General features: G+C 39.5%; 2 protein-coding genes across 3 annotated transcripts; both read right to left on the bottom strand.

Moving 5' to 3' along the window:
• Positions 1-12804: 12804 nt before the first annotated feature.
• dvl2 (dishevelled segment polarity protein 2) lies at positions 12805-167535 on the bottom strand. 2 transcript variants are annotated; one of them, XM_039746912.1, is made up of 17 exons: positions 167093-167535; positions 89935-90004; positions 76749-76894; positions 73163-73272; positions 66119-66251; positions 65687-65777; positions 62055-62124; positions 59152-59291; positions 58063-58139; positions 51463-51530; positions 51182-51316; positions 48286-48417; positions 46589-46765; positions 43577-43795; positions 38714-39160; positions 33011-33062; positions 12805-13548 (listed from the first exon to the last, which is right to left on the bottom strand). In XM_039746912.1, exons 1-16 carry the CDS (start codon positions 167251-167253, stop codon positions 33049-33051), a joined length of 2190 nt encoding a protein of 729 aa, XP_039602846.1. In that variant the 5' UTR covers positions 167254-167535; the 3' UTR covers positions 12805-13548; positions 33011-33048. The 2 variants fall into 2 exon arrangements, with proteins under 2 accessions (XP_039602846.1, XP_039602845.1); XM_039746911.1 differs by lacking the exons at positions 12805-13548; positions 33011-33062 and having other exon boundaries at positions 37328-39160.
• A 10860-nt stretch (positions 167536-178395) lies between these two features.
• On the bottom strand, positions 178396-204227 carry LOC120526758 (C-type lectin domain family 4 member E-like). Its single transcript, XM_039749908.1, has 6 exons — positions 203981-204227; positions 199979-200080; positions 197847-197999; positions 193573-193724; positions 187940-188046; positions 178396-179282 (listed from the first exon to the last, which is right to left on the bottom strand). Exons 1-6 carry the CDS (start codon positions 204150-204152, stop codon positions 179123-179125), a joined length of 846 nt encoding a protein of 281 aa, XP_039605842.1. The 5' UTR covers positions 204153-204227; the 3' UTR covers positions 178396-179122.
• Positions 204228-219481: the final 15254 nt, after the last annotated feature.

The raw sequence follows: 219481 nt of genomic DNA, 5'->3' as shown, positions 1-219481 counted from the left end.
CACGCTGCCGGGAGTTAAAATTGCTGGTGAAGGACTGTGCTTATGCAAACAAAAATGCGATGGTCAGGGATAGACTAGTGTTTGGCACAAACTCAGCAAAAGTGCGAGAGAAACTTTTAAGTGCAGGGTCTGAGCTAACATTAAATAAAGCCGTGGACATTGCAAGATCGCACGAGATAGCAAACCTTCGATGCATGTACTCCGAGCGGCTCATGTGACCTGACTATGAACGCTGTACGCAGACAACAAGCAGGACCTCCAAAGAGCGCTGAACAAAAAACGCATTACACAATTGAGAAGGGAGCAAAAGAATATCAAGCGAGTGACGCGTACAAGCATATTCATAAGTGCAGCTACTGTGGAAACAAAGCACACGGTGGAAAAAGTCAATGTCCAGCTAAAGGAAGACAGTGTAAAAAATGTGGTAAATTGAACCACTTCACTAAAGTTTGCAGGACTGGGAAAGGTAAACCCGTGCATGTAGTGTGTGATGTCTCAGATAAAGAGGAAGACGAGCTATTTATTGATGCAGTAAGAAAGGAACAACCCTCTGAATCTGAACAAGCCTTTGTAGACATATCAATAGGAAAGCAAGGTGTAAAGCTTAAGTTTAAATCAAGTTCATAGACACGCTGCCACTAAATATTCGCAGGCAAATCCACAACTTAATACCAGGAATGCATGTTAAACATCTTAGATTCACGAGTACCGATTTGGGTGGTGATCACTTCGATGAATTAAACCTGTTATCTTTACAACGGTTGACAAACACGGAATGTAACTTGAAGACAACATGTCCTCCAAATACGAACCTGATTGAAAGAAATAATGATAATCAAATCATTGATGACAGCAACACTCATAACAGAGACAAAACAATTACATTGACAATCATGTTACGTTATTTTTAAAATGTTTCCTTTTCTTTTTCATAACTTCTTTAAACACACTACTTCTCTGCTGCAAAGCGCGGGTATTTTCCTCGTGTTAAATATACCTTACCATAATATGGAAGCACAGAATACAAATTCAAAATGAAAATAAGAGGGCAGGCAATGTGGTTTACCCCATAACTGATAAGTGAACAGTGAGCAATCCGCTTGAAAGAAAACTAGAAATGCTGCAGTTTTATATTCCCACTAATAGCATTTTAGTACACCGTAAAGAAGGTGTGAAATGGATGTTATGAATTTCGTTTTTTCCAGGCATTTCTGCAGCTAATGGAATCATCTGGGTGTTGTTTCTGGTGATTATGCACTGTAGGGAATGTAATTCTGAATTTTCTGAGTTTTTTTTTTTGTTGTTTTATTTAGAAATGGACTTTTATTAAACTTCTTTTCAGGCGCCATTCTTGTTTAGACCACTGGGGGATGGGGAATGTTCGGTGGCCATTTTGTGGCTTCATTTGTCATGATGTCAGTGGTGGTTGTGAGGTGCGTGGCCAGTTGAGCCATGACTTCGAGGTAATTGGTGAGGGGTAGAAAGGTCATCTCGATGGCCATTTTGTATCTGAGATTCAACCAAACCTATGGGCTGCACTATACCGGTCATTTTGATTACTGGTTATCGAAACAAAGCTCTGCCTTTGGAAGGTTCATTTTTGTTTTCCATTTGTTTCTGATTTTTCCTTCTTTTCACTTTTAGTTTTGACCCTCACTTCGCCTTGATTATGTTTTTTCTCCTTGACTCATTCCTTTTTCTGAACTGACTGCCCATCTGGCAGATGGTGTGTAACCTTAGAGGCCACATCAAAAAACCACAAAATGGCCGCCCCATCGTCTAAACAAAATGGCGTCAGAAAAGCAGTTAAATAAAGTGTAGTTCTAAATGAAGGCTCTAAACAAGAAAATAAACCACTGAATTAAATTCCCTGAGGGCATAAACCCCTAGAAACATCACCAAGATGATTTTATTATCCATAGAAAAGCATGAAAATTTTTCAAAAGAAATGTTAGTCATTACAGAGGACAGATAAGGGCTTACGGCTTTGCAGATGTCCCAAGGTTGGTGTGAATTAATGGGTAGAGAAGTTATCCGACCACTGACAAAGTAAGAGTATTCTCATGGGATACGTTAAGTGGGAGAAAGTGTGTCTGGCAATATGATAAGTCACTGCCGCTGTTCTCTCCTTCCACCTGCTGCTTCTCCATTGTATACGGTATGCATCGGAACCGCACACATTTTTATGGAACTCGTATTGCCGGGGAGATGGGAGGGCAAGTTTTATGTGCCACACATGCCTGAGTGACCTCTTCATATTTAGGACCGTGCTTTATCTTCAGATGTTGTACATCTTGAATTGTTATTCCAGGTAAAAATCCAAACCAAAGAGCTAACCCTACCTGTTTTTAAACTCTTCATCTTCTGATCCTCACACTTCTTAATGAGAAATGAACTATTGCTGTTCAATCACTTATTTGTCAAAAAGGGACATTTTTTTCGATTTCCTGGGTAATCCAGTTACTGATTGTGTCAGGGCTGTCTACAGGATAACGGTATTGTGAATTTCCCCTTGGGATTAATAAAGTATCTATCTATTTGCTGTCTTGCAAAGGAGTCACCGCTTTGAAGTTTTGGCTGGTTGAGTATACAAACAATACAAAGTTGTGATAACAGACCTGCTCCTTCCGTGGAGGATGTTTGTATTTACCTGACTTGGAGATTACATGTCTGACAATATTGGTTTCTAACCAGCATATCTGTACTCATTCATGGTTGGTAACAGTGCATTTTGTTAACTTGTGTTTTCATTAATTGTTAAACCCAGGAAATTTAGATGTGCCATTATTTAATCCGATTGTCCAGAACTAATCATTTCAGAGACTGAAGGAGATTTAAACTTCTGGGCAGGAGAAGGCAAAAGAGATGGACAGTCCACTGAGAACGCTGTCAAGACACTTGGACAGAGCACAGGGGCTCGCAGGCAGACGAGGGTACATGGCTGGCATGACGTGAGGCACAAGGATGGCAACACTTACTTCCAGGGTAATTTTAAATTGTGCAGCAGAGGAGCAAATCAAGGTAAAGTGTGTCTTTGTCCCAAACATGGAGGGCACTGTATTTTTACAGAAAGGTTTGCAAATTTATTAAAAATCAATAATTGAAATCTTTCATTTCTATCAGTAATCAGACCCTTAATTCAGGAATTTGTAGAAGCCCCTTTGGTAGCAATTTCAACTGCAAATCTTCTTGGGTAAGCAAAGCAGGTTCAGCAGAGATCAGAATACTTATAGGAATGAGAGTGTTACATATTTTAGATTTTAAATAAATTTGCAAACCTTTCTAAAGACTTGTTTTCACTTTGTCATTAGGGGTTATTGAGTGTAGCTGAATGGACAAAAATGTAACATTTATTCATTTAAAATGAAATCAAAGTGTGCAGGAAGTGAAGGGCAATTTTCAAGAAGAAAGAAAAGTCAATATGCAAGAGTGTATGTTAAGTAAAATCTGAAAAGCCCCCAGTACTATTTTTAAGTGTGTCTGCATCAAAACTGCCCACGTTACCTGGCAGTGATGAGCGTAAAAATAAAAATGGAGTTTAAAATTACAAATCACACAACTCAGACATGATTAAAGTGCACACAATAATGTAAGGGTATTTGCGCAAATGACACTTTTTCTACACGGTCCCCCCATTTTAGGCACCATAATGTTTGGGACAATTGGCGTCACAGGTGTTTGTGATTCCTGAGGCGTGTTTCATTGCTTCATAAGATACTTTGGCCTGCTTCTACACTTTGGAGTCTGGAGTTGGCTTTATTCAACATGAGGATGAGAGCTGTTCCAATGAAAGTCAAAGAAGCCATTATGAGGCTGGAAAATTATAAAAAAACCCCATTAGAGACTGTCAAACATGTGCGGTTAGGAGGCAGCCAACAAACCCAGAGGTGAGTGAAAGATCACGAGACAAAGGAGTTGTGTTGGGTATTAACACCTCTCTCCTTTTCTCAACAGAATTAACGAAGAAAAACAATAAACAAACTCACTCACCGACTCCAAAATGACTCCTCTTCTAATTCATCATTTCCACCTCCAATTCCCGAGGACAACATCACTTCCGGGCATCCCTTGATGACACCACTTCTGGTCCTATCTGATGACGTCACTTCCGCACACATCACTTCCTGTTGCCTCATGATGACGTTACTTCGCAAAGTTATGATGTCATTTCTACCACTACTTGGTTACCATTTTGTATAAGTACCACCTTTGACTGTCATGTATCATTAATTGTTATGTTTTTGATCAACATTTCTTGCAACGTTTTGTTTGAAGATCGCCAGACATTACTCTATACGGGGAAAATTCCCCAACTCTTATTTTGTCTCATGTAAGAATTACTTTTGTACAAGACACTGGGAAAACCTCAAGATTACCTAAATCAACTGCCTGGAATATCATGAAGAAGAAAGAATGCACTCGTGAGATCAGTAATCACGAAGGGACTGGCCAAGGAAGACCTCCACTGCTGATGACAGAAGAATACTCACCATGGTAAAGAAAAACCCTCAAACTCCTGTCCAAATGATCAGAAACAGTCTTCAGGAGGTAAATGTGGATGTGTCAGAGATGACTATCAGCAGAACACTTCATTAATAGAAATACAGAGGCAACACTGTAAGATGTAATCTGGCCATCCTGTTTTTGTTTTTTGCAATTTATGAGAAAGGACTCAAAAGAGCCTACAGAATTCTGGAAAAAGGTCTTACGGTCAGACGAGACAAAGATGAACCTGCATCAGAGTGATAGCAACTGCAAAGTATGGAGGCAAAAATGAGCTGCCCAAGAGCCAAAGCATCCCACCCCATCAGTTAAACATGGTGGTGGAGGTGTTATGGCTTGGTCATGTATGGGTGCTACAGACACTGGCACACTTCTCTTCAGTGATGATGGGACTGCTGACAGCAGTGGCACAATGATTTTCTGAGGTGTGCAGAAACACCTGATCTGTTCAAGTTCCAGTAAAAGCCTCCAAACTCATTGGACGGCTCTTCATCCTACAACAAGATAATGATCCCAAACATACTGCTCAGATAACAAACAAGTTTTTCAAAGCTAAAAGAATAAAAGATCCTTGAATGGCCAAACCAGTTAAGTGATTTAAATCCAATTGAGCAGGCCTCCCATATGCTGAAGAGTAAACTTAAGGGGACAAGCCCTTAAAACAAGCAGGAGCTGAAGAAGACTGCACCAGAGAAGATCACCAACACCTGGTAATGTCTCTGAGTTGCAGGCCTCCAGTAGTCATTGCATGCAAGGGATATGCAACAAAGTCCTAAATATGACAGCATTAGTAGACCTGCCATTGCGGTGTCACAAACCTTATAGTGCATTGAAATAGGGAGAGACTGGGTAGAAAAAGTGTTGTCATTTCTGAAATGTCTGCAAATCCCCTTAAATGAAAGTCTGCAATGTGCACGTTAAACATATCTGAATTTCTTGCTTAGTCATTTTAAACTGTAGAGCAGAAGGGAAAATCAAGGAGAAATGTGTCTTTGTCAGAAACATTATAGAGGGAACTGTTAGTTATATGTTAAGAACAACGGTAACAACGCATCTTTGTTAGTTTATCTCAAATGAAATAAAGTCAAAGTGCTAGACTAGGAGCAGACAATTAAGATGTTTTAGATTTGCATGTATTTTCTCTTGTTATTAACAGAAGCACTTATCCAGATGATAAGCTTTGTTTTGTAGTTTAGTTTAGTTTATTCTACGGTATAATGTGTATAGTAAAATTCTTAGTGCACGCCTAATCAACGGGCAGCTTGTTGCTAGCCTCTAACACCATAACCAGTGAGTGAAATTAGCTAAATATTGTAGATCTTGCCAAGAAACCTCTGGATTCTCTGATTTAGAAGTTCTAGAGGGAGAAGAGCTGCTTCAATTAAACAGGCTGAAATCAAACAAATCACCTGGAACAGATAGTATTTACCCTCGAGTTCCTAAGGAGGCTAGAGAGTACATATATAAACACTAGACACATATTTTTAGGAAGTCACTGTGCACTGGAGAGATTCTGAAGGACTGGAAAATGGCAAATATCATCCCATTATATAAAAAGGGTGACAGAGCAGATCCAAGCAACTATAGGCCAGTAAGCTTAACGTGCATCACAGGAAAATTAATGGAAGGAATTATTAAGGATAAGATTAAGGATAAGCAACACATGGCAAGGACAGGAGTTATTAGGAACAGTCGGCATGGGTTCAGAAGAGGGAGGTCGTGTTTTACTAACATGTTGGAATTCTATGAGGAGGCAACAAAAGGATACGATCAAAGTGGAGCTTATGATATTATTTATCTGGACTTTCAGAAAGCATTTGATAAGGTGCCACATGAGAGGTTGGGCATCAAGTTAAAAGAAGTGGGAGTTCAGGGTGTGGTGTGTCGATGGGTGCAGAATTGGCTCAGACACAAGAAGCAGAGGGTGATGGTGTGAGGAACCTCATCAGAACTGGCTGATGTTAAGAGTGGTGTCCAGCAGGGGTCAGTACTAGGGCTACTGGTATTTTTTAATATATATAAATGATTTAGATAGGAATATAAGTAATAAGCGGGTGGAGTTTGCAGATGATACCAAAATAGGTTGACTGGCCCTTAATTGAGAATCAGTTGTGCCAGTAAAGAGGAATGAGGACAACATACAGGCTTGGACAGATTTGTGGCACATGAAGTTTAATGTAAATAAATGTAAAGGATTACATGAACACAAAATGGGAGGTCTGAGAGTACCCCTTATGAGAAGGATTTAGGAGTTGTAGTGGACTATCAACTGTCAGACAGTGTTCAGAAGCCTTTAAGAAGGCTAACAGAATGTCAGGTTATATAGCGCCTTGATGTGTGGAGTACAAGTCACAGGAGGTTCTGCTCAACCTTTATAACACACTGGTGAGGCCTCATCTGGAGTACTATGTGCAGTTTTGGTCTCCAGGCTACAAAAAAGACATAGCAGCGCTAGAAAAGGTCCAGAGAAGAGTGACTAGGTTAATTTCAGGGATACAGGAGTTGAATTATGAGGGAAGATTAAAAGAGCTGAGCCTTTTCAGTTCAAGCAGAAGAAGGTTAAGAGGTAACATGACTGAGGTGTTTAAAATTATGAACGGAGTTAGTCCAGTGGATCGAGACTGTCGTTTTAAAATGCATTCACGAATAACACAGGGACACGGTTGGAAACTCGCTAAGGGTAAATTTTGCACAAACACACACAGAGAACCACAGACATGCAGAATAAGCTAGCAAGTAGTGTGTGGTAGACAGTAGGACTTTAGGGACTTTTAAACTCAATTTGATGTTTTTTAAAAGAAATAAGTGCATAGGACTGGTGAGCTTCATTGGGCCGAATGACCTGTTCTCGTATAGATTGTTCTAATGTTTTAATTGAAATTCCCAAAAGTGATTTATTGATAAAAATCATTTTCTAAACCACTTATTTCTGAACAGGGTCACAGGGGTATTGGAGCCTGTCCCAGCTGGCAGGGGGCACAAGGCAGGAACAAACCCTGCATAGGCTGACAGTCCATCACAGGGCACACACACACATGCACCAAACACTTACTAGGGTCAAGTTAGTGTTGCCAATGCACCTAACCTGCATGTCATTAGACAGTGGCAGGAAACTGGAGCCCCTGGAGGAAACCACCACAGACACGGGAAGAACATGCAAACTCCATGTAGGGAAGACCCAGAATGCCAACTCAGGTCTCCTTACTTAGACTCTCCACTGCATTACTGTGCCACCCTGATTTCTTTATAAAAGAACCTAAAAAATCTTAGAATCTCTTAATTGGTAAAACTGGTTATGAACTTGAAGTTCCAAAACACAAAGAGAGTCCATCACTTCTCCAAAATGCCCACTGGGGTGGGAGGTTACTATCAAATCCCAGCTAGACACAGTATAAAGACAAACACAGGATCTTTATAACATGAAAGGTTTCCTTTCATAAAAATGCTCTGATGGATAAAAGACAAAAGGAAATGGCTGAAAAGGCAAATGCAATCCAAAGCAAACAGAGTCCCAAAACACAATTCAGAAATGCAGTCAGAAAACAGAGCATGAAGTTAAAAATCCAAAAATCACAAAAGCCCAGTAGCAACACAAGTGAACTCACCAACTCCATGGCGCATTACAATGAACTGCCAGATCCTGTGAGAAACTCTCGCCCTCATAGGGCTGAGGGCGGTCCCTGGCGGTGACTGACAGGTGGCCCCGCCTCTTGGGGAACCACCCATACAACAGAAGCATAGAAAACAAAGCAGATCATTAACAAAAGTAACACTAACATAATTTAAAGAAAATGAACAAAGATGAAATAAAACAAGGAGCTAAATCGCACCCAGGCGAGGAACCCTTTTTGGAATATAACAAATGTATTGTAAAAATAAAGTAGAACTCTCCGATATTTCAAACAATAGACAGCACTTTTACAACAGTAAAACTGAGGAAGATCCAGGTTCATTTTTCCTAATGCCTGTGTTTAGTATTAGGGCCACAGCATCGGACGTGTGTATTTTTTATTTTTTTTTTTAAATTATTATATAGGCTTACAAACCTGCCTGCCTGCAAGGAACATCTGGAGTTTTTTTTCTTTTAGTTGACAAGATAAAATTTAAGTGGAGTCAGTGAATGCAGCAGATTTCATTAAGTGTAAATGAGCCTCTCCTGCCTTCAGGGTGCAAAGAGATCTGCACACACACACAAATACATCTGTAAGCCGAGAGAAAGTGACACAATCATTTAGTTACACCAGAAGGAAGACAGGGGGGTATAAGTGTGTGTGTTTTTGCTATAATTTCATTTCATTCCCTTGGGCAAATCTAAATACCTGGAAAAAATCATTTCAGTTTGGAGATCATCCAAGAAGCAAGGTAAGTCATATAAATTATAGACATTTCTGTGCATTTTGAACTTTACGCAGTTCAATGTTTGCTACTAGAAGGAAAAGAAAAAAAAAAGTGTTCCTAAAAAAACAAAAACACAAAAGAAAGGGAAAGTGCAAACGTATTTACTGATTTGGGGTAAAGACAAAGACGAAACGTCATCAGTCTCTTTCATTAGAGAGAGAGTCGAGGAGCGGGTTTAAAAACATCATTTTACATATAAAGCAGGACAGGTACACCGCAAAATTTGGAATTAGTAGGGAATTTAAAAAAAACACTTCACCGTGGGTTAACAGAGTGAAAAAAGAAAAAAGCGCAAACGAAAAAACAGACGACTAAGGCATATAAGACTAATAACTCCAATGTGAATTGTAGGGCAGCCATTAAGAAGAATATCAGGGAGGCTAAAAGGCAGTTAGAGAGGAATATAGCAGAAAGACGAACCAAAGAGATCCTTTCAGTTATGTGACACATCATCAGTGATAGAACCTGGTGTCATTGGTTGTTTCTGGTCTTTCGGACCATCATACACCCTCTTCCAGGTGATCAGGTCTCAGCCTGTGTCCAAGTGGCTTGCCACAGCCCCACGACTCTTCAGCCAGAGCCATCAGGAGACTTTCTCTGCAGCCTTCAAGCTATTCCTGTTGGCTCTTGCCCTGCTTGCACCGATGATGCCAAGAGTTCTGTAGACCTTCCACAAGGGATTGCCATGCAAACCCCCTGCACCCCATCTCTACTTGCAAACACCTTGTTCCCCACCCTCGCCACCAATAGCCCTCAACCAGTTCCTGGTATGTTGCTATCTTCCTCTCTCTGGCCTCCTCCATTCTCTCCTCCCATGGAACCATAAGATCAACCGGGATAAGCTGTTTTGTGGCCTCTAACCTGATAAAGATGTCGGGTGTCATTGTGGTCTGGACGATGTGAGATGGTATTCTAAGTTGCTTTTCTAGGTCAACTGACATTAATATTTTAGTAGTAAAAGAACAGTCATGGAGGAGGTGAAGTGCATCAGGAATAGTAAAGGGGAAATAAAACATAGAGACAGTGAAATAGCGGATGGACTAAACTTGCATTTTTCTGAGGTGTTCAGAATTGAGCAATTGGACAACCTCCTAGAGGTAAATAGAAGTACTGAAGAGGTACTGAGGGATTTGGAAATTGTAGAGGGAGAAGTGCTGATTAAATGCAGATTAAATAAGCTGAAATCAAACAAATCACCAGGCCCAGATAATATTTATCCTCGTGTTCTTAAGGAGGCTAGTGAGTACAGATATAAACCCTTGACATATATTTTTACGAAGTCACTGTGCACTGGAGAGATTCCGAAGAACTGGAAAATGGCAAATATCATCCCATTATATAAAAAGGGTGACAGGGCAGATCCAAGCAACTATAGGCCAGTAAGCTTAACATGCATCACAGGAAAATTAATGGAAGGAATTATTAAGGATAAGATTGAGCAACACACTGCAAGGACAGGAGTTATTCTGAACAGTCAGTATGGGTTCAGAAGAGGGAGGTTGTGTTTTACTAACATGTTGGAATTCTATGAGGAGGCAACAATAGAATACAATCAAAATGGAGCTTGTGATATTATTTTCTGGAATTTCAGAAAGCATTTGATAAGGTGCCACATGAGAGGTTGGGCATCAAGTTAAAAGAAGTGGGAGTTCAGGGTGATGTGTGTAGATGGCAGCAGAATTGGCTCAGACACAGGAAGCAGAGGGTGATGGTGCGAGGAAACTCATCAGAATTGGCCGATGTTAAGAGTGGTCAGACACCAATGTTCCTTGACCTTGGAGTTCAGTTTGTATCTCTTTGGAAGTTGTCCTTGGCTTCTTGTATACCATTCTCAAGATCAGGGTGGTAGAGAGCACTAACTCTTTCTCTCACTTCTCTACAGACCAGTTACAGGAAATTCCGCCTGGCCCCGATGGCGTCACTTTCAGTTCCGGGCCTACTGATGACGTCACTTGCTCCGTTCTCCTTTAAAGCCGCCATCTTTATGCCTGCGAATCATTTCTGTTTTGGACTCAAACCTGTATACAACCATATGCCATTGAAACCAATTTTGCAGCCAGGAAACAATATAAATAAATGGCTGCCCCTAACCTGTTCATGGCTGTTATCTATTCTTGTGACACCATCTTTTTGATTTTTAGAAGAAGATTAACATACCACCATGTAAAGACTGCGTGTCAGTTAAACTGATAACTCTAAAGCTGAATGGAGTGTGTGTGATTTGTGATGCACTGGCCCCCCTCCTGGGATTTGTTTCTGTTGTGCATCGACTGCTACCAGGATTGGGTCCTGCTCATTTTTTGCCTTGAAAATAAAAATGTTCTAAATATGGTAGGGAAAGGGAAGATGGCTCATATTGGTCTTGAGGTGGAACACTGAGGTTCTAGATTGTATACACAGAACCAAGTACATCAAGAACTCAACTTTCCTCATGACCTTCATCTGAAATCAGAGCCTGTCTATCTTTAGTTCAGCCACACTTGACTTTTCCATCTTGAACTGTCTCTCTGGATCAATATTTTTTATTTTTGTTTGGTTGTCCCGTCTTATGCTATGTATTAGATCATGGAGTGAGGGAGCCCATCCTAGGTGTGTTGGACATCTTGTAGTAAGCTACCCCGGATAAGACTGCAGTGCCTCACAGTAAACCTCTTCACAAGTTGGCCGTTACATTAACAAAGGAAACAGCAAAGTCATCAAGACCAATACGACCAACACTTAGCCTGATCAGCTAAGAAGCAAACCTTCACCTACCTGGGCAGTATCATTCACAAGCAGGAAGGAACAGATGCCAATGTTAGGGCCACAATTGGTGAGGTTAGGGCAGCATTTCTGTGGGTTAAAAACTTTTAGATTTGTAAGGAGCTGAAGGTACAAATCAAAGGCAGGAAATCCAGTTCCAATGTTAAATCAGTCCTTCTTTATGGAGTAAAGACCCGAAGAATGACATTCATGACAAGTAAGGAACTTCAGACCTTCATCAACACGCATCCAAGAAGGATCAGGATATGCTGGCCCAAGACCATCAGCACAGAACAAACCAGATGTCTGCAGGAGCTGGAATCTTAATAGAAGAAATAGGGATGGATTTGACAAACTCTCAGAAAGCCTCCCACCAGCATCACCAAACAGATCCTGACCTGGAATTCCCAAAGCAAATGGAAGAGAGATAGGCAACAACACGGGGTGCCAGTCACTGGATGGAGACACCATGAGGATGGACCTTAGTTGGAATGGATATAGGCACATTCACAGAAAGCCTCCCACCAACACTACCAGACCGGTCCTGATCTGGAATCACCAGGGAATACAGAAGGTAGGAAGGCAAGAGACAATGTGGTGCCAGGACCTAGAGGCAGACACCTTGAGGATGGAACTTACTTGAAATGGATTAAGCGCACTCTCAGAAAACCTCCCAGCAATATCACCAGACACTTCCTGACATGGAATCCCCAGGGCAAATAGAAGAGAGGAAGAAAAGAAACACATGGTGCCAAGACCTGGAGGCAGACACCATGAGGACGGACTTCACTTGGCACCAACAGGAAAGAGAGGTGCAGGACAGAGACACCTGGAGGACAATTGTCAGCAGCCTATGCCTTAGGACAGGTAGAAGTCATATGTACAAAAGTAAGTGTCACACACCTCAGACTTACTCCTACTGGGCCAGTTAACCTGAATTCTATGTCTTTGCAAAAACAAAAACCAAAGCGTGCAAATAAAATCCAGCTGGAAACCGAGAAGACATGAAAACACGAAAATGGAGCTAGGAAGAAGTTAAATTAACCATTCAAGCTTCCTTAGTTATTAGAAAATCTATTCAATCAGCTAAGCAGTCAAGAGACCTCCAGAAGATGGAATGGCATCTGCGGCCGTTACTCTCTGTTAACATGAAGCATCATATTCATATTTTATTGTCTTTATTAAAGTTGTACAGGGAGTACTTAAAGGTGGTTTGTGACGGTGGGAAGTGTGACGGATACAACCGTTCAAAGTCTGTAGCCTTTAAATCAATAGGGATGGCTGCGTACCTTCTGGCAATCATCTGCTCTGTAAATAAATGATTTATAATGTGACTTCCATTAAATCATAAACATGTTCAGTCAGGTTGTTATTGTTCTTCTCACACTAAGCCTTCTCTCTTTTTTTTTGGAAAACGTTTAGCCACCAAGGTGTGTATTCTGAGTGACAAAGTATTTTTGAAGCTTTAATGCTTCTTGACATATTAAAAAAAACTGTTATAAATAACACGTAGAAGGCCTGGAAGGCTTACATGAATAAATACAGTATATTGGCAAAACAAACATACTTTTTTAATGTCCTTCAAAGAAAAAAATGAAAATCAGGTAACATGTAGAAATGGAATCAAGGCAACGTTCTTTAAATTTGAGCCTGCAGATCCCACAGGAGGACAGACATCAGAACACTCACTGAGGAATCGGAGCAGGCAGCGTTGGAAAGTCAAAAGGAGAGCCTCTCAGAAATTGGCCAACAGAGTCCATTGCATTCGAGGAGAGGCGCTTTAAGACCATCCTGATGATCAGAGTTGGTAGAAATGATGCTCACTGCCATAGCCCACTAAAAAGGGGGGAGGCTCAGGTGTTAGGTGTCCAAAGTTGGCCTATCACTGCAGCCACTCTGCACCTCCTAGAAAGAAAGAAAGCACAGTCAAGAGAAGCCATGGAGTTGGGTTACAGTTTGGAAACATTCAGAATCTGGAAAGCAGCACTCTGGGCTTTAAATGACAGAGCACCAAAAATTAAGATGATAAAAGTGACTCATCTTCCTAGTTTGTGTCTTCTCAGACAACTGAAATGTTAGAAATGCTTAAGTCTGCAATGGAGATCCTTAATAATCCCACTTAGACTAGAGTAGTCCAAACCTTTATAAAAGCCCCCAATAGACAGCTCAAGTCTACAGAAGTCACTCACGTGTTTAAACCTTTTGTAATGACCCACTACCTGAAGGCACCCTAGCAGGGACTCTATCCTCCAAAAACTTTAGAAAGTATATGCAAGTCTTTTTTTTAATAGGGAAGCACTATAATGCCCCTGGCTGGAGTGTTTTATAAGGCACATTCACATTTAACAGTGGTCTGCTATTAGAGGGGCAAGCTCTTTATAAAGACCCTCAATGAGTGACCTCCCTCTACCAAACCCTTTATAAGCCACCATACTGAACACCCCCAAATGACCTTAAATAGAGACTTCCAAACTTTTATTATGACTCTCCTTATGGAACCCTAATTCCTTTGCTGTGACCCTCTATTACAGACCACCCAGTAGTCATTACTGGGGACCCCAAAACTCTTTAACAGGTTGACTGAAGGTGAGTAAACCACAGCTTACAATGTTATCAGAAAATGGTGGGAGCTGCACTAGTAGCCATGTTATAGGGGTCCTTGCCAGAGACCCTTAATGAGGCACCCCAATCTTTATAAAGACTCAATCACAGATTTCAAAACTCAGCTTCTAAAGCTCCGCATCTAGAGATTTAATCCAAACTCCACCAGGGACCCTGTAAACCTATAAAAGACCCCTATCAGAGACTCCTACAAGAGTTCTAAGATTGCTTTTTAATTAGAGACCCCCAGTCCTTTTAAAATGTATGCCACTTTCTTATAGTGAGCCTCAAGCACGCTATAATGATTCTCCAAAACCCTTCATAATGAACATTCCTATCTTGCATTTACTAAATTGTAAAATGAATGCACAATATCAAAATCACCCAAGTTAACCATTGTATTTGTTCAAAAACAATGTGAATATCCATGTAGACATTGCTTTTCTTTTAGAACGAGGAGCTGCTCATAAGCCTCAGAGGCTATTTTGTCTTCTTGTAGTACTGTGTTTTTAAATGTATCTTGTTTATAAGATAGACTGAAAGTGAATAAATTATGTTCAGCTGTTTATTTTCTGTACACACTTTTGTCATTACAGGGTTGTGTGGAACCTGACCTTCGATGGGATGCTAATTCACTGCAGGTAAAGGAAAATTTAAACAACAAAAAAAAACAAAACAATTGCATTTCTTCTTCATGTTAACTTGGAATCTGCTTGGTCACCCTTTTTATATGATGGAGAACAGCAAATGTTATCCTGTTATATAAAAAGGGTGACTGGGCAGATCCAAGCAACTATAGGCCAGCAGGCTCAACGTGCATCACAGGTAAATTAATGGAAGGAATTATTAAGGATAAGATTGAGCAAAACATGGCAAGAACAGGAGTTATTCTGAACAGTCAGCATGAGGTCAGAAGAGAGAGGTCATGCTTTACTGATGTGATGGAATTCCATGAGGAAGCAAGAAAAGGGTATGATCGAACTGGAGCTTTATAACATACTGGTGAGGCCTCATCTGGAGTACTGTGTGCAGTTTTGGTCTGCAGGCTACAAGAAGGACATAGTAGCACTAGAAAAAGGTCCACAGAAGAGATGCTAGGCTGATACCAGGGCTACAGGGGATGAGTTATGAAGATTAAAAGAGCTGAGCCTTTACAGTTTAAGCTAAGGAAGATTAAGAGCTGACATGACTGAACAGTTTAAAATTATGAAGGGAATTAGTACAGTGGATCGAGATGGTTATTTTAAAATGAGTTCATCAAGAACACGGAGACACAGATGAAAACTTAAGGGTAAATGTTGCATGAACATTAGGATGTTTTTCTTTACACAGAGAACCATATACACTTGGAATAAGCTACCAAGTAGTGTGGTAGACAGTAGGACTTTAAAGATCTTCAAAACGTGAGTTGATGTTTTTTAGAAGAATTAAGTGGACAGGACTGGCGAGCTTTGTTCGGCTGAATGGCCCGTTCTTGTCTAGATCATTCTAATGGATATTCAGATTTAGACCCACACCTTCAATAAATAACACCTGGTGAGACATTTGTACAATTCTGCATTATATATACAAGAGTAAATCAATAATTACTTGCACTTTCATGATAATTTTGTTTTGGTTAGCTATATAGCTTTCTCCACGCACATGTGGAAATGTGGTGTGTCTGTATTCACAGTAGTCAAGTTCCACCCACAATCAGTCAGTTTTTCTTGAAGTTTTCTAACAGTAAACATGGCCACTCCTCTCTCCATTTATACCAAAGAAAAGCAGCAAACACCTATAATTGGCTCAACTTCTACCAGGGAGATCCTCATCAGTTCATCAGAATCAATGGTACGGACTTGCTCAGTGTTGTCATTGATAGTAGACACCTATCTGACCATTTTTAAACTTCTTAATCTATTCGTAAACACTTTGCTGTGGTAAAACTCTGCCACCATATTGGACAGTAAGCCTCCTATGGATTTTGGACAATAAAAAGAGATCATAACTCATCGCTCTTTGGAGCAAATGGATTGTGGTCATATTTACTTCTAGAAAATAACAAGTGAAACTGACAATTAAAGTTGAAGCTTTGCAGTGATCCACGTTTTTATAGGCCAAAATCCATAGAAAGCTTTCTACCCAATATAAAGGTTGTGTTTTAACACAGCAAAGTGTTCACAAATGGATCGAGAAGTTCAAAAATGGTCAGACAAGTGCTAGGGAAGGAGGAGGAGCAGGATGCCTATCCACGTCCACTACCACCAACAACAATGTGCAAGCCCATACCCTGATTCTGAAGAACATAAGAGTATTATGACCCCTGCTACACCTTAAATCCATAAAAAGAGGATCACTGCTCTCTTGGCTCTTCTTTGATGCAAGCCCAGAGCAGAACGACCATGTTTAGTTCTAGAAAACAAGAGGAGAAACTGACTGATCATGGTTGAAAATTTACTACTGCGACCACAGAAAACCATGTTTTCAAACGTGTGCAGGGGGAAAGCTGTACAGCTGAACTAAACAAAACTATCACAAAAGTACAGATAATGATCAACTTTTCCTCATACAATAAAGTTCAACAATTCTGGGTTGGACACGTGCAGTTGCTTGTATTACAAACCATGGAGGATTTTCTTGGACCAATAACATCTCATTCTGTCTCCTTTATTAAATTACTAGCAAAATACCCGCACTTCTCAGCGAAGAAGTAGTGTGTTAAAGCAGTTATGAAAAAGAAATGGAAACATTGGATGTGAGGAATAAATCCAGTCTCCCCTGAGCCAGTTCCAGTGAAGACATTTGCCTCAATGAGGTTATTGTGCAGAGCTTTGATCTGAAGCCTGGTGTCGTTAAAAACTTTTGGTGGTTGTAAGTTTCGTAGTAACATAGTTGGTGTGCTGACCTTCAAAAGTAGAGTATGTGGAGGCATGCCCGGAGGATTAAGAGTGTGAAGAAACTAAATGAAAAGGCAGGAGTCACCAGCAGGAAGACGTGAAGAAAGGTGAACAGGCTTGAAGCGGTGGAGTAAAGAAGAAGGGAGCAGTGAGCACGACCAGCAGCTGAGGAAAGTAAGGAAGCGAGTGAGGAGGCACATGAGCGCAGAATGTCGTTAATGTATATACTGTAGGTAGGGAGCGAACCACATGGTAGGTGCACGGACAGCGGCTGTGTGAAAAAAGGAAGGGGGACCAGGGGTGGCCCTCGTGCGTCTCTGCCATGAAATAAATCCTCTGTTAAAGGAAATAAGGAATGAAACCGGAAAAGGAAAGTTCCTTACAGCATAATGGTGAGAACAGCCTAAAAGAAGACGTTATTTTCGAAAGTGCGTTATGGGGCACGGCGAGAAATGTAACATACTTACCGTTTGTAAGTATAGTGTAAAGGTTGAGCATTGGAAATTTTGGCTTCCTACGTATATTGGATGTCGCAGAAATAGTGAGGATGAGTTTCCCCTATCTATATACAGTTTAGGGGGTGCACCCGTTTCCCCCCCTTGGGTGTTGCAATAGGACATGAAACATACCTAACTTTTGTAAGTGCACTGCAAGGAATTTCAGCTTCCCACCTATATGGAAAATAGGAGAATTGGTGATGAGTCAGTGAGGGCTTTTATATGTATAGATTTCCTTATTGATCTGTTGCCGCCTGCATGCACCAATCTTCAGAAAATAGTTTTTCAGCATTATTGGTATATTAACATAAATTCTCTCATCACCATTCCTGTGTACTAGCAAGTTATTTATTTTATAGCTATCTGGGGAAGTACAATGTAGTACAGTGTAATTATATATTGCGATTACATCTTTCATTGGCTATGAAACCGATATCTAAATCAGGGCCACCCTGAACACCACTGGCTTGAGTCTAAACTGAACTCAAAGCTTGTAATTAATTTCGTGTCAGATCACCTTGCAGACAAAAGCAACTCTACTGAATTAATGAAAGAACACCAACAAGTAAAATAAATAAGTAAAATAATACGCTACCAGCCATTTTGACTAAAAGAATGAGCAGTTCTTTTACTTTGGATAAACAGCCTTTCAGAAAGTCAATTACAAAATGTTTACTATGGCTCTATTTATATAGTAGATGACAGACTTACTTTTTATATATGTAATATAGTTTGTAATAATTTTAGGAAATCTTTACAGAGAAAAATCATGCAAACCAGGCATTCTCACTTTTAATATGTAACCCCTTTAGGGAATGGTCTGTACTTAATTATTTCAGTATAATGACACAAGTCTAAACACTTCAATAGGATACATGACATTGATCTGGATACACTCATGTTCAGGAGACCCATTGTGCATTGGGTGTGAATATTCTAATATCCATCTATTCATTAAAACAATGGCAGAGTGCCACAGCATACCATGGGAGCGTAGAGTACAAAGACAAAATGCCAGCCTGTCACAGGTCATATTAACCCTTTAAACTCAGCCCCAATTTTTTTGGACCCGCCAGTGGGACTGAACAATGATGCACATTATTTATTTATTTATTTTTTATTAAAAAAAAACAGCATGAAATCATTAATTTCCCCATTTCTATAAAGTATAGTGTTTTGCAGTTAAAATGTCATATTGCATACTCCAATACCATGTTGCAAGGTTTTTCTCCCATCCCCACCTTAGATGGGCGAATTGCTGTATTACTACAACACCCGACCACCAAATCCACTCCCATGACTTTCTTGAACGTCCTGATTCAAATTTGTACAATTTGATGGACAGACCATTATCAGGTAAATGAGATGGGTGTTTCAACTTTTAAATGACACCACAATCCACTTTCTAATTTTTTTTTTTCAATCTTTCAACTATTTCTGTTTGTAGTACTAGGGTGTTGTACCATGTTAGCCATTATAAATAGTAGTTAAAAGTCAAGCAAAATGACACCTTTAATTGGCTAACTAAAAAGATTACAATATGCAAGCTTGCCGGAGTTGCCTCGAAAGCTTCAGCAGACCCCCCCGTGACCCTGTGGTCGGATTCAACGGGTTGGGAAATGGATGGATATTCCAGCGCTGACTTTGTATATTCGACGCTGACTTTATATATTGCAGCGCTTACTTTATATATTCAAGTTTTGACTTTATTTATTCCGACAGTGACTTTATATAATCAAGTTTTGACTTTATATATTCGGGAATGACTTTATATATACAAGTTTTGACTTTATATAGTTAAATTTAGTCTTCATTTCATAGCTTTTTCTTTACCATAGAAATTTAAAGAAAATTCAACTTCCATTCCTACCAAAGATATTTCTGGCGACTAAATAGAACCCACTTAAATCCAAATTCGAGCTATTGAGCTGTCGCCTGCCTGCCTGAATAAGTCATCCTCGCTTTGCTCTTACTTTTTTACCGTTCATTTAATCATTGCTAGTCGCGGAAAAATTATAAAATGGAAGGAGGATTACACTGAGTATGGCTTTACCAAAACAATTATTGATGGCAATTTGATTATTCATAAAGCTTCAATTGGTGATCTGTTTTTCTGTGTTAACCTCATATTTTTTCATACTTCTTCTCAAACTAAGGTGGTGCGAGGGTAAAATGAATCGGGAAGCGCTGATCAATGTAATCGGTGTACCAAGAAATCATGCATTGACAGAAGTTCCCCTTTGTTTGGAATGCAAAGTGTGATTAAATGCATTATTTTTTAACGCGTTATGGAGCACATGCATCGAAGCTTCTCAGCTGTGCTTGTGCTAAGAAAAGGAAACATTTTAAAAATAACGTAACACGATTGTCAATGTAACCTTTTGTAAGTAGTGCCTGGAGGATTCAGTGTGGAGAAACTCAAAAGACAGCGTGTGTGTTAACTTGTGGATTTTTCTGTGAGTATTTGGTGGCAGCGTCACAAAGTTGGTTCCTCAAGACGGCGTTAGCTGCAGAGCTCAGCTCACAGCGAAATGAGGTGAATAGGAGGGGAGATGATGCCGTGACTCTCCCACCCGCCTTAACTGTCAATCCCCCACAAACACAGTCTCTCGGAATTTGCATAAGCACAGCCGTTCACCTGCAATTTTAACTTAGTTACAAAGTGATCAAAACTCTCGTTTATACCCTATGAACTTAATTTAAATTTTAGGTTTACACCGTGCTTTGTTTCCAAAGTAGCAGCACTCATAAATATGGTTTTATATGTCACTCGCTCGGTTCTTATTTTTTCGCTGCCTTCTCAATTATATAATGCATGTTTTCTTCAGCGATTTTTGGAGCTGTTCCTGGTTTTATACATACTGCGTTGACAGCCAGTTCACGTGATTACGTGGGAGGTGTGATGATGTCACATGAAACTCTGCCCCCCATGGCTTTCAAGCTCAATTCCATTACAGTATATGGAGAAAAATAGCTTCCAGTTATGACCATTACGCGTAGAATTTTGAAATGAAACCTGCCCAACTTTTGTAAGTAAGCTGTAAGGAATGAGCCTGCCAATTTTCAGCCTTCTACCTACACGGGAAGTTGGAGAATTAGTGATGAGTCAGTGAGGGCTTTGCCTTTTATTAGTATGTATATATATGTATATATGTATATATATATGTATATATGTATATATATATATATATATATATATATATATATATATATATATATATATATATATATATTCAATACACACAGGGCTATTCAAAATGAAAGAGAAGATTTCAAAAATGTATTTCAAACAAACTGTATAAAACAGAAACACATTCCACACATCACTGGATAGGGGAAAGTTCAAAGTTTTAAAATTCAAATTCAAGAAGATTCGAATGACTTCATTTTTATTCAAGATGGTGCCCCGTCTCATTTCCACTTGGAGGTCCGGCGTTACCTGAACGACACCATTCAAGGACGATGGATTGGAAGAGGTGGACAACAAGATTGTGCTAATCGTTTATGGCCTCCCAAGTCTCCATACCCTACCCCCTGCAGTTATCATCTGTGGAGGTACATTAAAGAAAGAGTGTTTGTTCCACCTATGCCCGCTAATCTTCAAGATTTGCAACATCGAATTGTGGAAGCTGTGATTTCAATAAGTAGAGACCAGTTGACTCGTGTGTGGCAAGAAATGGTCTACAGTTTTGATGTTTGTTGCGCTACACATGGTGATCATGTTGAGTGCATGCAACTTCAAAGAACATAGGACCAAACTTTGAACTTTCCTCTCCAGTCAAAGTACATTTTTTGTTAAAAATGTTACTGGATTTTGCAACTTATTTTAATGCAACATTTGTAAACAACATACTGTATCTATATTTTAACAGTGTAAAACTTCTGAAAGAGAAACGTCTGACCTTATTTTGGAAGAACGCCATTAAGAAGGTTAACAGACAGGCTCTGGTTATATAGAGCCTTGATGTATGGAGTACAAGACCAAGGAGGTTTTGCTCAACCTTTATAACAAACTGGTGAGGCCTCATCTGGAGTACAGTGTGCAGTTTTGGTCTCCAGGCTACAAAAAGGACATAGCAGCCCTATAAAAGGTCCAGAGAAGAGCGACTAGGCTGATTCTAGCGCTACAGGGGATGAATTATAAGGAAAGATTAAAAGAGCTGAGCCTTTACAGTTTCAGCAAAAGAAGATTAAGATGAGACATGAGTGAAGTGTTTAAAATTATGAAGGGAATTAGTACAGTGGATCAAGATGGTGACTTTAAAACAAGCTCATCAAGAACACAGGGACACAGCAAACTTGTTCAGGGTAAATTCTGCACAAATGTTAGGAAGTTTTTCTTCACACAGATAACCACAGACATATAGAATTAGCTACCAAGTAGTGTGGTGGACAGTAGGACCTCTAGGGATTTTCAAAACTCAACATGATGTTATCTTGAATAATATAAATGAATAGGACTGGTGAACTTTGAAGGTTTTTCGTTAAAATTTTTCTAATGTTCTAACAACTGCCACTACAGTGTTTTTATTAAGATCTCTAAAAAACAGAACAGAGAAGGAAGAATAATTACAAAGTTGTAACTCTTATACTAATGAAATACTAAGAATACTTTTGCGATGTTCTCATCAGTTGTCCAATCAGAATAGCAATTTTCATAAAGTGAGGGCCCAATCATTGATCTCGAGGGTGGATGGGTCGCTTGACAAACAAGACATGCTGGCTCTTCGGATTTGGTTCCACACCTCCTATAAACTATTTGCCACCTAGAGAGGCTTTTGCACAATTCTTCATTAGATATACGAGAGTAAGTCAATAATTATTCACACTTTTGTGATCATTTTTTTTAGGTTGGCTGTACAGAACATGAACAATGAATGAAAGATGATAAAGTTATAGCCAGTTAAATCTCCTCCTTGAACCGTCACCTTATCGTGGTGGAGGGGTTTGCGTGTCCCAATGATCCTAGGAGCTATGTTGTCCGGGGCTTTATGCCTGGTAGAACCACCAAGGCAAACTGGTCCTAGGTGAGGGATGAGACAAAGAGCGGTTCAACAAACCTCCGATGAAGAGCAAAAACTTTGGACAACGTTTTCCCTTGCCGGGCGCTGGTCACGGGCCCCTCTGGAGCCAGGCCTGGAGGTGGGGCTCGATGGCGGCGCCTGGTGGCGGGCCTGCACCCATGGGGCTCGGCGGGCACAGCCGAAGAGGTAACGTGGGTCCTCCTCCCCATGGGCTCACCACCTATGGGAGGGGCCAAGAAGGTTGGGTGCAGTGTGATTTGGGTGGTGGCGGGCGGGACCTTGGCGGTCTGATCCTCGGCTACAGAAACTGGCTCTTGGGACGTGGAATGTCACCTCTCTGAAGGGAAGGAGCCTGAGCTAGTGCGCGAGGTCAGAGGTTCGGCTAGATATAGTGGACTCCCCTCGGCGCACAGCTTGGACTCTGGAACCAATCTCCTTGAGAGGGGCTGGACTCTCTACCACTCTGGAGTTGCCCCCGGTGAGAGGCGCCGAGCAGGTGTGGGCATACTTATTGCTCCCCGACTTGGAGCCTGTGCATTGGGGTTTACCCGGTGGGCGAGAGGGTGGCCTCCCTCCGCTTCGGTGGGGAAGGGTCCTGACTGTTGTTTGTGCATATGCGCGAACAGCAGTTTGGAGTATCCACCCTTTTGGAGTCTCTGGAGGGTTGCTAGAGGGCATACCTTCTGGGGATTCCCTCGTTTTGCTGGGAGACTTCAATGCTCACGTGGGCAATGACAGTGAGACCTGGAAGGGCGTGATTGGGAGGAATGGCCCCGATCTGAACCCGGCGGTGTTTTGTTATTGGACTTCTGTGCTCGTCATGGATTGTCCATAACGAACACCATGTTCAAGCATAAGGGTGTTCATATGTGCACTTGGCACCAGGACACCCTAGGCCTCAGGTCGATGATCGACTTTGTGGTATGTCGTGGACTTGCGGCCATATGTCTTGGACACTTTCGGGTGAAGAGAGGCGGAGCTGTCAACTGATCACCACCTGGTGGTGAGTTGGCCGATGGTGGGGAAGATGCGGTCAGACCTGGTAGGCCCAAGCGTGTTGTGAGGGTCTGCTGGGAGCGGCTGGCAGAGTCCCCTGTCAGAAGTAGCTTCAACTCCCACCTCCGCAGAACTTCAACCCGTCCCGAGGGAGGTGGGGACATTGAGTCGAATGGGCCATGTTCTGTGCCTCTATTGTTGAGGCGGCTGACGGAGCTGTGGCGCAAGGTGGTGGTGCCTGTCGTGGCGGCAATCCCGAACCCGTTGGTGGACACCGCGTGAGGATGCCGTCAAGCTGAAGAAGGAGTCCTATAGGACTTTTTGTCCTGTGGGTCTCTGGAGGCAGCTGATAGGTACCGGCAGGCCAAGCGGACGCGGCTTCGGTTGTTGCTGAGGCAAAACTTCGGGCATGGGAGGAGTTTGGAGAGCCATGGAGAGCGACTTTGGACGGCCGAGGAGATTCTGGTCCACCGTCCGGCGTCTCAGGAGGGAAGCAGTGCAGTGTCAACACCGTATATGGTGGGGATGGTGCGCTGCTGACCTCGACTTCGGGCGTTGTGGGTGGTGGGAGGAGTACTTGAAGACCTCCTCAATCCCACTAACATGCCTTCCAATGAGGAAGCAGAGCCTGGGGACTCTGAGGTGGGCTCTCCCATCTCTGGGACTGAAGTCACCGAGGTGGTCAAAAACTCCTTGGTGGCAGGGCCCGGGGTGGATGAGATCGCCGGAGTTCCTTAAGGCTCTGGATGTTGTAGGACTGTCTTGGTTGACACGTCTCTGCAACATCGCATGGACATCGGGACAGTGCCTCTGGATTGGCAGACCGGGGTGGTGGTCCCCTCTTTAAAAGGGGACGGAGGGTGTGTTCCAACTATAGAGGGATCACACTCCTCAGCCTCCCTGGAAAAGTCTATTGGGGGTTCTGGAGAGGAGGGTCCGTCGGATAGTGAACCTCGGATTCAGGAGGAACAGTGTGGTTTTAGTCCTGGTGCGGAACAGTGGACCAGCTCTTCACCCTTAGCAGAGTCCTGGAGGGTGCATGGGAGTTTGCCCGACCGGTCTACATGTGTTTTGTGGACTTGGAAAGGCATTCGACCGTGTCCCTCGGGAATCCTGTGGGGGTGCTCGGGAGTATGGGGTACGGACCCCTGATAAGAGCTGTTGGTCTCTGTACAACGGTGTCAGAGCTTGGTCCGCATTGCGGCAGTAAGTCGAGCCCGTTTCCAGTGAGAGTTGGACTCCGCCAGGGCTGCCCTTTGTCACCGATTCTGTTCATAACTTTTATGGACAGAATTTCTAAGCGCAACCAGGGTGTTGAAGGGGTCGGTTTGGTGGACTCAGGATTGGGTCACTGCTTTTGCAGATGATGTTGTCCTGTTTGCTTCATCAGGCCGTGATCTTCAGCTCTCTCTTGATCGGTTCGCAGCTGAGTGTGAAGCGGCTGGGATGAGAATCAGCACCTCCAAATCCGAGAGCATGGTCCTCAGCCGGAAAAGGGTGAAGTGCCCTCTCAGGGTTGGGGGAGAGATCCTGCCCCAAGTGGAGGAGTTCAAGTATCTCGGGGTCTTGTTCACGAGTGAGGGAAGAATGGAGCGTGAGATCGACAGGCGGATCGGTGCGGCATCCGCAGTGATGCGGCTCTGCATCGGTCTGTCGTGGTGAAAAGGAGCTGAGCCGTAAGGCAAAGCTCTCAATTTACCAGTCGATCTACGCTCCTACCCTCACCTATGGTCATGAGCTATGGGTAGTGACCAAAGAGCGAGATCGCAATACAAGCGGCTGAAATGAGTTTCCTCCGCAGGGTGTCTGGGCTTTCCCTTAAAGATAGGGTGAGAAGCTCAGTTATCCGGGAGGGGCTCAGAGTAGAGCCGCTGCTCCTCCATCGAGAGGAGTCAGATGAGGTGGCTCGGGCATCTGATCAGGATGCCTCCTGGGCGCCTCCCTGGTGAGGTGTTCGGGCACGTCCAACGGGAGGAGGCCCGGGGAAGACCCAGGACACGCTGGAGGGACTATGTCTCCGGCTGGCCTGGGAGCATGGGATTCTCCGGAAGAGCTGGAAGAAGTGGCGGGGAGGGAAGTCTGGGCCTCTCTGCTTAAGCTGCTACCCCTGCGACCCGACCTCGGATAAGCGGAAGAGGATGGATGGATGGATGGACAGTTAAATCAAAGTAATATAAAATGGACAAAAATTAGTTTAAAGGGTTAATGACGGGCAGGTTTAGAGTTGTCAATAAACCAAGCATGCATAACAAATTGATAAAGATGGAGCCCAAACTATTACATGACAAGAATCAGCTACTGAGCTCAGCACAGCTTGTCAATACCAAGCTACCTAACCGGAGCACTGATGCTCTGCTTGGTAATTTATTGCATCTATCAGAAGTTTTTTTAATGTGAGTAAATGTTTTCTAACATTTGTGCAAAAGTTAACCTAAGCAGACTCCAGATTTGTTCTTTTGTAATTTTCATTTTGCAGCTCATATCCAGACTACCAAATCCTCCAAAATTCTAAGCAACTATCATGTTGCCTCTTAATTCACAGTTTAAGCAAATGATAACATTCAGTTCCGTTGGTTCTTCCTCATAACTTGTACACTTAAAATCAGGAGAATGTGTAGTCACTTGTCTCTGGACTTTCTCTTGTGCCATTATATAAGAAATTTGACAAATGAGAGGGGACCAAATTGTCCATGGCACTCAGTACCTCACCCAGATACTTCTTAAGGGTTGTCAAGGTTTCTGTTTCAACTTCATGCGCCAGTAATTTGTTTCAGATTCCCACTCTTTGTTTCTACTGGTGATCTCCCTTAAGTATGTGATTCACCTTCCATCCATTATGTGCCACTTATGCAGGTCCGGGTCGCAGGGGCAGCAATCTAAGGAATGATTCCCAGACATCCCTTTTGTCATCTACCTCCTCCAACTCCTCCAGGGAATACTGAGGCATCCCCAGGCCAGCTGAGAGATGTAATCTCCCCAGTGTGTCCAGGGTCTGCCCTGAGGTTTCTTCCCAGTTGGTCATGCCTAAAACAATCCTAATAAGATGCCTGAACCGCCTCAACTGGCTCAGTTCAAAGCGGAAGAGCAGTGACTCTATTTTGAGCTCCTCCCAAAATGTCTGCACTTCTCACCATATCTCTAAGGCTGAACACAGATACCCTGTGAAGAAAGCACATTTCTGCCATCTAGTTCTAATGTTCACTACCCACAGCTTGTGACCACAGGTGAGGGCAGGAATGTAGATCAACCGGTAAATCGAGAGCTCCACCTTTCGGTTCAGCTCCCACTTCACCACAACTGCCAGATACAATGTCCACATAACTGTGAATGTTGCTCAGATCTGCCGGTTGATCTTCTGCTCCCTTCATCCCTCACTTGTTAACAAGATCCTGAGATACTTAAACTCCTCTGTTGGAGGCAGCACTCCATCTGGGAACCATGACAACGGACTTGGAGATGCTAATCTTCATCCCAGCAGCAAGCTGCCCCAGTGCAAGCCTGAGGTTACAGCCCGGTGAAGCCAACAGGACCAAATTATCCGCAAAGCAGCAGAAATGTGAACCCAAGGCAACCGAACTGGATACCCTCCATTCCTTGGCTACATCTAGAAATTCTGTCCATAAAGTATGAAAAGAATCTTTGACAAAGGTCAGCCATTGCAGAATCCTACAACCCTGGGAGAATGAATCTGACTTACAGCCGGCAATGCATACGAAGCTTTCTCTCCGGTTGTACAGGGACTGGATAGCCTTGAGACAGCTGGCCAGGTACCAAATACTCCTGAAGCACCCACCGCTCCCATGACCACCCTGAGGGATTCATGTCACTTGTGATTCACCTTTAGGTTACATCCTTCATGATACTGTGTAGCAAATATGGTTTAATTAAGTGGAGTTGTATTCCCAAAGTACAAGTCAGTATTCTTACTGGCAACTGACAGTGTCTTTTAGTGTGACATTGTGTACATACAGCGACTTGAAGAAAAAAAAAAAAATAGAAATACTTCCTACACGTGCACTTGCTAAAGGAATGTTAACCCATCTAGTTTTTTCCCCCTATCGATCAAATACAACATGTTGAAAGACGAGAACACACACTAGCTTGGTCTGCAATAGAAATAAAATCCTGTAGCACTTCTTCATATTCATCGCTTTGTACCCCAGTAAATAGAAGGTATCGTTAATCTACTAACAACTCACTTTTCCTTCATTCACTCAGAATATGGAACCTTTGTAGGAAGCATTTCAAGTTAGAGAATATTTTATCTGTGGCACCTCTACATGATAACACTTTTTTCCACCCTCTCGAACTTATGCAATTTTTAATGTTTAGAAAACGAATGGGATTAAATCATTTAGAGATTTGAATATAAATAATGTCTTTGCATCCTATGAACAATTACACTGCAAATTTAGTCTCCCATCAACACAGTTTTCACGATCTCCAAATTAGAAACTTGGCTAAACAAAATCTGTCCAATTTTCCTCGCCTCCCACCTATTTCTATTCCAGAAGAGATATTGACTGGGGACTCAAACAGCATTTCTATAATATATAAAAACATTTTGAAGTCCCTTCCTTTTTTACATTAGTGTGCGCTACAATAGACTAAGGAAAAGCAGGAAAGAGGTCTAAGCAGGCAATGGATCCGACAGCCCACCTCACTAGCCAGTGTTTTGTTATTCTTGCTACTGGAGACCACTGTGGTGACTGTGCCTAACACTAATCAATGCTTTACAACAGCAACAACATTTATTTCTATAGCACATTTTCATACAAATGGTGTAGCTCAAAGTGCTTTACAAGATGAAGAATGAAAAGTTTATATAAAAAAAACAAAAACAAAAACAAAATTAGGCAATACTAAATAACTAAGAGTAAAGTGAGGTCTGATGGTCAGTAGGACAGAAAAAACAAACTCCGGAGCTTTAGTAAAATGGCACATTCTTGCCTTTAAATCTTTAACTTGATGCCTTATTTCCTTAAATTTACGAATTCACTGATTTTTAGACTAACCTTAATAATTTGAATCACAATAACACGTTTATTTAGTGTTTCTCCGTTTAAATGTGTTATCTGTTTTCATTTTTAATAACCTTGTGGAGGACCTGCCCAATTAACTGTCCTTGGTTAACTTTATCACACCAACAGTGAAAATGCTTTTCTATTTAAGGTGAGATTATTTTAAAGAATGTATCTTGACAATAAATGTTAACAAGCAAATTTAGGAATAGTAACCTATTGTGATATGCAGAGATGGGTCTCTTAAATTCAGTATTCTCAACTTCGCTATAAAATTGGTTAACAAGAAAAACTGCAGCCACATTGTCTTCACCCCTAACTGGGATTAAGAATGTCCGACATAATCAATTCCAAAAGATTTCTGGACACCCAGAGGTTTACTTTCTTCTGGAATGCTGTCAACAGGAGATCGAGTTTTCCTTTCCTTCCCTGCCAACTGGCCAGATGTTAAGTTTGTGTGCGTTCTTATTTTCCACCTTTGGGAAAACAAGAGCAGGAAAGCATTTTTTTTTGTACAAATAAACAATTTTTGTTCTGTATTTTTGGTTACTACTTTAAAAATGTGGCAGCACGATGGTGCAGTGGTAGCGCTGCTGCTTCACAGTAAAGAGACCTGGGTTTGCTTCCTGGGTCCTCCCTGCGTGGTGTCTGCATGGTTTTCCTCCGGGTGCTCTGGTTTCCTCCCACAGTCCAAAGACAGGCAGGTTAGTTGCATTGGCGATCCTAAATTGTTCCTAGTGTGTGGGTGTCTATGTGTGTGCCCTGAGGTGGGCTGGGACCCTGCCCGGGATTTGTTCCTGCCTTGCACCCTGTGCTGACTGGGATTGGCTCCAGCAGACCCCCCGTGACCCTCTGTTAGTATATAGCGGGTTGGAGAATGACTGACTTTATAAATGTGCATTAGTGCAAAAAGAGCACAACATCTGCACAGTGTACAGAAGCAATGAAGACAGCCAACTAGGTAATGTATTCCGATGTGAGCAGCTTATGCTTAATCTAAGGAACGGGGCCTACATACTACAAAAAAAAAAAAAGACAAAGCGGTGCTACAGAAAGTCCGGAGATGATCAGCTTGACAAGGGTTTCTTAAACATTTTTTTTTCTCATAACCCAAATTTACCCTTCTTAGTGTTTTTCAGACCAACTAATTTGATGACTGTAAGGATGTGGGGAGGGGAGGTCCCCCATCATAACTGACGGACAATCGTCATGGTGTTTCTGCCTTGAAGATTAATATCCCAATTGTCAGAGCAATCCCCATCGATCATCAAGGCTTTCACCCTTCAAATTTGCGGCATACGACCCTATGCGACCCAACGATGGCAACCCTTGATCCGACCCATAGTGCCTTTGAAGTAGTAAGTCAGAATTTCAGAGCTCCTAGTTGGATTTTCAGCTGGACTGTCCCCTTAAGTTGGATTTTGAACTCAGAAACTTAGGGCTGGTCTGTCAAGTCTGTGCTTGTCCATCTTCATATAATGACGTCAGTTCAAAATGGCGACATACATCACAGGCTTAAGGGCGGAGTGTTGACTCTGAGGCTAAGGATCTGCGCTGGCATCCCGAAAGTTGCCGGTTCAAATCCCCGTCACTGCCAAACGAGATCCTACTCTGCTGGGCCCTTGAGCAAGGCCCTTAACCTGCATTTGCTCCAGGGGTGCTGTACAATGGCTGACCCTCTGCTCTAACTCCAAGGGGTATGTGTTTATTAGCACTTCGGTCTATTTGTGTCTTATTAAATCAGTCATATGCATAGTGCTCTCCAGCTTCTGTCCATGGACATGTTGATGCAGTGTTTGGATGTGCAAAATACTGCGTAATGCATTGTTACCAACTGTTATGTATTCCAATGATGCTAGTACAACAAACATTCTCCAGGATGAATCCATATTGGTTTACCAAAAGTTTTACTGGAATTTGATCAAACCGGGTGTGATGTCCTTCCCAGATCCGACATACAAGGTAAATGGAACGCATCATGGGATACCCTGGATTAGACCACTTTCAAGTCTGCAAGGTATGTTGGGAGGAAAACTAGGGCTATAAGAGCCATTTTCCTAGTCCTATAAGATTCATGAATATTTTACTAGATGACAATGCATAATCTATGGGAGGTTCCAATAACCCCCGTAAATAGAATTGTATTGGTATATTCCTGCCATTTCTAACAGCTTTGACTAAAACAATAATCTTCAGTTAGTGACCAGCCTTGCCTTGAGTAAGGTGTGGAAGGCATAAGGTTTTAAACCGTGCCTGGGCACATGTCTATGTGCCAATCGGCTTACGGGCCTTTTGAGTGTGTGAAGTAAATATGTAAGAAAACAGCACTTAATTCACGTACTGTGCTGGATGCCTAAAACATACAAAAGAAGCAGCAACTAAGAATCTTTAAGTATATAAGAATTTAAGAATCTTTAAGTAGAGAGGAAGAAGTAAAAAACTTTTAAGTACAGAAATAACTAAAGTTTCTCAAGAAAAGCTAAGTTTAAGACAAGATAAATTTTTTCCTATTTTTACCTTTTATTCTACGTGTCTAACTATTTTTTCTTTTATTCTTGTGTGGATTATTTGCTTTTAACTTTCATTAAATATTTTCAAAACAAACTTTTGGACTGTGAGATTTCTTTAGACACGCGTTTTACCCGTGCTTGACCATACCTTATTTCGGCAGCTACAAGGGGAATACAGTCACCAGCAGTGGCTACAGTGAAACGTACGTGCACATAAGAACTGGACCTCTGTTGTATGCAAAAATAAACGTAAAGCCTAAAATAAAAATAAAACAGTCAAACTAAGGCTAGATCCGGACCAAAAAAAATAAAATAATTGTAAACGCCTTGGAAACACATCTCTGCATTTGTCTTCAGACTAACCTCTTGTGTGGCGTCAGTGGTTCAGTGCAACCCCACTGTCAAAATAAAAAGTTTAGTGAACAAAATAGTGGCTCAATTTACCAAAAAATAAAATAAAAAAATAACAGAATTGTGGAAAAAAAAAAAAAACAGTCACAGCTATTTCACATAAATTTTATAATGAGATGACCCTGCCAAACTAATGATAGCTTCTGAAGAGGCTTGGGAGTGAAAATGTTCTTCATACAGATGATCCAAAGTTATATTTACACTCACAAAAATTCACACCAGGTGACACCAATCACAATTATGCATCATCTGGCATCAAGTAACCAGCACCTGTGGCAATCCCCGTTTTCATTCAGTTTTGAACTAATTTATTGATAAATTCCTAGGAAAGGCGATCCTGTCGTCACCAGGAAAGCCCCTATGGGAAAGGATATTGGAGAGTTACATTAGAACACTCTAGATGTGAGCAGGCCATTCAGCCCAACAAAGCTCGCCAATCCTATCCACTTAATTCTTCTAAAATAACATCAAGTTGAGTTTTGAAAGTCCCTGACGTCTTACTGTCTACCACACTACTTGGTAGCTTATTCCAAGTGTCTATCATTCTTTGTGTAAAGAAAAACTTCCTAATATTTGTACGAAATTTCCCCTGAACAAGTTCCTAACCGTGTCCACGTTTTCTTGATGAACTCATTTTAAAGTCCCAGTCTCGATCCGCTGTACTAATTCCCTTCATAATTTTAAGCACTTCAATTATGTCACCTCTTAATCTTCTTTTGCTTAAACTGTAAAGGCTCAGCTCTTTTAATCTTTCCTCCTAATTCATCCCCTGTAGACCTGAATCAGCCTAGTCGCTCTTCTCTGGACCTTTTCTAGCGCTGCTATATTCTTTTTGTAGCCTGGAGACAAAAACTGCACACAGAACTCCAGATAAAGCCTCACCAGTGCGTTATAAAGGTTGAGCAGAACCTCCTGTGACTTGTACTCCACACATCACAACAATGCTCCATCACAACTAAATGTGATTAACTTAATGAAGTCTGAAGATGGACTGGTGTTCAGACTAAAGTTAATTCCTGCCCTGAATCTGAAAGTTTACCTGCAAGTTTTGTAAAACTGATATGGATGAATAAAATAATGAATTTGATTGCTGATTAATAATAATTCTCTGCATTTATATAGCGCTTTTCTCACTACTCAAAGTGCTCAGCAATTGCAGGTTAAGGGCCCAACAGAGCAGAGTCCCCTATTGGCATTTACGGGATTCGAACCGGCAACCTTCCAATTGTCAGTGCAGATCCTTAGCCTCAGAGCCACCACTCCACTCTTAGATTAGAGTGAATGCCATTCATTGGCTGGTTACAGATTTGCCCCAGAAATTGCCCTGCCTCATCGTTTTTCTTGTTTATTTCCCAAATTGCATATTTTCCAAAACTAGACTAATGTTTACAGTTTTCAGCAATGTTCTTTACATTTGTGTACACTTACCTTTTATGTCTTCACATAGGCACTACATTCTGGTAGATTCAAATGATATTTCCTAGGAACAAACACTTTGTTAGTTACTGCATTCAATAAAGAGTACACATTGCTCAGTCAGGGTAAACACACTGATGGAGTGTTGCAGACTGTTCTTTTATACTTTTATTTTGCTATTCCAGCCAATTAGATTAGATGAAGTTTATTAATTTCAAGGAGAAATTCAGAATTTTGTATTACAAGGCACGGTGATGTGCATCAAGTGGCTTACATTCTGCTCGTGCATTTTATTTTACTAAAGCAAAGCGATGAATACACAATGTGAACGATAACACCGTACCTGCTATGTCCCCTATTACTGTCCTAATATCTAAAGTTCCTGGGTGCAGACTTCCTTGAATTGCTTAATCAACCAACATAAAAAGTGTTAAAACTGTAAATCTGCTCGTTAAGCTGTAATTAATAAAGCAGCTGTGCTCACATAATTCATGGCTGCAATACGGCAAGAGATCTCGCTTCATACCGCCTGCAGACGTTTGTGTACAACAGAGGGTTAGAAAGTCTACACAAGAGTTCGAAGTATAAAGAGTGTTGGAGATCAAGCGCTTTTTAACCATTGCAACTCTTGCACACAACAAACTGCACTTGTAAGCCTGCATACGTGAAACTACATTAGAAAAAGAAATGCTGAAGGCCAAACTATTTCTGAAAAAAATGTCGAGTGGCAGGCGATGCTTTTCGAGAAATAAACACTTTTCAGAATCAAGTGGACTGCTGGCAAACCTGCAGTGTCTTATTTTTATCCTTCTGATACACAAAAAAAAAAAAAAATCACAGTTGGAACTCCATAATGTTCAGAATGATTGATTAGCTTAGTGACATGTGACAGACACTCCAAATCATTACGTCACCAGTGCCAACATCATTAGTAGCACGCTTCCATTGCCAAACAAGGATTTATATGTAGCATATACACTGGGGTCCAGAAAGTATCCAGGTCTCTTTATTTCTTTTTCATTTTGTTATGTTCCAGCCCTTGTGCTAAAATCATTTAATTTAATTTTCCCCCCACAACTTGTTTATTTTTATTTATTTGTTGACTGATTGATTGATTGTATCATCTGTCCTATGAGTGTGTATTCTTGTTCTGTATGTTTCAGCTGCTGTGTGCATTTGAGCTTCCTCATGGGATTAATAAAGTTTGTCTAGTCAAATCTAATCTAATCTCATCAAGCAACACTGAAATGAACTGCTAAGAACCGATCAACAATGGCATCAATTAAACAGCCTTGTGTTAGTGATTAGGAGGTTAAATTCAATTCTAATAATCTGATACAAATATGTTGCTATTGTTATTTTTATTTGTACTGTACTGATTCACTCTTTTTTCAGTTTAATGCATTGTACCCTTGAACTTGTAAAGTGGTTATATATAAAATAAACATTTGACTCGCCAGTGGCAAATACATAAATAGGCATGTCTTGGGGCCTCAAAAGCACTTAGCTTTTAAAAAACAACAATTATCTAAAGTACACCGTTTTGAACTGTAACTAAATAGTGGGCACTCCTGCCTCAGTGCTCAGATCCAGGGTCATGTCTTGGCACTGTTTGCCAGCTCCCATCCGACTTTTCTCCCATGCCCCATACATTTATTTTAATATCAATTAGCATTTCAGGATTTCCCTGGTGGGATGACACAGAGATGTCTGCATTCTAGAGCAGTGACTCTCAAACTGCGGTTCATTCATGGACCACCAGTGGTACCATGCACAAGTCAAGCGGTTTGCTAGCTGACAGTCATCAGTGCAACTATCTGAAATCTGGGCCTTTAAAATGAAAATCCATCATTGTTGGATCTGAAGCTCACTATTTTTGAATTTCATAAGGTAAACCTGAGAAATGTAGAATTATGATAATCGGTGGGTATTAAACTCAAGTGGTCCGCTGTGAATGTAACTTTATTAAAGTGGTCCTTGGTCCAAAACACTTTCAAGTGCTACTACTCTGGAGCCAATCTCTATTGTGCAGATCTTGTTGATGACATTCATGCCATCACCCAGAAACCCTCTAATTGGGGGAAAAAAGGGTATCATAATAATATTATGGATTTATTTTTAATATTTCCTTTGTGGCAACATTAACAAGGCAGCATGGTGTAGTAGATAAGGCCCTGGACTTTAAACCTCAAGACAGCTGGCTTAATTTAAATCATCACCTCAATGAGTGACACACAAAACCCGGATAAGGTGAGTAACCCAGCTAAGGCAGAAAGCCAGTTTCTTAAAACCTCCATTAAAGGCGCAAGTCTAGTTAAGGAGTTCTCCATTGGCAAAAAAAATCAAATTATGTAAATGAAGGCTACGGTTAAAAATTGCTGGAAAAATCGTCCAATGTCACCCAGGCTTAACCTGAACTGCCACTCTGACTAGAAGAAAATATAAGGACCACCTTACTTCTGTGTGCTGTAAAAAAATGATAAGAAGAGCAATGAGCTTTAAAAGCCAGTAACAGCAAAGGTGAATGGAGAGTAGCCATCCTGATTAAACACAGGGAACGACTCTGAAATGACACAAGATTGATAACTTTAATCATATCAGGCGCTGCTCCACGCCACAGTGTGTCAATGATAAAACAAATCCTGCACTGGCATGAAAAAGGATGTAAACCCTTTGAATGCATGTGGTTTTCTGCATTAACTGGTTTAGACAAACACAACATGCTTACAATGCTAACACACAAGCAATTACAACCTTCCACGTCTTTATTAATTAAACACACCACCCAAATGTTCACAGTGTGCCATGGAAAAAGTTAGTGACCCCTTGGATGTAACAACTGGTTGAACAGGCAGCAATGACCTCAAATGAGCACATCCAGTAGCTGCGGATCAGCCCTGCCCAATGTTAAGGAGGGATTGTGGACCATTCCTTCTTACAGAGCCATTTCAACTCAGCCATATTCTTAGGATGCCTGGTGTGAGCAGCTCTTGTGGTCTTTCCAATAGGTTAAGGTCTGGGCTCCAATTGGACCACTCTAACATGGGAGATTTTCATTTTATGGAAGCCATTCTATAGAAGATTTATTTTGATGTTTAGGGTCATTGTCCTGCCACATCACCCAAATCTACAGCCACAATTACATTATCCTGTAGGATGCCTCAATAAACTTGGAAATTCATTTGCTCCTCGATGATGGGAAGCCACTCAGGCTCCAAGTCAGAAAAAGAGATGATGTACATCATTATTGTGACGATGTTGTCATGTTGGTATGCAGTGCCCATTTTTGCTATACGTACATATTATTCCTAAACTGTTCATCCTTAGTTTAATTAGTCCAGAAGACCTTTTTCCCAATGGCATTGTGGAGTATCAAGATGGTTTTTGACAAGCTTCAGGCATTTTGTTTTTTTTTTTGTTAGTAGTAGTTTCCTCAAGGTGTCCTGTTATGGATACCATGCTTGTTTAACGTTTTGTGCATAGTAGACTCACGAACAGATGTTTATATTCCAAACATTCCTCCATGCCTTTAGCCACTATTGCAGTGCTCTGTCTCACTGAGCATTCTGTATTGCAAGTCATCTCAGTTGGATGCCCACTTCCAAGGTGAGCAGCCATACTACTAAATCGTCTCCATTTTCACATATTTTGTCCAACTGTGGCCTCTTTGAAATTCCTTTGTAACCCTTTCCAGCTGTTTGCAACTCAACAACTCTCGATTGTAGCTCTTCCAAGATCACTTTTTTTGGGAGGTGTGTTTCACATCAGCAGATGTTTCTTGTTATTGGTCAATGCAGCTCTAAACCACACCTCCAATCCCATTTCATTGGTTGGATTCAAGCTTTGCTAACTCCTGACTCCAGTTTGTTGAAGTCATCAACCTAGGGGTTCACAGACTTTTTACAACCAACACCTGTGAATATCTGAATGACTTATTCAGTCTGTACAAGAACAATTCAATCATTTGTGTGTTATGAGTTAAAACAGATTGTGTTTTTTTATTATTGTGACTCAGACTACATTTTAAGACATACTTATATACAAATGCAATTATTTCCAAAGGGTTTACATACCTTTTCCTCATTACTTCAAATTAAAACTGTCAAAAAGGTGTTGTTGGTTGTTGTGTTCAGTGCTCAAACAATTGCCACAAACATTTTTTTCCAGTCAGAATGAAAACTCTTAACACACTTATTGTAGAATGGAGTTTTTGTATCTCAAAGCTAAAGACATTGTCAAGTAGCCAGCTGAAACCTGGTAACACATTTGGAGCAAATACAAATGGCACTAAGTATGACATATATAAAAGGAATAGAAGTCGTTAGAAAATCTGATGAAAGGTAAAAATTTATTATAACAAAAGTGATAAGAAGAAATAAAAGGCAGAACGTTTACAGATCTCTTCATTAGCACCTTTGGTGATGGCAAAGAAAGTACGGAGTTTGAGTGTCCTACATGTGGACGAACAAATCAATCGACACTCATACTTCTTGGCCCCTGCACTTCCTTCATACTGAATGTTGGCAAATTTAAGAACATAACTACATTTCATATTTAATCTTGCAGAGACATGAAAAACTTATATATTTTTATTTAGCTAAAAATGGAGTTCCTATCATGACATGAGAAGGTTACTAAAAAGTGCAAAAAATAGAATTTAGAGGGGTTAAACTTGAAAAGGTAACTGTCAGGAAGAATCTCCTTTTTATACCAAAAAAAAAAAGAAAATGTCAGACAACCCCTCTGTGAAAAAAAAGTGTATGTGTATACATATAAATATAAAAAATCAAGACATTGCTAAATATTGTGAAAAATGTTTTCAAAATGACCATGAATGCTGGCTTCTACGCCAAGAAATACAAAAGTTCAGTCTTCAGAAGAAAGCGGGCATATGGCTTCACCCAATGGCCCTCAAACTCATGAAGACTGGTGCAAAGCACTGCCACCACTTATTGAGGTGTGCCATCATGAAATACAAAGGCACAAATTTAGTAGACATGCTTTCCTTTATTATTGTGCTGGTGGCAGGAATTATGGAGATAAAGAGTATGGAGATGGAGGTACTGAACAAGGAGATCCCAATCCCGTTCACTTAAATCACATTCTTTTATGTCAGCTACATTGTCAAGCAGGCAATATAGATGTTAAAGAATTATGGGACCGATACATGTCTTGTGTTGGAAGATTTGCCTTATGGGACTGTATACACCTACCAAGAAAATATCCTGGTGTTTGGATATATTTATGTTAGTGGTATCGTGCACCATATTGGGTTTCTCAGAAGAGAGTGTTCCTTAAGATGTAGTGTTCATTGAAACAAAGTAAACATAATTATCGTTCTCATTTAATCTTCTCTTTGCATTCTCAAAAGTGGTCTCACGTGAAACCACAGATATCACCCTGCCTTGCACGAGTAACATAAGACGTACACATTTCATAAATGCCACTTTTGTCTGCATATCACCCAAGTCCTTCACTACTACCACTGAATGCTAGAAATGTTTTAAAATACAAAAGTTGCATCTTGCAATTATATATTGTCACAGTATACTTTCACTACATGCAGTTTATTATTATTTTTAGTCTATCACTTGAAGGTGATTTTTTTTTTTTTTAATAATGTCCATGATTGCAGTCAAGAGTCAACTGTTGATCCTTAACCAATCAGAGCTTGGCGGCTCTGCTCAAGTCACATGACATCAACAAAAAACTCACTTGGATTTCCCATGGCCAGATGGAAAGACTGTCTGCTCGCCGTGAGCTCTGGAGGCACAGAAGCTAGATCTCGTACTGGCGGAGCTCCTGGAGGACCCCCAGGAGGTGGAGGTGGTAATCCTGCAGCATGGTGGGGATGATGAGGTGGGTGAGGCTGAGGAAGCATCATCACCATCATAGGATTATAAGGGATGGGAATTCCTGGGGGCCCATAAGAGAGATGGGAACGTTGACTGTGATGGGAGCGTTGGCTGTGTTCGCTGGCAGCCACTGAACTGTGGTCTCTGCGTATGCTGCTCCTGGTTGAGTATTCTGATTCGCTGCCGCTGCCCGAGCGGGAGTCTGCCCCACCACCTGTTCCACCACTTGTTTTCTCTTCTCGTCCACTTCCTTTTCCTCCTCGCCGACGTTCACCCTCGCTTCTGGTAGAGCCACTGCTGCGACTTCCTGATACACAAAAGGAAAGAAAACGTAGTATGAATCAGTGTTTTTATAAAGTAATCAACGGCCATACTGGAGTAAAAGTAGAGTGACCTTTTGGGAAAGTGACTCTGTAAAAGTAAAATCTGCCCATGATAAACAGTTTTAAAGTATCTGTTACTTAATCTACAAGTAAATATAGGATCTTCCATATATGAGAACTTTAAAATAATCCTGGTTAACTTCTTTTGTCAAACTAAAAAAAACAATATAACTGTGCAAACAAAGTGCTTTGGCAGTTCCCCTCGCCCTTTAGACAGGACTCCTTTTTAACCAAAGGCCAAGTTATATTAGACAACTTTCCTAGCGATTTTCAGTCATCGCATTCTACTTACATAACCTTAGTGAGTCGGAGAGAGCCGTCGACGATCTCACTCCCATAAAGCTAGAAGCCTAATGTGATATGTTCCGTAACTCACTGCAACTAATTCATAACGCACCCAGATATAATCAAACAGGTTTGATTTTGCCTTTAGTCGTGGGGGCTCTTTGATGTAAATTTGTTAATTGGCTGATCACGTTAAGGCAATTCATTCTAACGGCTGAGAGCCACAGAAAAACAATATTGTAATAATGTTTTAGAAATTACCTAAACCAGCTGCAGTAATCAGTCTTTCCTCACTATCATTATTTTTTCACAGGGTCCTGTTTTCTGAATGTTGGAGGACTCTTTAGGGTTTGTTTTAAATGGAGCTATGCCATGTGGCTAATGCATTTAGCCTGCACTCCCTCCCTTTACACCAGTGTTTCTCAACCTTTGTGGTCCCGATTCCTGTGAGCCACTGTTGCCTTTATAAATTCACTGACAACCCACTATCAGCAGTTGCAAACCACCCCCTTGGTGAACGGACCATGATCGGGGATCCCCCTTGGTGAAACTTTAGTCACTTGGAAACAGGGAAACGTATCACAGAGCACTACTGATTGCTTAGGTGACTCATCAAGATCTACTTGTGGACTAACGAAAGCAACCTGCGATCCATTGCTGGCAATCTGGGTTGTTACCCAGTGGCTGAGAAACACTGGCTTATATGATCCACTGTGACCACCCCACGAAGTAACTGCAGCAACCAGCGAACCAGTAGTTGAAAATCTCTACCTTACACAGGCTCGAAGAGCGGTTTGTGCTACACTGGACTAGCGGTTAAAGTATGTGTTACCACGCAGCAGGATCAACGCACCTATTGATCTTTTTTTCTTTCAGTACATGAGTGTTGATCCTGCTGCACTGAATAAGCTCACACCTTCTGGTGCACGATGTTGACGCAGCACGGAGAAAAAAAGAAAGACAGATATATGGGACATTGGGTATAAACGTATGGTACTTGTAAAAGTTATCTTTTTTCAGTTTTATTGTGTCAATGACGATGACGCTCGTCTTAATCGGCACATTTACAGTACAAAAGAGGCTGACGGAGAGGTGCGAACGGATTTAAGGTGGGCCAGATTTATGAGTTTTTAATCAATCAACATTTAATTTATATAGCACATATTCATACAAAAAAATGTACCTCAAAGTGCTTTACAAAATGAATAGAAAAATAGAAGACACAATAAAAAATAAACATAAGTCAACATTAATTAACATAGAATAAGTAAGGTCCGATGGCCAGGGTGGACAAAAAAAACAAAAAAAAACTCCAAGGGCTGGAGAAAAAAAAAAAAAAAACTGTAGGGGTTCCAGGCCACAAGACTGCCCAGTCCCCTCTGGGCAGAGGGGTTTTCTCGTAGGATCTGGTAATTCTAGTGTTAAAACTCAGCAAAATAAAAAAAAAAAAAAAAAAGTGTTTACAGCGAGCAGTTCGTAGCGTGAATTGTTGCAATGTTACTTTTCTTGGTGGTTTATTAAATTACAGATTTTTCAAATTTTATTTTTTTCCCTGTGCTTAAAACTAATTAAAAAAAAGTGTTTACAGTGAGCGGTTCGTAAGGCTATAGTGCAAACTCTTGCAATGTTAGTTTTCTCTGTTTTTCAAGGTTTTTACATTTAGATAACTATTACGCTAAAAAATATATATTTACGTACAATTCGTATGGTCTGGAACGGATTAATTGTATTTACATACAATCCTATGGGGGAAATTACTTCGAGGTTCCACTGTATATACATGTTGTTAATATAAATCAGAAAAACTAATGGTCCAAGTATAGACCCCGAGGGACTCTAGTGATGCCCTCGCTCCATGTGGCGCATTCTCCTCTCCTCTGTACCCTTTGTTTCCTGCTGTTTAACAAATTTCAGATCCAGATTTGTAGGCTACCTCTGATGTATTTAGAGTGTAGTTTCAGAATTAATCTTCAGTGTGGGGTATCAAAGGCTTTCGAAAGTCTAGATAAATTACAGTATGTCATATGCTTTGTTTTTGTCAACTATTCTTCTTGAAAAACATCTAAAAGATCGGTTTGACAGGACCTTCCTCTCATAAACCCACACTGGCTGCAACAGAGAAAATTATTTTCTTTAAAGAAATTTCTTAATTGATTTCTTATTATATTTTCCATAATTCTGTATGACACAGAAGAAAGACTAACTGGCCTGTAATTACCAGAATCTGTTCTGTCTCCCTTCTTGAAGACTGGAATTACATTTGCAACTTTCCAGTCTTCAGGTGCTTCTCCTTTCTAAAGTGACTGCTGAAATATGCCTACTAAGGGTTTACAGATGACGTCTTTCATTTTATTCAATACAATTGGTAAGACCCCATCAGGTCCCGGGATTTTATTGGTTTTCAACGTATTTAGGGCACATATGACTCTTCTATTTTAAATTCTATGAAGCCAAAGTTTTGTTTATAGTTCTGCATTCCACTTGATTCTTCCTTTATAAATACTTACTCTTATGTTTCACTATTCTTATATAAAGGTGAAAACATTTTAGTTAATTTTTAGAAGTAGCCTACTACCAACATTTTTGGAATTCAGATTTGATCTTCTTGGGCTAAAAACAAAGCTTGAAATGCTAAAAACATTACAAACTTTCTGTAGGTGAACTTGTGGAAGGATCATTACTGAGCCTCGAGGGGCCAAAGTGGAAGATCAGCGTGACTGTTTGACTGCATTTATCTCTGCTAGTCCTTACCCCGTGCTTGCATCAATGCTTCTGTATCCACAGTTTCCATTTCCGTGGGGTTTCTCAAGAATGTAACCTCCGCTTGACAACAAGAATTTACTGTATATATTAAGCATATGAGCCTTTGGGATAGGATTTATGAGAATGGTGTTAAAAATAATTTTGTATTTTATTTTGTCGTTTGTGTATCCCAAGTACAGTGGGGCCCGGGGGGAATGCCTCATGCCCAAGCAAACCCCCCCTCCTCCCCAATAAGCTCTGCCATTAACATTTATGATTCCCTTGGCAAAAACAGCAATATCTAATAAGTATACAGGCACATACAAAATATTTGTGCACAGTTTGGTACTATTTACGTGAGTCCAGGCTCTCCAATAGCTTTGCTGCTGATTTTTTTGAATGGAATGAAAATTGACACACTGTTGAATCTCAACACTGGTGTCTCTGTGAGTGAACTATAGAGCAGGGGTTGCCAACTCTGGTCCTGGAGGACCACCGTGGCTGCAGATTTTCATTCTAACCCCTTTTTTAAGGAATGCCCTGTTTGTGCTGCTAATTTAGTTATTATGAATTCATTTTAATTGAATTGATTGTTTAAGATTTGTTCCCCTGAATTGCTTCATTTCTTTTCTTAAATGGCACCCAAACAGAAATGAAATGTGAAGTGAGTGAGCCAACAGAAGACCAACTAAGTCAGGGCCTCCAACTCTAACCAAGCTCACTCCTACCAGTTGCTTAATTAGGCTCCGATTCTTGTCGTTAATTAAATCAGTTCTTTAATTCCGTGGCTTGTTGCTGCTCTTGTGGTGCATTAGCAGACATTTATGAAATTGTTGATTTTCTCTTTTCTAGGTGCACTGTCAAAATGTTTTGGGGACCTGAGCAGATCAACATTCCAAAGATCTTCATCTTTCTTTATTTTCAGATATTGTATGGCAACTCTAGTTGTTTTGGCTCATTTTGGATCTCAGTATTGTTTGGCTGCTAACTACGGAAAAAGAAACAGTTCAGGGGTTTGAGTCTTCAAGAGCAAGTCAATTAAAATGAGTTCAAAATAATTAAATTAGCAGCAAAAACCAGTCACTCATTAAGAAAAGGGTTAGAATGAAAACCTGCAGCCACGGTGGTCCTGCAGAACACCTGCTATAGAGCATGATGAATCAATATTAAGAAGCAAAAATATGAGCAGAACACCAAACTGTATAACAAATAAAGCTGAACTCAGAAGCATATAAAGATATGCTAACACAGAACCACACAAATTTGAAACATTAGTATTTAAAACCACAAGGGCCTCACCCCATGCACCTTACCTTCACTGTGCTGGCTGCCAGTGCTTCCTGGGCCATAACTGTAGCTGGTTAGCTCATGGTATGGAGGTGGCTGGCTGGAGTAGGGGTGCGGGTACTGATAAGGAAAAGTATGCATGATAGGCCAAGGAGTTGCCCCTGGCAGAGGAAGTGGCGCCAAAGTATCCTGGTCAGAGGCACCACTGGAGCCATCATTATCATTGAGGGACAGGTTTGCCATGTCTGCATAACAACAAAGAAGGAAATTAATGAATAAGATTAAGATAACTCAGCTGACAACTATTTTAACTATTCTTACTACTGAATTATTAGCATAAATTAATTGTATAATATTTTGCAAAAATAACCAATACTTGGTAAAGCCTTGTTAGGAGTAATTTTAGGAAAGTACAGCTTTATGCCTTAAATTATTACCTAACTTTCACCTGAAACAGTGTTACAACAATTTAAGCTGCCACATTTCTACATTTCCCCATCTCTTCCTATTATACATACAGTAAATACATTCTCAAACTTATTTAACACATTGACTGCCACAGTACAAATAAATAAATCTGTTTCAAGTGCTAAAGTAAAATAATTTTTACTTCAATTTTTTTTTTTTTTGTAAACATACTAATTAAACTTACAATGAATGTTTATTTACTCTAAAAAAAATCTATTTGAGTTACCTTGTCACTGATGGATGGAACAGAAAATTCTTTGAGCACACCAGCTGCACGATAACAACTTTAAACTCGCCAGATGCACAATAACTCGCCTGGGTCTCACAAGTTGAATCTTGCAACTGAATGTCACAGTTTCCATTTGAACTTTCTAATGGTGAGATGCTAATCATTCAATGAGTTTAGATGTTCTAAAAAGGTGAATAACCCGATTAAGACAGAAAACCGGTTTCCTAATAATCTGCATTTACATGCATATGTAATCTTTTGGAGTTCTCCTCTGTCAAAACGAGTGAAAAAAAATTAAATGTCATCACCGGCCACCATGAATCAGAAAATAAGCACGATACCAGTGATAACATTCTTATATTTTATAAATATGTTTAGTCAAATTAACACTTTATGTATAGCTTTGTTACTCACAGCTCAGTTTTTTCTCCTGGGATATGCGATTGAGCCCTGCAAGTGACCGACATACCGTAACATGTGCTTCTTGCCTTACACCGAGTGCTGATGGAACAACAACGCAGGTCTTTTTAATTCAATAAGATGTGCATTAGGTTACTTGTTACTTTAAAAAGTAATCAGGCTATATAATACACATTACTTATAACGTATTACCCTACTGCTCTCTAGATTGTGTTGCTGAGCTGTCCACTTAGCTCATCAACGCAACTTTAGCGATTTCTGAAATATTGACACAGATTATTTCAACCAGGAGAAGGAATAATGCGATTGCCTGAACATTTGCTTCTGGAAATGTATTTTGCGGACACTTCTACCCATAGCTGCTGAAAATGTGTGTAAAGCAAATACATGGGCAGGCTGACAGAGTGCAACAGACATGCGTAGACTATAAATACTTAACAGTAACCTGGTTATGGGTTTACATGTCCACATAATCAGATTATTTGTGGAGAAATCTACCACTGAGGCCAATAACCTAACCTGTCCAATGAAAATAAGGGTTATTACAGTATTTTAGAAAGCAGGCTTCTGTGAATAATCGAGTTATTGAAGCACATGTAAACATGATAATTGAGAGTAGAATGGACCAACTCGTGTCCCTCTTATCTGGCCTGGAAGCCAGAATAATGGATGGTTAGGAAGGGAGCTGCAATCTTACCCCTTTGTGCCAGGAAATGGACATGGGGGGACACTGAGGCACCAGGTACACCAGAACTGGCATCCTAACTGCTGTGGATGGACATGTTGGGTGGGGAAGTAAAAAGATGGGGTGGTTTGCAGTTCCATTTGTGGTTGGAAGGCCAGAAATATGGCACAGTGGGAGTGTGCTTGCTATGGGCAGATCCTTCCTCCATACACTGGGGGGCAGCATCCTTTCTAGCGGAACCCAATACGGATGTTTGCAGGTCAGCATGTGAGTTGTGGTCCCGCAGGGCTGACATGTCGGGCTCTTTGATGGCCAACAGGAGGAGCTGCCGGGAATTAACTACTGAGAATCCAGGGTGGTTCCATCTCACTTGGATTGAGCACAGGTAATACTCCCGGGTCAGGTCTGACAAGAGAGAGCCCTCAACTTGGCCAAATGAGTCGGAGTCAGGGGTGGAGAAGGGCAACACTTATCTGGGAGAGGTGGAGGGGTAAAGAGCAAAAGGAGAATGGAGGGAAAGAAAAAGATGTTTGTGCTGAGTAATTGGATAAGAAGCCCCGGAAATGGTACTTTTGTTAAATAAAACCTGTGACTTGTCTGGGTAATTGCTTCTGGTGCTATTCTGCCCCCTAGAGACCACGAGAGATATTCAGATAATTGTAGCTCTACATATAAATATATTTTTGTGAAAAATAAATGCTATTCAAAACAAGGCTAATAAGAAAAAACTAATCGAAAGTGAAAGATTCTGTTTTGTGATGCCATGTTCAGTTTTCATTCTTATTTCAGACTCCAACTATCCTCTATTTACATGCGTTAACTACGAATATGCTTGTATTTGGCGCTGCAGTTCTAAAGATGGTTTACAAGATAATTCGCAGGTGCCGTCCTTCTATAGATTGCCTACTATGAGTTAACACGTACTTAGCAGTCAATGTGTTAATCCAATTTATGATCACAAGGACATACATAAGCACTTACATTCACTCACCCTGGAACCAGTATTGAGATGCCAGTTAACCAAACCAACTTAACGTTGGGAATGTAAAGGACAACCCAAGCACACCAACACTTCATGTTATATTTTAAAAATTAAGAACTCTAAACCTGTTATTCCAAATTATTTTCACACCTGATTAACACAGACCTGCTTTTGCTAATAAATAATAATACATGCAAGATATATAAAGGGAAACATTTGCACAAGAGTTATTTTTGTGACCAATTTGTGCGTACAGTTTTCACAGTCGTTGAAATCCCCAAAAATGTAGTAGCACTGCTCCGAGAAGGTGATTTTGTTGACTGTATGTCTGATAAAACCGGCTTTCAGGAGGTTACTGGCATACTTTCGGGCTTCACGGCGGTCTTGAAAGCCATCCACATGGTGACTGAGCCATTCAACCACATCAGAGCCTGTGAAAGACAAAAAAAATGGTTTAGTCGCAAGTTATAAATGTATTTCTGAAATGTGTTTCTCTTTACTGATATTGTTTTTTAAATTGGTAAATGCCTTATCGATCATTTATGGAGAACAAAATAGGATGACTCTTCACAACTCTCAGTTTCTTGAATTAGTATTCAGTAAATGGACTTTGGTGCTCTCCTGTGTAACAGTTTATAGTTTCACTTATTATGATTCAGTGAAGTCATTGCCCCATTCTATAACTGCAGAAGCCAGAGCCTTAATAAAAAATGTTGCACTTTTGTATATAAACCTGGCCAAGTAGACTCGTCTGTGTATATAAACTGGAATCACAAAGTAGTAAATATGGTTGGAAGACTGAGCAAGAAATGTGTCAGTTGTTAAGTTCAATTATGTTCCACGAAAGAGGATTTTCCCAGATCCCATGACTCTGACTACCACACAAAGACTTAACATCAAATAAAATATCAAAGGTTGTCATTTCAGACTATGCTTTTACATTTAGTTATTAAACACTGAAGTTAAGTAAAGGTTGTGCTATTCAGGACAATCCTTTGAAACAATCTCAGCACTAATACTTATGTGCACATATTTAGTTAGAATTTTTTTTTATACATTCAGCAAACTGCCATGTGCAAAAGTTCACTGATGACACTGCTATTGTAGGTTGCATCAGGAGTGGGCAGGAGGAGGAGTATAGGAACCTAATCAAGGACTTTGTTCAATGGTGCGACTCAAACCACCTACAGCTGAACACCAGCAAAACCAAGGAGCTGGTGGTGGATTTTAGGAGGACCAGGCTCCTCATGGACCCCATGATCATCAGAGGTGACTGTGTGCAGAGGGTGCTGACCTATAAATATCTGGGAGTGCAGCTGGATGATAAATTGGACTGGACCGCCAATACTGATGCTCTGTGCAAGAGAGGATACTTCCTTAGAAGGCTAGCGTCTTTCAACATCTGCAATAAGATGCTGCAGATAATCTATCAGACAGTTGTGGAGAACACTCTCTTCTCTGCGGTGGTGTGCTGAGGAGGCAGCATAAAGAAGAGGGACGCCTCACGCCTGGACAAACTGGTGAGGAAGGCAGGCTCTATTGTAGGAATAAAGCTGGACAGTTTAACATCTGTAGTAGAGCGACGAGCACTTAGCAAACTCCTGTCAATCATGGAGAATCCACTGCATCCACTGAACAGTGTCATCTCCAGGCAGAGGAGCAGCTTCAGTGACAGACTGCTGTCATTGTCCTGCTCCACTGACAGACTGAGGAGATCATTCCTCCTCCACACTATGCGACTCTTCAATTCCACCCGGGGGGTGGGGCAGGTAAACGTTAACATTATACAAAGTTACTGTCTGTTATACCTGCATTTTTATCACTCTTTAATTTAATATTGTTTTTTATCAGTATGATGCTGCTGGAGTATGTGAATTTCCCCTTGGGATTAATAAAGTATCTATCTATCTATATATCTATCAATCAAACTGAAAAAAGAAGCAAGACATACCTAAAAATGCATTGGGAATTGTGATCTTCAGCCACATTCGGTCTCTCACCTCTAGACCAGATTCAGGAGAAGCCATTGCCTTCGCAACAGATGCCATGTCGGAGTGCAGAGAAAGATTAAAGTCATCAAAACCTGAGAAGTGCAACAAAATGTAAAGAGTAAATTATCTGGCTCTTTATAAGCCCTCAAGTGTACCTTTTAACAGATCAATTCTCACAATGCCGTTGACAACCAGTTCACTATTATTGTGGATAACCAACTTGAACATACATTTTCCAAATGGAACCGTCGCCTATAAAAATGATTATTGAAAACCTGATATTTTTCAGACAATGACAGTTTTACTAACCGTCAATGAAAAATTGGTCTGTCTCCTTTTAAGGATTCTGTCTTCCCTTTATATCATGCCAAAACTCAAAACAAATGGACATTAACACTTAGGTCTCTACTACTGATAAGCCAAAAGGGATTTGTGGTGCACTTCTGAATCCTATTGTAGTCCCAAAGTGCAACAGGTTGTAACGTAAAAGAGGTGGGAGTACACACAATGCGAGTTTGAATGTTAACAAATGCGAGTGCTGAAAACTCTGGAAGGCAGCTGCTATTTTAACAGATGACACAGGAAAAATCCGCAAAAGGACATTGTCATGAGATATAGAAGTTATCAAGAGCTGGTGGTGGATACAGGGACTATTAAGGGCTTGTGGTGCATGCAAAATAAATGACATAGCAGCAAACTAATATATATGGAAACTGTAGGTATGCAAACAGAACACTCACTGATTGGTAGGCTTGTCAATGACTCCACAAGGATTCTCCATGGTAGAAAGTTGCAGTTGTATTATATTTAGCAGACCACATCATCTGCAGTTCAGAAGCATGTTTGTGCCCAGCCAATAAAGCATGGGTTGTGGTATTGGTGAGGCCATTAGAGGGTGTTGACCCTGTGGTCTGTGTGTGGATCCCAATGCCTCAGTGTGCAAAACAGGGAACCAGTGCAGATCTTCAAGTGAGATGTTAAACCAACGTTCAGACTTCTCGTGGACATTAATGGGAAAGGTGCTATATAAAAAAATCTATCATTATTAAAGATCCATTTGCACCTTTTGAAAATAGTAGGGTGTTTCCTGATGTCCTAGCTAGATTGCCCACCGTGACCTTATTATTATCCACATTCCTTACTGGCTATCTCTGCCACTGCTTTTCCATCTATGTCACTTGCAGAAATTCTCAAACGATTCTGCACTCACTGAGTGTATTGATAAAGGAGATGACACAAAGTATTGGAGTCAATGAGAACTGTCTGCATCTTAACATCAGCAAAACCAAGAAACGTTTGCCACACCAAAGCGCCTCTATGCCCGATCACTATTCAAGGAGTGGATGTAAAGGTGGTCCATTCTTTCAAGTAATTGGCAGTCCACATTAATGACAAGTTGGACTGGTCTTGTAACACAGAGGAACTATATAAGAAAAATCATCCCTGGGACAAATAAAGTCCTATCTATCTAATATCTAATGTGTTTTGAGCGTACAGGTGCAAGGATGGCTGCCTTCGCATCACCCACATAGACGGCACACACTGGTATTGGTTAAAGTGGCTCCTCACTGCCGATATGAAGTGCTTTGAGTAGGTTAGAAAAGCGCTATACAAATTTATAATTAAATAACTAAATAGTATAAAAATGCTTCAAGAAAATTTCTCAAAGTCAAAATGCTTTAGTATGACTACTTGATTTGCTTGCTATTCATTCTCTGAGGATAGAACAAAAGTTCACCTCCAGCTCTACCACATAATGCATTTAGATTTTTTTCATAAAACAGACTCAGATTTTACAGTTCTTTGCATACAATTATCATCCAATTTTTTACTTTATTTTTTTTAAACGAAAAAGATATTTTAATTTTGTGATACACAATTAATAGGCATGATATAGTACATTCTGAAATATCTGCAGTAAATACAAAGAAAATCATAATAAAATATATGGCACCTTTTACCAGGCAAAGGTATCACTTTTAAAATTCCTATTCTAATACTACTGCACGCTCCCTGTACATTACATAGCAGCTATTTAAGTTGTTTGGACTTGGCAAAGGATAAAAGGGGCAAACCGGTTGGTGCCCCAACATTTATATAAACATATGTTGCTAAAGGTTTGTTTTCTGCATTCACACTTGGACTTCTTGCACACTGATCTTGAAGCAATCAGTGATGAACGTGGTGAAAAGTTTCACCAAGACATTGCAATGATGGAAAAGTAGGAATATGGAAAGTGGAATCCATCAATGGTGGCTGATTATTATTGGAAACTGAAAACAGAAGCATCAGATGTGGAGTACAAATGTAAATCAGCATCATTAAGTGGTTAAACACACAAAATTTATTACAAATTAAGTGTATTTCTATAATATACTACATGACAAAGTCAACCTGAAATTGCATATGTATGTTGCACAGCAAATCAATAAGGAGTGATTGACAAGCCTCTCCAACAATCTGTGTTCAGTTGTCACATCTACTGCTTCTGTAAACACCAGTTAGCTGCCAACTAATCAAGTTTTGCACACCCTACCTCTTAACGCCCCCACTACCCCTTGTATTCATTATGCCACGCTCCTTAACTTGTTCCATTGTGCACGACACCCATTACTGATGACACCATTTAAAATTTATAAAAAAAAAAACCTTTTACATTTTTTTTTAACCTTCGCACTCGGTGGCTAACAAAGCATATTTAGATAAAATGACTAGAAACTAATCATTATTTAAACCTTGTTATTGTGAATTAATTGAAATTATGGTCAGTACTTTAAGTAGCAATGAGTATCATAATGAGCAAAGTAACACAACTGAATCTATCAGACAAAAAAAAAACAAAAACATGGTACTCACGCTCTGTCTCTGTAACTGAGCTGCTGGATGTGATTGTGCTTAACGACGAACTGCCAGGGTAAGGTGGGTAAGCACCTGTAAGTGCAACAGAGTGGGACACCCAGGCTGCCGGGTCAATTGGTCGAATAGGTTCATCTAAAGGAAGGAGACATAAGAAGACAACAAAAAGGGAGAAAAAAAATACAATAATATAAATATATTAGTTAGTTGTTAAGAGATTGAAAGAATTATCCAGCAGATAAAACAATCATAAAGATCCAGTACTGCTTGTTACCACATACTTCTAGGCAGTGTGAAATATCCTTGCGGAGACGGGTCCCAACATTTGGCAACTGTCAAAATGATAGGCCTATAAATAAATAAAAAAAGTTATAATTTAAGAATGATGTGCATGAAATGGTTTTCAAATCATAAATAATTTCTAAGGAAAATAAATTATATATACACTATCATTTACACCATAATCCTATAGGCCTGAAACAGTTCTACACAAGAAAATCTTGCAAGTATTTTCATTTATTAATCTCCAAATTTGTCACAGTGTATGAAGCACATATTGAAGGGTTAAACACTGAGACACTGCATGATGAGTAATGCTGTCCGGTGTCTCTTATTTACATGGTTAATATCATTCTTTCATGCTGCAGTTATTACCTTTGGCCATTCTTTGATGATTTTATTTACTTTTAAAAGGCAGCGAACACAAACAGGTGAAGGGAGACGAACATCCTAGTTAAAGAGGATCTGATCTAATGGCAAGCATTCAAACACAACCCTCACTCTGCAAATGCAGCGATCAAATAACATTCAACAGGCTGTGAGGGCTCCACCAATTGTTTGTGACCCATTTACAAGGTATCATGGAGTACATCAGCATGAGGCTTTGGTACATATTATCAAGATCAGCAAAACTTCACATGACTCTTTAAATATCTGCAAGAGTGACAAAATGTCGGTGACCATTTATAATTCCAAGACAGAATCTGTCTTGTGTCTTTTGGATTAGAGGCTCAACAATCTGATGGAGGTTCCATTCCAGTTATTATGCTAGGAGAATAGCATGAACATCTGGTATGAAATCAGGAGAAAGAGGTGTAATCAGAAACTGTAAATGTAGTCCGAACTGGGTAGGACATCTCACTGTTACAATAGGCAAAACACAAAAAGTAAGGAAACAATCAGAGCACGAGTCCGAAAGTGGAGAGAAAAAAAAGAGAGAGTAAGGGATTTTAAAGCACAAAAAGATTGTACTTTGAATCCGTAAACTCGGGACAGGAAGCGAATGTATCAATCACTTTTAAATAGGGGTGGGAATTGGCAGAGACCTCATGATTCGATATTACGATTGTTGCTTGACGATTCGAAATATATTACAGTTTTTGAAGTACTGCCATTGTCTATGTTTTGAGATTCAATGTTTTGCAAATTATTGCTAATTTTCTTTCTGTTGTTGAAGAAATTAACCTTTTTTTACTACCCTAAAGGAGACTGTTTAACATCATACCCTTAGTTTATTGTTATTCTTATTATTGCATTAAGACTTACTATGCTTATCCTGGACCACTTTCTAATACCATTCCCTGGGTTTATTATCTTAATACTTTAAGATTGCTGAAGATTATATTTTATGCTTATAGTTTGCTAATGATTATATTTTATGCATATATTATTTAGACTACATTAGCAATAGATATCTCTACTTTTTAATCCTAAAACTCCACTGTGTGGGGGCTTGTTATGTTTTGGACGTGCTCGGTCTCTAGGTATGTCAGAGGACCGGGACTTTGTGAAGTGGGGTCCAGCCTCACGTTGGGAGGCAAAATGGGGGGAGAGAGCAGGCTATATCTAATCTATCCTTTTAATCCTTATAATTATAACTACCAACGTAACAATAGGCTGCATGGCAATAACTCTTGGGGAAATAGGAAGTTAAGGTTAAAGCTGTCTCACTTCCAGTTAAGACTATAAAATGACATCAAAAATTCAGGAAAGGCTTTGACTGCTGCTGGGGTCTATGGTCTGTGTGTGGATCTCAATGCCCCAGTGCAGTAAAAATGGCGCCGTTCTTTGGATGAGAGGTAAAATTGAGGTCCTGACTCTCTGTAGTCATAAAAGATCCCTGAGCATCCTTCATAATGAGCAGGGTGCATCCAAATGTCCTGACTAAACTGCCCACCATGATCTAGTCATTTAGGCCCCCTAATCATCTCTGGTCTCCAATTGGGTAACTCTCTCTCACCCCTTCACTATCCTACAGCTAATGTGTGGAGGGTGTACCAGCGCAAAATGGCTGCCGTAGCATCATCAAGGTGGATACTGCACATTAGTGGTGGTTGAAGTGGCTCCCCATTCACCGGGTAAAACTTTTTCCATCAGCAAAGTGTGCTCATGTGCAGGAACCACATATGGATATTATTGGAGCAGCATAAGAAAAAGTATGTGCCAGTCATTCTAATTACAACAAGTACATCCATAAATGGTTATCATAGCAAAAGCAAATGACTGTTTGAGTGCCACTCACATTTTTATAATATTTAAGCACATAACATAGTTTATACGTGGTTGCACAGTTACATTTTGTTGATTGGAATGTAAATATTGTTTGCATTAAAACAATTGATTTTTTGATCAACCTGGTGATCCAATAATCACCATACTTCAGGATTGCAATTTGTAAATGAATTTGATTTGAATGAATTTTTTTCTCCCACTCCTACTTTTAAACCAGCCACATTGTTGACAAAGGTCACAACCTTTGAGGATGCACCACTGACAACACGGTTTGAATTCCTAGTGATGGAAGCACAAACTGGAGGTGAGCATTAAAAGACAAAATGATGGTGAAAATGGCCCAAATAAATTTGCCGCATCAAAATTAAGTTAACAGTCACAAAACTTACATTACATTTCAGGTTCAAGAATATAAAACACCTCCAAAAAAAAAGTGTCCAAAGGCTTAAAAAACGGTGAAGGAAATCATCCAAAAAATAAAATAACCCACAAATTATGACGACATTGCACACATGGGCTATCACTAGTGGGCATACGAATATATTTTGCATGGATGCAACATCACCAGATGTGTTAACGTAATTCAGATTGTAGGGTGTAAACAACTCCAAAACGAGTTCAAAACCTTAATGAAAAGGCAAAGGAGATTACTCAAAAATAAATAAAATTGTAACACTAGCATCCACACAGACTATCACAAGAAGGAAGAAGAATATGTTTTACTTTGATGTTATATTAAGGGTCACCATCTACTTGTAAATTATCGAATTTCGGGCGCTTATGCTTGGTGGATGATGCTGTCCTCCTGGGTCTAATCAGACTGTGATCAAAGAGGTGTACTGGGAAGATTTCTAAATGAATGTAATGTGGTGAAGATGAGAATCATCAACTCCAAGTCTGAGGTTACAATCCTCAACATGAACAAAGTGTCTTACATTCTACATCCATTGGGGAATCTACTCCAAGTGGAGGATTTCAGGTATCTTGGGATATTTTTCATGAGTACAGGTAGGAATGAATGTGAATATGACCAAGGAATTGATACAGCAGTATCAGTTTTGCAAGTGTTATAGCCAAATCCTTGAACAAAGCTTTCAGTTTTCTGGTCAGTCTGTACCCCCACCCTCATGAAAGAATGACACAGCAGGTACTACAGGCTGAAATGAGATTCCTGGGCAGGACTGCTAAATTCACTCTCCATGACAGAATGTTGCCTATCCCTAACGCCATATTCTGGAGGAATTGTATCTGTCGTTTGTTCCAGCGGTGCATGGGAGATATGTATAATTGGGCTCGTCTTTCCACATTCTCCCACAACAGAATATTCTAAAAGAGTGAATGGAGGAACGTGTGGCCTAAACATTACTGCGAGATTTTGGTTCAAATCCTGCTACTGATTCACTGTATAATCCTGAGCAAACCGCTTAATCTTCTCCCACTGTAGAAATACCTGTAATTTATACTTTTTTTTGTGATTAATAGTACGCCTTAAATAAAGGTGTCTGTCATCTAATTGAATAATTCCCTTTATCCCCAACATCATCATCACCTTTTCACACTGGATTTTTTTGGTGTCAAAATCAATCTAACTGCTTGACTGCAACTCTGCCCTTGGCATGCTTAACCAGCTTCCTTAAGTACACACAAGTCTGTGAAGAACTGAATTTAAACTGAGTTGATTCTGCATTCATGAGGCAGTCTACTGCTGCAGTCAACTAAAGTTCACCAGAAGTAAAAAGCATTTTCTTTACATCTTCTCTCCTTTGATGTCCTACCACAAGGTTCTGTGTTGAAGCTGGGTCACTTCCAAACCCTGCAAGCTCTCTCAGGCTTCACCTACTGCTCTAATACACATTCATGACCTCTGCATGTACTTGTAGGAGTAATTTCCATGTTGTGCTAGGTACAATACATCAGGCTTTGATCAAGTTTGCTAGCTGACTCAAGGAAGACATTTCTTTTTTGTTTGGAATTGACTACTTAATTGTGGTTTGCTAGGAAAATAATCTTACTGCCTGCTAATACATGATTATCAATTACCTTCATAATAGTTTGAATCCCGTAAACATCAGAAGTGACTCTACTCCGTTGGGCCCTTGAGCAAGGCCCTTAATCTGCAATTGCTTCATCCTGGGTATGACATTAATCTGCATCAGACCCTCCAACTTGCAAGGAAAACTCGGGCTGGTGGCAGGATTAGCACTCCAGCCACCGTAACAAACCTCACACTGTTCCAGTGTGGTGCCGAAATGTCACCTGCTGCACTCAGATCCCATTCCAGGTGGTTCGTCATGTGGTGGGTACAGCAATGCGCTATCAGCGCATGCTCCCAACCTCTGTCTCCTCTTCATAATAGTATTTTGCAGGAATGGACAGATCTTGGCCTCTCATATTTCTCTTTCTACTAAAATCTTATCCAACTTAATAAAAAGATAAGTGTCTGTGGGTCCATCTGGTTGCTGTCTCTGTCATTTCAAAAGATGGTGCATCACAAACATTTGCAGTAATAAAATGCATTGCATTTGTCATTCCAACAAATGGAGCATCACAAACATTAACACTGCTTTTACAAATCCCATATCAAATGGCATATAACAGAGACATATCCATTGCATGGTGCACTGCAAACGTTAAACCTAAAGTCTATGTGGATTACTTAGATTTCATCATAAGCGGGTAGCACAGCTGGTACTGTAAGTAATGGAATAATGTAATACTTAAACATTACCTTGTTATATGAGAAACAGCTATCCTGTCTGTATAAAGATTTTAGTTCTGCCTAAAAATAAATGTATAAACTCTTGGGTTTAGGATTGAACTTTGCTTATGGTCAGAGGTGTAATTTTACATTGACAACAGCACAAAACTGTGTTTCAGTCCAATAACAGGGTACAGGGTACCACTACCCAATTCTATAGAAGATAAAGAAGCAACTACTGGTGAAAGATAAATCCACTGAACAACTATGAAAATGCAGTATCAGGGCAAGTATACAAAATATAATCAACCTTTAAGGAACATAGTATCTTCCTTTGCCAGGATTATAGTAATGTGCTTCAAAAATTAGTATTAATATTTTAAAACAGATTGAATGATGTTATGGTCATCTGTATCCTAATAGATTATTTACACCAATCAGGCACATTAACACCACCTGCCTAATTATGTGTAGATCCCCCTTGTGCTGCCAAAACAGCTCTGACCCACTGAGGTTATGGACTCCACAAGACCTCTCAAGGTGTCCTGTGGTATCTGCATCCAGATGTTAGCAGCAGATCCTTTATGTCCCTTAAGTTGTGGGCCTTCCATAGATCAGAATTACTTTACAACAGATCCCACAGATAGTCAATTAGGCTGAGATATGGAAAATTTGGAGGCCACATCTTGAATTCTTTGTTATGCTCCTCAAAGCATTCCTGAACAATTTTGCACTATGGTAGGGCGCCTTATTCTACTAGGACACTGCCATTAAATAATACCGTTGCCAAGAAAAGAATTTACTGGTCTGCAACAATCTTTAGGTTGGTAGTACATGTCAAAGTAACATCCACATGAATGTCACAACCCAATGTTTCCCAGCAGAACTTCGCTCAGAGCATCATACTGCCTCTGACAGCCTGCCTACTTTCCATACTGCATCCTGCGGTCATCTCTCCCCCACCCAGATAAATGACACACTCACACCCGGCCAATCAGATGATCTAAAAGAATAAGTAATTCGACAGACCAATCCACCTTCTTCCATTGCTCCATAGTACAGTTCTGATATTTATGTGCTCACCGTAGGCACTTTCGCTTTGGCACTGTAACGCTGTAAGTAAGCTACAATGCAATGTGTGTTCTGACACCTTTCATTCATGGTCAGCATTACGTTTTTCAGCAGTCTGTGCTAAAGTAGCTCTTATGTGGGATCGGACCAGACAGGATAGCATCTGCTCTCCACGTGCATCGATGCGCCTTGGGTGGCCATAACCCTGTTTCATATGATCATTTTTAGCAGATACTAACCACAGCATACTCAGAACAGCACATAAAACCTGTCAATCTGAAGATGCTCTGACCCAGTCTTCATGCCATTACAATTTTGAACTTGTCAAAGTTACTCATATCCTTAAGCTTGTCCAGTTTTTCTAGTTTCCACCTCATCACCTTCAAGAACTGACTATTCACTTCCTGCCTAACATATCCCACCCCTTGACAGGTGCCATTATAACAAGATAATTGAATGTTATTCACTACATCTCTCAGTGGTTTTAATGTTGTGGCTGGTCGGAATATCTGTCCTTATTTGAGAAATGAAGAAGAAGATCCTATCTCTCACCAAATCTTTTAAATCCATCAAAAACAGAAACCGAAACAAACTTACGTACCCAGGCTTGTGCACGATCTCCCTCAGTACCCGAACTGCATCGTCGTTGCTCATGTTCTCAAAGTTGATATCGTTTACCTGTTTGAACAGCGTGGATGAGGTCGTAAGGAAGCCAAAATACAAAAGAAAGAAAGGTCAGTTACATGAAATAGACAAACATATTTTGCCATTAAGTTTTGATGAAGGGGAGTACTGGTATGGTAATTTTTTCATTTATTTTATTTCATAAACTTTTGGTATGGCAAAAGACTGTCTTTTTTTAAGTTGATGGAAGGGTATATATTTATTTCTTTAAATTCACCAGAATCTACAATGGGCAGTGATCATGGTCAGCTATACTCCCTCAGGTACAGCACAGAATCATTACACAGCTATAAGCCCAACCACAGTAGCACGGCAGGCAAGGCAGCTGGACAGCTGCACTTTGTTCGTTACCAAGAATGAATACGTCTTGATGTTATGACCACAGCCGGCATGGCTATTCTGGTGGGAAAAAGGTTAAATAAAAGGCGTGGGAAAAGGTTATATAAAAATGAGCAAATATGCAGGTTCTGGAAAGCATTACCACCCACATGAAATGCTCACTTTACAGCACCAGAGGCATCTGTTGCACAACAGCAGCAAACAGAAATGACATGAGAACAGTGGCAGCCTGGAAAAAAAAAAAAAGTGTGTGCTTGGGGTAATTACTGAAACCTGATCATGTGCCGCTGAACAGAAGCATTTCTGGTGCTGTAGGATTAAATAAAAAGAAGAAAGTGAGCAAAACCTGTCTGCTAAGCAGGGCACTGCACTTTATTTCAGTTCCATCGGGATCTAAGGTTTCTTTAGTTTGGAACAATTCACAGACATCTTGCGCTTGATCACTCCCCATCTTGAAAGCAGTGCTGTCTGGCAGTGTAACATGAGAAGCCCAATTAGTAGCATTAAAAAAGTATGTGGAGAGTGTCACATAAAAATCCCAACTATATAACTATAACATTAACATATTTCCTTCATCAGAAGAACAGAGACCCAAAAGAAAACACAAAATTGAAGCACACATCTGGATTTCACAGGAAGCAAACGTACTACAGGCAATTCATCTTACCTGCAGCAGCATATCCCCCGGCTCGATCCGTCCATCAGCAGCAACTGCTCCGCCCTTCATAATGGAGCCGATATAGATTCCACCATCTCCCCGTTCATTGCTCTGACCAACAATGCTTATTCCCAAAAAGTTGTACTTCTCTGAAACAAGATGCAAACGCCAGGGTCATGCATAAAATCAAACATTACCCTGTAGGTCACACATGGTAGCTATCCCAAGAAATTACCAGTAATTTATTTGGTCGGGATTATGTATGAACAAAAGCAAAAGTAAATATTTGAGCAAATGTGACCTGTCAGTTACAAAGGCAGAGTCCTAATATGAACCCCTGAAGCCTAGAATGAGAATGAACGAGGTAAGAAAATGTGCACAGGGCTAACATTCAGGTGCCTTCTTAAACTTGGTTAGCTGGTTTGAAAGTTGGAGTTTTTTGTACAGTGAGCCATTTTCAAAAACAACAGTGCCAATAGAATGTAATTACACGTATTAGTAGTGTACATAAAACATATTATAATACCACTTTACAGTATCATGTTGCTGAAATTGATTTTGTAATAATAATAAATTTCAAGTGATTACAAAGATTTCTGTGCTATTGTTAGCTGTTGGATGTGGAGTGTTAGGGTTAGGGGATCCTTGATGATTTGCTGTATTTCCATATTTAGACAACAGAATGCTCTCGGACTGAAGTTAGACATCCAGAAAGAAACATGAACTGCCAAATAGAAAGGCATTAAGGGCATAGAGGTTTCTGACCATTACGCATCATATGTACGTTATTGTTCGTATGCTCCTAGTGTGTGAAACAGAGAAATGTACCTAAAAACACTTAAGCCTTACTGGAATATCATAGACGAGAAGTCTTTTTTTTTTCTTTGGTGTGCTTTGTCACCTTTCTTCTTCATGTTTTGTGTAAATTGCTTGCTTTGAATTTCACTAAAACTTTTAAAATAAGTTTTTCTGTTTTTGCATGAATTATACTACCTGGTGGAATGCCTTTCTGGTAGCTATATTTTGAACTATTTGGAAACACTTGACAAGTTCAGCTACAATAATCTTTAGATAATGCAGCCATTAAGTTGTTTTTAGAGTAACAGAAATACTGAGGACCCATGTGTCACCAAGCCATCTTTCATAAGACCCTACATAAGATTGTACATGACTTAAGTTGCTTTTATTTTTGACTTTTTCAGACACAAATATCACATCACATACTCACTATAATTTCAAGGGGAAGCAGGAGTGAGCAGCAGTGCCAAAGGTTCAAACAAAACACCAGTCGCAGAGTCGAGCCCAGGCAGACTGTTAGCATATAATGAGATATGCATGTCTAATCATTTTCCTCTGATGATGACACCTGATAGGTATTAAAAGTTCAGGAATAAAAGACTATTTTAAGATCTGTAATTCATTTTGTCCCTTTGTGGATTTATATATATATATATATATATATATATATATATATATATATATATATATATATATATATATATATATATATATATATATATATATATAGACACACACGCACACTTTTTTTTTTTTTTTTACTTATGTCACTTAACAGGCTCCATAAAGGACGAAGTCTGTGTGCGAATTCCAAGAAAAGTAAAAAGAATGTAAGGTCCAAATTCCTAAGGCTCTGAAATTGTTACAACAGTGGGCTCAGGATATATGTAATCTACAGTCACAAACCTTCTACACTGTTTCAAGGGAAGACTTCCCACTCCAATGATGCACTCCCAGCATGATCTACAGTGTGGGAATTCAATGTTTGGTCTTCATGAATAATAATTGCTCCATAATGCACATTCGTACAGTGTCCAACCGTATATACGTCGGAAACAATTTTGGGTACCTGGAGTTGGGGTCGGAGTTGGCAAAAATGTACTGACTCAGAATCCTAATAAATTTAAATTGTAATGAAAAAAAAATACGTCAAGTTCAAATGTCCCATTTCACAAACAATAGTCATAATTAAGTACTTCTCTGATGTAAGAATAAAGCCCACTGCATAGTTGTGTTACTACTAGTGTGAAGTTCAGCTGAGCTATTATACAATCTGACATTCACATATTGTAATCTGGATGATGATAAAATGAAAACACCTTTTGTAATGTATTTCAGATATAATGTGTTTAACAAGTTAATTTCAGTGTAAACAAGTGGAATGATGTAGGTGTAGGTGGATGTGTGTGCTATGACCTGATGTGTGTTCAGGGGTTCATGTCTTTTGTTTAAACTGGTAGAGAGTCAGCTTCCTGTCCAGTAGTATGTTGCCTTCCTTTAACCAACATGGAAAATACATTGGCACATTAAATACAGAGGAGTCGGAGTCAGAAATACCAGAAACTAAGCAGTTGAAATCGAGAGTCAGAGTCAAAGGATTTATCTACCGACTCCACAGCCCTGGTTATAACAGAGCTCATGAATCCTGTTTGGAGAACGGGCTGTAGTGGATGCAGTAGCTTCCCACACGCAACTCTTGTATCTCATGTCTTATATGCAAAGTGACTAAGCTGCCAGTAATGTACTGTTACTTACTATCATTCTTTTAATATGAACTTTCTCTACTTACAAATCCAAAGCTTACTGTATAACAGTGTATGGTTCAACTTGTGGACAGTAGCACCCAATCTCGCATATCGCATGTTATATTGGTGTAAACTGAATGTTCCATATAGATTTGTTAAGTATTGTATATACAGTAATATGGTGCTTGCACAGTGTCCAAATCAGATAACATCCTATTTCAAAGAAAACATCATGGTTGTTAAGTGGTGCATACCTCGATTTAGACCACCAATGTCCTGATAGCTTTTCTTGTGAAAGTGACCACCAAATCACAAATCAACTAAATGCCAGGCCCATAGCGTGAAAAGGGGGAAACAAAGGATGCTCACCCATGTTGAGAGTCACAGTGATAATGTTGAGTGACATTGTCGAGTCGGTGACACTGCTGAAGGAAGATGTCTGCAAAACACCAAAAAAAAAAAAATACATAAAAAAATCAAACTGAGATAAACAACAAAACTTTTCTTCTGTATTTATGACATAAACATTACTTGAACAATGGCAAAATGACAATGAATAGCGTTGCAAAATTCATCAACTGACGTTGAAGTACATTGTAAAGGACTGGCACCCAGACTAGGGATTATGCCTGCCTTGCACCCGATGCTAGCTGGGATAGGCTCCAGCTTTCCCACAAGCAGGACAAGTAAATGGATCGATTAAAAGATGTGAAAGGAAACAATGCACTTGATTTTTCACAGATAAACATCAACTTTAGTCAGTTACACTACTTTGTTATTTCAATCAACAGTTTATCTGTAATTTTTTGCCCATGTTTGGAATCCTATTTTCCATTATATATATATAAATGACTAAGACTCTAAGATGGTTTCAGCATATGTCCCAATGCAAAAATGTTTTCAAAGTCTGTGTGCTTTCATTTTTCGTAAGAATGAGAGCACCAGCAGAAATGTAGAAGGCAGAAGGACAGATGTGGCGCATGGATGATTAAGAGATCCACTTTCTGATTTCAGGATGTGTGCTGGTTAATTTGATCTTTTAATTTTGCCTCTTATGACAGTGGTTCTCAGGTTCAGTCCTGGGGGCCCACTTTAGCTTCATGGTTTTTCTTCCCATCAGTTTTACAATCAGCGAGTCATTTTCCTTTTAATTGATGTCATTATTTAATTTGCCAACTTGTTTGTTAGTTTCTTTTCTTATTATACATTTAGATAAGCATAGTAGTGTGAGATTTACATTTATAGGAAATTCTGAATTTTTGTATAAAGCCTTAAATACTCAGAACTCTTTTTTTGCTCTATTATTTCACTTTTTTCTGTAGAGTTTGCTCCCTTAATTGTATACCTCAGGGGCAAATGGCACTGAATGCTGTAGCTAATTCAATGTCATACCCCCTAGCGTGTTCATTAGTATATGATGGCTTAAATAACCAGAGCACCTGGGAAAAACATTTACATTTATTTATTTAGCAGATGTTTTTATCCAAAGCAATTTACAATAGTGGTCAACATAGTCACGTTAATAGTCTGGGAGACTGTTTAGGTGCAAGTGTTACAGGACAAGTTTAGAATATTAATCACCACAAGTACATCTTGCCTGAAGAAGGGGTCCGAGTTGCCTCGAAAGCTTGCATATTGCAATCTTTTTAGTTAGCCAATAAAATGTCATTTTGCTTGACTTTTCACTACTAGTCATCATAAATAAAGAGCTCTAAACAAAGCAGAACACAACACTAGTTAATGTTTTCTTATTTGCAAGAACCCATCACAGTCTCTGTCAATTAGAAAGATTTCAAAGAACAGGAGAAAAGACTTCTTAAACACATTGTGGGGAGCCAGCAGTTTAGATGGAGGTGGGCAGCTCATTCCACCAGCAAGGAAAAACACATGAAAGCTTTTGGATTGAGATTTCATGCCACGCATAGGTAGCATCATTGGATGCTGTTCACCGGCAGATCTGAGTGGTTGAGAAGGTACACAGGACCTCACAAGTGTCTCCAAATGCACAGACGCTAACCCGTTGAATATTCTGAAGCCAAACAGGAGAGTTATGAACTTAATGTGTGCTGGTACAGAACTAAATCTGTACTAAATACTGCTTTTTGTTTACAAAGCCTTAAATATTCTCGCTCCATTTTATATATCGGAATGTCTGACACCTTATATTCCAAATCGTAACCTTAGATCCTCAAATGAGTGTTTGCTTAGAATTCCAAGAACAAAACTTAAAAGTGGTGAAGTGGCCTTCTGCTGTTATGCACTTAAAATCTGGAATTGCCTGCCAATAGGAATTCGCCAGGCTGATACGGTGGAGCAGTTTAAAACACTGCTGAAAACATATTACTTTAACATGGCTTTCTGTTAACTTCACCTTCATTTAATCCTGATACTCTGCATATTCAATTCATTATAATAACTATTCATGGTGGCTCTAAAATCCGTACTGACCCCTACTCTCACTTCTGTTTCTTTTCCAGGTTTTCTGTGGTGGCGATCGGTGCCATCACCACCTAATCAAAGCACTGTTATGTTTCTACATTGATGGATTAAAAGCGAGAAGTCTACATGACCCTCATCATCAAGTACTTCCAAGAGAACCCTAAATACAAAGAGAACTGTTTCATTTATGTTAGGTAGAATGCACAGAGGGGGCTGGGCAGTCTCATAGTCTGGAACCCCTGCAGATTTTTTTTTTCTCTCCAGCCGTCTGGAGTTTTTTTTCTGTTCTCCCTGGCCATCGGACCTTACTCTTATTCTATGTTAGTGTTATATTATCCTAATTTTTACTTTGTCTTTTATTTCCCTTTTATTTATCATGTAAAGCACGTTGAGCTACATTATTTGTATGAAAATATGCTATATAAATAAATGTTGTTGTTGTAAATGAATAAGCATTTCCTTCTGTAGCAAAATAAAAATCATGAGGATAATGACAAAAAAAAAAAAAAAAAATCTTAAAAAATTGTTACATACAGTACGTAAATGTTTGCTATCATTAACAATGCAGCAAACCCAGTTTTATAATTCTGGATTAACACCAAAACAGAAAAAATGGGAAATAACAGCTTGCTCAATAAAAACAGGCCCAATTAAAAGCAGAAGTTGGTTGGGATATATATATATATATATATATATATATATATATATATATATATATATATATATATATATATATATATATATATATATATATATATATATATATATATATATATATATATATATATATATATAAACAGTAGCTAAAGTGGGCCCCTAGGACTAAACCTGAGAATAGCTTTAAGAATTTCTGCTTCAATACCCCACTGATAATGAGATATAAAGATGAGAATTACAAAGCAATGGAAGTATCCCACTCATAGTATCCCTTGAGCACACCCACATGCCTACATCAAAAAGAAAGTTGGAAAATCTGGCCAAATCATGATCTCTTAACAGAGAACAGCTATACAAGAAAGGACAGAGCAGAGTCTTCTTAGCAGATGGAGTTCTTTTAATGTGGGTAGTGACATCTTTTATAATATCACTTCAAGAAGGGCCCACTGAATCAGTAAGTTAATTAAAAAGGCAGGCTCAGTTATGGGATGTATTCCGGACTTGCTAGAGGTAGTGGATAAGGAGAAAATGATTTGCCATAATAATAATAAATAATATTTACTTACCAAGCTTTAGTAAAAAGACAAATCTCCATGTGGGGACAAATGAATAAAGTGCTACTGGAGAAAACCCATTATATGATGGTAGCACACCTTATGTGTTTGGTAGAAAGAAAGATAAAGGACAGGAAGTGAGTAATATAAGTGAGAGCGATTACAACACATCGGGGTAAAAATGTAATCCTTCGCATCTACTAATGTCACTTAACACTCTTGTATTGGAAAGTTCCATTCAGTCGTTTCTGTATGTATGTATTCAGAAAAGACATTCAGTCTGCATTAAATGGAAATGTCTGCCATGTCAAAAGGATCTTTACCACCTATTGCCATTTGCGTCTTTCTTACCCGTTCAAGACGTGGAGGGCGTTGTTTCCTACGACGGCGGTGTCGCTTTAGAAGGCGTGAGGTAGTGGTCTGCTCTGTAGAGCTGCTAAAACTGGGAAAACAAATAAAAGAATAATAAGTTCTTAAATCTGCATTCGCACTGAAATGCTTTTCTTCTTTAACTTTATTTTGTTTTTTAAAAAAGACCTCCTTGTTTACAAATGAGCAGGTTGCAAAATTACTAAAAGTTAACTTATATTCAAAAATGGTTCTAAAAGTAATAATGATAAAAAAATATGGGGTGGAATAGTAAGAACAACATATTTTTCCAATTTATCACAATGAAGGAATATTTGGTACGGAGAGTGCAAAAGTTCAGTCGACAAAGTTCATATTCAACTTTAGGCCTCAGTTCACTTCTAGAATGAAGAATAAAAATGGAACCAGACTCACCGGCTCATAGTGTCGTCATCATCAGAGTCACAGAAACTTGTGGTTTCAAGCTCACTACTCATCATGGTGGTGGCGCTTTCATAGCCTGCTAAGTGCCGATCTAACCTGGACTGTCCATTAATCCGAGGCCCACCTGGTAAAGAGAATGATTACCACCTGAATGACTTAAGTCCTGTAAGTAATATTTTACATATGTATACACACACACTATATATAGACACAAATACATAAAAGCATAGTAATATATTGTTATACATGCATGCATGACGGAGGACTTCCTCACAGGCTCAGTCGAGGTTTATAATAACATATCACGATGGGAGGGGGTGTTGCTGCTAACACTGTCATCTCCTTCTATCCCCACAGTGCTGAGAAGCCCAGCGAAGGCATTTAGCCCTGCCGCCATAAAGTCCCGGAAGGAGGCATCACTTTTGGCCTGAGCAACTGTGAGAAGGAGCTGAGCTGAAACTAGACAGAACCTTCCCTCTATCCTCTTATTGAATTCCAGCAAGACAGAAGTGTGCAATGTTTAACTTAAATGCCCCCTTAAGTCAGAGTTACAACTCGGAAATTCATGGCTGGACTGTCAAGTCTGAATCTTGCCGACTGCCGATCATGATGTTAATCCAAAATTGTGACTTACACTGCAAACTTTAGTGAAAGCTGTAGTATTCTGTCTATTTCTGTCTCTTTAAATCATTGATACACACAGTACTGTCCAACGTCCATCCATGGATATGTTGCTATGGTGTTTGGATGTGCAAAATAATACATAATGTATTGTTATCAACTGCTATTTATTCCGATGGAGCAAAAAACAACAAAGGTTTTCCTGGATGCATCTATATTGGTTTTCCGAATGTTTTAGTGGAACATGGTCAATTCTGGTGTGATATCATCAGCTGTTATAAGCTGCTTGTCATATTTCTTATACCAATCCCCGCTCCGACATCTGAAGTAAAAGGAGCATAGCAATACTGCGTATGTTTTGTTCACACTCTACCGTTTATTACTCAGTTAAGCAGTATGTTTCAGTCATACTTTGAAAATACAAAACTACACATTGAAGTCAATAATTTAAAAATATATAGAGTATTGATGTAATGTTAGTGCATGGCTACTTTAAACCCTACTTGAAATTACTGAAAGTCGGTTATTCTAAAGTTTTACCCATTTTCATATGTGTAGAAGTAATGCTAAAAAAAATCTCATTACAGTGAAGTCAGTTTTATCTGCAAAATTCATTACAGCAAAGCCATCTCTCTATTATAAAAAAAAATTTTGCAACGATACAAGACTTTTTTCCTGCGACGAGATGTGATCTTTGGAAGAGGGATATTTTGAAGAGAGGCAGAGAGACACTTTCGCATCCCGTGAGATGGACAATTCATGTCATACTTACAACCTTTGGAAGCAAGTCCCGTGATACACATGCAGAGCAGGTTAGAGATAATGGAAGTAGGAAAACTCGAAAGTTTAAAAAAAAAATGAGAGTAAAGATTGCATTAGCGCAAACAAATGTAAAATATTACTCGGTGAAATAACAGAACAGCGAAAAGAGATTGCATAGTGTTTGAGGATGTCTGGGGGACGAGAGCGACAACGTAGTGAGACAAAAGAAAAGGTGCTGTACAGACTTTTAAACGTTCAAAGCGCTGCACGAAATGAAGATCACGCAGCACGGCAGCAGCAGCAATCCAGCAGCTGATCGAGCAAAGAGGAGGTAAAAAAAAAATGTATATTTGTTTCCCATTTGTATCACTGTTTAAGAGGGGTTTCAGAGGAGTGGCCGTGTCTCCTTTGGGTGCGTTCAGCCTCCCTTTTCAAAACTGCCTATTACCCGTGGCGGGTGGGGTGTTTCAAGAGGTTTGGAGAAAGGGGTAGGAGATTGAAGTGCAGATCATGCAGAACAGCAGCAGCAAGCCAGCAGCGGATCGAGCAAAGAGGAGGTTAAAGAAAAAACTGTACTTGTTTCCCATTGCATCACCTTTTAGGAGGAGTTTCAGAGGAGTGGCCGTGTCTACTTGGGGAGAAAGGGGTTGGCGAGCGAAGTGAGCAGGGGGCAAAGCCCTCTAGTTTTCCATAAAAAAAATATGAAATATCATGATTCAGGAAATCTGTAGAACAGCCAACTGGATTGCACATTACTGTCACTTAGTTCACTCAACATTTGTCACACTCTTGGAATGAAGCGGAGTTCACGAAGGGCACTGCAGCAGATGCAGACAAAGTGAGCAGATATGGGGCAGGATAACTGTCAATCAAATTTGAATTCAGCTCTACACGTGGCATTCTGGCGGTCTGTAGCTGTTTTATTTTATAATCTAGGTATAATGATTTCAGTAAGCTAATAAACTAAAACAATAAAAAGATAATAAAGCATAATTAAAATATGGTTTAGGAGTTATTCTTGCTAATACATAAGAGGCCTTTGTCTTTTCTTGTTATCCTTTTGAAAAGTTTATATTATCAACAAGGTCACAAAAATTAAACAAATCAAAAGGTTTTGATCAAATGCTGGGGATGCCTTCTCAGCCTATGAGGTAATGGTGGTAAAGTCTCTGCATATTAGGAGGAGCTTAGCAAAAACGTAATGTTAAGATGATGAAAAGAAACAACATAAAAGAAGATGTATGTGCTATATTGAGATGCTTGCTCCATGGACCATGACAAGACTTGCTTTGTAAGACACTCTTTACTGCATTCTCAACTATTCTCAAGAAGATCTCCTTCCACCACATAGCAAGAATCTATTAATGAATCAAGTTAGAGGGTCAACCACAGCCCACCGGTTGGGAAACGTTTCATTAGGTGACATAGGCTGCCACCTGGGCCACTTTTTATGAAAGTTAAGGGGCATGCATTCTGGACACTGAAGGACACTCTAGCAGTGATCACTCTGAAAAGTCCATGTTATGTACACTGAGGAGCAGTTTTTGGTAACTAAAGGGATGCATGCTCTGGACACCAAAGGGTAACCCCGACTCTCCAAACCCAATTCTGAAGTCTAACAATACTGACGTATGCATGCTAAGGACAATGAGTGAAACGAATCCCAGGGCTTCGATATGGATTTCGAACAACTCAGATGGCAAAAATTTATTTTACAGGAAAAATTGGAACTTCTTGCTGCCATTGACACTGACAAAAGTAAAAATGATGTTGCCATGAAGTTTCACATTCTGCAGTCAGCTTTACCATATGTATGTACTGAAAAACTGTGCTATGGGCAAATTCCATTATAACAAAATCACCATTTATAACAAATTGCTTGTTCAGTCCCAAGTACTACATTCTAACGGAGTTTGACCTGTATTTAGAAATAGGATTTACTGATTTAAGCCTTCAAAATAAGCCATTGGCATAATCAAAAGGTTGCCTCTGACTGTCTCACCCTACATGTGCCACTTAACCCATCTGTTTGTATGATATATAAAAGTGAAAACAACTGTACTAGTAAAGCACTTTCAGGGGTTTACTGCTATGAAAAGGTGCTCCATAAAATAAAGGTTATTTTTACTGTTAAATGAGCTCTGTCAAAGAAGTAAAAGTTGCTTGTCAGTTGAGTGTCAGTTACAAGATGCTCTTTTTTATTGACAAGTGATTGACAGATAATGTGGTCTTGTAATTAAGTTGTATAGATTTAAGTTACCAGTCTATTTATTCAATCCCAATTTTTGTGTGTGAAACTGAGTAAGTCACTTTGGCACAAACATCTTTATTTTACTTCAGTAGCATCAAAGCCCATTGCAATGGTACCTGCAAGAGAAAGGTGTTCTATGGAATAACGTTTTGATGGTACTTTAGAAATGTGTTTTTCTTAGCTCTTTGGTTTAAATTTGTTGAGTTGTATTTATTAGTTATTCTTATCTAAAAACTTTAAGCTTCTTACATTTCCCACTCTATTTCTTTGGAAAATGACACATACAGTGGTGTGAAAAACTATTTGCCCCCTTCCTGATTTCTTATTCTCTTGCATGTTTGTCACACAAAATGTTTCTGATCATCAAACACATTTAACCATTAGTCAAATATAACACAAGTAAACACAAAATGCAGTTTTTAAATGATGGTTTTTATTATTTACGAAGAAAAAAAAATCCAAACCTACATGGCCCTGTGTGAAAAAGTAATTGCCCCCTGAACCTAATAACTGGTTGGGCCACCCTTAGCAGCAATAACTGCAATCAAGAGTTTGCGATAACTTGCAATGAGTCTTTTACAGCGCTCTGGAGGAATTTTGGCCCACTCATCTTTGCAGAATTGTTGTAATTCAGCTTTATTTGAGGGTTTTCTAGCATGAACCGCCTTTTTAAGGTCATGCCATAGCATTTCAATTGGATTCAGGTCAGGACTTTGACTAGGCCACTCCAAAGTCTTCATTTTGTTTTTCTTCAGCCATTCAGAGGTGGATTTGCTGGTGTGTTTTGGGTCATTGTCCTGTTGCAGCACCCAAGATCGCTTCAGCTTGAGTTGACGAACAGATGGCGGACATTCTCCTTCAGGATTTTTGGTAGACAGTAGAATTCATGGTTCCATCTATCACAGCAAGCCTTCCAGGTCCTGAAGCAGCAAAACAACGCCAGACCATCACACTACCACCACCATATTTTACTGTTGGTATGATGTTCTTTTTCTGAAATGCTGTGTTCCTTTTACGCCAGATGTAACGGGACATTTGCCTTCCAAAAGTTCAACTTTTGTCTCATCAGTCCACAAGGTATTTTCCCAAAAGTCTTGGCAATCATTGAGATGTTTCTTAGCAAAATTGAGAAGAGCCCTAATGTTCTTTTGCTTAACTGTGGTTTGCGTCTTGGAAATCTGCCATGCATGCCATTTTTGCCCAGTCTCTTTCTTATGGTGGAGTCATGAACACTGACCTTAATTGAGGCAAGTGAGGCCTGCAGTTCTTTAGACGTTGTCCTGGGGTCTTTTGTGACCTCTCCGATGAGTCGTCTCTGCTCTCTTGGGGTAATTTTGGTCAGCCGGCCACTCCTGGGAAGGTTCAGCACTGTTCCATGTTTTTGCCATTTGTGGATAATGGCTCTTACTGTAGTTCGCTGGAGTCCCAAAGCTTTAGAAATGGCTTTATAACCTTTACCGGACTGATAGATCTCAATTACTTCTGTTCTCATTTGTTCCTGAATTTCTTTGGATCTTGGCATGATGTCTAGCTTTTGAGGTGCTTTTGGTCTTCTTCTCTGTGTCAGGCAGCTCCTATTTAAGTGATTTCTTGATTGAACCAGGTGTGGCAGTATTCAGGCCTGGGGGTGGCTACGGAAATTGAACTCAGGTGTGATACACCACAGTTAGGTTATTTTTTAACAAGGGGGCAATTACTTTTTCACACAGGGCCATGTAGGTTTGGATTTTTTCTCCCTAAATAATAAAAACCATCATTTAAAAACTGCATTTTGTGTTTACTTGTGTTATATTTGACTAATGGTTAAATGTGTTTGATGATCAGAAGCATTTTGTGTGACAAACATGCAAATGAATAAGAAATCAGGAAGGGGGCAAATAGTTTTTCACACCACTGTATGTTACTTGCTGCGGCAAAGACAAAATACCCAGTCAGACTTAATGTTTTACCAGACCTCAACCTGAAGCTGTCACCAATGCAACCCAAAAGTCAGCTGTTAGCGAATGCAGTGCAGCATCAGCGTTCTCATTAGACAAGTGTCGACATTTACTAGCCTTTTAGTTGTGACGGCTTAATGTGACATGTAAGGATCCAGGGAGAGTCTGTGGGAGTTGGGCGATTGAATATCCAGAAAAATATGAAGACCGAAACCAGCACTAGAAAACTGCTTTTTGTTTTGTCCTTTAAATTTTATTCTTTCACTAAAGTGGAATCATGAACCACTTTATTTGTGAACTATTGGTGTTGTGTGGTACAAGACTTCAACTGGTGCCCCGAGGGTGGTGATGAAAGGCTGACAACACACTTCACAACAGTGTAGGAGAATAAGAGATACAACGTTAGAAAACATTGCCTAAGTACCAAATGTAGCAAGAAAGACAAACATTACATATCTATTCCAAATGTGCAGTTTGTAAGAGCTATGACCCTATAGGCCATGTCACATTACAAGATTTTTCCAGCGACCTGCCCAGTGACTAACTCTTAACTAGTGTGCGACTCTCCCATACATGTCTAATTGTAGGGGTAAAGGATCTCATAATTATGACATAGTGCATCATAATTATGAGATAAGAATATTGTAATTATGAATTAGTATCTCACGATTATCATCATTTAGCAAACATTACTAAGCATCTCGTAATTTCGAGGTAAGGATCCTGAAATTTCGAGATAAGAATCCTGAAATTTCGAGATAAGGACCTGATCTTGAAATTATGAGATGCCAAGTCACAATTGAGATCTTGCCTCATAATTATGAGATACAAAGTAATAATTATGAGGTCCTTTTCTCTTAATTATGAGATTTTAATTCATAATTACGTGAAAATGTCCCCCAGTATTATTTCTTTGGTGACTGCAATGTGCTTCTGTAGACAGTAAAGGTCTTAAGCAGCTCTCAAAGCCAAATTTGACGTTTTTCCTTCACCTCTTTGTTTTCTGAGCAAGTTTGTGTAAACAGACTGTTGGCCAATAAAAATACATCTCCTGTCTGTGTGATACTGGAGAAAGTATTTTTGGTGCTTGTGTGTCTACACAAAGTCTAGAATGTAAAACAGAACGCTGTTTTTCATTAGATAGACTTTGAGTGTGCTTGCAAAGAGCCTGCTAGTGCTTAGCTGGCCGAAAAAAAAAAAAAAAATGTTAAAAGAATAGTGAAAAAAAAAAGACTAAAGACCACACACTGTCTTTGCACAGTTAGTTTAAAAACCACATGGAAGATGTTAAAGGTAAATTTCACACAAATGTTGGGAAACACTTCACAGAATCCCAGAAGTTACCTAAATAGTTGACAGTAGCACCTTACAAAATTCAACAGAAGCCCGCAAAATATTTAGAACTTAATGTTCACTAAAGTAGTCAAACACTTTTTTTTTTTTTATCCTTGTCAGTACACTTACCATGCTGTTCCATACTTTCTCTCCTCCGTGGCCTTTCTCGTCGAGAAGACACCACCGATTCAGTTTCTGTTTGTTCGTCCAAATTTTCTTGACTACCTGTAACATTGGGGCTGAAGAACAAAAAAAAAAAAAAAAGAACATTTTTAAATTCTGCTTTTATAAAATTACAGTTCAGTAACATCACTGAATAGTTTGGGGGGAGGGGGGAATCGATTTTGAAGGCTTGAATTCTTCTCCTTTTCTTCTTCTCATCATTGATTTGATGTATGTTAGGCTTTCCCCGTAGTGTACAGATAATGTCAATAAAGTCCAACTGAAGGCATCCAGCGGCAAAGCCCTCTGTTGCTGCTTCAGCTACAGGACCTGAAAATGTCATTCGGTGGCATCTGGCTGGAGGTCTGAAATGGAAAGTGTTGGCGACAGGACACTGTGTGCGTGTAAAGGTAGATTTACTTAAGCTGAGCATAAATAAATAACTAAAATTGATCATATTTTGCTAAAAAAAAGTCTAATATCATAAATTAATGAGTGTAAGACTTCAAAAACAAAAGTTATTATTTCTGCATTTTTACCATAGTGGTAGACTCCCTAAATACTAGTTACACTGTGAGTTTGTTTAATCAGCTAATATCTAAAAAGTATGATACCGCAATTTAATACATATACTATAATATTTTGATGATACTGTTTAAAACGTTTTAGTTGATTTAATAGTTTCATAACACATGCTTAAGAAAGAAAGAAAGAAAGGCAGGCAGGCAGGCAGGCAGGCAGGACCCGAGCATCATTTCATAAAAGTAATCACAATACATTTACCATACAGGTATATTTTTAAATATTAAATTGTCTCATGGAGATATTACAGTACTGTACCACCCTGCTGGCTGCCCTGATGACGAATGGGACTAGATGTCCAACTGTCAGCAACATGTCAGAAAATATAAGATGAGTTTTGGGAATGTGTACGCTACATTCTACAAGACTGGAAAGTTTTGGGAATGCAAGCATAGAACTTCAGTCTTCTTCTTTCACCTGCTCCCGTTAGGGGTTGCCACAGAAGATCATCTTGTTCCATACCTTCCTGTCCTCTCCATCCTGCTGTTACACCCATCATCTGTATATCCTCTCTCACCACATCCATAAACCTCCTCTTAGGCCTTCCTCTTCTCCCCTTGCCTGACTGCTCTATCCTTACCACCCTTCTCTCATTATACTCAGCGTCTCTCCTCTGCACTTGTCCACACCAATGCAATCTCACCTCTCTGACTTTGTCTCCCAACCGTCCAACTTGTGCTGACCCTCTAATAGCAGCCCTATGGAATTGGTGGGTTACAGGGAAAGAACGTGACAGAGGGAAGAACAATGAGAGATCCTAACTGTGCTACACAATGGGGACATAGCCAGAGTAGCTATATCAAGTGCCATGTTTGCGATTGATATTTTATCAGGTGTGACACTGGGCCAGTAACAACAGAAAAACGTGACTAGTGATGTTGGGCTTACCAGGATACACACAGACAATTTGTTGCTGTTAAATAAACGAGCCTGTTGTTGGGCTAAACTGCTATTTGGTGTGTGTCTCATTTGTTTCGTTGCTGAATTTTTTTATACTGTATTTAACATGAGAATACACTTGATAGTCTTGGAAGGGAACCATCTTGAAAATGCACCACTCAGTGCATCCTCAGAACTAAAACACATGCTTAATGGATAAACGTATGTGTGAGTGTAAAGACTGATAAGGATGCCAGCAAATATGTTGGTTTTGCAGCGGCATTTACCAAACATTTCTTAAGTGCCCATTATGAAAATATTAGGCTTACCAAGGTAAGTTTTAAACTGTAACACTGCGTGACAGAAATATTATTTAACAAGAGAATATATTTAGAGACTACAGTAGCTAGTTAGATACCCACGAAAAGTAAAACATTTTAAGAAGAGTTCTGCTATTGCAACAAATGCAGAAATAGTACATTCTCTTTTGTTACTGAAGCTGCTATATTATAAGATTTCTAAGCGAAACGCAGCCAACATTGATTTCATTGCCTAACTACCATTCTCACCCTTTCACCACCTAAAAAATGTGTGGTAAGTGTACTGGCACAAAATGGCTGTAGTCATGTCACCCAGGTGGATGCTGCACATTGGTGGAGGTTACAGTGGCACCCCCCCAGCACATTTAACTCTTTTAGGGCTGAATATTTTTTTTACTAATAACTACATTTTCTGAAAAGCGAAAAAAGCAATGGTTTCACACATAAATCAACATAAAACATCTGTTGCTACGTGCTGTGGCTGCTGTTGGCGCATGTCCGGCATCTCTGGCTGCAGTGGCAATGCAGGGGCGCCTTGATGGCCAGCGGGAATGCACGGTGGGCTGGCTGCCTGGCTGTCTTTGCACAGCAGGTGGGAGGTGGTAGCAGTTGCAGTGTGACGTAAAACTGGTTTGTACCTCTTGTCATCATAAGTGGTGGTCCTCCCAGGCGAATGTTGCTGTAGGCGTATCAGCTAAATGAATGTGTTGAGCACCACGATCAGCTGGGGACTTATCAGCTGATGCTGGTACCTTACTTTCTTTTTTGATCTCCATCTCCAGATCACATGCATCAAATTCCAAGTCCGACAAGTCAGAGTCGGGATCAGTGATAATACGTAAAACATTCATAGAGTATTTTGCTTTGTACATTCACTTTGGTCTCTCGCCAGAGGTTGATGCCATTTTAGAGGTTGTTTGCTCTTTGCTACTCATGCAAGCACAGGAAATCGAGGTTAAATCAGCGAAGCTACTTAACTTTCCTTCTAGCAAAGAGAGTCAAACTAAAATGCGAGGGCGAGTTCTGTCGCAGTTTATAACTGATTACCATCCTCCACCCCTAAATTTCGACAAAAGTCGCCATCGGCCCAGAAACAGTTAAAATCTTTTGAGTGTCATGTTTGTTTTTCTCTGTCTTCTCTAGGACTATGACTGCAAGACTTTGTCTTTAACTTTCTCTTTATTTATGTTCAACTGTAGAGATGTTTGGTTTCTCTGGGGATACTGGGGGTTTTCTATTCCTTTCCTCCGTTGCCAACTGTCCATAATTCAACCATCAATTAACTGCCAAACAGTGCTGGGCTCCATTTGCGTTAATTAGTTTCAAACTAATTGGTGTACTCATTATGCACCTAGTAAAGTTAATAAGTTAATTTTACCTGAGAACTTGTAATGGCTCGCTGTGCCTCCCCTTGGTGAGGGCACTATACAAAACTGGATTTATCTGAATGAGACTCTGGGGAGACAGGTTAGTTTTAATCCTGTTGATGATGGGCTGTAGCAAATGTAATCCCACTCAATACAAGGTGAACAAATTGACATACTGACCCAAATTAGCCTATACTTGCACACCCCCATATCCATCCTGGTCTAACCTCCACCAAATACTAGTCTCATAACTGCAGAATCTACTCAAACTAAACAACTGGTAGCTCACCTTAACTAAACTTCAGGGCACGAGTTCCAGAAAAAAAAGAACTTCAATTACTGGGCATTGTCTAAATCCCATGTGCATACTTGCGATTCTTGAATTGCTTAATTTATTACACTTACTGGAAAGAAGGGGGTCTGGAATCACCAATGCCTCCCGTGCGCTCAGCTGGCGGAGGGGGAAGAGGAGGTGGCGGTGGGGATGGCTCTGGTCTGGTCTCCACTGGAGCAGGAGCAGGTTCTGGCAGTGGGCTGTCTGAAGACACCAGCTAAAAAGGAAAAGGAGTACATAAGTGAAATCAAGGAAGGCTTCCAAATTCAATCATTAGAACACTCTAGACGAGAACAGGCCATTCAGCCCAACAAAGCTCGCCAGTCCTATCCACTTAATTCTTCAAAAAAAAACATCAAGTCGAATTTTGAAGGTCCCTAACGTCTTACTGTCTACTACACTACTTGGTAGCTTATTCCAAGTGTCTATTGCTCTTTGTGTAAAGAAAACTAATGTTTGTGCGAAATTTACCCTGAACGCGTTTCCAGCTGTGTCCCCTTGTTCTTGATGAACTCATTTTAAAATACAAGTCTCGATCCACTGTACTAATTCCCCTTCATAATTTTAAACACTTCAATCATGTCACCTCTTAATCTTCTTTTGCTTAAACTGTAAAGGCTCAGCTCTTTTAATCTGAACGAACAGTCCGAACAAACATTTAAGACAAGCCATTCTCAAGGCTATGACTGACAAAATGGCTCAAAGTCACTACAACCCACAATGGGAAGTTAAAATCCTCATCACTGATCAGTGATTCTACACAGAGGACTGTGAGGAAAGGGATAACCAGCACATACTGTAGGTGGGACTCAACACTGAATCCAAAATTGCAGTAATGCTTTCCCAGTCCTTTATGCAGACATTTTATTTAGCAGCTTCTCAAATTAATCTGAAAATGGCAAGTTTAGATGAAAAATGCATTGAGCCAATAACCGATTAGAAAATATGCAAATTCATAGCTTTTATAGTGTTTTACTCTATATGTAAAACAAATAAATGATTCTATGATATACTTTGATAATTTCTTATTTTCACAACTTCTTTGGCATTTTGGTTGGCTATACTGCTCACCCTACATTCAGAACATGTTAGTTACTGCATATGGTTCCTACAGAAAGTCTTCATATTTTATTGTTATATAACATGGAATTCCAGTGGATTTCTTTTTGGCTTTTTAGACACTGATCAACAGTTAAAAGACTAATATCAAAGTGAAAGCAGATCTCTAATGTGGTCTAAATGAATTACAAATATAAAACACAAAATAATAGATGCCCTTCTTCAAGGCAGCATTTAGCAGATGCACCTTTGGCAGCCATGACAGCCCGGAGTCTGTGTACATAGGTCTCACTCTATCAGCATTGTATATATGGACTCTGACATTTTTCTCCATTCTTCTTTGCAACGCTTCTCAAGCTGTCTGGTTGTGTGGCAATCAGGAGTGAGCAGCCTTTTTTCAAGTCCAACCACAAATTGTCAGATGGCTTGAGAGCTGGGACTTTGACTTAGTCACTCCAGGACATTCACATTATTATTTTCAAGCTGTTCCTGTACAGCTTTGGATTTATGCTTTGCCTTAATGTTAAACAAATCTTCTCCCAAGGTGCATCATTTGCTGAGTTTACATGACTTCTAGGGAGTGCTGGGCAGTATGACCAAAATTCTACACCACGGAATTTTTCAAAATTATACCGGTTTCACGATATTTAATGGTATTTTTTTTCCCCATGCATGAGTGAATGTTAACCACATTTTCCACTGCAGTTACTGTAGTAGACTGGCTAAGAATAACCTATTCCACTGTCATGAGAATTGTACATTGTACTAAAAAAACATTTTAATGTGCACACAAGTATTAATACAGGTTTACATGGCCCCATAAAGTGATAGTTTTCAAGGGGGTGGCACTAATGAAGAGAAGGAATCACACTGCATGACAGTTGTAGTCAAAATATAGAACCTTTTTATCGAACAAATTTTGAAAACAATTTAAACTATAATTTTGACAACATGTTTTGAACCATCCAAAGAGGCATTTAGATTTAGCAAAATATCCAGAGGTGCTTGTCAAAAGTTGTATTGCACTGAACATGTCTTGGAAAAAGAATAAATAGTAAATATTTTTAGTAAACCAACTACACTTTCTATTAACGTTAACATTGACACGTTGGCTATGCATATGGATTGTAATGACTCGAATGTCCTGTAGCTTTTTCAGTTTTAACCTGAGGACATGGATGGTGCCAATCTTAGTTCCATACATTCATGGAACTCCAAAGCATGTTTGTGGCTAAGGTGGTACTGCAAACTGCTCGTGTTGCCACCTCCGGCGACAACTATAGCAGTAAATAGTTGTTTGGTCCACATCCGACAATTTAAAACCAAAGTATCTCCAGACAACAGACTCCTTTTTTCGGCAAAAGTTCTTCTGTGTCATCATGTTCAACTTTATCATTTGCTACAGCTTCAGTTTCTGAATGTTCTTTGTACATTTTCACTGCTCAATACCTCCACTAACTCATGTAATCTGTTGCATGCTTGTTTAGCGGTGCAGCATTGAAAAAGGTCCCCCCTTAAACAGTTTCCCGCTGCTCCATGTTCCGAACGTTGTTTAGGCTATTTAAACCGGTGTTGCGGTATAAGAAAAATCCATACCATAACAAAAATAAAAACCTGTTTTCGGTATGAACCGGTATACCTCCCAGCACTTCTTCTAGGGCCTGTAGGAGAGAAGCATTTCCACAGCTTGATGTTGCCACCACCGTGCTTCACTTCATATGAGAGGATGATGTGCTTTGAATAATGTGCAGTGTTCAGTCTGAAAGCTAAACAAGGTCTAATTTGCTCTCTTACCAGACCCCAAAACCTTCTTCAAGCTGACTTCAGAGCCTCCCAAGATGTCATGCATATTTTTTTTCCTCTTTGTGGCTCTCCCATAAAGCTGTGACTGTTGAAGCACACGGGCAACAGTTGTTGTCTGCCATAATCTCTCCAGTCTTACCCGTTGCAGCTTTAAACTCCTTCAGAGTTCTCAGTGGTCTCTTGGTGCTGTACCTCACTCGCCCTTTTCTTGCATGATCACTCAATTTTTGTGGATGGCTTGCTCTAGCAGATTTACAGCTTTGCCATGCTCTCTCCATTTTGTAATGACTGATCTAACTGGATATTGATTGTCTTGGATATTTTCTGACTTATGCTTTTCCGTCATTTCCCGTGCAGTTTTCTTTTTTCTTCATTGTGTAGCTTAGGTCACCATACTGACAAGCTACTCCTTCCACATTCAGGTGCATTTAGAGCTACAACTGAAACTATAGATGGGTGATTTCCACTGAATTAAATTCTGAGACTTTTAAAGCCAATTGGCTGCACCAGGGATGATTTAGGAGTGTCATATTAAAGGATGTGAAATCTTATGGGATCACTCATTTTGTGCTCTATATGTGTAATCAATTTCAACAACTGTGAACAGATCTGTTTTCACTTTGAAATTAAAAAGTCTTTTGTTAATCAGTGCCAAAAATGCAAAATTTAACTCATTATGATTCAATGTTGTATAATAAGCAAAAACTTCTAAAGGGGTGGATACTTTTCAAAGGCTCTATAGAGGTAAGTTAGCATGGGTACAATCAACCAGCTCAATAAACCCTTTCACATATTTAGGCTGCCCCAGAAACTCACCAGTGAACTATCAGGTTAACTCAACTTAAGTTTAGCATCTCAAGTGGGAAATTTTTGAATTTCACAGAGAGATCAGGACATCACATTAAAAGCACAGCAAACAAGGACTCAGCCACCAAACATAGGCCTCATTCAAAATTATGAAATCGCTAGTGAATATAAAACATATGACATAATATACATTATCTATGAAAATTAAACCAACATTAAGCCTCAGTTAGTGACAAGAATGATAACAGTTTAGCCTACAATTCAAGTCTGGTGAATCTATACTAATAAAAGGCAAAGCCCTCCCTCCCTCCCTCCCTCACTCACTCACTCATTCTCCAACTTCCCGTGTGGGTGGAAGGCTGAAATTTGGCAGGTTCATTCCTTACAGCTTCCTTACAAAAGTTGGGCAGGTTTTATATCGAAATTCTACGCGTAATGGTCATAACTGGAAGCAGTTTTTCTCCATTTACTGTAATGGAGATGAGCTTCAACGCCGTGGGGGCGGAGTTTCGTGTGACATCATCACGCCTTCCACGTAATCACGCAGTACATAGAAAACCAGGAAGACCTCAAAAAAGCGCTCAAGAAAACATGCATTATATAATTGAGAAGGCAGCGAAACAATAAGAAGCGAGCGAGTGACATATACAACCATATTCATGAGTTCTGCTACTTCGGAAACAAAGCACGATGTAAACCTACACTTTAAATTAAGTTCATAGACAGGCTGCCGCTGGCGTTTGTAATTTAGTGCCTGCCCATATAAGGCCGTCCGTCAGCGGCAATCCAATAGCAAACTGCCACGGGTAAATATTCACGGGTGAAGGACTGTGCTTATGGAGAGGAAGATGAGATGGTCAGGGTGGTGTTTGACACAAACTCAGCGAAACTGCGAGAGAAAGTTTTAAGTGCCAGGACTAAGGTAACATTAAATAACGCTATGGACATAGCACGAGATGGCACCAGTACAGCTGGGAACCTTCGATGCAAGTACACCGAGTGGCTCACGTGAACTGACGCAGTGCACAGATAAAAAGCAATAGTTCCAAAGAGCTGAACAAAACCGAATTACACAATTGAAAAGGCAGCAAAAAATATGAAGCGTCTGATAAGCATATTCATAAATGCAGCTACTGTGGAAACAAAGCACACGGTGGAAAAAGAAAAATGTCCCGCTAAAGGAAGACTGTAAAAAAAACCCGTGCATGCAGTGTGTCAGGTCTCAGATAAAGAAGAAGACGAGCTGTTTATTGATGCAGTAAGAAACGAATCGATGAATGAAACCTGTCATCTTTACAACGATTGACAAACACGGAATGTAACTTGAACACAACACATCCTACAAATACGAACCTGATTGAAAGAAATAATGATAATCAAATCCTTGATGACAGCAACACTCAGTAACACTCACAAAACAAATACTGTATATTGACAGTCATGTTACGTTATTTTTAAAATGTTCCCTTTTCTTTTTCTACCTTTTTAACACACTACTTCTCGCTGCGATACGGGTATATATATATATATATATATATATATATATATATATATATATATCCCGCTCTACATACTCGAATAATGGATACTTTATTCGCCATCAATGATTGTTTTGGTAAAGCCATACTCAGTGTATTCATTAGATGAACGGTAAAAAAGTAAGAGCGAGGGGAGGATGACTCATTGAGGCATGCAGGCTGTAGTCTTGCGTCAACTCTATCTGAATTGCGCGATCACATTTGAAAAATATATCTTTTCAAGTTCTATTTAGTCCATATGTGTCAAACTCAAGGGCGAGATCATTTTATATACTGTATTATTGTTATTAAAGCCGGGTATATGAAGCGCTGGTAACACAATAAACTACAGATCCCATAATGCAGCTTAGCAAGCTAGAGTTATTGCGCACTGAGTTTGCACGGCGCTTTGGTGACTTTGAAGAACAAAAAAAGTCCGTCTACATGCGGCTCGAACCTTGTGCATGTTTGGTAGCACATATCTGTGTGAGAAGCTCTTCTCAGTGATAAAGACTAACAAAACAGCACACAGGAGTCGCCTCACTGATGAGCACCTGCAATCCATCCTGAGAATGTCCACAACACAGAACCTCACACCAAACAGAAACGAACTTGTGGCCAAAAAAAGATGCCAGGCGTCCAGCTCTAAAATTACATATGAGCAAAGACAACTGAATGATTTGATTTGTTATTGCACGTAGGAGCGGAGTCAACCGTTTTAACAAACAGCGTATTGCACTGATACGAAATAGCTGTGTGTGTATATATGTAGATATGTATGTATATGTATATATATATGTTTATATATGTGTGTGTATATATGTATATGTGTGTATATATGTGTGTGTATATATGTAGATATATATGTATGTATATGTATAGATATGTATATACATATATATATGTTTGTGTGTGTGTGTAAATATATATATATATATATATATATATATATATATATATATATATATATATATATATATATATATATGACAACAACACTCATCACTCACAACAGTGACAAAACAATTACATTGACAATCAGGTTACGTTATTTTCAAAATGTTTCCTTTTCTTTTCATTGCTTCTTTAACACACTACTTCTCCGCTGCGAAGCGCGGGTATTTTGCTAGTGTTTAATAAAGTAAAATTTCTACAGAAGATTAATAACGTTAGAGGTAAAAGAGTATTTAAATTGGTTGATTTGTATTCCTTGAAAAGTGAAACTGTGCCCTGATGGAATTGTGGATCTAGCGGGAGATTTTAGTCTGAGAGAATGCATTCTGTTTTTCTCATTACCTGCTTGTTAAACGGCTATGTCGATTAAGACTGTTAAAACCTTGTAATTTTATGGCTCTGTGTTACAATTTGATTTATTCTATTTTTGTTGGTAACATTAACATTTCCAAACCAAGCCAGCAGAATATAAATCAACACAAAAAAAGGAAATAGTGACATAATGCTAGAAGGTTACTGCATGTTTGTGCTGAAGTAGAATATACAGTTACTGGGAAACTGGCAGCAGTAAATCTGGGACTTTACTAGGTGAACAAAGCCACTGTATTAACATATCAAGCATACAATGTGTCACAATAATATTACAGAAGAAGTACCAGTGTTGAGAAAACTGAATCAATCATATGCATTTAGGGTAAAAATATATAAAAAAAAAAAAAAAAATGATGATGACATATAAAAGACAATGCGTAAATGTGTAAAGTAGCTCCTCCAGATCTTCGGATCCGACATAGTTATCTACTTTAACGTTATTGTATTATATGGTGCCTTTAGAAAGCATTCTGACTACAGAGTAATGGGGATTGTGGAAGAGGGTTCAAAAAGAGAGTACAGGCAGGGTGGAATGGGTGGAGAACCATGCCAGGAGTAATTTGTGACAGACGGGTATCAGCAAGAGTGAAAGGGAAGGTCTACAAGATGGTAGTGAGAACAGCTATGTTATATGGATTGGAGACGGTGGCACTGACCAGAAAGCAGGAGACGGAGCTGGAGGTGGCAGAGTTAAAGATGTTAAGATTTGCATTGGGTATGACAAGGATGGATAGGATTAGAAAGTTGGGAGACAAAGTCAGAGAGGCGAGATTGCGTTGGCTTGGACATGTGCAGAGGTGAGATGCTGGGTATTTGGAAGGAGGATGCTAAGGATAGAGCTGCCAGGTAAGAGGAAAAGAGGAAGGCCTAAGCGAAGGTTTATGGATGTGGTGAGAGAGGACATGCAGGTGATGGGTGTGACAGAGCAAGATACAGATGACAGGAAGATATGGAACAAGATGATCCACTGTGGCAACCCCTAACGGGAGTAGCCGAATAAAGAAGAAAGCATTCAGACACCTTCAGAATTTGTTATGTTGCAACCTTGTGCTAAAATCATTTAAATTTATTTCTTCCCTCATCTAGCAACACTCATTATCCAAGAATGACAAAGTAAAAACAGAGCATTATAAAGGTTTCTAAATTTATTAAAAAAACAAAAAAACTGAAACATCACATTGACACAACTATCTGGGCCCTTTTCTCATTACTTTGTTGAAGCCCGTGCATCAGTGATTCTAGCTTAGAGTCTTCTCAGGTCTAACACAACAAGATTTTAATACCTGTGAGGATTTTCTAACACTCTTCTCTGCAGATCCTCTACAGTTCTGTCAAGTTTAATGATGGAGATCGTCAGTGGACAACTACTGTACTTTCAGGTCTCTCCACAGGCATTCAACTAGTTTCAAGTCCAAGAACATTCCCAGAGGTTTCTCAAAGCCACTCCAGTGTTGCGTTTGCTTTTAACGGAAGGTCATTGTCTTGTTGAGAAGTGAATATACGACTCACTAGGAGGTCCAGAGCACTCTGGAGAAGGTTTTCTGTGCTTTGCGCTTTTTAACTTTATCTCAACACAGTCTGTCGCTGAAAAAACTACTTCACCGTTTGACTGGTATTACACAGTTCATACATGGTGCCATGGTTTCCCCTAGATCTTGGTTTCATCTAGTCTTTTAGGGCCAGATGTCTGGGGTCAACTTGTTGAAAAGTTTGTAGTGAAAAGCGACGGAATCCGGCTTTTATCAGGAAGCCTTGTTGGTGTAACCTAAAACACCCACCTCTAATTCCTTCATTCCATGCACTTTAAACCATCAATGTTCAGAAAGAGAGCAAATGAAACTGAACAGAAAATTTGAGACGGAGAGAAAATTAAAAGCTAAAATTGCTGTTACCATTTCAGGAGCTGAGTGGCACTTGGTAACTGATGCATACATAATTAATTTATATGTTGTAATGAGCACTGAGACAGGATAGACGGCTACTTGGCTCCAAACGCTTCAGAAGTGCTTTACTCTGCTAAGACATTCTTCTGTCATTTTGACTATTGCACCACTAAATGCCATAACAGCAGCAGACAGAGTTCAGATAAGCATTATGGTCTATGGATATAAAATGTCATTTGGCTATAGACAGTTTATCACATTCATCAGCTGGCTCTCTGCCAGATGAAGTTAACATGAGCACCACTGCTATTTGCTGTCCAAAATCACTGGTCCTATTTAGAGCACCGACCCTCATGAGGCATTGGACTGGTTTAGAAATATATCACTCTGTGAATCGTCTAATTGTTCCCACCACGTTTTTAGCATAATTGACCTGTGGTTGTCTCCAGGCTCACATTTTATATTTCTGGCTCAGCAAGACTAGGATTCATCAGACCACAAAATCTTTTTTCTCACAGTCTGAAAGTGTGTCAGGTGCATTTAAGTGCACTTTTGCAAACACAAAGATGGCTTCTATGCATTTTGTTTACTTTGGAGAAGCTTCTATTTGGCATCTCTGTCATAAAGATGGGTACCAATTGCAACTGTGGTTGTCCTTCTAGAAGTTTCTCCCATCTCCACACAGCAAGAGTGATCATCAGGTTCTTGGTTACTTCTCCTACCATGACGTTTCTCCTGCACTTAATCAGTTTGGCTGGGTGGTCAGGTATAAGAGGAATTGTGGTTGTTCTAAATGTCTCACATTGAAGAATTATGGAGGCCACTGTGCTCTTGCAAGCCCCCAGTGCTGCAGTTATTTTTTTTTTTTTTGTAGACTTCCCCAGATCGGTGCCTCATCACAATCCTGTCTCTAGCAATTCCTTCAATCTCATGGCTTGGTTTTTGCTCAGCTGTGACACCTTCTATAGACAGGTGTACCTTCCCTAAATGTGTCCAATCAATTAACTGAAGGTGGACACCAAACACGGTGAGGAATCATCTTAACGATGATAAACAGAAGGGGAGGCACCCGAGCCAAATGTCAACTGTGATAAGCAAAGGGTGTAAATACTTATATATAAAATAGGGCTTAAAATCAATTAAAAAAAATTAATTGCATAATCGTATGGAATTAATCACATCTAACATTAAAACATGCAATCATAAAATAAATACATAAATCATGAAGTAAATATGTACTGACTCACAAAATGAATATAGAATCAACACAAAGGAATTTTTAAATATTTAATGGTGTAGTTTAAACACTATCCTGAAACCTGACCTTTCTATAAAATACTACTTAAACTACAACTTAAAAGAAGTGGTGAGTCGGCCTTCTGCTGTTATGCACCTAAAATCTGGAATATCCTGCCAATAGGAATTCCCCAGGCTGATACAGTTGAGCACTTTAAAAAACTGCTGAAAACACATTAATTTAACATGGCCTTCTTATAGCTTCACTGTAATTAAAATCCTGATATTATAATGAGTTGGATATACAGAGTAACTATTCATGGTGGCTCTAAAATCTGTACTAACCCCTACTCTCTCTTCTGTTTCCTTTTCTGGTGTCCTTTTGGTGGTGGCCTGCGCCACCACCATCTACTCAAAGCACTGTGATGTTCCAACAATGATGGATGGATTAAAAGCCAGAAGTCTGTATGACCATCAACATCAACTGACTCCGTGAGATCCCTAACTACAAAGAGGAATGTTTCATTTATGTTAGGTAGAATGCCCAGAGGGTGGTCCCGTGGCCTGGAACCCCTGCAGATTTTATTTTTTTCTCCAGTCATCTGGAGTTTTTTTTGTTTTTTCTGTCCACCCTGGCCATCAGACCTTACTCCTTTTCTATGTTAACTAATGTTGTCTTATTTTAATTTCTTATTTTGTCTTTTATTTTTATTTTTCTTCATTATGTAAAGCACTTTGAGCTACTTTTTGTATGAAAATGTGCTATATAAATAAATATTGTTGTTGTTGTACAACTTGAATTTTAACACCTTCCTAAAATGCAAGTTGAAAAGAAGGCAAAAAGAAAATGAGGCCAAAGTATGAATTCTCAGACTGGCATAGCATATGAGACACAGAGGTGTCAAAGTAATAATAATAGTTCTTTACATTTATGTAGTGCTTTATGAACCACTTATAGCACTTTCCACACAGGGAGGACCTGGCAAACAAACTCACAATCTCATTAAAACATGATCGAAACGACAGTAGAGCTTGAATGGACTTCTAAAGACTGACTTAATTTAAATAAGTACCTCTTCAATTGGCATTAATTAAAACTTGTGTTAAAACTCCACAAATGCCATCCAAAACTGTTCATTACAATCAACAATGTTATACTTATACTCTACACAAGTGTTTTCCAGTTAGTGCACAATGAGAGCTACCCAGTTGTGCCGTATAGGGACAAAGCAGCAGGAAAAATGCATCCAAAGTGCTCACTAAGTGCTGTGTCTGCGAACAGCTGCTTTTTTCTCTTTTTTTTGGGCCAGCATCTCTGATAGTCCCGCGTCTTTGGACAGTTTAGCACGAGTATAGATTTAATGCTTTTTTGGTTGGATGGTAGTACTGTGGTGTGCCTTGGGATTTCTTGGATTACAAAAAGTGTGCCACCACAGAAAACAGGTTGGAAATCCCTGCTCTACCTACACATTTGCTCCTAGCACGCTAAAAATGATCTCCGTAGCTGCATAATCGTTTAAAAACTAACATCTGGCATTACTTGGATGGTTATGTTGCATTCTTTGCATAAGTTAATTAAGATGCTGCAAACTGGAATGATGGGTATGGATAATCAGTACACTTCTTTTTCGTAGAGGTTTGTCATTATATTAACGTAATCAGCACTGTAAGCTACCTAACAGCCCAGTGAGTTAAATACAGAGGTACTAGAGACTTATTTATGTTAAAGCGCCACTCAATATAACTTATTTAGCACTTAAGTGATATGACATTGATTTGATCTTCTTATAGAAACATGAAATGAGAAAGAGACTGTAATTTTTACTTTTTTTCTTTAGTATTGCTCCAGGACTACCATTAACCCCCCTTCTTCCCTTCCGTTGCACCTATGTAGGTATGTATAAATCAAGAAAATTAATACCAGTAGCACGTACTTACATATGAGAAGGCATTGTGAAACATGTCATTTTAAACCTTTGAATAAAATTTTTATTTCTCAGAAGTTTTTAGTGTAGTATATAAATATGGTACTGGGTATATAATTCTTTAGGTTCACACTAAATCTTTTTTTTATTATTGTTTCAGAATGCTTAAAAAAAAATACAACACGAAAATACTGTCCTGACCAAAGCGCTGCCCTGGATGCGATAATATTTTTTAACACATTAAACAGGCCACATTAATAGCAAAAATGAATGGGTCAACTTTCCCAGGCCAAATATAAAACTACATAATTTGCAAATATGTATAAAACCTTAGTTTGGTTTGATATTCTGGGGTATTGAGTGTTACTTGATGAGGGATGATTTTAGCACAAGGCTGCAACACAACAAAATATGAAAAAGTGAAGGGGTCTAAACCTACTGTATTTGTAAATCAGTGTAGCACTTACAGCCTTTCTTCACAACAATAAATTAAATTAGATTGAATCATTGCTGCTTTATACAGTATTTGGTTATATACCTATGACTTTCCTTAAGACAAAAACAAAAAAATTTGGCATATCTTCTAGATACTCGTCCCCTTAGCGTGGACTATAATGCGCTACTGAAATGAAACTTGAAAAAGCAGCAGTGTTTCCTAATATATAAAGAAGCAAATCCCTGAGCCTTGTGCATGTGTGAATGAGGCTAAGAGTAAATTTTATACATGTACACATGAGGTGGGATAGCAAACCTTTCATCATCTGAAGATTGCTCAAGGTTGGAGTCCTTTTCATTTTTAAAGTATATTCCTTAACACTTTATAGATTTCGTCTAAAAACTTCTCAACCTAGTAGTCCAACATAGTATTGACTCAATCCAACCAGTCTGCGGCTCAACCCAGATTCTGTCTTCAACTGTGGAAGAGGCAGGATCTGTGTATGCGAGAACTGACAACCAATCAGACCTGATCTGGAAGTATAATACATGCAATGCAGCCACAGGGAAACATGGGAAGCACATTTTTTGGATCTTATAAACAGAAGAGAATTATATTTGTCTGATGTCACATTTTACATACTATGACAAAAAAAACAAGCTTAGATTGTGGCTAACATCTGAAAAGCATTTGTACCACATCTGCAGAGTCAGGTAGCATGCAACTGGTTGTCAGATACAGGGGCAAAATGCACTACTTTGCAAATGTAAAACTGTGCATTCTCTGCGTCACAGAGTTGTGTAATTTGTTATCCTCTGTAATATCTAGTTGTGTAATTTGAAATCATTAGACAATGAGATCATCAAGTACAGCTATCATGGGGAACATCTGCTCCTAATGGGAGGTCAGCTTTACCATGCAGTCGAAGAAACACCGTTCTACTAATTGTGGACCTCAGCTCTCCCACTGCTGTGCTGCAGCTGCCAGCAACCGAGTATAAATAAAAATGGAAGGAAAAATTAGTATACGAGAAGACACACAGAACATAAAAATGCTGGACTGACAGCAAATGGTGCCACCATGCCAGTCACCCTGTGTCCTTTCAGTACAGCTCGAATATAGCTTGCTTCTTAGCCGTGTTTGAGGATTTGTGATTAAAGCCCAGCTTTGGGTAAAACAGAATTACCTCAACACCACCACAGTTTTCTTTTGTGCATTTACACTGTCCCACACCCAAATTATTTAGAACTTCAAAAGGTTCTTACCCAGGAGACAACTCTTCCATTGAAGCAGGGAAGTTTAGCATTGTCATCTGAGATTTCCTCCTTTACCACCCTAAAAATGAATGAAAACAAAGTTAAACATTAAAATATCTTAATGTCTAAAATGAATACAAGGTAAAGAAAACAATTCTTCCCTACAACAGCCCATCATTTCTTTCTGCTTTGCCCAGCACACTAAGGCCAAGTTCACATTTGCTGTAGATAACTGTGTGATCGGTTGATGCAGCGGCCAGGGTTCATGGCTCAGGTGGCTCCCTGTTCAGAATTCCTACTCCAACTTAAACTCAGCTGCATTTTGTAATTGATATTATTTACTTCACAGCACACAAAGGACTAATTACATATTAATAATAAAAAACATACACACACACACAAGAAAATGATCACAGGCTCCATGCTAGTTTTAAGATTCACGATGATGTTTCACTCTTTTTCACAAATAGTCTAAAGACGTCAGAGTGTTTTTGCGAAAGAAGAACTCCAGAAGAGTTTTTTTAAGAAACCAGATTTCTTCCTTAAATAGGTTGCTCACCTTGCTCTGAATTTTTTGTGTGCATCTAAACACACCGATTGCTTTGTCATCTGGAATGTATTTTGAATTAGTAAAAGAAAGAAAAAAAAAAAATACCAAAAATACACAAGCCGGAGTAACCGCTATCAAGGTAAAACTGAAACAGAAAACTAAATGGTAGGAATCGCATGTTTTAAGACAGACAAGTTTGCAGATTCACCAGTGCTTTCCAATGGGAGATCTAGAAATATGAACACTTTATACAGCGCAATCTGTTTGAGATATCTCAATGAAAACTGAACGGGCAAATTTACTTAAAGAAGTGTGCCAAATTTTAACAGCGAACTGAAAGACTTCACGTGGACAACCAGACATGGCTATCACAGTATGTTCTTTGCAAATTAGATAGATATACAGCATCCTCCAATCCACCAATTGATGCCTATTGTCCCAAAGTTATGGTGCCCTGAAATGGGGGGTACCATACAGAAAAAGTGTTGTCATTTCCTAATTGTATAACCAAAATGTAGGCAAATTGTCTAAAATGTGCACTTTAATCACAATGTCAGAATTATTACATTTGTAATTTTAAACTGAGGTACATCAAAATGTGTCTTTGCACCCAAACATTATGGAAGGCATCGAAGACCAGAGTAATTTAAAATTTTTATCGTATACCTAAAAATGACTTTGCCAATAAAATTAATTTACCAATGTAATCCGTAATTAAAAGAATAGTACACACTACACACAAAAAAAACATTTTTTGTAATATCTTACTTATCCCTGCGGTGGGTTGGCACCCTGCCCAGGATTGGTTCCTGCCTTGTGCCCTGTGTTGGCTGGGATTGGCTCCAGCAGACCCCCGTGACCCTGTATTCGGATTCAGCGGGTTAGGAAATGGATGGATGGATCTTACTTATCCCATGTGGTTTATGGTGATAGCCAAGAAAATTTTTTTTTTAATTTTTTAAATTTTCATGGAAGACAAAGGTAAAAAAAAGTTTAGAATACATGCCATTTACAGGCAAACAACAAGAAGAACATCCATAAAAGGTGCTCGTGCCATATACTCCACAAGTTAGTTATACAATGTAAAACTTAGTATCAATAAAGATCAATAAAGTACAGTATCTATCTATCTATCTAAAATATTGTTAAAAAAGAGTTCATATCATAAACAGGTAACACATGGTACTGAATTTGTCCCCTCATTCATTGGTCTGGAGCCAAGAAACAACCGTGAACCCAACCCTGACTTGTGAAAGTGGATGTGAGAGATGCCGCCGCCGCCACCACCACCAACACCCTGCAGGTAGGCAACACAACTGCAGAAACCCAAGGCCAAGTTCTCAATGCCAGGCTGAAGGCACTCAAATCTGATTTTTTTTTCTTTGTGTCACAAATCTGATATTTCCAGGGCTGTGTGGTCAAAGAAAAGTCAGTCAGTCATTCATTATCCAGCCCACTACAGTATATCCTAACACAGGGTCAAGGGGGTCTGCTGGAGCCAATCCCAGCTAACACAGGGCACAAGGCAGGAACAAACCCTGGGCAGGGCACCAGCCCACCGCAGGGCTCACACACTAGGGACAATTTAGGATCACCAATGCACCTAAACTGCAAGTTTTTGAACTGTGGGAGGAAACTGAAGCACCCGGAGGAAACCCATGGAGACATAGGGAGAACATGCCAACTCCACGCAGGGAGGACCCGGGAAGTGAACCCAGGTCTCCTTACTATGAGGCAGCAGCGCTACCACTGCGCCATCGTGCTACCCTCAAAGAAAAGTGATCTTTTCAAATCAAATTTGAGTCACTTTCATATGCGGTCAGATACATATCCGGTTTGTGGACACGCATCATGAATGAGAACAGTCACATCATAATTCATGTGGTTCTTATGCCTATATGCATGGGCTACGCTCTGCCATCATTAGCCAGAACCAACAGTGTGGCAAAACAACAATGGAAGACAGCTACAACTGTGACAACAGTCATAGCCCTACAAATGTTGATTCCTTTCTTATACCCACACAGCTCTTGGTGCAGCACTGCAAGCAATAGCTGCAAAAACAGCAAAAGCTAACCTTCTGGCTATTTATCACCTCCTTGACCTAATCATGTATAAGTGACGAACTGTTTGCCATCCTCCAGAGTAAAATGTGCTGCATACACTAGATATTAGTGCATCCATTTGGTTGGTTTTAAAACCATGAGTTGTCTGACAAATATGACGGTTTTTGTTGTTGACGATGGCGATGACTTGTGCACAAACATATAAATGTGTGCATTCATGCTTTTTTGGAGGATAAATGTGTTCACATTACAGTCAACCCACTTATACTTATGAATGTGCACCATTAAGACAGGCAAACGGGCAAATTCAATCCATGCAAAACAGTGGAATTGAGCAATAAGGCTTCTAATGTGAATGGAACGCTGTCTATATGAAGAAACATATTGGGGAACTTCCTTCTACCATTTCTCATATGTCTGCCAAGTAGTGAAGTGGAAGGATGTGTTAGAAGGTGGAAAGTTCTACGTATTTAATAAACACTTTATCCATAGCCTTGTGAGGGGAACAACTTGGAGGAGTGATCCACACAGTTCCTGCACATGCATAGCCAAAGAATTTGCATCAGAACTAAAAATGGATGAGCTGAAGCCCAGCGAACAGCCGCAAAGGCAGCATGTGCTTTCCCATGTAGTATTTTAGCACTACCATCTAAATCCTACAGATGGCATGCGACTCTTCAAAGTGTGTGCATCGTCTGTGATCCTCAGCGGCCAAACAGAATGACAAAACAGGTCGTCCATGTTCCACATGTTTATGGCACACAAAAAAAAAAAATCCTTTTAAGTTGTGTGGTTTAACATCATTTGCACTTAAACGCTAGCTTTGTCTTAGGGTAACTTTGGCTGAACTGAATTACTGCCATTACCGGATTACTCTCAAAAGCTTACACATAAAAATAAAACATAATGAATCTGACACGTTAGTCGTTTAGTCTGTCAAGAAGCTTTGTTCAGCTAAAGCCTGCATTGTCCCAAAATCTCAAAAACATTTTGCTTTTGTTTAAAAGCAATCAAAGCTTACTTATTCTAAAATAAACATACATAAATTACCAATACTATATAAGTAGTAATGAAATAATGGCTGTTTTTACAATGATCCTATTAAATTTAGTTAGTGCAGATTATTAAAAAAAAAAAAACTGAAAGGAACTTTACACTTGGGCTCTAAATAGAATAAGTGGAGTCCTGTGTGCGGTTGTGGTCACCACTATGCAAAAGACATAGCAGAACATAGGACCTGTGCCAAAAAGAACGGCCAAGTGCATCCTGGGACTGAATGGCATGTCCTGCTGTGGCAGGCTAAGTGAACTCTGTTAGACAGAAGAAGAAAGGAGAATTAAGCAGGCGGACTTACGTAGACCCTGCAAAATTAGAAGTACACTTTGCACTGAAAATACTGAATATTTTTGTTTTGTATAATTACTAATTATCATGTGGTATGAATTTCTGGGGACTGGAGGCATAAGCAAGATTTCACTGTTGTTTTTGGGATAAAAGCACTAAACTATCATCTTTATTGGCACATAATTGAAGGCATTCAGTATTTGTCAGTGATATCAATTAGAATAAGACAACGTCTAGAGGAAATTTATTAAGTTTAGTTTGGCACAGGCCTTAATGTTGACAACCTTTTTTGAAGCGGACTAAATGCTTTTGGTTGGTGGAGCAGAGTTTGTGCTTAATTTCTCTCCACCCTAAATTTTTATCAATGATTTTTGTCTTTTTTGAGAACTGCTTTTTTGCGCCTGATTTTGAATTCTGCCCTGGCTAATTTGGCAGATTCAAAAGTGACTTTTATTCATCAATCTTAATCTTCATGCTTGAATCCATGCAAAGTTGTAATTGTAACTCCTGGTATAGATTTTTCCACTTGTGGTGTGTTTTTTGTGTCCCCCATGCACCACTTTTGAAAACACACAGGTCTTGTCATTTGCATGTACAGCAGATTGAAACTGGAACACTTCATGAAGGAAACCTTTTAAGCCTTTTTATTCACTATTTTTGATTGAGTGATATAGTGCTTTGTGCCGCTCACTACTTCACAGGAGACCCCAACTCCAATTGTTGATAGCCCCTCACGAGGGACAACCACCAGTAAGGAGATCATGGGTTTGTGTCCAAGGTCCTCCCTGCTTAGAGAGCGCTTTGAGTAGTGAGAAAACCGCTATATAAATGTAAAGAATTATTATTAATAATGACTGAAAAAGTGAAACACATACTGAAGGACACCGGTGAGAGATGAGAGAAGCCAGGAAACACTTGTTCACACTCAGTCCGGCGAATCTGGAATAAGTTACAGAGCCGTGGATTACATAGTGGCTAAGGTTTGAGGTTGCAAATTCAAATCCCAAAACTGACGCTGTGTGACCCTGAGCATGTCATGTCACCTGCCTGTGCTCCAGTTGGAAAAACAAAAGAAATGCAACCAATTGGACCTCTCATATGTTGGAAGTCACCTTGGATTAAGCCGTCGGCCAAATAAGAAATAATTGTATTATCATCATTGATTTGAAAGAGAACAAAGATCTGGATATTGGGTTTTATTAATCAAGATGAAAAAGTAGCCTGAATGGCCCAAACAGCTTCCTCTGATTGGTCAAACTTATGTTAATCAAAGACTTTGTTAAATGGTGCGACTCAAACCACTTACACCTTAACACCAGCAAAACCAAGGAGCTGATGGTGGATTTTAGGAGGCCCAGGCCCCTCATGGACCCTGTGATCATCAGAGGAGACTGTGTGCAGAGGGTGCAGACCTATAAATACCTGGGAGTGCAGCTGGATGACAAATTGGACTGGACTGCCAATACTGATGCTCTATGTAAGAAAGGTCAGAGCAGACTATACTTTCTGAGAAGGTTGGCATCCTTCAACATCTGCAGTAAGATGCTGCAGATGTTCTACCAGACGGTTGTGGCGAGTGCCCTCTTCTACGCGGTGGTGTGCTGGGGTGGCAGCATAAAGATGAAAGACGCCTCACGCCTGGACAAACTTGTTAAGAAGGCAGGCTCCATTGTAGGATTAAAGTTGGACAGTTTAAAATCTGTGGCAGAGCGACGAGCACTAAGCAAACTCCTGTCAATCATGAAGAATCCACTGCATCCACTGAACAGTGTCATCTCCAGACAGAGGAGTAGCTTTAGCGACAGACTGCTGTCACTGTCCTGCTCCACTGACAGACTGAGGAGATCGTTCCTCCCCCACACTATGCGACTCTTCAATTCCACCCGGGGGAGTAAATGCGAACATTAATTTTATTTTTATTCTTTTCATTTTTATTACTATTTAATTTAATATTGTTTCTTTGTATCAGTATACTGCTGCTGGATTATGTGAATTTCCCCTTGGGATTAATAAAGTATCTATCTATCTATCTATCTATCTATGTACAGATATTTACAAAACAATGAATGATAATTCAAAATTTTAGACTGATGGAGTCATATCTAGCAAGCTTTCTTAGCATTCACAAAATTCATTACAGTAACACTAACCTAGCTGCTAATACAGACAACGTTACCAAATGCCATTTCAGAATAACTACTACTGAAAAAGTCTAATAATGGTTTCAAATATAGTGCAGTATTGTAAAGATTCTGGACATGTAATGTACACATTTTAAAATCAGTAAAACATTTATTATTTAAAAAAAACTATTAAGTAGTGAATTCCAGCTACTTTACCTTCAAGAAACAATTTACCATATGTACCTTGAACTTTCATTAAACAAACAAATTCTCCGACATTTCATCATTAAATAGCTTTATATGTCTTGTGACTTTTAAACTAACTGATATATAATACCTCCAGAAAACTGCTCATTTCTAACAGTTTAGTGCCATCCTGATCCCAGAGATTATCGAAATTCGGCATATATGTAGGTGGAGAGGTGGCTCTGTGGCTACAGTTCTACGCTGGTACCTGGAAGGTTGCTGGTTTGAATCCCATTACAGCCAGAATGGATCCTACTCCGTTGGGCACTTGACCAAGGACAATGTACAATGGCTGACCCTGAACTCTGTCCCCCAGAGGTTATACAAAAATACAACTTCCCTTCAGGGTTAATAAAGTACATACAAAAAAAAGTTACACACACATACTATTTATTTGCTATGCTAAGAGGAGTTGAAACCTAATTAATTAACATGCAATTCAGTGTTAATGTTTGCAGTGAACCAGCTACTTGAATGCATTTCGTAATGTATGCAGTGAAAAGAATTGCACTGTATTTGTCATTCTAACATTTGGCAAACCACAAACATCTGTGGTAATAATACACATTGCTACAAATGTTTGTGATACACCATCTGTTGGAATGACAAATACAATGCATACAGCATGTCTGTGTTGTATGCCATTTGGTAAAGAATTTGCGAAAGCAGTGTTGATGTGTGTGATGCGCAATCTTTTGGACTGACAAATGCAATGCATTTTAATTACTACAAATATTTATGCTGTGCCTTCTGTTGGAATGGAAAAGAAACAGCAACCGGATCCTTTGATTAAGGTGACTATTTGTAACAGCCAATCCCAGTAAGTCAGCATTAATGTTAAAATTGCATAAATGTTTTATTAATTATAATGGAATGCAAGTTTTACTCACATAGATAATGGAAGATTATGTTTGATCCTCTATAACTTAGTATGTTAATTGGAAATTCTTAATACGCTGATGCATTTCTGATGCAACATTAGAAACAGAGTTTGCAAAAGTAAAGGTACAAAGGCAGATAGATTTTTGAACATGAAAATGAACATAAATATAGAAACTGGAAAAAGTGCAGCTAAGATTTGTGCCTTAAAGAGAAACATCATAAGTAAGAAGCAATTTTATTCTTGTCTGCATATTATCATCTGTTCTCTTTATTATTCTGTAAACTGTTTTGCTTTCAATTTCTCTATAACATTTGAAAAAAAGAAGCTTACTTAGACTGTACAATCTTTATTTAGGCATCATAATTAAGACCAAAAAGTTTGCAGTGCAGAAGAATTGTGGAAAACACTGAAAAATGTGGCTATGATATTTTTATTATAAATACTCTACAAAATACACTTGGACATCATGTTACAATATGTATTACTTTTGAAATTTCACCCAGACAAGAAGAAAATTTTAAAGTCAAGAACCATCCTGACATCCTGAAGTCCATCACTATATGTGATCGCTACTCAGACCAGTGGACTCTACTGACTACACATTTATGCATAACTTTATAAGTCACCTTGGATAAAGGTGTCGCCAAAATAAATAAATAAATAATAAAGGCTCCTTACATGGATATAACCATCTTACTACAGTATTTGCACCGTTATAAAAATAGTTACATGTCAATTTCTGGTTTTCCAAAGCCCAGTTTTTACATTGATTTTCACATACAATCAAATTCAAGGAATTTTAGATCAAATCTGTGTATATGACTGCTTAATAAATTGTGCCTCCCTAAGGGCCAGTTTATACTTCACCCTCAGAACGTGCACACAGGTCCCACACCTCTCCTTTGTAAAGTTTCTTATGTCCTTATTAATGTTTTTTGATTGTCCGGACACAAATTTAGTATTTTTTGTCTTCTTCTACTCCTCTGGGTTTGATAGAGTCAGAGGTAACTCCCTTTATCATCACATCTTGACAACAGTTATTATCTATATGAAGTCTGCATCTTCCCCCTTTGTGTGTGTGTGTGTGTGTGTGTGTGTGTGTGTGTGTGTGTGTGAGTGAGAAAGAGAGTTCTTCCAGGTTCCTTTTAATTCTCCTATATTTGAATAGGGATTTGTGTTACATTAACTGGATATTTTAAATTACCCTTTTGAGATTAAGGAAGCGGTGCAGTGATAGTGCTGCTGCATCGTAGTAAGTACACCAGGGTTCAGGTCCCAGTGTCTCCACGTCCCTGTGTGGGTGTTCTCTAGGTGTACCAGTTTCCTCCCACAGTCGAAAGACACAAAGGTTAGGTCAATTGCTGACACTAAATTGGTCCTAACACTAACCCGTGACCCTGGTCTGGATTAAGCAGGTTAGAAAATGGATCATACACTATTCAGGACAGAACTGGATTAGATAGGTTTGAAAATTGTAATTAGGAATTTACAATATGCATGGCTTAATACATGTATTTGATTTGCATTTCTCATTATAACATAAGACATTCTGAATAAAATATTTAACTTGGCAGAAGCTTTAATCAACTCACAAATTATTGATGCTTAAAGTTGGAACGAAACCTACAATGCTTAACTGAATGTACTGTACAATTCTGAAACAGACAGAGATAAATAAAGGCAGTATATAACAGACAGAGGCACTATATAATGGATAGAAAGATAAAGACACTATATAATAGATAGATAGACAGACAGACAGGGGCACTATATAACTGACAGACAGACAGATCGATAGAGGCACTATATAACAAATAGATAGACAGGGGCACTATATAACAGATAGACAGACAGAGGCCCTATATAATGGATAGAAAGATATAGACACTATAACAGATAGACAGACAGACAGAGGCACTATAAGGGCCATGTAGGTTTGGATTTTTTTTTCTCCCTAAATAATAAAAACCATCATTTAAAAACTGCATTTTGTGTTTACTTGTGTTATATTTGACTAATGGTTAAATGTGTTTGATGATCAGAAACATTTTGTGTGACAAACATGCAAAAGAATAAGAAATCAGGAAGGGGGCAAATAGTTTTTCACACCACTGTATAATAGACAGACAGAGAGACAGACAGACAGATAGATAGATAGAGGCACTATATAGCAGATAGAAAGATAAAGACACTATATAACACTTAGACAGACAGAGGCACTATATAACAAAGATAAAGACACTATAAAACACTTATACAGACAGACAGAGGCACTATATAAGACAGACAGACAGATAGAACTTAATGTTAAATTATGATTGCTGGAATATCTAATACATTATGTACAAAATAAATAAATGTTTCACAAAGGGTCAGCAACAAGGAAACAAAATGCCCCCAGTAGTCAGTATTGGAAGCGGTATGGAGTCCGGCTTCAGATGTTAATTAGAACATGAAAATGCATTGTGCATTCTAATTATAAATGGTGAGACTGTTGCACTAACTAAAAGCAGTGCACTGACAGCAGAGGATTACATGTGGTAGAGGCTGACCACAGAAAACTGGCGAACACATTTGGTGTGGTGTGATGTGATGCCGCAGCTGAATACAACTCTGAAAATAATTAAAAACATGTGAACTGAACAGAAAAGAACAATGGTTCTTAAATTTTCTCCAATTCTTCTTTAAGGCTGTCATGAGGGCTAGGGTACAGCTTGAACGGGATGTGTTTTAGAATTTCAGTGTTACTTTTTAGTATCTGTCGATCAGGAACTTTTGTGCGTCGATCAGGGTGTTTGTGCAATTAAAAAACAAAAAACAGGGCTTAGGAAAACCAGGCTATAGACAGCAGCTGGCACAAATGATGAGAGCAGGAATAAGTAGTGTGGCGATGCGCATAGACGCGGCAGCTTGGCGCTCTTCCTTTTGGTACTTTGTGTGTCTGTTTGTGTACGTGTTCCTTTTCATTATAATGATATTTTGCTGGGTGAATAGTATCTACAGTCAATAGGATAGAAATAGGACTATGCAGCAAGCAGACTGTTACAGTGGAGTATCATAGCCAGGCACCTGGGCTTCCCATGGATTACTGTCCACACAGGTAGGAGATTGAGGTGGCACTGGGACAGGGATAGGAGGCAAAAGTGGGGTTGCAGGGCTAGTGTGCTGGCAAGGCTACGGAGGTGGCCACTTGAGCATTTGATCTATGCAAGATCTCTCACAAATAAGGCGAAGAAATTGTTACAGGTAGCAGCGAATACACTGACGCAACATAACTGGAGACCCCAGTAAGAGAAGGGGGTATTATTCCTGTATGTCAACAACAGCTGGTGTACTAACATTACAATTGTACATAGTCACTGTTCCCTAGATTTAGAGCTTGTGACTGTTAAATTCAGGTCCATATATCTTCCCTGTGAGTTTGCTGAAGTCATGGTAACTGCTGTGCATATTCCACTGGAATATAAAGTAAACATTAGGAGTCAACAGAGATTGTATTCTGAGGCTGTTCACATCATAGCCGGGACCAAGCTCATTTAAAAACAGTACTCCCCTGATTCCATCAGCACTTTAAGTGTGCTGCTAGGAGAGCAAATACACGGGACAGGGTATATTCCAATATCAAACAGGGATTCAGGGCTAAATTACTACCACACCTGGGCCAGTCGAAACTTTATCATGAGAGGCAACTTGTGGCAAACAGTTACAGTATGTAAAAAAAAAAAAAAAGGTGATTTTGATTACAATTTTATAAAGAAATGTGAAAACAGCTTCATCCATAACTACTGGACATTCTAAAACTTCAAGGAGATATAAAAAACAAATTACATTTTTAGGTAAACCTTCAGATTTCATTCTTACTGGAAACTAATTTAAGAACATTCAGGAGTAATGAGATTTAGGAAGTCATCAGCGGAGGACAAAGGCCGAGTACACTTAAGCAGTGAATGTCAGCTTGTATGGAAGGTTGTCTCGTGTAGCTTGTAAATCTTTTCATACTTATGTGATGATGTTATGAAAAAACATGAAATGCCACAGACCTAAACAAGGCCTTGTTTAAACAGACATAATGGGTAAACATACTGAGTACACTGTTTAAAGAACCCATCATCTACTTCAGCTAAGGATGATTTTCTGAAAAGACAAACTTTAATACAAGCACCAAGACTTTTCATTTAGGTCTGCAGAGATGGGAGGCTGCAGATCACATAATAACTGAGAGATCATGTCACTCTGTGATCACCACTGAGGTATAGCTTCCTTTATCCACTTCCATACAGCAAGAAGCAATCCACTTTATACAGTAAGCATTACAAAGTTCATGTGATAAGGCAATTTCCCCTCAGGGATTATTAAACTACTAGACATTAAGCCCGTTACAATAACGGGCGCTAGAACAGTAGTGCATAAACATTAGTAGGAACAGTCTATATTAAATGGCAAGGGACCTTGTATGTGGCTATATTATGTGTCACTGTATTGTGTGCCTTTAATTTTCTCTCTCAGTAATACTGGTTTGTATTTCCGTAATATGCCTGTAATTTTGTATGACAGTAATACAGTGGAACCTCGGCTCGCGACCATAATTCGTTCCAAAACTCTGGTTCTAACCCGATTTGGACGCGAACCAAAGTAATTTCCCCCCATAGGATTGTATGTAAATATAATTAATCCATTCCAGACTGTATGAACTGTATGTAAATATATATATATTTTTTTATGTTTTTAAGCACAAATATAGTTAAATATACCACTGAATGCACAGTGTAATAGTAAATTAAATGTAAAAACATTGAATAACACTGAGAAAACCTTGAATAATAGAGAAAACTAAGACTGGAAGAGTTTGCGCTATAGCCTTATGACCCGCTCGCTAAAAACACCTTTTTTAATGAGTTTTAAGCACAGGGGAAAAAAATGAACATTTGAAAAATTAATAAACAACCAAGAAAAGTAACACTGCAACAATGCATGCGCACACCTGTGTGTGTGCATCCCGCGTGCGCCTCTGTGTGTGTCTGTGTGTGTGTGTCTGTCTCTCATGGGTCTATGTGTGTGTCTGCACAGGAAATGCACAGGAAGAGACTGAACACATGCCGTGTGACCCCGCGCATGCACACTTCACCAGAAGACACACACACACACACACGGACACCTGGACGCACATAGGGCTTTTATTAAAGAGGCTGATATCATCATCTCAGCAAAGTAAACTTCTCAAAAAAATTAAAGGAGTCCTTTGAAAACACATCAAATTTCAATGGGAAAAAAATCCTGCTGGATATCGATACTGATATGGACTGGGGTAATGTGTTATGAATGAAAGGATGCCACATTGTTTGATAGAAATGAAAATTATCAACCTACAGGGGCTGAATTTAAAGACACCCTGAAAATCAAAGTGAAAAAATGATGCGGCAGGTTGGACCATTTTGCTGAAATTTCACTGCAGCCACTCCAAATCATACTCAGTAGTTTGTATGGCCCCCATGTGCTTGTATGCATGCCTGACAATGTCGGGGGGAAACATGCTCCTAATGAGACGACGGATGGTGTCCTGGGGTATCTCCTCGTAGATCTGGACCAAGGCATCACTGAGCTCCTGGACAGTCTGAGGTGCAACCTGGCGTCATCAGATGGACCGTAACATAATGTCCTAGAGGTGTTCTATTGGATTTAGGTGAGTCGAGCGTGGGGGGCACCCAGTGGTACCAATTCCTTCATCCTCCACAAACTGCCTGCACCAGGAGGAGCCCAGGACCCACTGCACCAGCACTGGGTCTGACAATGGGTGCAAGGATTTCATCCCGATACATAATTGGCAGTCAAGGTGGCGTTATCTAGCCTGCAGAGGTCTGTGCATCTCTCCATGGATATGCCTCCCCACTGACTCACCACCAAACTGGTCCTGCTGAACGATGTTACAGGCAGCATAATGTTCTCCACGGCTTCTCCAGACCCTTTCACATCTGTCACATGTGCTCAGGGTGAACCTCCTCTCATCTGTGAAAAGCACAGGGCACCAGTGGTGGACCTGCCAATTCTGGTATTCTATGGCAAATGCTCCACGGTGCTGGGCAGTGAGCACAGGGCCCACTAGAGGATGTCGGGCCCTCAGGACACCCTCATGAAGCCCGTTTCTGATTGTTTGGTCAGAGACACTCACACAAATGTCCTGCTAGAGGTCATTTTGTAGGGCTCTGGCAGTGCTCATCCTGTTTCTCCTTGCCCAAAGGAGCAGATACAGGTGGGTCCTGCTAATGGGTTCAGGACCTTCTACAGCCCTGTCCAGCTCTCCTAGAGTAACTGCCTGTCTCCTGGAATCTCCTCCATGCCCTTGAGACTGTACTGGGAGACACAGCAAACTTTCTGGCAATGGCACATATTGATGTGCCATCCTGGAGAAGCTGGACTACCTGTGCAACCTCAGGAAGGTCCAGGTATTGCCTCATGCTACCAGTAGTGACACTGACCATAGCCAAATGCAAAACTACTGAAACAACAGTCAGAAAAGATGAGGAGTAAAAGATGTCAGTGGCCTCCACCTGTTAAACATTCCTGATTTGGGGGTCATCTCATTGTTGCCCCTCTAGTGCACCTCTTGTTAATTTCATTAACACTAAAGCAGCTGAAACTGATTAATAACCCCCTCTGCCACTTAACTGACCAGATCAATATCCCAGAGGTTTTATTGACTTGATGCTATACTCTGATTCAAAAGTGGGCCTTTAATTTTTTTGAGCAGTATATATTAAAAGATGACAAAGTAACATAAGAGAATGTGGAAGAGCAAAAGGAGTGCATTTAGTCTTGAAGTGGCACGGGACCTAACTCAGCTTTTCAAAATTCTTAAAAGAACTGATAAACTTGACCAAGCCGAATTCTTTCGATTAAACAGTAGATGACGTATTCATGGACATCTAGTAGTAACTGAAGGGGAACTACATTTAAGGTTGAAACCAGGATACACTTCTTCATATAAAGAGGCAGGAATTTGGAACATACTACACAGCCATGTGGTTAAACAAATAAACTTAAAAACCTTTGAAGTATCAGCATGAAATATCTGGACAACTTCAGTATTAGCAAATAAACAAAAGTTTGAAAAAACCATGTCATTTATCCCAAATTAGCGTATCTTTAATCCCACAAAGATAACATCATCCTAAAGTGAGCAGACGACACTGCAGTGATAGGATGCATCACTGGTGGGGATGAGGCAGCCTACAGGAGGGAGGTGGACAGTCTGGCGTCATGGTGTGAGGACAACAATCTCACCCTCAACACAGACAAGATGAAGGAGATGATAGTGGACATGAGGAAGGAGAGGAGACCTCACCGGCCACTGTTCATCCGAGTGCTTGAAGTGGAGAGGGTGAGCAGCATTAAATACCTGGGTGTCTACATCAGTGAGGACCTCACTTGGACACTTAACACCACACAGCTGGTCAAGAGGGCTCTGCAGCGGCTGTACTTTCTGAAGAGGCTGAAGAAGTTTGGTATGTCATCTAAGATCCTCAGCAACTTTTACAGCTGTGTTGTTGAGAGCATCTTGACCAGCTGCATCACCGTGTGGTACGGCAACACTACTGCTATGGACCGCAAACGCCTGCAGAGAGTGGTAAAGACTACTGAGAAGATCATCAGGACCCCAATCGCCCACTCTGCAGAGCATCTACAACTGCAGAATCCACAGGAGAACTGCCTCGATCCTCAGGAACCCCACCCAACCAACACAAACTGTTCACACTTCTACCCTCAGGCAGGAGGTATAGATGCAGAACTTCTAGGCTAAAGAACGTTTTCTTTCCTGAGGCCATTAGACTCCTAAATAACTGACTGGAGTTTATAACCATGGTTCACCTCATTCTATCTACCTCACACAACTGTATTTGACTTGTCCATCACACACCTACTTGCAAAATTACACTTTATACTTCTGTTTTAATACTTTATGCTGCCTCTGTTACTTATTATCTATCTGCTACTTATTTATGTTTATCTTTATACGTTGGTTTTGGCATTTGGTGTGGACAGCAAACAAAGAATTTTATTGTTCAGGGAAACGTGTTTCCTTACTGTGGATATGACAATAAACTTTGCTGAAATTTCTCAGAGGTTATTAAATTAAAAAGTTTCACAAAGTTCTGAATGTACCCAGAGTAATGCTAACCACTGCACTACTTTCTTATTCCTAATATATAGGATTGCCTGTGTGAACAAACTTTTTCTAAGATAGGTTCAAAATTTACTCTTAACCATGTCCTACCTATACTTCTAGATTTTATTTGAAGAAACCTATTCATAACAGTTGTGTCATAATTTTGAACATTTCTAGTGTGTCACCTCTCCATTTCAGTAAACAGAAAATGTGCAACTGCTTCAATGTCTCTTCATAGCTCACACCTCTCAGACCTGTTCAGCCTCATCACTCTTCTCTGTACTTTCTCTAGCACTGCCTTATCTTTTTAGGTGCGTTCACATATAAAGTAATGCAAGAAGCACCTATTGTGATAGCTATGTCTGTTTGTCCATTCGTCCATCCCTTGTGAACCACACTTGTTGAAATTTGGAAAACTACATTGTCAGGACAGTTCAATTTTTGTTGACATATCTCAAACCGATTGTATTGTACAATTTAATGAAATTTCTAAATCTCCCATTGAAAAGCATTGGTGAGAAACATTATGTGACTTCAAATACAAATTTTTACTGTTTCAATTTTACCTTGATAGTTACAACAACTTGTGCATTTTGTATTTTTTTCCTCTTTTATTTGCCCGCCAGCCACTCGATTCCCTAACACAACTCCACTGAAAGATCAAGTGCGCAGCCATGTCACACAGCAGCAACTTTCTCCCACTGCTTTAGTAAAGTTAACCAGAAAAGTACAAAAAAATGTCACTTCTCTCAAATTGAATGGAAGAGGAAAGCAATTATGCAACCAAATATAAGAGTGTACTGACAGAACTACTATCTGCAGATTATTATTGTAAAGAACCGACTTTATCAATGGGAAAGGTGCAGCTCCACAAAGTGATATAAACACACGTTGGGTTCAGAAAGGTACTGATCAGGGTCACCTGTCATTCATTCAACAAGGACTGCACCATGGTGTTCCGCATACATGGGGAATCTGTGTTACAAAGAGCAAGGACTGGGCAGGATTACAGGTAACGTAGTGCTGACACAGTTGCTTAGCTGTAAAACATAGAACAAAGACTAAGATGGGATGTTGATTTATCTGTGCCTGAAAAGTCACTTTGCTACTGTGCACCCTAAGACTAAAATTTAAATCTTTAAGTTTAGTGTCCCTGTTATACAGTAAACCAGCTCCTTTCTAAGTTCTTATAATATTTAGATCATTTTAACAAATTAATGGGTTTTAACTTATATTAATAGAGAGATGGGAAACATTTTTGTTTTGGTAATTATTGGGTACTATTCTATTGGGTATACTTTCATAAATGTTGTTTAAGAAAATTGAACAACAGTTAGTTACAGACCCTCCATCACTAAAACACATCAATTGATGCCATTTTTCCATCACTTGAGTTAGAATTTGCTGCCCATGAAAGCTACTGAGACAGCACAAGTTTACTTTTAACTATAAGGCATTGTGAAGTAGATATTGTCATGGTACCAAAATTTTTGCATTCAATGCCAATACCAGTGAAATTTCATGATACTTGATACCTTTCAATAGCACAGCAAAAGCAGAAATTCCATTCAAAAGCTTTTTTATTAAAAGTATTTCCATTACCCAAGTAAAAAAAGAAGAAGTGTTTTTTCCAGTAATAGAACATAAAATATATAAACATTAATGGTAACAGCAGCTTTATAACACTAGCATATCCATCAAGTAGTTACCCAAATATCATTTAAGTAAACAAGTATTGCTATAAATAAATATCAAAAACCAATGCAGGGCATTAACTTTATTATGGGATTGGGCATGGGGATTAATCTAGTGTTCAAACAAATAGGGGGGATCTCAGCATAAAGTTTATAAAGAATGATATCATCATGGACTGGACAAACCACTCATTGGTCCTGGTGATTTGTTTGATTTCAGCATATTTAATCTCAGCAGTACTTCTCCTCCCTCTACAATTTCCAAATCACTCAGTACTTCCTTAGCAGTCCCATTAACCGCTAGGTGGTTATCTACTTCCTCACTTGTGAAGATGTCAGAAAAATGCACAAAAATTTCACTCTCTACATTTTTTTAATTCCTCTTTAATATTTTTGTTGTACTTCACTGTCCCTGTTCTTTAAGTACTAAAATACTGAAAGAATCTCTTTGGGTCATCGTTTGCCTTATCTGCTAAATTCCTCTGTAACTGCCTTTTAGCCTCCCTGATATCCTTCTTCATGATTGCCCTCAAGTTGTCATATGCCCTGTGAGTTGCTTTGGAGTTATTAGTCTTATACACCTTGTACAACTGTTATTTCATTTGCAGCTTCTTTTTTAAATCTTTATCAGCCCACTGTGGAATGTTTTTTTTTTTTAATTTCCTATTAATTCCAAACTTAGGTATATATCTGTCCTGCATTATATGTAAAAAAAAATTCAATCCGTTTCACTGCTCCTTAATTGTCTTAAAAGCTTATTCCAGTCTAACCTCCTTAGACTTTGCTGCATTTGCTCAAAATTTGCCCTACCAAAGTTAAAGTTAACCTTTTCAGTCTTTGCATTTGCACTCTAACTAAACATTGAGAACTGTATTATATTTGGGTTACTTGACCCTTGTGGTCAATTACTGATTATTACAAAATACTAAATCCAGACAGGCTTCACCCTGTGTTGGTGCTGTAACATATTGTGCTAACAAACAGTCACTGATTACTTCTAAAAACTCCAAAGTTATCCTAGTTAATATTCGGGTAGTTAAAGTCCCTCATGACTATGATATCTCCCTGTAAACTTGCCTTTTTAACATTACCAAAAAGATGTGTGTTGATATTACTACCTGCATTGGGTGGATTATAAGACACTCCTAAAACAAGACGTCTTTCCCTAATGCCTCCCAGGCAAAGACACATGTCCTCACTAAGATGGGCCTCGTTGTCCAACTGAAGAGGACTTGCGTTTAAATTCTGTTTGACATAAACAGCAACCCATTTTCTTTAATGTTCTATCATTCCTAAAAATGTGTATCTAAGTTATACTCATCCCCATATTTGTTATTTAGCCAGGTTTCAGTTATTGCTATATCATCATAATTATGCTCCTCTATAAATATCTCCAACTCACTTGTTTTATTTTTGATATTTCTTGCCTTAAGGCAAGTTATTTTAATGGGTTACTCCTTTTACTTTTAAACAATTAGTTAGAATTTACATTACTATAATATCACTATTGTACAGTACTGTTAAAAAACACATATTTAATTACTAACACATGAAATTCCATTCTTTTATCACTGTTATTTTTGAATATGAATCATTGTTACAAAAATATTTATTAAAAAAAAAAATGTGATAACTGATTCATGGGTAAACAAACCAAAAAAAAATCAGTTAACTTAGTCAATCAAGCGTTATCTGAATGTTATTATGCGCATGACGTTTCTAACTCGGTTGTTAATGCGGAAGCCAAAACTTCATTCAGGATTCCAGGTCCGGCCTCACCGAATTTGCACACCTTTCTGAAGGCATGTTTCACTCTGTAGCTATGTGTTACCAAGTGTAAATTCATGGGCAACAATAGCAAATTTCTCCATTTAAAACAAAATCTACAACACAATAAAGTGTACAGAAAGTGAAGGCGCCTGAATACTGTCTGAATCCACTATTTTCAGGCATTCAAATTTCATAAGCTTTTTAAAATTTCTTTATAGTGAAAAGAAGGAGAAAATAAATAGGTTAAACACTCAGAAGTCCTTCATAGTGAGCCTTTTGAATTTAAGTTAAGCATACTATTAACAGAGACAAAAGAATGAAACAAACTACTTCAGATTTAATTTTTTGTGCTGTTTTTGAACTATTTTAAGATTCAAGAATTAAAATGGATACACAATTTCAACTTTTAAAGCTGACAAAACTCTTCAGGTCAACTTTGATGAACAAAATGGCTTAATTGCAAAGATAACAAACAGTGTGGTCCTGCAAACATATGCTTTTTTTCCCCATTTTAAACAGCCCAGCCTCACATCTCCTTTAAAGCGTGTGCCATATGTTGACACCGATGTGCAAGTCGGTTGATCTGCCCTTCTGAAATGTAGTGTGAAACAAGGCGCCCAATCTACCAGCCCCTGGCTGTGAGCCTTGAACTGGGTCACAGTGTTGGGTGTGAAAGGGCCTTTGAACTCACACATGCTTTTAGGCAGGCAAGTTAAGTGTTACTCCAAACCTCCTCTTTGGTTTTAAGACTGGGACCAGGTACCCAAGAATTTGCCAAACTGCCCAGCTATTTGTTTTCCCTCAATTTTGAATCAAGGGAGACAGAGGAACAAAACTGAGAGCTGATGTGTGAAAGGATGAAGTGGAGGTCCACCATAGTCTTACATCAATCACAATAGCGTAAACTGATACATCATTGTAACTCTCGTAGTGTATGTGACAACAAAGATCTCAAATTTCTAATCATTTGTGCAACACCAGTGCACCTGACAAACATGGTGGTGGCAGCTTCATGGTGTGGGTTTCTTTTTCAGAAGCAGACTGGGAGATTAGACAGGACTGAGAAAAACCTGAACAGAGCAAAGCACCAAGATATCCTGCTCCAAAGCACTCTGGTCCTCAGACTGGGCAAAATATTCACATTCTAATAGTTTATAATGTAAAAACAGAGAACTGGCTTAGAGGCCACTCTGTGAGTGTCCTTGAGTGGCCCAGCCAGAGACTGGATTTGAACCCAATCAAACAAGTCTGGAGAAACTAGACACAAGCTGTCCACTGAGGGTCTCCATCCAACCTGACAGAGGTTAAATGGCAAAGAGGAATAAATGGCAGAAAATCCTTATATCCAGGTGTGTAGAGCTTGTTGCATCAGACCCAAGAGGACTTCAGGCTGGAATCACTGCCACAGCTAAGTACGGAGTAACAAGCAGGGCTGTGGAGTTGGAGTCAGAGACAATTTTGGGTACCAGGAATCAGGGTTGGAGTCGGCAAAAATGTCCCAACTCCGACTCCTAATAAATTTAAATTATAATGAAAAATACAGCAAGTTCAAATGTCCCATTTCACAAACAATAGTCATAATTAAGTACTTCTCTGTAAGAATAAAGCCCAGTGCATAGAGTTACTACTAGTGTGAAGTTCAGCTGAGTTATTATACAACCTGACATTCACACATTGCAATCTGGATTATGGTACATTACAAAAAGTGTTTTCATTTTATTTCAGATATAATGTGTTTAACAAGTTCATTTGAGTGTAAACAAGTGTAATGATGTAGGTGTGTGCTATGGCCTGATGTGTGTTCGGGGTTCTTGTCTTTTGTTTAAACTGGCCAATACGATAGAGAGTCAGCTTCCTAACCAGTAGTTCTGTGATTAAATGATGTGTATGTTGATTTCCTTTAATCAACATGGAAAATACATTAGCATATTAAATACAGACGAGTTGGAGTAGGGGAGTCGGAGTCAGAAGTACCAGAGACTGAAGAGTTGGAGTTGAAGGATTTATCTACTGACTCCACAGCCCTGGTAACAAGACCTGTATATCTGAGTCATATTGATATTTCAGATATTTTTTTTTTTTTAAATTCCAAACATTTCTAAAATCCCATTTTCACTTTGTCATTTTGGGGTAGTCAGTGTTGTTTGATGAGGGGGAAGAATTAATTTAAATGGTTTTAGCATAAGGCTACATCATAATTACTATTAAATACTTTCTGAATTCACTGTATTTCTGATACAAGTATTACTAAAAGTGGAAAGCAAATCCATTGTTAATTAAACAGTAATTATTAGTCAGCAGATTCCAGAAGTAAATCAGGTCTGGTCTGGAAATGCATGACAGAGAAAAGAGGACCAGAGATGTATGTGATGATTGTTCAGGATATATCTGAGGGAGTAAGGACTCGGGTTTAAAGCAATGTTGGCATAACAGACAAGGTCCCAGCTAGAGTAGGTCTACACCTGGGATCTTCTTGAAGTCCTTACCTCTTTGATCCAGTTATGGATGTGTTGACTTGTGGGATATAAGACAAATTCCCCTGGTGCAGGCTTTCTGTTGAGGATATTGCATTGTGTAACACCAGAAATGAGGATGTGGACAGGAAGTTGGAAGAACTGAAAGGGACTTTGAAAGATAGAGGGTTGAAGATACATAGGAAGCAGACAGAATATCCAAGGTTTAATGATGTTCAGGATTCACCTGCAGGGAGAGCTATTGTAAAGAGTGGATACATTTAAATATCTAGGATCAGTGGTAGCCCAAGATGGAAAAATAGATGCAGAGATAACTCATAGAGTTAATGATGATGGGAATGGAATAATAGGGGAAGAGAAAGTGAGGGAGGTCAAAGCAGTGGATGGATAAAGTAAAAGAAGATCTGAAGGAAAAGGGCATGACTGGCAGGGAGGTGCAGGACCAAGATATATGGAGAAAGTTCATCAAGCACATCATCCCAACATTGAAGTAGGAAAAGAAGAAGACGACAATGACTCCTGTAGTATACCACTGCCAGTGTAAATACTTTGTGCAAACTTCAGTAAATCTGACAGAAATAGTTTCTTTATAATTTGTGGGGTACACAGTTATGATGATTTCTAAAAGGAGAGTATGAATGGACACTTAATTTAGTCACCTGATTCATGGCACTGGAGCAAAAAATAAATGAGTCAGTTTGCTTACCTAATCTGAAACATTATTATTTTTTTTTTTTAAATAACATTTTTCAAACAAGTTTCACCATTGATAATACATTTCTCTAAAGGGAGTATCCAAACAGTTCAACTCCCTGGTTTTTATCAAGCAACTGAGTAACATAACTGATTATTATTCCTAAAACATGTCTGCACTATTGGTATTTTCCACGGGTATAGAGGGTGGGATATCCATCACCACAGACGTCACTCCTGGATGAACTAAGCTATTTGTATGACACAGTCACAAACATGTTCATGTCCCATAGTTTAAGAAAAACTGGCTTACATGAACCATTTTCTAATCAACTAGCTGTAATGTTCCTTACCCGGGATCACCAGGGCCCAAAAGATCACTCATGTTTCCTCTTTGTATTAATCAGGGCAATGCCACCAGTGAGGTCATCTTGGAATATGATAATCAGCTTTGGAGTAAATGACTGTACTTATTATGAAGATTAGAGATGCGCCGATCCGATATTCTGTATCGGTATCGGTCCGATCCTGACCTAAATTACCGGATCGGAAATCGGGAAGCAATAAAAAATGTAATTTGATCCTTTAAAAATTACGGAAAATAATTACCGCATGCATAACGTGATTTGGGACATGCATCACGTGATAAGACTTGCCGAAATGTCAGCAGTTTGGAGTTACTTCCGACTCAAAGAAGAAAAAGCCAAGACTGCCGAATGTAATTTATGCAATACAAGTGTTTCGCGGGGTGGTAGCAGAGTTGGAAACTTTAACACAACGAATCTGATTAAACACCTGCAGAAATATCATGGAAAGGAGTACACGGAATTTATTAATTCCACGAGCGCCAAGAAGAAAATGGTGTCGCATCAACAAACACTGTTTGAAACAATTCAGAAACGCGAGAAACTCCCTCCAGAAAGCAACAAAGCAAAGCTGATAACAGAGAAAATCGTCGAATTTGTTGTGCTTGATGACCAGCCCCTTTCTGTTGTTGAGAATGTGGGGTTTCGGCGCTTAATGGAGCATTTGGAGCCTCGTTACGCGCTACCAAACCGACATTTTATCTCCGAGACAGCCGTTCCAGATAAGTACAAACAAGTGCGCAAGTTCATTTTTGAATGCTTGGATAGCGTTCCCGCTTTAAGCTTGACCTCAGATATTTGGAGCTCAGACGTGTGTCCATTGTCCTTGCTAGGTCTAACAGCACAGTGGATAGACTCAAGTTTTAAGTTGCAAAAGCAGTTTTGCACGCTAAGCAGCTGGCTCGCACTCAGGAGAGTGCATCGCTACAGCTATAGAGGAAATGTTAAATGAATGGAAAATTTCAAAAATCAAAGTTCATGTTGTTTTACGAGACAATGGCAGCAACATAATAAAGGCAATGGATAGACTAGGAGTTCCAAGTTTAGGATGCTTCGCGCACACTTTGCAACTCGTGGTGAATGAGGGACTGTTATCGCAACGTAGTATTAGTGATGCAGTGGCTGTCGGAAGAAAAATAGTGGGTCACTTTAAGCACTCTGCACTTGCATATTCACGTTTGGAGAACATTCAAATTGAGCTCAATATGCCACGCGTCTGGTACAAGATGTGCGAACACGGTGGAATAGCACATATTATATGATGGAGAGCCTCATCGCTCAAAAACGAGCCTTGTGTGCATATTCCATGAGCATGACCTGCCAGCCACATTGTGTGCACGTCAGTGGGGGCTACTTGAAAAGATTGTAGCAGCTCTGGTTGACAAGGGAGGTAAGCTCCTCATGGTCATCAGCATCTGATGTTATCCCCATCGTCTGCGTCCTTAAGCGCGTTCTGTCTCGACGAAATGAAAGTGACGAGGGAATAAGGACGATGAAGATCACCCTTCTCGAGGCTGTTAACAGACGCTTCAAAGATGTAGAATCTGAGCCACTATATGCAGTTGCAACACTGCTGGATCCAAGATATAAAGACAGGTATGGAATTTTTTTTTAATGTGTGTGTTTGTGAGAGAGGGGGAGAGGAGAGTGTGTGGTGAGAGAGAGAAAGAATGGGATAGAAAGAGAGAGAGAGAGAGTGTGTGTGTATGTGTGTGTGTCAGTGAGAGAGAGCTAAAGACATTTACTCACAAATCCCACACTTGACTGTGAGGAAGTTAAGTTAAATTGTAATATTTCATCAGCCAACAGTATAATAATCTCTTAATATTGTGGTTTGGCTATTATCGTTCCAGATACTTCACAAGTGTAGAAATCTCAAACCAGGCAAAAGCTGCTTTGATCGTAGAGGTGAGAAAGATGGAGGAAGTGTTTAAAAGAAGCACATCAGATTCCTCAGAGCCAGCAGAGGGGACATCTTGTGAATCAGCTGCTGTGGAACCAGCAAGCAAGACTCCACGGATGGAAACTGCAAGCCACAGCAGACTTGAAAGTATTTTTGATGAAATCCTAAAGGAAAGCTCTGTAGAGCCTGCTCCTCAGTTAACCACCTCAAGTGCATGTATTGAAGTGCAAACCTACCTCAGTGAGCCAACTATTCAGCTCAGACAATCCACTGTTGTACTGGCAAGTCAACCAGCCTAGATTACCCACTCTGGTTTGTACAGCAGCTAAATTTCTTTGTGCACCTTCAACAAGTGTGGAGAGCGAGAGGCTCTTCAGTACAGCCTCCATCATTATTGATGAAAGGAGAAGCAGGCTGACAGCTGAGAAGGCTGAAATGCTGATCTTTCTAAAGAAAAACCTACCCCTTATGTTAAAGTGAAGCAAGAAAAGAGTTCCACAAGTTCAGTAAGACATCCCACTGTAGGTGTATATTTATGTTAACCATTAAGTAAGGGTCAATTCTAGATTTTTTTTTAAAGTATATATTTTATGTTGCATTATTTTAAATTGCAGTTCCTGTGTTGGTTTGGCATTAAAAAGCACTTTGAATTTCATTATTAATGTTTCTTTAGATACTAAGCTTTTATGTCATCTTATGTTTTATTTTCGTATACAGTTGCTCTTGTCTTTTTGGATTTTTTGGATGGTGCTGGTCCGTCAAATGCTGCTAAAACTGAGGACATTTAAATAAAAAGAAGCGGTTACTAAACCATGTTCTCTTTGCAATGTTTCTTTCTTATTATATCACAGTTATGATTTCTGTATTTGTGTTGAGGTATATAAAATGTATCTGGACATTTTTTTGAAAGCATTAATTTTTGTTTTCTGTTTAAAAAAAGACTCAATGACTGTATCGGATTTGTGACGTATCGGCAGATATCCAAATTCACAATATCGGTATCGGTATCGGACATAAAAAAGTGGTATCGTGCCATGTCTAATGAAGATTAGGAGGCTTTGTTCATCTGGTCCAACTGGTCTACTAAGGAGAAGAGGGGCCTACCCCTCCAAATGCACTTTGCACCTCCATCTGTTTACATCCTAACGAATGAGGTCACTAACGAATTCTTACAGTCTTCACCATTCTATGGGACCGACATCACTTCCCCAGGCCTTTTACTGTTATGGTTTAATCACAACTTTACACTACTGCATGACATTTAGCCTTAGAGTAATTAGTTCAACTCTACATTTTTAAAATGTGTACTGAATTTTCTTTTCAAACAAAGATTAAAACATGGAAGAATAATGCTGCATATTTCTTTTATCCATCTGCAATGTTTATGTAGGGATAGAGCCAGGATAGGTTCATAAAATAATTAACATATCACAAAAAATTATGGAGAACATTGTGCTACAAGTTTTGTTCCATGCCGTTTTTTTCCAGTTTTGGGAAGTCGGCCAACAACTTCTAGTCTGCACTACTAATGAGAATCCTATGTGGTAAAAACAGAGAATGTAACGTGATTACTTTAACATTTAAGAAGAGATCAAACTTTCTCTGAAAAATAACCTGAATTTTTTTTTCTTATATTCATTACTTCTTTGAATAACCTATGTACTGTAGTAGTAGATTGTGGTACCGTGTCAGCCATTATGGATGCAATGAGAAGTCAGGCAAAATTACATTTTTTATTGGCCAAGTGAACAGATTACAATATGCAGGCTTTCAAGGTAACTTAGGCTGCTCCGTCTTTCTGTATTACAAGTTGCCTGAAGAAGGGGCCTACGCTGCCTGAAAAGCTTGCATACTGTAATCAGTTCAGTTAGCCAATAAAAGGTTTCATTTTGCCTGGCTTCTCTTTGAATAACATCAAAACACATTTAGCTTCCCCAGCCTAAGTGAGTAAAATGGTAAGAATGAACAGTACTTTTATTTTTCCTCCAGCTATCGCCACAAGACACATTCAATTGCTCTGAAACAAATAAAGAACCTAAGACATGTTATCAACAAGAACAGATGATTCAGGCCATCAGGCACTTCTGGTTAGCTAAGGTGTCCCTATGTCTGATCCATACAGTTAATTAAAGGTTTCCTGCTTCAAACACACAGCAATCCTATTTGTTCTGCAGTCCTTTGACAGTGTGTTCACAAGTATGCAATTCCCAGTTTTCATCTTGAATGCACTTCCCTTTAATCCAGGGGTCCTCAATCATAGTCCTGGAGGGCCAGAGTGGTTGCAGGTTTTTGTTCTAACCCAGTTGCTTAATTAGAAAGCAATTCTTGCCAATAATTTCATTTCATGGCTTGTTAGTGCTTTAACTCTGCCATGTCAGGTCATTCTCATATCCTAGATTTTCTTCTCCTTTCTAAGGATATAATCCAAATGATTTGTAGGCTAAAATGGAGGAGTAATTGTCAGTCCTTCACTTTTTTCTCTTCACTTTCCTTCCAAGTATTTAATTAAACCCAAATAGTGCATAATAAATACACACAAGTAAAAATGGTAACAAGCTAAATGGACAAATGCTGGTCTCTTTTGTCATTTGCATTTTATTGCTAATTAGGATCAAGAATCAAGAATACAGCTATTTAAGACTAAAATAAGCAATAAGGGTTCAAAATCTTAACGAGCGAGACGACGAAAGTGAAGCAGAAGTGTTACTTGAGCAATAGGTGCTTCTTATTAAGCAATTGGGTTGGAACAAAAACCTGCAGCCACTGCAGCCCTCCGGGACCGTGATTGAGGACCCCTGGCCTGAATCCCTCCCCAGGTGTCCTCATACACAATGAAACCATCAACGTGAGGCAATAAAACACCCCTGACATGTAGGGTACAAGACCAAGGAGGTTCTGCTCAAGCTTTAATGCACTGGTTAGACTTCATCTGGAGTACTTTGTACAATTTTCGTCTCCAGACTACAAAAAGGACATAGCAGCGCTAGAAAAAGTCCAGAGAAGAGCAACTAGGCTGATTCCAGGGCAACAAGGGAAGAATTATAAGAGTTATAAGGAAACATTAACAGAGCGGAGTCTTTTAATTTTAAGCAAAAGAAGAAGAGGAGACATGATTGAAGAGTTGAAAATTATGAAGGAAATTAGTCCAGTGCATCGAGTCTGTGACTTTAAATGAGTTCATCAAGAAAATAGGAACACAGTTGTAAAGTTGTTAAGGGTGAATTTCCCAAAAACAAGTTTTTTTTTTACCACAGAGAATTGTGCATCATTGGTCACCGCCATATAAGACAGACATAGAGCAGAGGAGAGCAACCAGGACTTAAGGACATGTGCTACTGTGACAAACTTCGAAATTAAATCTGTTAAGTCCTGAGCAGAGGAGACTGCATGGGAACTAAATCCAGGTATTTAAAATCCTCAATGGCATTGATACAGTAGACACAGAAACGCTCTTTCAGTTTAAGGGTGAATCATGTACTCAAGGACAACTGAGGAAATTAAGGAGAACTGAAGCAAAGAAGCACTTCTTTACACAGAGTGTCATGGAACTCTAGAACAAACTACTGAGACATGGAGTTGAAGCAGAATCCTTGACAGCTTTTAAAAAAAATCTGGATAAGATATTAGGACAGCTTAGCTATTTAGTTAAAAAAAACAGGCTTGATAGACCAAATGGCACCTCTTGTTTGTGTCCCCTTGCAATTTTGAATGCATGTAACTGCTCAATACGGATTACTTGCAAAACCAAATTGGTTGGATTAGCTTGTTAAGCCTTGAACTTCATAGACAGGTGTGTCCAATCATGAGAAAAGGTATTTAAGGTGGACAAATCACATTACAGAAACTGCACTCATTAAAGTAGTAAATGACTTGCGGGTAAATGCAGACAGAGGCCATTTATCTGTTCTCATCCTCTTAGATCTGAGCGCTGCATTTGACACCATTGATCACAATATTCTTAGAAATCGCCTTAGTCAATGGGTGGGCCTCTCTGGCAGTGTCTTAAATTGGTTTGAATCCTACCTGGCAGGTAGAAAATTCTTTGTGAGTTGTGGTAATCACATCTCAAAGACACATGATATCCGATATGGTGTTCCACAAGGCTCTATCCTGGGTCCGCTGCTGTTCTCAATCTACATGCTTCCGTTAGGTCAGATTATCTCAGAGCACAACGTGAGCTACCACAGCTATGCTGATGACACACAGCTGTACTTATCAATAGCACCTGATGGCTCCGCCTCTCTCGATTCACTAACACAATGTCTTACTGGTATTTCTGAATGGATGAATAGTAATTTTCTAAAACTAAATAAAGAGAAAACTGAAATTTTAGTAATTGGTAATAATGGATTCAATGATGTTATCAGAAATAAACTTGATGCATTAGGATTAAAAATTAAGACGGAAGTAAAAAAACTTAGGGGTAACTGTTGACTGTAATCAGAATTTTAAATCGCATATTAATCAGACCACTAGGACAGCATTTTTTCACTTAACATGGCAAAAGTTAGACCTCTTATATCATTGAAAGATGCTGAGAAATTAATTCACGCTTTTGTTTTCAGTCGACTAGATTACTGTAACGCACTCCTCTCAGGACTACCCAAAAAAGACATAAATCACTTGCAACGAGTGCAGAATGCAGCTGCTAGAATCCTAACTAGGAAAAGAAAAAGAAAATCCGAACACATCTCTCCAGTTTTGATGTCACTACACTGGTTGCCTGTGTCATTCAGGATTGACTTTAAAATACTGCTTATGGTTTATAAAACCACCAACTTGTTGTTCACTTTGTTGATCCCCTATTCATTATGAAATTTCATAAATTGTATATGTTAACTTACTGTAACACACATGCAAAACATCATGAATATCTACTCAGATGTTTTGGAATAATGTGTGGTTTTTTGGGTGTTATCCCTACTATTACAGCACCCCAATGAAAATTCTTAAAACTACAATGCATATTAATTTGCATTAACAACCACTTAAACACAACATTTTGTGAATGTAGTTTGAGTGATGTGTGATTTTTCTGTTAGTCCCCCCATCACACCACTCCCACCCGTGATGTCTAGGTGAGAATGAACTTCTGAAGGCATATTAATCTCTGGAGTTTGGAATTCCATTTATCCCTTGCAGGCCACTGCAATGGACTGATGATATGGCTGGCTTAGTCAGTAGATACCCTGCAATGTTGATTATGAGTAAGAAGGTTCAGTAAATGGATAGACAAACAAATAAATGGAGTATTTTTCGACAATCAACATGGCACCTAGTACTTTGCCTTTGTTTTAATTTGTCTGCATGATATTAGAAATCCATTAAGAACAAAACTGCATTTGTGTATGTGATTTATTTTCTTTTATGTTTTTTGATACCATCATCACAGCACATTGTCATTTTGTGTGCTGTTCGTCATAAACCGTCAGATTGTTTGTAGCAACAGTTTTCATTGTTGGACAAATTGTGATGGCATCTCACTCAGCATGAATTCATCGTGTTGCTGCTATAAAAGACAGAGCGTTTAGGGAGGCATCTGAACTGTATCTATTAAAGGAACAGTTAAAATTAAATTCAAAGGAGATCATCTAGTCAAAGCAGTTCTGGAATTTTAAAATTTGCAGTTGTTTAGACTCCATTTTCTGATGCTTGTTTCAGTTGTGGCGTTATGGTTAAATCAGTTTTTTCTACTGACCCTCACTATGCTAAATTACCCTCGATATAAATATGTTTTTCTTAGTAGACAACATTCCTTTAATGTGGGCAGCAACATCCTTCACATCTACAACTCTGTGATGGCCACTGTGGTGTGCTGGGAAGGTAACATCACTTCAGGAGAGGCCCATCGAATCAACTAGCTAATTAAAAGGCCACACTTTGGATCTACCGGAGGTTTTAATGGAGAAGAGAATTAAAACAAACTAAAAGAAGTAAAACAAAACTGTGTGCCACTATGAACAATACTGCACAACCTCTCTATGACACACTAACACTTGGCATGTTTACATGTACTTGAAAAACCCGCATTATTCCTACTCACGGCTGAACCTCTGAATATTTCAGAAATTGATAAAATTGTGTTGATGAGCTGAACGTACAGTGTTAAAGTCGGAAAGACAATCTCGAGAGCAGTATGGTACATGTTAAAAGTAACCTGCATTATGTACTTCGACTACTTTGTAAAGCAAAAAAAAAAATTTGAACATGAGTGTCAGTAGACTTTGCGCCCTAGGAACCAAGTTACCCCAACTATTTTATAACATTTCAGTAATTATTTACCGCTCTGATGCTGATCTTCCTGATCATAAAATAGGTCATTACGATAGCAATCCATCATGAAGATATCTGGGTTTTTGTATCAGAGGGTCCTAAAATGTCAAGATCCTTCGAAAACCAGAGATCGAAATTTTTGACGAATCTAAAGCTTTTGCTCCTCCCCCATTATTTTCAAGGTGGCTTGATCACCTCCTGTCTGCTTTATTTACATTTACTTATTTAGCTGACACCTTTATTCAAGATGACTTATGACATTTATGATACAATTGGTTACATTTCTTTTTTTGACCTGGAGCATAGGCGGGTCAAGTGACTTCCTCAGGGTCACACAGTGTCAGTAGAAGAATTTGAACCGACAACCTCTGAGTTTGAAGTCCTCAGCCTTAACCACTACGCCATACTGGCTACTATTCCCCGTCTTCGAAAGCGACTTCCAGCACGCCTCCAAGGCCTTTACTTCTCCTTGTGTGTCTCACACTCACACTTCCGCTCTTGATTGCATCATCAAAGGCAAACTGACAAACCAGATTGCTCCAAGGGACATAATACACACACACACACTGACCTTAGCACTTTGTTATATAATAGATTATTTTTTTATTGAGCTTCTGTAAAAAGCTAAATTTCCCCCAGGGGACAAATAAAGTTCTGTCTATCTATTTATCCTTTTGATTTGTTTGTAAACATAAATGCAAACAAATGATGGGTAGCACTTATATTTATATATAATTATTTGGCTGACATCTTCATCCAAGGCAAGTTACAACATCTGGGCTACAACTGGTCACATTTCTTTTGATTTTCCAACTGGAGCGCGGGCAGGCGAAGTGATTTGCTCATGATCACACAGAGCCAACAGAAGGATATGAACACAAAACTTCAGGGTGTGAAGTCCAACACCTTAACCACTATGCCACACAGCACAGTCCAGTGGAACAGCACTTTAAAGCTCATAAAGAGTAGGTATGGATCTGACCAACTCTAAACTGGACCCACTCGACAATGTATTGGTGTATGTTCTGTGAAGGACTCATGGCTCTTCCAGCAATGACTCCTGTCTTGCAGTTGATGTTGCCAGGATTGGCATCCTCCTTGCCTAAAATCCAGTCACACCTCCATTGAGTAACAATGATATAAAATTGACACTAAAATATACACCATCCAGAATCCCCACAACAGTAAGCTCACGGCATGAAAATGTTGGTAGTCCACTGGTCTCAGACAAAATGTCCTGCCTGACTAGTTACTTGGCATTGCTTATACTCGGACACACTAGGAAAATGTTTTATATTGGTAACAATTTTTGACAAATGTCCTGGGAAGCCCCAATGTTATTAGTACAGCTTATTTATGGAATTCTCCTTCGGGGCTAGATGATTTGGGAAGACGACCTGACAAAAGTGTAGAGATAAAATGATAAAATCACAAGGCCACCAGGCAGGGCAGTAGATGAAGCTTGTAGTTTGCTCACAATGTGTGAAGAGCTACGTGATGTGGCACTCTTAATTTTAGTGTGGCGGTGTGACCCTGGATATGCTTCGTGAGCAGCTGCTTTTAACACCTCAGCTGTTGCAGCTGCTGTCTGTGATTTTTATGGTTGTGCCTACAGGTTGGGTTGTAAACCCTTAAAGGGCCCTATGATTTTTTAGATGGTTAATTAATTCACATTTATACTTATTTTCACTGTAAGAAAGAATGTGAAATCAACTACTACAAGATAAACAATTTGAAATTTGCATCAAATTGAAATGAAAACTTGCTTTCTTATTATTGACATTACAGAATTGCACATACACATATTTATAACACAAGAAAGAAAGAGTTTTACAATTGAACTTTACTAATCAATAATTAACAAATCATTTGCAATGTCATAAATAAAAAACAAAGAAAAAAATTTAAACGAAAATAAATAAAACTTTATACAGTCATATGAAAAAGTTTGTGAACCCCTTATCAGCCTGCATAATAATTTAATCTACTTTCAACAAAAAAGATAACAGTGGTATGTCTTTCATTTCCTAGGAACATCTGAGTACTGGGGTGTTTTACGAACAAAGATTTTTAGTCATGCAGTATGTAGTTGTATGAAATTAAATCAAATGTGAAAAACTGGCTGTGTAAAAATGTGGTTCCCCTTGCAATTTTGAATGCATGTAACTGCTCAATACGGATTACTTGCAAAACCAAATTGGTTGGATTAGCTTGTTAAGCCTTGAACTTCATAGACAGATGTGTCCAATCATGAGAAAAGGTATTTAAGGTGGACAAATCACAGCACAGAAACTGCACTCGTTAAAGTAGTAAATGACTTGCGGGTAAATGCAGACAGAGGCCATTTATCTGTTCTCATCCTCTTAGATCTGAGTGCTGCATTTGACACCATTGATCACAATATTCTTAGAAATCGCCTTAGTCAATGGGTGGGCCTCTCTGGCAGTGTCTTAAATTGGTTTGAATCCTACCTGGCAGGTAGAAAATTCTTTGTGAATTGTGGTAATCACATCTCAAAGACACATGATATCCGATATGGTGTTCCACAAGGTTCTATCCTGGGTCCGCTACTGTTCTCAATCTACATGCTTCCGTTAGGTCAGATTATCTCAGGGCACAACGTGAGCTACCACAGCTATGCTGATGACACACAGCTGTACTTATCAATAGCACCTGATGGCTCCGCCTCTCTCGATTCACTAACACAATGTCTTACTGGTATTTCTGAATGGATGAATAGTAATTTTCTAAAACTAAATAAAGAGAAAACTGAAATTTTAGTAATTGGCAATAATGGATTCAATGATGTTATCAGAAATAAACTTGATGCATTAGGATTAAAAATTAAGACGGAAGTAAAAAAACTTAGGGGTAACTGTTGACTGTAATCTGAATTTTAAATCGCATATTAATCAGACCACTAGGACAGCATTTTTTCACTTAACATGGCAAAAGTTAGACCTCTTATATCATTGAAAGATGCTGAGAAATTAATTCAAGCTTTTGTTTTCAGTCGACTAGATTACTGTAACGCACTCCTCTCAGGACTACCCAAAAAAGACATAAATCACTTGCAACGAGTGCAGAATGTTGCTGCTAGAATACTAGGAAAAGAAAATCCGAACACATTTCTCCAGTTTTGATGTCACTACACTGGTTGCCTGTGTCATTCAGGATTGACTTTAAAATACTGCTTATGGTTTATAAAGCCTTAAATAATCTCGCTCCATCTTATATATCGGAATGTCTGACACGTTATATTCCAAATCGTAACCTTAGATCCTCAAATGAGTGTCTCCTTAGAATTCCAAAAGCTAAACTTAAAAGAAGTTGTGAGGCGGCCTTCTGCTGTTATGCACCTAAAATCTGGAATAGCCTGCCAATGGGAATTCGCCAGGCTAATACAGTAGAGCACTTTAAAACACTGCTGAAAACACATTACTTTAACATGGCCTTTTTATAACTTCACTTTAACTTAATACTGATACTCTGTATGTTCAATTCATCTCAATAACTATTGATAGTGGCTCCAAAATCTGTACTGACCCCTACTCTCTCTTCTGTTTCTTTTTCTGGTTTCTTTGTGGTGGCGGCCTGCGCCACCACCTCCTACTCAAAGCATCATGATGCTCCAACATTGATGGACTGAAAGTCAGAAGTCTACGTGGCCATCATCATCAAGTCCTTCCATGAGAACCCTAAATACAAAGAGGACTGTTTAATTTATGTTAGGTAGATTGCCCAGAGGGGACTGGGCGGTCTCTTGGTCTGGAAACCCTACAGATTTTATTTTTTTTCTCCAGCCTCTGGAGTTTTTTTTTGTTTTTCTGTCCACCCTGGCCATCAGACCTTACTTATTCTATGTTAATTAATGTTGACTTATTTTTATTTTTTATTGTGTCTTCTATTTTTCTATTCTTCATTTTCTAAAGCACTTTGAGCTACATTTTTTTTTGTATGAAAATGTGCTCTCTCTCTCTCGATTTATATATATATATATATATATATATATATATATATATATATATATATATATATATATATATATATATATATATAAATGTTGTTGTTGTCAATTGCAAGTTGTGCTTCACTTTGACTCTCCTCTGAAGAGTGACAGCATGGGTTCCTCAAAGCAACTCTCATAAGATCTGAAAACAAACAGATTGTTCAGTATCATGGTTTAGGGGAAGGCTACAAAAAGCTATCTTAGAGATTTAAACTGTAAGGAATGGAATCAGGAAATGGAAGGCCACGGGCACAGTTGCTGTTAAACCCAGGTCTGGCAAAGCCAAGAAAAATACAGGAGCGGTATATGCGCAGGATTGTGGCAATGGTTACAGACAACGCACAGATCACCTCCAAAGACCTGCAAGAACTTCTTGCTGTAGATGGTGTATCTGTACATCGTTCTACAATTCAGCGCAATTTGCACAAAAAACATCTGTATGGCAGAGTGATGAGATAGAAGCCCTTTCTGCACTCACGCCACAAACAGAGACACTTGTTTTATGCAAATCCTCATTTAGATAAGCCAGATTTATTTTAGAACAAAACAAAAATTGAGTTATTTGGTCATAACAAAAAGCGCTTTGCACGGCGGAAGAAGAACACCACATTCCAAGAAAAACACCTGCTACCTACTGTCAAATTTGGTGGAGGTTCCATCATGCTGTGTGGCTAGTTCAGGGACTGGGGCCCTTGTTAAAGTTGAGGGTCGGATCAATTCAACCCAATATCAACAAATTCTTCAGGATAATGTTCAAGCATCAGTTACAGAGTTGAGGTTACACAGGGGTTGGATATTCCAACAAGACAATGACCCAAAACACAGTTCGAAATCTACAAAGGCATTCATGCAGAGGGAGAAGTACAATGTTCTGGAATGGCCGTCACAGTTTCCTGACTTGAATATCATCGAAAATCTATGGGGTGATTTGAAGCAGGCTGTCCATGCTCGGCAGCCATCAAATGTAACTGAACTGGAGAGATTTTGTATGGAAGAATGGCCAAAAATACCTCCATCCAGAATCTAGACACTCATCAAAGGCTATAGGAAGCATCTAAAGGCTGTTATATTTGCAGAAGGAGGCTCAACTAAGTATTGATGTCATATCTCTGTTGGAGTGCCCACATTTATGCACCTAATTTTGTTATGATGCATATTGCATATTTTCTGCTAATCCAATAAACTTAATGTCACTGCTGAAATACTACTGTTTCCATAAGGCATGTCATGTATTAAAAGGAAGTTGCTACTTTGAAAGCTAATGATAAACAAAAATCCAAAGAATTAAAAGGGGTTCCCAAACTTTTCAGATGACTGTAACTATGAAAATACAAGGGAATACCGAAAAATTCCTGAAATCGGTCAAAGGCTCAGGATTAGGGTAAAGTTATAAACTATGCCGCTAGGGGTCACATGCCAAAAGTTTTATTAAACAACCTGACAAGTGGCATTGTGCTGAGCAGATCAAAATGAATATTTCTGACATTTGTTATATTTTTACTACAAGCCGAAAAAAGCACATCAGGACACATCTAGTCTTGCCAAAGTTAGACGTTTGATGTATACAACCTGAGACTACCATGAATAAATTTTGCTGAAAAGTGGACGGGAACAAATCAGACAGCTGACCGAGTGTCACATTTCTAAACCAATCCAGCACCTCATAAAGGTAGCTGTCAATGTTGAAGTGGTGATTGTGAACTGCAAAGGTCAGAGATGCTCCCTTTAACCTGGTCCATCCTGACAGCAAGCTTTGGTTTACGATGAACTGTCTACAGTTGAAGTCTCCTTAAAAATCCCCACTAGACACATAAAAGTGTGTCTGTCGCTTATGCAAAAAGCACATTGCACATCTTAAAAAAATAAACAAACTGATGCAAAGGATAAAACTTTACTGTGAAATCAGATTACACATTGGCATTTAACAGTATCAATGGACGGATGATCAACGTGAATGCCACATTGTTGCAGGTGCTGTGTGTGCTCCGTGTTGTTCCAGGTTACAACAAGAGTGAAGGAGTCGATTTAAACTTGAAAGAACTGGCAGCTACATTCATGAAAATACGAACAGCAAAACAGGAATTTGAATTAAATGGCGGAGCGGGTGTTTAAGGAAGAAGCCCTGTGGGTGTAACCTTTAAAGTGCAGGATTTCGATGTTATTCAAAATAAGAATACACGTCTGGCCCAGTGAGACGAGGTCATATCAAACATCAGGACAACGATGATCACATTTTTCAACATCAACAGACTTGTTAATAAGGAGTTTGATTGAACAGACCCTGAACTGCTGAGGAGTCTGGGAGAAAGCATTACAAAACAAAAAAAACGTCTGGAGCAGGGGCACATTTTGCACCACAAGGATGCACCTGCACACACACTATCAAAGAGTTTTTGACTAAAAACAATCTGGGGGTTGCCTTACAGATGCCCTAAATTCACCAGATCTCACTCCCTACAACTTTTCTGCTTCCTGAACAAGTTTTTTTTTCCCCCCATTTTTGAAATCCAGGAAAACAACAAAAAACACACACTAACGCAATAGGCACTAAACACAGTAGTAAAAAAAAAAAAAAAAAGTACCGGAAATGTTTACAGGGATGGAAGAAGTGCTGGAACATGGGTATTACATTTGAAGTGGTGTCTTTTCACAGTAATTTTTTTTTTTTTACATTCCTGAAATTTTTGGGTCCCCTATCATATCTAACAAGCAAGCTAAACGTATGTGTGTGTGTGTGTGTGTGTATATATATATATATATATATATATATATACACACACACATACATACACACACTGTCTCCAACAAATTTTCCTCAACTTTCCCATTTGTTCCCATTTGCTCAGATTTCCCATTTGTACAGGGGAGCACCACAGGCAAATTTTTGCTCTGAAATGTAGTTGTCGTCCCCAGATACTGTAGAGCAGCATCACAACCCCTTGCAATTATCAGTGTAGATAAAAATGCAATTTGTAACAAGTACTGTAGTATTTAAATTCACTAAACTAAGCCTTCTCCATTCTAGTGCTCTTAGTCAGTGCAACTGGGAGCTGGGCTCATTTGGCCTTCCTCCATCTCAGACACACGACCCCACTGAAACACATTCTTGTGAGGGGCTTGGTGCTTATCTTATTTGCTGAAGCTCCTTTCACAGTCAATGGAGCGGAGTGAGAAGTACATGGAGGGTAATGCTATATCTGCAACTTTTGAAGGAGAAAAAAAAAAATCACCATCTGGTGTCCTTTCAATAATCAGCAAGCACCACAGAAGGTGACAGACCTTCATCAGAGGCACAGTGTAGATATGTTCAAGAAAAACTGTTTCACCCATTCATAAAAATAAATAAATCGGTATGGAATGATTTATATAGTATGCCCATGTAAATTACATTTTGGTGATTCTGTTGAAAATCAATCACTGGTAGATTTTACAATATAATACAACCATGTGTACTGTGCAATAATATACAATCAGGTACCTTAACTTACATGATCTTTATTATACAAAGTAAAATTAACAGAAATTGGAATGAAGTGAGCAACTTCAATAATATTTAATTTGACACTAAACACATTTGGTCAAATTTGGTAAACCATCTACATGGACAGAAAGATTGGTGAAGGGCTGGCCAAATAGCTCTGTCCATGTCGGCCTTTACAGGTTTGTGGGGGGTGTGTGTGTCAGCGTTTCTGTGTGGGTATGTGTTTGCGTCTGTTCTTTTCACTTTCTTCATCGTCCAACAAGTTCTCTGGTAGGGCAAAGGAATTGAAAGCAATGTTCATGTATAAGTTTGTGTGTATGGGTGTCTGCCTACCTGAGCATGTACAAGAACAAATTGATCTCTAAAAGAGCAAAAATTTTGCAAATCAATAAGCCTGCACCTATGACCGGCTTCAAAAATCCTGGTTAAATGAGACAATTTCTATGGCAGTTATTGTTAGACACAGGTCAAATTATTCTTGAAGGATATGGAGACAAGTACTGGACCAAAAACAATAGACCTGGAGTCTATGATTGACCAACACAATGCAAATTGTCTGAAGAGGATAGCTCAATTTTTTCAGAGATTATCATTGCACACAGGTCTTGGCATTCAGGGCAGACATCCTGGATGCCTAAAATGTTCTACTTTGGCTGGGATGTAGTCAGATAGAAACTCTATACAAAAGGCTAGCAGAACTTTACCAACGAAAGTGGTCATTTTATGATGTGAAAACTAATTTTGATATTCCACAAACACACGCATATATAAGTAAACAGACACCATGCTAAAATCAATTTTTCTTGAAGTTTTGATTGGTGAAGTGGCTCAAAGGTGAAGTTTTGAATTCAACAACCAAATTTTCATTTACGTGAAAGTAAAACCACAGTCATATATTGATCTATTGTGAATTTTACAGGTAGGACTGTTGCTAGTCTCTTTAACCCACACAATAATAACCCTCATCCCTTTACTGACATGGAAGTACTGGACTCCCTGCATATACTGTGATGTATATATACAGTCAAATCTCATCATCCATGGGGGTTACATTCCTGAAAGACTCCTCAGAAACAGAAATGGAGTTAAGTTCTGGATGACCCTATTTAACTATGCTGTTTTGCTGCCCGTTACCAGAAACACATAATTTTGTTTGTCGAAAATCAACTATGTTGGTGCTTAGGAGTTTACGACTGGCAGGAGGAGACGACGTCAAGCAGACATGCCGCCAACCAGTCTCACACCCTCTGGGCTTGGTAACGATTCTTTTGCTCATTCACCTACAGAACTTTGTTACGGGTTTTACTTCATCAATCTAGGCAGTCAAGTTCATTCATTTTCTCAGTCCTCTGCCAGAGCCTACGAGCAAACCATGACAGGAACAATCCGAGGGCCTCACTGAGTCATCCTCACAGTATTAATAACAGACGGTATATATAAACAGAAGAGGCTTAAAGAGTGCAAACTTATGACCTACATTAACTGGGAATTCCTTGTGCGTGGGACACAACTGCAAGCTCCATTGCCTATCACAAATGGGGATCAATGGCTTACACGAAGCCTCAGACATTTAAGGACATTACAGACCTGTCACTGCTCTGTGAAAGGACCCTCAGAATTTTTTTCCTCTATGCATGGCTACAGTGTTTATTATTTTAGCCTAGCATCTAGATGTTGGATTGACTGATGAGAATATTTTCATATTGCTCTCTTATATTTCTTTACCCCTTGTAATCATATATCTTTGCTTTGTTGTCATGTGTGAAGAATCTGTTTTCAGATATCTTACGTCCAAATAAAATTTTCTTTGTTTGCTTACAGGATGATTGAATGATTATTTCAGAATGCGACTAACCAGTGACAGACGTTAAAATCCCTTTTTGTGTGTATGTACTGTATGTGTGCACACAGGCTCCTCTAGGGGTCTTTTCCACCCTTTGCTATCAGACAATTCAATGCTTCCTACAGACAACCCAAACTAAATGTTTATACTCTAAGTTTATTTAGCAATTTCTGCACAATATGCATTGAATTTTTGTTTTTTCTGTCCACCCTGACCATCGGACCTTACTCTTATTCTATGTTAATTAATGTAGACTTATTTTATTTTTCTTACTGTGTCTTTTATTTTTCTATTCTTCATTATATGAAGCACTTTGAGCTACGTTTTGTATGAAAATGTGCTATATAAATAAATGTTGTTGTTGAATTATTTATTAGTCTGTAACTGTAGCTGTATGCATCTAAATTTCCCTTTGGGGCTAACAATGTTAATCTAATCTAATTTAATGTACGCAGGATTCAGAAAGACTTTCTGCACATTTTATTGTGTTGTACGTTTAATTTTAAATGGATAAATGCGTTTTTTTTTTTTAATCTACACTCAGAAACTCATAACAACAAATTAAAAAAAACATGCTTCAAGAAAGACCTGCAAATTTATTAAAAATTAAAAACAGAAATCTATCATTCATATAAGTATTCAGAGGTCTGGTGTGGCCATCCAAATTGTGGTCAGGCACCTCTTTATTTGCTTTATTTGTCCTTGAAATGCATCAAGAACTTGAGTGGAGACCACCAGTGGTAAATCGACTTCACTTAGAAAGGCACAGGTGTACCTGCGAATATAAGGTCCTTAATTCACATGTCTGGCCGAAAACCAAGCCATGAAGTTCAAAGAACTTTCTGTATACCTCCATTATCAAACTGTGGTGAGGCATAAATAAGGGCAAGGAGATAAAACCGTTTGAAAAGCTTCGAGTGAACCGTAGCAGAGGCACCTCAATAATTATAAAATGGAAGAGGTTTGCAACCACCAGGACTCTTCCTATACTATTTGGGCAAAAAAAGCGACCAAGAACCCAGTGGTCATTCTAACAGAGCTTCACAAGTTCTCTGCTGACGCTAGAGAACCTGTTGGAAGAACAGCCATCTCAACAGCTCTCCATCTATCAGCAACTTCAGACAGAGAGGCAAGAAGGAAGTCACAATTGAGCAAAAGGTATGAGAGTGCAAAGGTCCCTGTGAGCAAAAGGAAATAGATTATGTGGCCTGATGACAGAAAACTGAACTCTCTATATCATTCTCTCAATGTGCAAACATAGACCTTAAGTCAGTCAGTGCAATTTGTACATTTAACCAGTGCAATATGTATATGAAAAGTGTAATTTGTATATATCTGTAATGTACTCATTACTATCTTTTCTTGGTTTTTTTTTGTTTTTTTTTTAATTCTTATTCCTCACACTGAGTCGACAGTACCTTCAAATTTCGTAGTTCCCTTATAAAAGGTGACAATGACAATAAACATCTATCTTATCTTAAAGCAGAACTCCAAGCAGCATGTCTGACGAAGACCAGACACTGCTCGTCACCTGCTTCATACCATCCCAACGTTGTAGTGGCAGCATCTTGCCATGGAGGCGTTTCTTAAAGATAGTCAGAACTCAAGGATGGATTAAACGCAGCCAAATCCGAAGAGGTCCTTAAAGGTAACCTGCTTCAGAGTGCATGTAACTTCAGACTGGGTTATGGTCTGACAATGACCCAAAGCATATGACCAAGATAATGCTGGAGTGGCTTTAGGACAAGTCTCAGAGTGTCCTTGAGTGGTCCTGCCAAAGTCCAGACAGAAACCCCATTAGAGCAGTGGTTCCCAAACCCAGTTGTGGAGATATCCTCTGGCAGAACGTTTTTGTTTTTAAATGTCCAGGAACCACTGCCATAGAATACCTGTGGAGATGGTAGTTTATAGATGTGTCTCATCCAGTCTAATGGTGCCTGAGAGGATCTGTCAGGAAGAACGGGATAAAACTATTCAAATCCAAGCAGCGCTTGTAGAGACTTGACAAAAGACTTAAAGCTTGAATTGCTGCCAAAATACAAAATTAAGGGTCTGAATACTTAAATGAATGAGAGATTTTAGCTTTTGATTTTCAACAAATTTGCAAAGCTTTCTGAAAACATGTTTTCACTTTATCATTATGAGTTATCTAATGTAAATTGGTGGGCAAAAATGGCAAATATATCCATTTTAAATTAAAGTGTACAGAAAGTGAGGGGTCTGAATATCTTCTAAATATACTGTATTGGCAGGCATTCTGCCATTCATATATCATTTTCAAAATTTCTTCTTAGTGAATAGAAGAAGATAATCAGTTAAAACCTCACAATTCTATCATGGTAAGCACTTTGTAGTTGGGTTAACCTAAGTGTTTAGAGAGAGAGGGAGGATGTCACGGAAAGTGAAGGAGGCTGAATACTTTCTGAATCCTCTGTACAACAAATAAATAAACCGGTAGAGTACACAAGCACCCACTTATTTCCTCTCTAGTGAGTCGCCTGGCCTGGCCAGACTACCCCTCTCCTAGACGACGCATAACAAAGCTCTTTAACTTCCCAACTCCAAGCCTAGACATTCTAATCACAGGGTGTCTTTATATTCCATTTAAGAACTAACTACAGGGCTTCTACAGGAGGTCGTTTCACATTATTAGACATACCCAACTCGCTACTTGGCTCATATTCTCTGGCACAGGCTAAGTACCCAGTCAAATTAGTCTATAATTTAAAGTTCAATGGACGTTGTTAGGAAAGGTCCTTCAGTTTTCAGTTCACTAGCCTAAATGACATTGCAGGTAGATCTAAAACAGAACTCTGACTGATCTCAATATTATTTTACATGTTACGTATATTCACAAACTCTTTTAACCCTATGTATATAGTCTATTACAACGGCACTTCGCACAAGTTAGAAAACAACTCAGAATAAGTCACCAGTCAATGGCAGGACAGACACTCTCACACAGGGTCAGTACAAAGACACTGGCTAACCCCATCTGCATGTCCAAGCACCTAGTAAAATTCACACAGATTTGTGGAAAATGTGTATGTTACACAGAGAGAACAACCAAGCAGGTATTGGGGACCGGACTACCGTGTCACCCCAAAATATAATTGTGTACATATTGAAAATAGGAATTAGCACAAGGAATTAAATATAAAATTGGCTTTCCAATAGATGATCATTCAGCGACATCTTTAAAGGAGTTGATCCATTTTAAGTAATGCGTCCCGAGTTTACTGAAAGAGTATTTGATATTTCTAGACTCTGCAACAATGTATGTGATGTTAACTAAAAAACAGAATTTCTATTCCTCCTGATATTTTGCTGATGCTCCATGCTTGAAGAGTTAGGCTCCAGCACCCTGTGAACGTGCTCATGATTAAGCAGGCTTAGAAAATGGTACATCTGTAAATATTATAACTTGTGCACACATGCTGTAACTAGCACATTTCTCATCCTTTTGGGTACTATTATACAGATGTATTTGTTGGTTCCCCTCCACAAAAAAAAGAAGAGCTCACAATTGTCTCTGAAATAACCTGAAACCGACAAAAGTAACTGGCACCCATCATTGCTTATTCTGTATTTAACAAAAATCAGATATTGCTTTAGAGTTTTGATTCAACAGAATTTTTCAAATACATAATAACACAAATGAAAATGGCATGAACATAAATAATGGGAGCTTTAACCTAATAATTTTTGTCACAACCTTTAGGGGGTAATCACTGCACACTAGCGATTCCTGGATCTCTCCGTGAGACTTCTGTTCCTGTCTGTAGGTCGTCTGGCCCACACCTCAAGAGCAAACTGGGTCAGGTTTGAAGGGGGTCTTCTCCAGACTGCATGTTTCAGTTCTTTTCTTAGATAGTCAATGGATTCAAATCAGGGCTCATAGAATGCCATTTCAGAATAGTCCAGTGTTTCATTCTTAGCCATTCTTGGGTGCTTTTAGCTGTGTGTTTTGAGTCATTGTCCTGCTGGAGGATCCATGACCTGTGACTGACACAGAGCTTTTGGACAGTGAGCAGTACATTTCACTCCAGAAAATCTCAGTAGTCTTGACATTTCGTTCTTCCCTGCACAGACAAAAGGCAATCCATGCCAAACATGGCAAAGTTGCCCCAAAACATAACCGAGCCTCCTCCCAGTTTCATAGAAGGTATGGTGTTCTTTTCTTTGAAAGCTTCATTTTTTTTCACTTCTGGATATGAAGCTGATAGGACTTGCCAGAAAGCTCCAGTTTTGTTTCCTTCATTCAATACACATTCTCCCAGAAGCATTGTGACTTTTTAATGTGCATTTTAGCATTTTTTATGGTTTTCTTTGGTGTCCTCCTCGATATTCTTCCATTAAGCCCACTATCATTCAAACAGGGATGAATGGTGCGATTAGACACTGAATGACCCTGACCTTGGAGTTCAGCTTGTATCTCTCTGGCTTTTTGTCTACCATTCTCACTATCCTTTTGCCCATGCTGGGGTTGATTTTCCTCATCCGGGGAGGTTGACTACTATCCCATGGACCTTAAACTTCTTAATTATATTTGCAGCAATTGTCACAGGAACATCAAGCTTGTCTATAATATTCTTTCTGATCTCCTCAGACAACTCTCCCCTTTGCTTTCTCTAGTCAATATTCAGTGTGGAACACATAATGATACCAAACAGTTTTTCTCCATTTAAAAAAGCTTAATGACAAATTGCACAATTGGGGACATGTATGATACTAATTAGAAAAATCGGCTAATCTGAGAAATCCATCTAATCCAATTAATTAGGATATTTTCTAGGGGTATCAGCAAACATGCCCTGGCCATTTTAGAATATCTTTGTAGAATAAGCAATACTTGATCTCTTTTCACACTTGCTCTGCTTTTCTTGATGACATGTTAAAGGCATGCAGGTATACAGGGGACAATCGCTTTTCATTTCATCACTTTTCGGGAGGCTTACAGCACTTTTTCTAATGAGCTGTAAGGGGACCAACAAATTTGTCCACGTCTGTATAACAGAATATAACTGCACATGGATATCAAACTCTTCAAAATGTTGATTAGATAAAAATATGAATTTAAATAAAACACTATATATGAAGCTCTCAAGATCTGTGCTTATTCTTTTGCATAAAGAGCAGCTTTAGAAATGCCTGATTAACGGTTTCACCAACACATCCTCCTTCTCTGCATGGCTTCCTCTGTGTTACATTTCCTCTTACCTGTAGTGGGAGAAAACTGACTAAATTCAAGCTAAACAAGAAAGCATATGAAGGATGAAAGCTTTGATTCTGTACACATGAAATCCAAATCAAATAACTTGAATGCCTGCCACTCACGTCTGTGATCATTAAGAGCTAGGAAAGCTGGGAAACGGCTCACATCGACAGCTCTGTGCCAGGCAGTTAAACCCACTCCAGGTTGCTTATGAACTTAATAAATAAGCAGATGACAACATCTGGTCATGGCTTTCAAATCGAAACTGAGACACAGCTAAGTCAGGATTCTATGGATTGATTGATGACTAGAGGGCAAGAAACAAACCAGAGAGGGGCATAGTAACTAATTTTCTAGCAGAAACATCAAAACTCAATGACTAGTACATCCTCGTGACCTAAAACATGATGGCAAGCAGGAAAAAAGAATTAGAAAATGCTAGTTCTGCCAATTCAGCCTTATGATTTCAATCCAGATGCAGGTCAATAGAGGTCAATTCCCCCCAATAAGAAAAAATACTATTTGGAAAATGACTGCGGCACACCTCTGTCAAATCAGTCCAAAAGATGCAAGTCGGAGTCTGGTAACAACGAGAAGTTTTCTGAAATGTATACAATGATCCATCCATCCATCTATCCTCTTTCGCTTATCCGGGGTCGGGTTGCGGGGGTAGTAGCAGCTTAAGCAGAGAGGCCCCGACTTCCCTCTCCCCGGCCACTTCTTCCAGCTCTTCCGGGAGAATCCCAAGGCGTTCCCAGTCCAGCCGGGAGACATAGTCCCTCCAGTGTGTCCTGGGTCTTCCCCGGGGCCTCCTCCCGGTTGGACATGTCCAGAACACCTCACCAGGGAGGCATCCAGGATGCATCCTGATCAGATGCCCGAGCCACCTCATCTGACTTCTCTCGATGCGGAGGAGCAGTGGCTCTACCCTGAGCCCCTCCCGGATGACTGAGCTTCTCACCCTATCTTTAAGGGAAAGCCCAGACACCCTGAGGAGGAAACTCATTTCAGCCACGTGTATTCGCAATCTCGTTCTTTTGGTCACTACCCATAGCTCATGACCATAGGCGAGGGTAGGAACGTAGATTGACTGGTAAATTGAGAGCTTTGCCTTACGGCTCAGCTCCTTTTTCACCACGACAGACCGATGCAGAGCCCGCATCACTGCAGACGCCGCACCGATCTGCCTGTCGATCTCACGCTCCATTCTTCCCTCACTCGTGAAAAATTCCCCGAGATACTTGAACTCCTCCACTTGGGGCAGGATCTCACCCCCAACCCTGAGAGAGCACTCCACCCTTTTCTGGCTGAGGACCATGGAGGATTTGGAGGTGCTGATTCTCATCCCAGCCGCTTCACACTCAGCTGCTAACCGATCCAGAGAGAGCTGAAGATCATGGCCTGATAAAGCAAAACAGGACAACATCATCTGCAAAAAGCAGTGACCCAATCCTGAGTCCACCAAACCGGACCTCTTCAACACGCCATATGTCTTGGACACTCGGGTGAAGAGAGGGGCGGAGCTGTCAACTGATCACCACCTGGTGGCGAGTTGGCTTCGATGGTGGGGGGAGATGCCGGTCAGACCTGGTAGGCCCAAACGTGTCTGCTGGGAACGGCTGGCAAGTTCCCTGTCAGAAGTAGCTTCAACTCCCATCTCCAGCAGAACTTCAACCATGTCCCAAGAGAGTTGGGGGACATTGAGTCCGAATGGGCCATGTTCCGTGCCTCTATTGTTGAGGCGGCTGACCGGAGCTGTGGCTGCAAGGTGGTCAGTGCCTGTCGTGGTGGCAATCCCTGAACCCGTTGGTGGACACCGGCGGTGAGGGATGCCGTCAAGCTGAAGGAGGAGTCCTATAGGACCTTTTTGTTCTGTGAGTCTCTGGAGGCAGCTGATAGGTACCGGCAGGCCAAGCGGAATGCGGCTTCGGTTGTTCATGAGGCAAAAACTCGGGCATGGGAGGAGTTTGGAGATGCCATGGAGAACAACTTTCGGACGGCTTCGAGAAGATTCTGGTCCACTGTCCGGCGTCTCAGGAGAGGGAAGCAGTACAGTGTCAACACCGTATATGTTGAGGATGGTGCGCTGCTGACCTTGACTTAGGACGTTGTGGGGAGTACTTCGAAGACCTCCTCAATCCCACTAACATGCCTTCCAATGAGGAAGCAAAGCCTGGGGACTCTGAGGTGGGCTCTCCCACCTCTGGGACTGAAGTCACTGAGGTGGTGAAAAAAACTCCTTGGAGGCAGGGCCCCGGGGGTGGATGAGATACACCCAGAGTTCCTTAAGGCTCTGGATGTTGTAGGACTGTCTTGGTTGACACATCTCTGCAACATCGCATCGACATTGGGGACAGTACCTCCGGATTGGCAGACCGGGGTGGTGGTCCCCCTCTTTAAAAAGGGGACCGGAGGGTGTGTTCCAACTACAGAGGGATCACACTCCTCAGCCTCCCTGGAAAAGTCTATTCGGGGGTTCTGGAGAGGAGGGTCCGTCGGATACTCGAACCTCGGATTCAGGAGGAACAGTGTTGTTTTCGTCTTGGTCGCGGAACAGTGGACCAGCTCTACACCCTTAGCAGAATCCTGGAGGGTGCATGGGAGTTTGCCCAAACAGTCTTCATGTGTTTTGTGGACTTGGAAAAGGCATTCGACCGTGTCCCTCAGGGAATCCTGTGGGGGGGTGCTCCGGGAGTATGGGGTACCGGACCCCCTGATAAGGGTTGTTCGGTCCCTGTACAGCCGGTGTCAGAGCTTGGTCAGCATTGCCGGCAGTAAGTCGAGCCCGTTTCCAGTGAGAGTTGGACTCCGCCAGGGCTGCCCTTTGTCACCGATTCTGTTCATAAGAATTTCTAGACGCAGCCAGGGTTTTGAAAGTCCATATAGTCTTGGACACTATGTATACAATGACTTTTCTGAAACTGCTTTCATCCCATTCATTCAGGAAGCACCTTCATAAACCAAATCCCGATATGAAAGCATTCACAGAAAACATAACCAAGAGAGCAACTGTGTAAAAGGTGAACAAAGGCCTGCACAAGAGCAGAAGTAAATGTGAACTACCCAGGGAAGCAGGAATTTCATCACAACTCTTGTAGTGTTCTGGGCTAATGTGCAGGGAATGAAGGAGAACATCTCGTCTGTTAAGTGGACACAAACTATGGTGGGTTTAGGAGCCTGGGACAGAGTTGCTGATTTACTAGGTTCCCCTTTACTTGAAAGTATCAGAAGCAAATAATCACGAGCTGCATGGCATTACGTTGTTTGACTCTTAAGCCACTCTGTCAGGCTGCTCTTTGTGTGTGTGTGTGTGCGCGTGTGCATATGTTAAGGGGCAACTCGGTGACAGACAACTTGGAAAAAACAAGTGGGTAACAGACAACTTGGTGAAAAGACATTTCGGCTAAAAGGGAACTCGGCGGCATCCTTTACCAGTTAGGTAATAGTTAGGTTCAAAGAGATTTTTTAATGATATTTAAATAACAACATAGGGCGCCGGATAATCTACAGAATCACCTGCTTTATGAGAGTCCCAATATTCGCAGGTCACCTCTTGTATTATAAATATCGTTATCATATGATAAAAAACAATACAATTTATATAAAGGACTAGCAATTTTGGTTGTAGAAGATAATGTAAGATAGAGTTTGTTCCATCTGCAGAATAAAGTTTGTTTGTCAATTATATACATTTATTTTTAACATTTTAAATCACGGGGTCATTTAAATGTAATTAAAAAATCTCTTTGAACCTGACTATTACCTAACTGGTAAAGGATGTCACCGAGTTGTCTTTTCGCAGAGTTGACTGTAGTCCAGTTGCCACTGAACCATGTGTGTGTGTGAGAGAGCGAGATGATATGTGGCTATTAAATAATGAGACCAGGCTTCTGAGGATCAGATTACATCATGTAGGCCTGAACTTGGTGCAAGATATTAAACTGGGACAAGTACAAAACAAACCCTGCAAGTTTCAATCATTTTACGTTATAACTTCATTGTCACACTTTGATTGAAGATAACGTATTTTTCTTGTGTGCCGCAAAAATGATCAGTTTGAAAAATAAGCGATGCATCAACTGGAAATTTTTGTTGCAATCGAACAAAATGGTTACTGAATCTTTTTGGATGTTAATTGCGGTTTACACGGAAGAAAGCATTTCACAAACACTTGAGTCTGACGTTCCTTTCAACCCCCACAAAATCTTTATTTCACTCAAAGACTATGAATGTACAGGATGATCATGTACTACAAAAAAAAATAATAAAATATGCAAAAAGCTGAAGAATCCATTTGAAATCACCAGCGACTTAACATCACAATAAGTACAGGAACAGTCCACATCGATAAAGTGACAGGCAAATTTTATGGCAAGTTGTTCAGAGGTTTCTAATCCCCAACCAAAAAGAAAAATCACAAATTTGTGCAAACATTATGGAACAAACTAAAGTTAACCCGAATTTAAAAAAAAAAAAAAAAGCCATTACTTATAAGGAGATTTGGATCTTTCAACACAATCCTGAGATGAAAAGAATAGAAACCATTGTCACTAAGGATGAAGAAAGCACAACAAACCAAGTTCAAATTCAATACCAGGTTCATTGCTTTTTTTTGACAATAAGGGCACCAACCCACTCAGAGATCTCAATAAAGAAGCTTTTTGGCCAATTAAATTCATCACATTGCATGAACACACCTACCTACTCGCCAGACCTGGCTCCATGTGATTTTTATCTTTTCCATTGAGTGATGTCTGCACCAAGTGAACCCGTTTCGATTTACTGAATTACTGAAGTGAATAATGCTGTGTTCCATTTATATCAGAAGTCGGTGCTGAGAAAGATGTCACACCCGAGTTGATTGCGTTCCAGTAAAACATTCAAAAAATCAATATGGATACCTCCAAGAAAACCTTTGTTGTGTTTGCTCCATCGAAATAAATAGCTGTTGATGATAACTAATTACATTTTTGGCATTTATTGATCGTTGGCAGGTTTTACACATGGCTAGTCATATGCTACTTCATTTAGAGCAGTGGTTCCCAAACATTTCTATTACCCATACCTTGTGCTGGGCGGTATTCCGGTTCATACCGAAAACCGTTTTTTATTTTTGTTATGATATGGATTTTTCTTATACCGCAACACTGGTTTAAACTGCCTAAACGGCGTTCGGAATGTGGCGCAGCAGGAAACTGTTCAAGTGGAGACCTTTTTCAGTGCTACACTGCTAATCACAGAGTTGTTTTGTGGGGGCTCTTTTTCACTGCTACACTGCTAAATAGGTAGTGGTAGTGTAGGTATTGCGTGGTGAAAATGGACAGAGAACATTCCAAAACTGAAGCTGTAGCAGATGATAAAGTTGAACATGATGACACAGAAGAAACTTTTGCCGAAAAAAAAGGAGTCACGTCCTTTGCCTGGAGATACTTTGGTTTTAAAATGTTGGATGTGGACCATTATGTTCAAATGTGTAAATACTGTTTCTATACTACTGGATAATACTGCAAGCCAATTTGTACTTGTTTCATTTGTTTTCAATACAGTGTAATGTACCTGGGTACTGTGTAATAGTGTGACAACATGTTGACTTTATTCTCGATATTTCCACTTTAATCTCTATGCTTATGACGAGAATAAAGTCGACATGTTGACTTTATTCTCGACATTTCTACTTTATTCTCACCGTTTATGTCAAGATTAAAGTCGACATGTTGACTTTATTCTCGTAATTTGTCATTAAAGTAGAACATCGTAAACTAAACATCATCGTAAAATGAATATTCAATTTACTAGATTTTCTCAAACCCCGTAATAAGTTATATAGCACATTAAATGCTTTGTGTTAAGTGTTCCCGGAGCCGTGTTAATCACTACTGCTTCTTAAACTGACTTCCTCTTGCACTATGAGGAGGCGCAGACAGCACACAGAATACATTAATTTCATGATATTCCTGCTCCCTGAACATTTAGAATGCTAAGATAAATTTGCACTGCTGCCTCACAGCAAGGGTGTCTCGGGTGTACCCTGCCTTGAATTTGCATGTTTTTCTGGTGGGTTTACTTGGCGTTGTTCAGTTTCCTTTCAAAGTCATGTAGGATGTGGGGTTTTGTTATGCTATATTGACCCTGCTAGTGTATGTTTTGCTAATATTCACCCTGCGATGTGCTGGTGACTCATTCAGGATTTGCTCCTGCCTTGCACACAATGCTTGCTGGGATGGGCGCAACCCTGAATGGATGGCATAATTAAACATGTTCAACGAAGATTTTTTTTAAAGTTCTGAACACTCCGTGAGCTAAGTTTATAACTAGTTTTAATTTCACAAAGACGTTTATCGTGTGGTGATTGGTTATGAGGAGAAAGAAAAAGGAAGGATAGGAACTTGGGTTTTGGTATGTCAGACATATAGCACATGTGCAATAAAGAAAGCCCGCTCAGAAGAACATCCATTGAATTCTGTGTTTGTGGCTCCAACCACCAGATCACAAGCCCAACATTTCCACAATATTTAAGTTAAACCATTGCGATACCCATTCATACATCCAGTTTTTTGGAGCCTCGTTCACACCTGTCATAAAGTTCTCTACACTGAACATACACCTGGGGACCCCTTACTCCGAGGGAGTAGCACTACCACCTCACTCCTGTGCATGTTTAATACCTGTTTTAATGCATTTCTTCTTGAAAATTATATCAAGTATTTATCTTAGCATTCTAAATTTTCAGAGAGCAGGATTATCATGAAGTGAATGGATTCTGTGCAGTGATCACTGCCGGCGCCACCTCTAAGTGCGGAGGAAGTCAGTTTAAGAAGCGTAGTGATTAACAACTGGGTCGGGGAACACTTAACACAAAGCATTTAATGTGCTTCATTAACTTATGACGGGGTTTGAGAAAATCTATTAAACATTGATTTTAGAATGAAGTTTAGTTTACGACATTCTACTTTAATTATAAAATAAACTATGAGAATAAAGTGCAAATGTCAACTTTAATCTCGACATAAGCGTCAAAATTAAAGTGGAAATGTCAAGGATAAAATCAACATGTCGACTTTATTCTCGACATACAATATAGTTAATTTTTTTCTCCACCGTGGCCCTAATACGATTCCGTAGGGCTATACCACAAATAGCATTATAAATGCAAGTTGCAGTTTTATTATTTATGTATATAGCTTAGCTTGAAGAAAGGTCCATATTAATGCAGTTTGCCTAAATGATGGTTCAGTTGGTAAAGATGTCATCACCAGGTTGCACTTGTTTGATTTTATTTTAATTTGCTGAATACTGTGTAATGCACCTGGGCTTGAAGTAACAGTGCAACTATCAGTAATAATACTATTATTTATTTTATTGTTTTTATTTATTAGTATTATGCAGTTTAATGATGGTAAAGTGGTTTAAAAAGTCACTTTAACGTGTCAGTGGACAGAGATTGTTAAGATTAACAGAAAGTGATGTTGGTTTACAAAAAATATTTACTATTTATTCTTTTTCTAAAACATGTTCAGTGCAATACAACTTTTGACAAGCACCTCTGAATATTTTACTAAGTGTAAATGCCTCTTTGGATGGTTGAATATATGTTGTCAAAATTACAGTTTCAGTTTTTGCAAAATTTGTTCAATAAAAAGGTTCTATATTTTGACTGCAATCATCATGCAATGCGATTCCTTCTCTTCATTTGTGCCACCCCCTTGAAAACAATCACTTTATGGGGCCAACAGTGAAACAGGTTATTCTTAGCCAGTCTATTGCGGTAATTGCAGTGGAAAATTTGTTAACATCCACTCATTCAGGGGAAAAAAAAAATAGTGTTGAATACCGTGAAACCGGGATAATACCATGATATAGAATTTTGGTTATACCACCCATCCCTACCCATACCCCTAGAAAATGTTTGATTTATGTTCACACCCCATACAAAAGTAATATCACTTTTGAAGATGAAGTCAAATTTCTGATTTTTGAAGAGCACACTGAACATACAGTAAGGCAGGTGAACAAATTAAACTAAAAAAAAAAATAAGCTTTTATCTTAGTACATAAAATTTAATTATAAACTGAGCAGTTTACCTTCATAAATCTCCATAATCTTGTAAATGTGTCCCCCTGAAGCTCAGATACTGAGTTAATAAGGTTGAAATATCCCGCGAAACATCAAACACAGCAAGGAAATGACATATGATCAACAACAATTGAGGGGCATAGAGATGCCTGTAAAATAATGGGTGCCAGCACACCGCTAAGCAATGATACCTAGTCGACGAGCTTTCCACCCTGATAACACCTGCACTGCAGTTCAAAAACAGATGAAAATTGCTGCTCTGCTGCCAGTTTCCAGTCTGGCAAAAATGTCAATGAAAACTCAAAATCAGTAACGTCATTTCTGTGCAAGCCCTTATCGTGAAACTACTAGACTTCATCATTCTTTACAGATCCAAATTTCATTCTCTTAAAAAACGTTATTTGTCTTTAGGAATGTTCCACATGCAAAAGCAACCTGTGAGAATGTGCATTTCTACATCTCATTTACAAGTGACAAAGGCATGCAAGGTAATCCTCCATTGTTTTCATAGAACAGGAGCACGGACTAATAAATGACCTGCAAATGACATCACACTGCAAGACACCAACTGCACCACAATAAAGTCTGACAACGCAACTCACACAGTTTTGGTGAATCATGACACAGCCTACCTCTGTCAGCCCACCTGAAATACCATTTCATACTCCAGGTTGGAAAACCCTGGTCAAGAAAAACCCTCGAGAGCAAAAGTTAAAGGTCTCTGGTACAGAAAAACAAGGAAAACTAATTCCAAAAGAAGAGAGTGTTTATTCAAAATTGTGTATAAGAAAATGTCTTGGGGACATTTGAGAATGGTGACTGGTAACTTTTTTTTTTTTTTTTTAAATTACTATTATTATTTACACTCTCATTTATAGAAGACCATTTGTTCTTCAACTACAAATTGTGGTCAGATGCAGATACATTATATTTATATAGCACTTTTCCCATGCTCAAACCCCTTAAAAGCACCCATGTACCTGCGTACATAAGGTCCAACAATTCTTACAGCATGTCAGGACAAAAACTAAGCCCTGAAATCAAAGGAACTATCTGCAGATCACTGTGATCAAATTGTGGGGAGGCACAGATCAGGGCAAGTGGATAAAGATTTGAGAGTTCTCAGTGGCAAAGTGACCTCAGTAATTCTGAAATGGGAGAAGTTTGGAACTACAAGAACTCTTTCTAGAACTGGCAGCCTCACCAAATGAAGTGACCGGGTCTTCTGAAATAGGAGAACCTGATGGAAGAGCAACCATCAATCACAGTGTTTATGGTAGAGTGCCTAGATGGAAGCCACTCGAATAAAAGGCATTTGACAGTTTAAAGGCAAGCATGAGAAAAATATTCTCTTGTCTGATAAAACATAAACTTGACTCTTGTGGCAGAACTCCAAGGATTATGTTTGGCAAAGACCTGACACTGCTCATTACCTACCTAATACAACTCCTACGATGAAGCATGGTGGTGGCAGCATCAAGCTATTGGGGTGCTTATAAGTGGTAGGAATAGAAAGACTGGTCAGAATTAAGAGAAGGATGAATGCAGCCAAATACAGAGAGGTCATTGAAGAAAACCTGCCCCGTAGCACATGCAACCTCAGACTGGGGTGATAGTTCACCCATCAGCATGACAATGGTCCGAAGCATACAGCCAAAACAACTGTGGGGTGCCTTCATGGCAAGTCTGATTGCTCCCAAGTGTCCCAGCCAACCCAACATCTGTGAAAATGGCGGCTTACAGATACTTCCCCATCCAGTCTAACAAAGCTTGAGAAGATCAGCCAGGAAGAACATAATAAACTGCCCAAATCCAGGTGTGCAAAGTTTATACAGACTCATCAAAGACTTGAAGCTGGAATTGCAGCCAATGGGGCGTCTACAAAGTGCTGAATTAAAGATCTGAATACTTATACGAATGAGAGATTTCAGTTTTTGATTTATAATAAATTTGCATAGCTTTCATAAAACATGTTTTGTAGATTGGCAGGCAAAAATGGGAAATTTATCCATTAAAATTTAGATTTAAAGCACAATGAAGTGTGCAGAAAGGGAAGGGGTCTCAATAGTTTCAGCATCCACTGTAGGCAGGTATAGATTTACACATTTTCTTTTAATTTATTTATAATTACTTGGCATTTTTCAAGATGGGATTATTTTCTCTCTAGAAATTCAGTCAATAAAAAATACGTACCATTCTGGGAGAAGGTACAATATAAAACAAAGGCTGTTTTCACTAATAGTGTCTGTCTCAGTTTTATCAGATAAACGCTCTAAAGACCAGTGTTAATAATAATTCTTTACATTTAAATATTAAGCTTTTACTCAATGCACTCTCCACACAGAGAGGACCCTGGACATGAACCCATGATCTACTTACTGCAAGGCATTAGCGCTACCACTGCACCATCAGCGTTCATGTTTTAGTGTTGAGAAGCTCATGGTGTGCATTTGCATTGCGGGGATGCACGGTTCCCCATTTCCTTGATGGATCATAAAAGGCAGTGAGGGCCTCACCAAGGTCTGAAGTGCAGCAACACATAACTAGTTTTTGTCATGACAGCAAAATAAACACTTAGTGTGAAAAATATCAAAGACAAGCATTCATGGTGTGGCATTTGGTCAGTTAGGAGTACAATTGGTTCTCTCACTGTTTAGGTATTCTTAACCATTCAAAATGGCTCACTGTTGATGGCTGTGCTTTGATATGTACAAGTTTTTTCACTGGTATTCACGGAGTGTGTTTACATGCGCTTTAATAACATGGTTACTAAAAGTCTGATTGTGAGCCAAGGTCTCCCTGTCTAACACCAGTATGCTCTTTTGCCTGAATGAGCACACTCCAGAATCTTGTGGAAAGCCCTCTAGGAAGTGTTGTGGCTGTTGCCACAAAAGATGGGCCAACTCTATATTAATGCCAATGGTTATGGAATAGGATGTACAACAAGCTCATGCTAACAGAATGTCAGGTTATATAGAACGTTGATGTGTAGAGAGCAAGTCCAAAGAGGTTCTGCTCAAGCTTTATAAACTGGTAAGGCCTCATCTGGAGTACTGTGTGCAGTTTTGGTCTCCAGGCTACAAAAAGGACATAACAGTGCTAGAAAAGGTCCAGAGAACAGCAACTAGGCCGATTCCAGGGCTGCAGGAGATGAATTATGAAGAAAGATTAAAAGAGCTGAGCCTTTACAGTTTATAAGACAGCAAAATAAGATTAAGAGGAAACATAACTGAAGTGTTTAAAATTATGAAGGGAATTAGTCCAGTGGATCAAGACTGTGACTTTTGCAGTCGCTGCCCTTAAGCTTTGCAATAGTCTACCTTTGTATATTGAGTCAGTAGCAACTTTGGTCAGTTTTAAATACCATGTGAAAGCCTATCTTTATGCCTTAGCTTTTTAATTTTGTATGAGGGGACTGTTTTTATTTACTGTATCTACTGTATTTATTTATCAGTTTAACATCTGTGGCAGAGCGACGGGCACTAAGCAAACTCCTGTCAATCATGAATAATCCACTGCATCCACTGAACAGTGTCATTTCCAGGCAGAGGAGTAGCTTCAATGACAGACTTTTGTCACTGTCTTGCTCCACTGACAGACTGAGGAGATCGTTCCTCCCCCACACTATGCGACTCTTCAATTCCATCCGGGGGAATAAATGCTAACATTATTTAAAGTTATTGTCTGCTTTTACATGCATTTTTATTACTATTTAATTTAATATTGTTTTTTGTATCAGTATACTGCTGCTGGATTAAGTGAATTTCCCCTTGGGATTAATACAGTATCTATCTATCCATCTATCTATCTACTGTATGTATTAATTGGTGTATTTATGGAAGCTGTAGAGCACTTTGGTAAACTTCTGCAGTATTAATTGTGCTCAATAAATAAAACTGACTTGACTTTAAAATGAGTTCACAAAGGGACACAGCTGGAAACTTGTTAAGTGTAAATTCTGAACAAATATTAGGAATTTTTTCTTCACACTGAGAACCACAGACTCTTGGAATAAGTTACCGACTAGTGTGGTAGACAGTAAGAATTCAGTGAGTTTGAAAACTCGGCTTTAAGTTATTTTGGAAGAATTAAGTGGATTGGACTGGTGAGCTTTCTTACCAGAAAGCAGGAGACAGAGCTGGAGATAGCAGATTTAAAGATGCTAAGATTTGCACTGGGTGTGACAAGGATAGATAGGATTAGAAATTAATACATTAGAAGGTCACCTCAAGTTGAAGTCAGAGAGGTGAGATTGCGTTGGTTTGGACGTGTGCAGAGGAGAGAGGCTGGGTATATTGGGAGAAGGATGTTAACGAGAGAGGTGCCAGGCAAGAAGAAAAGAGGAAGGCCTATGAGAAGGTTTATGGATGTGGTGAAAGAGAACATGCAGGTGATAGGTGTAACAGAGAGAGATGTAGAGGACAGCCCCTAACAGGAGGAACCGGAAGAATAAGAACAAGAAGGAGGAGGACTGGTGAGCTTCCTTGGGCTGAATGGCCTGTTCTCATCTAGATTGTTCTAATAAAGGTGTGATTGTCAGGAGTCAATAAATGTTTGGACGTATAGAGTAATGTCTGGGAACAGGATTCAAATTAAATGAGGAATATTAATATAGAAATAAGCATGCAGCTTATTAACCTGAATGTCACCCCTGGACACTGTGCGAGTTTGATCTGCTGCTACTGGAAGCTCTTGCATGAGGTTCTGCTACCAAAGGAGGTTTGACCACTTATTAAATCCTGAGGTTCACTTATTTCTTCCACAGCACACTGTGAATGTTTCATGGGCGTGTTCAATTAACACATGAAAGATAATAATTGTCTGTATGTTATTAGCTTAAGCATATTGTATTTGTCTGTATTTGTGACTTGGGTGAAGATCAGATTACATTTTATGGCCAGATTCTCCCCCCCCCCGCAATAAACTATGTCATTGCAGAGGGTTCACGTCATTTTTCTCGCTACACTACATGCCATGTTACATAATCTAGCATTAAATTAGCCTTATTGATGGCTTCTGTACACCTTGTGAATGTGGATAGTAACTAGTCCACTACCACTCCTACATTCTCCTTATAAGTTGTATCTTTACGTTTCTAGCTTCACATTGTGCTAATTTTAAATGCCATTAATTTAGACCACTTTGCAAAGATCTTTTTTCACTTGACACTAAAGAGTCTTTTTCTGTTGATCAGTGTCCACAAAAATATCTTCTTCTATAATGTGCTACCATGGCTGTTCGTTTGTCTGTCCAGGATTTTAAATCACCTTGAGCTCATAAATCGTTTGACTGATTGACCTGAAATTTGGTACACATATACCACGTGACATCTACTATCCACTTTCGGGGTGATGATTGACCTCCAAGGTTATTACTCTTTTTATTTTATTGTAGAATCAACTCCCAGCAGCGATCAGCAGGGCGGCCGTGTGGCACATGCGCACAAGCACCATTCTCATTCCCTCCCGCCTTCACCGTCACTTCTCTTAACTCTTCATATCTTAAATCATTCTTGAGGTAGATTGAACACTTAAATGCCAGCTTAAGTGAAAAATTAAGGAAATTGTACCAAGTTATTCCAATACAAATACTGACTTAATCAGTTTTAATACGAAAAGAACAGAAGAAGCGGGCTGTTCGGGTGAAAAGAAGAGCTACTCAGGAAGCAGCAAGCGCATCAACCTCTGAGCAAACGAATGCTAAACGTACAGAGAAAGAGGATGAAAACTAGGAATGCTCAAGTCAAGTGTATTCACTGCACAGTATCGTGCAATGCGCCACTACTGGTTCGTATATAATACTCTACCGTCGCTGTTCGTTTGTCTGTCCAGGATTTTAAATCACCTGTGGCTCGCAAACTGTTTGACCTATTGACCTGAAATTTGGTACACATACACTAGGTGACATCTACTATCCGCTTTTGGGGTGATGATTGACATCCAAGGTTATCATCTTTTTATTTTTTATTTTATGGTGGAATCAACTCTCGGCAGTGGCCTTGCATCACATGTGTACGGGCGCCATTTTCATCCCTTCCACCTTTTCCGATACTTCCCCTACCTCTTCATACCTTAAATAATTCTTGAGGCAGATTGAAGACTTAAGTGCCACCTTAAGTGAAAAATTAAGGAAAACGTATTAAGTAATTGCAACACAAACACCGACTTAATCAGTTTTAACACGAAAAAATACTGACGGAGGAAGAGAAGAAGCTGACCGCTAGAGTAAAGAAAAGAAGAGCTGCTCAGTAAACCACAAGAACATCAACCTCTGAGCAAACGAATGCTAAATGTACAGAGAAAGAGAATGAAAACTAGGAATGCTCACGTCAAGTGTATTCATGCAGTGCTCTGTTACTGGTAAATAATAAAAATATAAATCCACTGAGATTCAATACTGTATATGAATAAAATGCGAAAACTTCGAAGAGGGTGAATACTTTTGTGGGGTTTTTTTTGTTTTTTTAATAGGCACTGTAAACTGAGCAACCAGAATGCCAACTATATAAAATTAAACAAGGGGTGTAATAATTTCCTTTTATAACAATCAAGCTGAGACAAGCCATGCCACACCAGAAGGAAGAGACACAAGTTGTTCTCTAATAAGAATATGGCTTCTAGTAAAAATGTGCCACTCTGTTTGTATCTGGAATGCAGGACTGCCAAGGACACTTGACAACTTGCCAAAGAGGAAATGGCAATGCCTTTATACACCTGGCATGAAGCCTGGAGTCAACTGCCACGAACGGCAATATGAACTAGCACCTCACTTTAGAAGGTCCACAGAGTAGTTAGCTGTCCAGTCAGTGATGGCACTGGCATGTGTGGCGTGGTGTGTCACACAGACGTGCAGTGATAACCTGTGACAAGAATTCCCCTGTACGCTGTAAATATGACAGTAAATTAGACTATGAAAATGTGTGTGTGCGCAAATCAAAGACAGAAGTAGAAAGAATAAAACTTAAGTGACAGTGAGCATTAGACATGCTGGCATGAGAGCACCACAAACAGTAACAGTACAGTGCAAGGAGCTGTATCATTGAGGCAAAGGAAACGGACAACTGATGAAAGCAGCCGACTGAGGCTACCATGACATGGGCAGTGTAACTGAAAGGCTACTGTCTGTCAGCTAACAGCTGATAACGAGAGCCGTGTCAAAGACGCATACCAGAATGCACAACCAGTCAGACGTCAACATGGATGGGGGAGGCAGCTGGAATTGAAAATGAGTTCCAATTCCACCCGAAAAAGAATGTGCATTGATAATGGACACAGGAACAAAAACAGCTAACAATGAAGGAGAGAGAAAATACTGTATGACCTACGATGGACTTGAACCTTGCCCACAGTTTCTTTCTTCGTGTACCCAATATCAGCAGGATAGGCACCAGCCCCCCGCAACACTAAACTACATTAAGCAGGATTAAAAATGGATGGAAGGACAGCCTAATGAATTGCTGCCAATTCATGCAGATTTAGGATTAGAAAATATTTAAAGCTCAGTTTGCTTAGGGCAAGACCCTGCTGGGCACCAACACTTCATACCAGTGGTGGCACCGTTCAGATCAGAGGTGGACCATATTGGATTTGTTGATACACAAAGAACAGCTATAATGTAACACAGCATTGCATTCACAAACTCACCTAATCAGCCTCAGGTATGAAAATAGCTCTGGACAATGCGACATACATTGTTACATTAACAAACATCATAGGAAAAAATTTCCAATACAGAAGTGGAGAACATGGGAAGAGAAAAAAAAAAAAAATCACAATCTGTGAATGCGAGATTCAAGCATAACAACTTAGATGTCATAAGATTTGCACCCCTTGTTGCAACAAAGGCCACTTATGGAGGCTAAGTCTACAGGCCATGGGACTATTAACATCCAAGGAGATGACAGGAAATTGAGATTCAGAAAGTGACCTTGCCATACATGAGATCTCAATCCAACTGAGCATTTATTAGACAGAAAATTAAAATAGAGACATTCAGAGCAGAGAAACACAACCAGTGTGTCGGAGCCAACAGAGTCAGCTAAGCCAGCAAACTTGCATCATACTTCAAACTTCTAGTTAAGTCCAGTTCCAAATGTAAAAGAATTAAGACTCACTTTTAGGTAAATGAGGAGAATAAAGTGGATGCTTGGTGTATGGCTCAGAGTAACTGGGTAGAACATTAAGCATGGAATATTTTCTTCATTGAGAGGAACCATAAATTGTACATCCCGGACACAGAGACAGTGCCAAAAAGACCGCAGCTATCATAATCACTGAGAGCTTACTGGGTTTGCCTAAATGAACTTTAATTTTAAGCACATGGCTTCCACATAACAAAATGTGAAACAGCAGGAATAAATACTTTCTGAAGGCTGTCTACTTACACACACGTACACGTACCCTATGGCCCAAGCAGGAACAGTCAAAAAAACCTTAAAAATGCTTCCCATCAACAAAACAAAAGTATTTAGGTTGGGACCTGGCACCCACAGGATTGTCTGATGTACAATCCTGTGTTTGAAAACACAATAAAGAGATTTTCTTTCACTCTCTCTTTGTGCACCATAATCCTATATAATAAACCTAGTGCATGGGTCCTCAATCCAAGTCCTGGAGAGCCGCAGTGGCTGCAGGTTTTTGTTCTGACCTGGTTGCTTAATTAGAAACCAATTCTTGCCTAAAAGCACTAACAAGCTATGAAATTAAATTAACTCAGGTCATTCTCATATCCTAGATTTTCTTTCCCTTTCTATCATGCAAATGATTTGAAGGCTAAAATGGACGAGTAATTCTCAGACCTTCACTTTTTTCTCTTCATTTTTCTTCCAAGTATTTAATTAAACCCAATAGTGCAGATAAATGCACACAGGTGTAAATGTAAATAAGCTAAATGGAGAAATGCTGCTCTCTCTTGTCATTTGCATGTTATTGATAATAAGGAGCAATTAAAATAGCTGTTTAAGACAAAATTAAGCAATAAGGGCTCAAAATCACTAAAGTGAAGCAGAAGTGTTACTTTAGCAATAAGTGCTTTTTATTAAGCAACTGGGTTGGAGCAAAAACCTGCAGCCACTGTGGCTCTCCAGGACCGTGATTGAGGACCCCTGGCCTAGTGGAATCCTTCCTTTAGGTCCATACTTTCTTAAACTACAGAACTGCTTGTTAAATTCCCAAGTTGGGCCATTCCTTGATATTACCAGGCCATCTTCTTCCTCTTTTTCTCATCCATTACACCTTGCCAAGCATCACCATCTTTAATCAACCTGTTGTCTCCCATTCTGATAAAAAAAAACAGTAGTCTCCTTGCTTCAAATCACGTCAACAGTCATTATTACTCTGCTTAGATCTTTACAAATTTTTTTTTGTTTCTCACCACACCTTTCCAGAATAGTCTTATTATTTTTCTACAACACACCACTTCAAATGTATTCAACTTTCTTATATCTCCTGCTTTTAAAGGCTAGGATTCACATGCATATAGCAATGTAGAAAACACACATGCATCCAGTTGTTGCATTTTGGTTCCATTATGTTAATATTTTTGCTCTTCATTTTGTGACAAGATTTGCAAAAGCATTACTTGCTATCCCGATTCTCCTTTGCATTTCCTTACTGCAGTTATTGTGTTTTTGGTTATCAAACTTCTCAAGTATGTGAACTGGTCTACACATACAAGTTGTTTGCGGTTTATGAAGACACGTGCTAAATTATTGTTGCCCATAGCCAACATTTTTGTCTTGTCCCTACTCACACGCAGTCCGAATTCTTCGCCAGTTTGATACACTTCTGTTAGCCAGGTTTGCAAGTGGTCCCCGTCTTCCATCAACAGATCTATGTCATCTGCATTTCCTAAGTCTTTGACTCTTTGAACCATACCCTCCCCCACATTTTGACACTATAACTCTAGCCTCCCCAGGATGTTCTTCAATACCAAAAATTTTGATTTATAAAAGTAAATTTTTAGTATATGATGATTAGCCATAATCTTATAACAACAGTCTAATACTATAGAACAAGTGGTATCTCTTTTAGTCTCACAGTTAGTGCTGGAAGGCATACCGGTTCATACCGAAATCCATTTTTTCTTTTTTTTATGATATGGATTTTTCTTATACCCCAACACCGGTTTAAATAGCCTAAACAACGTTCGGAACGTGGAGAGTGGGAAACTGTTTAAGGGGCGACCTTTTTCACTGCTACATCACTAAACACGCATGCAACAGAGTACATGCGTTAATGGAGGTATTGAGTGGTGAAAATGGACAAAGAACATTCCAAAACTTAAGCTGTAGCAAACGATAAAGTTGAACGTGATGACACAGAACATTTGCCGAAAAAAGAGCCACGTGTCTGATGTCTGGAGATACTTTGGTTTTAAAAGGTCGGATGTGGACCAAACAACTATTTACTGCAAATGCTGCCGAGCTAAAGTTGCTGCCAGAGGCGGCAACGTGAGCAATTTGCTGTACCACCTTAGCTACAAACATGCTTTGAAGTACCATGAATGTATGGAACCAAGATTGGCATCCTCCACGTCCTCAGGGAAAACTGAAATAGCTACAGGACACTCGAGTCCGATGTCACTTGTAGATACATTTGCTAGAGGTACTGCCTACAACAGAAAAAGCAAGTGGTGGATGAAGATAACGAACGCCACTACAATTCATATAGCTAGCTGTCAGTGGACAGAGATTGTTAACATTAACAGAAAGTGTAGTTGGTTTACAAAAAATATTCACTATTTATTCCTTTTCTAAGACATGTTCAGTGCAATACAACTTTTGACAAGCACCTCTGGATATTTTACTAAGTCTAAATGCCTCTTTGGATGGTTGAAAATATGTTGTCAAAAGTATAGTGTAAGTTGTTTGCAAAATTTGTTCAATAAAAAGGTTTTATATTTTGACTGCAACTGTCATGCAGTGTGATTCCTTCTCTTCATTAGTGCCACTCCCTTGAAAACTATCACTTTATGGAGACATGAAAACCTTAATTAATACTTGTGTGCACGTTAAAGTTTTTTTTGTACAATGTACAATTCTCATGACAGCGGAATAGGTTATTCTTAGCCAGTCTACTGCAGTAATTGCAGTGGAAAATGTGGTTAACATCCACTCATGCATGGGAAAAAAATACCATTGAATACCGTGAAACCGGTATAATTTTGAAAAATACCGTGATATAGAATTTTGGTCATACCACCCAGCACTACTCACAGTTTTCATCATTTTCTGCCATCCATTACACAAACCAAAATTGCACTTTTCAATGATAAGCTTCAAAACGTTTTTCAGTACCAGAAGCAATACACAAGAACAAGTCACATGATTTGCACCTCCTCCTGATCAATCATCACGCATCTTCCCTTTCCAGCGAGACACTCGCTTCTGGGGTGAAGCCTCTGAACTTCCTCAAGCATGCGCGATTTGCTCTTAGGACAGAGGAAGGTGATAAGTTTGACTGGGACGTTACACCTGTCACACCATAACATAAATGTCCTAAGGTGAGCTCAGGGACGAAAGAAACCTCCCAAGAAGCAGAAGGGAAAAGGCTTTCTTTGCCTGCTTGTACTTTTCTGTGCACACTAAGCATCCGTCGTTACTCCAGTGCTAAAGTACAACTGAAATCATTTCCGTTTTCTTCATGAGATCTACAAGAAAAAAAAAATTGACCTGCAGCTGAAAAACAGCAGCGTAACTTGTGTAAACAGCGTAACTAGACACTGGTATATTATGTACTGTACTTACATAACCTCTTTCCTGAAAAAGGGGCCCGAGTTACCTCGAAAGTGTGCATATTGTAATCTTTTTTAGTTAGCCAATAAAAGGGGTCATTTTGCTTGACTTCTCACTACATTCATAATGGCTAACAAAGTACAACACTCTAGTACTTAGTCAAATACAGTAAATGCCAGTATTTCTGCCTTGATGATAGACAAGTGTAGTAGCCTTTCACGAATATGCCTCTACAGCAATAGAGTAGTAAAACATAAAAGTGTAGCAAAACATATGTTCAGGCCTGTAGGGTTACAATGGTGGAAAGGTGTGCTGTTATAGCAGTATTGTGGGTATATACCCCTATGCAACAAGTGCAGAATACAGCTGCTAGAATCCTAACTAGGAAAAGAAAATCCAAACACATTTCTCCAGTTTTAATGTCACTACACTGATTACCTGTGTCATTCAGAATTGACTTTAAAATACTGCTTATGGTTTACAAAGCCTTAAATAATCTGCTCAATCTTATATTTCAGAATGTCTGACACCTTACACTCCAAATCATAACCTTAGATCTTCAAATGAGAGCCTACTTAGAATTCCAAGAGCTAAACTTAAAAGAAGTGGTGAGGCGGCCTTCTGCTGTTATGGACCCAAAATCTGTAATATCTTACCAATAGGGATTTGCCAGGTTAATACAGTGGATCACTTTAAAAAAACTGCTAAAAACACATTACTTTAACATGGCTTTCTCATAGCTTCATCTGATGCTCTGTATATTCAATTAATTATCATTATTATTCATGGTGGCTCCAAAATCCATACTAACCCCTACTCTCTCTGTTGTTCTTTTTCGGGTTTTCTGGGGTGGTGATCTGCGACACCACCACCTAATCAAAGCACCATGATGTCCCTACATTGATGGATTAAAGGCCAGAAATCCACATGACCGTCATCATCAAGTTCTTCCATTTGAACCCTGAATACCATGAGGACTGATTGAGGTCATTTACAATATGTTAGGCAGAATGCCTAGAGGGAGCTGGGTGGTCTCATGGCCTGGAAACCCTGCAGATTTTTTTTTTTTCTCCAGCTGTCTTGAGTTTTTTTTTTTTTTCGGTCCTCCCTGGCCATCAGAACTTACTTTTTACTTCTGTTAATTAGTGTTCCCTAATTTTAATTCTTATTTATTTTGTCTTTTTAATCTCTTTCTTCATCATGTAAAGCACTTTGAGCTACATTGTTTGTAGGAAAATGTGCTATATAAATAAATGTTGTTGTTATTATGCAATTGTTCTGAAAACCGACCTGCCGGGTTCAAACAGTTAATGATGGTTCCCTACACTATCACATCTCTGTGGTCTTGGATTTCCATCAATTCCATGTTTTTTTCCCCAAATTGTTATAAATAATAGCAGAGCCACAGGAGTTTTATTGTCTGCTGCCTATTATTACTCTTGCCCATTTCACTCAGTCCTTTCTTGGACTTGACAGCCATCAACAAAGTTTCATACAAACTTTTTGTTGCCCTAATCATCTCTTCTGAAATTCCCATGATTGCTAGTGACCGCCATAGTCCTTCATGCCATACAAAAATACGCTAATAAAATTGTTTAACCAGGGAATGGAGAGGCAGGGAGTTTAGAACAGGTCAGGTTTAGAATCATGCATGAGGTGACGAATGGCAGTGTAAAACTAAATATGGATAATAAAAAATTCAAACCCAAAGTTTAAGTGCAAAACTATATTAAGAAACACTTTAAAATGATCTATCAAACATAAAACAAGTGAGCTGGAGTTGTATGTAACTCAGTATAATTATGAGTTTACAGTAATAACAGAAACCTGGCAAAATAACAAAGATGATGAGGATTATAATATAGATGGGTATATACTGCTTTGCATCCTCCCCCACCAAAATGTATCGTCTATGGACGATTTGCAAAAGCTGTAGATTCGTCAAACATTTCAATCTCCGGTTCTCAACAGTCTTGTTACTTTGCCAAAAACATAGATATCTCGATGATGATGTGCGTGTGTCTGTGTATCACAGTTTCTTGAGGACAGTCTTCAGCTAAATCAGTTGAGAGAGAAAAATGCCAAACTCGAAACTTAAGCCTGAGTATGTGTGGATTAGTTTACGAGCCAAATCATGCAAGAGAAAGAGGCACTCTAGACCGGGGTCCCCAACTCCAGTCCTGGAGTACCACAGAGGCTGCAGGTTTTCATTCTAACCCTTTTCTCCTGTTTTTGCTGCTAACTTCTTTTGAATTAATTCTAATTGACCAGCTTTTGAAGACTCAGACTCCTTGATTGTTTCGTCTTCTTTAATTAGCTGCCAAACAATAACGAGATACAAAATGAGCCAAAACATGACCAACAAACTATGACCATCATACAATATCTGAAAATAAAGAAAGGTGAAGGTCTCAGGAATTATGATCTGCTCAGATCCACAAAGCATTTGAACAGTGCTCTTAGAAAAGAAAAAATCAACTATTTTGGAAATGTCTGCTATTACACAATGAGAGCAGCAACAAGCCATTGAATTAAAGAACGGGTTTAATTAATGACAAGACTTGGCACCTAATTAAGCAACTGGTTGGACTGAAATTGTTTGAAGTTTGAGGCCTTGACTTAGTTCATTTTCTGTTGGCTCACTCACTTCACATTTCATTTCTGTTTGGCCATTTAAGGAAAGAAATGAAGCAATTCAGAGGAAGGATGAAGAAATTCAGGGGAACAAATCTTAAAAACACAAGGAAATTAAAATTAATTCAAAAGAAGTTTATTTGCAGCAAAACAGGTCACTAATTAAGAAAAGGGTTAAAATGAAAGCCTGCAGCCACCATGGTCCTCCAGGACTGGAGATGGGGACCCCTGCTCTAGAGGAACCCTAAAATACCAATTAATTATAAATTCTTCTTGTCAATTCCTATTCGATCAGAAAGCATCTGAGCAGTAAATAATGAAATATTATAGAATAGTTTGGGTAACTTGGATCCTAGGGCTCAAAGCCTACTGATGCTCACATCCAAATTAGTTTTAGAAAGGAGAGAAGAACAGACAAAGAGGAGTTGTGGCTGTTAATATCAAACAAAATTTAAGTGTAATTCTTCTTCAGTTGGATGATGAGCCACATCTTAGTGAGGACGTCTGGAAAGCAAATAAGAGGCCTTATTTTAGGAGTGTGCGATAGAGATACCCCAATGCAGACTGTAATTTCAATGCACATCTTTTTTTGTAAAATTAAAAGGAAAGTTTACAGGGGGGTATTATATTGATATATAACTACTATAGTCATGTATAACTACTCGACTATTAACTTTGGCTAACTGTGCAAATACCGAAACACAATAGCAGGAGTTTTTAGATGTAATCGGTGACAGTTTTTTAACACAATATGTTAAAGTACGAACATGAGAGTGAAGCCTAGATTGAGTATTTATGAGGGTGCAGAAGTGATAAACCACTAGGCTCAAGTGAATATCATATAAAACAATTCTTAAATTTTGGAAGAGCGTAGATCCAAACACTAAAACTGTTAAGTTTAACTTTCGTAAGGCAAATTTTGAAGAGATGTGGCAAAGTCTAAAAGGAATAAACCATGAAAAGCTTTTAAGTGTAATGACAGTTGAGAAGTAGTGGAACAGGTTGAAAACTGTTTTATATGTAATACAGGACAAGTACATACCTAAATTTGAAATAGTAGGAACTTAAAAACAAAATCCACAGTTAATAAAGAGTTGAAAAAGAAACTGCAAAAGAAAAAAAAAATGCTGTATAAGGCGTATCAGACTAATAACTTCAATGTGAATCGTAGTCTTTGTCTCAGGTTACTAGGTAGTGTCCATGACTTGCAGCCATATAGCAAAACAAGAAGTACCAGGACTCTAAAGACTTGGACCTTTTGCTCAGATACCAGGACCATCACACACCCCTTTCCAGCAACTGCAGGGCTTCATAGGAATAGTCACCAGAGACATGAATGTTGCTACTGACGTAAGTAAACCTCCCGACAAGGTTGACACTCCCTCCACATACAGACACACTGCTGATGGCTGAACCTAAGCGGTCATTAAAGGCCTGGATGCTGGTTTTTATCCAGGACACTCACAAGCCCAGATACTCAGACTCATCACTCCATCTCTCGAAATCCCCAATCAGATCCTCCATTGACTGTGCAGATCACAACATCATCAGCAAAGTCAAGATCAGTGAATCATTCTTCACCAACCGATGCCCCACAGCTGCAGGATCCACCCAGTCCAGCACCCAGTCCATGCAATCTTTGAACATAGTAGAAGCAATAAAACACCCCTGACAAACCCCCAAATCAACTGGGAAAAACTCAGAGGTTCTGCCTCCACTCACAATATTAGTATACAGGTGGGCCATGATATTCAGCAACTTCTGGGGATCCTGTGAAGTCTCAGGAGGTCCCAAAGGGCAGCTGAATCAACTGAGTCAAATACTATGTGAAAGTTGACAATGGCTGCTAAGAAACTCTGCTAATATTTGTGTTTGCACTCCATGCGAACACCTATTACTATGATAGGGTTGATGGTAGTTTTCTTAGGTGTAAAACCAGACTGCTCCAGTCACTGGTTGGTGAGCAAGTGATCATGGATTCTATTGAGGATGATCCTAGCAAGGACCTTACCTGACACCGACAGCAGTGTTATCCCCCTGTAGTTGCTGCAATCCGGGCAATCATCCGTCTATTTCCAGTAAGGGATGACAAATCCTGTTTTCCAGTCAGTTGGAATGACATCCATCTCCCTAATGGAACCAAAGATTGCATGCCATGCAAGGACAAGCTTACCACAAGCATGGAGAAGCTCACCCCGGATACCACAGATCCCCGCAGCCTTCCCTACCCTCAGCTGGTTTACCACCTGTGTAATCTCAATGAGACTGGGTGGTTCACAGCTAACTGGAGGATCAGCCTCAAGAACTGTGGACCCATAGATGTCCAACGTCCTAGCCAGATGATCGGCTTTAAACAGATGCTCAAGCTAGCTAGCCCAGCGGGCCACAATTGCAGTGTCATCCATAATGACTGTTCCATCACCTGCCCTGACTGCAACTCTCCGAGGAACAGATTTGGGTGTGCATAATGGTTTGATTCCTCTATAAGCTGGACATGGGTCCCTAGACCATAGATGGTGTGTCACCTGCTCATAGATTCCTCAAATAAACACCTTCTTATTTGCCCTCAGAGCCCTTGCAGCCGTCCTTCTCAATTCTTGGTACAGACCGCAGTTGCCATCAAACAGTGTGCTGTGACTCCTCTCAACGATATCCAGGGTGATCCATGAAACACCTCCTTCTGGAAACACGGGTAACACCAACACAACCCTGAGCAACCTTCATGGAAGGTGTCCCACATCACATTAGGATCAGCAGTCACATCAAAGTTTGTAAGTTCCTCACACACACACACTACATGCAAATGAAAGAGCCTGATCTTGGAGTCTGGCCAGGTTCAGCCTCATTCTTCTAGTAGGTGGTTGCCTACTGGGCCTAAGCTGGATCTTCAGAGCAGCAACAACAAGTCTGTGGTCAGAATTCACAAACTTATGCAAAATATTCCTTTAAATAAAAACAAGGCCCCAATATTCCTCCAGTCCTAAACAAGTTAATTCCAATGCCACACCAAGGACAGGGCATCCATATGGGGCACAACCCAATTATGAAGAACAGTTGGGTACCCAACCCCTAATGTTGCTAAACCAGCATGATTAAAAAAAATGTAAACTCTAGACATTGTTTTAGGCAATAAAACCTACTGTCAAATGCGACAGGGCATGTAGAAATGAATAGACACAAACCAATTCAGCACAACGGAGAAATTAAAGGACAATTCTGAGGGCTAGGTCTGGTCAAATCTTGTTAAGAGATCATAATGAAGCTGCAGCTCCAAAGATTAAAAGGGTCCTGCATTTGAAGAGCATTTTTCACCCACAGTAATTAACACAGGACACTTAATAGCACTCGGCTTAATCCTTAAAACATACAATACAAAACGCAAGCCTTACAAAAAGCTTAGAGACACAATTGTCCTCGCTGTTCCCTACAGCGCAGCTCTCCGGACAGTGCCACAAAAAGAGAAGCGTAGGTGACTAAAAGAGTATGAAGAAAAAAAAAATCTCAGTTCAGGAAATAATAAAAATAAAATAGGTCCTCTTAAAGGAAACCATTTGGGAAGGAAGAGGCCGGCTATTGCAGGAGGCGCACTTAATAAGACCTGGCGGCGATCCCGAAATACTTGAGGATTTAACAACGGCGTGTATGAAAGCGCAAACGCATTTCGAAAGGGGAACGGTAATCCTGAGGGGAACAAAAGCCTTTAGTCACACAACAAAAGAAAAAAAATCTATTCAGTGGCACTGTTTTTAATCTTAAAATGCTATGCTACGGAATCTAAGGTTTCAAGCAAATGTGGCATAGAGAGAAGCAAATGAGGTTAAAAAAAAAAAAAAAAAGTTAATGGAAGATCGCCTGACCTAACTATCTACATGTTATAAAATATGAAGACATCAAAACTGCCGTATGGTCTGTTTGATGTGCAATTTTAGGCAAAGAAAATTATGTTAATAAAGTCAGGTTACAACTTATTTTAAGGAAAATTTTCTCTGCAATTTTAAAAATGGAAGCACATCTGCCAAAATTCCTCACACTAAAAACTTAACTCTGTAATGAACATATGAGACTAATCAGGGAGAGAGCCCAAATGCACGGCTGTCTCTTAGTCAGGTCCGCCCGGCTGTTTAAAAAGCACATTACTTTTCCTTAAAGCAAACGCGTCCATACAGCACTAATTTAAAGAGACCCCCGCAATGTCTATGGAATGCAAATTTTACAGATTCAGTGGATGGCTTTTCTAAAATGATCTTCCCAATTCAAGGGATCAGGAGGTTTATTCTTCTACAGGATGCCCATGACCCTGTAGACTGTCATCACATCCAATGTGTTTCATAATATGATATGACGACAGGTGAACCGGAAACAAATAACAGGATCGGTAAAACACATGGGTGGGTTTTTTTTCTTTTGGAGCCTAGCTCTGATGTACAGGTCCTGAATAATCTGCATATGATCCATTATTTTTTGAGACTGTTATGCATTATCTTCATTACTACACTTCTGAAAAATGCTATGGTGATACAGTTGATTCTCTAATTCAATGACTCTTTTTAGTATGGACCTGGATAACCGGGTTAGGAAGATGGAGTGTCAATCAAATATCCATTCTCAAATTACTGTTTGATATTGTTGAATTCTCTTTTGTAACAATAAGCATATAAGAATCCACACAAACTCATACTTAATTCTCACTAATGAGTTCATACGTATTAACTTTCTATTGCTAGATTTGCTCCTGATGGGAATGTATGGTCACCCTGTGATGCACTGGCACACTGTCCAGGTGCAGTTCACACCCTGTGCCCGATGCCCGTTAGGATAAGCACCAGCTGTCCTGCAACACTGCCCTAGCTCAGCCAATAAGGAAGAATGGAAGGATGAATAGTCAGTGTCAAACAAATATTCATTTACATATTTTGGTGAAAAAATTAGAAATTCTCTTTTGTAACATCTTTCAATAAGAATGTAATAATCAGCAAAAACATTAAAAGTAATTTCCACTAATACAATTTATTTCTTGAATAGCCTAAAATCACAGTGAGTTTTAATAGGCCCCATTTTGTGACACATACAGTATGGTAAATTAGACCTAGTGATTGGACTGTGAGTGTTTGTTCACCCTGTGATTTATGAGCTCCCTGTCCAGGTGTTGTTCCTGCCTAACATACGATCTTTGCTGGGATAGGCTCTAGCTGCCCTATGACCCTACTGTGGATGAGCAGGTTGGGAAAAATCAGTCAGTGGTCTCCCTTACACCTTCTCATATACTGAGATATGGGAATGGATATTTGAGGAGTAAACCACAAGACAATGACTTTTATATTATGTACATTAAAGAACCATCAACAACAAATCAAACTAATAATATATTGAACAATTATTATAAGAGTAAAGATGAATAAATAGAAATCTGCAGCTGCATGAATATAAGGTAAAGTACCACTTTCTGTGAACATAAATAGCCCAAAAGTTGATAGAAATCTACGTTTTGTACCGAATACTTGTATGCGAAATTTGGTTAACCTAAGGGAAAGCGTACTCAAGTTATTGCATTTACATATATACATACATACATATTTCCAGAAATGGTATTTTCAGACTCAGGGAGGTCTAAAACGTCAAGATCAAAATCTCGAAATGGAATTTTTGAAGGATTCCCACACTTTCCCTATACTTAGTATACAAGAAAGTCAGGGAGGTCTAAAATATCAAGGTTTATCAAAATCTCGACATCGAATCTTTGGACGATTACAATACTTTCCCTATATTTTGTATAAGAGAAAGTAAAAATAGATGGCTAGGCTCAAATAGATATCCATTTACATTTTTGATGCCATAGAGACAGTGTTTGCATTGAGACAGCTCATAGAAAAGCATCAAGGACAACAGAAAGGTTTGCATTGGTGTTCATTGATTTGGAGAATGCTTATGATAGAAGGTCACGTCAAGACGTCTGGAGGGTCATGAGAGAGAAAGGAATACCAGAGAAGTAGGAGAGAATTGTCCAGGGTATGTATGAGGGAGTGAGGACTCAGGTAAAAAGCAGTGTTGGGGTAACAGACAACATCCCAGTTAGAGAAGGTCTGCACCAGAGATCTTCTTGAAGTCCTTACCTCTTTGATCTGGTTAAGGATGTATTGACTTGTTGGAATAAAAGACTAATCCCTCGTATGCATGTTTTTTGCTGATGACATTCTGTTGTGCAGCACCAGAAAAGCAGAAGCAGAGAGTAAGTTGGAAGAATGGAGAAGAGCTTTAAAAGAAAAAGGATTGAAGATAAATAGGAAGAAGGCAGAATATATGAGGTTCAATGATGATCAGGATTTAGAAGATAACCTGCAGGGACAGCTATTGAAAAGAGTTGATAAATTTAAATATTTAGGACCAGTAATGGAAAATTAGTGTCAGAAAATTAGACATTGAGCACAGTGTGGATGGAACAACTGGAAGAAGGTCTCAGGAATATTGCGTGATCGAAGATTAGAGGTGAGGGTGAAAGACAAGGTTTTTAAGACAGTGGGAAACCACCAATGATGTATGGAGCTGAGACGTACACAGTAAAGGGAACACAGGAGAAGTTAGAAGTGGCAGAAATGAGAATGTGGAGCTGGATGTGTGGAATTACTTAAAAGGCCAGAATAAGAAATGAGACAATCAGAGGTACAACATAAGTGGGGGAGAGATCTAAGAAAGCACAAGAGAGTAGGTTGAAGTGGTATGGATATGTAATGAGGAGAGACAATGAATAGGTGGGTAAACAAGTCATGGGAATGGAAGTACAGGAAAAACAGAAAGGCCAAAGCTGGATGGGTAAAGTAAAAGAAGATATGAAGGGAAAGGACTTGACTGGTGAGGAGGTGCAGGACCAAGCTGCATGGGGATGGTTAATTAGGCACATCGACCCTACATAGAAGTGGGAAAAGATGAAGATGAAGTAGGTGTCATAGAAATAGAGTAAGAAGCACAGACATCCGGGAGAGGCTCAGAGCAGAGCTGCTGATCATCAGCATCAAGAGGAGCCAATTGAGGTGGTTCAAGCATCTGATACAGATACCTCCCGGAGACGTCCCTGTGGAGGTTTTCCCAAGTATGACAAGCTGGGAGGAGACCCCAGGGAAGACATGGGGCATGCTGGGAGGATTGTATCACACAGATGGCCTGGGAACGCCTTGGGATCCCAGAGTATAAGTTATATTGAGGCTGGGGAAAAGGATGTATAGGCCTCACTGCTAAGACTGTTGCCCCCACAACTGAGTTTCAGATAAGTGGCGGAAAATGAGTGAATGTTTTGGTGCAATATTCATCAATTCTCTTTTTTAGCAATCTTCAAAAAATCGTATAATAATTCTCATTAATGAGTATATAATAGGGTTGTGCAGTGTACCAGCATTGAAAAAGTACAAAAAAAAGTTTTAAAAACAATACAGTACAAGCATTTGGGGTTTTTTGGTATCAAAAGTAAACATCATCTTTCCTCTTAGTCCCTCCACACTCGCCTCCTTAAGACATCACAAAACAAAATTACACGCTTTTAATGTTTTTGGAACTTCAAGGGAGACCTAACTCACCTTATTACTATGAAGCAATTTGGACTTCACGGGGCAACACACAAATCTCCCCAATGGGCTGTGGGGTGAACGGGACTTTAAGGAAAATGCATTTGTTCAGGGAACTTGGAGTTAGACAGGGTGTTTTGAATTGTCACTCCATTATCCACTTACATGTTTCAGTGCAATATTAAATTCTCATTGTAACTATCTTCAATAAGCATATAATAATCCACACAAACTAATATGCAATTCCCACTAATGAGTGCATGCATATTAACTTTCAATTGCTAAACCGGCAGCTGATGTGCAAGAGTGTGGTTACCCGATGATGGACTAAGCACTCTGTCACAAGTGGTGTTACCACCAGTGCCTGATACTTGATCAGAAAGTCACCAGCAAGAGGGCTAGCAGAAATGGATAGATGAATGGATGGTCAGTGTCAAACAAACATCCATTTACATGATTTAAGGCAAAGTTATGAAATTTTCCTGTAGCATTCTTCAATAATCACATAATAATACATAGAAACTAATAAGTATTCCCTACTAATGAGTGTATACACTTTTAATTTTCTATATGCATGCTAGAACAGCCCTAGTGAATGTGTGTGGCATCCTGCAGTGAACTTGTACCCTACCACTGGTGGGATAGGCTCCAGCAACCCCCAAAAATCTTCCTTGGATAAGAGGGTTAAGAAAGATGGATGGTGGATAGTCCAAGTCAATCAAATATCCATGTACATGTTTCACTGTATAATATTAATAAAGTGCCTCTTGTAATAATCCGCACAAATGTTTAACTCCCACTATTGACTGTATACATATTCATTTTTATTATGTACTCTATACTGGCCAAGTAGGTATTTGTGCCAACCTGTCCAGGTATTGTTTATGCATGCTGGGATTTGCTACAGTGGCTCCACCCTGCATAAAAGGGTTAGGAAAAGTGTTTTGGTATAGTATCATTAAAATCTCTCTGGTACCAATATTAAACAACCATATAACAATCCATACTAATGAGTGCATACTTAATAATATTCAACATGTATGCTGAATTGACCCCGATGAGTGCAAGTGTGTGTCTTCACCCTATAACTGACTGATACCCTGCCCATGTGCGATGCTTGCCAGGATAGGCTCCAACTGCCCCCTGACCCTGCCATAGATAAGCTGGTAAGGAAAATGAATGGACAGATCTAAGGAGTATTTTTCTGCTATCTGTCTATACATTTAAAATAATATGTATGCTTTTTATTACAGAAATACTTATTCGTCTGTATCTGTGAGTAATTATCCATCCATTACAAATCTATTTTTATAACTTAGGGCGTCAAGGTGTTAGTAACAATAGCGAATATCTAGATGGAGTCAGAGGACAGTTGGTTGCTGATCTCTTGTGCCATTCCGGACACGCCGCCATCCTCAACTTGAAAAAAGGAGTTCATAGTATAGGCTTGCAGTATGCAGATGGGTGGTGTGCTCAATCACCGAACACACACATTTCGGGTTTAAATTCGTTTTAAAGTAGGCGATTAAAAGGCGGTACAGCTATAGTTTGCAAACAACTTTCAGAGTTCTTTTGCTGTTGTTTCGCCTTCCCGGGATCAATACAACTCAAAGTTCTGAACACCTTCATTAAATCTCTCTTAAGTCTTAGGAGTTTACTACATTCCTAAAGCCAATTCTTAATCCGTGTATGGGTAAATATTAAGATAAGGCACTGCGTGGAATGCACATCTGACATTATTTATCTTGTCTCCGGGTACGTCAGACCCCTCTGTCTAATACACTCGCACTGTAGACACCGCTCGTTCCTCAGTCTACGGCCCGCTGTCGCCTGGGGGGAGTTTTCCGAGACCGGCACATCCTAAAAGTGTAATCTAAGTGTCTGGCTGTGCTTTCCCACAGTCTGCACGAAGAAGAAAAACTACACCCGGACTTTCATAAATCTCGTCAACCGAACAAGAGTTTAGACGAACGATCGATAGATCGATCCACCCTCCTCCTCCTCCCCCCTTTTGCAGTCTTCCTCCCCCTCTGCCGCCGTCGCCTCCTCCCTCTCCCCTCTCGGGACACCCGGACTCACCCGAAATCCTGGTCCATCGATTTGAAAAAAAACTTATAGTTTGGTTTGTTCAGCACTTGCTTAAAATCCAATAAGGTGATTTTCTCCGCGGGGATAGCAATCTTCACTAAATACGGCGTTTCTTCCTCATCAATGTGGTAAATTATTTTCGTTTCCGCCATTTTTCCGAACTCCTGGGAAACGATCGGGACCGCAAATCCGTGCTGCTCCTTGTCCCGTCTGGCCGGAGTGCGGTTTTTCTACTTTTCTTCTCCTTGCGTTTGCCAGTAAAGAAACAAAACGCCAAGACCGGGAGAGGGGGGGAAAAAAGTTTCTAAGAACAACAACAAAAACTTTTCCTACGAGCCAACGCGGCGTCTGACGTCACCTGAGCACCCCTTGCGTGAACTCCTGCGTCCCCCTTCCCCCTCCGCGTGCCAATTAGTCGTTTTTTGTGGGAGAGCAGGGACCCCCCTCCTCCCCCACAACTCCATCCGTCCCTCCCTCTCTGAGTCTTTCAGGATTGTCCTCCGCCCCGCTGCGATGATCCTTCGCTTGTAACTCAATTTGGGCAGAGCAGCTCCTTGGCCGATCGCGTGCAGTCACTTCTGATCCCCCGCACTCCCAGTTTCCAAATCTTAATAGTCGCGGAAATATGCGCTTAGTCTGCGGGCGAGTTAAACCCCTCGCGCCGCCAGCTGCTCACTTGCACACATCTGACACTCCGGACACAAATGCTGGCATTTGGATTGAAATTCTCATCGATCAAAAATTTAGGGGATGGCACGTATCACATTTTTATGGATTTATTTCATAATGGAGCTTTTAACATTAACCTTAACACCCGTCTTTCTTATACAAATTCGGAAGTTGCCGGCTTGGTCCTAAATTTGACGTTATTTTTTTTTCTCGTCAGTCAATGATATAGAGAAAACGTAGATAATTATAATGTTAGAGTTGCTGTATCAGACGTGTTAATTATTTCAAGTTTGAACACCCACTCAGTGGACTTTCCTGTTCTTCCGAACTTTATATAGAATTCCTTCCAGGATGTCACTTCTGTTTTGTTCACTGTCCACGTGAATGCCTTCGAAATACCTGCAGACTCTCAATTGTTTCATTATTGGAGTTGTGATTCACTGGCGCCCCCTGCAAGCAGTAGAGCGCTCACTGCGTAAGTGGAAGATCATTTTGGCCAAAGCACGTGTGTGTTTAATGCCAAAAGCAGCCTGTAGATTCAAACATCACATTGAATTGGCTCTAAATACCTTGTGTAGTGAACCAGAAAGTATAAAGCTATACAAATATTTTGTTTATTTCTTAACCCTCTTATTCCATTAGTGTTTTGTAGTTGACCAGAGCGTAACCCAGCTGCATCCATTTACATTTATTTATTTGGCCAACTCTTTGAGCTAAAGTGACTTACAACGTTTGAGATACAATTAGTTGCATTTCTTTGTTTTATTCCCCCTAATTGGAGAAGTGAATTGCAGGGTCACACAGTGTCAGTGGTGGGATTCAAACCCACAACCTCAGGGTTTGAAGTCCAAAGCCTTAACCATTGCCTGCATCCAGTCCAAGATGGCTTTAACCCAATACTTATGAAGTGTGTTGTGAAACTGACATTGTCATACACTAAAGCCATCATCCCCTCCAATCTTGATCAATACCAGTTTGCATAACAGAATATTCTGTGTTGATTGCATTTCATAAAGCACTGACACATCTGCAGCTTCAGAATATGTATGCCAGGACACTGTTTGTCGATTTCAGTTCTGCATTAAATGCTGTTATTTCACATAAATGGATTCATAAACTTAGTAATTTGGGCCTGAGAACCGCGTTCTTTATTTGGATCATGGTCTTTTTAACCAACAGACTCCAGAATGTTAGGGCTGAAAGCTTCACTTTGCCGGCCCTAATTTGGAATACTAGAGAGGCACGGGGCTGCGTTCTCAGCCCTTTTCTCTTCTAATTCATTCCTTTAACTCTATAATTAAGTTTGCAGATGACACTACTGTAGCTGGTCTGGTATCACACAATAACGAATCATCATATGGGAAGGAGGCATGATACGTCTTTGAGCGATGCACAGAAAGCAACCTGGCCCTTAATACCTCTAAAACGAAGGAGATAATAGCAGATTTCAGACTAACTAAACACCCTGCACTTCATATACACGGGAAGGCGGTGCAAAGGGTAGAAACCTGCAAATCTGAATCTCAGGTTGGTTAACTGGCAGGACACAAAGAGTACAGATAAGTGGTGAATGCTCCACGTGAAATGAGGTCAACAGTGGAGTCCGTCAAGGATCTGTCTGTTACCTTTATCTAATTTAAATATTAATGACATAGATTCCAAAGATAGTAAACTTGAGAAATTCACAGATGAATCGTAAGAATGGCAGACAGTAAGGAGAGAGCACAAACAATTCAAAAAGACTTGGACAAGCTTCAGAACTGGGTGAACACTTGGAAATTGAAGTTTAATGCAGAAAAGGGCAAAGTGCTAAATGTGAGCAACAGGAACGTTAGTTATAAATACAAGAGACAGTGACAGACTGCGTCTTAATTGAGGCAACCTCTGAAAAGGATTTAGCGGTTTATGGCGACACAACCTTCCCATTGTCTAAGCAATGTTTAGAAGCAATTTAAAAGGCAAATAAAATGTTAGGCTATATCATAAAAACTGATGAATATAAATCAAGGGATGTGATGCTCATACTATATAATGCACTAGTTAGACCACATCTGGAGTATTGTGTGCAGTTCTGGTTACCACGGCACAAAAAAAACATAGCAGCACTTGAAGCTGTGCAGAGGAGAGCAACCAAGTGCATCATGGGACTTAAGGACAGGTCCTTCTGTGACAGACTCAGAGAATGAAACCCGTTTAATCTCAAGAACAGGAGACTATGTGGAGACCTAATCCAGGTTTTCAAAATTCTCAAAGGCATTGATGAAGTAGATCAAGCAGGATTCTTCCATCTTAAGGGTTAATCGCATACTCAAGGACATCAGTTCAAATTAAGGGGAAGATCATTTAAAACAGAATCCAGGAAGCACTTCTTTCTGCAAAGAGTTATGGGACTCTGGAACAAACTATCAAGATGTGGAGTTCAAGCAGAAACCTTCACAACCTTTTAGAAGTATCTGGATGAGATATTGGGACTGCTTAGCTATTAGCTAAACAAATCGGTGCAATGGACTGAATAGTCTCCTCTCGTTGGTAAAATTTCTTATGTTCTTTCTCATGAAAGTTTTTGTTTCTTTAGGTTTTAAATTAAAAAAGATCTGATTTGGTCCCTGAATATTTACCACCTGCTGAGGAAATCCCAACAGATGCTACATTTTTCAAGGAAGCTTATAAATCATGCTTTACCACTGCAGCTACTATGGAAAGTATACTGTGTTATTGTGCAACAGTGTGGTACGCTAGTTGTTCTGCTGCCATTCAGAGAGATTTACAACATGTGGTGAAGGTAGTCCAGGGGGTCACTTGGACTGAACTACTAAATCTGGACAATTTCTACGTTTACCAATTACATAAGAGGGTCAAGTAGCATCGCTGGAGACCCGACACACCCTGGAGACTGTATGTTTGCCCCTTTACCATCTGTCAAATGCTACAGGACAATTTCTGCTCTCATAGTTAGACTGCAGAACAGCAACTTTCCGAGAGTTGTAGTCCCCCAATATTGTAAACAGCTCTTAAAGTGCCTTATACTATACCGTAAAACATTATCCTTCTTCTCAGTGCTGATAAGGATTACTTAAAAAGCATTTTAGAGTATTGGCAGCGGATTTAGACTACAGTAACTATTTTAACATCTACAGCATTTTTATACTTCTGTTGTGTTTTGCATTTAGCATTTACAATCCTGTATTATCTGGTTCAGTCTGCTTTGATTTCTTTTTATATTGTATGCTGTATTTTATTATTCTGTTAGAGGACTGTTGCCACACAAATGTTCATTGTATGCATTACAATGGTAATAAAAGTGTCTTATCTTATCTTAACCCAGAAGGGCAGTAGTCCACCTCAAAGTACACTCATGGTAGCAGGGAAAATTTAGAGGTTCCAATTACCTAAACTGGCACTTCTTTGGGGTCTATGGCAGGAAAGTGGAGAATTCTGAGAAAATGGGGTAATAGAAATTTTCTAAATCCACAATGAGCAGGCTGGGATTTAGACCAAGTCAAACCACTATGTCACTTTCTCCAAATATTTGTGTTCAAATTTGTGGCCATATGTCTAATACAAAAGCCTATGTGGTTGGGACAGAAATGGCATCCTTACACTTTACAGTCCAATGTATTAGCGACTGTGGTGATCACACAGCATACCTGAGCTCAAGTCTGGATCCCGGATTCCAGATTTATAATAAAGACAACGTGGCATTATTTCATTCCAGGTTGTAAACACCAGGCATTCAGTCTTGGAGAATTGAATTAATGACACATCAATGACAAGGACACACCAAGAAGAAAAGAAAACAACAACAGTGTGGATGGTAGGCTGACATTTAAACCCAGGAGTCAGGAGCTGTGAAACAGGAGTGTCAACTACCATACCACACTGCACCCTTCTGCAACTATTTGTTTTCATTTTTTTCTCTAATAATGAATATTTCTTTTATATTATGTTTTGGATCAACAGACCATAAACCAAAAAAAAAAAAAAAAGATTAAATAAATAAAGAAATGATTAGCACTAAATGACTACACTTTGGTTGCAGGCATAATATAATTATGTCTGTAAGGCTCTGGCAGGTCATAAAAAAGCCGGATCTGAAAGTGGATACATAATAGGAAATATGGATTAGCTCAGCAGGATTGTTGCTTAAAGTGTGGAAAAAGGCGTTTATTTTTCTTTGGGGATATTTGTTTCCTGGTTTATTTATTTTTAGCATGGCCTCCAGTCAGCCATGGAGAGAAGTCGGAAATTTGTATAGTTAAAAAATATATAAATATATGTGTGTATATTATCCATCCATCCATTATCCAACCTGCTATATCCTAACCACAGGGTCATGGGGGTCAGCCGGAGCCAATCCCAGCCAACACAGGGCGCAAGGCAGGAAACAAACCCCGGGCAGAGTGCCAGCCCACCGCAGGGCGCACACATACACACATATATCAGGGGCAATTTCGAATTGCCAGTGCAACTAACCTGCATGTTTTTGGACTGTGGGAGGAAACCAGAGCACCCGGAGGAAACCCACGCAGACATGGGGAGAGAATGCAGACCAGGGAGGACCCTGGAAGTGAAACCAGGTCTCCTTACTGCGAGGCAGCAGCGCTACCCACTGTGCCACCATGCCACCCATTTATATTATCAATTATACTATTTACTGAAGTCTTGTAGCATTTTTAAAAGTAATAAGGTACTGACAAAATTATATACTTTGAAAGGTGCTATATTATATAATAGATAGATATTATATTAAGACAAATATTTTTGTATTGATAAAACTTTCACTAGCCGTAAGAAGAACTTTCCTTTTATCCTGTTGTACTCGATGAGATCTGGTATGCATGTTCAACTCAGAGAATACCGGGTCAGAACCAACATAAAGTAAGACCTTGGGTGTATTAATCACAGGCTGTGTGTCTCAAAGGACAATAGCAAGTATGACCTATAAGCAAAATGCTAAGTTGGTAGAGGGCTGAAGGACATCGGTCCTGCTTAGCTGGGATTGGTAAAAAGGCACAGGGACGAACATGTGGGAGAAGTCAGCCCCTTCACTATGATGTTGCATCGGTCTAACAGAAGCAGAAGAACGGCATAAATTCAGAGATAGATAGATAGATAGATAGATAGATAGATAGATAGATAGATAGATAGATAGATAGATACTATTTTCTGAACACATACCAGAATGACTAAAAAGAAAGAAAACTCCTGACTTGGCGGTCACAGACAGAGTGAAACACTACTGAGGAGCATTGCTGTTTGTATAAAAGACCCCCCTGTAGCATTTCTTGACACACGTCTGCTGAATAATTCATTGCCTGAAAGTCCTTTATGCTAATATGTCAGAGAGGATGTGCAGCATTGTTCATAATTTGCACTCAGTTTTCTTTTCATTCTCTCCTCTGTCGCTATCTCCAGGGGGCTGAGAGTGTTTCCCATAACTGAGCCTGAGTCTTTTAATTAGTTTATTGATTAGTGAGCCTTTCTTTAAGTTGTGGGTTTGCTATAAAGAAGACATGCCATATTTGAGGGAACAGAATATTTTTATTTTAGAGCTGTACGTTCATTCTAGCTTCAAGTTGATACATTTACATTTACCTTTTCCATTTATTCACTGAGCAGATGCTTTATATTTACATTTTCCATTTATTCACTGAGCAGATGCTTTTACCCAAATCAATTTACAAAAGACATCAACATGAGTAAACTTCTGTATGGAGACTGTTTAGGAACAAATGTTACAGGGCAAGGTTTCAAAATTGACCATCATAAGTGAAGAGCTTTAAACCAAACAGAACATCACAAGACAAGTTCATCTTTCCTTTGTCCCAAGAACCTGTAATGTGCAATAGCAATACAAAATAATCTTTAAGAACTTCTGTGAATGTCATTTGTTCCCATGTGAAAAACCTCAGTGCTGACCTCTTTCTGCTTCACAGAGATAGACTGAGCTTTTTTAACAATGTCCTTAACGTGTGCCCCAAGAAAGCAGGTCAACAAAGTCTTCCGGCCAGAAGGTGCACAGTCCAGGTTTCAAACGATGGAATCCCTCAAAATGACTTCAGCCTTGGCTGCTGGTGTGGAGCTGAGAGCTTCAAAATGGTTGCTTCTCTGGGAACTTGATGTGGAGACCCCCTTTCTTGTTGATGTTCCCACATTCCATCCTGAGTGGATGCAGAGGTAAAACAAAAGTCACCGGATTCAGGTGCTGTCAAGGTGTGGATGGCAACTACTGGAAGGAAGAGCTGGCTCGGGATGTCAGGCTACATCATACTGTAGGTTAAGGACTTTCAGGTGCCTGTGAAGCTTTTGTATCTGAAGAGTATTCAGCACAGGAAGTGACCTACAGGAAGCTAGGCTTCAGCAAGGTTTCAAGTAAGAGTTCCAATTAAACAGATATTCACAGAGCAAAAGAACCTTTAAACACTTCTTAAACAAGCATTTTAGACACTTGAGGGATTCATGGAAGAACATACAGTTGCGAGTGCTCCTATGAAATGTACAATGTAGTAATTGGCAAAAAAATGTCTTACTACAGGAGCTCTAAATAAAGCACAAAAAATCAATAAACCCATCCATCTGTTTCGCATTGGTAGTCAACAAAACTGTTGTTTGTACCTATTCCCTGAAAGTCTCGCTCCCTAGGTCTGTTAACAGATGTTTGCGATTAAAGTTATGGATATGAGAGCAAGGCAATGATCCATTCTTCCATCTGTTTTCCAAACCCACTTATCCAGGACACAGTTACAGTGCAACTGGAGCTTAAGCCAGCAATCATTGGGTGCATGCTGGGAACACCTGAACAGGGCAACAGTCCATCACAGGGTGAACATCCATACATGGGCCAATTTAGCAAAACCATTTCATCTAACCTGAATGTCTTTGGACAGTGGGAGGAATCCTGAGCACCAGGAGAAAAAACAGGCAGACACATGGAGAACATGCAAACTCAATGCAGGACCTGAACCCTGGTCTCCCAACTGTGACGGAGCACTGTGCCATCGTGCGACCACCAAGACTATAATTTCCTCATATTTATAAAATATTGCTGTAAGTACTTTATAAGTAGATATAAAAATGCATAAGGAGATGTAACTTTGTTCCAGTTTTAAGGAAAATCTTTACTACCCAGTGCAACTCTACTCTTGTCAACAAAGGCTCTTCATACCCAAGGAATACTTATAAAATATTTCTTTTAGCTGTGACACATCTTAGGGACATAACACACAGAAATGTCTATTCTGTGTAGCAAATGCCATTATGCCAACCTTTCTTTGTTAGACAATGGCTTTAACAAAGTAATATGATTACACTGAGGCAATATTTACATATTACACAAACAGAACTTAGGTAGACACCTGCCTTAAAAAGAGAACTAGGATGGTCTATAACTTAGTTAATGTTGTCACATGCATGCGCATAGAGGACAGCTTCATGGCTAACGGGTTGGCACTGTGGTTTAATGGCTTCTCTCTTCCTCCCTCTGCAGAATGTAAGCCACACTGCCAATCCAGTGCTGACATCACTTCCTTTGTCCATCCTCTTTGACCCTCGCCTTCCTGTCGAAGACCTACAGTGGTATGAAAAACTATTTGCCCCCTTCCTGATTTCTTATTCTTTTGCATGTTTGTCACACAATATGTTTCTGATCATCAAACACATTTAACCATTCGTCAAATATAACACAAGTAAACACAAAATGCAGTTTTTAAATGATGGTTTTTATTATTTAGGGAGAAGAAAAATCCAAACCTACATGGCCCTGTGTGAAAAAGTAATTGCCCCCTGAACCTAATAACTGGTTGGGCCACCCTTAGCAGCAATAACTGCAATCAAGCGTTTGCGATAACTTGCAATGAGTCTTTTACAGCGCTCTGGAGGAATTTTGGCCCACTCATCTTTGCAGAATTGTTGTAATTCAGCTTTGAGGGTTTTCTAGCATGAACCGCCTTTTTAAGGTCATGCCATAGCATCTCAATTGGATTCAGGTCAGGACTTTGACTAGGCCACTCCAAAGTCTTCATTTTGTTTTCTTCAGCCATTCAGAGGTGGATTTGCTGGTGTGTTTTGGGTCATTGTCCTGTTGCAGCACCCAAGATCGCTTCAGCTTGAGTTGACGAACAGATGGCCGGACATTCTCCTTCAGGATTTTTGGTAGACAGTAGAATTCATGGTTCCATCTATCACAGCAAGCCTTCCAGGTCCTGAAGCAGCAAAACAACCCCAGACCATCACACTACCACCACCATATTTTACTGTTAGTATGATGTTCTTTTTCTGAAATGCTGTGTTCCTTTTACGCCAGATGTAACGGGACATTTGCCTTCCAAAAAGTTCAACTTTTGTCTCATCAGTCCACAAGGTATTTTCCCAAAAGTCTTGGCAATCATTGAGATGTTTCTTAGCAAAATTGAGACGAGCCCTAATGTTCTTTTGCTTAACAGTGGTTTGCGTCTTGGAAATCTGCCATGCAGGCCGTTTTTGCCCAGTCTCTTTCTTATGGTGGAGTCGTGAACACTGACCTTAATTGAGGCAAGTGAGGTCTGCAGTTCTTTAGACGTTGTCCTGGGGTCTTTTGTGACTTCTCGGATGAGTCGTCTCTGCGCTCTTGGGGTAATTTTGGTCGGCCGGCCACTCCTGGGAAGGTTCACCACTGTTCCATGTTTTTGCCATTTGTAGATAATGGCTCTCACTGTGGTTCGTTGGAGTCCCAAAGCTTTAGAAATGGCTTTATAACCTTTGCCAGACTGATAGATCTCAATTACTTCTGTTCTCATTTGTTCCTGAATTTCTTTGGATCTTGGCATGATGTCTAGCTTTTGAGGTGCTTTTGGTCTACTTCTCTGTGTCAGGCAGCTCCTATTTAAGTGATTTCTTGATTGAAACAGGTGTGGCAGTAATCAGGCCTGGGGTGGCTACGGAAATTGAACTCAGGTGTGATACACCACAGTTAGGTTATTTTTGAACAAGGGGGCAATTACTTTTTCACACAGGGCCATGTAGGTCTGGATTTTTTTTCTCCCTAAATAATAAAAACCATCATTTAAAAACTGCATTTTGTGTTTACTTGTGTTATATTTGACGAATGGTTAAATGTGTTTGATGATCAGAAACATTTTGTGTGACAAACATGCAAAAGAATAAGAAATCAGGAAGGGGGCAAATAGTTTTTCACACCACTGTATATACACAAGAGGGCTTTTAACCTACTTCAGTTCTGTCTAGGATTATTGCTGAGAAGACATTTCTGCACTTCTTCACCCAGGGTTTTGCTCCCTAAACCTTTAACAGTATTGTGTTTATAGTGTAAATGAGAGATTCATGGTGCTGACTCAAAGTAGGATATTGCAGTCTGGGGGCATTCCAGGAAACACCGGCCTACTTATGGCAAACAAGCAAAAGACAGTATGAGCATAAAAGCATACAATGATAACAAATTTAAAAAATCATTTCTCGCATTGTAAATTTGTGTCTTTCTTTTATAATCTCTTGAAAATTTCTGTCATTTGGCACCACCTAGTGGGGACACTTGTTTATACCTCTTCCAGGTGACTTCTCTTTTGGATTCAGTGTAGCTGGTTCCTGTTTACAACCGTTGAATAATCATGACATTTTCACATGCATGCAGTTTAAATGAGAAAATTTCTATCTATCTATCTATTGTGGGAGGAGAACAGGCAGTCAGTTTCTTACCAGAAGGACAGACAGGTTGGCCGGCTGGACAAAGAAATAACTTTGCACCACACAAAATTAATATGTTGTTTAGACCAGCAGAAGCTGGGAGCATTTCCATGAATGACAGGGATGGACAGCAGTGCCACACCAGTGTTAACTGCATTGGATCACTTAGTACAGATAAGGAAAATCAAGAGGAACCGTGACATCACTTTCAGAAGTCTAGATAGAGTTCAAGACCACCTCTGACAGGAAGTCAGTGTTCAGTAGTAAAACCGTAACCAAGCATGCCATATCTATATCCCCAGAAGCTCTTTTGCCCAACTGAGTAAGCCACCATAATGACCTTACAAATCTTTGAGTTTTATTTTCCCTTTTTTCAAATTTTGAGACTAAACGGGGGCTGCCACAGACCCCAACACTTCACCTTTGTTCCTTGACTGTGCTTTGACAGGCCAAATCTAATAAATTCCATTTTTAACATCACCTTCTCACCGGCAAATTTCAAATTAGAGAGAAATTTGAAGCTCTGAAATTTTTAATATACTGCAAAATAATAAAAGTGCTATATCTAAGTTCATTAACAAGGAAATTAAAAAATCACCTTAACAAGGCAGTTAAAAAGAACATCTGGAACTTCATGTGACAATGCAGCAGTGATACAAATTCTACCAGAATATATTTTAGTTGTGTTTAAAGTACTTTTGATGCTAAGTGTTGTTTTATTTTAGAAGGTCCCAATGGCGACCCTAATCTTACATAGACATGAACAAAATGTCCCACTATATTCCCTCGTAGTTTTACCCTTGTTAGCCTGTCACAAAGTTGCAGATGCAATCTGAATCTCCAGTTATGGTAACATTCAGGGTTCACTGCTACAATGGCTAAATACTTCCCCCTTTCTGTTTTACTTATAAACCCAGGTGACAAGTTAGACCACCAAAACAAACAAGGCAGAAGGTTTATACTTTTATTCATGCATCATAAATTCATATTCTCTTGAGTTAATGATTGGAATGTGCCTAAAACAGAAGCAAAGTAAAATGAGTTGGAAACATTCTACCAAATACAACCTGGATGGATAGCAGCTCTTCTTCCAGGAGTCTAGGCATCCAATGTGCCTGAATTACTAGGTGGCTTTTTGTAATAAGCTGATCAGTCTCCTGAACTGGTATGGTCGCTGGATGAAATGGTGGAGTAAGGCAGAAAACTAGGTTGGGGGTAGAGGGGTCTAGAGCTTCTCTATAACTCTGAATTTATGCCATTCTTCTGCTTATGTTAGACCGATGCGACATCATAGTGAAGATGCTGACTTCTCCCACATGTTCGTCCCTGTGCCTTTTTATCAATCCCAGCTAAGCAGGACCGATGTCCTTCAGCCCTCTACCAACTTAGCATTTTGCTTATAGGTCATACTTGCTATTGTCCTTTGAGACACACAGCCTGTGATTAATACACCCAAGGTCTTACTTTATGTTGGTTCTGACCCGGTATTCTCTGAGTTGAACATGCATACCAGATCTCATCGAGTACAACAGGATAAAAGGAAAGTTCATCTTGTGAAAGTTTTTCTAATTTAAAGATTTATCAATACAAACATATTTGACTTAATATAATATTTAAAAGTTGAAAGCAAATCACACCAAACAATTGTTTAAAAGTCCATGCTCATGTCAATCATCAAGAGCTGTAATTTTTTTCACAAACTCTTTGCATGCTGGTATCACAAGATATATCATGCCAGGTATTGGGGGGATCTATCCACGGTCTCAAATGGGCACAATCCTCTCCATTTGGATTTTTCTCTTTCCAGTCATCAGGCTCGCTGTCTTTCCAGTAGCTAAATGAAAAAAAAAAAAAAAAACTTATGTTAAAGTTATTGATTTTGATGTTGATTCACAAATATCTATCTATCTATCTATCTATCTATCTATCTATCTATCTATCTATCTATCTATCTATCTATCTATCTATCTATCTAATCATTAATTTTCATTCTGCTTTTCCTGGTGAGGGTTGTAGTAGCCTGTGATGGACTGGCATCCTGTCCAGATGTTGTTGAAGGCTGACCAGGCCTCTTTATCTGCAACAACTTCTACCGACCCTTCTGGACACTACCAGGACAATCGAGAGATTTAATTACTACCTCATGTCTTTCTCAGGTGGCCATGCCTTGAACACCTCCCAAGGACAGTTATGTACTGTATGTATGTATGATTTTATTGTAATCACACAACATTCCATACAAATAGATACATTTTTACAAAAATAATATTGAAAACAAATAAGCCTCCACCCCTGAGAAAGAGAGCATGGCCAGCAGAGTAAAACGTAAAGCTAGTAAAAATAAGTAAAGAGATGCATTAATAAGTGAATAAAGAAAAATGCAGAAGAAAAAGAAATGGGGAGAGAATCTGCTTCCTCAGTGCTTTAAAAGCTTATTTTAAAATGTTATTAAATTGGATCCTGCCAGGTTTTGATAAAGTTCTGCACAGATCCTCTAAATAAGAATTAGATTTTTTCCAATTTCAAATAGTATAAAACATCAGTTACCCACTGACTGAAAAGAGGAGAGTTAGGACTCTTCCAGCAGAGCAAGATAAGTCTACGTGCTAATAGTGTAGTAAAGGCGATTACAATTTGTTTGTCCTTCTCAACTTTAGGCTCCTCTGTGAGCCCACCAAACACAGCTGTTAGTTGATTAGGAGGGATTGTGACACCAAGGCTGTCTGAAAGGCATTTAAAGATTTTGGTCCAGAATGATGTTAATTTGGTGCAGGTCCAGAACATGTGGCCTAGTGAGGCTGGAACTTGATTGCAACGTTCACAGGTTGGATCCTGTCCTGGAAACATTTTGGACAATTTTAAGCGAGACAGATGTGCTCCATATATAATTTTGAGTTGAGTAATTGTATGCTTTGTGCATATGGAGCTCCAGTGAATTCTCTGCATTGCTACCTTCCACTCCTTTTCTGAGATGTTGAGTGAGATATCCTTTTCCCATTGTCCTCTTGGATCTTTGAAAGGGAGGGACTGTAAAATGGTTTTATATATTGCAGAAATGCTGTCTGAGCAATTATTTTTTCCAGCATAGAGGGAGGTATGAGGCGAGGAAAATCGGGCAGGTTCTGTTTAACAAAGTTTCTGATTTTAAGGTAGTGAAAGAAATGTGTTGCTGGAAAGTTAAATTTGTAAAGTAATTGTTCGTAGGATGCAAAGACTTGTCTATGTACAAATCTCTTAAATGATTTAATCCCAAAAGTTTTCCAGACATTAAAAACTGCATATGTTTGAGAGGGTGGAAAAAGGTGGTTCTCGTGCAGAGGTGCCACAGATAAAAGCTTCTCCATCTTAAAACACTTCCTACTTTGGTTCCATATTCTGAGTGAGTGAAGCACAATTGGGTTGTTAGTATATTGGCGATAACTTGCATTTATTGGGGCACAAAGCAAGGAATATAAAGAAGTGCTGCAGGATTTTATTTCTATTGTGGACCAAGCCTGTGTATGTTCATCTATTTGTGTCCATGTCCATGTTTTTATAGTTTGTGTGTTTTCTGCCCAGTAATAAAATTGAAAGTTAGGTACAGTAGTGTCATGCCACCTTCTGCCTTAGGTCTTTGTAGGGTCGCTCTTTGGATACGTGCATGTTTTTAATTCCAAATAAATGAGGCTATGGTTGATTCTAATTTCTTAAAAAATGATTTATTGATGTATAGGATGGTCCGGATCTAATTATGCAGTTATCATTACGCTATAACTTATTAAGTTTATTACATAGAAAATCACCCGAAAAATCCCGGACCATCGAGAAGTGTGTGAACTAACGACATGAAGAATCATCTTTGCGCCGAACTGGAATCAAAGTCATTCAGACAATCTGGATCTGCATAACTAGATCTGGACCACCCTGTATACTGGAATGTTTTGAAATAAAAAGAGAAGCTTAGGAAGGATATTCATCTTAACAACGTTAATTCTTCCAGGTAAAGTGAGATGAAGGATTGACCATCTATACAAGTCTTGCTTAATGTTTTCCACACTTACTGCGAAATTTTGTTGATAAAGAGCTTTATTTTTACTTGTGATGTTTACCCCTAGGTATTTAAACTGATCTGCAATGATAAAAGGGAAGATGTCCAATTTGATATTGTATGCTTCAGAGATAAAAAGCGAAATTACTAAAATAGATGAAGAACACGCCAGACTACCAAGTGAGACTCTACATAGGAGGAGGCAGGCTCTACATTCAGAATTAAACCTCTTGACAACTAAAGAAACTGAACAACTAATTTACAAATCCAGACATCATTACTATGAACATGGAGAGAAAGCTAATAAGCTTTTAGCTCAACTAATTCACAAGCAAGAAGTGCGCAATGCAATCTCAGTAATTACTAACACTAATGGAGATAAAATCATCGAACACAAAAATATAATGCACACTTTCAGAGACTACTATAAATCCCTATATACTACTGAGTTTAAAGAAGACAATACACAATCTAATGCATTTCTGGATACATTACAGATACCACAAATAGACGCTATTAGTGTGGAGGAACTTGATAAACCTCTGGCATTATCAGAATTACTAGATGCTATAAAGTCACTCCAAGGTGGAAAAGCAGCAGGCCCTGATGGCTACCCTGCAGAGTTTTACAAGAAATTCTCCGCTCAGCTAGCTCCCCTCCTATTAGCAACATTTACAGAAGCCAGAGATAACCAATCTCTTCCACAAACCTTTCGCCAAGCACTAATCACTGTCTTTCCAAAACAAAATAAGGACTTATTACAATGTGCATCATACAGACCAATTTCACTTCTGAATAATGACGTTAAAATACTCTCTAAAATCATAGCTAGAAGGATGGAGAAAGTGCTCCCCTCTGTAATATCACAAGACCAAACTGGATTTATTAGGGGCCGACACTTATCTTCAAATCTTGAGCCTGTTTAATGTAATATACTCACCAACTAAATCAAACACCCCAGAAATATTATTATCATTGGATGCAGAAAAGCATTCGACATGATTGAATGGAAATACCTTTTACTACATTGGAGAAGTTTGGGTTTGGCCCAACATTTGTGCATGGATTAAATTACTGTATACTAACCCAGAAGCTTCAGTTTGCATCAACAACATTTGCTCAGACTACTTTAAACTAGAACGTGGCACTAGACAAGGATGCCCTTGTCACCACTGCTGTTTGCATTGCCATTGAACCACTGGCAATACATTGTCAAAATACTGATCAGATAAAGGGGATTAGCAGAGAAGGACTGGAACAGAAAATCTCATTATATGCAGATGACATGGTACTGTATATATGGACCCAGAAAATTCTGTGCCTGCAGTCTTAGCAGCACTCACAGAATTTCAAAAGATCTCTGGTCTCAGAATTAATCTGAATAAAAGTGTACTCTTTCCAGTGAATTCTCAAGCATATAATATTAGATTAGATACCCTTCCTTTTATCATTGCAGAACAGTTTAAATACCTCGGGTAAACATCACAAGTAAACATAAAGCTCTTTATCAACAAAATTTCGCAGTCTGCATGGAAAAAATTAAACAAGACTTGCATAGATGGTCAACCCTTCATCTCACACTAGCTGGAAGAATTAACACTGTTAAGATGAATATTCTTCCTAAGCTCCTTTTTTATTTCAAAACATCCCAATATACATTAATAAATCATTCTTTAAGCAATTAGATTCAACAATAACCTCATTTATTTGGAATTCAAAACATCCACGCATCAAAAGAGCGACCCTACAAAGACAAAAGGCAGAAGGTGGCATGGCTCTACCTAACTTCCAGTTTTATTACTGGGCAGCAAATATACAGGCGATAAGAACCTGGACACAAATAGAAGAACATACACAGGCATGGACCGCAATAGAAGTAAAATCCTGCAGTACTTCTTTGTATTCCTTGCTCTGTGCTCCAATAAACACACGTTATCGGCAATACACTAATAACCCAATTGTGCTCCACTCACTTAGAATCTGGAACCAATGTAGAAAGCATTTTAAGACGGAGAAGCTTCTATCTGTGGCACCTCTGCAAGAGAACCACCTCTTTCAACCTTCACAAACATATGCAGTTTTAATATCTGGAAAAATTTGGAATTAACTTGCTTAGAGATCTTTATATAGACAACGTCTTTGCATCCTATGAACAATTACATTCCAAATTTAACATTCCAGCTACACATTTCTTTCACTATCTTCAAATCAGGAACTTTGTTAAACAGAACCTTCCAGATTTTCCTCATCTTGCACCCTCATCCATGCTGGAAAAATTATTGCTCAATTTCAAGGAGTTAGACTCCATCTCTACAATATATAAAATCCTTTTACAATCCCTCCTTTCAAAGATCCAAGAGGACACTGGGAAAAGATCTCTCAATTAATATATCAGAAAAGGAGTGGAAAGTAGCAATGCAGAGAATTCACTCAAGCTCCATATGCAAAGCATACAATTATACAACTCAAAATTATATATCGAGCACATCTGTCTCGACTAAAACTCTCCAAAATGTTTCCAGGACATGATCTAACCTGCGAACGTTGCAACCAAGCCCCAGCCTCACTAGGTCACATGTTCTGGGCCTGCACCAAATTAACATTATTCTGGACAAAAATTTTAATTACCTCTCAGACAGCCTTGGACTCACAATCCCTCCTAACCCATTAACAGCTGTGTTTGGTGTTCTTCCAGAGGGGTTTAAAGTGGAGAAAGACAAACAAATTGTGATTGCATTCACTACACTGTTGGCACGCAGACTCATTCTGATAAACTGGAAGAACCCAACCCCTCCTCTTTCAAGTCAGTGGGAAACCGATGTGTTATATTATTTGAAATTGGAAAAATCAAATACTCAGTTAGAGGATCTGTACAGACCTTTTTCAAAACATGGCAGGATCTAATCAGTAATATTTTAAAATAAGTTCATAAAGCACAGAGAGTTTTTAATTTAGTTATGTTTACAAGCCTTAAATTTAATGCCGTTTGGCTTGCTCTCTCTCTCAGGGTGGGGATCGATCTGTTCTTAACTCAATTTTTCTTTTGTAAATCTTGATTGCTTTGTATGGATTGTAATAAAATTAATAAAAATTAAAAAAAAAAAAAAAAGATATCGTATGCTTGAGAATTCACTGGAAAGAGAACACTTTAGTCAAATCTATCTATCACAATTTTATCACATTTCCTAATATGCAAAATGGAATTTCACATTAATCTAGGTCTACTCTATCTATCTTGCTGCTCTTTACCTACCTACCTACCTATCTATCTATCGTGGAAACCGACCCGAACACAGAGAGGCAGACACGTCAATGTCACCCAACACATGTTTAATACACAAGTCCATATTTACAATAGTGCCACAAAAACCCCTAAAGTCCCCAAAGTCCTGGCCAACCAACAATGCCTCACTTCTTCAGGCCGCCTCCTTGTCTCTCCTCCCAGACCTTGTCCTCTCTTCTCTCCCGACTCCAGTCATTGGATGTGCTCCAAGTGCTTCCCGGCAATTTTGCACCAGCACTCCCCAGTGTGGCGGAAGTGCTGGCTGCATCCCTGGAAGCACTCCATGTGTACCTACTCCTCTTCCCTCCAGCACTTCCGGGTGTGGCGGAAGTGCTGAGGTCCAGGGCTCCAAAGGCATACGTGTGCCCCCTGGCGGTGATCACGGGTCCCTACAGGGTTGAGCTTCAAAGCTCTGTACCCGTGGTCCCCAAAGGTACCAAGGCAGTCGCCCCCACATGGTCTGGGGCTGTGTCGCCCCCCCAGCCATCTCCGACACTATCTATCTATCTAACTCAATTTTATCACATTTCCTAATATGCAAAATGGAATTTCACATTAATCTATTGGTCTACTCTATCTGTCTTGGTGCTCTTTAATTTATTCTAACATTGCAGATTTACTCCTACAGCTCTGGGCATAGAATACTTTTTCATGCAGTGTATCTTTTTTTGAAATGAAAGAAACCACAAAGTAACAAGTGGTAAAACACAAAAACATCATGCAATGTTCCAACAAATGCTCCAGTAGGAGCTGAGCAGAAAGTGTAGACTAAATAATGGCTTATAGAGTAAACAGTTCAAAGACCCTCTTAATACTTGCTTTATGAAATGCTGAAGAGATATCAGTAGCTGGCAGACCCTGGCCATGAAATATCCCCTTTGGTGCTATACAGTTTAACAAGCAGAACTTCAGTTTGATTACATTCACACTGCAGTTAAAACTGACTCAATTAAAGTTTTTTGTTTGAATTAAATTAGTAAAAACAATGTATGTGACATAATAGACCACCATGTATACCAACAGCATGATGGCTGATACACTGCTTTAAGCTGTTTTCAGTGCCTGATGTTCTTGAATTTATCAGCTCATGATGGCAAGGAAGAGAAATACAAAGCAAAAGACAGTAACTGTTAATGTACATGTTGCGTGTACCGTATCTGTACATGGAAACTTGTAGACATGAGAACCAAAACAAGTCGGGATGATGGTTTATGAGGGTGTTTGATTGTTTATGTCAGTGTCTGTCAGCATGATTCTAAATGAAAAATATGACTTGAGGTGTGCCATTTCTGTCAGAAAATGTGCAGCAATTGTGCTGTATTGTCTAGCAACATTCACTCTCCTGCTGAAGTCCTCCGCCTTGCTTTCTTTCCTTTGGTTCATTATTTGGTACCATAATCTAGCTTGATTTCCAACACAGAGATGCCTTAACAGCTGCATAAACATTGACATAAAAATGAGTTTGGGAGTGTAGATTTTCAATTTGGGAAAACAAAAAGGGAAGAGGGAGCTAAACCAGAATTATAAAAATAAATGCAAGAAAGTATACCAATGGACTGATGAGCCTAATAATGAGTGGTCAGTCCCTTAGCCTTCATCCAAGATATTAGAATTGAACGCAACCATTTCAGAATGCTAGAGAGTAGTCTGTTGAGACTGTGGGTTGAATTTTTTTCAGGATGAGGCACATCTTACAAGACAACTCAGACTACTTAATACAGTGTTATAATAATATAATATAGTGTTTCTCACCCTTTCTGGTGTCGCAACTCACTTATTCCCATGTAAGTGTGTCTTCACAAGGGTGGCGAGTCAAGCGTGAGCATCAGATCCTCTAGTGTGGCTTATGAGTAAATGGACTTTTATGTTAATGTTGGATGTGCACTTGAGGATACTTATAATCTGATCCTGGTGATTTAATTGATTTTAGCCTTTTTAATCTAAGCAGCTCTTCTCCTTCTGCAATTTCCAAATCATTCAGAACCTCAATAGTAGCTCCTTTTACCAGTGGGAGGTTACCTACTTCATAACATGTGAAGAGATGTGAAGCAATTTTAGAACATCTGCTATTTCACTGTCTGTATTTTTTTAATTATCATTTACTGTTTCTGATGCACCTTCTTCTTGACTGTACTTTTGCTACTAAAATAACAGATCAATCTCTTTCACAAGCTACTAAAAAACCAAAACGATCTCTGTCACCTTATCTGCTATGTTCACCTCTAACTGCTCTTTAGCCTCCCTGATATCCTTTTTAATGGTTGCTATCGAGTTTCACAAGCCCTAACATTCCCATTGGAGTTGCTGTTATATGCCTTAAACAGCTATGTTCCTTTACAGCTTCTTTTTTTAACTCTTTATTAAACCACTGTTGAGTTTTTTTTTTATTTTCCTACTAATTCAAAATTTTTAAGCATTTTCCACTGCTCCTCAACTGTCTCCACACTTAAAAGCTTATCATAGTTTATCCCTTTTAGACTTTGCCACATCTGTTCAATATTTTCCTTACCAAATTTAAACTCAACAGTTTTAGTCTTTGCATCCGTGCTCTTCCAAAACACTAAGAATTGCATTGTATTATGGCCTCTTGACCCTAGTGGTTCCATCACCTCTACATCCTGAGTATGAAATGTGCATGTAGATGCTTTTCTTATGGGGTACTGTGATTTTTCTCCCCCATCCCCAAGGATGTGAATGAGTGTGTGTGTGTGTCTTAGGTTGATCAACAATTAGCCCTATACATTGGGCCAAGTTGGTTTGATTATATTATGGTATGTTATGTTATAAATTCATTGAGCCAGCTGCACAATGTTGAGGAACACATTAGCTAAAGTTTCCCTGCCTTCCATTAATCATAAGCAGAGAGTCTTTCCTCTGTTCTTTCCTGTATACATTCAAGTAGAAGTTATTGTGAGGTAAAGCAAAATGTACCAAGATGAGGACAATTATTTTTTGGACCATGCGAAAACATTGCAAAGAAAAATGAGGACAGCACTGTAAGAGGTGTTTACATGGATAAGTAAGAGGAGAAAATGAGGACAGCACTGTAAGAGGTGTTTACAGGGATAAGTAAGATGAGAAAATGAAATTGCCAGAATTAGTCGGAAAAGAAGGTATTGAAACATTCACTTGTGGAATAACTTAAAGGAAAGACAACATGAAACAGATTATAAAATGTCACCTTTTGGCTGGAGTTGTGTTGTCTACCCAAACCCACTTTCCTTCATCCTTTAAATCTGAGAGACCAATCCAAACCTCTGAATTGCGGACATTTTCATTCAAAAAAGACTGGCAAGGAAAAGAGAACAAAATAATAAAGACAAAGATACTACAATTAATCCATCTATTCTCAAGATCTCTCGAGTTTCCCAACAGCTTCATACACAAGGCCTGAACCAGCCCTGAATGAGATGACAGCCATTTTGGGCATACTCACTTATAGTAAGCCAGTTGAAACAATAAAACACAATAAACACTTGAAACATGAAGCATATTCATTGTAGCCAGAGGTGAATCAATAATCAATGTGTTTCTGGTCTTTGTGAGTGTGGCTTAATAAATTTACTGAAGTACAAAGGAGTCAGATAGTCTTCAGACACCTTCATTTTTTACACATCTTTATATATAATATGCTACCATGGCTGTCCATTTGTCTGTCCAGGATTTTAAATCGCCTGTAGCTTGCAAACCGTTTGACCTATTGACCTGAAATTTAGTACACATATACTATGTGATGTCTACTATCTGCTTTTGGGGTGATGATTGATCTCCAAGGTTATTCCTTTTTTTATTTTTATTTTATTGTAGAATCAACTCTTGGCAGCAGCCAGCAGGGCAGCTATGTGGCGCATGCGTATGGGCACCGTTCTCATCCCTACCACCTTTGCCATCACTTCCTCTACCTCTTCATATCTTAAATCATTCTTGAGGCAGATTGAAGACTTAAGTGCAATCTTAAGTGAAAAATTAAGAAAACATACTAAGTAATTGCAACAAAAACACTGATTTAATCAGTTTTAATGTGAAAAGATGCTGACGAAAAAGAAGAGAAGAAGTGGGCCACTAGAGTGGAGAAAACAAGAGCTGCTCAGGAAGCAGCAAGTGCATCAACCTCTGAGCAAATGAATGCTAAATGTACAGAGTGTGGTCCCCGGCCCCGGCCAGGACGCCCAGGAGGAGGAGAGGAGGGCTTGTGCCTCCTCCAGACTGCGAGGGGGCGTCCGTCCTGGTTATGTTGGGGGCCACGGGTAGAGGGCTTGAAAGCCCAGCCTTGTAGGGACCCGTGGCCACCGCCAGGCGGCACCCCAGTGCCTATTGATCCCTGGTGTGGCGGAAGTGCCGGGGGGAAGACGAAAGGGGACACACGGACAGCTTCCGGGTGCGCAGCCGGCACTTCCGCCACACAGGGGTGTGGCCAAGACTAAGTGCCGGGAAGCAGCTGGAGATCATCCGGTTTCCCATAAAAGGGGCCGCCTCCCTCCAGTCATTGGTGGAAGTCGGTGCGAGAAGCACTGGGATTTGTGAGTGCACGTGATATTGACTTGTGAATTGTATATAGTGTAAATAAACGGTGTGTGCGTGCAAAATATGTTGTCCGTCTGTCTGTGCCGGGGCCAGCGTTCACAAGAGAAAGAGTAGGAAAACTATGAATGTTCAAGTGAAGTGTATTCACTGCATGTTATCGTGTAATATGCCATTACTGTTTTTTTTTATATTGCAGCCTTGTGCTAAAATCTTTAAAGTTCATTTTTCTCTCATCAAATGACACTCAATAGTGTGTGAATGACAAAAGGAAAACAGGATTGTTGAATGTTATGCAAATTTATTAAAAATGAACAAACTGAAATATCACATTTCCACAAGAATTCAGACCCTTTGCTCCGCACTTAGTTGTGACTGTGATTCCAGTCTGGAGTCTTCTTGGGGCTGACACAAGATTCACACACCTGGATTTGGGGACTTTCTGCCATTCTTCTATGCAGACCTTCTCAGGCTGTTAGGCTGCATGGAGACCATCAGTGGACAATAACTATCAGATCTCTCCAGAGATGTTAGATTGGGTTCAAGTCCGGGCTCTTGCTGGGCCACTCAAGGACATTGGTTTTATCAGACTAGAGAAGGTTGTTTCTCATAGTCTGAGAGTCCTTTAGGTACCTTTTTTCAAATTCTAAGCAGGCTTTAACATATCTTCTGGCCACACAGCTATAAAGATCAGATTAGTGAAGTATTGCAGTGGTGGTTGTCCTTCTGAAAGTTTCTCCCACCTCATCACACCTTCACTGGAGCTCAACTAGAGTGACCATTAGGTTTTTGGTCAGTTTTGGCCCTTCTCTCATGATTGTTCAATTTCACTGGTTAACCATCTCTAAAAAGAGTAGTGTTTTTTCCAAACATCTTCTATTTAAGAATTATGGAGTCCACTGTTCTCCTGTGAACCTTCAATGCTGTAGAATTTTTGTGTATCCTTCTCCAGATATGTGCCACAACACAATCCTGTCTCTGAGCTCTGTGGGCAATCCCTTTGACCTCATGACTTGTTTTTTGGTCAATTGTGGGACCTCCAATAGACCGATGTGTGCCTTTCCTAACCCTGTCCAATCAATTGAAGTGAACCACTGGTGGGCCCCAAACAAGGTGTGCAAATATCTCAGTGGTGATCAATAGAATGGGAAGCACACCTGAATCAAATTTCATGTGTCATATCAAAAAGTCTGAATACTTGTGTCAATGTGATATTTCAGTTTTTCTGCAAAAATTCCAACAATCCTGTTTTTGCTTTGTCATTTTGGATATTGAGTGTGGTTTGATGTGAGAAGTAATGAATTTAAATTATTTTAACACAAGGTTACACTATAACAAAATGCATAAAAACTGAATACTTTCTAAAGGCCCTGTAACTTTTTCAGATTTACTTAATCCAATTCAGGGTAGTGGAAAACTGGAGTCTTCACCAGCAGCACTGCTAAACAGAAACATGCAAGAACACTTCAAGACTTGGTGAAATTGGTAGGGTAACTACTGTCTTAAAAAGATCACCGAAAAGAAAAAAGAATCAAACATTAGTAGGAAATGGAGCACAACAAAAAAAAAGACAAAATGATGGTGCAATACACTGCTTAAAAAACTAAAGGAACACTATTTAATAAGAGTATAGCATCAAGTCAATGAAACTTTTGGGCTATTGATCTGGTCAGTTAAGCAGCAGAGGGGGTTGTTAATCAGTTTCAGCTGCTTTGGTGTTAATGAAATTAGCAACAGGTGCACTAGAGGGGCAACAATGAGAAGACCCCCAAAACAGGAATGACTGGTTTAACAGGTGGAGGTCACTGACGTTTTTCCCTCCTCATCTTTTCTGACTGTTTTTTCACTTATTTTGCATTTGGCTATGGTCGGTGTCACTACTGATAGCATGAGGTGATACCTGGACCCTACAGAGCTGTCACAGGTAGCCAACTTCTCCAGGATGGTAGGCACATCAATACATGCCATTGCCAGAAGGTTTTCTGTGTCTCCCAGCACAGTTTCAGGGGCATTGAGGAGATTCCAGGAGGCAGGCAGCTTTTCTAGGAGAGCTGGACAGGCCTGTAGAGGGTCCTTAACCCATCAGCAGGACCAGTATTTGCTCCTTTGGCCAAGGAGGAACAGGAAGAGCAGTGCCAGAGCCTACAAAATGACCTCCAGCAGGCCACTGGTGTGAGTGTCTCTGACCAAACAATCAGAAACAGACTTCACGAGGGTGGCCTGAAGGCCTGACATCCCCTAGTGGGCCCTGTGCTCACTGCCTGGTACCGTGGAGCTCGATTGGCATTTGCCATAGAATACCAGAATTGGCAGGTCCACCACTGGTGCCCTGTGTTTTTCACAGATGACAGCAGGTTCATCCTGAGCATGTGACAAACTTGAAAGAGTCTGGAGAAGCCATGGAGAACATTATGCTGCTTGTAACATCATCAGCATGACTGGTTTGGTGGTGGGTCAGTGATGGTCTGGGGAGGCATATCAATGGAGGGACGCACAGACCTCTACAGGCTAGACAAAAACACCTTGACTGCTATTAGGTATCGGGATGAAATCCTTGGACCCATTGTCAGACCCTCTGCTGGTGCAGTGGGTCCCGAGTTCCTCCTGGTGCACGACAATGCCCGGCCTCATGTGGTGAGAGTATGCAGGCAGTTCCTGGAGGATGAACGAATTGATAACATTGACTGGCCCTCATCCTCACCTCACTCCAATAGAACACCTCTGGGACATTATGTTTCGGTCCATCTGACACCACCAGGTTGCACCTCAGACTGTCCAAGAGCTCAGTGAGCACCTGGTCCAGATCTGGGAGGAGATCCCCCCAGGATACCATACAGTACGTCCTCTCATTAGGAGCATGCAACCCCGACGTTATCAGGCATGCATACAAGCATATGGTGACCATACAAACTACTGAGTATGATTTGGAGTTGCTGCAATGAAATTTCAGCAAAATGGACTAGCCTGCCGCATCATTTTTTCACTTTGATTTTTGGGGTGTCTTTGAATTCAGCCCTCTGTAGGTTGATAATTTTCATTTCCATCAAACAATGTGGCATTCTTTCATTCATAACACATTACTAAGACCGTATCAGTATAGATATCCAGCAGGATTTTTTTCCCATTGAGATCTTATATGTTTTCAAAGCGTTCCTTTAATTTTTTTGAGCAGTTTATTTGTTCCTTTAACTATTGAACTTAATGGTTTTATTATGTTATACTTTGCTTTCTAAACAAAATTTTGATGGACAATGACTTTTTTTTAAACTTTTTTTATTTAATTAGTGCTGTACAAGAAGGGCCAGGGCAGACTGGACTTGCTAAGGAGACTCAAGTCTTTTAATGTGTGCAGCAAGCTACTGGAAATGTTCTTTCTATCAGTCCATAGTACCCAGTGTGGTGTTCTATGCTCAGGAAGCAATATGAGCTCAAAAGAAGCACAATCCCTCAACAAATTTATCAGGAACACCTGTTCCATCACAGGGCAAACACTGGGCACACTGGAAGCTGTTGTGGAAAAATGGATGGTGGTAAAATCGGATGCCATCGTGAAAAATCTCCTCCATCACCTGCAGGGTGCACTCTTTTGGAGCAATTTTAGCTAAAAGATCTTTCCACCTCTTTTCTGCCCACTGCTATCAGGCAATTCAATGCTTCCACCCGATGTACTTGTTAAGTTTACTTTTATTTATTAATTTACTTATCGATGGATTGATTGATTGATTGGTCCTTGGAGTCTTTTTCCTTTTTTATGTTTCTGCTGTTGTATGCAACTGATTTCCTCATAGGATTAATAAAGTTTATCTAATCTAATCTTCATAAGAATGTAGTACAAAGTTGACAAAAAAGATGTGACCATATTTGTTTGAGCTAATAGCTCAGATACCTAGTTGAGTTTTATTTCTTTTTCCTCTTCAGCTACATGACTTGGAACTTTGTCCTAGATTCCCACAATTCTCTAAATGAAGACCTTTTTTTTACTGTAATATCATCCTGAAGGCACTCCCCATACTGTCCACTAGATGTCAGTAAGTACATGATATTTTAATCTGAAGGCGATCTGCTTGATCACATCCTTAAATGATCACAGTGTTTTATGAAGTCACTGTAGCTGTGGTGTTGTGAATTTCAACTAAATGTTGATAGTTTTAGCAATATATACTGCTTGGAGAAATGAAATTTGGAAAAAAAAAAACATTTTTTTCACAGAAATGTTACTCAATTTCTCCTTATTGATCACTAGGACTTTCCTGAATAAATATTCTTTAGCGTATGGAGCCAAAAAAATCTCACCTGCTCCCTTTCATTTGTGATTATTGCCAGATGCCCTCCTCTAGCTGTGCAGTCATCTTTACTCTCAAACCAATTCTTTTTATCATTTGAGACGTAGTAACATGATCTACCATGAATCAGCCAATCCTGAGGACAAACCGAGCACTTCTTACCTATCAAAAAGAAAGAAAACATCCCATTAATATGTATATAATCTACTCTTCCAACTGCTTAATTACTGAATCTGCTCAAAATTTAGGATTGCGGAACACCAGATCCTATTTTGGCAGCATTCATCATAAGGCCATTTTAAGACGTGTTTGTTAAGATAGGTAGCAAAATGTTTCTCAAGAGTCTTGATCATTAAATTTGTGAAATTTCAGGGAAAAAGTGCTCCACTAGCCAAGGGAGGAAGATTCTTTTTTTTTGACATTAAGACAAGGTAGCAATATTTTTCCTGACTTCAGCAGATTGTCGAAAAAACACAACTTGTAATAAAATTAAAATGTAAGTGTGCTGGTCATTAATTCACTATGAACTGGAAGTGGTGACAGAAAATCAAATGCTCTGAAAGAAGTTGAGAAATGCTTATTACATCTACTTGGCATTGGATAAATGCTGAAATCAAAGGATTGGAGCTAAGAAATCACAGATTGAAGAAGAAAAGTATCTTATACTAGCAGTAAACAGAGATGTAAGACAGGAATACGTTTTGAATGTGATGATTGGACATACATTTTTAACACATTTCAGGAAACTGAGAAGGCTCTGTTGTCTGATATCTGGTCAGACTGTGTCTCTGCTAGATCTATTTAAATTATTTCATCGCCTGCTCTTCAAACTCTCAACTTTATGGAATTCGGGTTATTGATTTATCTCTTAATAAAACTTAATAATGCGCTTTTTTAATAAATCATTACAGTGTTTCTAAGAACGCAAAAATGCTCTGTTGCCTCATTAATTACAGACTTCAACATTCATGAATAATAAATGTATTTATATAACTTACTTTCTGCCTAATGTGCATGCACACTCACTTCCTAACTATGAAAATTCATCTAGTCATGCTACTGGACATATCTTCAGTGATATACCTTGGATTCAGGCATGTTTCGGGTCTTTCGACATCATACACCTTCCACCAGGTGACCCATCTGAGGCTTATTAGACCCCAGCTTGTGTCCAGCTGGCTAACAAGCTTTTGTCCCCTTTGCTCTCTTTTACTGAGCCACAACCACCTTAAAGGTCTATTTGCCACTTTGGTGGTGTTACAGATGGCTCTCCTCTTCCTCTCTCCCTCAGTGCTCAAATAACTGAAGGCTTTAGTTGAAGATCAAGTTGCAAAGCCCTTGCAGCCTACATCCACTGAGAGACACCTTGCTTCCATTCAACCCTCTGATCAGCCTCTCGTACTTGGTAAGCTTACTTTCAAAGTGTTCTTCCAAGCGTTGTTACCAAGGGACTGTTAGCTTCAGCAGCACTGCTTGTTTGGAGGACATGGAGTAGAGAACAAAGTAGGGCCTGAGGATCGTCATGGATAATATTTAGATGGGGAAGTTCTGTTATTGCTCAAGATCCACCAACAGCTGCCAGTCCTTCATGGAGGCCAGGATGCTTGATGAAGATCTGGCTGCCAATCTTGCCATCTTTCCAGGTCTAATAAAGGTGATTGCCTGTTTGAATTTTTTTTGCATATTCCAGTCTTTTGCTAATTATTCCAGCAACTGCCTTTAGGCCCTATACCTCTCTTCCCTTAAAAGTAAATGGATCAGTTAAGGAGGTTGTGACCCTGAGGTTTTGTGATATTCTCCAACATCTAGCATCATCAAGTATTTATGTAGGATCCCCTTTATTAAACTACAACATTGCCATTAACACATTTATACCCTTCGACGATTTACATTAAACTAACAGCAAAGACTGCAGTTATTGTGTTATGGGCTGCTGAATTTCCATGTTGGCAGGAAGCAGTGGACTCCTCTCTTTCTGTACATGTGTCCCAGATGATTGTGTCCTCCCTTTACTTCTCTATTCATTATAACATGAACAGAATTTTTGATGAAGACTCTGTAAAAATAATAATTTTTGCTGAAGACACCACTTTTCTGAAGGCCAACTAAAATTATGCCAAGTCTACATATAGGAATGAGGAAGTTTAAATTATCTGGAATTAGAAATCAAGAAGTTTGCGATGTGAATGTGGTATGAACTTTAACAGGCACATTTTTAAGGGCCTTTTCTTTGTTTGGTTTTGATTGAATAAATTAAATACCTTTGTTTAACTGACTGAACTCCATTTATTTGGTTTTAATAGACATTCTATTCTTATACTAATAAAATCTGGTAAAATGACTGTAGGATAGACTGGCAATGCCTATGTTGCTTTGACATGGTCTTTGACAAGTGTTGTGCTTAAGCTGCAGCTGCAAGCATCCTCTTTTACTGACACTTTGCTTCAGCTAGAGTGAAAGTTCTCCTCACACGGCCTCTTTTGACTGTGGTTTCTGGATCTCATTTCAAAAGACTAAGCAATTACAGGATAATGTTATTCAGAGATGATTCAGGATGGCCCTATTAACCCAATGTGGTTATTAAGCAAGAGACATAACTCACCTATTGCCAATCTTGAAGGACAAAACATTATATCAACTATCAACTAAAAGGTTGGGTTGATGTGCACCCAAGAATCCAATGCCAATTGTTCACTCCTTCCTTTATAATCCTTTTCAAGCTGTTCTGCCCAATCTTCACCTAAGCTTAACTTCTGCTCTGTAACAGGACCCCTATTTCCTGGGGTGTGCCCATAATAACCTTTCTACTGCAGAATCTCGCGCTGGACCATAAGAGTTCCATGTAACCTTGTACTGGACCATAACAGTGGAAAACACTTGACTTTCAAGGCGTTTTCACACTCCTAGTCCATTTTCTTTGTTTTGAATCAGAGGATGTTTTGTTGCTTTGTTTCAATTTCCAGTTAGTTCAGTTTACATTTCATACTTCAAACTTTCAAATGAACCAGAAGTATCAATATATTCCCTGAAGTCATGGACTTCCTTCATTGCACATAAACATTTTTTTCCAGGAAAAAATATCGCAGAGTGTCGACAATAGCTGTTTTTTTGTACTGGTGCATTTTCCATAATTATTTAACTGGAAGACTCCTGAAAATTATGTGCTAAATAACACGTCTCAAATAGCGTACCGAACAATAGAAGACAAGCTCTGCGGAAGACATACACTGAAGTTCATCACATAACTTTCTTTTAACTGTATACTGTTGTTGCTTATTAACTCTCCAGTAGTCACAGAAAGAACTTAATCTCAATTTAATTTATCTCAAATCACAGAAAGGATTACATATGGTGTTTATTGATTTGGAGAAGGCTTACGATAGAGGGCCACGTCAAGAGGTCTGTAGGTGCATGAGAAAGAAAGGAATACTAGAGATAGGTGAGGATTGTCCAGGATATGTATGTGGAAATGGGGTTAAAAGCAATGTTGAGGGTATCAGATAAGATCCCAGTTAGAGTATGACTGCACCAGGGATCTTCTTCAAGTCCTTATCTTTTTGATCCAGTTATGGATGTGTTGAGTCATGGGATAAATGACCAATCCTCCTTGTAAAGGCTTTTTACAGAAGACATTGTGTTGTGTAGCACCAGAACAGAGGAAGTTGGTAGAATAAAGAAGGGCTTTGGAAGATAAAGGGTTGAAGATAAACAGGAAGAAGACAGAATATATGAGGTTTAACGATGATCAGGATTCACAAGTTAGCCCGCAGGGACAGTGATTGAAGAGAGTGGATATATTTAAATATCTAAGATCAGTGGTAGCTCAACATGGAAAACTAGATGTAGAGATAACCTACTGAGTACAGTGTGGATGGAACAATTGGAAAAAGGTACCGGGAGTGTAGTGTGACCAAGGTAAGATGAGCAATGATGTATGGAGCTGAAACATGGGCAGTAAAAGGAGTCCAGGAGAAGGAGTTAGATGTGGCAGAAATGAGAATGGTAAAATGGATGTGTGGAGTTACAAAAAAAAAAAGAATAAGTAATGAGACAATCAGAGATACAACAAAAACGGGAGGCATATCTAATAAAGTACATTTTTACCTGGGTGCGTTTACCTTATAATTGTTTTTAATGCTTCACATTAATTCTTAAGTCTTATAAAGTAAAAATAAAGTATCTATCTATCTATGTCGAAAATATAAACCTTGTTCAATGCAATTTAAATTTTAATTATATGTTAACATTTCATTTCTCAAAAAAACACACCAATAACGTTCTTACCTAAAAGTGTGTTGTAAGTAGTTTGTAGAGCCAGGTGTTCTTCTGACAAGCGGGTGAAGTTACCCCTCAGCTGGTTGAGCTCCTCATTTACAAAGGACTGATTCTCTGATAAGCTTTCGTATTCCCTTTTCACATGCTGGAATTTATTTTCAGCTGATAAAAAGGGAAATATGACATGTTATTTTAAATTTGTATAACACACCATTTGGTTCGTGTTAAATCAGGTTCATTCTGTTCTCATTGTAGGTTATACTGTACATTTGGTCCAGAGAAAAACAAACAACTTACGTTAAGTAAATTGTTCTTTTAAAGTTTCATTTTTATTACAGGTATAATGCTGAACATTTCTTGCATGGATTCTGGCAGACCCTCCAAAAGTTTTTGCATGTTTAAACATTTGTATACTGATTGATCTCTTTATTAGGTCTTTATGTTCAAATGGGTATCTGTTATGTTCTAAGAATGACCTTAATGGTACTAACAGTTGACTAATGGAGTCAAACAAAGATTCTCATCCATGTTGACTCCTTTGACTCCCACAGTAGCTGGTGGATCTTAGTCCCAAAAACTCATCTAATTTCATCTCACAGTTGCTTGACTCATTAAAGGACCCATTCTGCTAGGCTTTAGTGGCACACCAGGCCTATTAAGAAAGCAGATTCAACAGGGATGCATGCATTCAGCTCTGTCTTCCCCCACTTGCTTTACAAACTAAATGAGTGAACTCTACCTTATACCAGGATCTGCCTGGACTTCATCTTCATTTTTTACAATTTAGTATTTAGGAACAATTCATCTTCTTCTTATTCTTTTTTTTTCCAAAGAATTTCCCACTTTCGTGTGGGGGTTTATAATATTTTGCCAGTCCTCTTTAATTCTTGTCTGTTGTACCCTTACTCACCTGACAACCTTTTCTTCCTTAGATGCCCCTTCATAGAGTCCATCCACTTCCTCTTTGGTCTTCCTCTTCCACTCCATCCCAATACCTCTATATCCGTGATTTCTTTCCCCATTTTGTTTACCTCTCTTGTCATGACCAGTGCATATCACTTTCTTGGATTTTTTTTAGGGACTTAACCAATTTTAACTATACATTTTCATTCAAAGAACTGTAAGTGTCTTTGGAGCAAGCTATAGTACTTTCTATGCTGTTTCACTTGATGGAGTTGTACTTGGTTACTATTTTTGTTTCTTAAATAAAATTAAATTAAAAAGGTAAAAATAAAAAGCTGTGAGGATGACAGAGGATAACTGAGATACGAGTTAAGTCATACATCATTGAGCCTTTCCAGACACTACCTATGAGAGAGCTCGTACCTCAGTAAACAGCCACTGCAGACGCAGGCAGCTTGCTGGCAAACTTTTCTGCTGCATCTTAGTTACCTACCATAGGGCTGCCATCTAGTAGATACTAATAGAATTTTTTTTTGGTGTCAACAGTTTTCAAAAATTAGTACAGACAGTCCATAGTTATGTTACCATGAAAAAGGTATAAAGCTGCCAATGCTTTCAAACACCTAAATTTGTTGCAATATAAATATTTTGATGATAGCGACAATGATCAAGATAGTGACAATCAATTGAATGACGTAGAGCTGTAGGGTCTGGTGCTGATGTGGAAAGCTGCCCCAAAGGTGTTTCTTCATCACAGTGCTACATGGACATTCTGCCACCCACTGAGCACAAACAGTCACCAACTACCAAATGTGTTATGTGCAACAAACATGGACAGCATAAAGAAATGCATTATATTTGTGGCACATGCGCTTCTAAGCCTGCACTCTGCTAGGTGCCATGCTTCAAAGACTCTTATTCAAATGCAGATTTAAGAAAATTAAGTAATTAACAATTTCTTTACATTTTTGACAGTTACTGATCATAATAAATAATTGCTTTCTAATACATTCTTTATATTTTTATATACAGTTTTATATATAGTTCTTCAGAATTGTTATACACATTTTTGATAGAATTCATTATTTATTATATATTCATGGACCTGGTAATAAATGGTCCTGCAGTCAGTGTGTGTTAAAATGATTGAGAAGATGAATCAAAATCCTCAGGGCCATCAACAAACAAATGCTTCTATTTTGAAAACACAAAAGATTACTTCACGCTGCTGTACTCACCATGTATAAAGAACGTTACAAAGGCAATCAAAACCAAGACCACCAACACAGCAAGTGTGGACACCACCCAACAGCAAGAGCAGGCAGACAGACCACAGTAACCTACAGAAAAAAAAAAAAAAGAATTAGACAAAACACATGGGCTCATAATGGCTGTTAATGTGACTAGTCATGGTATCAAATTTGTTGTATTAAATATAGCACCTTTCTGTGGTGAAAGCTGTCCTAAGTTACTTTATAAAACACAACTATTAGAAATAGTGTATTTTTTTTGCACTTTGAATAGTGGTGAGTGACATTCAATAACTGAGGACTTTAATAGTTTGAATGTGAGGTACGAGTTAAGTCGTATATCATTCAGCCTGTCAAGACACAACATATGAGAGAACTCGTACCTCAATATACAGCCATTATGGATGCAGCCAGCTTGCTGGTTAGCATTTCTGCCACATTTTAGTTACCTACCACAGTGTTGCCATCAAGTGGATAGCCATAGATTTTTTTTTTGTTGACAAGAGCTTATGTTAAATAGTACCATAAATAGACAGTCAGTAGTTATGTTGTCGCAAAAAAGGTTGCTGATGCTTTGAAACAACTAGATTTATTGCAAGATGTATACTATGATGATAATGACAGTGACAATCAATTAGATGAAATGAAACCTGTAGGTTCTGGAGCTGATGCGGAAACCTGCCCTGAAGGTGATTCACCATCACAAGGGACCTACATGACTTGTCACAACTGTCAGCATTACATGGACATTATGCCATTCACTTAGTGCAAACGGTCACCAACAACCAAATGTGTTGTGTGCCACAAGTGTGGACATCGCAAAGAAATGCATTATATTTATGGCACATGTGCTTCGGAGCCTGCATTCTGCGAGGCGCCATCCTTCAAGAACTCTCATTCAAATTGAGACTTTTAATTGTATAGCTGGTTAAAATATAGTGATTAACAGTACTTTTTCAACAGAGTTACTTTTGATAATAAAACTGTAGTTTTCTAAAACGTTACTTTCTGCGGTCAATTTGACCACAGGGCAGATCAAAATGTAAAAATGAAAATAACTGCACTATACTACTTTCATTGCAGAATGTACAAACACAGAATGTGTGTTCATTTTAGAAAGATGTGATATAAAAAAGGAAACAGGGTGCTCCTGAGTCTCCCCTGAGCTCAGAACAACACCAAGGATGTCAAAATAATAGCTAAAAGGAGATTTCTTAGACAGAACATTCGTGGGATGGGATATACACCAACAAATCAAAGTACAAAGTAAAAACTAATGAAATAAACATCTGCAGATGCCCTAGACCAGGGATGTCAAACTTTAAGCCTGGAGGGCCACAGTGGCTACAGGTTTTCATTCTCACCCTTTCCCTAATCAGTGACCTGTTTTCACTGCTAATTCATATTTTAATAGCCCTGTTAGAAGGATTCAGTCCTCTGAATTGATTCTTTTCTTCATTAAATCGCAGCAAAACAGAAATGAGATGTGAAACAAGCCAACAGATGACCAGCTAAACTGGGGCTTCAAACTCTAACCAAATTCACTCCAACTAATCTCTTAATGAGAAGCTGATTCTTGCTGTTAATTAAGCCGTTATTTAATTTCATGGCTTGTTGCTGCTCTCATTCTGCCACAGCAGATGTTTCCAAAACTGTTAATTTTCTGTTTTTTTTCTGTCAAAATGTTTTGGTGACCTGAGAGATCAGCCTTACTGAGACCTTCACCTTTCTTTATATTCAGATATTTTGTGATGGGCACAGGTGAGCTGGTCATGTGGCAACTCGTTTTGTGTCTCGTTATTGTTTGGCTGCTAATTAAGGAAAAACAAACTAAAAGGCCAAAGTCAAGTTAATTAAAAGAAATCATTAGCAGCAAAAACTGGCCACTAATTAAGAAGATGGTTAGAATGAAAACCTGCAGCCACTGCGGCCCTCCAGGACTGGAGTTCGACACCTCTGCCCTAGACCTTCCTAAAGAATGCTGTGTTGCTGTCATGTGCTCAAGCACCACAACACTCCATTTTACCTCTCATCCCTCCTTCTCTCTATCTCATTCTATCTTGCTCTGTTCTCTCTTCTTCCGACTGCTATGTACTTGACAGTTTCTAAGCATGAAAGTCCCAATAACTCCTCACAAGACCCACTAGATATGGGTTTGGGGCGTCAAAACAGGGCAACAAGAGCATAAACACGGGATCTCTATAAATAAAAAGATCAATTCTTCAGAAAAGCTATAAACAAAAAAATAAGCACTGTGGAGTAGAAAAGACAAAAATGGAGTTGCCTGGAAATCTAAGCAAAAAGTCCCAATACAGAATCCAGAAGGTGAAATCAAAACACACACACACACACGCAACCCCAACCACACACTCAGACCAATTTAGTATCAACAATCCACCCAACCTGCTTGTTTTTGGACACTGTGTGGAAACTGAAACACCCCAGAGGAAACCCACACAAACACAAGGAGGTCATGCAAACTATATACAGTGTGGACCTGGGACACAAATCCTGGTCCCCTTACTGTGCCACAATGCTGCCTATTTCTGTTGTTGTTATCCATCGATTATCCAACCTGCTATATCTCCAAACTACAGGGTCACGGGGGTCTGCTGGAGCCAACACAGGGCGCAAGGCAGGAAACAAACCCTGGGCAGGGTGCCAGCCCACCACAGTGATGTTATTATGTGTAATTTAATATCTGAACTCTATGTCTTTAATTGTGCTGCCATTTTTTGTCCTTTGTCAGTGGAGCCCCAGGAGGTGGGGCCACCCTGACATTACTGCTGCTGAGTCCTCCTTCTGGCATTATATTACAGTCAGTAAAAGAGACCCAGTGGTTGATCACTGCAGTCTTATTTTTTTCGTAGTTTTTATTCATAGGTAAAAATCAAAACTACCATGTTTTGGGGCTTTTAACCAAAGGATTCCAGTTGTGCCTCATTCAAAAGTTAATAATTTTTTACTGTCGTTTTTGGTGCTGTTCTATTTCATTAATGGACATCACCATGATTGAGATTTTAGAGTACTTCATTGCCACAGTAATTATTAGTGAACATTTGAGAAGTGTGCAATTGTTGACGTTATGTTGCGCGATGGTATAAAGATTCACTTTGGGACTTTATTCACTATCCAAGATTAGATAAAACTCGATGATTCATGTGATTTACTTTCTTACATTACTGACAATGCAACTTTTTTGACTGCTATTCTTTGAGTGTGCATTTTGGTTCTGACGATTTTTTTTTGACCTTCTGGTATCCACCTTGCCTTATTTTCCTGACTACGGTTAACTACCTGTCCTTTCATAAAATATAATATAGACTAGCTCCTAATCAGTAGATACTGCTTTTCTTTAGTTGCACCAATTTTCAGAATCTGCATATATTTGTGATTTAAATGAAAAAAATACCTTTGGAGAAAAACTTACATGAAGGTAGAATGTGCCAATGGCAACTGTGGGAGATTTACACACACAGTGACCTGGAGCTGTCATACAGAAGTGCTAACCATCACTACTATCAATAAAAGTTTCAATTAAACTGGGACGTTAATGACAAGAAAACATTATAGGCCAGTGGTTCTCAAACTGTGGGACGGGCCCCCCTTGGGGAGCGCGAAGTAACAAAAACGGGGGTGCGAAGATGTGAAAAAAGAAAACAAGAATCAAAAATATGAAAAATACATCTATTGAAACCAAAACAAATTAACTTAAAATTACATTCTGATACTAGAAAAATAAATATAGAGTTTGATAAATGTCGTTAAAAGTTAAGTAGATATAATAAAATATGCATCTATGATACATCATTAATTAAAAAAGAACAAATTGGTATTAGTGGGCTCCTTTCAAAAAAATGTTAGGGGGGCGCAATTAAAACTGTTATGAAAACTCGGGTCGCAAATACTTAAAGGTTGAGAAACGCTGTTATAGGCCTTTGACACAAAAAAGGAGCAAAAAAATGAGGTTACAGATTAACAGACACTTACCTGCCTGACTGATACGCCTTGGCCTTTGTTCTCTTTCTTCTGCTGAAGAGCTGTTCACCGTGTTGGTTGGGGTTTTGGTTTTGCTGGCAGAAAGATAAGTGCAAGTGTTCTCATAGACATTTTCTACTTCTGTCTCATCCATTAAGGAGCTTTTGTTGGATTTTAAATGCATTTGCTGCTTTATGGGAGATGAGAATGTATGTGAACAATTTAGAGGTCACACATTGCTGCAGAATTCTTAATTGTCTTCATGAGGAAGTGAGAGTTTTATACAGCTGCAAAATTGTAACACTGTGGGCTGACACACTGAAAACAGGATGGGTAAAGAAGTACTTGGGGATTTCACTTTCTTATTTTGATGAAAAGCAGAAACAGAGAGATCCTCACAGTAGATCCTTCTTCATCTTATACATGCATTGCCCTTTTTGCTTTTAGTTTGATGACCAAACAATCCAATATATAAGCAGATACTTTATATTGTATGACATAATGAAAAGTCAAGGAAATGTCCCCACCTAAATGTATATTACATTACTATATAGTGTATAAGTGCGGGGCACGGTGGTGCGATGGGTAGCACGGCTGCCTCGCAGTTAGGAGACCTGGGTTCGCTTCCCGGGTTCTCCCTACATGGAGCTTGCATGTTCTCTCCGTGTCTGCATGGGTGTGCTCCGGTTTCCTCCCACAGTACAAAGTCATGCCAATTAGGTGCATTGGCGGTCCTCAAATTGTTGTGTGTGTGCCCTGTGGTAGGCTGATACCCTGCCTGGGATTTCTTCCTGCCTTGTGCCCTTTGTTGGCTGGGATTGGCTCCAGCAGACCCCCATGACCCTGTGTTAGGATATAGCGGGTTGGATAATGGAGGGATGTATAAATGCATTCTGAAGAGCGGAAGCTTGACAACCAAAAAAAAAAAATCTATTTTTTTATGAATAATTTAGATACTTTTTTACTTATCCAGACATTGTGTTTATTAATGTTGCTTTTTAATAATTTTTATTTTATACTGTTTATCTGGGTCAACGTATATTGTTAAGAGCACCTGGTATGGGTGAATGCCATATTCTCATAGAGGTTAGCAGCTGAGGGGAGACGTCTCCAATATTAAAAGCAAGATGGTGAGCAGGCACCTTATGATGGACCAGGTCTGTTTCACACTCCCTTGTAACATTCAGGAGCCTCTTGAACCCAAAAGCATTAATAATCAACGAGAGGATGAGCTGGGTAAACACACCAAGGAGTTGGTGCAAAGTGTTTCAGTGCCTTTAGTACAAAAAAAAAATAAAAATAACAACTGTAGCTGCGTTTTCCCAAATTTAGTAAAAAAAAAAATAAAAATAAAAATAACAACTGTAGCTGCGTTTTCCCAAATTTACCAAAGTTCTGCAGCTTCAACTCAAAAAATGGGATTCAACAAAAGCCTGACGTGCAGAAATGATTCCACAGACAAATATCTTCATTTTTAAAAGTTTAGTTAAGTTTCAAAGTAAAACAGTTCACACAAAAGAGAAAATTAAAATAGCAAAAAAAAAAAGGAAAAATTTATGTTAACAAAAGTTCAGTTCTAGGCTTAATCTTGTTACATCTCAAATCGTTACCATTTCAAAACGTTTCTGGACCATTTCTAAACGGTCGGAAAACTGTACGCTTATCCCATTCTAAGCTGAAAATGGGTCTTTCAAGTCCCTTTTTACTGGGACCTGTTGTAAACAAAACTGAGCTTATTATCACACTGTTACTCAGTTATAGTAAGAAGGTTCTATCTCTTGTTAACTTGTAGGGGGAAAAGACTATACCATAAGCTATGACTATGAAAGACATTTCTATTCTATTCAAATTAAGCAAACATCAATTTGAGTTTAACTCAAAACTTTAACTTTCTAAGATTGGCTCTTCTTACATTTCTGGCCCCTAATTGGCTATGCAGGAGCGGAATTACTTTACTTTACTTCAATATGAGCCAATTACTTTTATATTAACTATTCTTTTCAAATCACTAGCAATAACACTGCAAACAAACATTTTAAAAATTTCATATTTCAAACATTGTCTGTTTCTTTAATCAGGCACAGTTTATTTACGGGTCTGTCCAGTGTGCTGGTTTTGGTCTGCACACAAACTCTTCTGACTGCACCTTTGGCAAATGGCATTGTCTTGATGACTCGACCCATTACCCAGGAATTGTGAGGTGTAGCTTTATCTACAATTAAAACAACTTCCCCTGGTTCAAAATTTCTTCTTGGTGCAAGCCATTTTGACTTTTTGAAGTATTGGCAAATACTCTTTTGTCCATCTTTTCCAAAACAAATCCGCCATGTATTGAATTTATTTCCAGTGTCTGTACACTGGATATGGTACATTTTCTGAAATGAGTTCAGGTGGCATTTCAGGTTTTGTCTTCAACAATAACAAGTGATTGGGTGTGAGTGGTTCCAAATCATTTGGGTCTTCTGATGTCTTTGTAAGGGGTCTGTTATTGAGTATTGATTCTACTTTGTACATCATTGTAGGAAGGTTTTCATCATCGAATGTTTGTTGGTTTAGTGTTGAATTTAAAATCTTTCTTATGCTTCTGATTTGTCTTTCCCACACTCCACCTTGGTGAGAGGCTGATGGTGGATTAAAAATCCATTTGATTTGTTCTTGCATCATAGCGTCACTGATTTTTTTGTGTTCAAATTTTTTAATAGCTTCTCATAGCTCTCTTTCTGCTCCAACAAAATTTATTCCATTGTCTGAGTGCATTGTCTTCTATCCGTAAATCGGAGTATGGCTTGGATACAAGAATCAGTGTCTAAGCTATGTGCGATCTCTATGTGCGCAGCTCTGGTTGTTAGACATGTGAAGATTACTCCTTACCTCTTGACTAGACTTCTTCCTCTTTTGACTAGGAAGTGGCGAAAATAATCAACTCCAACATTAGTGAACGGTGGTTGGTTTGGTGCTAGGATCTTCTGGCTAATCTGCCATTTTTTGCTCACCTACTTTCGCATTGTATCTTCTGCATGTTGTGCACTTTGAAATTATTTTTCTGATAGCTGAATTTGTTTGAGGTATCCAGTATTTCTGGCGTAACTGTGCGAGCACGTAGTTGCACCCACAATGTCCGATTCATTTATGAATGTGCTGCAATATGAGAGAAGCAACATGTGAATGCTTGTGTAGAATTGCAGGATGTTTAGCTTCTTCAGGCATTGCAGCTTTACAGAGTCTTCCTCCAACTCTTAATATTCCATCTTGTATGATCGGGTCAAGTTTATAGATTTGACTGTTCTTTTTAACACAAGTCTTTTTCTTTAGAGCTTTTAATTCTTCTGGAAATTCTTGCTGTTGACTTAGACGGATAAGCTCTGTTTCAGCTTTAACTAAGTCATCTAGAGAAATTGGACTTGGTTTTAAAGTCAGTTTATACCTTTTCATGTGCTTTGTGATGAGTGATTTTGTTCTTTGGATTACCTTTTAGTCTGACTGACTTCTAGTTGAAATGTTCTTTCATTTCTTAAATGCAACAGTATGTCTTTAAACTTGAGAAACCAAGCCACTGCTTTCTTCAAGCGATGCCAATCTGAAAAGTAAGTCATTAGTTTGTTGATGGGCTCAGTTGTCTTCCTCTATTTTTTGTCATGTTAACTGCACAAGTTTTAACTTCTGGATCATCTTCAAAAGTGAATCGTTCAGTTGATCTGGTCTTTTTGGCCACTCACGTTCTGACTTCAATAAGAAACTTGGACCATGTGACCATGTGGTGCTTTTGAGAAAGTTGTCTATACTTAGCCTTCTAGAAGCTTGATCAGCCGGATTAAGGGCAGATGTGACATACCTCCACTGTGAAGGTTGTAAATGATCTCTGATCATGGAGATTCTGTTGGCAACAAAAGTCTTGAATCGAGTGCTTTCATTTGAGATGTATTTTAGCACCGTGGTGCTGTCAGTCCAAAATGTAGATTCTTGTAAGGGCATTTGAAGCTCACCTTTAAGCATTTTGTCCATTTTAACTGCCACGACGGCTGCTGTCAGCTCCAATCTTGGGATCGTGACCTGTTTCAATGATGCAACTCTTGACTTGCCCATCAGGAATGAACAATGCTTTTTGCTCTTTTCATTGGTTAAGACAAAGTAAGTGACAGTGCCATATCCATCTTCACTAGCATCTGCAAAATGGTGCATTTATGCTGTTTTTATGGTTCCAAACCCGGTAGGTTTGAAGCATCTGTTCACTTTATAGTCTGTAAGTAACTTCAAATCATCCATCCATTTTTTCCATTTCTGAATGTGTTTGACTTCTACTTCTTCATCCCACCCAAATTTCTCTTTGCATAAGTCTCTTAGAATAAGCTTTGCTGGCAGTAAGGCAGGTGCTAGAAAACCAAGTGGATCATAAACTGAGCTAACAACAGACAGAATACCACGCCTTGTAGCGGGCTTGTTTTGCAACTTAATCTGAAATTTAAAACTGTCCGTTTCTGTGCACCACTGGACACCCAGGGCATGCTCTGTGGGAAGGAGACTGTGGCTCAAATCTAAGTCCTTTTGTTCATGAGCTCTGTCTTCTTCAGGTATGGACAATAAAACTGCTCTGTTGTTACTCACCCACTTAGTCAAATGGAATCCCCCTTTGAGGCATAAAGCTTGGAGGTCCTTTGCCAGCTTTATTGCTTGTTCTTCTGTTGTCACTGACCTTAGACAATCATCCATGTAGAAGTTATTGAGAATGATGTTAACAGCTTCCTCAGGAAATGTATCTCTGGCATCTTCGGCTGTTCTACGCAAAGCATAAGAAGCACAACAGGGTGAAGAAGTAGCACCAAAAAAATGTACTGTCATTTTGAATTCTTCTAGGTCTTTACTTAGATTACCTTCAGGCCACCATAGAAAACGTAAAAGATCTGTGTCTTTGTCTGGTATCTTAACTTGGTAGAACATTGACTTAATGTCTGCCATTAAGGCTACTGGCTCCTTTCTGAATCTTGTAAGGACGCCAATGAGTGTGTTAGTTAGGTCAGGGCCTTTTAGTAATTGTTCATTAAGTGAAATCCCCTGGTAGGTGGCAGTGCAGTCAAAGACTACTCAAATCTTATTTTTCTTTGGATGATACACACCATGATGTGGGATGTACCACACTCTGCCTTCATTGCTAATTCAGGCTTTCTTTGGGTACCTTGACAGTATAACCATTGTCTATAATGTCTTTCATGAAGGCTTTACAGTCTTCGTGGAAACCTGAATTTTTGCTCAATTTTCTTTTGAGTCCAATAGCACGCTGTTCAGCAATACAGCAGTTATTCAGCATTTTAAGTGTTTCATCCTTCAAAGGCAAATTTAAACAATAGTGGCCACCTACCAGTCTCGCAGATTCTGAAGCTATGCGCATGAACTTGATGTGATACTCTGTATGTTCAATTCTTCATAATAACTATTCATGGTGGCTCTAAAATCCGTACTGACCCCTACTCTCTCTTCTGTTTCTTTTTCCGGTTTCTTTGTGGTGGCGGCCTGCGCCACCACCACCTACTCAAAGCATCATGATGCACCTACATTGATGGACTGAAAGCCAGAAGTCTACGTGACCATCATCATCAGGTCCTTCGATGAAAACGCTAAATACAAAGAGGACTGTTTGATTTATGTTAGGTAGATTGCCCAGAGGGGACTGGGCGGTCTCTTGGTCTGGAACCCCTACAGATTTTATTTTTTTCTCCAGCCTTTGGAGTTTTTTGTTTTTTCTGTCCACCCTGGCCATCGGACCTTACTCTTATTCTATGTTAATTAATGTTGACTTATGTTTATCTTTTATTGTGTCTTCTATTTCTCTATTCATTTTGTAAAGCACTTTGAGCTACGTTTTTTGTATGAATATGTGCTATATAAATAAATGTTGATTGATTGATTGATTGATGTCTTCCTGTGATATCTCCTCTTTTTCTTCACAGTTGCACTCTGGAAAATCTGTTTTTATACTGTTGCAGCAGCATATCTTCAATCTCTGTTATTGACACACGATTGATTGAATGAATGTTTAGGCATCTTACCATTTTGATTTGCGAGATCATCTATCTCTTTGTATGGTCCACCAACTACCCATCCAAGTGCAGTCTTTATGGCGTGAGGTCCACCTCCTTGGCTAGGTATGATTCGTGACTGCTTGAAGATTTCTGGATAGTTGATTCCTATTAAAAGATCAACTTCAGAGTCAATACGAGACAGATGTACCTCTTTAAGATATGCCCACTTATCGATATCTTCTTGTAGTGGAATACTTTCTCTGTTCACTGGAATGGAGACCTGTGTGAAGACCTTTGGCAAATCAATATATTCAACATCATTGAGACCACAGACTTGTAAATCTGATAAGACAGAACATTGGGTTAGCATCTTTGAATCATCATCATAATTACTCATAGTTTTGAGAAATACTTGTGTTCTTGTCCCTTGAAGGCTTAATTGTCTCTGGAGCCTTTCAGTGCAAATTGTTACTGTACTGCCGAGGTCTATATAGGCATATGTTTCTACATACCTTTCGCTCTTCTTGGATTTTACCTTAACAGGAACTACTTGCAGTGCGCATTCTTTTCTGGCCCCAGTAAAGTTACAAGTTCCAGTTTCGGTTTCCATTTCAGTAGATGTTGCAACACTGGATGTAGTTTTAGATGTTGCTCCACTGTCTTTTTTGATGTGCAGGATGTCTGGGTGCTGAAAAGGACATGTCTGACATTTCATTCTTTCTTTACAGTTCTTACCAAGGTGCCCCTGTTTGAGACAGCGAAAACATAGACCTTTAAATTTTAAAAAGTCAATTCTTTCTTTATGTGGCAGTTCTTTGATTTTACTACAATCAACAAGAATATGCTGACCATTGCAGAATACACAAGGCTTTCTAAATGCACATGTATCGTTAACAGTCTTTTTTTCTTGAGTCTCCCTTTCGGCTGCATCAGAAATATTGTTGGTGAAAATACCTCCTGATCTCTGTCCATACTTCTGAGGAGACCTACTTTTGTCAGTTTTTTCCTTTTTCTCCATGTTACCTTGTGTAACATCTCCATATAAGGGATCCATCATCATCCTCGCCTGACGATGTAGAAAGATAATTAATTCATCAATACCTGCCCTTCTTGTTTCCTTTTCTTTAAATTCAAAAGCCCAGCTTCGCCACTTGTCTCGTAAAGTGTATGGGAGCTTAGAGATTATTATACGAATATTTGGATTGTTATTGAATGCATCTCGACTTCCTGCACTTGTCATTGCGTCTATACAGCTATCAAGAAAGGATGCATATTCTCTCAGAGCTGCACTATCATTTTGTTTTATTTGAGGCCACTTCAATGCCTTTTCCATGTATGCGTCAGCTATGAATGCTTCATCACCAAAATAAATTTCAAGTTGCTTTCTGGCCTTTTGATAACCTCGATTTGATGGTAGTCGCACACAGCCTTTAACTAAATCCTGAGCAGGACCTCTTGTGAATTGGATTAAATAATCTAATTTATCTTGAGGGTTTTGTAACACATCCCCAACAGCATTATCAAAGGCCCTAATAAAATCTGCATAAGCCAATGGGTCTCCTGAGAATAAAGAGACCTGCCTGTGAGATACTTCACCACGCGGAGCTGGGGGTGCTGGAGCAGGTGTTATCTTTTGATCAGTTAACGATTTAGCCATTTCAGTGATTGCTTTATGACATTCGACTTGGCTTTTTTGACATTCGGCTCGAATCTTCTGATATTCGATTTGATTCCGCGCTAGCACATCTAGTATCTCATTTCTGGAGCTCGGCGTGTCTGTTATTGCGCTAGTTGTGGATTGTTCTTGTCTTTCCGCTTTAAGTTCACGCAGCGTTTGTAGGATGCTATCGAGTGTCGATTGTTCAATCAACACTGCTGTAGAAGATGACGATGTGGCTGCAGTTTCCTGAGCTAAAGAATCAAGTTTAATATCAAGGGCATGCTTTAACTGAGGAGATGTATTTCGTGTTTTTGACTTTAAACGAACCCGTTCTTGTAATTGCATTTCTTCGAATTGATTAACTAGCTGTTCATCAGCTTTATGTGCTAACAGTCTATTTGCGTCTTCCAGCCATACCGCAGTAGCGACAATAAATTCATTCCATTTCTTATAGCTTTCGGCGAATGTCGTTTTCTGTTTCTTAATTGCGCCTTCTTTACTTAGCGCTGATAGTAATCTTTTATTTAGCTCCTCAATCTGACTGTGCGTCTCACGAAAGATTCCAAGCTTTTGCACTACTTCTTTAAGATTTTCTTTAGTATCTTTAAGGCTGTCGATTTCAGTCATAAGCAGGGAAAGATGATCTTTCATTCTACGTATATGATCTTTAAGATCTCCAATTACATTCTCTGACTTTGAGTCCGTACTCAAATCATTCCCGACTTCACTTGAGCTATGCTTAGACGTTGCCATGACAGCATCTCAAGTAACTGACAGCGCGTTTCCTGACAGCTACAAACGTTACAGTCGAACAAGGACAACAGACAACTTCCTTACAGCGAGGCTTCCATAACTCAGGCAAAAGCACAACCGATCACCCACAATGTCTTTTATAATATCACAGTCTTTTAAATCTTCTCAAGTTCAGGTACGGCGACCTTGCTTTCATTCACGATCATGCAGATAGCAGATAAGATCACTGTACCTCGGAATGATTCAGTTCTTTTTCTTCGTTGACGAGTTCTGGAGCAGAAGTGCCCTCCGTTTTCAGATGGTAGATTCCAGTTCACGTTCAAGGCCTTCAGATGGCAAAGTTTTCTGAGGCTTCAACTCTAAAAATGGGATTCAACAAAAGCCTGACGCGCAGAAATGATCCCACAGACAAATATCTTCGTTTTTAAAAGTTTAGTTAAGTTTCAAAGTAAAACCGTTCACACAAAAAAGAAAATTAACATTAATTTTTCCTTTTTTTTTTTTTTTGCTATTTTAAGAAAAGTTCAGTTCAAGGCTTAATCTTGTTACATCTCAAATCGTTACCATTTCTAAACGTTACTGGACCATTTCTAAACGGTCAGAAAACTGTATGTTTATCCTATTCTAAGCTTAAAATGGGTCTTTCAAATCCCTCTTTACTAGGACCTGTTCTAAACAAAACTCAGCTTATTATTACACTGTTACTCAGTTATAAGAAGGTTCTATCTCTTGCTAACTTGTAGGGGGAAAAGACTATACCATAAGCTATGACTATGAAAGACATTTACACTCACCTAAAGGATTATTAGGAACACCATACTAATATGGTGTTTGACCCCCTTTCGCCTTCAGAACTGCCTTAATTCTACGTGGCATTGATTCAACAAGTTGCTGAAAGCATTTTTTAGAAATGTTGGCCCATATTGACAGGATAGCATCTTGCAGTTGATGGAGATTTGTGGGATGCACATCCAGGGCACGAAGCTCCTGTTCCACCACATCCCAAAGATGCTCTATTGGGTTGAGATCTGGTGACTGTGGGGGCCATTTTAGTACAGTGAACTCATTGTCATTTTCAAGAAACCAATTTGAAATGATTCAAGCTTTGTGAAATGGTGCATTATCCTGCTGGAAGTAGCCATCAGAGGATGGGTACATGGTGGTCATGAAGGGATGGACATGGTCAAAAACAATGCTCAGGTAGCCCATGGCATTTAAACGATGCCCAATTGGCACTAAGGGGCCTAAAGTGTGCCAAGAAAACATCCCCCACACCATTACACCACCACCACCAGCCTGCACAGTGGTAACAAGGCATGATGGATCCATGTTCTCATTCTGTTTATGCCAAATTCTGACTCTACCATTTGAATGTCTCAACAGAAATCGAGACTCATCACACCAGGCAACATTTTTCTAGTCTTCAACTGAGGGGACTGGGCGGTCTCTTGGTCTGGAACCCCTACAGATTTTATTTTTTTCTACAGCCTTTGGAGTTTTTTTTTGTTTTTTCTGTCCACCCTGGCCATTTGACCTTACTCTTATTCTATGTTAATTAATGTTGACTTATGTTTATTTTTTATTGTGTCTTCTGTTTCTCTATTCATTTTGTAAAGCACTTTGAGCTGCATTTTTTTTTGTATGAATATGTGCTATATAAATAAATGTTGATTGATTGAACTGTCCAATTTTGATGAGCTCGTGCAAATTGTAGCCTCTTTTTCCTATTTGTAGTGGAGATGAGTGGTACCCGGTGGGGTTTTCTGCTGTTGTAGCCCATCCGCCTCAAGGTTGTGCGTGATGTGGCTTCACAAATGCTTTGCTGCATACCTCGGTTGTAACGAGTGGTTATTTCAGACAAAGTTGCTCTTCTATCAGCTTGAATCAGTCGGCCCATTCTCCTCTGACCTCTAGCATCAACAAGGCATTTTCACTTACAGGACTGCCGCATACTGGATGTTTTTCCCTTTTCACACCATTCTTTGTAAACCCAAGAAATGGTTGTGCGTGAAAATCCCAGTAACTGAGCAGATTGTGAAATACTCAGACCGGCCCGTCTGGCACCAACAACCATGCCACGCTCAAAATTGCTTAAATCACCTTTCTTTCCCATTCTGACATTCAGTTTGGAGTTCAGGAGATTGTCTTGACCAGGACCACACCCCTAAATGCATTGAAGCAACTGCCATGTGATTGGTTGATTAGATAATTGCATTAATGAGAAATTGAGCAGGTGTTCCTAATAATCCTTTAGGTGAGTGTGTATTCTGTTCAAATTAAGCAAACATCAATATGAATTTAACTCAAAACTTTAACTTTCTAAGATTGGCTCTTACAACAACGTTTTCAAAAGTGCAAAACTTCTAAAACCAGTCAATAAATAATCCATAGAAGCAAAGGTGCCAAGTGGAGGTTAAAACAATAAATAATTCATTAAAAAGGAGGTTAAAATTCCAGGCAGGTTTCTTCCATTAAAAACAATCCCAAGTCAAAGCGCCTCGGAATCTTAGCAGCCAGAGGAGATGTCCTCCAACATGCACAGTCTACCTTAATGCGACTTGGGTCCCTTGCCAGTCCCAGGCTCCTGGCAGGGCGCTGCACTGAGCTTTGTTCCTCCTCCTCCTCCTGCCACACCCCCAGCAGAAGCAACTCTTGCCCCTCAAGAGCCGGACATGTGCTTCTAAAGGGGCCATTTCCTGATCGCCTGCTTCCATTCCATCGTATGGGCTCCTCCTCAATCCTGCCTCTTTTGTCTTCCTTGACCTGCTTCCTTCTCTCGATTCGTTTTTCTCTCTATCATGAAGTCTCCTTTAATAACACCAATTGGGTGAAGGTGCCGACCTCCCCTTGCACCAAAGTGTGAACGAAGCACTTGACTGACCCTCTCAAATATGTGATCAACCAAGCACCCCTCTCAACCTCGGACTTGTCCGTTAACAATCACACATGCAACTGCACCTGTTTGTAGGCTGCATTCTCCAGGACTCTCGATTATTTATTAGAACATGTGCTTCTACATGGACCTCTTATCATATACCTACTTTGGTGATTGTTTCAGGTGAAGCTTAACCGTTTGGTCTGCTCAAGCTAAGCTAACCAGTCTCATTGCTGAAAGCAGCTGTCCACATGCAGATAAAGTGTAGACTTGGGGTGCTATAAAGTAGCTATATTAAGGCAAAGTTCCACAACAATACATCACATAAAACAGAATAAGAAATAAAATTATGAAATAAGTGTATTTAAATATAGCTAAATACCTAATCAGGAATTGGAAGCTTGCTCAAGGAAAAAATGTCTTGATCTAAACGTTTCTAAACACTGCAGCTTGGAAATGCTGATTGGGAGAGCATGTCAAAGTTTAGGAGCATAACAGCTGAAGACTTGAGCCCCAAACGTTTTATATCTGTGCTTTGAAACCTCAAGAAGATGTGCATCAGTGGAGAGGAGCACTTGGCACTAATGGTTTATCAAAGTGGGTAAATATGAGGTGATTCACCGTGTAGTGTCTTGAAGGTTAAAACCAAAATTTTAAAATGAATATGTTTATCAATTGGAAGCCATAGCAAACGGCATAAAACCTGGGGTTACGCGTCAGAAGTCACGCAGCTGAATTTTGTACCATTTGCCAATTGTATATAGATGATTTCAGCAGACCATGATATAAAGCATTGCAATAATCTAAACGAGGATGGAGAAGAGCATCAATTAGTATTTTCACAGCACTGAAACTAAGATAAGGATGAATTCATATCAAAACTGGTTTTAATTAGCGCATTAAAAACAGAGTCCAGAATCAAATACTAAGATTGTACACGGATGGGCTAAAATTAATTCAATCCATCCATCCATTATCCAACTCGCCATATCCTAACTACAGGGTCACGGGGATCTGTTGGAGCCAATCCCAGCCAACACAGGGTGCAAGGCAGGAAATAAACCCCGGGCAGGGCGCCAGCCCACCACAGAATTAATTACATTTTTACCTTAAATGTTTGGTTTTCACAATTTTACCTGGTCCTTCACATAACACATTTAAAAAAATTAAACTAGTACATGTGTTTGTGGAAACAATATTGAGGCCCCCCTTATAATATTAAGGAAAAATATATATAAAGACTTCAATAAAAGTTTAATACCATGCAGATAAAATTTCTTCGAATTAAGTTTTTGTACATCAAATATTTTTGTTTTAAAGGATTGCATTGTAAATACACATTTCATAAATGTGAAAAGGCCACTTAAAATTAAAATACTGGGTACAATATGTGTAGGTTATTTGTTTATTTAATAAAATGGGCATTTAATGTGAAGTACTGTAATTTAAAACTACAGCTACATGGATTTTTTTATTGAGTAGGCACCTCAGGAGAGTGCTTTAATGTTTTGTATGATATTTTCATTAATGTGGCTTGCGCCTCCTCCAGACAATGAGGGGGCAACCGCCATGGTTGCTTTGAGGACCACGGGTAAAGAATTTGGAAGCTCAACCCTGCAGGGGCCCGTGGTCACCGCCAGGGGGTGCCCCAACGCCTAGAGAGCCCTGGACCTCAGTACTTCCACCACACCCAGAAGTGCTGGGGGGGAAGAGGATCAGGGACACCCGGAGTGCTTTCGGGTACACAGCCGGGGCTGGCGCCACACTGGGGCGTGTCGGCAGAATTTTACTGGAGGACACCTGGAGCACATCCGGATGGCTATAAAAGGGGCCGCCGCCCTCAATACAATGGCTGGAGTCGGGAGAGAAGGAAGGACAAGGTCTTGGAGGAGGCAAGGAGGCAGCCTGAAGAAGCAAAGAGGCAGTATGAGGCCTGGACTTTGGGGAGTCTTGGGGGTTGTGTGGCACTTTAATTGTATATAATAGTTGTAAATAAACGTGTGGTAGTGCTTAATAACATGTCTACCTGTCTGTGTCCGGGGCTTAGTCCACACTGTATCCGGATATCAATGAAAGACAGCTTGTATTATATCAGGTCAGTTTATTCTTTTCTCTGTCAAAGTTATTGTAATATCACACAAATAAACTAGAAAGTCCTTGTTAATCACATTTGTCTGTTAAAGTTCAAAAATGATAACTTAAATATCACAATCAAAACTAGAAAACTGTTCTTATACTGTAAATGGTAGTCATAAAGGAAAACTAATCATATATCTATCTATCATATAGCTCCTTTCATATCTATCTATCATATAGTGCCTTTCATATCTATCTATAATCACATTAGTTAATTGTGATTTTTTTTAGCAAATTCCTTGACAAGACTGATCATTTCTATGGCTTTTTCTTTATTTTCAATAGAGAGTGTTGGTCACATGGTTTCAAACCATAAACCGATGACGGCTGCTGTGAGAATTTGTAACAGGAGCTGTGGTTGGTCTAAGGCCGGGGTTCACAAACTTTTTAATTTGAACACCCTGTGACGATGTGGGTTCTGGCTCCACACTCCGTTCTGATGTTTGGAAGCACTTGAACCCAACACCATCGATAATGAAACTGAGTGAGCTAGTCAATGGAGGCAAATAAACAATTGAGCAAGGGGTGGTGCAAAAAGTGCAATAGTGCTTTTATTTAAAACAGTCAACAAAACAGGTGTTCAAATAGTGCAGTTCTCAAAGTTCTTTAAATAAATAATCCATTAAAAGAACATGGAGGTAAAACCAATAAAAAAGAAAAAAATAATCCTTAAAAACCAGAGGTTAAAATCTTCTCATGGAAGCAGTCTTAAAAACAACAAACAAGCTCGGTGCTTCTTTTCTGTTAGCGTCTCACCTGCTTATCCCGTTTGGGCTTAGCAGCAGGCAAAACGCTCTCTGCAGCTGCCCTCCTCTACACACTCGAGACTGGAGACCTCCCGATCCCTGGCTTCGGTTTGGCTTTCATCCCAGTCCCCGAGACTTGAATAGCCCAATAGCCAGGATGCACACATTGAGGACTCCACCACCAAGTCTACCGACTTCCGCTGCCTTTCTGCAGCTCATCGCTTTCACCAGGTCACTCCCGCTACATGGTCGCTCAGCGGGAGCAACATCCACTCAAACACCCGGGTGACGGCCTTACACCCAGCTTCCTCACAGCTGCCCTCGAGTGCTCAATCGCGCGCTCACCACACGCACGCACCGCCTGCTCCCTGTAACCTCCGTCTTCTTTTCCTTATCTCTCTTTTCTCCTCTTTCCATTTTTCCACCCTCACAACCGACTCGCACTTCTTTTTAAATGACGAGGGCCACAGCAGCTGCAGCATTAGCCATGGGACAATCACGAATGTGGGCAGTTCCTCACCTGTGCACTCGGTGAGAAACGCCCACACCCTACGGATCGCCCCACGGCTCGCTATGGCCCAAGGTCCCCTCGCTAAGCCACGATCATTTATTTAAAACGAATGGCTTTTGCACAATGAGCTGTGGACCCGCTACACCACACACCCAAATAAGAAAATTAATACCATACTGGGACCCAAGAACAGGATTATTACCATACAGACAGCACTGCTATAAATAGACAAGTAACGATGCCCCCCCCCAATCACACACACACATACCCTCACTCCCAGCTTTTCTGTTGAGACTCAAATGATGATAAAGGTTGGATCAGAGAGAGTGGGCTATGACCTTAATAAGTGGTGACGCAAGCAAAGCCCCTGAAACGTCTGATTCATTCTGACACAGATGGACACTCAATAATGTGAGTCCAAAATAGTATGTGCAGTCAGTCATTCCTTTATATTAATATCGTTCTTATGTGTGTGGGAAGAAAATTAGTGCATGTGAGAAAAATAGACAGGGAATCGGAGAACATGCACACGTTACACAGGCAGTGCTTCATTTTCAATCCCGCTTATGCTGAGTAGGGTCACAGGGCAACTAGAGCTCAGGTGCAAGGCAAGAACAATCCCTGGACAGGGTGCCAGTCCATCACAGGGTGAAAAGATGAAAAGATATAACACACACACACACTAACATGCATGTCCGGGGATTGTAGGAGGAAATCTGAGCGTCAGGAAGAAACACATGCAGACCCAGGGAGAACACACAAACTCCACACAGGGAGCACCAGCGGCCACTTTGCCTTGGACTCCTCACTGCAGCAGC

The sequence above is a fragment of the Polypterus senegalus genome, chromosome 3 (genome assembly GCF_016835505.1).
Source record: "Polypterus senegalus isolate Bchr_013 chromosome 3, ASM1683550v1, whole genome shotgun sequence".
In the NCBI taxonomy this organism is placed as follows: Eukaryota; Metazoa; Chordata; class Cladistia; order Polypteriformes; family Polypteridae; genus Polypterus; species Polypterus senegalus.
This window is presented reverse-complemented; position numbering and strand designations above follow the sequence as displayed.

Excerpts from the sequence above, each read along its gene's own strand:
- dvl2 (XM_039746911.1), bottom strand. The coding sequence starts at position 167,253 with ATGGCGGAAACGAAAATAATTTACCACATTGATGAGGAAGAAACGCCG. Across the intron at positions 62,125-65,686 it reads GCCCTCCACGTCTTGAACGG|ACATCTTCCTTCAGCAGTGT; the intron begins GTAAGAAAGACG and ends GGTGTTTTGCAG. Across the intron at positions 39,161-43,576 it reads TGGCAGCCAGCACAGTGAAG|GAAGTCGCAGCAGTGGCTCT; the intron begins GTAAGGTGCATG and ends TTTGTGTATCAG.
- LOC120526758 (XM_039749908.1), bottom strand. The coding sequence starts at position 204,152 with ATGCATTTAAAATCCAACAAAAGCTCCTTAATGGATGAGACAGAAGTA. Across the intron at positions 198,000-199,978 it reads TGTAACGTTCTTTATACATG|CTGAAAATAAATTCCAGCAT; the intron begins GTGAGTACAGCA and ends CCTTTTTATCAG. Across the intron at positions 188,047-193,572 it reads TCACAAATGAAAGGGAGCAG|TCTTTTTTGAATGAAAATGT; the intron begins GTGAGATTTTTT and ends TTTCCTTGCCAG.